This window comes from Pinus tabuliformis, chromosome 8 (genome assembly GCF_031772625.1).
Source record: "Pinus tabuliformis cultivar Carrire ecotype Pingquan chromosome 8, CPIR1, whole genome shotgun sequence".
NCBI lineage: Eukaryota > Viridiplantae > Streptophyta > Pinopsida > Pinales > Pinaceae > Pinus > Pinus tabuliformis.
Genome location: NC_142294.1, coordinates 1,522,312,359 through 1,522,600,716, shown reverse-complemented (window position 1 = coordinate 1,522,600,716; position 288,358 = coordinate 1,522,312,359).

The following is a 288,358-nucleotide window of genomic DNA, read 5'->3' as shown; positions in this document are numbered from 1 at the left end:
CCATGTGTGCTCCTTTGAGCTAGGGCACTCAAACCAAGAATTTAACCTTTGACCACATCTTCTTTGCCTTGCAATGGGTGTTAGGACCATTAAGACCATTCTCCTACTTGCTTGAAGTAGTATTACTAACTTTTACTTCGTTATTAGATTGTTTGATCTCTTCCCTTCTAATTCTTTCTTATCTGTGCCAGGCACTATATCTGGCACTATACTTGGTACCATTCAAAATAAATATTATATTAAAATTCATATAATTCATATAGAGTGATATATAGTACCATATAGTACCTGGTCCTTAGGACCATCCCTTCCCTTCCAATTACAAACCTTCTAATTCAAACCTTCTGCTATATGTGGTGCTTCCCTTCAGTCGAGGATTAGACATAAACCTTTCCTCTTTATCTATGAGTCTATGATTTTCCTTCTTTACCAGAATCTATGAATGTATTCTCATCTTATCTATTTGTACTACATTCTATAGTGAAACCACACACTATGGCTCTATGAAGGCTAGTGAACTGGTTCCAATCTCTATGGTTCTATTTCATCCTTATGGCTACTGAATGAGTTCAACCTTTCTAAGCTTCTAAGAAGGCTAGTGTGATTCATGAAATATATCTTAATTCATCCCATCCTTAGTGATTGAGTTCAACTTCCCACTTATTTATTTGAAATTTGAAGTGAGTAGTTTCACTTCCCTCTCTATGGTTCCATCTGAAGAGGATGAGTTCCCACTTAGCTACTCTAAGAAGTAGTGTATTAGTTCCCACTCTATGGCTCTAAGAAGTAGTGCAAGGCTCACAGGGTGCCAACTTTGGGCAAATCAGGGATCTTGCCACTATCACCTCAGTAAGATGCCCTCTAACTTTGGACTGGGAGATCAGTCTTTGGGGGTATCCTAAGGAATCACCTTGGATATAAGTGTTATTTTAATGATGTCCAAGTACAAGAGAGATTACACTCAATCTGAAGGTGAAATAAGTTAAGTCATGGGAGTCATAGTAATTATGTTGTAGAAGACTAGTATCACATAGAAAAGAGACTGCTTCTATTTAGAGTGAGGAATTGCGTTAAACAATAAGCATGTACACGTTTAGAGTATGTCACAATGTATTTAACCAACCAGATATGCAACAATATGTAAGGTTACTTTTTCACATGGTAACATGGCCTCTTAGCTGAGGGGAATTAAATCATTTTCAGCAAGAACTGGCTTTACTTGTTAAAGCCAAATTCAGTTTATTCTATAATGATTTTGAATCCAAATTCAGTTTTTACTGTAAAGATTTTACTCTTTGTTAGTTGTGGTAGTATTTGATGCATTTCTTAACGAAAATGTACGACTTTGTCAAATTTCAAATAACTTAGGCTTAAAACAAAAATTGAAATAGTGGAGTTTAAATTGGTATATTTAATACCAAACTTATCTTAATTTATTAAACAATGGGTCAAGTAGTTAAACCAAAGCACACATGCCCATCTGCTAAGACTTTTTGGGCATGGTTTCAAGCTGAGCTTAACAATTTATAACCTCCCAATTGCTTAGAAAGGTCATGCCCTTCATCACACATGGACAGTTAGGGACAAATGAAAATAGTTATGACATAGAGTCTAGCTTCCCAAGTCTTCGCTATTAGCTTTCTATGGAAATATCCAGTGTTACACAGGGACATACTCCCAAGGTTGGGGACAAGTTCCTTGCATCCTCAAGACCATAGTCTGCAGGGCCATCTAGAAAAACATTTCCTTGCATCCTCTCTTTTGAAAAAAATACATGAAATGCATATTCCAATGTTTTGCTGGTGTGCAAGGACACTTCCCAAAAAGTTGGGCTTGTGGGTGCACCCTCCCGAAAAGGGGGACATTTGGACACCCCACATGCGTTTTTTTTTAACATAAAAGGGTGAGAAAAAAGGCTAAAAAAGCCTAAATATGCATCAATCGAATAGAGATGCCAAACTTTTAAGCCTTGCATGAAATCAACAGTAAGGTATGAAGGTAACATGAGTTAAAGTTGGGAAGATTCAATCATTGATTTTATTTTATGATATGTTTTTTTAGAAAGTTGCTGACAACTATCCTTTGGCTGAGAAATGACACTATGAGGGGAAATTATGTGGCGTCAAAATAATCCAGTACTTACACCTGGTCTCATCTACACCCACTCAAAGGGTTTTGAATCCACGTATCATCATTAATACAAGTATGATCACCTTGCAACTTGTTGCTCGCTTTTCAAAATATTGTTTTGCAATTCCAAAATGTCATTCCAAAGAGCAGCCATGTACCTCCTTTTTTTGAGCTACATATTTTTCTTCGAAGCATGCATCTCTTCATCCCTCTTTGTATTCATCTGTTGGGCTAAACTCAACCCAATACATTTCAATGGTGACCCTAAACCTCTAGACTTAGTAGCAGTATTTTCCCTTGTCTTTTTCATAGATGAAGCCATATCATTGGATTTTGTTTGTTCATCCTTAACTTGATTTGCCTCTCTACCAATACCCCTTCTAGTGTTGTTCGTATGTGGATAATGGAGCATTTTATTACGTGACCAATAAAAAAAATTTTAGAAAGCTTCTAGAACAAGATGTGGGTATACAAGTGGAGTAGGGTGATAATACTACATATCATATGATTAAAATTGGAACCATCTCTTTTAGGATGCCATCAGGGGATAATCTTGATTGGAAATATGTTTTTTATGTACTAGAATTAATGAAGAACCTTCTTTCTATCTCATCTATCACAAATAAGAAGCATATAGTTGAGCTCAATGATCAGAAGTGCATTATTAGATATTGCAACCATGAATTTCCTTGGTTCTTAGCTAAAGGTGTGTTGGAAGGAGGCCTTTACAAGCTTCTTGTCAATACTACAAAGGATGATACTCTAGTGCATGATAGTGGAAATCTATGCAAGTTGTGGTACAAGCACTTTGGTCACTTGAACCATGGAGCTCTTCCACTCTTGACGGATATGGTGTATGGATTGCCAAACTTCAAGGTAGAGAAGATTGAAGAGTGTATAGGGTGTGCACTCAATGAGCATTCAAAGATTGATTTTCCATCTAGTGAGGAAAAATCAAGAAATATTCTCAAGTTAATGCAATCAGATGTTTGTGGGCCTATGCCTTCCTCTTCATTCATAGATAAGCTATATTATGTTTCTTTTATTGATGATTCCTCTCACAAAACCAAGATTTATTTTATGAAGACTAAATATGAAGTATCTGGTAAGTTTAAAGAGTTCAAAGCATTGGTTGAAAATCAAATGGGGGAAAAGATCAAAATGCTTTAATTTTAGGGGAGAGAACACCTCCAAGGATTTTGATACCTTTTGCAAGGAAACAAGAATCAAGAGGGTGCTAAGAATGGGGTTGTAGAGTAACAAATACATCATTGAGATAGATAAAACCATGATCCATGACGTGGATTTACCCATCTGTCTTTAAGACAAAGCTTACAACATAGTTGTCTATATCTTGAACCAATGTCCTCATAGGATCTTGAAGGACAAAACACCAAAGAAATATTTTACTAGTGAGAAGCCACAAGTATTACATTTCCATATCTTTTTGTTTGTCCAATTTATATTCATATTCATGATAAGAAAAGGACTAAACTTTGAACCCTTGAATATAAAGGGGATATTTGTTGGACAGAGTAATACATCTAAATTCAAGTTCAAATGAACATATTGGTGAGCAAGGATATGAATTTTGATGAGGATGAATGGTCCTCAAAATCATAGAAACATCTTATAGTGATTAATGAACAAAAAAAGCTTGTTGTTCCAGATTCTGTTCTAAAATTGAAAAAGAAATCAAAGTCAGATCAGCAAGATTCTAGTAAAAAAACAGAGACCTCATTACATTCTAGTGTATCCAGGAAGTCAAGATGGCTTATTCAAGCATTATAGGGTGTGCAGGAACAAGTGGGGGCATCTATGTCCACGTCTTAGGTGAGTCATCAAACTACAAAATTTCCTACTTATGTTGCACTATTGTCCTCTATTCTTCAGACATAGACCTCCCTTTTTTAGGGGTAGCTGCTAAGAAGGTACGAAAGGATGTCGTAACTGAGTAGTATAACTCCTTTCTTGAGAATGATCTCTTGGATATGTTCCAAGACCTACTAGGGAATCAATGATTGATTTTAGACAGTTTGACAAGATCAAGCATGTAGTTGATGGGAGCTTTGAAAAGTGTAATGTTCCTTTCTAGAAAAGCCTTAAATTTTCAATAGGTTTCTGAGTGTGTGTGAGGTTTAGTGATGTGTTCTAGCAACAATTTAGCCACATGTAGCTGTAGGTTCAGCTTTACAAATTTCACCCAATTAAATGTGCATAAAAAACTAATGTGCATACCAAAATAAAGTACTCCAAGTGCTCAAATAGATTTATGAAAGTTCAGAAATTTACATATGTATATAGCTGGTACATCACAGATAAATAAAATAGAGGAGATTCTTTCACATTAACCAACTAAATACACAAAGACATAAGAAAATCAAGGAACCTGTGACCTCTGTCTCACGGTGTGCTTCCAGAGTGGTAGTTGAAGAAGGAATGTGACCAACAATACATCATAAAATTCAGCAAGGAAATATTCTATGTGTTCTTCCCTCAGGGTACTATGATTTCAGTGGTCCACAATTAATAGATTTGTAATCCAGCAGATGGGAAGCTCGTGGCCCTTCCTTTGAGGCTGATATGATATATAAATTCCCCCCACAAACTGTCCAGGTGCACCCAGAATTCTTAACACTACTTCAGTACTCTCTCTCCAGCTCCAAATGACCCAAAATTGATAAATTTGTGGACTTTGCTGCTCTTTAGTTCAAATACTAGTGTTGACCATAGATATTCCAGATCCTGCAGCTACCTTTGTGCTCTCATTTAGCAAGTCTCCAACAAATAAATGACCATTGCACTTAGGGTTGAAGGTTGTAGTGGCCAATGTTTGTGGGCACAGAAAAGTAGTAGCAATACTATTCACCAACTCTTTGTTATTGACCACTTGTAAAAGACAAGACGTTATATACAATGATGTAAGAGTGCTCATCTTGGGAAGAGATAAATTAAGGGATGGTAGAAAATCTTGCAAAACCAATAAATGAAGAAAATTATGTGTCATCAGTCTGCTCAAATCAGAAATACTGGCACAAATTATGTCACTATAGTAATAAAGGTCATCTCTAATTTCTTCAACTATAGAAAATAATGTTGTTGTAATCTCATAAACATCATCAACCTATACTGCACGAACAACAAGAACATCTAATTTTAAGCTTTTCTCCTTGAGGAATTTCACCAAATCTGAGTATGATAACATTGTGTGGCTTGTGATAAACTTGTTGACACTTTCATCGCCTCTATATATAGCAAGTGTCAAAGCATGTACAACTATGTGGACCATGGTGTCTCTATAATAAGCGAATTCAACAACCTCACTATACAATGGGAAGGAAAATACAACATTCTGAGATTCCATATTGAAAGAGAAATGCCTTTTAATTATAAGTTCCAATCGATTGAGTATTGTATTAGCCTTACTTATATTTTTCACCCTTGAAGCTTCCCACAACAAGTGCAATTTCGGAGGTCCTTCAATCTCATCTTGTAGCCTTTTGATAACTTTGTAAATTTGATGAAATTTCCTGTTCCCCATCAAGGGTACCAAATGATTATTTGATGAGCCCCAAAATCCCTTAACATCAATTTCTGGACAAGCCAACAGTTCTTCTATAACATTAATTTCTCCATTACTTCTCAAAGGGTGGTGAGCCCAATTCCTTGAAAGGTGTTCTACAAATAGAGCCTTGAAAATTTTGTAGGGAGAAATAACTCTATAGCAAGAAAGATCATCATCTGGCATCATTCTATGAAAATGTGCAACTACATCTCTAAGGGTATAGATTGTAAGTTCTTATTGAATGACTCCATTGAGTGGGGAAAACCCTCAAGAGATTGAATGCAACCTATCCACAAAAGCTGATACATATATATTATGTAACAAGAATTTAGCTCCGCTGGAATTTGATTCTTTGACCTTTCCAATAGTGCCAATAATCTTCTTCAGTTTAAATGTCATATTAGCAATTAGTGCACATTTAGGAAGGAAATCTAAAATAAATTCACCTGGCTATATTACTGAAGTCATCACATCTAATTCCTTCATGGTTTTTCGAGGTGTTCATTTCAAAATCTGCAAAGCCTCAAATGGAGACAGACTATTGGTTGACTGATAATCATATTCATTTAAGAGGGGCCAAAAGGTACTAGGGACACCTTCCTTTAACAATGTTTCTAGATTTAAAGTCTTAATACCCTCTGGCCTGCAAATTTCCTTAACAAAGAGTGGAGGATATGGTTCTGCAGCTTCTTCATTGAAAGTATGCCAATGGCCCATTTTCTCAATTAGGCCATTCCTGAAGGAACTGCACCATTTCTGGTGTATTCTCCCCTTACCTTGATAAAAAAATATAATTATGTTGTTGGGTAACTGAGTGTAGGTATTTTTGTTGCTATCTTGATGATGATACATATCCCCCAATTCAATACCTTCCATTTTACAAGAGTGGAAAAGAGTCTCCTTCATAATTTGGTCGTTGTTTGAACTTTGGGAAAATTTCATGTTTGTTCCTTATAAAGTAATCACACATGGCAATAAACCCAAGGTCTTGCTACTCTACATTGGATCAGTAATATTTTCTTTACGAGTACTAGGGATAGCTAGATTATCCCTCTCAAATATCTTCCTTTCAGGTCCAATGTGTTCTAACAAGACTCCAAGTCGTTTGATGGACAACTCAGCTTGTTGTTCCTTGATAGTGGTAGAATAATTCTTATTGATACTGCCACCAACATTATTTATAGAATGACCAGTGTCACCATAATCTTCTTGGCTAGGTTTGGACTTCTCTGGTCCTCTGTTACCTGTCAAATAATCATTTTCATCGATGCCCTGAGGATGCTTTCTAGAAAAGTGATCTTCATATCCTTCTCCATATCCTTTGATTCATCACTTTTGTTCTGGCTCCCTTCAGATGTAATTTCCAAAGCTCCTTGATCTTTGGTAGTCTTCAAGTCTTCCTCTATGCCTACCTTGGTATACACCACTAAGTCTTTAGTTTTGCTTATATCATCATCTTCAAACTTGTATTTACTTTCCTTTTTTCCTTGCCATCTTGATGATACCCACGCCTCCATGAGCTCTGTCACCCTCAAGAAATTTGTAGATAATTTCTCAAACAATTCATGCATTGTCCTATGTTGCCTTGGTATTGCTTTAGCAACAACTACTAGCCCCCTTTTTCCTACACGAACTGCAGATGGAATTAATACAATATGATTTCTGCAATCGATAGAAGATCATTCTTGATCTTAGAGATCCTTAAGAAGTAGGATTGAATATCCTCATCTTTACCCTTCTTAATATCCTTCAACTTATTTTTGAGAAATAAAATTTGATTTGCATCACTAACCTTGAACATGCTTACCAATCTATCGTAGATATCCTTGGAGGTGTTTAGATCAGAGATGTAGGCCACCAAATGCTTGTCAATGGAATCTCTGATAATCTTCTTCGCTTTGACTTCACCCTTGGTGTACTTGTTCTTTGTAGCAGCTGGTGCATTTGATGAAGGCTCAGGGATTTTACCCTTCACGTAATCCAACACTTCTTGATCTTCCAATGTCAGATCAAGAGACATCTTCCATCCGTGATAGTCAGACTTTTCACGGAGCTTGTCTTCAACCAAGAAGTGGGATGAGGAACCCATTGAGCCTTTTTCCCTTTCCAACTGTCTTCGGTGATTGCTCTTCCACTCTTGCTTGGGCTTTGTCTTCACCTCAACTCTGATACCATGTTAAATTTAGGTATGTTCTATGCTTAGAGCAATTTACTTCAATTTTTCATATTAGCCCAATGTCAATATTCAAATTAGCAATCACATTAGCATGATAGTAAAGTGCAGATAGAACATAAACATAAACAATAGAAGACACACCAAGACAAGAGGACACAAGATGTGGCACCAACTAGGGACAAACCCCAATGTGGGGAAACCCTTGATCAATTCTTCTTATATTCTTCAATAGTTTAGTAGAGAGAAAGAGATAGAGTACAATGATTTGAAGTCAATACTTGACATGCCAAATAGGAGATAAAAAATCTTCTTCGTGACAATGATGCAATGAGGTTGAAATTCTGATACCAAGGATTGAAGATATGCAACATATGATAGTCCTAGAACAACTCAACCAATTACCTAGAATACTGAGGCTTTCCTTCAATAAGACTCTCCTTCCTTTGTTGCTTCATTAATCATGATAAGGCTGCTAATATGGCACTTTTCATATGCTGCAAGGACTGGTGCATTTCATGGCAGACTTGGTCACTATTTAGGGCACAAGCTCTGAGTTCCACAACACCTTAAACACACCCCATAGTCCACCTATTGACTGCGGCTAGCCTTCATACAATCCCTCCAACCATGCATTGCCTTATAGGGCTGCTTACTTTCTAAACGCAACTCCTAAAAAGGTCTCCAAATGTTGGCTATGGCCTATGGCCTAGCCCAGTAGTGGACTGTAACTTTGATCCCTTCAAACAGTGACCCAATCAGCCCTTAAACAATAGTTTCTTGCTCCTCCTTTTAGCGGCTTCTACTGCCCTGCAAATCGAGCTCAATACCAACCTTATCATGCCTAAACAACCTTGAATGAGACCACACTATCACCTACAACAATGTGGTATTAACACAGAACCTTCACACTGTTGTAGTACTCCTTTTGTTGTAGCTAGGTCCACACTTCTAGCTGCGTCTAAGGGTCCCTTTCAAGTTATGATAAGGGCTCCTCTAATTGCGGCTTTAGGCCTTCATATGTTGTTGATTAGGGCCTCACAAACTGTGGCTAGGAGAGCTGTGTATAAGGCCTTTTCATGACAGTAAATAGGAGCCTCCCAAGACTACGTATGGGTCTCTCTTGACAGCAGATTAGGGCTGCTGATTAGGTCTCCTGCTCTTGCGTAATAAGGCCTACTGTTAGGGCATTAGGGCACCTCTAAGACAATGACCATACATCCTTAGGGCATGGCTAGATCTCCCTTTTGAATAGTGGCTAGGATTCCTCCATCAACTACGTATAGAACCCTTCCTCCACTACGTCTAGGACTTCTCCCTCTTGATCTCTCTAGCCACCAAACCCAAACGAGTGGAGAGAGATCTTAGGAGAAGTGTGTGTGCAAAATGACTTGAAGACCTCTTCTATTTATAATGAAACGTTGACGATAAGTTGGGGTAATTTGGTTGTTGGCCGACCTTGAAAAATTGTCAAGTAACACAAATAAATTCATATCTCCATGAATACATGTCGAAATTGGATGATCTTTAGATCAAAACTACACCTCTCGATGAGAGGAATCCATGAAAAATATGAAAAATTGTCAAGTAACACAAATAAATTCATATCTCCATGAATACATGTCGAAATTGGATGATCTTTAGATCAAAACTACACCTCTCGACGAGAGGAATCCAAGAAAAATATCAGATGCCATAAATAAGGAGACCCACATGGAGTTTGGCCCTAGTTTCCAATTTTAATAGTTAAACCATCCACCAATGTTTATGGCCAACCCCACCTGTATCATGATTTTCAAAGGAGTTAATATTGGTGCAAGTGTAATGTTCCTCTCTGAATGATCACACTAAGGGAACAAAAAGATATAAAAAAGACACCAGTGGAATTTTGATGATAAGAGAGAGATGAAGCTCACTCTTTGCTATGGGGTAAAATGCATGGTGTATGGAGAATGAAAACTACCCTCAAAGGCCTCCCCAGGACCTTCGACAGACTATAAGATTATCTACAGAAGCTACCAAGTTATACACATGTTCATCTATCAAATATAAGTTAACAAAGTATGGAGAGAGGATTACCTCAAGTCTCCTTCTAGATTTGTTTGGAGATCGCTATGCAGCCAAGAAGAACTCCTTCAAAGCTGGCTCCAAATCAATTCCTGCATGAAGGAAAGGAAAACACAACCACAACATACAATCTTGAAAACTAATATAAGAATGCACAATGAACATCTATTTGCATACAACTAAACCACTCATCTAAACAAGTATCGAAATGAACAACTCAATGAACAATGTTACCGACACTATGGAGTAGGGAACACAACTGTAGTTCTGTATTTATAATGGAAGAGTGATTACAACCATCTGTTGTATCAGTCTTCCCTTGCCCCTTCTTCTTCTCTCTCTCTCTCTCTCTCTCTCTCTCTCTCTCTCTCTCTCTCTCTCTCTCTCTCTTCAGCTCACTTCTTCAAGTGTATGACAATTCACAACATCTTAATGGGCTATCCTTTCAAATGCTCTAACCCCTTTCACATTAACCCTCACTTTGCTTATATAGCAATCGAGTTAGGGTTTCCAAGCTCCTCTTAGAGTTCACTAGGGAAAAAGCAATGAACTTGCTCCGCTTTTCAGCTCTTTCCCATTTGCCTTCTTTTCTTAGATTAGAAATCCTCCAAATATCTTGATTTTGGATGTTTCCTTGCTTTTCTTGAGCAAATTTAGGGATAAATATCTAGATATTTGTGAGTCAATTCGTTGGCTTGACCCATTGAACTTCCCTTAGTTTCACTAATGCTGCCCCTTCACTAGTAACATGAGTTAGTAGGGTCACTAATGCTCCCTTAGGCTTGGTTACAAGCTTTATAAAGCAGTTTTTAAGTGTGCAACCAACATTAGTGTGGAATCAAGGCCTACAATTGTGGTCTTTTCTTCAGTCATCATGTCTTTCACCTATGAGTTGATGAGGAGGTCATTTTGTTATATAACAGATGCTCCCTAAAGTATGCGATCAGAGGCAAAGACAATGGTCAAAATAATTTACTAAAACTGTAATTTTTCCTGTCAAAATTTGTAGATAGAGAGAAGCTTCAGGTGGTAAGGAAAACCGGATACAACATATATATATAAAACTACTAAAATCATGTCCTAAGTCAGGTATTCCCATGCTCAGTAGCTATGTTAGAGTAATTTTCTCCAAAGAGATATAACAAGGTTGGCCACCGATAAGCACAATACGGATCCAGTGTCATAATAGAATCATCCTGAAACATCTATCTCCAAAAAACAATATTCGCAGCTTGGGAGATGAAACAAGGCTGAATGATGCAAGCCTCTACCCAAGGTCTTGATTTCCACTTCACCGAACAACATAAATTGATACATGTGACAAATATGTGTTGATGTTGAACATGCAAGAAATCATTTGATTACCAGTTAATAATGGATACTGTTAACAGATGCGAGGAAGGCCACCGATAATGGTGATGGTCTCCAAGATACACAATGCAAACTAGCGAGTGTGAAAGATTTCTTTGTCATTAAACACCCATAGAATTGCTTAACCAGGAGCCAATAATGAGAACCCCTAATCAAACACAAGGTAACCTACCACTAATGTCTGCAAGTACCAAGGCACTGAATGTGTTTCTGGGTTATCTTCCTAGATAGAGTGTTGAAGTCGATAGGAAGAAACCTATCAAAAGGTAGGCAATGATGTGTCCTACATCAATCGACATGAAATGGGACAAGAATGATTTTGTTTTTTGAGGAATCTTTTGAGAGTTTGGGTCTAAACAATGGAGGGCATGATGAAAGGATATGTTTGATCAGTTGATGGAGGAAAAAAATGGGTAACCTTTGAACAATAGAAGGCACGACAACAGTTTTAACCAAACATCACTAGACTCATGAACACTACAGAGTGTTAGGATACATATTCATAATTACATCAGGGTATATTGGCTAAAACTCATAGAATGGTAGGGTTCATATTGAGAGGCCATCAAAAGGAAGGTTTATCTGAGGGAGTGCCATGTTCAAGGGAATGACTGCTGCCAAACCACACTTTCTAATACAAAATATGGTTGTATTGTCCACTTTCCCTGTCTGATTAATTTAATGAGTCCAGATGGGTAAACTCATCGATCTTTTCATGTTTAAAGAGTCTGAAAAGGATCACAAAAAGAACGACTCTTTGCCCTATCTAATTAGTTTGATGAGTCCAGATAGGCAAACTCGTCAATTTTTTCATGTTTTAAGAGTCTGAAAAGTATCGTAAAAAGAACGACTCTATATCATGTCTATGTAATTTAAAGAGTCTAGACTAGACAACTCAGTAGTGTTTTCATATTTAGAGAGTCTAAAAAGATCATAAAGAGAGACTCCATGGTGGTCCCTTTGTCATAGTTGTTAAGCGGGTGTGACAAAAGGTTAATAGTATACCTGGATCGGTTACTTTTCTGTAAGTTAATCTATTGAACCCATATAAAGAGAAACCTATTTTCAATAGATGTCAACCTCATTTTGTTACGAGTACGAGGTGACGGACTAAACTCGTTTTTCATTGTGAACTTTTAATGAGTCATCCGATGACAAACTCAATACCTTCATCAAAATTTTTAATGAGTCAAATGAAGAAAAATCAGGGTATCTTTTTTAGTCTAGTGAGCGAGAAAAAGAGGGAAAAGAACAGCTGATCTCTTCTTCATAGTTTTATGAGCTCGAAGGAGGGGAAAAGCTCAAGGATTTTTTGATTTAAGAGCAAGAAATGGTCCCAAAAAAAAAAAGTGCTCTTGCTGCTGCCGTATATTTTTAATGAGCCCGGAAACAAAAACTCAGGGTTTTTCAGTTTAACAAGCGAGAAAAGTACCTAAAAGAATGCTCGGGTCATCTTCATCAAGTTTAATGAGCAGAAAGACTAAGCTCGAGATTTTTTCAATTTAAAGAGCAAGAAAAAGGCGCCTAAAAAGAGTGCTCCTTTGGTCTTTTTCAGTTTATGAGCTGGAAAAAGATCAAAAAAGAGTTGCTCAGAGTATCGTTGTATGGATTTAACGAGCACAATGATGAAAACTCGGAGATGTTTATATTTTTTAAAGAGCAATAAAAATATCACAAAAAGTGCTCTATTGAGAATTTCATAAAATTACAGAGCATATGCCTAGTGCAATACTAGGCATAATACTTCTTTAGGTAGAGCCCATTTCGGGGCTCCTTGAGCGGGACTCCTTCCCAGTCCTATAATTCATATGCCCCTTTTGAGAAGACTTTCTTGACGATATAGGGAAATATCCATAATGGTTGGAGTGTGCCTGCCCCCAAGAGATTGTATTTTTGATCATAGAGTAACACAAGGTCACCCTCTTAGTAAGAACGAAGCTTAACTTTTTGTCGTATTGGGATTTTACCCAGCGCTTGTGAGCTTCAAGTGCTAGTTCGGCATCTCGACGGGTTTCATCCAGCTGGGCAAGGTATAGTAAGCATTCTTCTTCGGCAGTGGTGCCGGGTAGGAGTTCAACAGCTAGTTTTAGGGAAGGGATCTGACACTCAATGGGTAGAACTGCTTCTAGGCCGTACACCAATTGAAAAGGTGTAAAGCCTGTGGCAGTCTTTTCTGAAGTTTGGTATGCCGAATATAACATTTGGTGCCAATTGGTTTTGTGGCTTCCTACCAACCTTCAGATCATGGTTTTCAAGACGAAATTTATGACCTCTACTTGACCATTAGCTTGGGGGTAGTAGGAGGATGATTGATCCTGACGGAAACCAAGCAACGACGTTAAGTTAGACATCATATGGTTCTAGAAGTGAGATCCATGGTCTGTAACGATTGAGTTGGGTACACCAAAATGACAAATAGCCTGATTGAATAGGAATAGTGCCACAGTCTCTCCATCGGCGCTGTAGGTAGGAAGGGCTTCGGCCCATTTTGTGAAATAGTCCACAACTATGATGATATAGTTGTGTCCAGCAGAGGAAATAGGATTACAAGTGATGAAGTCTATCCCCCATTTGGAAAAAGGGCCAACAGAGACTACCGAGTGTAGTAGGGCCGAAGGGGTGTGCATTTTCTTTGTGAATATTTGACAAGGATGGCATTGCCGAATGGCCTTGACACAATCTTTGAACAACGTCGACCAGTAATAGCCTGCGTGCAAGATTTTATGTGCAGTGGATATGCCAGAAAGATGACCGCCACATGCCCCAGCATGGCAGTCATTTAAAATGTGCTCTGCCTCTTCATGAGTGAGGCAATGTTGAAGAACTGTATCCGCACCGCATCGATATAATGTATCTTTAATCACTAGATAGTGTCATGCTTGGTGACAAATGCGATGATGGTTGCCGAGCGTGAGTTCGGGGCAGAACCATTGCGCTTGGAGGTAGACAAGAATGTCTCCATACTAAGGATCAGTGGTGTCGATAAGATAGATAGCTTCATCCAGGAGAGGATCGTGGGCTATCGCGTTCAGATCGACAATGGGAAGGTCCGACAAGAGTTCAGCGAAGACTAAGGAGTTCTTTGCCTTGGCAGCTATGAAAACCAGATCGAATTGTTGGAGGATGACAATCCATTTTGAATATTTACCTCCAATTACTTGACGAGACAAAATATGTCTCATGGGATTCTCCAAGGCAATGACAGTAGTCTATCACAGCATGATGTAATGTTGGAATTGGTTGACAGCAAAGACAACTACTAATGACAGGTTCTTCACATGTGAATATCTAATCTTGGGCCCAGCCAGGCCTTCGGAAAAATGATAGATCACATGTTCACTTCGGTCATCATGTGCTTGAACTAAGACCATTCCAAGGGAGGATGGCGAGGCTTCCAAGTAAAGAAGAAAGTCGTGGCTATAGTCGGGAGCACTGAGGAGTGGGCTTCATATAAGTGCCTTTTTCAAGGCATCAAATGATCGTTGAGCTTGCTCATTCCCATGGAAAATTTTAGGGGCTAATGTTCGCCCAGTGGGCTAATTTTCCATGATTTTTCCACAAAAAAGATTCGCCAATTTCCAATTTTATAAAAGACGATTCGCCCAAATTTTAGAATATAAAATTATTTTACCTTAAAAATCGCCAACACTATATAGAGACTATATTTAAAATAATTATAAATTTGAATAATTTTACAAATATATCAATAAACATTTATAATTTGCATATTAGGGATTAGTGAGATTCGCCAATGTTTTAAACTTCAAGAAAATTTTCCATCCTTAAAATTTTCCTTGCGAGTCATTCCATAGATACGACACTCCTTTCTTAAGCAGTCGCATGAATCCTTTCGTCAATTCGGCATAATTTATGATGAATCGTCGTAAAACATTTGCTTTCCCTTGCAAACGTTAGAGCTAAAGAATGGATTGTGGTTTTGGAAATTGAACAATTTCTTTTACCTTATCGGGATCAACCCTAATCCCGTACTTGGAGACAATGAATCTTAGTAAGCGTCCAGATTTGATGAAGAAAACGCATTTATGCGGATTCAGGCGGATGTTGTAAAACCGACACCTTAGAAAGATTGCTCTTAAATGGTTGAGGTGTTGCATTCGTAACTTGGAATGGGATGGAAGGTCATCCAAGTAAGCTTGAACAATATGTCTGATATCATGAAATGCGTAATCCATGGCTCTTTGAAAAGTCGATCCATCATTCTTTAATCCGAATGGGAGTTTTATATAGGCAAAGACACCCCAAGGGCATACGAAGGCAGTTTTATGCTGGTCATTGGGTTTTACAGCGATCTGGCTATAACCTGAGAATCCACCCATAAATGAAAATGATTCACAACTAGCGCAGTCGTCGATGATTTAGTCGATGAACGGTGTCAGATAATTATCCTTAGGACATGTGGCATTCAAGTCTTGATAATCAACACATACGCAGATGGTTCCTTGTTTTTTATCTACAAGAACCAGATTGGAAACCCATTCTGTTAAAGGAACAATATAAATGAAACTAGCATGTAACAATTTTCCCACATCAGTTTTTATGGATGCCGTTTTGCAGTTATGGACTGGTCGAAGTCTTTGACGGACAAGGTTTACATTGTCATAAAGCTTAATGTCATGCTCGACAATAGAAGGATCTATGCCAGGCATTTCCTCATAAGACCAGGCAAATACATCACGTAATTCCTTAAATAGGTAGGTGAAGCTTGCAATTTCCTCAGGGTTGCAATCCGCTCCAACCTGGATGTTTTCCATGATGTCTGTCTTGACAGAAATATCGATGAGCAATGTCTTTGAAATATTTCCCACGTTTCCTTCTGCATCCAAAATTTGGATGGTCGTATAGGGTGAGGAGATGATTTCTGGTATGTCAGGAGACAGGATTTGAAGAGGCATTGTGTCCGAATGATATATTGAAACACGATGATGCCAATCCTCCCAAGGTCGCTCTTCTAAATTCATGATTTCTCGAATAGCCTCATCCGTAGGGAGGACTTGGTCGAGGAGATCGAAAGAAGGCATGGTTATGGAAGGGGTGGTGGTACCGTCAGTAGAAACCAACATGACTGGAGGTTTGGATGCGAATTGAATGGCCTGGTAGGCCAATTCGGCTGGCGACAGTGGCATCTGGTCTCTGAATGTGTTAAGGTCCGAAGGAGCTGGCAGGATCCATGGATCGGTCAGTTCATGAGGAATAGATGAAATCATATTGATCGATTGTGGAACCTTGGGCAGCGAAAGAGGAAAACAACCCATGAGGGAAGAAGCCTTCAGTAGACCAGTACCTAAACTGACATAAGAGTCAGTTCCACCTCCTACTAGGTGTATGGAGCCACTTGGTAATGGTGAATAATCGACAGTGCAGAAATACAACTGATCTACTGTAACTACCTTTCCATCCAATGGGAATTGGATGATACAAAAGACAGTAGAGATGATGGCCGTCATGGCATATGTCCAACAGCGACCCAGCAAGGGATTATAGTCAAGTTTTCTATCTACGACTTCTATGTCCATTGTTACGGTTTTCCCAGACAAAGTTATGGGGAAACTGGCTAGGTACCCTTTTGGGATAAAGGTGTGGTTGTCGAAAGCTTTCAGGGAGTTCGACGGTAGGGTTAGGGTTGGAGAACCCAGGGCGAGCCAACATGAAGCCGACATGATGCAGGTAGAAGCACCTTCTTCGATGATAGTTCTATGTATACATTTACCTTTCGAAACTGGAATGCAAGCTGGTGGGAAAGGGGAGGTTTACACTTGTCCATGTCGAAAATAGCAAGCATGGAATCCATTGGGTCAATACCTCCAATAGCTAAAAGCAAAGCTTTCCGTTGTGTTGGGCATGTTTGTAATACTTCGAGTGCCGACATAGCCGACTGTGCTTGTGCCAAATCCTCTATGATGTTGTAGTGTTAGCAAGCATGTCCAGATGTATTGTGCATTGTGTGTTGAAGTACCCCTTTTGGGGGTCTAATTACAAAGTGCTTAACCGGCCTTTCGATATGCAAATCATTGGGCAGCGATGGGTTTTGAGCTGAGGATGGTTCTACTGCCAGAGCGATAGGAGCTCCATAAGATTTAGCTCTTGTGGCGAGTTCTACCGTTTCAAATGTGTAAACGGTAGAAGATCCTTCACCAGCCGAAGGATGTTGCGAACCATCGTTGCCCCCTTGTTGGGGTTGCGGTTGGTTGGCAATAAGATTTTGCTACTGTTGAGTAGGAAAAGGATTTCGAAAGACAGCAGGTGCCTTACCAAAATCCCTTTTAGCAAGGTAGTCTATGAATCCTTGAAGCCGCAGACAATGCCAAGTCGTGTGGTCTTCAACACAGAGTTTACATGGATATCTAGTGGGTTTATCCTTTTCTTCCTTAGTAGGCGCAGCAGCTTTCTATTTTGGGTTGGGCTGCTTAAGTGACTGCTCTTCAGAAGGAGAGGTATTTTTCTTATTCTTCTTGTTCTTGCCAGTGGATTTTTGCATAGACTGCACAAATTTTATCACAGTGGCAGGAAGAGAAGTCGTATTGGTAGAGGGATCCACTGCCAACTTGGCAATGGAACCACTAAGTTGTTTTACAGCAGCCCCATATGTTCCGCCGACAATCCCATCGGCGTGCACTCCGGGGTGCTGAGTGGCGGAAACATTGGGGTTCCCAAGAGCATTGGGGATTATGTTGTAAAGAGTGCTAGACTGTGAATATATCAAATCTAAGTGCTGGGCACGATGTACGGATTGGTCTTTTGTGACTGCACCACTTAGAGCGACATCTCTAGCGATTTGTGGGAGTAAGGACTTGCAGAACCAGTTCGTTAAGAGAAAGTTTGGGATGGGAGCTTTTACTAACCTTCGCCTACATCTCCATTCATGAATATGATCGAAGATGTGGGTGGCAGTATCCTGACGAAATGAAGTGAGGAGCTCTATCCCAGTCTCATAGTGGATTGGTAACTGGAAGTGCTTTAGGAATTCCATCATTAAAGTGTCAAAGGTGTTTACTGACGTGCGTGGTAACTCAATATACCATTTTGCTGCATTGCCAATGATGGTGCGGGGAAAAAGATGTAATCAGACACTATCATCCACCATAGAGTTTGAAACACACCAGAGATGGTAGGTGGTGATGTGGGTGCTCGGATCCTCCCCTTGTTTTCCATCGAACTTTAGAATGTGTGTTGGTATTTTATGCGAGATCGGCGGCCATTGTAAGTTGTGGTAGATGGGGTCGTCTATTAGCTTGTATAAGTCAAGTATATCCAAAGTTGCCAAGAAAGGCAGAGAGTTAGGTGCCCCCGACTCGAACCATGGTGATGACAGATGACTTGAGGAGCTTTGCGCTCCCATTTTTTGGTTCCCCATAGTGTACATGGGTTGCGTGGTGTAGCAGTTGCTTTGTGGTATGGTGTTGTAGAATGGATTTCCATGAGGATTTTGATACTGGGGTATGAAATTTCCCCCATTATAAGTGGTGCCCCCTTGACTCATTTGAGTATGTGAGTAGGGTGCCCCCATGGACTAGTTGGGAACCCCTTGTGGATTCCCGCTCGACACAGAACTGACCATTTAGCCTTGATTAACAAAGGGGACACTCATGTCAATTAGTGACTGACCATGCATGCCTGGGAATGAAGGGGGAACTGTTACGTTCCCTACCGGCATGTGCATATTGGGAAGCCCCCTAGGTGTCTGAGTCTGGGGGTTTGAACTGTACATTGGTGGCTGGCCATATTGTTGGTAAACGGGAACTGCTCCCATAGTGCCACATTGAGTGTTATAGGGAGCACTATATGTGGCACTTGTCGAAGGTATGCACTGTGGCACCATAGGGGTGGAACTTAGCATCTGTTGGGTTCCACTCATAGAGGGTGTCATGTGAGTGGTTGTACCTGGGACAAACGGGATAGTGGGATTTTCCATTACCAGTGTTGTGGAGACTGTCGACTGGGGAAGTGGTGGAGGACCAAAAGTGTCCACAAAGTTCCACGACCCATCAGTCGTCGACTAGATAGATGGAAATGTTCCAACTACCAAAGTAGGAAGTACAAATACCACGGGAGCCAAGACAGGTTCCAATGGATTCGTGAGCAGAGTGTTAAAAGAAGGAAGGAATCCTTCGGTAAAGAAATCCTTTGGCAAACTTGTAGTCCAAACAGATCTCGTGTGAGATCTAGGAGACTGATCCCCCGAAGATGGGGAGTCTAGTTCAGTGGAACTCAGTAGATCCTCCACAATGAGTGGAGGAAGTCCTAACAATCGTCTAGAGTGATGGTGAGGGCCGGATGTAGCCATGGTGACCGTTAATTTTTATCAATAAATTTTATTTTGATATTCTTTCAAAGTCTCAAAATGATAGCACTTAGGTACCTAAAAAAATATAAAAAATACACTAAATGGATCGATCAGCAAACAGAGGGAAATTACCTTATCTGATAAGCACCGATCAACGAAGATGAAACCCGATATCTCAATGAATAACAGAGAAGGATGGCCAAATGTACAGTTATGATTACTTTAGAGCTTCGCCTGAACCTTAGATTGAGGGGCCAAGTACTCTCATGAAGATGAGCACCCTCCCAAAAACTAAAGACAAAGTAGATCCGTCTGTGTTAAGTACCAGGACAGCCCGTCCCAGTCACCTTGTGCAAGTCCCTATAAGTTTGGCCACTAGAGATACCTCAGATCATAGATATGACCCGGGGGGACATAGTCGTAGATAGCACGCTGTGTGGGCAGGATACCTGAGTCCCTGACTCAGTTCCGAAATCCTCGAAGGGACCCCCAGTACACAGAATTCCCAAAGGATTTGTAAGAGAAGGTGGGCTACCTTCAATTACAGTCCGATGTTGTCTTGTATTTTGCTCCGTTGTTAGTGGAGTGGTCCCGGTAATATGAGTGCAGAAGGAATTTTTCACTTGTTAACAACACTAGTTTTGGTTTTCAACCTTGGGCAGTTCACTCACATGCTTATCCCAAGATCCTAGCCTAGCTAATGTTGGTTTTCTCAAAAGAGTAACTGATTGATTTTAATGTAAATTTTATGTGTACTTAATTATTTGTCTTCAGTAGGGGTGTTGACGTATGAAATATGGTGAGATTCTTGACTCAATAAATCATGCAGAAAAAATGCTTTGAATTTTTTTTCCAATTTGATGCAAACAAGCTTTATTCTACATATTCATATTTTTCACATATTCATAGTTTCATCTGTGCATCTATAGTCTTTCAACACATGCATAACCAAAATATTCTTTTACAATATTTCCTAACAACTACTAAAAACCAAAATGAAGCAACTCACAACTATTTAAACATAAGGATGAATACAAAATATCAGTCTTTCTTTCAGAAAAAATGTTTTTTAAGAGAGAAAAACCAAAACTTTTTCCTAAAAATAAATTTCTAGGACACCAATTTTGCTGACATAATATAGTTACAAATCTTATTTCAGCCCCTGAGAAGATTTTCCATCCCTTTTGGTCCACAGATACTATTGGAAATGAAGACAAAGGGAGACTAACGCTCTGTAACAGTGGTTATAGAGAGTTAGTAGGGTCACTAACGCTCCCTGTACATAGGAACAATGCTTTATAAAGCTCTGTGTAGCCTGGTAACCTATGTTAGTGTCAGAAATATTGCACAACAAGGGTTTCCAAGATCAGTTTCTGAGATAAATGTATACTAGTAGGATGCAGCAAGATATTTGGTGGATCAGAAAAAGGATTGCTGAAGAATAGGGAGCTCTTAGAAGGAAGAGAGAATAGAGAAGAGTCTGGGTAAATTGGGAAATATATGTATATTCCCCACTGGAGTCACCAATTCTGCTATGGGGTAAAATGCACGGTGTATGGAGAATGAAAACTACCCTCAAAGGCATCCCTGATACCTTTGACAGACTGTAATATTATCTGCAGAAGCTACCAAGTTATACACATGTTCATCTATCAAATATAAGTTAACAAAGTATGGAAAGAGGATTACCTCAAGTCTCCTTCTAGATTTGTTTGGAGATCGCTATGCAACCAAGAATAAATCCTTCAAATAGGGCTCCAAATCAATTCTTGCATGAAGGAAAGGCAAACACAATCACATCATACAATCTTGAAAACTAATATAAGAATGCACAATGAACATCTATTTGCATACAACTAAACCACTCATCTAAACAAGTATCGAAATGAACAACTTAATGAACAATGTGACTGACACTATGGAGTAGGGAACACAACTGCAATTATGTATTTATAATAGAAGAGTGATTACAACCATCTGTTGTATTAGTCTTCCCTTGCCCCTTCTTCTTCTCTCTCTCTCTCTCTCTCTCTCTCTCTCTCTCTCTCTCTCTCTCTCTCTCTCTTTCAGCGCACTTCTTCAAGTGTATGACAGTTCACAACAGCTTAGTGGGCTATCCTTTCAAATGCTCTGACGCCTTTCACAATAACCCTCACTTTGCTTATATAGAAATCGAGTTAGGGCTGCCAAGCTCCTCCTAGACTTCACTAGGGAAAAAGCAATGAACTTGCTCCGCTTTTCAGCTCTTTCCCATTTGCATTCTTTTCTTAGATTAGAAATCCTCCAAATATCTTGATTTTGGATGTTTCCTTTCTTTTCTTGAGAAAATTTAGGATAAATATCTAGATATTTGTGAGTCAATTCGTTGGCTTGACCCATTGAACTTCCTTTAGTTTCACTAACACTACCGCTTCACTAGTAACATGAGTTAATGGGGTCACTAACGCTCCCTTAGGCTTGGTAACAAGCTTTATAAAGCAGGTTTTCAGTGTGCAACCAACTTTAGTGTGGAATCAAGGCCTGCAATTGTGGTCTTTGCTTCAATCATCATGTCTTTCACCTATGAGTTGATGAGGAGGTCATTTTGTTGTACAACGCTCTTTGGGCATGCACAATCATTTGCTCATAACAATTTGGATAGCTCTTGTGGCTTTTGAGTGCTAAGGGTGAAACCCTTGAATGAATTAGTTTCGGTGGTGAAACAAATCCACCCTAGTTGATTAGAAGAAAAAAGACCACTCAGATATTTCACTAGTATTTATTGCTAAAGATTCATCTCATTGCCAGGTCATGGGTACCACCAGAGACCATGGGATTTTTGGAGGTCATATTTTCCATCTGTAGTTCGTGTAGGAAAAAGGGGGTTGATTCACTCATTGCCAGACTTTGGGATCACTTGAGGAGGTCGTACCAGTTATTATCAGTAAGTTGAAGGTATTTTTTGTGGGTAGTTTCACCTAGATTTTCACTGACCTATCCAGCTCTATTTTTTTCTTAGAAGTTCAAGCCACCATTTGCCAGGTCATGGCATCAAAAGGGAGGGTCAAACTAGCCATAAAATATGCTCTAGTATAGTAATTCATAACATGTTCTTTGCTTAGGTTAGATACTTCATTCAACCATATGCCCATTAATCCATTTACCAATCACATTAGACATTATATAATAGTAACTGATGAAAGAACATAAATGATAGATGTAGAAGACAAGCCAAGACAGAAAGACATGAGAATATGGCTCAAGCCAGAGAAAAACCCCAAGATGGGGAAAACCCTTGATCAAATCATCTTATTATTATCATCAAATGTTCAACAGAGAAAGAGAGGGACTATAATGATATAAAAAAACTTGCCAATATGAAGATCAGGCATCATTTCTCTTAGATCCATTCAATATTGTAATCTGGGCAGTCTGGTCATAGAGGACAAATCATATTGTTGTAGAAGATTGGTCTGGTTAGGGCAACAACGATCCATCGCTTTCTAAGTTGACTGATCAAAAAATACTCCTTTCTATTGTAGCCTTCGTTATTTCACTTGATGCTCTCTTTCACTAGCTTAAGGAGCTGGTTTATGACCACATTACAGTCATCGTTGATATTATCTTTGTGGTTCTGGATTAGGGCTTCCGAAGCATGCTGCTCCAGCCCTTGAATATCTACAAACAGTGTGGCCTTTTTCTTCTTACTAGGGCTCTATTACTTGTAGTAGTCCTATCATGTTTTTAAGTTTCCATGTCATCCTCAACAAGCACTCGAATACTATCATATAAGGTCAACGACTTTCAGTTGTATTTCAACTTTTTGGGCAAGTGATTCAAGGCTTGTGGTCAAGCTGTGAGAATATCTTCTAGCTGCTTCCAAACTATAGGAAGAAGTCCCATACGAAACAAGTCATAACCCATATATAATAATGTCCTTAACCATAGTGAAGCACTGCTTCCAAACTCGAACCTGTTATGACAAAGCCCTAACCAAAACAATGCCAACCATAACCAGAATTTATCCTCCTTAATCTTCGCTACCAGTGAGATATATTTTTATTTTGATTGATGTGCCCCAAATGAGAGAGAATGCTCCTCTATATATATAATTCAGTGGATTTGAGTTGGCGTGAAATTTGAACTTCTTAAGCCGACATTTAGTTGAGGCCAACCTAAATAATTTACATGAGAAACATAAATTCAAAATTCCACTTCTACTAATCCAAATTTGATGGTATTTAAATCGATTTTGGCCCTCTCGAAAAGAGGAATTCAATGCCACAATTATCTTCCCCAAAGGACTTGTTCAAAGTGGAATTTGGCTCTAGTTTTCATTTTTAACAAAAATAACCATCAATATTTTTTTCTAGCATTTTAAATTAGGATATATAAATGTGAGATATATAATTTATGTCTTTGGGTTATCTCCTTTTCAAATTTGAGTTTTTTAGGCTACATGTTAATTGTTTGAGCCTTTAACTTTGAAGAAATTCTTGAATGGACTTCGTAAGGCAATGGTACCATAAATTGTGTTATTTCAAAGATTTGACTTCCATATTTTCACAAAATACAATGTCCTCAATAAATACTTTTATGTATAAATACTTATGTTTAGGATTATATATGTGTTGGAGCGGTTCATATATGTTTTACTATAATCCTGATGTTGACAATCTTTCACTGACTTTTTTCATCAAATTGCTCATAGAATATGCCAAAAGAAGTGATTGTCAAAATGTGGCAAAAATTACATTTCTCTTGATTTTTTTTTTATTTCTCATGGCAAGATAATCATGTTCTAGGAATGAGTCATCCTACAGTTTGTTTCAATTTGTGGATATTTTTTTCTTCCCAATTTTTAACAAGGATGTAGATTTCATTTTCATATTGATGGTTTTTGCATGTTATCTAGCCCCAAATTTTGGTAATGGAGTGGATCTTGAGAAGTAGTCGTGGACACAGACTTTATCAGAGGTTAATGTTACAATACCACTTCCACTTGCCATAAAAAAAAAATTAATGGTTTGTGACATAAAGAAGAGTTATTTAACAACAGGGTTGAAAGGGAAACCTCATGTCTTAGTTGTAAGTAATTTATTTGTGTTTCTTAGCTGTAAGTTATCTGTTTGATTTTGAGCTTTATCAGATCAATTATTTCAATAATCCAATATGCATGGCTTGTATTTCTCACCCAATGTTAGTTACTTGACATGGTTGATATAACATTCAATTCTAGGCCACTTTTATTTTAAGTCAAAGATTTTATTGATTAAATGGATGCTCATATTTTGATTGGTTCACTTGGAGCTTGATTGGATTTTTTTTTGTAAATTCCAGGTGGATGTTATTTTTTCAAGGTGATTTCATTGCACCAGTAGGGTCAGACGAGTCCTAGAACATAGGTATACAACAAGCGCATCTTTGGCATTTGTTGTGTATCTGTTATTCTTTATATAATTGATGGATGGTTATTGATTGATGTAAAATGGAGGATGGGAAGGTCCTACCAATTCTATTTACAAAACAAAATCAAATGGAGTGGTAGAATTGTGTTTTAAAGGGTGAGCCAAAAATCAGTATTTGAAAGGTAGAACTTGAGAATAACAAGCTATTTAATATGGATCTAGAGATGCAACAGACCGTGGAAAAAAATGACGGTATTGACAAGTCTTCCCTACAAATAAGCTCTAACTGTTAGACCACTGCCCAAATTCCAGTTATCTGCAATGGAAATAATGACTCTAGATTTATTTGTATGAATAACGACTTTGGCTATTGTCCCATTCATTTCTAGTTTGTTGTTAAATTAATTAAAGCTTTGATGACAAACATATAGTTTTCAAATCTCTTTTCTAAATCTATTTTCTTTAGCAAACTTGTCTTTTTACTTTAGGTACTACAAATTGCTACTATGTGACATATGCTATGATATAATTGCTTGGATAAATAGACAAAAGTGATTTCCAAATACAAAGTTTATTAATTAAGAACACATTTTAGACTTCTTAGCTAAGTTATGATTATATTTCGGTAGGGGATTTTGTGTACGCTAATATTGTGTTGTCTCTTTGGTTTTTGTCAGGTAACAATGGTTAATAACATATTGCATCTGTCTTCATCAATGCTCTTCTTCCATATGCTATCCACTTATGACATTTCGTTTGCAATATTTGGTGCATTTGCTATTTATAGGTCATTTATAGGTTATAAATGTCTTCAGAGTTTCACTTTTAATTGAGTATTCAACTAAACATATTTATTCACTTATACATAACTATTTTCCCCTTCACCCACTTTTCATAACTTCGATAACCATTAGGTAGGGACCTGCAGCTTCGATGTTGCTTTGCTTGTTTAATAAAATATTGCTGAGACTTTAATTTATTGAAAGTTGTAGAATTTACAATTTATGAAGTTTCAAAGTCTAATTCTTTAAAGGGTGCTAGCTCAATGGAAGAGCACCTGCTTTACAAGCAGGAGGTTGGTGGTTCGATTCCATCATGCCCTGACATCCATATGGAATGATGATGATCAATTTTTGGTGACGGAGGCTATTTTGACCATCACCAATGAGTATTGGTGAAATTTTTCAACCCTCACCAAAATATGAAATGGTGACGGTCAACGAACGTCACCATATATATGCATCAATAGTGACGACCCTCAAAGGTCCGTAACCATAAATCATTGTTGTTGATATGAAATGGTGATGGTCACTATTCGTCATTATAGTCATTATTCGTGACGGACCTTGAATGTCACCACAACACCTATACTTCTGGCAATGTGACTTTTGATAATGGTGAATGAACATCACCATATATATGCACCAATAGTGACGGCCATGAAAGATCCATCACAATAAATCATTGTTGTTCATATGAAATGGTGACGGTCATTATCCGTCACTATAATCAATATTAGTGATGGACCTTGAATGTCACTATAACACTTATACTTTTGCTGACACCACCTTTGGTGACGTTTAGTTTTTGGTGACCGAGGCTATGGTCCATCACCATTGCTCATATGAAATGGTGACAGTCGTTGTCCATCATTATAAATCATTATTGGTGATGGACTTTGAATGTTACTACAACACTTATACTTTTGGCGACACCACCTTTGGTGACGTTCAATTTTTGGTGACGGAGGCTATAGTCTGTCACCATTGCTCATATTAAATGGTGACGATCTCTATCCATCATTATAAATCATTATTGGTGATGGACTTTGAATTTCACCACAACACCTATAATTTTGGCGATGCCACCTTTGGTGACATTTAGTTTTTGGTGATAAAGGCTCTTTTGACTATCACCAATGAGCTTATGGTGACATTTTTTGCCCTCACTAATGTCCTTTTTTCTTGTAGTGACTAGCTCCAATAGGGGAGTGTTGGAGCCACTCCTTGCCCCTCAAAAGAACTAGTTTGTCTCTCTAATGTCTTGTGGGAGGAGCCAAGGTGAAAGAGTCCTTTGCTCATAAAATGAGGGTGTATATATAACCAAGAGGTAATGCTTCACCTTCCTTATGAATCTTTGACTACCCTCATGACTATTTGATTTCCTATAAATTTTCAACCTTACATGACTCTTCATTTTCTGAATGTGTCCTTTGGACTTCCACTTTACAATACATTTCGAGTAGGTAATTAAATAATCCACAAAAGTGATGCGCCATGTGATGACTTGTGACAGGACATGACATGACACTGATGACATGTACTACATGATGATGTGACAGTGCTAAGTTGTCCTTCTTGTTACTTGTTTCTTTGTGTCTTCTTGAAAAGATGGTACATGTTCTTCTTCTTCCTCCTCCTTATGACTTGAAGATGAGGAGTCTTTCGTGTTATATTGATTTTCATCTTCTATTAGAGTTCGGTGTTCCTTCATTTTCTAACTCGATTATCATCTTATTTATTTAGATCCATATGTTTCTTATAGCATGTCCTCCTTATCCATTCCTTCTTCATCATATTTCCATAGCATGATAGAGTACCTATGCCTATTATCCACTCATGACAAGATGATATAAGTCTGCTAAACCTGTAAACTAAGATGGTGCATATTAATCCACTGACTGAGCTAGAACTAGATGACAGGATGGGAAAGAGGCTTACTAATTGTGTAATTACACAACTCAGGTAGTTGGGGATGAGCTTGAGCCTTGAGACTATGCAATGCGTATTTCAGGCTAGGCTGAGGAAGAAAAATGAGTAGTCTTGGAGCTCAGGGTGATAGGTTGAGGGGATGGGCACTAAATTAGCCTATTACGAAATACTGGAGGAGAGATAAGCCCAATTAATTACAGAATTATGCATCTCAGGGAGTCAGTTGTGAGCTTCAATTCTGAGACTACGCAGTGTGCAGTTCAGGCAAGATTGGGGAGACAAACTATGCATTTTTTGGATTGAGTGAGCTTAGATGCGAGGTTTTGCACTACTTGGGAGAACTACATAGTTTTAGGAGGTAGAGGAGACTGGGCCATTGCACAGTTGCACATTTCAGGAGATCAAGGGTGAGACTGAGGCTAGAAAATATGCAATGCATAGTTAAGGCTAGGCTAGGAGGAGGAATTGTGAAATTCTAGGAGTCAAGGTTAGGGTTTGAGCATTGAGGTTGCGAAATGCGCAATTCTAGGAGGCAAAGACTGCAGATTGGGAAGTGAAAAGAGATAAGGTCACTACCTGATGGTTGTGACTGCATAATGTGCAGTTCAGGAAGGTTGGATGAGGCTAGGTTGCTAGGAATTTTTTGAAATTTTTCTAAGTGTGGGACTGAAGAGACTGTTGTGAATAGTGATATGACCTTACTGTGATCACACACTTGAAAAAATTTGACGACACAACAACACAGATCATCCGGAACATGTTAACAACATATTTCCCTTAATGTGACATATTTGAGATGAATTTATGATAAGTGTGACACTAAAGGTACACTTTGCAATGACGTGACAACACTTGTGCAACAATGCTTAAAACTTTGGTAATGAGTGTGACTGATGTTTACATGGTTATACCAACTCATTCACACAAAGATAACCCTTTGAGACTTCCAGAACAAGCACAGATACATTGTGCGACAACTAACATGCAAAAATATGACAATTGCTAAAGTGCAAATGACTCTTGCGATATGTGAAGATAGTGAAAGTAACACATGTCAAAGCAAAGAATCATGAAAATGACACTAGTTAGAGTGAAAAAGAAACAACCAAAAACATGAAAATGACACTGATGAAAATAAAGGTGTGCGGCAGCAATAGTTTTCAAAACTTACTGAGATGGAAGTACAAACACAACTAGAATGTGAGAAACTGTCATTGTTAGTGTGCACTAACTCTCGACATGGATTGAGCATCACACATGAACCATCTTGATGGAATGTGACATGCTTGTCCATGTTTGCGTAAAAAATGTGCTAATGCACTTGTTACAGACTAAGCATGTGTGAGAAAGTGACTTCGACACTTTCAATCCAAGAAGGGAGCTCAAAAGGATCAGTTGACCAACAAGTGACTATTGAATGACAGATCACAAGATCCACAATAGGCTCCAAAATTCGAGTGTTCGAAAATTTTTGGGGGATGTTTGTCGCAATGACAACAGGTCCTAACTAGAGACTAGACTTGAAAGGAGATAGTTGGGTACCAAACTCAGGTGGAGGAGGAGTATGAGACTCTAGTGTGCCAGATGGGAAGGGTCCAGTGCAAAAGAAGCAAGGAGATCAGTCAGATCAGTTCCAGTTTTTGCAACAGGATCAACACCTTTGCTACAGAATCCCACAACATCATAGTAGTAGATTCAATGTCAGTAGACATAATCTATCATTAGACAATTGAAAATGTAGTTGTAGTCTGTACTTAGGAGATATTTATAGAGCTAGATGTAGTGACATAGGTAGTACGAATTGCCCAGTTGCGGTATGTAGGTACCGTTCTAGCCAGAAGATTCCCAGTGTGAAGCTATGTAGTCTAGTTTCCAGTGAAGGAGGACAATGCAAGTTGTCAGGAGGGATCAAAGAGATTTCACATAGAGATGTCGACATTCAAAGGGGGTCTCATTTCAAAGGGTGCATCCCTATAGAAGCTAGTACTTCAGGATCTAGGGAGATGAGACTCATTATTGTAGTAGTTGCAACAGCAGTGCAGAATCATCAGCATAATAGTAGCAACAACAATATGAGTAGATCTGAGTTTTCCATGTTCGCAAATATACCTCCAGAAGTGAGGTGGGGAGATTTGGTATTGTAGTCCTAGAGAACTATAGAGATTGGGTAGGATCCTTTAGGAGTCCACCTCATGGATCAATACCTTTTTACTAGGGCCCACATTATTTAGTAGTAGGATGGATCAGTGGTAGTTGATGTAGTTAGTACCATAGTGACAATTGCAAACTAGTAGCAGTCAGATGCCGAGGAGCGCAATAAAGTGTTGACAACAGATTAGGTGGCTCAGTGTAGAGTTAGCAGCAACGCAAATTATTTAGTGACAGTGCAGATGCTAGTAGTAGTCAAAGATTCAGAAGACAGATGCATCATACTAAACACAATTGACTTAATATTTTGGATTCTTTTCAATTACAAATGTTGCAGTTGAAACAAAAGCCTATGAAAGGGAGTTGTAGTGCAGATGAAAAGATGACACCAGTATGGGAGTGTTAGTAGAAACACAGATGCAACATCAAAGTTGCACAATGGTTGATGGATGGTGACTGAGGGAATAACATAGTGGCTAAGGGAACAATGCAGTGACTAAGGAAACAACACTGTGACTGAGGGAGAAAAACAGTCATTTCCAATAGAGTTTCTTTTCATAAATCAGTAACGTAACAAAGGTGATTCAGAGAAAAGGTGTTGTGGTTGGGTGTGTAGCACTAGAACACATTCCTCACTAAGATGGAGTGTTATTTTTTGTAGCATCAGATGTGTTCTAGCCTCGAAATTTGATGGAGAGGCTAGAATACATGATATCTCCAAAACTAAGAAATTGTTTTTGGAAATTCTGCCTAGAAGTGTCTCAATTTGATTATTAACCGATTTTTAAATATTTCCTAAGTATAAAGTTAGGGAATATGGTTATTTAATTAATATTACTTGAGATAAAATAAGAATCATCTAGAAACTCAAATGAATCAATCCAAAGATGATCCTTTCCATTAATTAAGTTTTAATCTTGGTCATTGGTGCTCCAACAGTGGATTATAACAAGATATGGATGTGGTGATGGAGAAGACACTGGAGTAGTTCAATTTCCTTGCTAGATCAATTTCCTGAGTAGTAGCAGTCAATTGTTATAGAGAGAGATAGAAAAATTGAAGCAGAGAGTGAGGGGCATGGACAGTGATCTAGAGGAAGTTTTTCCAAATCTGGAGAGGCAATGGTAAGAGGGCCAAGTTTTCTCACTGAGGCAACACAAAGGACTACCCAGTTTCTTTAGAGAGCGAAGTTTGAATTGTTGAGGGGAAAATTTGTTCTTAGTTCCAGTGGTCGGCTAGAGGTTCCATAGGGCCAAAGAGATGATTTCCTCAGTAGCAGAAGGTAGAATGACTTCATCATAGAACATTTAGAGGCTTGACATTATAGAAACTACACAGTCTAGCACAGAGACTGACGCAGAGGCTTCAGGAGGATGAGTTCTTTGTAGGCAATTTGTGCCAAGATTACTTGTGGAGGAGGGGTAATTACCTTCAATAATATTGCCCAGACTTTCTTGCTGTGGATTTCTAGTTTAAGGAATCTAAATTGTACTATGATTTTCACTATTGCATAATAATAAAAACCCTCACTACCGCATTGATTTTCCCAAGTTGGAGTTTTTTGGGGACATTTCTCAAAAAATAATTGTCTCATATTTTATGTGTGTGTGCTAGCATTTATCAATTTCCAGTGCATTTTTTTCCACAATATTTTATTTTTGAAGGTTGAAGTGTGTTTATTTTGATATTTGTCATAGTAGATAAATTGTTAAATTCATTAACAATTAGGAGAAATAATACCAGTTGTTGCAGTAGGATTCCATATTGGAATTTTCACAGATAGGATGCTTATACTCTTGAAGTTCACTACATATAATCACATAATTAGGCCACAATAAGAGCCTCCTTTAGGCCACAAACATGCCACATTTAGGGTTTTGGGAATAGGTGACTACGTTACGTGAGTTGCTTAGAAGAGAGTTGTATAAGTAGCCGTAGAAGAGAGGCCAATAGGCCACAATATAGACCAACAATAGGCCACAAAACATAGGGTAAGTAAGTTGCACAATATAGGTGAAGCAGGTCGCAGGAGGTGCCTCAACTAGGCCACATATAACTGTAGATAAGAGCCACAAATAGACCACAGACATATTCCTCCATTAGACGACAAAATGTGTGTTAACTAGGCTGCAAAATGTGTGCCATAAAATTCTAACTTGTGTATCAAATGATGGAGGATAGATGCATATTTATAGTTGTTTCCATGTACGAAGGGTCACAAATTTTGGGCTGGTCGACTTGAGTCTCACTTGTAAATTTGGATGGAAAAAAAATAATTTAAATTCAATAATAATATATATAAATATATTTTCCACATGCTTCATGATTACTTGCCTAACTAAGTTTTTCATATCAATTAGTAATAAGAGGATATTCAAATAATGATTTCCTTTACTCAAATTAAATTCTCTTTGGGGAAAGATGAGATTCTTTTAGGATAGTTTGTCCCATAGCTACCCCAATTTTCAACACTCCACCTCAGCTAGGGAGGAATTTCCCTTTGCATCATTAGTATGATCTCAGATGTATCATCATCACTACATCATGTCTCATCTCATCTCATCTCATCCCATCTCGTCTCATAGAATAATAACAATCCGTAAGCGACAATATGGGAGATCGATTTACCACAAGGGTAAATATCTTCCAAATTCTATTGGTCTCCAGGTCAAGTTCCATGGCCTTCATCTCAGCTAAATAATGATGTCTTGATCTAAAGAACAAGAATCATCATAGGGGAGATCAATTTAACACTAGGGTAAATAAATTCCAACCCTATATCAAAGACAATAGGAGAGACCAAAACTTATCAAAATGATAAGGATCTTACAACCCTATGTACAAGTGGTTGATAAAAAATCCATCCAGATAATAGGGAAGATTCAATTTACCACTAGGTAAAGATATGCCAACCCTATATATTCTACAATAATGGAGATACAATTTTCCCCAAGTGGCAGAAATATTCTAACCCTATATCAACCAACTCAGTCCTTAGTGATTAAGTGGTTTGAACACCATGCATCCTAGACTTAAGGAGATGAATTTACCATATGCATCCTCCATAGGTAAATATCTTCCAACCTAAGTCTCCTCACTCATTGGATAAATGAGTGAAGATCCTAACAAGCCCATCTTGTGGATAGGATGCATGTTGGGGTATATACCTCGTTAAGTACCGAACCTGACTAGGGGAGACCAAACTTATCAAAAGGTAAGGATATTCCAACCCTATAGTTCCAAGGAGTATGTTGGGGTATGTACTCCATCATGTCCTATACTTGACTAGGGGAGACCAAACTTATCAAAATGATAAGGATATTCCAACCCTATAATTCCAAGGAGTACCCCACGTTCCCAAGATCTCTTAGAGCTCAGTGTTTGAGATTATCTAGGATCCCTTCCAAGAATGGAACTTTCTCCACAACTCCAGGCTACTCTTTGAAGACCAAAAAATTCCTCAAATGCTTGATGGAAATTTTAGCAAACTACTCATCTGTTGAAGCTTCACTTCTTCAATTCCACAACAAATCAATGTCGAAGTCTCATTGCTCCCTCTGCACCATATCCCAGATATAGTGATATCTAACCTCAATGTTCTCTGACCTATCATCGGACAAAAGGTTTTTCTAAAAGTTGGATCCCAGTGTGATTGTCGCAATATATCATAGTTGTGTCTAACACATGGTCAACTCGCTCTCCAAGTAGATTTCTCAACCACACTACCTCAAAGCTAGCCATGTTAGTAGAAATTTACTCTACCTCTACTTTACTCAAAGAAATATACTTCTACTTCTTTCTCATATAAGAAATCATCGTAGACCCTAAGCTAAAGAAACATCGAGATATGATTTTCTTGTCAACAACATTTTTAGCCTTGGTCAACATTAGTGTATCCGTGAAGTCTCAAGTCCTTGGTAGTGTATCTCAATCCATGACTAATTGTATCATGTAGGTACCTCAATATCAGATTTGTAACATCTCAATATACATGTCCAGGTTCTATCTGGCTCATAGTACGCAATGCAAAACAAGGATCCACCTGACTGCCTGATCATTGTGGGATCCACAAATTTTATTTCTAAAGAGGAGTCTCTCTCAACTTCTTTAGCGTAATCCATCATACCAAGCATCTAAAAACATGCTTCCCTTGACAAGGAATGCCTCATCATCTCACTGCTACACTTTTGATCTTGAGAAGTGGATCATCAGAGTTTAGAGGAAAACTCCCTCTGGCACTGAATATGGAGATGATCCATCATTCTTAGCATGCCAACTCTAGGGGACTTACTAGAGTCCATATGGGACTTTCTTCAATCTGAAATAATTAGTCTCTTTCTTATCTATCTTAAAGACCTAAGGTAGGTACACTTCTTCCTTCAAATACATCATGGAAGAAGCCAACTTCTCAAACATATGATAACAATGCATCTGGCAATAGGAGCTACAATCCTCTCCCTTTGAGAACATATTTCTTATCACTAATGAATTTAACATTGTGAAGGGGTCTGACATTGTTGCATCTTGTCATATAAAATGGTCCTTACACGAAGGACATATTTCTCTCATCATATCATCATACTATTGCATTCAACCTAATAGTCTACTCCCTCTTAATAAGAAGCATCTTTAATCATAATCATTAGCTTGGAAGGCTACAATACTTCCTTCAAGATCTGAGCTCTTTTCCATTTATCATGTGCCACTCTAATCTTGGGATGTTTCTGCATCCTCCTCAATGTCAGTATACCATGTCAATTTCAGTATACCTGAGTTAATTTTTTGGGCTAAATTGTTCTTTGTTGTAGATAATTACAACTTTAAACTTTTTCAACATTTTCATATTACACTCACCCCATAAATTCATATCATCATTAGCAATTATGTATAGATAAAAATAATGTCAACAATGCAGTGGAATAAAAGGAACAATAGAAGAAAAGCATACATAATAGAGACATTGATATTTAGTTCAGAGACCAAGGAAAAACCCCATCAGGGTGGAAACCAAAAAAAATTCTTCTCTTAGATATTAATCAAATTTTTGGCTGAGATACAAAGTACAAACATCACGAGACATAAGTGTTTCATCATTCAACACATTAATCCTACTAGGACAATCAAGAAACACGTGGGCCTCCAAATCACATTATCAAAGGAACACACTATGCATCATTGTCAGTGTCATAAAGCATCACACACTTCACTATTGGTACCATCGCAGCCATCTCATCATCATAGAGACAAGGTATACAATAAAGGTCACTTCCATGTCAAGTTTACTACCATACATTAAAGGCACTGCCATGTAGATCTGTCTCACATATCAAGAACAATGTCATATACATTGAGGTCAATACCATATACATATGCATCAAGTTCATCGTCATATATACAATTACTGCCAAATCAAAGATTAATACTATACAAGGTTACTATCATATAAAGTTAATTCCATATCAACATTCACTGCCATGCCATATCAAAATTCACTCTACCATATATTATCATAGCCATATCAAAGGTCACTATCATGCCTCCATGTTACTATCATATAGATCAATATCACTGTCATAGTCATACACCAAGCTCAATATTATGCAACAAAGGTCACTCTGTTATGTCAATATTATTGTTATACTATGTTATTCCCATATCAAAGGTTACTACCATCAAATGTTGATGCCATATCAAATTTTATTGCCATCAAATGTCACTACCATGAAATATAATCAAGGGTGTGTCTGTGTAAAGTTTACCACAAAAATTAATAGGATAGACATAATGAGTAATGTGAGCCATAGAAAATACAATGTGTGCCACAGTTACGATGTAAGCCACATAAATTACAATGTGTGACATAGGTACAATGTAAGCCACAGTTACAATGTGAGCCATAGATAATATGAGCTAAAAATAAAGAGTGTGGGCTACAGATAATATGAGCCACAAATAAAGAGTGTGGGACACAAATAAAGTGTGGGCCACAGATAATAGGAGCCACAAATAAAGAGTACAGAACATAGATATTACAAGCCAGAAATAAAGAGTGTGGGCCATAGATAAGACAAGCCCCATATAAAGAGTGCAAGTCACAGATAATACGAGCCACAAATAAAGAGTGTGGGCCACATATAAGATGAGCCACAAATAAAGAGTGCATGCCACAGATTAGATGAGCCACGAATAAAGATTGCAAGCCAAAAATAATAGCAAGTGCAAACCATAGAATGTGAGCTAAAAAATACTTATATGTGAGACATTGTAACAAGCCACTGATGTGAGCCTACTATCATTAGGGGAATTTTGAGGTCTAAAAATGGGCCTCCAAAGAAAAATGAACAACCAAAATGAACTTTATAAGAACCAATAGGATTCAAGATGATGATGTCAACCATGGGGGATGATTCACCATTTTTGGAGTAAAAAAGTAAAAGGATTAAAAATAATAAAAGAATAAAATTACTTTTTCAACTTGTATTTTCAACTTATCTCCCTAATTTTTGACTCAAATTTTGAGTGGCAGTACTCTTTGGATGCAAAATTTAATTTCTCATCCAAGGAATACCCATGTTGAATGCTTTCGATAGACCCTGTTGCACAAAAAATGAGAAATACATGAAAAAACATTATTGCAATCATGATTTTCATGTATTTCTCATTTTTCGTGTAGCAAGGTCCATCAAAAGTATGCAACATGGGTACTTCTTGATGAGGAATCAAATTATGCATCCAGCAAGTGTTGTCACTTGAAATTTGAATAAACCCATAGGAAGATAAGTTGAAAATATGAGTTGAAAAAATAGTTATTTCTTTTTTCCCTCTAAAATTTGATGATGTAATCTAATCTTATTTTATTATTTCCACTATTATTTTATAATTTCTTTAGGAGGCCCATTTTAGACCACAAAATTTCCCTAATGAATGAACCACTGTATCGAGCCATTGTGAATTTTGAGCCTCAAAGATAACAAGTGTGAGCCACAAATAATTAACTATATTGTGATTTAATAATGAACCACAAGAGCAAGGAAAGATTTGTTAGTTATCTAGCAAAATAGTTCATATAGACATAATGATCATTAAATAAAATACAACACACATTCAACAAGATAAGCACCAAAGACAATGAAGTAGTTCAATTTCTTTAGTACATATGAACATAACATATACTACAAACATCTAAAGAATAATCTTACAATATTCATGATACATGCATGAAAATGTGTTGGTTTGATGTGTTTTTGATTATCAGGTGAAAGATACAAGTACACAGTTACAATGGTGATAAACTAGCTCTAGTAGTGGAGCATTAAGTCACTTCTTTCTTCTCCAAGGAATGATCTTCTCTCCTATGCCAAGCTAAAGAAGCCAAGGCTAGCTCTCCAAAGCCTAAGCCTCCAAAAGCCCTTTGCCTGAGTTATGAGGTTCATTTTATAACAATAGGAATTACCTTTAATCTCCCTTTATGATTATTGAGTTACTATCATGACTCTTGGACTCCTAAATGACCTTTGAAATTCTATTGACTCTTGGGTCCACATGTGGACTTTAATATTCCACATGTGGCTCTTGGACTTCCACACCTTTAATTTTTTTCATTTTCATTTTGATAATACATAAAACAATGTAAACTTTGAAACAAGAACTGTACCGATTACCCGTTTTTTTGAGGTAGCAAAAAAATCAACCGATTTTGAAAAGTGTTGATTCAGAATACATATTTTTTTTAGCATATTTTTTTACACTTTCGATTTTTCTTATCTACATTATTTTTAAAATGTTAGTGATTTTCATGCTGATTTAGAAAAGTGTTGATGCAACATCAAGCCCTTTTTTTGGAAGACTTATTTTTTGACATTAAATTTTCTAATGTATTAAATGTGAATAATTATTTTCTAAATTTAACAATTTTTGTAGTCTTCTTCATCATATTTTTTATATATCATGAATTAATATTTCAATTCACATCAAATAATTGTCTCTAAAAAATAATAATTTGTAACATTTGACATAAAAATACACATTTTGAATATGGATATAACCTAAAAAATACACATTCTGAGACTTTTTTGCTAAAAATGACATGTCAAAAACAATTTTTAGAGGAAAAAATTAACAAAAAACTGATAAAAAATAACATTTTTTATGAAATTCATGTCAAAAAATAATCATAATCACATTTTTTTACATAATACAAATATTAAACATATAAAAACAATAACTAAAAACTTATTCTTCTCATAAAATCTCAACGTTAAAACGTTATAAGTATAACTAATTAATAGTTACAAAAAATGAGTTTGATTTCCAAACATAACTTAAATTTAATCAATAATATCACGTAATCCATACTCTCCATCTTCTATAGTTTCATGATTTTCTTCTTCCATAATAGTTTTTGCTTCAATTTGGTCATTTTCCTCTTCTATGGATCTTTGATGTTTGCGAATATCCCGATATATGCCTTTCAAATCATTCCATTTAATGGTGGTTGATGTTCCTTTTCCTTTTTTTCCACTCATGATTCATTAAAATCCCCTTTCCTCAAACTAACTTCTTGAATTTCATCTGGAAGAAATTGAAGAGCATTAATTTTTTGTTGAATAAATTTTCACTATACTAAGTCTTTTTCAATGGAAATGCAATTTCTTCCTTTTTGTAGGCAACATACTAGTGTTGTACCCAATCATCAAGTACAAAAGAAATAATAAAGTAAATTAGTATAAACACATAAAAATAAAAATAAAAAGATATTGAAATTCAATTTTATATAATAAAACTAAGCTGAGCATGAGAATAAATCCAAAACCCAATCTCCTTCATTTGAACATAAATCTATAAGATAGTTAATCAATAACTGTGCTTTTTGATAAATGTTAACTATCTCTCTTGCTTCTTTGTCTTCATATGTCATTTTTTTTACAACAATATCATTAACCAACACTTGGCTATGGCTCTTTCCATCTACCCGAATCAAAACCAGAGGCTTATAGCTATCATCTTTTGTTCAACTTTCAACATGGATGAACTCACAATCACTTATAATTGGTTGATCTTCTCAGTTAATAATATTTGATTTTTGTTTGTAACATGAAATAGTAAAAGTTCAATTAACTTGTACATAATTTCTTTTATTAAATTAATCAAACATTCAATTTCAACGTCTTACCATGTAAGGTGCATCCTTGAATTTTCTTTTCTCTTGAAGCTTGTCAATAACATTGTGAATTGTGTGTCTGAATGAAATGTCACAAATCTCCATAATGGTGATGTGGTTACTTCTATAAATCCTGCAACCACTTTACTAAGAGCTTGATAAGTATAAGGGTTACTGTCATATTCAATGTTTGGGATAAGGAAACCATGAGGAAAATATGCAATAACTAGGGAATAATCCATTTTAAGTATTAGTTCTGCAATATCATCATAATCACCTTCTATTATTTGATATTGGATGGTATCAAGTCCATTCCAAATGAAATGAGTAAGACTAGGATCAAGTTCAACATTACTAACACGCTCCTTTCTTAGTATTTCCATCTTAATTTTGTCAATAAAGCTTCTAAAATTATTTGGTGTTGCATTTGCATCCTTCTTCATCTTTAATGAAATAAAAAAATATATATATAAGTTAAAAAATAAAAATAGTATACACATGAATAAAAATGAATGTATAAATCAACATACCTTTTTAAATGCAAGATAAAAAACCTTTAGTGTTGAGGTAGAACTTGAATCCTGGAGTTGCGTACAACATCATCCCAACTATTTTCATTCAAAAATTTAACCATTTGTTCTTGTATTCTCATGTAAACCTTGTGACTGAATAAATAAAGTGAAAAATGTTAATATAATGATATGTATAACAAATAATACCAACAACAATATGTTATATTTAAAAGAAACTTATAATCTAGAAATAAGTAAAAATAATTTAGCAAACTTAATTTTGAAATTCCACACACATGTTGTCCAATGATAATTCCCCTTACTTCACACGAGATAATATTGTTTTGACAAGATTTTTATCCTTCACTCTTTGAAATTCTCTCCAAGGTGTGATAGTCATATCTTCTAGAAGGAGCTTCATTTGAGGACTTTATTTACTGCTACTACATATCACTGGTTTAGACCCTTTGACCTTCTATTTTTTCATGCCAATGTTCTCCCACATGTCAAAAGTCTCATTAATCAATTCCATGTATCTTCAGTTCTAAATACTAACTGGAAATGTTATCAATACCTCTAAATATTTCAAAATTTACTTTTCCACCTTTTGAATTGATTTTTTTGTCAATTTGATAATCTATTTCCATACAACATTCCTTACGAAAGGCTAGACTAACCTTTGTCTTATCCCCACCACATTTTTCTTCAAATTCATTATGAATAAATCTAACCCTTGGATGAAATTCATATAAATCATATGCTCATTATCTGTATTATGATCCCATTCCAATAACTTTGCTTATGTATTTGTTAAACCAACATAAACGATACATTTCATTGTTTCAAAACGTGGGTTATTGGGAAATTCCTCCATCAATTGCCTTTGAGCTTCTACAGAGTGGTCCCCTCAAGTACATAATATGTGTATTCAAAACATGTTGACTTATCAAATGCTTCTTTTTTGGAAACTTGAATTGGATCAACAAGAAGCACATAATCAACCACATGAGCATATGGATTGTACCTCATCAATGTTTTCAAGTTGTGAACATGCAGATGGTGAGGATTTCTAATTTTAGATTTAAATTTTCCTCAATTTGGCTTATAGATTTGTCTTACATTAAGTTGAAATGTACAACCACCCTCAATTAAGTTTGTCTTCGTCAATTGATGTCGAATGGAATTTTGTTTTATTTTAATAATGTTATCCTCTAAATTAGCTCCCAGTGTAATGATTTCCTTGCTTCCTTTTGAGTTTTCACTAGGATCTTCACTGCTAGCCATGATTTTTTCAAAATGTTCAACTTTTAATTTTTTCATCCTATCGGTTATCATATTTTCTTCTACATAAGCAATCTCCTCATCATCAACTATAAGGGAGACATTCTTGTGAATTTTTTCAATTAGTTTTTTATGGCTCTTCTCCTTTCTAGCATTAGTTCTAATATCATCCTTAGTAATGGAAACATATTCTTCAGCTTCCTCATATTTAAAAGTAACATGCCTATCTTTGCTAGATTTATCCGCTATAGGTATTCTTTGTTGATCCCTTGTATTTAGTCTTGTAGCATCATGAAGTACTTTTTTTTCTTGTTTTCATATCTTCTTCTGACCCCGATTAGAAACTATTGACAACATTCATAATATCTCACTCTATAAAATAAATTGCCCCCAACATAATTGAAAGACCCTCAGTAAATTTTTGTTAAACAAAATATAATATGTCAATAATAACTAAGTTATAAAAATTAAAATGATACAGTTACAATAACACAAAACACATAAATAAAAATAAAAAATACTTACAATATTTTTTGCAATGTCGTTTATGCTTTTTTTACATATCCTTGTAGAATCATCTGTTGTGCCATACATCGATAATGAAAACTGATATCTAATCTTGTCAAGGGACTTTGGTGGTTTTGTAAGTACATAAACAACTTCAGTGTCCGACATTAAACATATGTCTAGAACTTTTCCCAACACCTCATAACTTCCACCATTGTAAATCATACCAGCATATAGATATATCTGCATATCTTATTCACCTTCTCTATCTTTCACAAACCATGCAAATTGTGTACGTTTCACTTCTTGTGGTTTATTCGAGTAAGAAACCATCTTATTTTCCTTTTAGGTGCCACTTTCTAGGTTTTTAGTCACTAGCTTAGGTTCAGTCCATTCAACAGTAATTTTTTGAGTGTTGACCTCCAGCGCTAGATGATGTACATGTTGTCTTTGGTCGATAAAGATTCACAGAAACCTTCCTTGATGCCATTTTCCTACAATATATATATATATATATATATATATATATATATACAAAAAAACCAATATACTAAGTAAACAAACAAAACAAAACATAATTTAAAAATGAAAAAACACCAGAAACATGCACATTGACCCCCATGACAAGTGGATTGTTAAGTTCATCTAGGGTACAAAAAAACCAATTCCTTCAAAAAATTAAATTATTTTTTACATTTGTCCCACGACCCCTTGGCAGGTAGGGAATTGTCCCCTGGTCTGTAAGGGTCCAGTTCTCAGAATCAGCCCCCTGCCTGCAAAGGGGGCGCTATGCCTTGGACAGGCATGCCCGACTGTGGGTATGCCCACCTGTGGCATAGCGAGAGTGCGTGCCCAAGGGACATTGACCTCAGCAGGTGCGCTTGACTGTGGGTGTGCTCGCCCGTGGCACACTGGGTGTGTCTTCCTACACACTACTTATGTTGTGGGCAAGAACACCCACAGCTAGGCGAGCCTGCCCAAGGCACAATGATCTCATCCATGCCAAGGGCCATTGTGCCCTAGGCTACCCACTAACAGCATAATGGCCCCTTCACAGGTTGGGGGCCAATTTTGAGAATCGACCCCTGGTAGGCCAGGGGGCCGATTCACTACCTAGAAGGGGGTCGATTCTCAGAATTGGTCCCTACCTAAAAGGAGGCTGTTGTGCCACCAGTGGGCATGCTCGGACAGAGAAAAACGGCCCCTTGGTAGGAAGGGGGCTAATTTTTAGCTTCCTGCTAGGGGGGTCATTGTGCCTTATGCGCGTGCACCCAACAGTGGGCATGCTCACCTATGGCACAATGAGCATGAAGGCAACCAATCCGATTGTGCCGCGGGCGGACACACCCACCCATGGCATAGGTACTATGCACCCACCCTAGGCACAAATAGTGTCTGTGCCTTGGGTAGGCACGCCTGGCCATGGGAGTGCCCTCCTGCGGTACAACGGGCACACCTACCCATGGCACACACGTTGTGCTGCGGGCGGGCACGCCCACTGCCAAGTGGGCACGTACACCATGGGCATGCATGAATTCACACGACACAGTGCACGCCCGTGCTATCTGCATGCCTGCATGCCCACTTGGGTCACAGTGGCCCCCTAGTAGACAGGGGGCTGATTTGAGAATCGCCCCCCTGTCTGCTAAGGGGCCAATTTCGAGAATCGACCCCTAGCAAGCCAGGGGGTTGATTCTGAGAATCATCCCCCTGGCAAGCAGTAAGGGTCGTTTTTGAGAGTCAGCCACTGCCTGTTATGTAACCAGCTCATAAAAAAGAAGAAGACATAGATCAATGACTTCAAAATTAGCCTCTTCAAGGGGGAAAGTTACTTTACATTATGCAAATGAAAAATTCTTGAATGATACAAATGACAAGACCTCCTTTCTATATATAGGAGTTTAGGGGGTCACAATATAATCAGAGCCTACATAACAATAATATTGTAAGGTCACAACAATAATAATAGTGGGCTTCTATGGGGCAAAATAATAACATTATGGGGACTACATGAGCATGAAAATACAATAAGGGGGTTGCACTAATAACAATAAGGGGATACACTAGTATACTATAGTATAGGGACCTAACATGCCCCTCTCCTTTAAAAAAGTGTGTCCTCAACGCTTGAGTAGCTCTAGATGCTTTTGTATAAAATTCTCATCCTCCCATGTACAATATTCAGTGGCTAATTTCTTCCACTTGATGAGATACTCTGATGCTGATTGACTTCGTAGCTATCGGGTTCTTATTTCTATGATTACTTGAGGTTCTAATATGTTTTTTCCTTCCTCATCAGGTTTTGGTAATATTATTTGAACTGGGAGCTTGTCACCTATAACCTTCTTTAAGCATGAAACATGGAGAACTGGGTGCACTCAGGAAGATGCAGGAAGCTACAATTTGTATGCCATAATGCCAGTCTTTTGCAACACCTTGCTAGGACCATAGTACTTTGGTGATAACTTATTATCCTTCTTAGCTTTCTTGAGGGACATTTTTTTATATGGTTGTAGTCGTAAAAATACCCAGTCGCCTACATCAAAACTTCTTTCGCTGCAATGTTGATCTGCATGTTGTTTCATTTGATTGTGTGCCAAAGTGAGGTTATCCTTTAAGAGTTGGAGAACTTGTTCTTGATGCTTGATGTGATCTTCCACTACTTAAACCTTAGAATGATTGTCCAAGACCTTTTGGAGATCTAGAGAATTAGATGATTTCGTTGTTTGAACCTCTAGTGAACATAATTGTGGAATTACACCCCATTTTTCTTTCTTTAGAAGCTTTGTCGGGTCATTAGAGTTTATTATATTTCCTAGTTTCCCTACGATACCCCCCGATTCAACTTCCTTTCCTTCCCCAAAAAATTCAAGAAAAGTTCTTGAAAATTAAAAGCTATCATACCCAAAGATTGTAACCATTGGACTCCTAGTACATCATCAACACCACCCATTGGAATGGAACATATTGGACTATTCAATACATATTCTCCCATGGATAGCTTGATATTATGGCACTTTTTAGAGAAATTTATGGTTCCTCCATTTGAAACCATCACTTGACACTCTGTTGCTGTATATAGGAAGCAATTCAATTCCTTGGCTATCTTACAATGAATAAAATTATGGGTACTACCCGAATCAATCAACACTATTACCTTTTTCTTCTTGATATGTACTTCTATCTTGAGAGTTTGAGTGGTAATTCTTGACAATGCATTACAAGATATTGTTGGATTCATTTATTCTTTCTCTAGGGCTGGTTCTTGGTGTATATCCTCTTCTTTTGATATTTCTTGTTCTTTTTCTTCCTCATCTTCCCAATCTATGTAAATTAATTTCTGCTCAGCACACTTATGACCTTTAGTGTATTTTCTATCACAACTGTAACAAAGCCCTTTTGCTCTTTTTTCTTCCAATTGTTGTGGTGTCAAGCTTGTAGGTTGTGGAAGGCTAGGAGCAACAACATTTCCATCTTTATAGTTGTGAGTGATAGGATTCAATGTTGCCATAATTTTGCTTTCAATTTTTCTTTCCAACCTGAATGCCTTCTCCAATGAATCAGGTTCCCAAAACAAACCTCATGTTGGATGTTATCCTCTAAAGTCCCTCAGAATACATCAATATTATGCTCCTTTGGAATATAATTTACCCTTATATTCAATTTTTGGAAGTCCTCAATTTTCTCCACCATTGACCCCTTTTGTTTGAGATTTATCAATTGGCTAAAGAAAGTGTCGCTCTTTGTATCCCCATAATGTGCTATCATTTCCTCTGTAAAAATTGACCAATTGATAAGTATTTTATGAAAACAAAGCCATCTATATCATACAAACTAATTGCTTTTTAATACAAATATGCAATATGTACCTTTTGTGAGGGTTTCACATCATGTAGATAAAAATATTTCTCCATCTATAGTATCAAAGTTACTAGATCTTTCCCATCAAACTTCCTTATATATATATTTGGAATGTGGTGGTTCTTAAGCCCCACATTGGAGTCTCTAAAATCATAATTGATATTCCTTTTATCTTCATCATGATTTTAATGCATTTCCCTATCACCACTTGGATGCCTTTCTTCTAGCAACTTTGTCAAACCTTCCTTCAACCCTTCTATATTGACATTCATCACTGCTTCCATGTCTGCTTTTAAGCCATCACTCAGAACTTCCATGCCCCTTTTTATACCATATATCTTAAAATTCATCATTGATTCCAATTCAATTTTTGTTACCTTTTACGAAATTTAAATTTGATGCTCCGAGAGAAAGTTATGCTGATTTCCCAAGGTCACTTGTTTGAAATGGAATTCTAGAGCCTACAAAAACCCTAACTTCCTCAGCTCATATCTCCGAAAATATGGCGAGAAAAGATCTGAAATTCAGACATGAAGTTCATCAAGATTTTGGCTTCAATGTGTTTTAATTTCAACTTTTGAAGCTTCATGGAAAAAAAATTATAGTGAAAATTCCACGATGACCTATTTGAAGTAGCGAAACCCTAGAATCCAAAGCTATGATACCGAGTGTTATGTAACCAGATCACAAATAGAAGAAGAGATAGTTCAATGATTTCAAAATTAGCCTCTTCGAGGGGGAAACCTCCTTTACGTTACACAAATGAACAATTCTTGGATGACACAAATGACAAGACCTCCTTTCTATATATAGGAGTCTAAGGGGTCACAATATAATCAGAGCCTACATAACAATAATATTGTAAGGGCACAAAAATAATAATAGTGGGCTTCTATGGGGCACAATAATAACAATATGGGGACTACATGGGCACAACAATACGATAAGGGGGTTTCACTAATAATAATAAGGGGCTACACTAGTAGTATAGGGACCTACCATTGCTTGCCACCCTAATTTCCATGGAGCCGTTGTGCTATTGGTGGGCACACCTGCCATGGGCACAGTGACCCCCTGCCAAGAAGGTGGATGCAATGCTCAGTGCAAATGGGCAAAGTGCCCCCCTGCCAGGTAGGGGGATGCTGTGCCCAAGGCGGGCGCACCCACCAACGACACAACGGCCCCATTACAATCAAGGTGGCAGGCAAAGCACGATTCTCAGAATTGGCCCTAGGTGCTCCAGGGGGCCATTGTGCCCTGAGAGGGCATGCCTGGGCATCATTGTGCGAGGGCGAGCATGCCTGAACGTGGGTGTGTCCTTGTCCCCCTACCTTCAAGGGGGGTGATGTGCCCTAGATTGGCGCATCCATGACAACACAACGACCCCTTGTAGGTAGGGGGTTGATTTCGAGAATCAACCCCTGGTAGGGAATCGACTCCTGGTAGGGAATCAACGTCAGCCTTCCAGGGTCTTGATTCCCTGCCAAGGGCTGATTCTCAGAATCGGTACCTTCCCTTCCAGGGGGCTATTGTGCCAACGGTGGGTGTGCACGCTTGGCCAGGGCACAACGACCCCCTACCTGCCACAGGGCCATTATGTCAAAGGCGCACATGCTCAACCATGGGCATGCATGTACGCTCTGCCTTGGGCAGATGTGACTACTCGAGGCACAATGGCCTCTAGGTAGGCAAGTGATCGATTCTAAGAATTAGCCGCCAAGTATGCAGGGATCGATTCTCAGAATCAACCCTGCCTACTAGGGGGGACGATCCTCGGAGTCGGTCCCCTTGCCCCCTTAGCCTATTGAGGGCCAATTCTTAGAATCGACCCCCTAGTAGGTAGGGGCTAGTTCTCAGAATTGGCTTCTAAGAATCGGTCCCTACTTACCAAGGGGTCAATTCTAAGAATCGTCCCCTTGGCTTGCCAAGTGCTGATTCCTAAAATTGGCCGTTGTCGGCTAGGGTCTAATTTGTAGAATCAGCCCCTGCCTACCAGGGGGATGATTCCAAGAAATTCCCCGTGGACTTCGAGGTGCCAATTCTGAGAATTGATCATTGTCAGCCAGGTGTCGATTCAAAGAATCAACCCTTGTCGGCTAGGGGGGCGATTTTCAAAATCAGTCCCTGATTGCGAGGGGGCCCATTCCAAGAATTAACACTTTCCAGTCCAGGGGGATGGTTCTCATAATCGAGCCGCTAGTCTACTAGGGGCCAATTCTTGGAAACAAACCGCTAGCCTGCGACGGGCCAATTCTCGGAATCAACCCTTGCCTATGCGCATCCGCCCTGAGCACAGTGCCCCCTTGATAGGAGAGGGGACCGATTTCGAGAATCGGCCCCAAGCTATCCAGGGAGATGATTATGAGAATCGTTCCCCTTGCCTGTGAGGGGTTGATTCTCACAATCGGCCCTTAGCTACCAGGGGGGCGATTCCGAGAATCAGTGAGGGGGTTGATTCCAAGAATCATCCCCCTGACCTCTCAGGGGTCGATTCTCATAATCTGTTGCTTGATAGACATGAGTCGATTCTTAGAATATGCCCTTGGTAGTCCAGGGGGATGATTTCGAGAGTCAACCCCTGGTAGGTCGGGGTCAACCTCCAGAATTGGTCTCATGGAAATGGCCCCTATGCCATGGGCGAACGTGCTTGGTTGTGGGGTGTTACCCACACCTATGGATAGGGCATAGGCATGCCCACTCTATCGCTGGCGTGGATGCCCACTCGGGGGACAACGGCCCCCTCATAGGTAGGGGGGCCCTTGGAAGGCCAGGGGAATGATTCTCAGAATCAACCACCTAGCCTTCCACAGTTTGATTGACCTACCAGGGGCCAAATCTCGAAATCATCCCCATGGCCTGCCAAGTAGACTCTCGAAATTGGCCCCTTGGCTTCCCAGGGGCCGATTCTCGGAATTGGCACCCTCCCTGCTAAAGGGACGATTCTCAAAATCAACTCCCTCGCCTGTTAGGGGTCAATTCTTCGAATCGCTCCCTCGCTTGCGAGGGGACCATTATGCTACCTATGGGTGCACTTGCCTCGGGCACAGTGGACCCCTGGCAAGTCAGGGGGGAATATTCCAATAATCAACCCTTGGTAGGCCAGGGGGCCAATTCTAAGAATCGATCTCCTGATAGGAAATAACTTATTCTCAAAATTGGTCCCTGCTACCAGGGAGTCAATTCTGAGAAGTGTCCCCCTGGCCTGCTAGGGGGATCATTCTGATCCTCGATTCCCTGGCTGATTTCTTGGAATCAACCCCCTAAAGATGTTAGTGTCATTTATTCCTAGTGATCAAATGTACTCTTTCCATATGATTGATAGGGTCTTTTGGTTGTCAACAAGTTCCTAAGTCATTGTCTAGGTGTAATGCTACTCTCATGGCATGATCGTCAAGGTCAATAAATCAAATTTGTGAGTCTTCGAGTCACCAAGGTCACTTTTTCCTTTATTATAGGGTCATCATTAAATAAACTAAAACGAAAGAGTCATGGTGTCACAAGGTTGATCATGGAGACAAGACAGAAACATACATCATCAAAGAGTAGCAAGCACAAATATAAGAACTACAAGATGACCTCTCTAAGCCAAACTTTATGGTGGCTTTCTTAAAATAGTAAAATAGGCAGTTGAGTTTAATGCAACAAGGTACAAAACATGAAGAGCCTCCATCATCCATCAAGGCAGCTAAGGACAAAGGTAAGACAGTCATTGATGTAGAGCAAATGGAAGACATAAACCTTTAGAGATAGCCAACGAGACTTACAACAAGAGCAATTGCAAGGAAAGAACAACATGAATGGGATTACCTTTAAAGATAGCCAAGGAGACTTACAACAAGAGAAATTGCAAGGAAAGAACAACATGAATGGGATTCATCTCCTCCTCAAGCACACAAAGACCCCAATGATCCCATAACTGCTGATTTGGAAGAGAACAGGGAGTATTGACTTGAAGTCCCCCAAAGTCATCAAAATATTTCGCCAAAGTTTGTTGTGTTTCTGTTGTCACTTCGCTGCGCTTTTGGAAAATTTGACTTCAAGTTAGTTTTTTAGGGGTTTGGAGCAAGTTTTTTCAATGATTTATGACTCCGCTGTGTAGTAGAAATATTCACATTTCAAACCATACTTTTTCAGCAACTAACTCATTCAGGAAGGCCTCCAAATCACCCTCCAAACTTCTGCGCTTCTGCTGCATTTCTACAAGATTGGTTGCATTTTTAGTGACCAACTTCAAACTTGGATTCTGAATAAATGGGAAAGTATTTTTGAACAATGGAGGAATTTTATGTTCATAACATACCTAGAAACAAAAACCTCTCTCATTTTTTTAATATAATTTATGGTTTGGGATATATTCAATCATCTTAGAGGCCTATGTTTTTTCAGAAAATAAAACACTCTGTTTTTCCTATTTTAGTCATGGTTTTGTGGCACAAATTCCAAGAAAATGAAAATGAATTTCCAAAAAGTGAGAGAGTTGTTTCTCAAAAACAATCTTATAGACGCAAACCTCTTCCAATTTTGTAACATGTGTTATGGTTAAAGATATATCAGTTCATCTTTGACCCCTATTTTTTGATGCGCTTTCGCAATCATTTGTTGCACTTCTGTGGAGGAGGCTTGTTTCTGCGTTTGATGGTCAAGAGATGACCTTGGTAGATGTAATTTTTCTCTCATTGATTTTACATGATGTAATTAAGAATTCTAGTGGTGGTTAGAGTTGATTTCCTTGTAATTAAATATTTCAAAGTCAAATCAAATCAGTTAGTGTAAAAAGGGAATTGGTTTCTAACCTCCCTACTTTTTGGCAATGGCTAGAGAAAATGATGTAATTAGTTCCTAGGATGAAGTATTTGACCCAAAAGAGCGAAAATATTGTTTTGCATCTATATATAGTGAGATTCAACTCATAGAAAGGGTTGGATACTTGGAATTCATAGCTTGGACTAGTGTACTTGGCTATTTTGCAGAAATATAACAAACAGTTGCAGCTATTTTCATGGGATTCTTGTGTTGTGGTTAGTGGCTCTATTTTTCCTGTATTTTATTTTATATTTTATGATTAGATCTATCTAGCTTCCATATACTTTCTTATTATGATTTATATTTTAAGGTTTAAAACAGAAATCATCATATGTATGCTCTGTTTTTGTTCAAGATAAGAATTTAAGTGTTTTTGAAGTGAACAAAGTTCCATCTTCAGATTAATTACTCCAAAAGGCTTGGAATATAAAAATATCCATGAGGATACAAATATTATATATTAAATGTATGAATGAATGATTTGCAATGAGAAAGAGAGACTTGCTTATATATCAAGCAAGTGTCTCTTCATGGAGAGTCATGTGCTATTTGGACATGCCTCTTCAACCTAACTACTGATTATTATTAACTAATCATTATTACAATTATCCTTGTTACTTATATTTATATTATTTATATATATTTTATTCGTAACAATTTTTCTTCTACAAGTGAATTCATGCTCTTTCTCACTTAATCCCTGCTACATCTTCCTCACCATACTACAATGAAAAACCATTTTGAGCCACTAATTGCACCTACCTTGCCCCATCTAATCTCTGCAACTAAAACTTAAGAATACTTAACCTATTTCCTCGCCTAGTGCTCTTTGTCCATCAAAACCTACTAAGTTGATAGCTAGCCTAAAACCCTACATTCTCCAGTCATTTTCATTGGCTGTGAGTTTTATTAAGAGAGAGCCCTCTCTGATTTGGTAGGGATAGATACCAACTCAGAAGTTGGTATGAGGTTACCTCTTTGGTTTCCTTTCTTAGCCTTGGGAAACTAAGGAGTGCTAACAACAGGCAGGGGTCAATTTTAAGAATTCACTCCTCACGAGATAGGGGGAAATGGGGCCCCTATCCTACTAGTGGGCAGTTATGCCACTAGTGGGCATACCTGGCCAGGGCACAATGACCCCTTGGCATGCAGAGGTATCTATCTTCGATGGGTGTGCCCGCTCGAGGAACAATGACCCCTTGGCAAGTAGGGGGTTGTTATAGCACCAGTGGGCGCTCCCGCTTGGGGCACAACAAACACCTAGAAAATAGGGGCCTAATTCTAAGAATCAACTCCCTACCTGCCATGGGGTCTCTGTGCCCCGGGTAGGTGTTCCTGGCTGTGTGCTTGCCTGACTAGGGCACAACGGACGTGGAGGAATGCATGCCCATTTTTCCATGAGCCAGCATGCCCATGGCCATGCATGACCACTCAGGGCACAGGGGCCCCTTAGCAGGTAGGGGGGCACTTTGCCCCTAGTGGGCATGCCTGCCTACTATACAGTAGGCGTGTGCCCACTTGCATCACATCGGGTGTGGACGCCCATTATGCGGCGGATGAGTATGCCCACGACTAGGCGCGTCTTCTTGAGGCACAAATCCCCCCTGCATGATAGGGGCTCACTGTGCCCCAGGAAGGCATGCCCTCCTAGGGTACATTGGTTTCTTGGCAAGCATGGGGTCAATTCTAAGAATCACCCCCCTGCTTGCTAGGGGGCCCTTATGCCACTGGTGGGTGCACCTCCCTGAGGCACAATAGAATTGCCCCCCTGCATGAATGGGGTCGATGTGCCCCGGGCGGGCACACTAGCCTGGGGCACAACGGCCCCCTGGGAGGCAGGGGCTGATTCAGAGAATTAACCACTGGTGGCAAAACGAACCCCTAACGAGGAGGGGTTTGATTCTTAGACTTTTCCTCTCACAAGCTAGGGGGTCAATTTTGAGAATCAACCCCTGGAGAGACAGGAAGATGATTATGTGGGATGATTATAAGAATCAGCCCCAACCTACCAAGGGGTCGATTCTCACCCACATGGGGCAGAGTATACCCTTGGTCGGTGTGCCACCAGTGGGCATGCCCACCCATGGCAAAAATTGACAATTAACCCCCTCCATGTCAGGGGTTCACTTTGCCTCGTGCGGGTGCACCTGCTCGGGGCATAACGCCCCCCTAGTAGGTAGAGGTCGATTCTAAGAATCAACCCCCTAGCCTATTAGGGGCCGATTCTCGCAATTGGCTCCCTGGCAGGTAGGGGGTTGATTATGAGAATTGGCCCCCTGCCTACGAGGGGGTTGTTGTGCATGGTTCTGGAGTTTTTTGGTTTTTAAATTTTGTTTTGTTTTGTTTTCTTACTTAAGATATTGGTTTTTTTGTTATATATATATATATATATATATATGCAGGAAAATGGCATCAAGGAAGGTTTATGTGAATCTTTATGGACCAAAGACAATAGTTACATCATCTAGAGTTAGAGGTGGACCCTAAAAAAATATTGTTAAACAAACCTGAACTAATCTAATGATTAAAAATCTAGGAAGTGGCTCCTCAAAGGAAAAGAAGATGGTTTCTTACTGGAATAAATAACTAGAAGTGAAGCATACACAATTTGCTTGGTTTGTGAAAGATAGAGAAGGCAAAGAAGATCTGCAGATATATCTATATGGTGGAGTCTTGTGCCTTGGACGGGCATGCCTACCCGTGTGATCTGGATTTATACAGGAATGCAAAAAATTATAGATATAACCATAAACACAAAGATGCAGCAGAAGTAATGCTTCATTTCATTAATGTAAAATACTGAAATATGCTTACAAATAGAAATGGAAATAAACCAGCTAGGGCGATGGTAGCTTATCTCTAAGAAGAGATGTGGCGGCTACATGCCTCTGAACTATGTTACAATGAGGCTCAAAGGCCTATTTATTGTTGAGAAATAATGGAAAACCCTAAACATCCAAAAGCCTAACCCTACGAGATGAAACGCCAAATAGTGGGCCCCGTTTGGGTAACTTGGTACATCAACTTCCCGAGGTCGTAACTTTGGCATTTGATCTCCGTTTGACACGCACAATAGCTCGTTAGAAAGATCTATATGAGGACTACAACTTTGGGAAGAGAAACATCGGTCCATGGATCCATGTTGCTCCTAAGTTTCCCAAAAAACGTCGTTTAGGGCCTCAAAACGACTCTGGAAGTTCAAGACTCGAAAAACTACTAAAAATAGTAAATTGTGCTATAATTAAGGAAACTGAAAAACTGAAAGAGAGAGTTGTGGGGGTTGAAGTGGGATAGATGGGTGGCCACCAACATCTACCTTGATCATTCCTTCCCCCTTAGGAAGCAATGTTACCCATTGTGTTGAGTTCCTCCATGAGATGAGGAAACTTTTGCTGAACTTGGTCCCTTGTGAGCTGTTCTGCAATCTCTGAGGTGTCCAGTAATGGTGGGAAGCATGGTCGAGGGCTGTCCACATTGAACACTCAGTGCAAGTGTAATATCCCTATCATAATAACTCGGTGTAAAAGTAATTTTAAATTACGAATTAGTTATAAAACTGATTCTTGATATTTGTAAAACTGATTGAGGGAAATCAAGAAAGGGATCTTGGTTAAAAAAAGGGAAACACTTCTTTGATGGGGTGTCAAGTAAATTCTGGGCAACTCGATGCTATCACCACCTGAGTAAAGGGTCAATCCACTGTATTCTAGGTGATTTTTCCACCCAAGTTGCAGCGTTCATGTTGTTTTTCATGGTTTGCACAGTTCATTCTTTTGCCGCTTGGTTCTGCCAACGGTTTTGATCTTGTTGCCTCTTTAAATCTTTGAAAAGTTTGGAATGCTTAATGGTACGGGTATCAAGCTTCACTGCTAGGAAAAAGTAGTGACTCTGGACTGAGGTCTTGAGGACGGAGTCTCAGGTTTAGAAAGTACGAAACCATGTAGTTCCACATCTATTGATCTTGTTGCAACTACTATAATGGTTAGTGGATTAAATGTATAAATTACTGAAGGTTCTTACCCTTGGCGTGGTTGCCACTTGAAGGATTACTTCCACCAAGGTTTCGAATGGAAACTTTCAGGTTTTGATATCCAACCTTCCAGGCTCTTATTTAACCTCCCTTGCCATTTTGCAAACTCCAAATAAAGTCAAGTCGCACAACTATATTAGTATATAGCTTCCCCACAGTTACATAAAGCAAATCTTGATATAGCTTGTATCATATCTGCTCTATTATTCATATTGGCAGAGTAGCTCTTCGTTGCAGCCGAGCTATCACCACCGTTATGTTCCGTGTTTGAATCGCTGAGCCATCATTCAATCATGTCGGCCACACTCAGAAAGTGCTACCGAGAGCCGGAGGCTCTGCTAGACTCCTCTGACGTCTAGGAGTCCAAATGCTCTTTCAATGGCATTGTGAAGAAACAGATCTGTTTCAGCATTTGCCACTGTTAGACAAAACTATAACAGAAAATCAAGAACTTACTGTTTAAGGCTACATTGCCTAAACTGTTGGATGCTCAATCCCACGAAGAGATAAGTATCTATGCAAAATCTTAGAAAATATAGGAGTTTGTGTTAGTATTTGAAATGAATATATGTTTATTTTGACATAGAAATAGCTATTTTGGGTAAGGATAACCCATATTCAAACAATAGTTATTGCATTTATGGAAAAAAAGAATGCATATAAAAGAAATAGTAGTTAAGTTGGATTTATTGAAAAGGGGTACATGCTTTATTGCATTGGGATGCTAGCTAATTTCTAAGCTTCTTGTGAAATATTTATGCATTACATGCCTGATAGAAATAGCTAATGATGTGCTTCTAGGCACATAGATATTCATTTCTATAGTTTCTTTTTAGAAGAAGTGTGCAAACTTCATGTAAGAAAATGATGGCTTTTACGAGAAATCTCTTGAAAACAAAAATAGAGATTCTTTCCTTAAAAGACACATATGAATAGTGTTCATAAAAGAACCAAAATACATACTTGTTTCATGAAAAGATTAGGTGCAATGAAGTAAAAGTAATTGTGTTAGGAAAAACACATGTTGCATAAGGGTAGCTAATGTGATATTGGAAATATGATTTTGGGTGTACATAGAGAAAGTATTGTGTTGACTTTCTTGGAAATAATAATCGATGTAACTTTCTTGAAAGTATTAATCTCTTGAAGAGATTGTCTTGCTAGATGAGTTGGGTTGATTTCTTGATTCTCGTGCATAAAAGGGTAAGTTAACCTTGTTATTGTTTCTTGATTCTTTAAGCATAAAGATGGGTATCAATAACAATTTCTTGAAAGGGAAGCATGAGGAACTTACATATAGGAAGATAGAGAAATGAAGTTATAATGACTTCCTTTGAGAAATATGTGATTTGTTACATGAAATGATGGTAGTATGATGGTAGTATTCTAGTGAGGGGAATATGTGTTGCATACATTAAAGAAGGGCTATTATGATAAACTATTGTATGCACAAAGAATAGTCATTGTGATATAGAGTTATGTTCTTTGTATGTTAGAGAAACTATGTTGAGTTCTTGAAAAATAACCATGTGAAAAGAACGCATGTGCATAAGCATAGAAACAACAATTTATTACATGTATAAAGATATAACGATTGTGTTATACATTTTAGTAGAACTAATGGGTTAGATCTCTTAAAGAGAATTATGCATTAGTGTGAATAACATTGTGGAAGTAAAACAAGTATTTACTTGAACATATGTACTAGTTAATTAGTATGTCATGCTCACTCATGCACATGAGTAGATGTTAAAAGATCACTTTTAGAGGTTGATTATTGATTGATTAATAGTGTATCTAATCTTGTTGCCAAGGCCTGCTGATGACAACATTGACAGGAAACGATGGCGGATGGTGCCAAAGAAAAGTGATGTTTACCATTGTGGCAGGTAAAGAATTAATGGTCCATGCAGATGAGTATGAGTTGCGGGATCGTACATTGAAAGAACAATCATGCCACAAGGAATGTTGCATGTGGCGGAATGTAAGTAAAGGATTTCATGGAAAATGTATTAGCTTTTAGCTAGTTATGTGACAACACAAAGATAATTCATTGTAATAATTTTATAACAATGGTTAAGGGATGGAATCCCTTATAAGCCATTGAGTGAGGGGTGAAAACCCTCACAAGCGTTTAATAATAAGATTAAACATTTGCTGGTTTTCACCCTACGGGGTTTCCAGGGTATATCGGTGTTCAATGGTGTGACTGTATTTTGTGTCACATTGATGATGATGATTCGTTATTTGATGTGATAATCATAATGTCCAAGTATGTGTTTAAGTAATATGGCTAAGGAAATTAGGAAATGGTTGGAAAGTCCATAAGATAGTTTATGTTGTTACACTACAACAGTGGTTGTTAATGGTTAAGAAACTTACTGTCCTTTATTGCAATTCACTTTATGTTCTAATGAACATTATATCTAATGGTTAATAAGGAATGTGGAGTTGTGATTTGGATAATTACTTGAAGTAATTTGTATAAAAAAAATTCTAACTCCCTGCTTTTACATGTGAGGTTATCGGGGTACATTACAGCAAGCGAAGGAATGGACAAATTTTGTGCTCCAAAGCATTGTTTCCCATAGCCTTGGTACTAGTGTAAGGACCATGTCAGAGTGGTCTGAGCTTCTAATGCGCACTTGTAAGGCATTCTTTCTATAGATGCAACCAGAATTTGTTGCCCACTGGAAACTTGTGTGGTACCTGATGCTGATCATGTTGCTGTTGTTGTGTGGAGGAACCCTTCGTGGGGGTCATGGATGTGGCGACGATCTTCCCCTTACTCTGGGAGCGAACTAGACATAAAATGAATTTCCTAATGTGGGAGATGATCTTGTTGCATTTCTTAGCAGTGATCAAAGAGGTGGAAGTAGGTGTGGCTACCTTTGGTATCCTGTATAATGAATTTCCCAAAGAAATAATAATAGAGCGAGGCCTTGAATCATATACAACATGTATCCTCCACAAGTATGGTTGGCCTAATAATACATCACAAACATCCAGAGGTGCAACATCACATAATACCTGTACGAATGCGGGTGTGGTGTAGTCGGTAGGCCCAACCACTTCATGACCTCTACTGAAATGAGGTTCTTTTGGCTCCCACTGTAAACAATGAATTGCAGCGGTGAACCCTTCACTCACATCTATGAGTGGAAAAGATGCATCATAGAGGACTATAAGAAATTTGACCTTTGCGTCTTAATATATCTAGGCGTTTAATTAATAAATATAAATATAAAATTGCTCAGAAGAAATGGGTTACTAGATATTCATGAAATTATGAAAATCAAACCTAATCCTTTAACTTAAGGCTCTTAAGAACTTTGTATAAAAAATGAAAAATTATAGCTTTTAAATTAATTATATTAATTAAATATAACAATATAAAACTAATCTCACATTTTTAATTTTAATTAATAGTTGAAATAAAAATAAATAAATAAATAAAAATAAAAAAAATAAAATAAAATAAAAATAAATAAACAATATATATATATATAAATTAATTATACTAATTAAATATATAAATATATATAAAACTAATCTACATTAAAATAAAATAAAAATTAATACAATTATAAAAATTAAATAAATAAAAATAAAATATATATATATTATATATATATATATATATATATATATATATATATATATATATTAATTAATAAATATAAATATAAATAATACAATTATAAAAATTAAATAAAATAAATATATATATATATATATATATATATATATATATAGATATATATAGCTTTTAAATTAATTATATTAATTAAATATTTATTAATTAAAAATAAAATAAAATTAATACAATGATAAAAATTAAACCTTATTGACATTACACAAGATCAACAAACATTAAAAATAAAAAAATAAGTTATAAACAAAATAAAATAAAAGTAGAAAAGAAAATCAGTAACAATAACAATTATTTACTAAGTATATAATAAATAAATAAATAAATAAATAATAAAAATAATAATGATAATAAAAAATAAATAAATTAAAATAAAATAGCGCATAGATAGCAATACATTCAATAAATATAACATGATAATATTATAAGAATTAAATAAAAATAGGATTAAATATTATTAAAAGGTCGGCTTATCAACTCAACAGCCCTCCTACACCATATTTATCACACGCTTTTCTCTTCTCTGTATATCAGTCCTGATGATGAGTCTTGGTCTAGGCTCGAAACGTCGACAAATAAAAATGATTAACACTGTGGAATATCCGAATTCAGTCTCTCAACAGCACTTCCTTACAAGATACAAAATTCCAGCCTCTGGATCTCTGGGATGAGGGATCCATATATAGATGATTGTAGGGAGGTGAGTCAGCTTCTGGGATTTTGATTAGTGTCTTCTCTCTGATATTTCTTGATTCCACTTGGAGATTGATGATCTCTTACTCATCCCTGGGCGAATTCAGAGAGGCAAGTGTCACAGGAGAAGCTTCTGGAAGATTCTATGATCATCCACCTCACAAACTGTCTCTACCATTTGTCCACTCTCGCCCATCGCACCCTACAGAAGGGCTTTTTAGTATGCATCGCACCTTTTACACTGGGCAGGTGAGATGCGTCGCACCCTTAGCACTGAGCAACCTATATGGTCCAGTTTTGATTAGTTCTGAGCAGTTTCCTGTGGAGAACTTCTGGGAGATGATGTAATCAGCTGACCTTGTTCCTTTAGGGCATGAAACAGCACTTTTAGGGACTTAGAAGCCCTTGGTTTATGGACATATATGATTGGGGTTGCAGTGCCCAAAAATGTCTATAACAGTTGCCTCCTAAAGCATGAGGTCATTAATCTTTTGATGTCGGGTGAAATGCTTTATCATGAGGATCCGAGGTTTTTCGAACTGGAAGGCGACCTGTAATAAGATACAATACAATAAACTATCTTCATAAGATTTTCATGATCTAGCTGAGGTGGGCATTCCCATGCTCAGCTTTATAAATTCATTTTCATGTACATAGGACAGAGAACAGTCTGTGTAACAGACTGATGATTCTGGTAGAGCCATCATCCTTTGATTCAAATGATCATCTGTGCAGCAATGATGTACATTTGATGTCTTTATTTTCCTAAATATATCGCATCCGGATGGATGAAACTAGATCCAGGGTCTTCAAACTCATCCAATCTTCACCTGAAGTACAAGTCGATCTATGTGAAAAATGTTCTAGAGTCGAACATGGAAAGACATTGCCTAATTACCAGCCAATGATGTAAGTTGTTAACAGGCACGAGAGGAATCACCAATAATGATGATGACCCTCAAGGTACGACAGTACAATTCGCGTGGTGTGAGAATGGGACTTGGCGTCGAACACCACACAAAATATCTCGGTCGAAGGCCATTGATGTAAACCTGTCACCGAAAGTGAGAAACTTGCCATTGAGGCATGCAAGCTTCAAAGCACTGAAAGGGTTGTTCTTAGGTCAACTTCTTGGATAATGAGCTGATGTCGACAAGTGACCCATCGTAGGAGGGCCTTAAATGAATCCCACATCTATGGCACGGAACGGAGCAAATGACTTTTGGAGGTGAAAATGATCTGATGATACAGGGTTTAGGGTGGTGGTCATGAAAGAATGAAGTGTAAAGGTATTGCAGTGGGTGAGATATAAGATGGGTTGGTGAATTCTATGATCAACTTCTCTTGAACATATTGGCGACACTTGGAATGGATTGGTAGCATTAACCCCAAAGATGGATGGTATGATGGACCAATGGTAATATGACCGATGGACGGAATAACCCAACCCGACACAGACATGGAGTGAAAGTGTCATGTTCAAGAGTGACTTTGATACCAATAAAGTTTCTTCATGTTTTCCTCCCAATTTTTCCCCAGTCATTGCTGACCAGTACCTCTTTATTTTTATCAAGCTTGAGGAGGATAACATATGCTTGTTCTATAATTTGCCCTTTGGGCAAACCCGTCACTATGTTTTAACGAGCCTAGCAACAGTGAGGCTCGTTCTTGTCTATATGGACAAGTTTGTCACTATTGGTTTTAACAAGTTTAACGACAAAGATAACTCGCTCCTTTTCAATTTTAGAGAGTCTGAAAGCAATGTAAAGGAAACTCCAATAATCCTTTTTCATCATATAATCCCTTAGGTCCGAAGAAGTATAAAATAATACGAAAGGGATGAAATTTTGATCATTTTAACGAGCCGAACAAAAAAAGCACTTGATCCTTTTGTGTAATAATCCCTCAAGTCCAAAAAGATTAAAATCTAGAGGGATAGCACTCCCCGTAGCTTTAACGAGTTGGAGAGGCCAACTGCTCAGCGATCTTTTCATATTTTACGAGATAGACAAAAAGAGCTTAAAGGAGACTCGTTTTTTGAGGAACGAGTGATAATTTCGGGTAGCAGTTGATTCCAGGTAAGGTTTGGAATTTTCCAATCACGGCAGCGTCACAAGGATGGCTAACAGGATCACTCTTTGCAGTTGTTCCTCAAAAAGTGGTAAACAATCAAATGGAGGTGAATGATCGGCTAAAACAGAGTGGAGGTGATGATGAACACGACCAGGGCTCAAAAGCTGATGATAATGCATTCACAATGGTTATTTACCAGAAATTGGTTCATTTTTTAATGAGCTTAAACTCTAGGGGAAACATTTGCTCATTGCTTAGGTTTAATTTTTAATGAGCTTGAACTTCACATAAAAACTACTCGTGCCAGTTGTATAATAAGGATGTCTCATCGATAGATTCACATTTTCATGGAGCTTGCACCTTTCGAAGCTATGCTCCATTGCCTCTCGTATGCAGGCTAGGAATGACCAACTACGCTTCTCTACTTAACTACCAAGATCACTACTAAGGTTAGGTAGGAAAATTTTTCCTTTACTTTGTTGGTGCCATCTGGCCCCTGCAAAGATGAACGGTCGACTCGACCACTCACCTGACTTAGGTAGTTGAATTCAGCGGAACCATAGAGTTAGCGCTATGTTGGTCGCTTTTCACTTGCTCACAAGAGGTTTGCATGCCCCCAGGTATAGTGAAGTAAAGTTTCTAGGTTACCATTTAGAAGTTCCCGTGTTTGCAAGATAGTTTCCATTTGCACAGCAGACAAAAAAACTTCCTCGACTTAGTCTATTTGGACAAAGGCTCCAATCACCAAACCTTGATGAAGGAATATTATCTCTATCTAACTCCCTCTTCCTATATGGACGGGTGTCAGACTAGTCATATATCCTTCGCGGAAACTTACCCTATACCCAGAGTTTCCCTGCCGAAGCAGACTGGGGTGCATGCCCCCCGAGTTTTAGTCATGTCCCTCCGAATTACTCGCGTTCTTCAGGTGGACAGACCGAAGATTGATGAGACATCCCTTGCGTGAAAAGACCATTTAGGGATGGAATTTGACTATCAGCTATGTGTGAGCGAGGGAACGAAAGTTGGTCTACGAGCTGGACCACTCAACCTTCATGCGGAAAACACATTACTCTAAAGAGTGAGGAGACAATGGCTCCCATGCTGTAAATACAGTCGTGCCCAAGGAGTAGATTATAATATAGAGGTCCTTGGACTACCATTACATTCATATAAACGGTTTTCATTCTCAACATTATAGGTACATTGGGAAGGATCCCTAACGATCGACTGGTTCCTTTGTCGAAGCCTGTCAGATTTCTCATCTCAGGCAGAAGCGATGGCGAACCAAGCGCTCTCCAAGCAGTTGAGGAAAGGATACTCATAGAAGCCCCTTCATCTATGATGGTACCGACCATGACCATTTTGTAAGCTTGTACAATGATTCAGAATGGTACACTAGCCGGTAAACGGGGTCTGCCAAGTAGATTCCAACCGAAGGAAATGACTAGGTTGCTTGGAGGTGGGACCGAATAGACGGCCGGATATGACTTTGACAAACTTCCTTCCTGCGGTAAAGGAACGGGTAGATTGCCCCCATGTTCATTAGAGTCTGTGTGTATGAAAAGAATTTGAATGGTGTCGTTCTCATTCTCTTCGGTGATTGTATCATCTAAAGATGGACCCTCCAAAGACAAAACGAGGTCGACTGCCGCCTCAACCTTTTGACTTTCGTCTGGTATGGATTCAGCGGGTTTATCTTCAGTGATAGATACTTTGACTGACCATAATGGCGTGTCAGTCGGATTTTCAACTAGTGATGGACTCGGCAAGAGTTTCTTGTATCCAGGAGGAATCCGTAGCGGTGAAGTAGGATGGTTATCCAAGACTCTTTTAGCTTCATCTAGGAAGGGACAATGGTGGACGACGTGATCGCCTTCACACAGTTTACAAGGAAATTTACATTTCCTTTTCTGTCCAAATGCTTCGTTTTCACTAGTTGATGGTGTACTTTCAACATGACCTTCAGAGGTTGATGACACCGGATTATGAAAACAAGGAGACCAGTCCCTTAAGATCCAAGGGATGCATGGACAATCTCGATGATAGTGGTCTCCTTTGCAAATGACACATGGAGATTTAGGCTTGGACGGTGCAGTTTGTGGATTTTCATTAGACGATGCCCGATTACCCCTTTTTGCCTTTGGCTCCTTCTTCTTCTTCTCTTTCTTCTCCTTCCCCTTCTTCTCCTTCTTAGTTACTTGATTTTTGGCTTTACCAGCTTCATCAAGCGAAGAGGAAGGAGGAGGGGGAGAATCGGACAAAGTAGAAGGTTGGGTGGTAACTTTAGTATCATCTAGTTGTTGACTCGATTGTTCAGGAATCACGATGTTCTGAACGACGGAGGCCGAGAAGAGCCATATTGGCAAACCAATCGTCAATCCTGGAAATGATAATGTGGCCATATGAGGTGCACCAACATCTCCCCAAGAGGAGAAAGGACTAGGATTTCCTCGAAGGGGAAATCCTTGGTTGGTGGACTCCATTTTCCTCAACCTAAGACCAACATGGGAATAGTGATATTGTTCTGATTAAAATAAATTTTAGATGCTTTGACACAACTTGTTTTTTTAATTTTTAAGAGTCGAGAAAAACAAAAGATGACTCTAGTCGCCTTCGATTTTTAATGAGCTTGAAGTGACAAGTGCTCAGATGGACCTTTTCCTTTAAGGAGCCTGAAAAGGAATGAAAGAGACTACTCTGGAAATCTAGACAGAAGGATTATCAAACCAATCGCAAAACTACAGAATAGTTTTTACAGTATGGCAGTCAATCTTCTCGAATGCTGTGTTCAGTGCATTGCAATCGATAGGGCGGCAGACACGACTTCCTATGGATAAAGGATATAGCTTATTGTGGTCTCCCAATATATACTCGACGATACGTGGGAGCACAAGTCCGTACTGGCACTTGTCATCTCAAAGAGGAGGAATCACCCAACCAACAATGAAAGTAATAGTTACCAGGCTTTACGATGCTGGAATACATATCTAGCCTAGACTTCTAGATGTTGTGCATTAGGTTCCAAAGAATTTTTATGTTCATTGAATTTATTTTACAATTGATCTTTCTTAAGAAATTTTCCTTTCAGGTTCACCGCGTGATGTAGATATACAATTCCTAAAATGCAATCTAAGATGATAAACAATTGTTTAATCTTCTTTTTGCAATGAAAATCCTAGCTACTAAAGAAAGAGAGATGATATTCTTTCAACATAGAGCAGAGAGCACACACTAGATGCACTGTCCTAAATCAAACCAACAAGCAGTCTAAATGCAAATGCATATCCATGTATTTGTTTTTAGCTTTTTTGATGTGTGAATGACAAGAAGAATGCTAAGAACAAATCTGAATTAGATTTTCAAAGAGACAGTACTAACAAATTTCTCTTCAAAAACGAAAGGAAGATAATGATGACACTTTGCTATTTTGAATTGAAAACTGCTTTTGACACTTGAAAAACTACTAATTCAAATCAAATACAAGAGTAACTGTATAATCAACCATCCAGAACAATAGAATTCTTTTCTTTGACTGAAAACGACACTTGCGACACTTCCAAATCAAAAGACGACAATTTGATTATGTTACTTTTTGTAAAAGAGAACTGTAAATGGCACATAATACATAAAAACATTCACAATTCTTTGTACTATGGAGGTGGAATCATGTAAAGGAAGGAAGTTTTCACAGTAGTATACTAATCACAGACAACAAAACTCCTGAATAAAGCTGAAGAGAATGAACACAAAACCAAAATCTTAGAGCAGAAGAGGTCTTATTTGATCAGCGCACCTGCAACACAGGGAAAGTGTGATGCAGCGCACCTATTGCACATGAGAGGTGCGATGCATCCAGATTCCCAAGAGGAGAAAGTACAATGGTCTAGGGATGAGACTTCAACTTGGTTCTCGGTCAGAGTTTGCAGATTATTTCAGGGATTTAGGCTAAGCTAATGATGGTCAGTAAATAGAAATCACAGAGGCTAATCTAATGAGGTTACTAGAGCCACCACCAGGGAAATTAGGATGTTTGCAAATCGATTGTTTAGTTTATAAACAAAACCCGGAGATAGACTAAAGCAGCATTGATCTACTTTGCACTTGCATAGCAAATGCAGTTTGAAGGCTAGCTGGCTTAACTTCAGGCTCCGTCTGTAAGTTTATAAAACAAACAAATATAGACAAGAAAACAATCTATTCGCTCCCCAATATGGTTGCCATTTTGTTATCGAGAAATCTAGTGTCTATGAAAAGCTACTAGTCCCACTGAGACAGGTAGCTATCTTAGAAACAAACAGATTAAAGTTACTCTCGTTTTCCTTTATGAGAAGTAGATAGGAGAAGATCAAAGAATACCAACCTCAATCCTTCGCTCGGTTCTTTGCTTGTTCCTTCTCCTCACTGACCGGTTTTTGTTGCTTCTCCCTTGACCGCTCAGCTTCAGAGAGTACATATAAAGTCAAAGAAGCATAATACCTTCAAAGTGAAGAGATTTATAGTCATAAACAATATAGGACCAGATATATATTGACCACACAAATGCATATACTATCAGACATACAAGAATGTGGAGTAAAACTTGAATAGCTTTATTGATATGAAGATTAGAAGAGAGGATTACAACCCATTGTTCTGACCCAGTTTCATCCTCCCAGCATGAAATCCCTTCTTCACCTCATGAAAAGCTAAGATCACCCAACACTATGATATTCCACCAGGAAACCAACGACACTTCCTTACAAGATACAAAATTCCAGCCTTTGGATCTCTGGGATGAGGGATCCATATATAGATGATTGTAGGGAGGTGAGTCAGCTTCTAGGATTTTGATTAGTGTCTTCTCTCTGATAGTTCTTGATTCCACTTGGAGATTGATGATCTCTTACTCATCCCTAGGCGAATTCAGAGAGGCAAGTGTCACAGGAGAAGCTTCTGGAAGATTCTATGATCATCCACCTCGCAAAATGTCTCTACCATTTGTCCACTCTCGCCCATAGCACCCTACAGAAGGGCTTTTCAGTATGCATCACACCTTTTACACTGGGCAGGTAAGATGCATCGCACTCTTAGCACTGAGCAACCTGTATGGTCCAGTTTTGACCAGTTCTGAGCAGTTTCCTGTGGAGAACTTCTGGGAGATGATGTAATCAACTGAACTTGTTCCTTTAGGGCATGAAACAACACTTTTAGGGACTTAGAAGCCCTTGGTTTATGGACATATATGATTGGGGTTACAGTGCCCAAAAATGTATATAACAACATGGACCCAAGTTTCTCCCAGTTTTCCCAAAAAACGTCGTTTAGGGCTTCAAATCGGCTTTAGAAGTTCAGGACCCAAAAAATTTCTAAAAATAGTAAACTATGCTACAATTAAGGAAACTAAAAAACTGAAAGAGACAGTTGTCAAGGTCCAAGTGGGATAGATGGGTGGCCACCAACATCCACCTGGATCATCATGGGCATTCTTTCCCGTAGCATAGTGGTTGTGCATGCATGGCGGGGGCACTTTCCCAAGGAAAAAGACTACACCTTGGATGGGCGTGTACGCGTCACAGTGGACATGCATGCATGATGAATGCGCCTACCCAAGGTATAGGATTCTTGTGCTTGGGTGGGCATGGCCGACCATGGCAGGCCCGCCTGTCAAGGAAAATTTTAAGAACCACTCTAAATTTATATGTATAATAAATGGGCTAATCCCCATGATACATAGGAAAAATGGGAGGCGATTTTATCAATAATATAATATGTATATATAATTTTTTTGGCAAATCTCTCACCAGATTATAGTATCTTGTACAATGATGGAGAATCTTTCACTGAATTATAAAATCTTGTAAGATCTTGGCAAATCTTTTATTGAATAATAAAACATCGTGAAGTCTTGGTGAATGTTTCGTTAAAGTATGAAACCATATATGATAATAAGGAAACATATTCATTAAACTATAATATACTAACATACATGTTTGGAAAAAGAAACATAATTTTCTCCTCCTACAAACAATGTTCCAAGTTTTAGTGGCCGTGTTTGTCAAGGTTCTTACAATACACTCTTTCCTATCCTTCTATTAGTTTTGATAATATTCCACAACAAAGTTCTTGTAGGTGTTGATATTGACAACGATTTCTGTCAAGGTAGGAGAGATTAATCTTTTCTCTAAAACTTTTGTCAAGCTACCACTTTTTTCAAGTTATCAAATTTCTTTCTTATTCCATAGACTCCAACTACGAGATAAAAAAAAACACATCAAGTTTGTTTACCCCAACACACCAACAAGTAGCAAGCCCCAACTATATTATATAAGAAAGTATTAGGTATCCCAAAGGCTTGAAGGGGATCTAATTGAAAGAAGTGACCATTGTGAGAATCCTTCCAATCAATATATGAATATATAAATGTAGATTTATTATTATTTTAATTGGAAATCTTCAATTAAATAATAAAATTTAATTACATCTCTCCCAATCTAAATTGCTTATTAGCATAATTCACTACCCTCCTAGGTCTCGCATTTTTTAATAGTGTTGTAACATGTAGATTAATTTCCTTTTTGGTGAACAATCTCCACCTTTTAGGAAAATATGGTGCAATGGCTCCAACCCCTACAGATCATTAGGACAAACTAAGAATAGCATAGAAGATGAAAGGTTGTAGCTTATTTTTCAAACAACTAATCCAACATCAGTACCTAAACTTTTTCATGAAGATATCATATTGAGAATGTTTGAAAAATGGTGAGAAATCTTCTCCGAGGGTGATGCGGAAATAGTGATAAGGTTTCATTGTTTTGAATTTTTTTTGTTAAATCAGAAAAAAGTTAAAAACCAATATTAATGGAGATATTGGTATTTTTTACTACATTTTGTGAAGTGACTAAATGTAGCTTTAACCATTCACCTTAAGATGTTTTTACAATATAATTTCCTAAGTCTAATTAATATCTTCATTATCATAAAAACCAACCTATATCTATCTTAACTTCACATCTACCACTCTTAGGGGGATGAAATCTATTTATCCCTCTGAGCATTACAATATAATTTCCTAAGTCTATTTAATATCTTCATTATCATAAAAACCAACCTATATCTATCTTAACTCCACATCTACCACTCTTAGGGGGATGAAATCTATTTATCCCTCTGAGCACTTGGTAGACCCCAAATTAAGATGGATCTAAGATGATAGAATTTCCCCTTTAAATAGTCTATGCTCACATGAATACCATGGTATTACCATGGGTTATCATAAACATGGAGCTTAAAAATTACTATTAGTAATTTATAAAAATTGATAAAATTAATAATTGATTTTTATTTTATTTTTTATTTTAACCAAGTTAAAATGTTTAACATACATTAAATTACAACATCCATTTTTACTCTTGATCCACCAAGCCCCAAGAGGGATCAAATATTTTTTCACTCTATGCTAGTTTGCATATCACAATATTTGATCCCTCTCAGGGCTTAGTAGATCCAAAGTAAAGATGGATCTATGCTGGTTTAATTCCCCCATTTAAATAGGCTACATTCCACATGAATAGCATGGGTCAATACCATGTGCCATTTTTATTTTTATTAATACTAATATTAGGGTTAATAATGTTTTTTTGCATGGTATTAGTAATAATCTAGCCCATGGTATTTGGCCCATAGTATTTTGCCCATAGGTTTCACCTAAATATAATGCATTTTTTGAGTGTTCATAAATATAAGATGACTTATGGAGTAAATATAAAAAAATGTTTTATTTGTTTACCATACCTCTAGTTTATTTATATTTTTATTAATTTACCATACCTCTTTTACAAATATGGTATTTGGCCCATAGGATTCACTTAAATAAAACCTCTTTTTTGAGCCTTCATAAATAGAAAGAGGGTTATGGACTAAATATAAAAAGAGGTTTTATTTATTTACCATACCTCCACTTTATTTATATTTTTATTTGTTTACATCGTTGCATGCATATAAGGTGACTTATGGAGTAAATATAAAAAATGTTTTATTTATTTACCATACCTCTTTTATAAATATGGTATTTGGCCCATAGGATTCACTTAAATAAAACCTATTCTTGAAAATTAGGGCGAATGGAAGGTTGTAACTCCTAATTTCAAAGGATAAATTTACTTTTTTTACCCTCTCCCTTAAAATAAGGTGGGCTATTTGAATAAGGTGGGCTATTTGAGGCGATTTGTAAAAATGTACTATGATACAAAATATTCACCCACTAAAAATTTAAAACCCCTTAATTTCGCCAAAGGGTGAACATTCGCCCCTAAAATTTTCCATGCCACCTATGGCCCATAATCGTGCGTTCCAGCCTAGGGCAAAGCAGCCCCCTGGTAGGAAGGGGGCTGATTCTAGTCATTCATCTGAAGATGTGAATTCTGATGGTGTGCAAGAACATATGAGTGATTTTGAATAATTTTCTAAGACAATTTATATAACTGATGTATGTATGGTATCTTGAAATAAAAATTTTAACTTCCATATGATGTTGCAAGAATTTGGGACCTCAAGGAAGAGAGATACTAAAGGGTTATCTATGGTAAAATATTTTTGGGACCAAACCAATAGTATAGGAAAATGGATAACCTGGAGGAACTTTGATTTTTCAGATGACAGCCCCTTGAAAGCTAAAGCAGAGACACTAATGAAATTGTTAGAACAAATGAAGATTTTAGTGTCAGGGGGGCATGACCAACTGAGATGGGGTAACAATAATGAGGGTACCTTTAATCTTAAGGAGGCAAAACTCATACTCCTTGAACTGGATTCCTATGTTCTGGATAGGATTTGCCAAGACCTATGGAGGCATCAAGGCTAGATGAAAATTAAACTCTTCATGTGGCTGGTTCAGGATAGGAAAATTTTGACCTGGGATAACATTCGGAAGAGGGGTGTCCTGGGGCCTTCCAGATGCCAGCTCTGTGAAGCCTGAGAGGAAACAATGGAGCACCTTCTCAACAATTGCATTTTTATGTCCAGGTTGTGGGATTCTTTTGCCACCATTTTCTAACAGACTGATAGGGACAAAGGGAGTATCATCAACACCCTAAACAACTAGAGAAGAGACTTTTCAGATTATGAAGTTCTTGGTTCAGCATGGGCTCTTACGCCAAGCTTCATTATATGGAATGTCTGGAAAGAAAGGAACAATAGAATCTTCAAGAATGAAAAGAAGCCATCCCAACGCCTTTATGAGAAGATCTTAAATCGGCTTAAGGAGACGGTTGGCACTATAGTGCGAAATCTTCCTAAGAACCCACCTTCAGTAGTAGAATTGAGGATTCTTAGTCAACTGGGTTTGCAGGGTCTTATTCCTCAGGGCCTAGATAGGAAGGTAATAACAATGGATTCTGAGCAAGATTTCTGGCATCCTCCCCCTAAGGGTTTTTTGAAATACAACATTGATGGGGCTTCAAAAGGCAACTCGGGCATTGCTGGTTATGGAGGGGTGTTAAGGGATGAGAACAGAAGTATTATTTTCATCTTCTATTGCCATTTAGGAAGAGCCACCAATAATATGGCGGAATTAATGGCCATGGTGCAATGTTTAGATTTTCTGGAATAGGGTAACCGCAAAAATGTGATTGTTGAAGCTGATTTAGAGTTAATCATTAATGCGGTCAAGAGAATTAGCTGGGGTACGAAGCTGGAAAAAGCCTCAAGAAACTGGAGGCTGATCTAGGTCTTTCAATGGATTCAGCATCACCTCGAGTGCCTTCAAATAGTAAGTTTTAAACATGTGCGAAGAATGACCAATAAATTGGTGGATCTTCTGGCCAATCAAGGCGTGATTTGTATAGAAAATAGGGTTGCGATGAGTTGGCAAGAGTTGCCTCAGAATAGATTAAAGGAAAATTTTTATGACCAGGCAAATGAAGATAGGATGGTGTTTCGAAACAGAGCCATGGAGGTGGGCTCCAGATGACTCAGATGCTTTATGAGTAGCATTTTTTTCACAGTCATCTCTTTAGTGGATTGCAGGCCATTATTGGCCTTCGCAACTTGGGTAAGGATATTCATAGAAGCTCCAGGTAGTAGCAGCCCAGGAGACTCTATTTTTTGGATGATCGGCAGGATGGTAGGAGTTACTTCCTGCATTGGTTTAGGTAGAGTAGATGCAGCGAGAGGCCGAAATCCGGGAACTCTAGGTGACCTCAAAACCCTAGGTTTTCCTTCTTTGATCGCAATACCATGTCTGGGGTGGTTTTTCAGTGATCGCATGCCTTGCAAGTGGGAAGTGGTTTTCCCGAATTGGGAGCGATTCCATTCAATGAGCTACACATGGCATAGGGGTCAGATAGAATATTTCCCTCATCGCGCACTATTGTTCAGTGATGTTAAACTGTGCGATATGATCCTCAGCCATTGGATTAAGCAAGGTGGATCTACGATTGTGAGTGATCAAGCATGTTGGTGGGTCCATGCGGGTAAGCGTCATGCTTCTAAGCACTATGAAATCAATCACAGCCATTGGATCGGGCGAGGAGGTTCGACAGTTGAGATTAAAGTTGCAAGTCAAGAAGACGGTGGGAGGCGTTAATGCATTTTATTCTTGGCGGGAATCGTAGTTTTTGTACGTTCTACAGGTTCGCGGGTTTGTGAGTTATTCGGACATGTAATTCTTATAGATTGGTACATTTTTTCCTCTTCGAGTCCGATTCTTTATTCTCGTTACCTGGCTTCAGTATTGTTTTTCTTTTGAGAGTTTTGAGGTTTTATTTGTAGGGGTCGGGGCTTTTGCCTTTTCCCTGTCAACTGATTGAGCTTGGTTTTTTCCTTGGTCCACAGCTCCTCGTGGAATGTTGTATTTTATGTATTTTGTTTACTGATTAATGAAATAGAAGGTTTGACTCTTGCTTTAGCAAAAAAAAGATGTTACATGAAGTTATGAGTCATTTTTATGTTTGTTGGATTATATGTTTTAATTAAGATGAATTTATTTGTTTAGAATATCCACAATGTAACATTAACTTAGAGAAATAATTTATGTTTCATTCAATCTACAATTATAAGTATTTTGATTAATTTAGTCATATAATTTTTTCATAATGTCAAGGTTGAAATATGTTGAAAACTTTAAGTTTTTTAATTCGATGGTTGACAAATTGTCAATTTTTTTAATCTTTAATGTTATTGTTGGAAACAATTAGAATTTTAGCGATCTTTAGTGTCATGTTATTATATGTTTAACGACATGCATGAAAATTGTTGGCATGATACATTGACACATATGACATCGTAATGACACTTGTATAGGCCATGACTTGGCATTGCTGACATAGAACTTCATGATGATGTGGCAATGACAAGCTCTTTTCTTTGCTGCCATGTCTTTCATTCTTGATGGTAGATCTAATCAGTACTTCATCCTCACCTTCCAAAGGGTAATGGATCAATGTTGGAACCTCCTAATTCATCCGTAAATGTCCTCATTCTATGATGGTCCAGGATCTCTTCATGTCTACATGATGGTTCTTCTTTATGCTTCTTCATTGCAAGTGCTTCTTTGTTCCTTCTCCTTGACATCTTCCTTGAGCATCACCATGAAATTTTGTGGTGGTACACTTGCCAATGAATATATAAGGTCTCACATTACCAACCACCAATAATATAGAGAAGTAGAGGTCACATTGAACATTAATAGAAATTTTGTTTTAATAATATTACTAACTTAGATATCATGTAATTTTGTTCATCTATTTCAATATAATAATATAATATAGGAAGTATGGGATAAATTTCCATTTAAAAAAATTACAAAACACATTTCCCATTAAGTTTAAAAGAATATAGCATGTGCTCTTTTCATATTTCTACATGAGCTCTAAGTAAGACTGGAAATAAATTCCACCATAATTCCATGTGTGAGCATTAAGCTAGAGCGACCTATTTGATCTCCTAGGTTATGCTAAACAATGTCCACTTATTAAGCCTTGACATGATAACCACAACAGTATGCAGTAAGAACCTAAAATATTATGCTTATATCAGAAAATAACATATAAGTGTATGAGTATTAACCTACATGTAACAAGGTAACTGAAGGAGAAACATGCCTCTCTTCATTTGAAAATATAATAAATATGATATGTTTATGAAATGGAAAATGGAATCAAAAAATATATTAACCCAAAAAGATTTCTAAATTCATCAATTAAAAATTCCCAATCCCAATTATTAAGGCAAAACAATTATTTGCAAAATGGAATTACTTCAATCATGAGACTCGTATAATGAATGTTGCAACAAGAGCAACCACTATTACAAATTCAGAAGAATATTATTCTTCCAAAAGTGCCAAGTAAAACAATGAACCTGTCAAAATTGGCCAGAAATATTTGTTTGCTACAGTCACTAAAGCATAAGGTTGCACCCTTGAATACATGTAGTTTGGATGAAAAATAGTATTCTCATTTGCATAAGTAATTAAATCCTACATAATTTGTCTGTAAAATTGTTTCCAGCAACGCTGCCCTTCTTTTTCATGGTAGATTTATATGATAAAAGTAACATTGTCCTAATCATCTATTCACACTTCAACAACTTTATTAAATTCACTTTCACATTTATACAGAAACTTGCAGACATAAGAAGCTACATCCATTGAATAATCTATTCATAAATTTCTAGTACAAAAAAGATATAGTAGGTGAGACATTTATTCTAACAATTTATGTGCATAAAAGCTACAACCATTTATTGAAGAATCTAAGGTAAGATGTCATTAATGATTCTTCTAACTATGGTAACTGCTTGTGATGTATTTTTACTTATTAGGATTGTCTTATTATTAATATTATTATTATGTTCTTCAATCATCAAACACCTACCAAAACAAAAAGATCAACAATATACAAGTACAAAAGATGTAGGCTCCAAGCTAGGGAAAAACCTATCCTCTTGAGTGGAAAACCCTTCAATCTCTTCTTATAGATTCTTTATTGACGAATACCAAGACCTTTGAACAACATTGAAGCCCTTCCAAGACCAAGACAAGATTCTCAAGAATATGCTTACTTCATTACTTTCCAAACCCAGTAGAATCTCTTCCGACAACACTACTTCAACCTCCAACCACAGATTTTTTGGCCCTAACTTCAAATCTGCAACTTTGGTTGCCCAAAAGTAGCTACTTGTTTGCATGTGTGGACTAGAATTGTTTCTTCTTTGTCTCCAGCTGCCTCACTTGACCTACTTTGACTTCTGGATATCAAAGGGGACTTTGTTGCCCCTTCCTTTAGCTCTTTTTCACTAGAGCTAACCTCCACAGTGAAACCCTAGTGAAAAGCTACAGAATTTCAAACTTCTTCTTTTCATGCTTGGAAAAAGAGAGAGAGGAACGAAAACACTTCTTCTCCTTCTTTTGCCTTCTTCACTTTCCCTATTATGCTTCTTCCTTGGCATAAGAGAGTGATCTAGATTTAAATAGGAACACAAAAAATTACAAATATAACCATAAATACAAAGATGTAATAGAAATAATACTTCATTTCATTAATATCAAATACTGAAATATGCTTACAAAACAGAATGGAAATAAGACTAGCTCAGGTGATGGTAGCATATCTCTGAGAAGATATGTGGCGGATACATGCCTTTGAACTGCATTACAATGAGGATCAAGGGCCTTTTTATTATTGAACACTAAGAGAAAACCCTAGACAACCAAAACCCTAACCCGAGGAGATGTAACACCAAGAGTTTATGGGCCTCGTTGGGGTTAGTTGGACAACCAACTTTCGAGCGTCGCGACTTGGTCATATTATCTCCATTTGACGCACATGATACCCCTTTAGAAAGATCTCTTCGAGGACTATGAAGGAAAGTATGATTTTAGTTATAAAATCATTGGTACAAGATTGCCAAAAAAATTGTTGTTTAGGGACTAAAAATGGCTCTCTAAGTTTAGGATCCAAAAAACTACTAAAAATAGTAAACTATGCTATAATTAAGGAAACTGAAAAACTGAAAGAAACAATGGTGGGGGTCCAAGTGGAATTGGTAGGTGGCCACCAATATCCACCTGGATCATTCCTTCCCCCTTAGGAAGAAATGATCCCCACTTTGTTGAGTTCCTCCATGAGATGGGGAAACTTCTGCTGAACTTAGTCCCTGTTGAGCCATTTTCCCTGGTGAAGGAGTTAGCTTGCTTTAACAACTCGATACAGTTGGATCTTCTACTAGCGAGTGTGGTTGATCTACGTGTCCATGATCCTATCAGTTGTGGCTTATTCCATGCAATCTGGATTTAACTCTGTAGATGTGACTTTTTCTGCAATGTCTGATGTGTCTAGCAATGGTGGGAAGTATGGTCGAAGGCAGTCCACATTGAACACTAGGTGCAGGCCAAGGAATGGGGGAATGTTGAGCTCAAATGCATTATCTCCCACAACCTTGGTAATGGTGTAAGGACCATATCAGAGTGGTCTGAGTTTCCGATAGGCTCCAATATGGCGTTCCTTTGAAAATGCAACCAAACTTTTTCACCCACCTGAAACTTGTGTGGCACCTGATGTTGATCATGTCGCTGCTTGTACTTGGAATTTGATTTCTTGAGAATTTCGTGGAACTTCTTGCGGATATGTTGGATGTTATCAATGAATTTGTTTTCCTTTATTGGTTTCAGATTGGACATGAGTTGAGTTTTCCTAAGTAGCTACAAATGGCATGAACACATCAATGGGACATAGTGGCTGGAATCCCAAACCCACTTGAAAAGGGTTGTGGCCAGTCGAGTTGTGGAGAGCCTAGTTATAGATGTGCTAGACATAGGGGAGGATCTCATCCCATGTGCGTGCATTCTTTGAGTTGTACATGTGCAAAATGTGTACGATCATCCTATTGATGACCTCTGTCTGGCATCATTTTGGGGATGGAAACTTGTGGACTTAGTGAGTTTGGTGTCCAGCATCGACCAAAGACTAGACCAAAATGTACTGAGGAACTTGTTGTCCTGATCTGATAAGATAGACTATGGGATCCCAAAGTGTACCCACACTCGTTCAAAGAAGATTTTAGCAATGGCTTTCGCTATGATATTATTCTTGTAGGCAGCCATAATGGCCATCTTTGAGAATTTTTCGGTGACCACAAAAACACAGTCATTTCCATGCTTAGTAGAAGGAAGGCCCAACATGTAATCCATGGAGATGGATTCCAAAGGTCGACTAGGAGTAGGTAGCAGAGTATAGAGGCCTTGCTTATTGATGGTCGGTTTGGTAATGGCGCAAGCAGTGCAAGATCTGATGTACTTCCCGACATCATGTCGAAGATTCGGCCAATAGAAATACTTCTATAGTACTGCCACCATTTTCGCGACCCTGAAATGACTAGCGGCCTGACTGTAGTGTGCTTCCCTATCATCTTCGCATGCTCGCTTGAAGGAACAAGAAGGTGTCCCAGGTGGCATAATAGGGCATCCTGGAGGTGAAAATCTGGAACTTTTTGACCCTCCAAGAGCGTCTCGTATGTGTGGCCTAATTCTAGGTTTCTTTTGTAGAGAAGTGGCCAATCAGAAGTCTCATCCCCACAAGAATTGAGCACGGTGGTTAACGCCATGATCAGTGGTCGATTGAGGCAGTATTAAACATTATTAGTGCTACCCTTCTTATACTTTATATTGAAATGGAACTGTTGCAGGTATGTGGACCACTTCTGATGGCGATGATTCTGCAACTTCCCTTGTGTCTGTATGAACTGCAGGGGCCGATGGTCTGTGTGGATGACCATCTCCTTCCCCAAAATGTAATGCTTCCATTGTCGACAGGCCTACACAATGGAATACATCTCTTTGTCATAAGTGGGATACTTCTAGACTGAGTCTAAAAGTGTCTCACTGTGATATTCCACTGGATGCCCCCATTGAGTAAGGACTGCCCAATAGCATAGTCAGAGGCATCTGGCTCTATCTAAAATGGATGTTGCAAGTCTGGTAATGTGAGCACTGGTGCAGAGAAGAGGCGATGTTTAAACTATGTGAATGCCTTATGTTGACATTCAGACCAAAAGAATTTTTCTTTTTCTCCTCCCTTGGTGACTTGACTCAAGGGCCAAGTGATATGAGAGAATCCCAACATGAACCTATAGTAGAAATTGGCAAGACCCAGAAAGTTGCGGAGCTCTGTGAGAGTGGTTGGAGCTGGCCAATCCTGAATGACTTGGATATTGGATGGATCCACATGCACCCCTTGATCATCAACAATGTATCCCAGATACTGAACTTGCATCATGCCAAAAGTTCATTTATCCAAATTGACACATAGCTTGTGTTGCTGCAGTGTTTGGAGAACCTGTGGGATGTGGTGGAGGTGCTCTTCCCAACTATGGTTGAAGATCAGGATGTCATCCAAGTATACCACTACAAATGAGTTGGTGAATGGTTGCAAGATGTCATCCATCAGCCTCATGAAGGTTGCAGGAGCATTCATCAACCCAAAATGCATAACCAACCATTCGAAAAGGCCTGCCTTGGATTTGAAGGCAGTATTCCACACATTAGAGGGTTGGATTGGTACTTGGTGATATCCTGATTTCAAGTCAATCTTGTAGAAATATTTCCCCCCCTTCAATTCGTCCAGAAGGTCATCAATTCGTGGGATCAGGTACCTATTCTGAACAGTGATCTTGTTCAGTACCCGATAGTCAAGACAGAGTCTCCAAGTCCCATCCTTCTTCTGTACCAACATAATTGGGCTCCCACAAGGCGATGAACTCGGACGGATGTGACCTTTCCGCAACGGCTCCTGAATCTGCCTCTTGATTTCATCATTCTTAGAATGGAGCACTGATAGATTGGTCCATTGGGAAGTGGTGCACCTGGGGTCAAATCGATGGAGTGCTTGACCTAACAATGCAGAGGCACCCCTGTGGGGGAGGTGAAGATGTCCTCGTACTCCTCCAAGACCTTGTCCATATGTTGTTTTCATTTAGAGGGGCCCCGTCTGGAGGTCGTGGTCACTGTCTTCTTCTTTCCCTGAGGGCATATCATCAGGAAAACAAATTTCCCAGTTTTGGAAATGAGCTTACTGCATTTTTTTGCAGTAACCAAAGAGATGGCGATTGGTGGTGCTACCTCCGGTATCCTGTACAACTTATTTCCCAAATTAACAATAACAACACGATGCCTTGACTCATACACAACATGTCGCTTCTATAAGTATGGTTGGTCTAATAATACATCACAAACATCAAGGGGAACAACATCACATAATACCTCATCCGTGAAGGGCTTGATGTTGTATGGAAGGTGGCACTGGTGACTCAAGCGAAGATCCCGTCCTTGGTGAAGCCACTCGATGGTATATGATTGTGGGTGTTCTATGGTCGGTAAGCCCAACCGCTTCACAAACTCTGCTGAAATGAGCTTCTTTTGGCTCCCATTGTCGACAATGAACTGTAGTGGGGAACCCTTTACCCACATCTGAGAGTGGAAGAGGTGCTCCTCCTCCTCTAGATCTTCGGGTTCCTCCTTCTGGATATTCATGGTGGCAACAGTGGTGTTGGTCTCCACATTGATAATCGGCTTCCCTTTTTCATTCCCCTTGTCGGGTTTTGACTCAGAGTCGAAACATGCATATGATTCTGAGGCCTTTAGCTCAGCCACCACTGACTACTTGACCCGACACTCACTTGTGTTCTGAGTGGATCTCTTATGGAACTCACACCACTTTCTTGTGTTCTTCTTCGGCTTCATGGTGTTCTTCTTTGCTTGTGGCTTGGGGGCACCTTTCCCTTGCTTTGAATTCGTAGATCTAAAGTCTTGCTTCTTCTGTTTAAACTTTTTCTCGATCTTGATGGAATATCGGTATGTCGTGCCGAGCAAGGAGATGTCCAAGAATTCCATCTTGTCCTGGATGTACCTATGCACACAGTCACAGTACTTGAGAACCAAATTCTTCTCAGAATCCTTGATACCCAACTTTGTGCGAAGGGCATGAGAAACATTGGTAAACTTTGGCACATCTTGGTCCCTTTCCTATCGCAATGTTGTCCACCTTATGTATTTATCCTCATAGCCCCCAACATGGTAGTACTGCTCCTTGATGGAATCCTGGAACAAGTTCCAAGTGGGTGCGACTGAAAAAAGTGAGTTCGTGTTTTCATACTTCTGCACACAGTAGGTTTCCCACCAGTGCTTGATGTGGGGGGCTTCTTTGAGAAGTGCAAAAGTGATCTTTTCTCGTCTGGAAAAATCATGAATCGAAAAATATCCTTCTAGCAGATTTAACCATCTATCTATAGTGTCTGCATCTATCTGACCCTAAAATATGGGAATGTCAAAGTTAACTTGTACCTTAAAGGGTGTGGCACTTCCAAAGTCGCTGTCGGAAGTAGATGCATCGCCCTTGGGTAGCCGCTGAAGGATCTGGGCAAAGTTGTCCATCATCACATTCCTTTGTCGCTTGAGGGTTTCTTCGAGCAAGATTTTGATAGGATCTCCTACCCCCACTTCTTTCTTTTCATCTTCCATGGGAGGCCATCGGGATTTGCAAGGCTGGTCTTGCAAAGGTTCGACCAATTCAAGCCTTAACTCCTTATATCCTGACCTCGTTGGGGACATGCAAAGAAAAATAGAGAAAGAGAAGACCCCTCTGATATCACTGATCTGGATTTAGACAGGAACGCAACAAATTACAGATATAACCATAAATACGAAGATGCAGTAGAAATAACACTTCATTTCATTAATATCAAATACTAAACTATGCTTACAAAACAGAATGGAAATAAGACTAGCTCGGGCGATGGTAGCTTATCCTTGAGAATAGATGTGGCAGCTACATGCCTTTGAACTATGTTACAATGAGGCTTAAGGGCCTTTTTATTATTGAACAATAAGAGCAAACCCTAAACAACCAAAACTATAACCGAGGAGATGTAACACCAAGAGTTTATGGGCCCCGTTGGGGTTAGTTGGATAACCAACTTCCCAGGGTCGTGACTTGGTCATATTATCTCCGTTTGACATGCATGATACCCTATTGGAAATATCTCTCTGAGGACTACAAAGAAAAAGACAATTTTAGTTAGAAAATCATTGGTACAAGATTGCCAAAAAAACATCGTTTAGGTCCTCAAAACGATTTCGGAAGTTTAGGACCCGAAAAACTGCTAAAAATAGTAAAATGTGCTACAATTAAGGAAACTGAAAAACTAAAAGAAACAATGGTGAGGGTCCAAGTGGAATTGGTGGGTGGCCACCAATATCCACCTAGATCAGAGAGAGAGGAATGAATGTGCCCAAGTGAGGTCAAATTATCTCCTATATATAGGTCTTCTAAGCCGACTTGATAGGCTGGCAGGATGACTTGGTCTTGGAAGGCTCAGTAAAATACAAAAATATTTGTTTTTACAATTTACAAGAGTCTTGATGGGGTCCTAATAATATGACAATTTCCCTATTTGACTTCTTGACCTAGGACAACCCTAGAAACCCTTTCAATTAGTTCTTGACCTATAAAACAAATTTCTTGGGGACGAAACACAAGCTTAATTTAATAATAATAATAATTTTTCTTTCTTTTACAAAATACAAGAATCAAAAGTACATTTCATATTTATGAAGATCGAACCTAGTTACATTTTCTTCAACACTCCCTCTTAACTAGGGAGGTATTCATAAATGGTACATGGTTATTCTCAATACTGAAGAGATATCATAAGAAGAGTCGGACTAGTAATCCATCTGTATAGAATTATTATAACCACCATTGTCACATATCAAGGCCTTGACTAACAACTCTATCTCTCAATAGATCAGAGCACAATGTTGGTGAGGCCAATGATTATAGACACCTTAATCATTGTCTCTCAAGGTACATACTCACCCAGGTGTTCACCAAGTATGACCTTCTAGGACTATTCATATCTTGGGTCCCCAACCCTCAAAGAATATCAGTTCTCTTGCCTACTCTTATCTTGGATGCCCTACTACATCCTCAAAGGGTGTCGGATGCTAGATGATTACTCAATCTTCAATTATTTCTTCCAAAATGAAGACAAGAATGATGTGTCTATTTCTCCCTCTCAATTAGGGAAGATATGTCAACCAATCCAAGCTTGTTTCTCAAATACACAAGCTTCTTATTGGGAAGAGATTTTGTCAAAATATCAACAGTTTGATCAATGGTGGGGATATACTCCAGCTTCAGTACACCATCTTGTACCAACTTTCGAATATAGTGGTACTTTTTGTTTATGTGGTTCATCTTTCCATGAAATATCGGGCCCTCAGACAGTTTTATACAACTGGTATTATCACAATTTATTATGGTAGGGTCCAACGATCCTACAAAAAAATTAGATATCAACTTCTGTTAGGCCCCTATACTACTAGTGTAACCCCTTATTGTTATTAGTACAACCCACTTATTATATTGATGTACCCATGTAGTGCACATATTGTTACTATTGTGCCCCATAGAAGCCCACTATTGTTATTATTGTGCCCTTACATTATTATCATTATGTAGGCTCTAATTATGTTATGACCCCTTAGACTCCTATATATAGAAAGGAGGTCTTTTCATTTGTATCATCGAAGAATTGTTCATTTATGTAATGTAAAGCAAAATGCCCCCTTGAAGAGGCTGAATTCTAAGGTGTTGATCTATCTTTTCTATCTTTTCTTTAGCTGGTTTCATAACATTTGGTATCAGAGCTTTGGATTCTAGGGTTTCGTTGCTCCAAATAGGTCATCTTGGGATTTTCGCTATAACTTTTTTTTCTGTGATGTTTTAGAAGCTAAAACAAAAACCCATTTGAAAAGACATCGCGCTGAATCTCGCATCCAAATTTCATATCTTTTCACATTATATTTGTGGAGATATGATCTGAGGAAGTTGGTCTTTTTGCAGACTCCTGAATTACATTCCAAACAGGTGACTTGGGGAAAATCATCATAACTTTCTCTCTAAGCATCAGATTGAAATTTCGTAAGAAGGTATAGAAATAGGACAGAATGTAGTTTCTTTTATATCTTTTTCAGAGCCAAACGTCGAAACAGGGACACGTGGCATGTCGTACAAGTTCGCTCTACTGAACTAGTCTATAATCAAGTCACTGTGGGAAATTTGACATAACTCTTTCTTGGAGAATCCAATTTGGATTAGACTGGTGGCATTGGAAAGAGGACACAGAGGGCTACTATGGGTCACAATTTTAGAAATTAAAGATTCGAAATTACAAAGTTACAGTCATTTCAATATCGAGCTCCTAAAATCAAGAAAAAGCAAGATGAGGAAGTTTGATGGCAAGGATCTGGTAAATTGGATACTTCAGATGGAGAAATATTTTGATCTACATGGTGTACCACTATTACGAAAGGTATGTATTTCATCTTCATATTTAGAACCGGATTAAGTTTTATGGTATGAAGGGCTTTGTCCTCGTAAACAAATTGTTACGTGGTCAATTTTCACGGAGGAAATGATAGCACATTATGAGGATACAAAGAGCAACACCTTCATTAGAGCAACACCACAACAATTGGAAAGAGTAAAAGGGCTTTGGGACATAGTGGAAAGCAAAATTATGGAAACCAGGAAGCATACCCCTCACAACTATAAAGATGGAAGTGTTGTTTCTCCTAGCCTTCCACAACCTACAAGGGTTACACCACAACAATTGGAAGAAAAAAGAGAAAAAGGGCTTTGTTACAATTGTGATAGCAAATGCACTAAAGGTCATAAGTGTGCTAAGAAGAAATTATTTTACATAGAATATGAAGAGGAGGAAGAAAAGGATCAAAAAACATCAAAAGAAGAAGATATATGCCAGGACCCTACCCCAGAGAAAGAAGAAATGAATCAGACCATATCTTGTAAAACATTGGCAAGAATTACCACTCCTCAAACTCTCAAGATAGAAGGACATATCAAGAAGAAAAAGGTGCAAGAAGTGAAAGATCACATCGATAAAGAAGAAATGAATCCAACCATATCTTGTAATTCATTGGTCGAAATTACCACTCCTCAAACTATCAAGATAGAATGACATATCAAGAAGAAAAATGTTCAAGAAGTGAAAGATCACATCGAGCATCAAGAAATGAATCCAACCATATCTTGTAAAGGATTGGAAGAAATAACCACTCCTCAAACTTTAGAGATAGAAGGACATATCAAGAAGAAAAAGGTTCAAGTAGTGAAAGATCACATCGAGCATCAACAACAAGTTCTCCAAATTTTAAAGGACAACGCCACTTCGGTGCAAAATCAAACGAAACAACAGGTAGATCAACATCGTAGTGAAAAATGTTTTGATGTAGGTGATTGAGTATTTTTACTGCTACATCTCAAGCAAGCTATTTATGAGAAGGAAATGTTGGCAATACTACATGCACTTAAAAAATGGTGACCTTACCGAATGGGAAGACTCTTCAAGGATGAGGATGTGGAAGCATTGTTTTGTGCTATTTCTATTATCCAACTAGATTGGATAAACGAAGCAAGGGATGAATGGAAGAAGGACGAAGAAGTATGGCCACTTATTCAAAAGTTGCAAAAGATCCCAATTCAAACAATATTGCCAGAAATTGTAGAGGAAGGAAAAATCATATTGGAACCTAGAGCAGTCACAGAAACAAGAACCCAACAGCTACGAAATCGATCAATTTCAGAGTATCTCATCAAGTAGAAGAACTTACCCACTGAAGATTCCACATGGGAGGACAAGAATTTTATACAGAAGCATCAAGAACTACTCAAGCGTTGAGGACAACGCTTTTTGAAGGAGAGGGGCATGTTAGGCCCCTATACGACTAGTGTAACCCCTTATTGTTATTAGTACAACCCACTTATTATATTGATGTACCCATGTAGTGCACATATTGTTACTATTGTGCCCCATAGAAGCCCACTATTGTTATTATTGTGCCCTTACATTATTATTGTTATGTAGGCTCTAATTATGTTATGACCCCTTAGACTCCTATATATAGAAAGGAGGTCTTTTCATTTGTATCATCAAAGAGTTGTTCATTTATGTAATTTAAAGGTGGTTGCCCCCTCGAAGAGGCTGAATTCTAAGGCGTTGATCTATCTTTTCTATCTTTTCTTTAGTTGGTTTCATAACAACTTCCTTAACCTAACCACTTCCCTGCTTACTTCACAGGCTGCAATGTACTCAACCTCAACACTACTCAAAGCCACTGTCTCTTGCTTTCTACTCATCCTAGAGACCATGTAGGATCCAAAACTAAAACATCCTCCTGTAGTGCTTCTTCCATCCTTCTCACTACCTCCCCAATCATATTCGGTAAATCCATCTAGATGAACATGTTTTCCTTTTTCATACTTCAGGAAGCAGTGGATGGTTCCTTGTATATATATCAGTATATGCTTGGAAGCAATTTTATGACCATATCTAGGCTCCATTTGAAATTGACTGAGAACATTTACTGTAAAACATATATCTCGCTGAGTATTCAGTAGATACATCATAGAGCCAATCCGTTTTCTATACTTAGTAGGATCCACTGGACTAGATTCATAATTCCCTAACATTTTCAAGTTTGTGATCATTAGAGTTGTCATGGGTTTGCATTCCATCATATCAAACCTTTTCAATAGCTTGATTATATACTTTCCTTGTCAAAGGAAGAATTCATTTTGTTCTTGCCAAACTTCGAGTCCCAAATAATAATGCATAAGTCCTAGATCCTTCATATCTAATTCAACTGCCAACATTTTCTTACACTCTGGAATTATTTATTCATTACTAGTTAATAGAAGATCATCTATATATAGAAGAATGATGACAAGTTCATCATTCTCTACTTTGATGTAGAGATTTGGATTTGCCATGTTTTTCTTGAAACTTGACATTTGCAAGTATGCATCCATTCTAGCATACCATGCCCTAGGAGCTTGCTTGAATCCATAAAGTGCCCTCTTCAATCTAAAAACATGAGTTTCTCTATCCTTTTCTTCAAATCCCAATGGTTGTTCTATGTAGACTTCTTCATTTATCGTACCATTAAAGAATTTTTAATTGACATCCATTTGATGTACCTTCCATCCCATTGATGCTGCCAGAGATATCACATATCACATCATGGTATACCTTGTTGTGGGAGAAAATTTATATTCATAGTCAATGCCTTCTTCCTGAGAGAAGCCTCGAGCCACGAATCTAGCCTTGAATTTATCTATGGTTCCATCTGCAACATGATTGATCTTATACAACCACTTAGAGGTTACCACTGATTTGTTTGCCGATCTTGGGACAATTTCCCAAAATCCATTCTTCATAATATATTGGTATTCCTCATTCATTGCATTCTTCCATTCTTGATGTTTGGTTGCTTATTCGAAAGAGGCAGGTTCATATTCAATGAGATTCGAAACTTATGCTACTTATCTTGAGTACCTTTTTCGTTTCTTACTCTCCCTGAATCTTCCTCTTGTTGTGTGACATTTTTCTTCTTGAAGTGTAGAAGTTAACTAGTTAGGTCTCTTTATTATTTCAAGGAGAGAGATTGGTTCATTGGGATCTTCTTCCTCATGATGAGAGACTTCTTCTTCCTTATTAACTTCTTCCTCAAACATAGGAAGATCCTCCTCATTAGAATTGGATGGGAGATCTTTGTATTTCTTGAAGGAAATGTTGTCACCAAAAATTACATCTCTGCTTACTTATTTTTGAAGTCCTTCCTTTATGTGGATCCCATAAGCCTTGGAAGAGTTGCTATATCCAAAAAATATTCCTTTCCTGCTTGCAGGCTCTAGCTTCTTTCTTGTCTTTTGGAATGTGAATATATATAGGACACCCAAATATCTGGAGATGATCAATATTTGGTTTCTTCCTAATGAAGACTTCTTATAGAGTTATATTTCCAAGTGACCTATGAGGACTTCTATTTTGAATGTATATTGCATTCTTTGTTTCTTCTCCCCATAGAAATTTCGCTAGGTCTTGATCATAGAGCATAGCCTTGACACTTTCTTCTATAGCTCTATTCTTTCATTCATCTATTCCATTATGTTTGGGATTGTATGGAACTATAAGCTCCCTCTTAATCCCAGTCTCCTTATAGAAAGAAATGAGTTCTTTGGAAGTATACTCACCTCCATTATTTGACCTTAGAATATTTATCTTTCTTTCTGTAAGATTTTATAGCTCTACCTTGAATTTTTTAAATCTTATGAATACTTCATCCTTGGATTTAAGTAAATAAACCCATGTTTTCCTTGAATGATCATCAATGGAAGTAACATAATATAGATGACCTCCAAGAGATTTAGACAGGGGACCACATACATCAGAGTATATGAGATCTCGAATGTCTTGAGCTCTATATGTACTATTTGCAAATGGTTTCTTTGCATTCTTTCCTAGAAAACAACCTTTATAGACTCCTTCATGGTCTTATTTGAGATTTGGTATCCCATTTACAATGGAGTTTAGAGTTGGCAAGATCTTGTAATAAATATAGCCCAATATTCTATGCTAAAGTTCACACAGACTGATCTCAATGTGGACAAGTTCTTGATTTAGAGGAGATGAGAGTCTATAGCATCTTCCTTCTCGAACTCCAATGGTTCTAGCTTTTTCAATGCTAGAATATTTAGCCCAAACTAGTAATTTACCATCTATAAAAGAAACTCCATCTCCTTTTTATTCTAATGATGAAACATAAATAAGATTTTTGCACAAACCTAGAACATATAGAATTTTGTTGAGATGAATGTTACCTCCTCTTTCCATTTCAATTGATGTAGATCCAATGCCTTTTACTGGATAGCTCTTATTGTCACCAATCTCCACAGAGTATGAGGAATTTCCCTTGGATAGGGTTTTGAGTTGCTTGTGATATCCAGTCATGTGTCTTGAAGCTCAACTATCTATCACCCATATATTTTCATCTTGAAATGTCCCTGTGAGGGCTAAGAACAATCCTTCTTTCTTTGAAGATTTGAAAGCTTTGGAAGAGAAGAGACTATTCCATACTACCTTGAAACTTTGCTTGATGAGACTTGCTAATGATGAACACTCCTCTTCAAGCTTCTTCATAATAGAGTTGACCTTCTTCATGCCTTGTGCAAACCATAACTTTGATACCATGTTGAAGAATCTAAGGCAAGATTTCATTAATGATTCTTCTAACCATGATAACTGCTTGTGATGTTTTTTTACTTATTAGGATTATATTATTCTTCTTATTATTATAGTGTGTTCTTCAATCATCAAAAGGCTACCAAAATAAGAAGATCAACAAGATACAAGTGCAAACGATGTAGGCTCCAAGCCAGGGAAAATCCTCCCCTCTTGAGAGGAAAACCATTCAATCTTTTCTTATTTATTCTTTATTGACGAATACCAAGACCTTTGACCAACATTGAAACCCTTCCAAGACGAAGATCTGATTCTCAAGAATATGCTTGCTTCACTTCTTTCCAAACCCAACATAATCTCTTCTAGCAACAATACTTTGACCTCCAACCACATCTTTTTCGGCCCTAACTATAGATCTGCAACTTTGGCCCCCTGACAACAGCTGCTACTTCACACCTGGGGACTATAACTATGTCTTCTTTGCCTTCAGCTGCCTCGCTTGACCTACTTTGACTTCTAGATCTAGAATGTGACTTTGTTGGCCCTTCCTTTAGTTATTTTTTACTAGATCAAACCTCCACAACGAAACCCTAGCAAAAAGCTACATAATTTCAACCTTCTTCTTTGCACATGTGGAGAGAGAGAGAGGAACCAAAAACACTTATTCTCCTTCTTTTGCCTTCTTCACTTGGCCTTTTTCACTTCTTCCTTCACATAAGAGAGAGATGAATGAATGTGTCCAAGTGAGGTCGAACTATCTCCTATATATAGGTATTCCTGGGGTACACATTCCAGCTTCTAGGACGACTTGACAAGCTGGTATGCCGACTAGGTCTTGAAAGGCTTAGTAAAATACAAAAATAATTATTTTTACAATATACAAGATGCCCAATGGGGTCTTCATATTATGACAATGTCCCTATTTGACTTCTTGAACTAGGACAACCCTAGAAGCACTTTCAATTAGTGCTTGACCTCTAAAAAAAATTTCTTGGGTAAGAAACCCAAGCTCAATAATAATAATAATAATATTTTTTTATTTCTTTTACAAAATACAAGAATCAAAAGTACATTTCATATTTATGAAGACCGAACTTAGCTACACTTTCTTCAACACCATTGAGGCATTTTGTCAAACACTTAGCAACCATCATCTCTTAAGAAAATTTTGACAACCATTAGAAACATTAATCTAGGATGCTTACTCAACCTATTTAACACATAAATTTCATAAATTATAACTTTAAATATTTTCATATTAAAATAGGGACTAGATCATCTTAATCTTTCACCAAAAATTCGAAAATAGACACTCCGAGTTAGTGTTAGCAATTTGCAAAATCACCCAAATTTACGATCTAGTTTTCGAAAAGTGTTCTTTTGGAATAAAATGAGAGGTTATAGGTTAAAATGGGATGGATAACCCCTTATGTTCAGATGAATCACATCCAAAAATCCCATGGATTCAATTCTTTAAAATAACAAAAATTGGATTCCTAATGTCTCATTTACCACTAGGTTCTGAAAAGTGTTTTTTTGGAATCAAATGTGGGCTTATAGGTTCAAATCAAATGGATAAGCCCTACCGTTGGCATGAATCACATCCAAAACTCCCATGGATGCAATTCTTTAAAAGAACAAAAAAATGGATCCCTAATGTCGTATTTACCTCTTTTATCAAACACATAGAATGCAAAGTTTCATCTGCAACTCTACATGAGGAAATCCAACCCAAAATTATGCTACTAAGAGTTGCTCATTTTCTAAATCCACCATATGAGTTCTTGAAACATTTTACAACTTGTTGAAGCCTCGAAAATCATTGCAACAACATGGGGGGTGACCACCCAGTCCGAACCTTAAAGCAACTCCTTTTCTGTTTGGAACGGTAGTTCCGACTGGTTCAACTAGGTCCAATTACCTTCTCTAAATGTCCAATGGCTTTAAAATATGACTTTCATTCACCAATGAAGAAGAGACATCAGATCGACCCTCTTGCTAATCAGGGAAGAAAGTGATCCTTAAGCTGATTTGGGGCTCAGCCAATCCACTACTAAAGTTTGCCTCTTTGGGAAGAGGACTTAAAAAAAAGTAGAATTTAATCTAAATGCAAACTTATTCTAAGATACAAACAAAAGGAACTATCTTAATCCTATCTTAATTGGGCAAATATAGATTTAACCCAACCAAGAGCAATATATTTAAAATATTGAGATTTAAATATGTCTTGTTTATAATGAATATAAAGTTAATGAAGTAGTTCAATTAACTAATACTATGGATACCAAACACATCTTATTGAGACCTCTTAACTGAAATAATCAATCAACAACACTCAGGAAAAATTTCTCAGAATGATTTTGATCATTTAATCAGTAACTTGAATTATTAAACAATAATATGCAGAAGAAGTTCTCAACATATCATTATTCAACAAATCAATTTATTAAGACAGATTTCTGAGTAAATAGTACTCAAAAATCATAATTCAGCCCATAAGAGCAGAGATAAATAATAACATAAAATAGAGACAAATTACCCATACCGACAAAATTGCACAAATATGAAAGTAAATTGACACATTCTTGTCATCATAAAATGAAACCAGCATTTAAAATAAGAGTATTCGAAATAACAATTTATTGAATCCATTTCTCTAGCTCCTGTCTTTAATAGTCTTTTACAATGCCTCAGCTTTTGCTTTCAAAACCAGAGCTACAATAGTGCAAACTTTGTTCATTATACATAACTCAGAATATAGAAGAAAAACCTCGATAGTCCCCAGATCTGAGATTCCACTCCTCCCACCTACAACTCTAAATCCCTATTACAAAAGTGCCTTTAAAATTTAAGAATTGCATAGGAGAGTAGCCCTTATGACATTCTGCAATCTACTATCTATAATATTTGCAAAAGAATTCTTGAGAGCAAAGTTTGTTGAAGAAAAATCTGCCCTATCCAATTTTATTTGCTCAAAATTTCAATCTTTTATTGTTGGAGCATTCTTGTTGATTGAGATCTTTTTCTCCATATCTCTTCCACTGTTTTTCCTGCAAAAAGAAATCAAAATGAATTAAGATGAAACAATAAAATCAAAATATCATTTCTGGCATTAAAACAAATCCAATCAAATTCAATTAAATAAATGATTGAAAATAAAATTTAAGTATTGTATTGATGTCTGGAATGTTTTAATTGGCCAAGGATATTATTGACGAATGAATCTACATCCAACAGAGGCTTGGACAAATGAAAATGCAGAAAATAAAACTCAGAAAATTGATTTTGTTTAAAAATTCATAGCTTATCTTCTGCTTGATTTTTGACCTAATAAATGACCAAATCTGTTAGTGAAACCTCTTCAGAAATTTTCTCCTTGATTTTATCTTTCTAATGAGCCATTCTGGGCCTCATTTGTCCAAATAAAACTTAATCTATGAGCCTCCAAAGTTGATGAGTCAAATTTGGCATAATTCTGGAAATTTTGTTGTTGGGCTAAAAAATCAGAATTTTAATTAAAAATTCAATCTTAAATTAGGATTCTAATTAACTAATAATTAATTCTAATTTAATTGTTAATCATAAATTAAACTAATTATTTAATAAACTATTATTAATTAATGTTAATCTAACTAATTAACATAATTAACTATTTATAACTCATTAATATTAATCTAAATAATATTTAAATTTTAATTTAATTTAATTAATTAAATTTTATATTTAAATTAATTAATATAAAATTAATTATTAAAATTAATAAATATTAAAACTAATAAAAAATAAACTAACCTACCTTCACTCATACATATGAGATAGTTGAAACTCAAAACAAAAATCAAGGCTTATAAATAGACCTTGGTTAATGCCTTAAGCCCTTTGCTTTTAGCCATCGCATATCGCAAGAACCTTGGATTGGGGTTTTTAAGATGGGTATGTTATGAAAATTATGATGGTTGCGATATGCGATGTAATTTTTTATTTTTTATTTATATATATAATTTTTTAATTTTAATTAAATTAATTATATTTTATTATAATAATTAATTTAATTAATTTTAAAATTTAATGTTAAATATTAGGTTTTTTTTTTTGGTTTTATTTTAATGATGTTTAATTAAGTTATGAAATTATCTAAACTATAGCTACTAAAAAAATAAAAATAAACTACAGCCACTTTGACATTTTGGGTTTTTTGAGATTAGTAATTAATTTGGAAATTGGAGTAAATTTCTAAAATCCCGATGCTTCATGATTTGGCTGTATAAGTAAAAATGAAAAATGTTAATAATAACTAATTAGGGGTTAATATTTAAAATAAATGCATTATTGAACTAATTTATTTACAAACATGGAATATTGTACATTTTATGTATTTTAACGGAGGCAACATAAATGATTAGACTTCAAAGAAGTGTCATTTACGAACCAGTTGACCAAATGAGACAAAACAAGCGTCAATGGGAAGCTTATAAAAAATCGATTTTAACAAATCAATCAAAACAAGAATCTAAAGAAAATGAAAAATTAACAAAAGCGTAGGATAATCAACTAAATAAAAATCCTAAAAGGTGTTTAGCCAAAATTTTTATATAAAGGGTCTCCATTATTTGAAGTGAACAAATGAATAATGGGGGGTTGTGGTTTTACCACAACAATGGCGACACACGGGAGAAAAACCAGTTATCTCTATTTGATATTAATGAAATTTTCTTAAAATCAAAGTAAAAATAATTAAAGAAGAAAATATTATTTTTTGGAACGTTTGAATAGGCTCATTAGTCTAAATAAAAGTAAGAACCATGTAACCATAATTTTTTTTTAAATTCCTAATAAATTAAAATATTTCAAAACTCCCCCGATCGGGGTGAGAGACTGGGAAAAGACGTGTGAAAGGATCATGAAGGGGAAAGGTTGGAAAGTTCGGCCACCAAACATTTCCATAATACAACAGGATGCGAGGCCAGAATGCAGGAAGGATAGAATCCCGAGGAACAGAGGTGACAGGGGAGTGGGGGAAGAGATAGTAGGAATCGGCGGCAGAAGAATGATGGGATGCTGGATAGGTGGGAGGTGGATAATAAAGGTGGCAAAGGACGTAAGTGAGATCATTATGTAGCAAAGGAAGGAGACGACAGGAGCGCAACACGAACTGGTTTCTTTTGAAGTTGAGCAAAGGTCCGGGTATGTTTTTGCAAAGCCAAATCTTGTACTTTTTTTAATCTTAGATAGTATGATGGTAGAGGGGGGCGAGCTAGGAGTAGCAGAGAGAGGGAGAAGTATGCAAGATTTGGAAATCTCCTTTGTAGCTCGTAGTAAGGAGGCAGAGGGTGACAAGATGAAAAATGCAGAGGAAGGCTCTAGCATGGGAAGGAACCGTGAAGACCAGGGTAAAGGCCTGCGGGGATTCTATAAGTGTTGTGCATAGGGGTAGCCTGAGGAGGATAAACAAGCAATCTGAGAGGTAGAGAATACTACAGAGAGCACTCACTTGTCAGGGCCAAAGGGAGGAAAGCCTGGGAGTAGCCAGACCATCGGGAGAACTTGGAGTGGGGAGGGAAAAACTTGGGAGAAGGGAACTCAAGAGACAAGAACAAAAGCAATTGCAGAGAATCTAACTTTTGTTGTTGGCCATGGTAAAATGCGCCTGTAAGGAGAAAATGGCATGCCCTGGACGAGGTAGGGGGTGTGGTGGAAGAGGCCGGCATAACCAGCCTAGTTGTAATAACCCAGTGACTTCTATGCTTGCTCCTCAGAGATGTAGTCGGAAAACTATGAGTAAGACTGTACAAGAGGCTGAAAGGGCATACAAAGAAGGCATTGATGAGGATATTCACAAGCTCATTTAGGAACTGGAAGAAGATTCGAATCCTGAAATGGAGGAATGGGGGGACCTCATTCTGGACCCGGGCAACACTAGGGGATGAATGACTTTATACAAACAGGCCTTGCATGTTTACTGGGTGCTGAAACGCTTACTCGCTAAAGCGCTGGAGCAAGTAGTAGGAGAAATGGTGGAGCTGGCCCAGAGTATGCCTAATATGAAGAAAGAAATAAAGAACCTTCAAATCATAATGATTATGCAGGATAGTAAGCTGGAAAAAATCCAGCAACAGCTGAAGAAGCTTACTCTAGCAAAGAGGGACATGGCAACAATACCTGAGATTATGGAAGATTGAAAATTTAGTTCATGCAACGGTTTATCATGCTTGTTTTCTGAGGATAGGATTATATTTTCTTGTCAGTTTTCATGATTGTCTAGAATATGCTTATCATTTTTTGTTGCGAAGCTTATTTAGGGTGGATTGATAGAATTATTCATTTTTGATACTGGATGGTTTATAATAATTTGAGGTGGCCAACACACCCGGTCTCCCATCTGGGTGGGTTGAGGCCATCAAAATGATGTATATGGCTTAACCTAGTTTTATGTGAATAGAAAATGAAAGGTACTACCGTAGCTTACAAAAAAAAAATATTTAAAAACTCTATATTAGTCCTTAATTAGTTGTAGAGATAAAGCAGGGGTCACTTTACAATTTAGCTTTTAAAATATACTCATTTGTCACAGGTAGAGCCACTGCTGCCAGCAAACATCTATAGTCTCGACAGGGTTACCTTTTCATCATCAATGATTCAGAATCCCATCTCTTTAAGAATTATTGACCTAGAGATAAATCCGTTTATATATGTTTATTTTTTATTATTTTATTTTTTAGTTCTTAAAAGTCATTGTCCTGGTTTGGTAGCTAGAAAGTTGATAATGCCATTCACTGGTTATAATTGGACTAAATAAGTTGGCTTGTGATGAGACCCCTTGTCTCATAATTGTTGACAATCATCAGCCATTACCCTGATTTGTTTAGCAGTGTTGGTAATGTCAGCCTATTTTTCCCCTATGATCATGGTAAGTAGGCTCATGATGAAACCTCTTATCTTTTAAGTTTAAATATATTTCTGAATTACACTCTAGAAAAATAAGACTCTACGGGACAGGGAGAATCATTGACTCCTTAAGAGTAAAGAATGACAATTTCAGAGTTAAAGGTGCTTTGTTGTAAAGTGTCTTTACTTGGTTAAAAATAACTTTTCTTGACTAACAATATAACTTTGAAAGATCTTAATAAAATATCAAAATCTCAAAATAATTACAATTTTGGTGAAGAAAGAAATTTCTCAGATTTTATGATACTTTGTCAACTTCTCTTGTTTTGTAATCTCTTCCTTAAGCATATCTACCTTTATAATAAGAAAAAAAATTTGTTAAGAGATTTAAGAAAAAGCTAATAGGTGACTATTTACAATTTTTTCTATGTATGCCAACCATTGTTAGGTAACAAGAAGGCCTTCCATATAAATCATGGCAAAGTCACCAAAATCAAAACTGAAAACCAAAGGAAAAAAATTCTTAAGCCAAAGTGAGAAAAGAAATCAGGTAACAAAAATAAAAATGAAGAAACTTGAAAAGTGAAAGGAAAATCCAATTTTTGAAATACAAACTCTAACAAAAATGGTTATACCAATGTCTCAACAACATGAAGTAAAAGAAAATAATCATGTAATCATTCGTTTTTATGTTGAGATTCAACAAGATTATACCTTCCAGGGTTGTAAATGTTTCAGGCTTTAGATAGCAGTGATGATAAAATGCAGCGACAATGAAATTTTTTTTGTTCGATGTCAATCTTCTTATTTTAAAGCATCATCTTAATTACTTTCTAATAAAAGGAATGCTTTAAAGAAATAGATTAAACGTTTAGAAACTTTCTAGTGTAGCTATTTCAATGAATATTATCGCTACTTCTTGAAATAAAACCAGGAGAAGAGTATAGGACTTCCAAAATATGATCTGACAGAAGATTGAAAGCTTTTATGATGAGCTGCAAAACAGACTTATATATCAGAAAAACAAAACTGAAACTAAAAACACATATTTCATTAAATTTGGAATTAAATAGTGGATCTAGAATTTCAAAATAACCAAAAAGCTCAATTTTGTTGGTTTCCTTGTAATAAAATATTTCCAATTTTAATAAAATATGTGTTTAAAGTAACGAAATGGAAATTAATGAATGCAGGTACATAAATCTTACCATTGGATAATTGCATTTGATCTTACTTGAGAGGTATCATTTTCACCAATACTAGCTGACTTCTTATTTTAATTAACATTAAAAACATGAAGAAATCAAACTTAGCCAAAATCCTATAACCCGAAATCATTATTTATTTATTTAAACTAAAGAAAGCAGTAAAATGTAAAAAATGGAATGCTTTGTGTTCAAGGGGTTTGAAATTAATACAAATGCATCAGAAGTGAAAACAAGAATTTGCAGTAATGAATATTCTCAAAATAATATAAGTTTCATATAAACTCCATGATTTTATAAATTTTCCAGAATTAAGACCAAATCCAAGATAATGAACTTTAAATGTGAGGATAGAGAGGTCTTGAGTTTCATATTTAATTATGGAATTATATATTTAAAACTAAAATATATGAGAAACTGAAATGATTTAAATATGCTGCAAATTTATTATCAATTGCTTTTACTACCATAGTGGCTACCCAAGATTGCTTTAAAATATTCCGTACTATGCAATGCCTTATCGAATGATTCGCATTGCATGTTTTTCACCATGCTTAAAGTTCAATCTGCAAAAATTTCACCTTTGTTGATATGCCATATATCGATTAAATGTTAATGGCATAGAGGCATGCATTGGAGTCTATCACATCGGAAAATTGCATGCAAATTTGCAATATGAGAACGTGCGATGAGAATATACGCGATGAGATGGAGCGATCACAATATTGAAGAAATGTCATATTGAGGATCGAGAATGGTCATCTCGTACTTTGTACTTCGCACATCGCACATCGCATATTGTACATTGTACATCGTGCATTCGGAATTGTGTTGTGAGCGTAAATAAAATGCGATGAAGTGATTGCGATATCGACATATCAGAATATCGAAAAATAATCATGTTGGAAATGCCAGTATGATTCTTGCGATACCGAGACTGCGATGGATGACGTGGCTCTCGGCGATTGGCAAACTTTAAGTACAGGATGTAATACAATATGATTCTTGCGACGCTAATATGCGATAAATAACGGGGATCTTAGGTGGGACCAGCTTTGGACCTCAAAAGAAATCGGCGATTGGTAATTAAGTAGATGATGTAATATTCTTGATATGCCGATATGCGATGAAGAATGGACCCGATAGATTTATTATGATATTTTAATAGCATATTGGATCTAAGACATCTGTGCTTTTAAAATTATCGCCCTATCATTATTGCCGATTGAACGGACGTGATATTTCTTATGAACTTGATTTAAATTTGATATCGGGTCCCGAATTATGTGGACATCACAATATTGGTAAAGTCATTTTATCAAAGATCGGTGATTCAAGGTAATGGAAGTATATTTAACTAAAAACCTCTGATATGTGAAATGCGATATAGCATTTTATGAAAGAATGAATGAGGTAACACATCGGAAGTCTTGTATCAGCAATATGAAAATCAAGTTGAAATATTTCTGACATGAATCTTGTGATACTATTTTAAATTTCAATTGAGTTTTGTAATGACTGAAAGTAAAGTTAAAGAATACTCAAATTCTAATGAATCACAAATAAAATTTCCCTGAACGTGTTGCAAATTTGAAATGGGTTTGCTACCTACTTCAAGTTTTGAAAACAAATGAAAACCTGCAAATAAAACAGAAAAAGAATCAAAAATTAAACTAAGGAAAAGAGAAAATAATAATAGATGAAAATGAACTTGTAAATGTGTACCTGGAAGGAAATTGTTTGTAGATTTTACCTCATGAATTTTCCAATTCTTCCTTCGATTTATCAAAATTCTGGCTTTGTTCAAAATCATCTCATTATTTATTCTAAATCAGAGTGTATAATTAGCTCAAATAAAATCTGTTTATTTATGTTCAGGAAATCTGAAATTCATAAAATTCACCAGAAATGAATATGAAAATATGCTCCCTTTTGAATTGCAACAACAATTTATTACCTTTGCTCATTCTGAATTAACTTGAGAAAAATCTGTATTGTTATAGTGACTGTTCAATAATGCCTTCATTAAATAAATATGATGCGTATTGCAGCATCAGATAATAAACTGAAGATCAGAATGGGATAAAGCGACTAATTGTGGAAAAATATCAACAGAGATTTGAATGTCTGCACATAGCAAAATGGACACCCTTAAGGTCATTTTAACAAATTTCGAGGAAGATAATATGAACTTCATGTGATTACAGCGAAATGTTAGACTGACTAATAATGATTGAATTTATAATAGACAGACATATTTTCCACGGGATAATGATGTCAAGAAGCTTTGTATCATCGAAATGAAGAAAAGTGGCTTTGAGGTGATCGGTGCCAAGTGCAAACTCAATTAATGTCAAGACATTATTCAAATAGATTTTGGTTTTAAAAAAATGGGAAACAAGAATTAAAACTTTTTGATGAGAAGAAAATGTTTCACTGAAAATATATGAGAATGGCTGATTGCTTGCTTTATTTTTTATATGCGGAACTATTAAGAATAAATTAACTATGTGAAACCAACTAACTAAATTAATTCTACTTCTATTCTAACTATATACATGAAGATGACTAGGTATAGTCATATTTCCAATGTAACCATTCTCTCATTTTAATTCCTGCATGTATGTACAATTCAAATGTTAGTAATAAAAATAGAAATCTTATTGAATTAAGAAAATTAAATTTGTAAGTAGAATGCACAATTATTGTTAGCAACTTAATTAAAATCTCTTTCTCTTGAAATTTCATTTCCAATTGAATACCCATTGGATCATAGAAATCTGGATGGATTTCTATTAATGATTGGGAAAGGTTCAAAAGAGGAGGTGATAGACCAGATTGTGGATATGAGCTTTTAGATTCAAAGCCCTGGAAAAAATTGTTAGTGTTATGTACAAATGTTAAGCTATTAACAATCTTCCTTGAAGGAAAAATTTCCAAACATTTTTCAAATGAGTTAATGCAAAATAGATGGAAATCTGTTAGATATAATAAAAGATTATTAATTGAATTGGATTGCTGGCCAGATTGTAAAGATACATTCTCTTGTTAATATTGCCTTTGAGAAGATAGAAGCTTTTGATAAAACATTAGCATTAATTGAAATTGAAATTGAAATAGCTTTTGATGCTTATGATTATAATATAAAACTTCAATTTTCCAATAGGACAATGCATCAATTGAGTGTTTGATAGTAAAGTGCTCAATATGCCAATGTAATGTATCAAAAATCTAAAAAATAAAATTAGAAATAAAATCTGATTTTAAACAAAAAAAGTGAGGAAACAAAAATAAAATGAGCTCATTATTGTTACAACTAATGTTACAGCACAATTGGGATCGTTTTGAAATAAATTTTTTTTCACGAGGATTCGCCAGAATTGTGAAATTTGAGTAATTTCGAATTCCAACTTGCGAATTAGAAGGAGAATTATGATTATGAATAGGAATGAAAGCTTGATCATGATATGAATCATAAACTCAAATGTTTTCTTAAGTGGTGAAATCATGAAGATAATTTTCTGCTTTAGAATGAGGATTAGTTAGAATAATTTCTAAATTGAAATATTCCTCATTCTCAGATGTTATTTGGATTTTCTCATGAGGATAAAAATGAATATCCTCAATGTCAGAGTAATTATCATAAATGACTTCACAATATTCTCTAGAATTCCTTTTGATCTCATCCAATATATCAAAACAAAGAGGAATAAAAATTTCATGTTCATAAATGGCAAAAGAATGATCAATAATTGTTTCTCTATCTTGATAAAAACTTATTGGTAATTCATTTAAATCATCCTCTTTATTTTCTGAAATATCATTTATATCAAGAGGGGAAAATTACCATCACTAAAAATATTAGAATAAAGGGAAAAATGTGAATCTGAAATAATGCAATTAAAAATGTCTTTGTTTGAGAACCCTTGTACATTATGCTCATTGTAAATTTTAGATTCTAGATCATTCCTTTATCTACTCCCGTTTTTTTTAAGAAGGTTGCTTTACTCCTCTGATTTCGGCATTTATTCATCATGGAAAAATTCATAAATTTGTATAGCAGTTTGCATTTTATTATTTACTTTGATTGCTGCTTGCATGTGTTGATTTGCGATTTGATTTTCTGAATTTAATGCAGAGTAACTTTTAGATTTCAAAGCGACTATTTCTCCAACATTGCTACTATTGCCTTCTTGTATTTTGATAGAAATATTTTTCAAGCTTTATGAGACCACTTCATCATAATTTATTTGCACATCCATATTGGAATTGTCATTTATGTTGGAAAGAGATGAAACAAAACTTGAACTAATTTCATATGGATTGGGAATGGGAGGAAGATAACAAATATATTCAAACCAATCCAGTGATTCTTCTTCTGTAGGTTTATCTTCAATTTTGAACCGTAAACAATTCAAATGAAATAGAATATTAAAATCTCTAAGAGACCCATTTTCAAATCTTCGCAAATATTCAATTTCATTACATACTTGTTCATAATCATAGATGTCAAATTTACAAATGAAAATTGTAACAAATTGATCCCAGCTGTGGATTGAGGCAATCAAAAGAGTTCTACACTAGTTTCTAGCTTTTGCCTCGAATGTGAGAGTAAAAATTTTGCATAAAATGCCTTCATCAATTCCTTGAAAATCATAATTTGAAACTTTTTGAATAAATTGAAAGACATGATTGAAAGCAGAAGAATTTCTCTTACCATTGAACTTTACCTGAGACAAGAGTCTTACCACTTCGGGTGGAGTATTGGAAGATGCATGTCCATGGATACAACTCCAAATTGGAAGTTTAAGAGGAGCCATCGTGATTAAATAAAATGTTAAAATTGAAAATACTCCAACAGATAACAAGTTTCAGGCCTTCCTTCTAGTGCCATTATGTTAAAGCCTCGAAAATCATTGCAACAACATGGGGGGTGACCACCTGGTCCGGACATTAAAGAAGCTCCTTTTCTGTTTGGAATAGTGGTTCCCACTAGTTCAACTAGGTCCAGTTACCTTCTCTCAATCTCCAATGGCTTTAAAATATGATTTTCATAAACCAATGAAGAATAGACATCAGATCGACCCTCTTGCTGATCAGGGAAGAAAGTGATCCTTAAGCTGATTTGGGGCTCAGCCAATCCACTACTAAAGTTTGCCTCTTTGGGAAAATGACTTAAAAGAAAGTAGAAATTAATCTAAATACAAACTTATTATAAACTGTAAGCAAAAGGAACTATCTTAATCCTATCTTAATTAGGCAGATATAGATCTAACCCAACCAAGAGCAAGATATTTAAAATATTGAGATTTAAATATGTCTTGTTTATAATGAATATAAAGTTAATGAAGTAGTTCAATTAACTGATACTATGGATACCAAACATATTCTATTGAGACCTCTTAACTGAAATAATCAATCAACAACACTCAGGAAAAAGTTCTCAGAATGATTTTGATCATTTAATCAGTAACTTGAATTATCAAATAATAATATGCAGAAGAAGTTCTCAACATATCATTATTCAACAAATCAGTTTTATAAGACAGATTTCTGACTAAATAGTTACTCAGAAATCAAAATTCAGCCCATAAGAGCAGAGATAAATAATAACATAAAATAGAGACAAATTACCCATACCGAAAAAAATGCACAAATATGAAAGTAAATTGACACATTCCTGTCATCATAAAATGAAAGCAGAATTTAAAATAACAGTATTCGAAATGCCAATTTATTGAATCCATTTCTCCAGCTCCTGTCTCTAATAGTCTTTTACAATGCTTAAGCTTCTGCTTTCAAAACCAGAGCTACAATAGTGCAAACTTTGTTCATTATACATAACTCAGAATGTAGAAGAAAAACCTCAGTAATCCCTAGATCTGAGATTCCACTCATCCCACCTACAACTCTAAATCCCTATTACAAAAGTGTTTTTAGAATTTAAGAATTGCAGAGGAGAGCAACCCTTATTACATTCTGCAATTTAATATTCATAATATTTGCACAGGAATTCTTGAGAGAGTTTGTTGAAGAAAAATATGCCCTATCCAATTTTATTTGCTCAAAATTTCAATCTTTAATTGCTAAAGCATTCTTATTGATTGAGATCTTTTTTTCCATATCTCTTCCATTGTTTTTCCTGCAAAAAGAAATCAAAATGAATTAAGATGCAACAATAAAATCAAAATATTATTTCTAACATTAAAACAAATCCAATCAAATTCAATTAAATAAATAATTGAAAATAAAATTTAAGTTCTGTATTGATGCCTGGGATGTTTTAATTGGCCAAGGATATTATTGATGAACGAATCTGCATCCAGTAGAGGCTTGGACAAATAAAAATGCAAAAAATAAAACTCAGAAAATTGATTTTGTTTAAAAATTCGTAGCTTGATCTTCTGCCTGATTTTTGACTCAATAAATGACTAAATCTGTTAGTGAAACCTCTTCAAAAATTTTCTCTTTGATTTTATCTTTCCAATGAGCCATCTTGGGCCTCATTTGGCCAAGTAAAACTCAATCTATGAGCCTCCAAAGTTAATGAGTCAAATTTGGCATAATTCTGGAAATTCTGTTATTGAGCTAAAAAATCAGAATTTTAATTAAAAATTTAATCCTAAATTAGAATTTTAATTAACTAATAATTAATTCTAATTTAATTGTTAATAATAAATTAAACTAATTATTTAATAAACTATTATTAATTAATGTTAATCTAACTAATTAACTTTTTATAACTCATTAATATTAATCTAAATAATATTTAAATTTAAATTTAAAATAATTAATTTAATTTTATATTTAAATTAATTAATATAAAATTAATTATTTAAATTAATAAATATTAAAACTAATAAAAAATAAACTAACCTACCTTCACTCATACGTATGAGATAGTTGACGCTCAAAACAAAAATCAAGGCTTAGAAATAGACCTTGGTTAATGCCTTAGGCCCTTTGCTTTTAACCATCACATATCGCAAGAATCTTGGATCGGGGTTTTTAAGATGGGTATGTTATGAAGATTGCAATGGTTGCGATATGCGCTGTAATTTTTTATTTTATATATATTAAGTTTTAATTTTAATTAAATTAATTATATTTTATTATAATAATTAATTTAATTAATTTTAAAATTTAATGTTAAATATCAGTTTTTTTTTTTTTGGTTTTATTTTAATGATGTTTAATTAAGTTATGAATTTATCTAAACTACAACTACTAAAAAAATAAAAATAAATTACAGCCACTTTGACATTTTGGGTTTTTTGAGATTAGTAATTAATTTGGAAATTGGAGTAAATTTCTAAAATCCCGATGCTTCATGATTTGGATGTATAAGTAAAAATGAAAAATGTTAGTAAGAACTAACTAGGGGTTAATATTTAAAATAAATGCATTATTGAACTAATTTGTTTGCAAATATAGAATATTGTACATTTTATGCATTTAATCCAGGCAACATAAATGATTAGACTTCAAAGGAGTGTCGTTTACAAACCAGTTGACCAAATGAGGTGAAACAAGCGTCAATGGGAAGCTTATTAAAAATCAAATTTAACAAAACAATCAAAACAAGAATCTAAAAAAATGAAAATTTAATAAAAGCATAGGATAATCAATTAAATAAAAATCCCAAAAAGTTTTTAGCCAAAGTTTTTATAGAAAGGGTCCCCATTATTTGAAGTGAACAAATAAAAAATGGGGAGTTGGGGTTTTACCACAACACAACCCCTTTTCTACTTCCTTTGACATAGTTTGACAATCTTATTACTGCCACTACTACAATTTGACAAACACATGGCTACCCTGAATACTACAACCATTAAGGCTTTCTGTCAAAATGCTAACAATACTATACCAAAAACTTGAATCACAAAACATTGAATTATTAATACGAATATGAAACACATGACATAACTAAAACTTACCTCAAACTTACCTCATGCCTTTGATCTTCCAAACCATATTTTAGCTGCCATTGTTTTTGTGTTTTCATTTAAGGGTTGATCTTGTAATTCCTCCATGTATATTTTTGGTAAATGTCAATTTTCTTAATTCTCTTATATGTTTCAAGTTAGAACTTATTCATGCATAAATATATAAATTGATAACATTTCCCATTTAGGGATTTTTCCAAACACTTTGCAAAAATACCCTGAAACCCTTTCTAAATACATATAATTACCCATTTCAGTTAAAACAACACAAAACCATAAGTCATGAAACTCTTACCCAACTTCTTTCGCAATTCATAATTGTAATTACTGTTAGCAATCTTTGGCTTTTTCTTCCTCAGTTTGCTACAATACCAAGGTTAGTACAAAAAAATACACCAATAATATTTCCATATTGAAGTATAAGCATCCATACATAAATAATATTGTTAGTTTTCATTCTCAAATTAGTCAATAAGCTGAAACCAAAGTTACATGCTTACATAAATTAAAATTTCTACAATTATTTATGCTAATATTATACTAAAATTTCAAGGAAATTAAATTTATACTTGATGTGATATCCAATTCTAGTTGTTTAAACCATGCTCCATCTCTGATTCCTTAACCAATGTATTTGAACCATTTAGTTTTCCTCCCAACCATATCTAGGAATAAATTCTCCCCCATGCAACCCCCGAGTTGTATAAGCTCATAGGCAGTACCGAAATATAGCAGTAGAGATATATACAAGGCAAGTCGAGGAAGATAAGTTTCACTTCCCCTCAATACCACTTATGTTCAACTCCATTAGGTAGAGCTACTTATTAATTTATATTAGCATAATTTGGCTACTCTCTAGATCTCTCCCTCTCACAATCTTCTTCAAATATGTCCAACTCTTGGTATCACAATGCACCTCTCCCCTCCCCAAGTGAGAGGACACACATATAGGAGGAAAGAAAAATTCTTGTCATAAAGGAGGAGGAATATGCATGCCTTGAGGAAAAGTAACATATTCCATTTAGAGGAGTGTAACTCATGCCATTAAGGAGAGGTATGCATGCCTTAGTTAAGGAGAGTGTAACATATGTGTTAAAGAGAGTGTAAGAGGAATATTTTATGACATGATTTTAGTGAGTGTAAGAGGAATATGTCATGTCTTTAATGAGGGCGTAAGGGGGAGTGCAATGTATCATTAAGAAAGAGAGTTATGTAGAGCCATGAGAGTCATCAAGGGGAGAGGTGTGAAGTGGTCGAGGTGATGAAGCTAGCTTGTAATTCCTTTTAATGATAGTATCATAGTCTCATAGAGGATGATAATAATAATAATAATAATAATAAAGTCAAGAGTGAAATATCAAGATTTATTACTGATAATTTAAGTGATTTTCCTTCAACTATACTTGATTACCAATTGATGCAAGGTGATTTACTCCTTTTGGAGAGTCATACTTGAGATGCTAGTCATGAGTTTCTAGTTTTAGAAAGTCACTCCAGAATTGCCAGAAATGAGATTTTTTTAAAGAAATTCATCCCCGAGTTGCCCATGAGTGGTATTTTTCTTCTGGAGAATAGGGATTTCACACCCCTATTGCATGCATCTTTGTGCCTTGGTAGATTGAGGACTTCGCGTCTTGATGTAATCCAAATATCTAAGATTTCACACCTTGATATTTTAAATATTCAGGACTCTGTGCCCTAAAATTTTTATTACAAATCCAAGACTCCACACCCCATGCCCTAATTTCCATGGATTCTAATATACTTTGATTTGAAACTCCATGATTCACCTTGAGGTACTAATTATGAGCTCATACCTATTTGATGGTTTATTGGTAAGATATTGTTCCACGACCAAGAATTGTGCATGACTTTCACAATAATTTTGGTTTTGAAGAAATGACTTCCACTATCATTTATAATTTAGCATGCATTTTAGAAAATAACCATGTCCCCTGCTACAACCTGATCAATAAAATATTAAAGATATATAATCATAAAAATCATGTATCATCCATAAATCACAATTAACCATATGTCCCACATAACCATGATCATCCATTGATCTATGTGTTTCAATCTCGAATCACCATCCATGTCATACACATATGTCCAAACTAGGATACCAAAAGAGAAATATTGATAATGTTATAACTTTATTTTCCACTCCATTATAGTGAGATAAACCCAATATCAACTTACCTCAGTTGATTGACTAAAATGCATCCCCTTTTCACCTCTTATTTTACTTATGTGAGATTTATCCCATGATAAAAGGGTGGAATTACATGATTGATTTATTTATCATAATTAATTTGCCAAAATATTATAATAAATAGATAATAATTATTTCATAATTGAGATAATTGAAAAAAAACTCATAATTGTGAAAAAGGTTTCTAGAGTTTGACATTCCCAAAGAGATCAACATGACTCACTTGTGTATGAATTGGCCAGGGGTACATTATTGTAGAAGTTTCATAACTTCTCAAGTCCCTAGGTGTCTATATACATTCTCCTAGAGGATAGAATGAGCCTATATAATCTCACCAAGAGGAAACGGGGTTAGGGGAAGTATCCAAACTATAGCGTGAGAGCTCTATTTTATTGGGAGAAGAGACCATACTACAAGCTTGATGAGACGATCTCCTTTGCTGAAAGGTATACATTTGTTGCACTTTTATTTTGGATTAATAGATACATGTTCCTTCCCTGTATTTACATGTTTGAAGCAGTTACATATATTAATTCTATGATGTTTTTAGTTGACAATCTTTCAAGGAAGATCACTTGTTGTCCTTGAGTGTTTGTGGTTGTGTGTAGGTGTTGAGATCAAGTGAAAATGAAGCAAATCAATTGATTAAGGTGTGAGGATTCTGCTATGGATTCAAAACCTTTGATCGACCTATGAGGAGGCTAGGTGCACGCTTTTCCCTTTATAACATCTACAACCATTAGCCTATTGCATGTATGAGAATTTGGTTGGGATTTGATTATCTATTAGCCATTTTTTCTCTTGTTGTCTGGTGATCTTATTCGGGCACAAGATCATGGAGAAACAGCTCCTTGTATGTAAATTTCATTGCAAAAGAGCAGGTTCTTTCAATGAGAGAATTCTTATTCTTTTCTTCTTCGTCTTGGGTTTTTGATGATTCATATCCTATTCCAATTTTATGAGTTTCCCTAATTTTTTTCGAATCTTTGCCACTATTTTCAGGGGTTAATTACCTGAGTATTCAATATTTTTCTTTGTTTGAGTTTTAGTTTTTTCTCTAGTCGATGGCATAAGACTGCATCCAAATCACTGTAACTTGTCGGTCGTTGGCTAGCTATCTCATATATGCGAACATTCGCTCTCTACATGGCTGATTCGTATGACTGGCCTTATAGCCCTAAAAAATTTAGATTTACCCTCTGAAAGTTTTTTCTTTGCTTTGGATCTGAGTTGGCTTTCTGTTTGCCTACTTGTTTTGGCCTAGATCTGTCTTCTAGTGTCTGATTTATTTGACTTGACTTTGGTTTTTTTGAGGCAAGTTTCTAGTCTTTTTTAAGTCTTATTTCTTAGATCCATTTCTGGTCTATTAGATATCTGAAGGGTCTATGATTTTATGTTGTTGATTAGCTGCTAGTTTCTATTTGATCTTATCCATTTCTGATTAGTTTGTTTGAGTTCTTCCAATATAGTGTCTTTCAAGGGGTTCTTTAAGATCTTTTGGGTGCTTTGGTTGAGACTTGTCTTTTGTCTCTAGATCTCATCTTCAAATTTGTTTGGTTTCTTTTAGTGACCATTTAGACCTATTTCATATTCCACTTTTAGATCCTTTTAGCCTTTTTGTAGTTTTGTCACTTGTTTTCAAGTGATATTTTTCTTCTCTTATTTATTTTTGTCACAATTGGAGGTGTTGTGATTGGCTGTGTAGTTGTCTTCTAGAAAAGTTTATTTGAGTGTGTCTTTATTGCTACTTATCACCCTCAATTAATGTTGTTTACTCCTTCCTGCCTCTAGGGTCTTCTTCTGACATTTGTAGAACATTGGCCTTTGTTAAGCCATTGTACTACAACCCTAGCTGTTGAAATTTCCTTCATTTTGCACTTTTGGCTTCTCTTTTTATTGCTTTGAGTATGTTTGCTTCTTTGGTTTTGTTTTCCTAGCTTTGCCACTTTTGAAGTGCTTTGCGTTCTATATTTGGGACTTTTCTTTGACCTCTTTTCAGTTAATTTCTCTTTTTGGTTTGGTTTTTGGGTCAAACTATTTATAAATTTGGAATTTATTGCATTTTAGAATTTAGTGAGAGGTTTATTATCATAGGCATTGTTGTTTTGTGAAAGAACTCTTACCCTCCTGTAGTTAGAATTCATCGAAGTTAAAAAGAGAATGTGAATATAGTTGCATCAGGGTTATTAACAAGAGTCATTCACACCATCTAATTTTCATGTCACATCCCGACTATGTAAACAAAAACCACTTAAAAATAACACAATAATAAGACTAACTAGACTCGTCTTTTTCTTTTACTGGTAGTACACCAGCACTAGCTTAGGAAAGGGTCTTGGAGATAGGTGCATCAGTTAACTGCTCCAGGACTACAAAAAAAACTTAGCATCTTACGGTAGGGAGATAAATCCACTTGCAGTAGTTCCTTTTGTGAATAACTTCTAACAAAAGGGTTAAGCACAAGGTCATACTTGGGCTGGGCAAGTTGACATGACCCATTTCACTTAGTTTCGTGTGGCGCGATATAGCAAAATTTGCACACATACAAGCGACATTATTAGAATTTTACTATAGCACTTAGGGGCCACTTGGGAGGAAACTATCAAGTGGGTTTCAGTAGTAGATCTCTAGGGCTAAGTGTCCTTCCCTTGCATTTGGATTTTGCCTATGACTATCCCCATAGGACGTGTTATTGTCGGTGGTAATGATAGTGGCCTATATTTTAGGGCTCATAAAAAGATGTAGGGCTGGGATCATCTTCTCTATACCTAGGACATATATTATTCATACTCTCTCAGTCCTCTCGTAGGGTGCCACACGGCTAATAAGGGTACTTGCACCGAGTTCATAGCTAAAATGGCTGGGAATCAAGTCGCTAGTATAATTGTTCCACTACCAACTTATTTGTATTTTAGCTTGTGTGTGACTATCTTTTAGGAAGTTTCTAGTGTGTGTTGTTTGTTCTGAGTTAGTATTTTTGTCCTTAGTGTGTTTGCACCAACATAATTGTCTTAATGTATAATTTTTCACCCTGACTAAATTTATTTGTCGTCAGTCATGTCGTCTTCATGGTTTTCATCTTGAAGGAGGTGGACTTGTCACTCCTACATGGAGAGTTCCTATCAATGCTCAAGACTTAGATCAAAACATAGATTTTGAATCAATACCTGGTCCTTCTGGTAGTGATTTGATTTCTATTGAAACTTTGGCAGACGATTCTGCTACTCCTGCCAATCCACCCTTAACTGAATCACTAGAACTTGACTTATTGCAGATGAACCTTGATGGTTCCACACTTCTTATACCTGTTTACCATTGTCATTTTTCTATCTTATGACATATTATGAGACCTCTTTACCTTCTCCATTGGTAGTGTCAATTGTCATGTCATCATTACTTCCTCTTAGCGGGGGCATACCTACTCCTCTGTTTACAACTCTCGCATCTTCTTGGGGCATCCCACCAGTTTCATCTACATCTCCCACAAATATCTTGAATGTTTCCATGCCTATTCCATCTTCTACACTAACCATGGTTATTCCTCATAGTAAGCGAGTAGGGTTAGGAGTCTTTTCACCTAGCTTTTCTCAACCCATGATTCTTGTTCCTCCGTTAGATGTAGTTACTTCTGCAAATATGTGGGGAGGATAATAAGTTGTTCCTATTCAACCTATGGGAAACAATTATTCTAGCATGTCACAAACCTAGTATATTTTGTTGTTTAGAGGGACACCACCTAACATTAATTTTCTTGGAGGGGCTAGTTTACCTAGAGGCAGCTTTGTTGCTAGTGCCGTCACCTATATAGGTTATTCTCCTTATGTTAGTCATGCTGCACAGGCTAGTCCATCTTATCCTCCTAGCTACAACTCTATGAGAATTCATTCTCATAGGGGTGCTTTTCTCTCTGGGGGCACATACCCTCGGGGTAAAAATCCTTTCACCAGTTACTCTGGCCCACAGTAGTCATATGTCAGGACAAACCCATACCTTCACCAACAATCCACACATCATACTCACCACATGGAGGAGCACAAGGTTGATTAGGGGCTTCTCTTTCCTATAATCAGTTTAGCCAACATCACAATCCATTTTTATCTTCCCTTTATCCACCAGATTTGGCTAAGTTGACTAACGACCCCATCAGACATAATCCCTGGTGGTCACCTATGCCCACAAAACTGCGTTCTAATATACCCAAATTTTAAGGAGAATCCATCAACTCATATCACTATGTATCATCTGTGGTGTTTATCCAACTCTCTCATGGATGATTCGATTAAGCTTCTCTTGTTCCAACGTATGTTAACCAGGGATGCTGAAAAATCATACATTGAATTGCATATTACATCCTACAGTGATTTTGCATCTTTAGCTCAGATACTCTTGACACGCTTCCAACTGCCCACAAGGTATAATATCGATTCTAACAACTTGTATAAATTCAAACAATATGAGTCCACATTGATTTCTGACCATATTCATGAGTGGCATCGTTGCAAGAGCTTGGTAAGAACCAACCTTCCTGATGAGATTTTACGCAAATGGTTCATTCGATTTTTATGACCTAAAATTTCCAAAGACGTGTCTATGTTTAGAGTGGTCACTGAGTAGCAAGCCATCTTATCATCCCAATAGCTTAATTTTATTTACCCATAGTTAGGTACACTTTATGAAGTACATACTAATTCTCCTAGGCCTTCCATTGATCCACCAAAACCTGCTCCTAGCCCACATGTTGATGGTGTGATTGGTTCTGTTTCCGATTCCATAGCCAACTTGCTGCTCAACTTGGGAACTTGATTATTACATCACAAGCCTTGAAAAGTATGTATGCCTCTAATAAAGCACCCTCTTCTAATAAGTCCATCGAATTTTTGACGGTGAAGTCTACAACACCTTGGAATAACCAACAACCTGTTGGTAAAAAGAATAATAAGAAGAATGAAAAAAAGAATAAATCTGCTTACGAATCTCAACCAGATCCCACTATGGGACATTAGGCCCACTTGTGGGATATAACCTTGGTCAGTATTAGAGTGTTGGCATGGGCTTGTTGAAAAACTCATCTCTTATTGGGATATTTCCTCAATTACCACTGCCCAACGTTCCTTCCTCCTCTTCTAAAGATCCTACGCATATGATCTCTTGTGAGACCTGTGGACCCCATATAACTCTTGATCCTTGGTTGCTATTTCCTGATCCTATGGAAGTTGATTAAGCTAGTGAGCACCCTCTACCATCTGTTGTGGAAGAGATTGCCTCGCTGGTAGTCCCATCAGTACCTCCTGACGTTGGTCAAAAACTCCATCCCAATATGGAATATGACTAGGCTCCTTTGCCCATAGGGTCATCATTTCGACTATTCCACATGACCCCCTTGATGATGAGTGTTCTTCTCAACAAGTCATCCGGGATATCATGGAATAACCCATTGATAATGCTAGGGAGGTTATGCCTCTTCCTTCCTCTAGTCTCCCTAATTTGGAACAAGTAGACCTCAACAAATTTGAATCTTGAATCAACCAAGCGGGCACCTCCTCAGCCTTCCTTGGAAATTCCACCCATGGACCAAGTCAAATATTGGAATTCTACTACCAAAATTTCCAACGAATTTCTCTCACCACCTGTCAACGAGCATCCTATATGTCCTTTTTGTCTTGATCATGCCTTATGTCCTCAGGTTACTTTTGAGAGCACACCTATGCTAGAATGTCCCTGAAATGGTCAAAATTTTTGGATTAGGAATTTTGACCTCCTTTGGTATGGCCTCACACTGGTGAGACATATGATTCCCTGACCCTCCATGAGTTCACGTATAGAATCCCTTGGTATGTGCCCAGCTGTGGGGACCCTTTAGCATGACTTAATGAATTGTGTTACACTTGTACATATTGTACATAGGAGTGTGATGTTTTATCTCTTATTCGTTTGATGTGAGTTTTGGTCATTCCATTTTTATGTCAAAATCCGAAAAGAACTATAAAATTCAAATATATATATATATATATATATATATATATATATATATATATATATATATATATATATATATATCTATATATATATATATATATATATATCGTCTTTTTTTTACCAAATCCATGTTTATTTATTTCATTATGTGATTTAACCATGGGTGTAGTATTTCTATATGGTTTTTATAGGATAGGATGGCACATTTTATGCTGACATCCATTAGGCCTGAGGTATGTATCCTCTTACTGGAATATAGGGGTAGGTCATATATCACCATCACTAATGCATTATTGAGTGTCAGTGCCATCATTGTGCCTTAGGTCCAACCCTATCAAGTTGAGGCATTGGTTACTCTTTTCTATGCATGTCATAGCTTGGTAGTAGAGGTTATCTAATCATGGATACTCTATCTAGCACCTCCTTTTCATTTTGTTTTCCATGCAATTATTTTAACTCCTTTTCGAAATCCCTCCTTCTGACCCACCATGACCTAGAATTTTAGCTTCATGTCCTCTTCTTCATCATATTTCTAGCTATACCTTAGGAGGATTCCACCACTTTTATCCCTTGTGATTGCCACTATTTTTCAGCCTATTTTAGCAGATTGAGCCTTGGTTTCTCTCTTCCATTGTCATCACCTGCTTGGCCTATCATTTGCTTTCACTTGTTGTTTTACCCTTTCTCAGAGGAAACACTGAAATGAGTGGTCCTATTAGCATGCCTCTTGTCCTCTTTATGTCATGAGTAGTTCCATCATTACCAGAACTAGTTGCTATCCCTTATACCACTTGTTCCTCTAAGAGGAGTTTCTTTTAAGATCTTTTTAGACTCCTTAATTTAGAAAAGATTTCTAAGTGAAATTGTCTCCTTCATGCTTATTAAAGAACTTGAAGGGTTGTTTACCAAGTATAAGTTTAACCCTTTTCTAGACAGAGTAGACTTGCTACAAAAAAATAATACTCTAGTCTATTATGGATAGGACGTTCTCCCTTGTATACTTTTATCTCTTTTTTGGGCTTGGGGGACAACTTTACAAAAAAGGAACTTATAAAAATAGAAGGGAGGGAACATTTATTTCCATTAGCCATCAAACAGAAACAACCTTTGTGTCACCCTTGGACATGAAACCTGCCTGTTTCATTATCTCACAGTTAGGTTTTAGCTTTTTTAGGAATCGTACCATAGTTATGAGTTTGTCTACTCCTTCGACTAGTTACTCTTCCAGTGATATGGAGCATGCCTTGATGCCTCCTCTGTAATTGCATGATATCACATGGTACTCATTAGTCATGCTACTAAGTCACTCTTATGTCATTCCGCTGTGTGTTCAAGGGAAGTCTTAGCCTGTGTCGACCATCTACTATAGTTTGTTGACCTTTTTGAGTCGGTCATCCATATTTTATTTATACTTCATCACTTCATGACTTCATTCATACATCATATAATCCTTATCTTTTTTGTGTCTATTGATGGGGATACATCAAGGATGTCCTTTAACGAATCTTCTCCTATTGAGTCTAGCTCATTATCCAAGAGCTTGATCTAGGAACTAGTAGTACCTTGGAGCTTGCATACCTCAGTGGCAAGTTTCCTCACTATCAATAGTGGGTTTACATCATTGGCTCCTAATTGGTCGAGTTCACCGGTTTTCGATGTTAGATCTTCTATTCACACTTAATAGACTATACTATGTACCTTGGGGTCCATTTTCCTCATTGGTGGATTCCCTCATGTCTATTACTAGTTTTCCTCATTAGCTAGTAATCAGGCATTTTCTACCATGTTCGACCTTAGCACATCTATTCTCATGATGTAGATTCATACCATCGGGGTTATTTCAAATACCTTGGGTTAGGGACATCTCACTATTATATGGCATCCTTCGCAGGCTACATTGGAGTTATGTATCATTCATATACTTTAAGAACTACCTTGAGACACTTCTCTATCTGTCACATGTCCATACTCATACTGATGTATACTATGACATAGATCCACATTTTATTTTCTAGTGGCTATGATATATCTATTGAGTCACATGGATCCATTTTGTATGTCCTCATGGCCATGTTCTAGCATTTGATGTCAAGGATCCATAGTGAATGTTTAGAAGCCATGTTCAGTATCTCTTTATGACCGAGCATGGGTATGCCCTCCTCGAGGATGTTATCAGTAGAGTTGAGACTTTAGCACTTGAGTTCCTCTGATCTAGCTTCGTAGCCTTGCCTCCTTCCTCCCATTTTTAACTTTTAGTAGTATTGTAATGCATTTCGGCCATCAGTTTCTCTTCTGACCTCATGCATTAGAGGGAATCTATTATAATCCTATTTTCCACTCCATTATAATGAGACAACCCAATATCAACTTACCTCAGTTTTTTGGCTAAAATGCATCCCCTTTTTACCTTTTATGTTACTTATGTGAGATTTATCCCATGATAAAAGGGTGGAACTACATGATTGAGTTATTTCTCATAATTAATTTTCCAAAATATTATAGTTGTGAGACAATAATTATTTCATAATTGAGAAAATTCTCATAATCATGAAAAAGGTTTCTAGAGTTTGTCATTCCCAAGGATATCTTCTTGACCCACTTGTGTATGAGTTGGCTAGGGGTCCATTATTGTAGAAGTTTCCTAAGTTCTCAAGCAACTAGGTGTCTAGATACATTCTCTTGGAGGATAGAATGAGCCTATATAATCTCACCAAGAGGAAGGGGGTTAGGGGAAGTATCCAAACTATAGAGAAAGAGCTTTGTTGTATTGGGAGATCAGACCATAGTACAAGCTTGAGGAGAGGATCTCTTTTGCTAGAAGGTATACAATTGTTGTACTTTCATTTTGGTTTAATAGATAGATGTTCCTTCCCTATATTTACATGTTTGTAGTGGTTACATCTATTGATTCTATGATTTTTTGTGTTGACAATCTTCCGAGGAAGATCATTTGTCATCCTTGAGTGTTTGTGGTTATGTGTAGGTGTTGAAATCAAGTGTAGAACAAGAAGATTGCTTTATTGGAGCACGAGGATTATGATATGAATTCAAAACCCTTCAACAACCTGCGACGAGTCCAGGTACTTGCTCTTCCCTTTATAACATCTAGAACCATTTTCCTACTGCATGTATGAGCATTGGGTTGGGATCTAATTGTTTATCTATTAGCCATTTTTTCTATTGCGATCTGGTGATCTTATTTGGGAACAAGGTCACGGAGCAATATATATCCTTGCACGTAAATTTCATTGCAACATATAATATGCTCTTAACCAAAATCAGTCTTACCAAAACTAATCTTATACACAACCATAGATATTATCATAAGCACACAACAACCATGTGTCCTAAACAAGATCTATAGCATACAATCATATACGTAAGTCTGACATGGATAATCTTTATATCACTACATCAAAGTCACCCTCTCCAAGTGTCACCAAAGCTAACTCACCAAGAAGGGACACTACATACTCCCACTCTTGGGATAAATTTGGCCTGAAGTTTTCATACAGTCATAAGATATTTTTTCAATTCTCCCATCAATAAGGCATTTTAAGCCTTATGTATATGTATTTGATATCTTTTTATTCATGTCAATTCATAGTTTAATGTTTTATAAATTGGAAGAAACTCCATGAAAACCAAAATACACCATTCTTAATCATGTAGAAAATATATCCACGCTATATTAGACATGTTTTGATTTAAAATGTCAAATATTTCTATATCAAAACTAGCCATAAAATTTATAGTACCATATCAAAATACTATTTTATGTAATTGATATGAGATTTACTTAAGTTATCTATTTTAACAACCTCTTCCCACATTTACCAAAGCTCACTGATCTATCGGGGTAAGCATGTGACAAAGAGCTACTATGATATGACTCAACCTGCTAGATACAATAAAGAAAGTGGGGCTAACAAATAGCAACTTACTGACTTTCCTCAGGAGCTACAAGATCCCCAAGAGCTAAACAACCACTCTAGGTGCCCAAACCCTGAGCTAGACTTCTTTTTCACTGACCTAGACTGCCAATCGCAAGCATAACACTGCATCCATGTGACTGCAGGCCTCCAGATGCATGAACACAACTACATCCATGCGACTGTAGTCCCAATTTCTTAGTTCAAAACATGCAACTGTGGAATTTGTGCCACCTTTTCAAGGCTAGCCTCTAGATCATTGCCAAAAACTTGATGAGACTTTATAAAATAATATATGACACAAAGATAAAGCCTCTAAAACAAAACTTGATGAAGGAATTGACGTAACTAGTCCTAACCATGATAAACATTTCATCAAACATATGGTAAACATGTAATCTAAAGATCGTGAATGCATATCTGAACATGGGCGTTTGATACTTATATGAGAATCATTAAGAAGGTCTAATTCTCACTCATAATAGCTGCAACAACATGTGTTAGTCCACACATTCATCAACCATTCATATATTCATCAAACATGTCAAGAGCCATAAACAATATACATCATATAATAAACATATAATTAACATATAAACCAGCAAATAACCAACATATAAACCATGGAAACTCAACCATAATATCACCAACATAATCAAGACATATTCCCATAAATCACAATAGAAAATACCTCTAATTAAAATATGAAAATTCCAACTAAGTGAGGGAATTCCACATACCACTTGACTATAGATTGGGTTGAACCAAAAATTTCTTTAAGCCAATCACCTCCTGTGCAATACTCTAAGCATGAATGTGGGATATCATGGAATAAACCAAACAAAACTAAACTCGGGTTTCCACAGGTCAAACCACCTTAACCCTCAACAAGTGATTCAACCTCACTGTCGAACAATTACCATCACCATATCGATCTCTACCCAAGTTGTCTAGGACTCTAGATTGTTTGTTCCAACCTGGTTCTAGGACTAGTGACTCAACCCACATTTTCCATAGGGCTCTAGAGCATTTGTCCAACCAAAGCTCTAGGACTAGTAACTCAACCCACCAGAGGCTCTAGAGAGTTTGTCCAATAATGGTTTCTAGGACTAGTAACTAATCCCAACTTGTTCTAGGGCTTCTATAGTCTTTATCTAACCAAGGCTCCAGGAACTAGTAACTACACCCACAACCATAAGGAACATGAGCACCAATTAGAAAACAAATGGGAAAATCCACAACACCATGGCTATCTAGAAAATAGAAAGGCTACTAGGAAAAACCATTGTCAATCCAATCAATCCTCCATGCCAGTGATAACTCATAACCAAGAAACCACATGCATGTGTCATGCATGCCAAAACTAACAAGGAAACCATACATGAAACTCGATACCTGAAAAGAAATCCAATTGTAGTCGCTAATTTGTTCCCTTGTTCTTTCCTGATTTCCTTTTCCTTCTTTTCTAATCCAAGTGAATGTTAGAGTGCTCCAAGCATGCTCTAAGTGTGCAATACTATGAGATACCAAAGCTAAACTAACAAAAAATAACAATGACAAAAACCATGAACTGATTCTCAGAAGCCTTTTTATCATTGAGGCCTCTAATTTATTCATTTTCTTTTAATTTCCTCATGCAAATATGTCAATATTAACCTTCCTTTTCTCCTATTTTCCGTTATTTTCGTAAACAAAATGCCTATTAATTCCTCTTTGTCCTTGTCAATTTTCTTAGCCATAATAAACCGAAAGTGACACCCACTAGGATGCTTTTCCCAACATTCAACTTGGAATATGTGTCCCATGACCTTGGTCTTATATATATATATATATATATATATATATATATGACATGGAAATTCGACCAAGGGATGTTGCAGAACCCTCCCCCTTGGGAGAACACCATCCTCGGTGTTCTATGACACCTATGACCAAAAAACCATTTAAAACAAAACGTATTGCCTATGGAGATTTATAACACAAATCATTGCAAATTTATAATAACCACTATTGGAAACATGACAAACATAACATTTACTAGAGCTTTATAACACAACTCATTACGATATTTACAATAACAACCACATACCCTCATGCACATTTTCACAAACCAACAAATAAAAGGATACGTTGCACGTATCAGCAACAAGGGAATCCAGAGGCTCACATCTCCACCCTCAAAATAATACTGAGATTCACTTCCTTCCCAACAAGTCCAGAATCCACTACTAAAGTCAAACTTGCATCTAATGTTCAGTGCTATGATCTAATGCTACTTTTCCTCTTAGTGTACAGTTATCGGCTCATTGTTCCAAGGCCCACTCATAATGTGCTTCTAATTCCATCTAGGAATGGTAATGACCGAAATCAATATATTCGTTGGCCTTCCCTTGTCTGCTACATAGTCCCTCGAGTAAACTAGTCACCCCCTTCCATGCAGTTAGACACCTTCCAAGTTTCGGGGGAATCTTCTTCTCTACTACACAATCCCTCAGGCGACGCCTCCCTTGGAAAGGTTTCCTCACATCTAAAGGTACAAAAACCAAGGCATATCCCTATCTCAAAACCATCATACAAGTCATATAATTTTCATGGAAATCAATGGACACTATTGTGTACAAGTGTCCCACAATGGCCCTGCTCCTCAAGTTCTTCACCAACAGACTACTACTTGTTCCAATTCCTTTCATTGTTGTTGCTAACATTATGGAAGCCAGTTCCAACCACCCAACTGGGAATTTTCATGCTTTCCTATACCAAGCACATAATTTCCATTAGATTCAAAATAAATTGAAATAAATTCACATCATACCTCATCGGTAGCCCATCAATAAGGTACATTTGCAACTTTATTTACTTCATATCACAATAATTCAAACTAACTCTTTGATCAAATCATCATGTATAAACATATCACATCAGGTTAGCTCAAAAATAAACCATCATAAATCAGAATCATAGATCACATGTAATCATCACAAATAAGATTCATAGATCACATGTATAATAAAATACTGATACTTATCCTTTAATCAATTCTTTTCTTCTTTCTTTATCCTTTCTATACAACTATTGGATTAGTCGCCACACCTGACAAACACCTAGTTCCTTTTCTTTCCTTCAATCACATACACATAGGCACAATGTACATTATAACACATACATCCACACATGGTGTACCATACAGTACATACACCTACATCTGGTGTACAACACAACACATGCACCTACACCTGGTGTACACCACAATACATATACGTACACAGATTAGAACACAATGAATACACATGTCACGATACAATGACTACACAATACACATAACATAGTACCACATGTATACAACACAACGTGTACGATATGTACACAACACTTCTTGCTCGATGTGTACACAACACCACCTGCATAAGGCGTACACATCACCACATCATGTACACAATGTCACCTACATAACATGTAAAGAACACCACATGTACACAACACCACCTGCACAATGTGTACAAAGCACCACATGCAAGCAACACCACATGTACCACATGTAGATAGCACCACATGCACACAACACCACATGTACAACATGCCCACCGCAACATATATACACAACACCACATATACAACATGAAAGCAACACCATATGTACACAACACCGCATATACAACATGAAAACAACACCATATGTACACAACACCACACATACAACTCTCTATTTACATAGCACTGCATATCCAACATGCACACAACACTATATGTACATAGTACTGGATATGCAATATGCACACAACACCATATGTAGATAACACCACACATACAACACACACATAACACTATATGTACATAGAAACAGATATCCAACATGCACACAACATTATATGTACACACTACCGCATATGCAACATGCACACAACACTATATGTACATAGTACTGCACATACAACATGCACACAATACCATATGTACACAGTGCCACATATGCAACATGCAAAAAACACTATAGGTACAACATATACAAGAGATACACAACAAAAGTACTACACATCCAGAGACCACACACTAACTCTACCAAGCATTCTTTATTCTAGTGTCTTTCCACTATTCATGCTTGTTCAAATATGACACAGATTGCACTATTTCATTCCGAAAATGTATCCCTCAACAATACCTTTCCATAACATAAACATAGACATAATATAATAACATAATATCAATTCATATCCACATGATACTAACCTCATAGATCTGTTAGGGATACTATTCCCACTTGCTTCCTCATAATACCAAGAATCTCTTCATGCCATTCACCTATATAAGCAATCATTCCTCGACAAGAATGATCCCTAATGACCTTGTAAGACAGCAACATACATATATACATGTATACATATATATACATCAGCATAATCATGATCACAACATAATCACCAAATATCATAAGGTCAAGGTTAAGAGAACTCCCTTTATTCATGCACAACATACACAATATTGAGAACAATAGTTCCCAACATAGCCAAGGCATCTAATGCCTCAAATCCAGTTACCTTACCTTTCCTATTACCTTTCTCATGACTATCCTTCCACCATCTATTTACCCCAATTGATCCAACCAATCCATATGTCTGCCATATGTTTTTCCTTCAGCTACACTTATATATGCACTGAGATTTATCCGAGTCTTGCATTTCTTGTCAAGCTTCATTAAGCTCTCCTCAAGCTCCATTAGCTTTCCTCTTTCACATGACTCAATCCCCATGGGCTCCTAGTGCGTCCAAGGGAAAACTCAACCTGAGCCTTCTTCAATATTTCATGGTAGTCCCTTTGTCATTCAATCCCCTGCATCATACTATCATAAACACACAACTATTAGTGCATAAATAAACATAGCAATATACCAACTATCTTGCCTTGTTTTTCCAAGCACATTTCCTTGTAACTGAACATATCTGTGCCATCTCTCAAGGGACTCAAATACTCTTGATGAATCCAACTATAACTAGAAAATAACTAATATACTTGTCAAATACATGTTCATGAATATAGCACATATCAACATAATGTTAGACTAATCAAGGTTAAGAAGATTTCATGTATTCATGTAAGGCATTCATTCGTCTGGAATTTTTGTTTCCAAACATAGCCAAAGGAATCCTCACCCAATTCCTTTCTTTCTTTTAACTTTTGCCTTGCTACAATTGAGTCTTATCATGCACTATCACATCACCCAGTTGTTAGTTATATAAACAAATTAACTATTACCTTGTCATGCTAATGCCAAGCATGTTTCCTTGCACATGTTCACACATGTTAGTCACCTATTCCAAATATCAAGACACCCTGTCTATTAATTTAAAATTAATCTTTACCAAGACTAACAACCATGTCATAATCAACAATCGATTCGCAATCATAAGTCATAATACTACAACTAGCACCCACATACACTCAAGTACATATAAACTGTCTCATCACATATTGAGTTAGTACAACCATCTTAAAACAAGATAATTCCTTCATGCAATCTTATATACACATACTCATATCATGCCACTAATCAAACCTTCAAACAACCTGTAAACATGATATGTTATATAAACCCAAATTATAGACGACATAATCAAATTCATAACTCAATGTATCTCAGGAAAGAGTATCACATTTGCACAAGTCAATCCATATTGGTATGACACAATATCACAAGTATATCAACTCATACCTGGATGTCCAAATTAGCATGATACATAATAACATCTAGATCTCAACTGTAATGACTATAATCATCATGTGTATGACTACAATCCATATAACAACAAATTACTATCATTCATAACTATCCGATGCATGTCCATATGACCACACTGATTAACTATCATCTATCATGCATGTAACCACAACAACAATAGAATGAGAAGCATATTTATAACCACGACAGATATAACAATCATTAACCAACATACTTGCATGACCAACATACAAACCTATATGACGATCTGCACTTACCCCGAGATCTAATGTTGCAACCTCGCTCTAATAATATACTTCTCCTACTCTATTTTATCCAACACATTAGTATCATAACATTACAGTCACATAAAAACTAACTTTCATGCATGACAAACACATTACGCCCATCCAGTCCAAGTGTTTGAACCTCCCGCTCTAATACCACTTTATAACCACCTCCTCCCACATTTACCCAAGCTCATCGATCTACCAGGTTAAACGTATGACGAAGAGTTACTATGGTATGACCTGACCTCCTAGATACAAATAATAAAATGAGGTCGACACCTAGAAATTTAGTGACCTTCCTCGGGATCAACAAGACCCTCCAGAGCTAAACAACCACTCCAGGTGCCCAAACCTTGAGATATACTACTTTTTCACTGACCTATACTGCCAGTTGTAGGCATAACAGTGCATCCATGCAACTGTAGGCCTCCAGTCGAATGCATAACACTGCATCCATGTGGCTGTTGTCCCAAATACTCAGTTATGAGCCTACAACTATGGAATCTGTGCCACCCTTTCATGGCTAGCATCTAGATCATTGCCTAGAGCTTGATAATACTTTCCAAAATAATAAATGACACAAACAAAAAGCGTCTAATACAAAACTTGATCACGGACATAACCTAACCAGGCCTAACCATGACATACATTTCGTCAAATATATGGTAAACATGTAATGTCCATGTCATGAATGCATATCTGAACATGGGAGTCTGATACTTATCTAAGAATCAATAAGAAGGTCTAATTCCATCTCATAATAGATGCAATAACATTTTTTAGTCCATTCATTCATCAACCATTCATATATTCATCAAACATGTCAAGAGCCATAGATAATACGCATCATATAATCAACATATAACCAACATATAAACCAACAAATACCAACATATAAACCATGGAAACTCAGCCATAATATCACCATGATAATCAATACATATGCCCATAGATGAAAATAAAAAATACCTCTTACTAAAATATGAAAATGTCAACCAAGTCAGGGACTTCCACGTACCACCTGACCATAGATTGGTTGAACCAAAACTTTCTTTCAGCCAATCACCCTCATGTTGTATTCCAAGTGTGAATGCAGAATCCCATGGAATAAACCAATTAAAAACCAAAATAGGTATTACAGAGGCCAAACATCCTCAACCCTCAACCATTTATTCCACCTCATAGTTGTACATAACTAACTATCATCATATATATCTCTACCCAAGTTGTCTAGGGCTCCAAAGTGTTTGTTCCAACCCGGCTCCAAGACTAGTAACTCAACCCACAATTATCACAGGGCTCCGCAACATTTGTCCAACCGAGACTCCAGGACTAGTAACTCAACCCACGAAGGGCTCCAAAGCATTTTTCCAACCAAGGCTCCAGGAGCTAGTAACTCAACCCATAACCATAAGGAACATGAACACCAATTAACAAACAAATGGGAAAACCCACGACACCATGGCTATCTAGGAAATGGAAAGGCTAGGAAAAGCCACTGTCAATCCAACAAATCCTCCATGCCAATGATAGCTCATAACCGTGAAACCACATGCATGTTCCATGCATGCCAAAACTAGCAAGGAAACCATACATGCAACTCAATACTTGCAAAGAAATCTAGTTGTAGTTGTTGATCCAACTGTTCCCTTGTGCTTTCCTACTTTTCTTTGCCTTCTTTTCCAATCCAAGTTAATGCTAGAGTGCTCCAAGCATTCTCTAAGAATTCTATAAGTGTGAAATAGTATGAGAGAGAAAAGCTAAACTAAAAAAATCTAACACTGGAAAAATCCATGAACTAATCCTCAGAAGGCTTTTTATCATTGAGGCCTCTAATATCTCCATTTTCCATTATTGTCATAAATAAAATTCCAATTAATGCTTCTTTTCCTTTCCCAATTTCCTTAGCCATAGTAAACCGAAAGTGACACCCACTAGGATGTTTTTCCGACCATTCGTCTTGGAATACATGTCCCATGACCTTGGTATTATATATATATATATATATATATATATATATATATATATATATACATGGAAATTTAACCAGGGGCCGTTACATCTATAATAATTTGGTATTCTACATGTTTTTCTTTCTCAGTTTGCATGAATATTACATGTGTCATATTCTTGGTTCTATAGTATGTTGAGCTTGCCAAGCTATAAATATCTTACACATTAGTTGTATAAACAAGTGATCCAAAATGGATCCTATAAAACTCTCTAAGTCTTCTAAAGATCAAAACTATCACAAAAGAAGAACTCTTAGAAATGGCAGATAACACTATCAGGAGTGAAAAACACGAAGAAATGACCAAAAACAGAGCTATCAGAGGCGTGGACAGTGATGCATAGGAGCCGTTGGCTCTAGCTGATCAACGGTCTAGACATGATTGGCATATCATAATCGGTGAAGGCAGACGGAGGCTATCAGAGGCTACCACATAGATATTGCGACAACGATCAGCACGGTCAACAAGGACCATCGATCAAGCGCACAAATTGACAACCCAAGTTGAATCGCAATATCACATCAGCAAACCACAAGGGAGTGCTTACCAACGGCCCAACGCTTATGCAATATGCGATTGCAACAAGTCGCATCACAATATCGATCAAAGCAACACAAAGGAGCGAGGCCGATAACAAATGCTACTGCGATAGCCAAACCCGGTAAGATTATGGATAATATTTGATATATTTTGAGATCCGAAAATGGGGCTTTTTCTATGTAAAATCTCATTTTTGTTAAATAAATGAAATGAAAACAAAATGCACCTGATGCAATGAAGTGGACCTAATGGAACTTATAGATGAAAATATATAGTATTTCAAGTCTTCCATAAAGCCATTTTGCGATATTTTCAGTGTTTTAATGTATTTTTAAAATACTAAGGGAAACCACGGAACAAGCGGGATTTCGGGCGGGCTGTAGGTGGTAAGTGGTTTTGGCTGGGCTCTGCCCGAGCCCATACACTAGTTGCCACGTGGCCAGGCATCAGAGAGAGAAAACCACCCTTTTTGGGTGGTTAATCCCCGTACGCATAAGCCACCCAAAATGAATCTCAACCGTTGGATTAAGATCATTCATATCAATGGTGGATATGTGATAGCGATATAAAGATGGATCTGAAGGGAATATAGAGTGGATTTAATGATATTTCAAATCTGATAAACGAAATATTGGAAGATTCTCACAGTTTTACGTGTATCTCTCTGTGCAAACAGAGAATGACTATCCCGAGGATTTCAAAGGCACCGATGGTCCTTCCATTACAGAACAGGTGGCCACCATCCCTGAAGGCATTTAGCAATGATTTCTAACACTCAGAGGGGGAATCTGAACGAATAGACGCTGGGAAGCTAGAGAGCCCAGAAGAGGAAACGAACAGATAGTGTCAATTGGCTTAAAAAGCCATAGAATGACAGAGATAGGGCACGCAGTGCTGAGATAGAGCAAAGACAGAGACAAAGAGTGAGAGGGAGAGTCTATGTACTCAGAGAGGCTTGAGGGATTCAAGAAAACTCCTGTTGTTTCGTATCTATTGTGTTGAGACTCAATTTGGGCTCACATTTTGTAAAACTCTACTCTTGAAGACATAATATAGAGGTAACCACTAAAGGCTAGACCAGGAGACGTAGCCAAAGAGTTTTGGGTGAACCCCATATTAATTGGTTGTGTTATGTGTGTTTCCCTATTATGTTTCTTTAACTGCTTCATTTTCTATGTTACTCACAATCTTATCGATCCATTGCACTAAGTAATATAGTCAAATCCATGCACATGAGTTTGTAATACCTTAATAATTGTCTAAGATCTCACTTACAGATCAAGTGGTATCAGAGCTTTAGGTTTGGTAAGTTAGACAAGCTTGTGTTGGATTTTTGAATGCTAACTAGATGAAAGCTCAAATTAGGAGAAGGAGAACTTGTTGAGGCTAATCCAGAAATTGGAAGAGTCTATCCTAGGAGGAGAATGGCAAAACAAACCCCTTTGGAATCAGAATCTCAATTCATGGACAGTTTCATGACCATGAGAGCCATGGTAGAAGAGATGTATCGAGAATTCAAGAAGGGTCGAGGTGAAAGTACTTCAACCTCCAAACAAGACAACGGAGCAGAAGAATCTTCTCTAGATTCCCTAGAGGGAAAAGTGTTGGGTAGCGGAGGTCCCGCATAACAGTTTTGGGTTTGATAGCCTAGAAAGTAAGATAAAAATATTGTAAACCTTTGAAATATGCGGAGCGCAAAATGTAAATGGTCGAGTCAAAGGGTTGTCTTCCCAAGAAATAATATAAAATAAAAGGAAGTAAGTCAATTCATGGACCATAGGAAGGTATAAATAGAGCACAGCTCTATGAGGGAAAGGAAGTTCTTTTGGGTTATGATCTTGGGTCTAAATTGTAATGGGCTTTTGAGGAGAATAGTCTGAAAGCGTCTGTAAGTCCGAGTCGAGGCCACCTGTTCTGTAATGGAAGGACAATCAAAATAATTCAAAAGCTACAAAAGCTACATGGAAACAATTCAAAAGCTACATGCAAACCCAAAGATTATTGTAAGTGACAGAGATCCCATTTTCACTAGAAATTTTTGGACAGAATTATTTTCTTGTCTTGGTACTCAGTTAGCTCATAGCTCATCTTATCATCCTCAATCTGATGGGAAAACTGAGATAGTAAACAAATGTTTGGAAGGATATCTTTGTTTCTTTGTATATGATAAATAGACACAATGGGTCAAATGGTTGCCTCTGGCTGAATGGTGGTATAACACTTCCTTCCATACAGCAACAAAAATGACCCCATTTATGGCACTTTATGGATATCAGCCACCATGCATCACATCAACGCCTTAGAATTCAGCCTCTTCGAGGGGGCAACCTCCTTTACATTACATAAATGAACAATTCTTAGATGATTCAAATGACAAAACCTCCTTTCTATATATAGGAGTCTAAGGAGTCACAATATAACCCAGCCGGCCTAACAATAATAATATAAAGCCACAAAAATAACAATAGAGGGATTCTATGGGGCACAATAATAACAATATGGTGACAATAGGGGCACAACAATATTAATAAGGGATACAACTACAATAGTAATGGGGTAATCACTAGTATTATAGGGACCCATCAAAGGCTCTACAGCTGTGTGCGCAGAGGCCTAGAAGAGTTCGCAAGTGTGTGCATGGACCCCTGCAACTAAGAGCGCAGGGTGGATCTGGATGTATTGGTGATAAAGTGAAAATAAAGATAAGTTTCTTCTGCAATTTCTGTGTTACAATCTGAGTTATCACGGATCTGACTATGTGTATGGTTAATATAACTGTTGAATCTATGCACATTTGCTTATGGTATAGATATATGTGAATCTAAGTTTATTCTAAGTGCGTGAACTGGTTGAAACTATTAAATGTTGGCTTGAAGACCCTTCTAAGTATATCTAATGTATAATACTTCATCAAATAGATTAGATCTGTAAACAGCGCAATAATAGAAAGTTAAAATCATTCTGGGACCGAATTTGCGCGAATATAGAGCAGCGTGAGTTTGCAAAATGGCATGCGATACCTCCAGACCACATCCAAACATCCCAAGGGTGTGGAAACCTAGTTCCAGCACCCTCCCCTGCTACCTCGGGTGAGACCTCAGTCCGCGCTCCATGGACTAATGTTGAATGGGCCAATAGCTGCGGGATTTGCTTAGCTAAAAAATTCCTCCAAACCTGGGTGAGGCCCATGTAAGCCAACAAACGGTTCCGTTGCCAGGACCGGGATCTACCTAAGGGGTGTTTGGTGTGAAACATGGGGACTCAATAGAGAAGAAACCAGGAACAGTAGCAGTTCAAGGGTAACAATGATGAGAACGATCCAGTTACTGATATTCAAAGGAGCAGGAGGTGAAGACCCAGAACAATTCTGGTTCGTGTTAACATCAGTATGGAACACGCAGTGAATTGCGGATGATAATATTAGAAAGGCTACTGTTATAGCTCCAAATCTCACTCTTATGGTTTGTGATGCTACACTCATGGCCTAGGGCAACCCCTCCTTCCAGACCTGGTCCAAAAATTTAAAAAACAGGTATACCAAACCCGCGTATATGTATTAAAACACTTAAAAAAATATAAAACTCCTTAATTTCGGGTGGAGATCGCGGGTTTTACCTGCTGATCACCTGTTAGTGCCCGTGGCCCAACTGTTCCCAACTAAAAAACTACTTTGGGAGAATTATAAAAAGGCTTCAATGGGAAGGCCTAATGGAGGAGAGGAGAGAGAGAAAGGTTATTATGCTGAGATTTCCCTGACCAGGTCTGAAGATCCTTGTGCCTCTTGCACTTCCCCCATTTTTACAGGAAACCCTTGTTTCCTTGTGTGATGATGTCCATTTGCTACTTGTGATATCATGGAGTAAGTCATGGAAGGAGTTTGTTAAAGGCTTGAGATTGGATGAATCCGGAGGACGGTTCCTCTTGGAGCCTGCGAAAGGACGACTCAAGTGAAATTGTTCTTTTCTGTACTTTATTTATCTATAATAAAAGAAACACATATCTTTGTTCCTGATATAAATCTTCTTCATGTTTATGATATTCATGTTAGAATTCATATGTGAATGGTTGTTTTATTGCATAACTAGCTACCTTTCTTTATAATATGAAGATGATTTCTTTATAATGTTTAGTCCATATATTGTTGTACTTTATTGAATTGATTGTTTTGCATGTCAAAGGAGCAAAGGAACTCCAAGAAGGGTTTGGACCCTCGAAGGACCTTCTCAAACGTAAGACCTCAGGTACGTCCCTTATCGTAGAATTTGCTTATATTAGCATAATGGCTATGTGGAATGTGTGTTTCTCTGTATAGACAACTTTCAGTCTGCTAGGGTATCAGCCCAAGACCCTAGGGGAACTTTTCCCTTAACAGAATTGGTAACTCCACTGGGGACAATATCATTGTTGTTCCTAGTTTGGGTGTTTTCAAGCCAATTAGGGCTCAGCTGTCTGTTTGCTTGTTGTTGCTGTGTAGTATGTTCTTGAATTGTAAGTTTGGTCAGTTTCTTCAGACTGTTTTTTTATTTTTTCTTGAAATCTTTTATATACACTGTTTTTCTTGTTTACAGAGGCGTATATACGCATGTTTCCTTAAGTTAACCCGCGTATACATAGGTTTCCATAGGCACAGTCACGTATACACGCAATCTGTACATAAGTACAGTCGCGTATATCTTGCAATTTTCAAGATTTTTTAAATCTTTTGTCTCTAAAGGTCTGTCTGCTTCTTTGATTCAGTCCTGCACAGTTACTTTCCAATGTCAGTTGTTAGTTTTATAGCAAGTATCTGATTTCAAATTCTCTCTGAATGTGTGAAGTGTTGGTCTTGTTTTTGTTTTTGCAAGCGTCATCGTTTTGTCAAGAACAAAAGATTTCTTGTTAGGAGTCTTGTCTGCTTTGTTTTGTCAGAGCAGAAAGGCTGATCTCAGCCTTTGTGTCAAATCTTTTTTTGGCGACCTTTTGTGTTTGCTTGTTAAAACTAATTTTTGTGACCATCTACTTTTCTTGTTTCATGAAAGTTGTTGATTGACACTTTCTTGAAATTTGTCTTTTTGATCTTTTGGTCTTTGTAGCCAAAGCTTTCATTACTGCTTTTGATTGTTGAGAGCATCTTTAAACACATTTCGTTTTGTTGAGTTTTCATCCATTGTGTGTTGTCAACTTGCAAAAGTGTTTGTTGCCTATTCTTCAATCATAAAGTTTTAGTCTTGTTGAGAGCATTTTTGAAAAGACATTTTTGTTTTTGCTTTTGAAGAAAACTTTTTGAAAAACTTGGTTTTGCTTTCTTGAACTTTGTTTTGATTTGGTTTCCTTTTAGTGAATGAAAGTGCTTTTTGTTTGTCTTGAAACTTGTTTTTAGTGATTAGACGAAATGAAGGGTAGAATCTCATATTCCATCTAAACATTTTAAGTGGAAAAATAAAATTGATAAGCAAGCAACTTTCATTTCTTGATTTAAGAGTAGTTTTGAGTCTTGCATTAGCATGTACTTGTTGCGTTAGGATAGATTTGCACATCTTTTTAGGCATCCATAGCTTTGTTAACTTTTGTGAGTGTGAAGCTTGAATTAACGAAAAGAAAAGAAAAATTTGTTTTATTTGAAGTTCCTCGGAACCCTATAGAAATTTATTTTCATCGAAAAACAAAAATAAGTGCATTTGCATGTAGTTTGGTTTTTATTAATTTCTTTTGCATCAAAACACCACTAGTTTCACTTCCGCTTATCCCGTGACTTAAAGAACAACCTATTTTAAAATCAAGCACTAATTAAAATTCACTAAAACTTTTTTATTATCAAGTTAGATACACCAAATTGTTTTAGGATTTTAGGGCCTTGGATTAGGCAAGTGGAGAGATAACTCTCCAAGGCCATTTAAACTATCAAACGTAGGAGTCTGAATAGTGAGTGAAAATCCAATAGCGTTAGGAAGACCAGGTAATCTCCGGATCTAGGAGTTAAGCACGAGGGTTCGTGAATACAGGGAAGAGAGATACCCCCTCTCCTACTTGTCAGAACTTACCTCATGACTGTTCCGCCTGGCTTCTGCGACGAGTTGGTATCCATAGTTGCTACTCCTAGGGATCTACACAGGTGGCTGCAGAGGGGAATCCCATGGCACCTGAGGTCGACGTTGCATCACTCTCAACGGTACTACTAGAGGGCACCCTTGCGAAGCTTGAGGGCTTGCATCGGCGTAGGCTGTTGTTAGGAGGTCAGCGTAACTTCCTCTGTTACCTCCGCTTATAAGAATGGGCCATCTTATCCCAGACTATCTTCGGAAGGCCCCTTAATTCACTTTCTTGTATTTCGGTGTCTGGTCCTAATCACCCGGAGCAGAAATACTTGGAAGTTGTTTGACTGGCTGATATCTTTAGGGACTTTATAGTATGTGCTTTGTGCTCTTAGTTGGCCTAGCTTTCAATTTTTTGAGTCTTTAGTTATATCTTAACAAAAAGTTCAAAGTGGCTGACCAATCACCTAGAAGGTCTCGAAGACTTCGTGGTCTTTCACCACCAAGTTTAGAGCCTTCTCCTAGAAGGCGCAGAGGTAATACTGATGGTGGGTTTCGTTCCACGGCAGCTGACGCAGTGGGGATTGATCCTCCTCTCGGGGGCATTAGTGTTCAAGTAAGGCCTGGCACTTTCGCAGAACAAGAGAGGAACACTCTAGTTCTTTCTCGAGTTCTCTTTCAAACAGAGAATAACATAGAGGTAGAAGAACTCTCAGAGTCATTAGCAGCTCCAAATTCTCCCCTACCATCTAGCCATCCAGAAGTATTACAATACGTTGGGACTCCGACGCATAGACCGTCAAGTCCAGGTCACATTACATGCTTATCGTCGATGACCACTACTGGAAACATGGCTTCTACTACAAGTGCTACAACTATGCAGACTCCAACATCAGTACAAGGGGGAGGAACAATTTCCATCTCCTCTGCTTCTTTGTTTGGGTCTTTTGCTAGCACATCTTTAGTTGTGTCTACCTCCATTCTGTCCACGAGTGGAAATTCCCAAACCAATGCTTTTAGTTCTGGATTCTTCCCATTTGGCACCCATTCACAAGGTACTCTGTCAGTTCCATTTAGTGTCGCCATGTCCATGATGGGTGGATCAGCTTCATTCCACGGTTTTCCTTTCGGAAGTGGTCATATACCACCCAACCCGACAGTAGGATCTATGCCTTTTTCTTCACAAGACAAAGCAGCAATTCTTTCCAAGGTTGGACTAACCCTATGGTTAGTGGCATGGGAACTGGGAATCCATTTTTCGGCCAACAAGGGAATAGGCCATACTCTACAGTTAGCTCATTTCAAAGTATTTCTCCCTTAGCTTCTGCTTGGAATCTGTATCAGGGGTTATCAACTCCTTATAATCCTTTAGGAGGAAGCTTTGCTAGTTATGGAGGTTTTGCGGCCGGAGTTGGTCAAACTCCGAATTTTGCTGGATCACAAGGCTTGCCTTTTGGTTTAGCCAGTTTTTCTGGTTACTTTGGGCAGCCTGGTGCCTTCCAAAATCTGGGCCAATCTTTTGAGAACTTTGGGAGCTCTGCCCAGTCTGGGTGGAATCGCCAACTAAACTTCTGGACACTTTTCATCAAGATAAGGCAACTCACATTTCTGACCATATTTAGGAATGGAGACAGAGAAAGAGGCTCATTAAAGCTGAAATCCCTTCGGAGTACCGTCTCGAATGGTTTTTGAAATCTTTACAACCTAAGATCTCTAAGGATGTCTCCATGTCCGGAGTCTATTCTGAGGAGCAAGCAATTTTTAGGGCCCAGCAATTAGAATTGATCTACTCTCAGTCTAGGATCCTACAAAAATACTTTCCAGATGCTCCTAGATCTAAGGTTGACATAGCCAAGTCGAAGCCAGGTCCCCATGCAGATGGTATCATTGGATCGGTAAACACAAATGTGGTGAAATTGTTGAGCCAATTGCAACAGTTGTCTTTGCAAACTGCTCCTAACAACCAAGTCACATCATCTAACTCTCCAGCTTCCCAACCCTCTTCAATTAATGTCGTCCAATCTGATAACCCTAAAGGAAATAAAAATTCCAATGGGAAAAAGAAAGGACGAGGTAAGAAAAAGAACCATGATGGGAAAGTTGACGCAAATAAATCTGGCAATAATGCTAGTGGTGGTAGAAATGAGCCTAGAAAGAAAGTCATGTTTCCATGCAAGTTGTGCAGTGGAGACCATTTAACTCACCTCTGCCCCAAGGTTGAAGACACTCAGCGCTTGTTAGGGCAGCAAGGGACTTCTAATTCTTAGGCTGTATTAACGAACCCTTTTCCCCAAGGGCAACAACTTCTTGCTGGCACGAGTTCAAACCCTGGAACCTCCGTAGGGGGCAACCAGGAAGGGGAAAAATCATCAAATATTTTCATGATGGGTTCTAACATCCATGTGGCTACTCAGTCACGTGATTACAGTGAAGCTGAAACTTCCAAGGACAAAACTGCTCCCGGAAATACCGACCTTCATATTGAGCGACCCCCTGTCAAGACTATACCATGGATACCGAAAGGTTCCGCTAAACGCACGACTATTAATCCTAATGCTAGGGCCGCCCAGAACTACTCCATTGTTGAGGATCTGGCTCAGAGTCCATGCACCATGTCTGCTTTAGAGGTTCTCCAGTCATGTCCGGCTCAACGAAGTGCTTTACTTTCCACGATTGGGGCAGTTGATCCAACTAACTCTTTAGTGCTCACTTTCGACATGTTAAATGTCAAAAAGCGACTCCCTCATCATATGGATTTCCAAATAAAGTATACATACTGGAAAATTAACATTTTTCGTACTATTATTGATGAAGGAGCTTCCATGTGCGTCATGTCGATGTCACGCTGGAAGGCTATTGGATCGCCTTTAGCTGTTCCTTCACCTACCGTCCTGACTGCATTTGATGGTCATTTTCATAAGTCGCATGGGATTATCCCGACCTTTCCTATATGTGTTGGGGGGAAGGTCGTCAATATTGAAGTAGAAGTCATAGATGCTAATCTAGACTACAATCTCCTCTTAGGAAGGAACTGGGTATATGAAATGGACGCCATTTTTTCGACTCTGTTTCGTGTCATTTGCTTTCCTCATGAAGGGAAAATCATTAAGGTTGATCAATTGGATTATTGTCCAGTCAATCCTCAAGCAATCCCTGACTCTACTATTCCTTTAGTGGATAACCCTCTTCCACCGACTGAGAATCTAGGAGTTGGGATGTATTCCTCGTTGATGGGTACTTTTGATCTTCCCTCTCCTATCATGAGAATCAATGTTGTTTCATCATCTAAGGAGTCTCCTCGAGAAGAGTTCTTCCGAACTCTTTATTTTTCAGACCCTTGGACCTTGCCTTCACCTACGACCACATTAGCCGAAGGACAAGTAAATGGAATGGAATTCCCTATGTCTGCAACTGAGCTTAGATATCAGTCTATCATTAACCCTGCAGACGACCACTCTACTCCTTTTTCCGAAGAGGAGTTAGATGGTGATGTGGCCCCATCCTGGAGCCTTGATTCTACCTCTAACTTGGACTACTTAGATTCGGTTTTACCTTCTGAAGAAGCAATCCTCAAAGTGATGATGGGTATAGATCGAACTTGGGAAGACTTATACCATCGTTCATACTTTCTTCCTCCATTGCAAGAAGTAGAATCTAGGTTCTCCGAGCTCTTTACTAGTGATGTTTGTACGGTATAAAATCCTTTGGCTCCACAACACTTTCGTGCCAAAGGTAATATGTTGGTGATTTCAAAAATGATACCTATAAACATCTCTAGGGACCCTAACGTGATCGAGAATCTCTTCATCGGAATCGAATGTTCCTCTAAAGAAATTCAAATTTACACCGACCTTTTCAAGGAATTTCGAGATGTATTTGCTTGATCTTATGAAGAAATGCCTAGCATTGATCCTTCTATAGTTCAACATGAGATCAAGACATATGAAAATGCCAAACCAGTCCGTCAAAGGCTTCGACCAGTTAACCCTAGGAAAGCAGCAACAATTAAAGCTGAAGTTGAGAAGCTGCTCAAGGCGGGTTTTATATACCCTATTCCTCTTACTGATTGGGTTTCTAATCCAGTCCCTGTGGATAAAAAGCAAGGAACAATCCGAGTATGCATCGATTTTAGGGACCTGAACAAGGCTTGTCCGAAAGATAATTACCCCACGCCATTCATCGATCAGATTATTGACAAGTGTGTGGGCAATGAGATTTTTTCCTTCATGGATGGTTTTTCCGGTTATAATCAAATTTCTATCCGTCCTGAAGATCAACATAAGACAACCTTTATATGTCCCTGGGGTACCTTTTCATATAGAAAGATGCCTTTTGGTCTTAAAAATGCTGGAACCACTTTTCAGTGGGCAATGTCATATGCTTTCCACGACATTAAACATATCATCGAAGCATACTTGGACGATCTCGCTGCTCGTTCTCAAAAGAGAACTGATCACCCTAGTCATCTTCGAATGGTTTTTGAGCGATGTCATTTTTATAAAATCCGGTTGAATCCCAACAAGTGCATTTTTGCAGTTACGTCCAGTCGGTTGTTAGGGTTCGTCGTGTCAAATGAAGGGATTAGGGTTGATCCCTTCAAGGTTGAGACAATAGTTCAGTTGCCTCCCCCGTCCACAATTTGACAACTTCAAAGTCTTCAAGGGAAGGCTAATTTCTTAAGATGGTTTATAGTGAACTATGCCAAGATCACTAAAGGGTTCATGCGTTTGCTACGGAAAGGAGTTCCATTTGTGTGGGATGACTTTTTGCAGCGGTCATTTGATGCTTTGAAAAAGGCATTAGTCTCTGCCCTGCTTTTGAGTCCACCGGATTATGGTAGGGACTTCCTTTTATATCTCACTGCAACAGAATCAACCATTGGGATGGTTCTCGTTCAGGAAGATGATGCTCTCACAGAGCATGTGATTTATTATTTGAGCCGAGGCTTAATAGGTCCTAAACTTTGCTATTCTCCGGTTGAGAAGTTGGCTTTGGCAGCTATCCATGCTGTCCAACAACTCCGTCATTATACCCTGCTACGCAAAACTTTTGTCTTAGCGGTGATCAATCCATTTCAATTTTTCCTTAGTACGCGAGTGATTGGGGGCAAATATAATCGATGGATAGTCATTTTGCAAGAATTTGATCTCGAGTTCTTGTCCGCCAAGTGTAAGAAATCCATGGTTTTCGTTGAGCTAATTTCAGAGCTGCCTTGTGGAGAGGATACTATTTATGAGGAAAGTTTTCCTGACGAACATTTATCCCTCATCTCTTCACTCGACCCTTGGTATGGAGATATCATTGTTTATCTCTAGACTTCGAAGTTTCCCTCTACTTTCCCCAAGGATGAACATCGAAAATTATGACACCTGGCTAAAAATTATGTTATCATTGGTGACACATTGTATCGTCGAGGGGTTGATTCAATCCTTCGGCACTGTTTAACCTTAGAGGAAGCAGAGTCAGTGCTAAATGACTGCCACGGTGGAGCTTGTGGTGGTCATCTATCAGGGCTTGCTATAGCCTAGCGCATCTTGCATGCCGGCTATTTTTGGCCTTCACTCTTTAAAGACTGTGTTGAAGCGGTCAAACGATGTCACCCCTGTCAAATCTATACTCAGAATATGCGCGCACATCCAGCTCCTCCTTTTCCCATTGTCACTATCAGTCCCTTTACTAAGTGGGGTATCGATTTTACAACTTGTAATCTGCCTTCAGCGGCGAATCACAGGTACATTATCGTGGCTGTAGACTACTTTAAGAAGTGGGCCAAGGCCAGGCCCACTTATAAAAATGATAGTGACACGGTAACATTGTTCCTTTTTAATCAGATTATCTCAAGATTCGGTATCCCGAGAGAGATTGTCACTGATCATGGCAGTCATTTCCAGAATCAACTGATGTCTGAATTTGCTCTCAAATTGGGTTTCCGGCAGGAGCATTCGTCTCCTTATTATCCTCAGGCCAATGGACAGGTCAAGGCAGTTAAAAAAACTCTTAAGACAATCCTGCAACGGAAAATCGACAAAAATCGGTCCAATTGTCATCTTATGTTGTATCCGGCTCTTTGGACATACCGGACCTCCATGAAGACTGCTACTGGTTTTACACCTTTTCAGTTGGTTTATGGGATGGAATCTATCTTTTCGGTTGAATGTGAAATTCCATCTCTTAAGTTAGCTGTTGAGCTCCTTCCAGAGACTTCGAGTCTCGAAGAGCACCTCCTTCACTTGGAACATCTCGATGAGAAGCGTTGAGATGCCGCCACGATGAATGAGGCTCATAAGAAAGGGTTAAAACGCAATATGATAAACCTGCCCGTCCTCGAGTCTTTTCTAAAGGTGACATTGTCCTGGTCTATGACCAAGATAAGGACACCTTGGGGGCAGGAAAGTTTAAGCCTATGTGGTACGGTCCCTTCATTATTAAACAAGTTTTAGAAAAAGGGTCGTATGAGTTAATCGATTTTGAGGGAAACAAGCTGGCGGAGCCCTGAAACGGGCTCTACCTAAAGAAGTAGTTTGCTTAAGTAGGAGTTAGGCAATGGCTTCTTTGTACATTATGTATATTTGTACATATCTCATCGAGAGTTTTTTGATATCAACACTTATTGGTCTGCTGTGGCAGATGTTGATGGATGACTTGGTCTATTTTGGGTTCGCCGATGGTGCTAGTCGGCACACTCGGAATCTCGCTTCCGCAGCTTGGGTACTCTACTATCCAACTAGTCAATTGATGGTATCAAGGGGTGTATGCATTGGTCCCGCTTCAAACAACATGGCTGGGTATACTGCCATCATTAATTTAATATCCGAGGCAATTTCTTATGGAATCGACTCGTTGGTAGTTTATCTTGATTCACAATTGATAGTGTCACAGTTGAACAACATTTATCGAGTAAGGGATCCATGTTTATTTCGCCAGTATTTAAGGGTGAGGTTGTTGCAAAGATCATTTACTTATATTAATTATTTTCACATTCCAAGATCTCATAATTGGTTAGCCAATTCTATCGCTAATCAAGCATTAGACTGGCATATCAATCATTCATCACAATAAAATCAAGCATCAAAAAGTTGAACTGTATATATATATATATATATATATATATATATATATATATATATATATATATATATATATATATATATATATATATATATATATATATATATCATAAAGCATCTCGAGTGTACATAAGTTTGTCAAAAAATATAGAAAATTGGGACTCAAATGCCCATAATCATGTCCGCATATCTAATGCCCTAGCTCAGGATGAGCAGCTAAGCAGGTAGCTATCACATTGGCCACACGTTGAAAAGTGTGAACCCAGTCACGTGGCATGCCAACCACAAGACGCTGCATATCCTCAGGAAGGTCCTCTATGGCACCCATCGGTACTCGGTGACTTAGTCTCACCAAGTGTCGCTAAACGGTATGTAGAAGTCGTTCTGTATCAGCAGCTGCCTCTTTGGCTCCTCAGCCGCGTCGTCCATACCGTGGGAACCCATCTGGTCGTACCAGCCCAATATCTGGAACATGATCATCATATTAGTCATTTGAATCCCATCAAAAATATTATTCAAAATTCATTATTATATTTGAAAAATCCAAAAAAAATCATAAAATCAAAAAATACTTACCAATGTTACCCCATGCTGCAGTCGGTGGTAATGCTAGATTGGGATCTCCTCAGAAATCCAACCCAGCATAAGGGTATTCATCTATGGCGATGATCTGCTGATCCCACCAAGTAAAGAAGTCATCGTCAAATGTAGTCTGTGGGATGTCCCCACCCCCTAGATGTTTCATTAAGTCAGCCCACCTGCCCATGCGTGGATCTCTTGGGGTGTTGATGGAAACTACTACCCTAGGGCGGAGTCCTGGGACCCTCTCAAAAAATAAAGAACACAGAATAGTCCCATATCCAAAGTTTTTGGTCTGTCCCCTATTGATAGAAGTGAGTTGGCTCTTCATGCTAGCCAGAAGAGGAGTACAACAGTCAAATACAGTGGTGAGACAGTCAACTGCCATGCTCATGGTTAGCCGTGATGCCTAGTGCAGAGAAGCTGATCTGTTCACTCAAGCTATGGTGAACAGGATTATCCTTAGTGGTAAACTCGCCACATGTGTGATGGAAATCTGACTTCCAACCTTCTTGGGATGTCTCCGGCAATATATATGTACGTAGTCCTTGATCGAGAGACTGCTCCGTGTCCTGCCCCGGGAATGTACTACCTCTCCCCTTCGGGAAAGGCCCGTGATGAAATAGATATCTTCCACTTCTATCTTGAGTGGCATCTGGTCAATCATAAAGGCATCCTCCTCGATATTCCAGTAATCAATGAGCATCTCAAGCAGACGTGTGTTTGCTTTCATATTCGGTAGTTTGAAGAATTTAAGCAAACCACATCCCCGTAGGGCATCCAAAGCATCAGGATCATTCATGACTTCATCATCCACTGCGGTATGCTCTCTTTCTTGCCAAGTGACCGGCATCCTGAAGAAAAAATGATTTTCAACCGTTAGTTTTTTGTTTAAAAATGTTCGCGGCGTATACGTGGGTCCCTGTGCACACAGTCATGTATAGGGCCCGCGTGTACGCGGGTTTCATATTACCAACCCGCGTATATGCCGCGGTGAAATTTTTGGCAAAAAATTCAACAGTAAAACATTAATTAAAAATTCTAAAACTAGTCACAATCAATTGCAAGACAAGTATAAGAGTTACCTGGAGGTTTTTGAAGAATCTGAACGATTGAATTTGGCATATGGGAAGTTTGCTTCTTTTGCTCCAATCTTTTGCTCTCAAACTCAAATGGTGAAAATGGTGAGTCCAAAAGCTCTTTTATAGGTTTTGAAAATGCAAAATTTTTTCAAAATTTTATTTTGTTTGGCCTCATGTGACTTTATACTTGGGAGCTTGGAATGTCAAGAATATTTTGATTTTTAGGATATTTTGGATATTTTTTTGACAGTTTCGAGACGGTTCCATGATTGCTAACCCATCATGGCAGGTATCATTTTCTCACTGGCATATAGGTTAGGGACACCATTTTTCCATTGCATTATGCATACTAGCCTCCATTTGTCGATACAGTCTGCCATAGGGTTGATCCCATCGTGTTATGGTTCGTAATCCATCTTCACTCGCCGATTCTTTAAATCATGACACAATGGTAGAAGCCATCCTTTACATGGGCATCGTAGTTAGCACCTCACTAACATTTGTTGCCCATGCTGCTCCAATTTGAGTAGGCTCTAGAGTCCTCTGTAGTCCTGCCATGACTTATGCGATGAAGACTCATTCCTCTTTGCTTCTTCACTTCGTGCTGGCCTTATACCCTAGAGGCTCCTTTGCGTTGAGTTGTACTACTGCATTGCATGTTGACTATTTACACCTTTTGGTCTAGAGCCAGCTTCACTTGGACTCATGTTTAAGCCAACTTTTGACCATGACGACTGCAAAATCAACCTTGCATACCATTGACTTCTGTAGCTTGACACAACTTGACCCGTGGAAGGAACACACCTTTGAGTGTCACTAACCAGTTTTCACCTCCTTGCATTGAGCATAGGAATGTTCTATTCCCAGGAACTAGATCATCTGTTTCATCGACACTCGTTCTTTCCACTGTACCATAGCATTCTTTTATTCTTTTTCTAGCTTAACAAAAAAAGACAAAAAAATTATATATTCCAAAAAAGAGCGGGAACGGGACAGTATTTCCATTTATTTTTGGCAACTAGAGTCAGTCGTGTCGCCCTTGAACAAAGCACTCAAAACAAAGTCTCCTTTGTTTGGCGGGATTTAGTTTGACTTAGGTACGCCTTAACCTTGTTATTGGTCAGTTCTCCCCCGATTGGTTATCTCTTCCAATCATATGGAGGGTTCGTTCGTGCCTTCTGCATGACAAACTTATACAGAGTCATCATATGCTGCCACATAGTCACATTGAGTCATGCTTTTGTTCAAGGGAAGTTAGCCTGAGTCGCCCTCTCTACGGTGTCTCTTGACTCATTTTCAGTCGGCCATCTCTGATTGTCAATGTCATGTCTATCATCACATCAGTTATATTAGTCCTTCACTCGTGCCGGTTTGAGAAGGTCTCCATTGACTTCTTGCTGGCGGGTCTTGTCTTTATCGACGATGACATCTTGCTCTGAGGACAGGCCTAGAGCTACACCCTGGCCCTATTTTCATTATTGATAGGTCACCTTGTGCTCAACATCGATCAGTATCATGGGTCTTTTACTGAGTGGTTTCCCTTGTGTTTGACATCAGCTTACATTATCACACATTGGGATTCGTGCAGTACCTTGGTTTCCATTTGACCCTATTGGTGGATACCTCGCCTCTGTGTCAGCTTCCATTATTGGTTGGTTCAGAGGGTTTCTGACATGCGCTAGCCACATCTTGTGTATGTCGGAAACGTACTTCGGTTGGGTTACTACATCTCTTTCGTTCGATTCGTTCCACATTATTGGCTTACGGGTTACACTCGAGCTAGATTGATGAAGGATGCCTCAATGCCTTCCTTCTAGCGGATCTTTCCCTATCTACTCCAACTTATTGCTCTGGGGCAAAGATCTAGAGTCCATTTGGCAGTACCTTGGGGTTTGCAGTCATTAGTGGCAGATCCTTCACTATCGACAATGGGAAACCATCATTGTCTCCTGATCAATAGATTCTTACAGGTGTTCGACTCTAGCTCATCTATTCACACTTGTCAGATTGTACTGGGTACCTTGACACTCATTATCATTATTGGTGAGTAGTCTCGCGTTTGTTAACGGTATACATCAATGACCGGTATTCAAACGATTTCTCACATGGTCGACTTCAGATCATTTATTCCCATGGTGTAGAAATGTACCACGGCGGTCGATGAAGACCTCAGGTTGTATCAGCATTCATTGGTTCACTTGACAGTTGCTGCTGTTGCTGCTAGTTGATACCATTCCACCTTATATGTTGCAGTAAGTCATGGCGAGATTCTATATGCTGGCACCTGAGTTTGCAGTGTAGTACCATCCTATTCCATCATGTTTAGTTGGTACCTTTTGTGATCAGTTCTCGATATCAGTGATCTGGTTCATCCTTCAGCATCATTGACATTCTTATATGTGATATTCAGACATGTACTTGTTCGATTATGATCATATGATCCATTATGTATTTTCCAGTCATTTATACTTGTATACTTAGTGGATTCGCTTGTACTTGATATGCGGACATGCTTTACTTTTTCTGAGCATGGGTATGCCTGCCTCAGATAGTGTTTCTTTCTAATCTCCTTTTGTGGCTTGGCAGGCTGAACTCTGGTGAAGTCCTTTTCGGTTTTTGACAGATTTCCTTTCCATGTACTTGCTTAATACATTTCGGCCATCATGCACCCCTTCTGACCTTATATATTAGGGGGCATATATTATAGCTCCAAATCTCACTCTTATGGTTTGTGATGCTGCACTCATGGCCTAGGGCAACCCCTCCTTCCAGACCTGGTCTAAAAATTTAAAAAAAAAGTGTTTTATCCCTTATACACGACATCACCCTGAGTTAAACGCGTGTATACATGGCTAGGTGTATACCCAACCCACGTATATGTATTAAAACACTTTAAAAAATATAAAACTCCTTAATTTTGGGTGGAGATCGCGGGTTTTACCTGCTGATCACCTGTTAGTGCCCGTGGCCCAACTATTCCCAACCAATTCCCAACTAAAAAACTACTTTGGGAGAAGTATAAAAAGGCTTCAATGGGAAGGCCTAAGGGAGGAGAGGAGAGAGAGAAAAGTTATTATGCTGAGATTTCCCTGACCAGGTCTGAAGATCCTTGTGCCTCCTGCACTTCCCCCATTTTTACAGGAAACCCTTGTTTCCTTGTGTGATGATGTCCATTTTCTACTTGTGATATCATGGAGTGAGTCATGGAAGGAGTTTGTTAAAGGCTTGAGACTGGACGAATCCGGAGGACGGTTCTGCTGGGAGCCTGCAAAAGGACGACTCAGGTGAAATTGTTCTTTTCTGTACTTTATTTGTCTATAATAAAAGAAACACATGTCTTTGTTCCTGATATAAATCTTCTTCATGTTTATGATATTCATGTTAGAATTCATATGTGAATGGTTGTTTTATTGCATAACTAACTACCTTTCTTTATAATATGAAGATGATTTCTTTATAATGTTTAGTCCATATACTGCTCTACTTTCTTGAATTGATTGTTTTGTAGGTCAAAGGAGCTAAGGAACTCTAAGAAGGGTTTGGACCCTGGAAGGACCTTCTAAAACGTAGGACCTCAGGTACATCCTTTATCATAGAATTTGCTTAAATTAGCATAATGGCTGTGTGGAATGTGTGTTTCTCTGTATAGACAACTTTCAGTCTGCTAGGGTATCAGCCCAAGACCCTAGGGGAACATTTCCCTTAACAGCTACCTTAGTTAGCGTGCTAAAGGACCGAGCACTGACATGGTACATAAAGTACTCAAGTGATCACCCAATGGCGGGGACAGCAGAAATCCAGACCGAATTGAAGAAGGAGTTTAGCCGGTGGAAGTCAGAAACACAGTCAATTATAGGGTTCAAAGAGATCGCGATGATGCTTGGTGAAACCTCGTGGGATTTGGACCAAAGACTAAAAAGTACTATTCACAAGGCTAACATGACATTGATGGATGCACAACACTGCGCTTGGTTTATGGCATCCTTAACACCACATCTGAGGATGGCTTTATCACAACAGAAGATCTCAACCCAGGCCGAAGTGCTAGAGACAGTGATGAGGTTACACAAAACTCGTTACAAGACCTGGGGTTGGGAGTTCAGCAAATCCAAGCGCAGATCCAAAATTTGTGTTTGGAAATGAAGAAGTTAAAACAAGAATAGGTATAGCGACTGAAAGTCTAGGAGGAAGTATGGTGTATAAAGTGGTGAAACTAGGGACACGATAAAGATCACTGCCCAGTCTCAGGGAATTTTGTGGCAATAAGGGGACCAACACTATTGCGACCAGAAGCACAGACAGGACCAAGCACCACAACCCCACTCTGGTGTGAAATCTGTCAAGTGGGAGGAAAGCACAACAATGATAACTGTCATCTATTACCAAAATACAACCAGACCCCCCAACAGCTATTTTGCAACTTTTGCAGGTCAGTGGGCCATGAGGAAAGAGACTGTCGTAGCTACCAATTGTTAATGGACTAGTCACTTGCTTACAGAATGCAGACTGAGGTGCAAGGTTAGGATCCAGCCACAGCGATCACGCGCAGTGGGTTCCAGGGCTGTGGACAAGGATGGGGCAGAATGGGGCCAGGAAGGGGTCATGGGCAGCTAATTTGCTACAACTGCGGGGGACCAGGACATTATGCACAGGATTGTACCAACCCAACTAGAATTTCATGCAGTTATTGTGAGCAATTCGATCATGATCTCATAGATTGTCCTACACTGATAGCACAAATTCGCGAAAAAAAAGCAGCACAACCAACAACGACCCAAAATGTGTAGATGATGAGGTCTGAACCCCACGAGGAAGATCCCAAAGTGAAAATGGTACTGAGGAGTGGCATGGCCATAGGAGCGGATGGAAGGAACTTAGGGACTGGTAAGGAGATATATCTGGAAGCTTGGGGGAGCTTCGCGGAGGTCTCTACCCCAGGTAGTAGGGATCAGCCAGAGTCGGACAAGGATCCCTCAATGATAGCTACCTTTTTAGAGACATGTATAAAATTTCTTCGTGACAACAGGGTAGTTAAAGGCTTACAGGAGTTGATAAATAGATGCGTAGGATGGAGTGAACCTCGTGTCGTTCGAAAGTTGGGAAGACATGCATCACGAATCGTGAGGGAAATGTGGTTAGCAGTGCAAATTGGCGACTATGAGATGGATCAGGTCATTTTGGATTTGGGCTCGGATGCCAACATATTGCTGAAACAGACTTGGGAGTGCATGGGTAAGCATACACTACAATGGTCCCCTATCTAGTTGCAGATGGAAAACCAGCAGAAGTTGCTGCCCATGGGAAGGCTGCAAGGAGTTACAGTAGACCTTGACGGCGCAAGTACCCGAATGGACTTTGAAGTTATTGAACTCATGGATGAAAGTACGCCCTATCCTGCGTTGTTAGGAATAGATTGGGCCACTGACATGAACGAGGTTATTAATATAAATAAGCGGACCATGATATTTAAAACAAAGTCGCTCCGTGTAGTTATTCCACTAGATCCAACTGAAGGAAAGCGCTACCTTGAACCTGTGCATGACAGAGAATGCAACAACGACGTAGATTGTAGCTACAGAATGTCTACCCAAGGGCAAGGATGGGTCAAGACAACAGAGGATAGAAGAATATCATGAGGTGATGGATAATCCTGCACTTCTGATTCAGATGAGGAAGATGAGTGGTGGCGCAATAGGTTAACCACACTACACTCCAACATGGTGACTAAATCTATGTACTGCATAAGGGTCTAGGATCGCGAATTGCCAAAGTATGATGGGCTGACAATAATAGATGAATTCCTGACCAAATTTGAAACCACAGTACCAGAGCACCAACGGTTTGATGCAATGAGGTGGGTGCTACACGTGATGCCTGCGTGATGGTGGGGTGCACATGAAGGGATGTTCAAAGATTGGCATGCCTGCAGGCGCATGATGAAGATCATATTTCGGAAACTGGAACTCCGCATAACAGAGAAATACGATGGACGTGATGACCCATGCATGCACCTTACCAGATGGATCAAAGCCTACGGAGAGGAACCTCAGCCAGAATGGGTGCACTTATTTTATCACACCCTGGACGTCATTCCCAGAAATTGGTATACTGAAGTGGAGCTCCAGCATGACACAGGCAAGTGGGATATCTTGTGTGTAGGGTTTTTGTTGACATTCCTCTTTGAATATCAATGGATGGATCCCGTGGACAAAGCATTACAGTTGGTAAAGGCCGCCATTTTCAAGGCACCACTGGAACTAGAGGAAACTATGCAGCCCGACTGGTTGTGACAGCTGAGCCAGGCCCTCGAATGCTATAATATCTAAGTAGACGATGACGAGGATGATCCACGAAATGTCAATATTCTGGAATCAGAGGGGAGCTGTGAGGTGCGCGGCCCTGAAATTGAAGATCCAAATATCACGATGCCATTAAAAACAAAACAAGTTAATATCAGAACCGAAGAAGAGCTGAAGTATGCAACGCTGGGGGACTAGTGGGACGACGCCACAATGGAGAAGGTTGTCAAATTGCTTCGAGAATATCGAGATTTGTTCCCAACAAAGATCACGAAGCTAAAAGGGATCCTAGGATACTTGGGAATGATGAAGATAATGTTGAAGCCAGACATGAAACTGGTGAAGCAGTGACCCTACCGATTGAATCGAAAATATAAAGCAAAGGTTCACGAAGAATTGGACAAGATGCTGGCAGCAGGAATCATTGAACTAGTCGAGGAGTCCGATTGGGTAAGTCCGATGGTTGTGCAAGAGAAGAAACAGAAGGGTGAGATTCACATCTGCGTGGATCTGAGGAAACTCAATGATGCCTGCGTTAACGATCTGTTTCCAACACTGTTTACAGATGAGGTACTGGAAAATGTGGGTGGGTAGGAAGCCTACTCCTTCACGGATGGGTTCTCAGGATACCACCAGATCAAGATCGTGCCAGAGGATAGGAGTAAAACAACGTTCGCCAGTGAATGGGGTTTCTTTCAGTACACGGTGATGCCCTTTGGACTGAAGAATACACCGGTGATATTTTCACGAATAGTAGTAGCGGCCTTCAAAGAATTTATCCACAAGTTCTTAGAGGTCTATCTTTATGACTAGACCATGTTTGGACTAGTTAAGAAGCACGTAGCGAGCTTATGGTTGATGTTGGATACTTGCTACCGACACCAGATTGTGCTAAACTTAAAGAAGTGTACTTTCCTTGTCCCATTCGGGAAGCTACTAGGCCATGTGGTCTATAAGCAAGGCCTGATGGTGGATCTGGAAAAGATCACTGTCATACTCAATCTACAGGGACCATGAAGTGTCAAACAATTACACGCCACACTAGCACACATGGGCTACTATCGAAAGTTCATCAAAAGCTACGCTCAGATCACAACTCTGATGGAATAGTTGCTGAAGAAGGATGCTACTTATTGCTAGAATGAGGAATGAAAAAAAATTCTGGAGACGCTTAAGGAAAGGATGGAATCAGCCCCTATATTGGTCTTTCCGAAATGGGGCGTCGAATTTCATGTGCATGTCAACATGTCATGTATCGCATTGGGGGTAGTACTTACTCAACCAAAAGCGGAAGGAATCGATCACCCTATCGCGTTCGCAAGTCACCATTTGTCAAAAGCCGAGAAGAATTACTCCACTACTGAGTGGGAGGGATTAGCGATGGTATACGAGCTTCAAAAATTCTGCCACTATCTGCTTGGAGGCCACTTTAAGACATATCGATCACTCAGCATTAAAATACCTAGTGAACAAGCCTGTGTTTGGGGGGCGCATTTGTAGATGGTTGTTGTTATTCCAGTAGTATGACTTTGAGGTTGTTGTAAAGTCGGGACATCTAAACGCAGGCCCCGATCACCTGTCCTGAATTGAGACTGGCGAAGAACCCACAAATCTAGAGGATGGACTCGTGGATGCACAACTATATGCGGTGCGTGTAGTGGATGGTCAGTTTGAGGATATAATCCATTTCTTAACTATAAGAACCGCGCCGCAAGGATATTCTGTTCAGTAGAAGAAGGAATTGGTGATACATGCAGTAGACTTCACTGTGATTGCAGGACACCTCTATAAAATGGGCAACGACAAAATATTGCATAGATATGTCCCGAAGTTCGAGCGAAGATAGATCCTGGCTGAAGCACATGGGGGGGTTGCTGGCGGACATTATGCGGGTCACACCATAGCCCAGAAGATTCTTCGCACAGGATTATGGTGGCCCACTTTGCATCAAGATTCAAAAACGTACTACCGAACCTATGATGTATGTCAATGGACAGGGAAACCATCGCGAAGAGATGAAATACCGCTCCAGCCACAGATGATGCTACAACCATTCGAGAAGCCGGAAATTGATTTCGTAGGACCTATCGAGCCATGAGTGAAGACAGCCACGTGCTATATCATCACCGCGATAGATTATTTGACCCAATGGGCAGAGGCATAGCCGATTAAGGATTGCACAGTTGCAATAGCTGCGAAGTTTTTGTTCAAGAACGTACTGAAAAGGTTTGGATGTCCCAAAATTATCATGAGCAATCAGGGAATGCATTTCCTGAATGAAACAATCAACACATTCACTGAGGAATTCCAAATATATCACCAATAGAGTACACCATACCACCCGCAAGCGAATGGGACCATTGAGGCATTCAACAAAATCTTGGAGACAATGTTGACCAAGGTCTGTAATGCGCGACGAAATGACTGGGACTTGTGCATCCCTATCGTGCTATGGGCATGCCAAACCATGTGCAAGAAGTTGACGGGCCAGACACCTTTTCTGTTAGTCTATGGCTAGGAGGTTGTTATGCCTATGGAATATATTGTGCCTAGTCTGCGGATCACGACAATCACAGGTGTGGCAGACCGCGGGGCTTTGGAGGAAAGGCTCACGTAGCTAGAGGAACTGGAGGAGGAATGGTTTTTGGCTAGATTCCATCAGCAAGTACAGAAACAGCGCGAGAAAGCGTGGCATGATCACCATATCAAGGTACACACCTTCAAGGAGAATGATCTAGTATTGCTATACGACAGTGAGTTCGAGAAATTCCCTGGAAAACTCTGAATGTATTGCTTGGGACCCTATGTCATCAAAGAAGTTACTGATGGGGGCACAGTTCAGCTTGCCAAACTCAATGGAGACCCCTTCCTTGGCCTGAGTGAATGGTAGTTGCCTGAAGCCCTATACGGGTGGGCCAGCAGCCTGACTAAGCGTTCGTACGACAGTCTCACCACTCTATCCAGTTGAAAGAGAGTGTGGGATGCTAAAGGAGAATGGGGGAAAGAGGCGTGAGTGCCAGGATACACGTCAATTTGGCCCATCACCAAGATCGTGGTTGCACGGTCCAAAGTACGCTGTTGTGTTGCTATGATCAAAGGTCACCAATCACGTCACTATTCATGACAAGATGTCTGCATTATGGCAAAAGGGAGCAGGTGGCAGGCAATTAAGAGAAGGATTATGAGCCAGATATGGAACGAGCTACCACAGATTTTACACAAGGATGCTAAACCAGGCAGGAACCAGTGAATTTGAAATTCGAATCGCTTATAAATCACCGGGAGGCATCCACCAGGCGATCTACACTTTGGGAGAACACCTACTGGTTATCGATATGGAGCTTTTCATTATCTTTGCACCAGGAGTAAGCCCGAGGGTGATGATATAGCCGATGAAGAAATAGTACTCGGTAAAGAAGAGGGTGGTGACAGCTGCAAGCGTCTTGTAGTGCACAACATCAGCAGTAGGGGATGTATTTGAACAAGGGAGACATGAAGCAGAATTGGTCCGGATGTTGTCGCCTCGCCCAGAGGCAGGTCGGCGAACCACAATAGATAGGCGAAAGGATGGACAAACGAAGACCATAGGTAGAAACGAAGTTAATAAGTCATCTCTGAAGGACCTTCAAGATTGGGATCTCACAAACAACAGCACAGGTCTTGCAAAATTGCAACACAAACTGCCACAAATAGTGAGAAGAGTAGATACGAAGACCAGGAATGGCTGCAGTCATACAAGGAGGTCTCGTATGTGGCTCCCCCGCTAGAGCTAAAATCCTAGGAGTGGGTGTTCTGTGTTAACCGAGCAGAGCAGAATGATCATTATCGGTTACAAGAAGTGGGAGAAATAGCAAAGTAGGAACTGGACGAAGCGTTGTAGGAGACAACGAAGAAGCCATACGACGATGACCGTCACTCAGAGGTAGGTGAATTGTGAAGCCATGGCAACGTGTCTCACAACACCAACGAGTGACTCGGGACGAGTCATGATGATTGTGTTGGGGGACTGTTGGGTAGCGGAGGTCTCGCGTAATAGTTTTGGGTCTGATAGCCTAGAAGGTAGGATAAAAATATTGTAAACCTTCGAAATATGCGGAGCGTGAAATGTAAAAGGTCGAGTCAAAGGGTTGTCCGCCCAAGAAATAATATAAAATAATAGGAAGTAAGTTGGTCCATGGACCATAGGAAGGTATAAATAGAGTGCAACTCTATGAGGGAAAGGCAATTCTTTTGGGGTTTGATCTTGGATCTAAATTATAATCGGTTTTTGACGAGAATAGTCTGAAAGCATCTGTAAGTCTGAGTCGAGGGCTTGGGTAGTAGATAGAGGCTTTGTAACTGTGTGCGCAAAAGCTTGGAAGAGTCTGTAGCTGCGTGCGTGGACCCCTGCAGTTGAGAGCATAGGGCAAATCTGGATGTATTGGTGATAAAGTGAAAATAAAGATAAGTTTCTTTGCAATTTCTATGTTACAATCTAAGTTATCGCAGATCTGACTATGTGTATGGTTAATATAACTGTTGAATCTATGCGCATTTGCTTATGGTATAGATATATGTGAATCTAAGTTTATTCTAAGTGCGCGAACTGGTTAAAACTGTTAAATGTTGGCTTGAAGACCCTTCTAAGTAGATCTGATGTACAATACTTCATCAAATAGATTAGATCTATAAACAACGTGATAATAGAAAGTTAAAATCATTCTGGGACCAGATCTATGCGAATATAGAGTAGCACGAGGCTACATAATGGCGCGCAATACCTCCAGACCACATCCAGACATCCCAAGGGTGCAGAAACCTAGTTCTAGCACCCTCCCCTGCTACCTCAGGTGAGACCTCATTCCACGCTCCGCAGACTGTTGTTGAATGGGCTGGTAGCTGCGGGATTTTCTTGGCTAAATAATTCCTTCGAACCTGGGTCAGGCCCATATAAGCCAACACAAAGGGAAAGGAGAAAATCTTCCTCCATCATCTCCTCCACCATCTCCTCCATCATCCTCATCTCCTAGCCTTGAAAAGAAAAAGAAGAAAACATTTGTGATTAAATTAGATGTGAAATTTGATTTCCCAATATATGATGGAGAATTAAATGCAAAAATCTAGATAACTAGATTAGATAGATTGATGTATATTTCAAGGTGCAGAACATTGATTTAGAGAGGAGAAAGATTCAGCTGGCTAGCCTTCGCCTTGGAGAAACTACCCTAGTGTGGTGGGAGGGCAGGACACAAGTTGATTTGAAGAAGCATGGTAAAATTCTTTCTACCTGGAATGAATTTTTTTCTACCATTAAAAAAAAATTCTATCCATTGGCTTATATGCAGAAAGCAATGATGAGTTGGAAAACTCTTTGCCAATTAAAGGGCCAAAGTGTACAAAGCTATACCCAAAAATTTAGAAAAAGAGCTTTAACTCTAGGCATTTCTCTAGACTCACCTAAAACTTTGTTGAAGTATATAGGTGGTCTACATAGCTATTTGAGGCACACCATTCTCATGTTTAATTCCACTAGCCTAAATGATGTATCAGTTCAGGATACACATATAGAGGCTAGAGGCAAGAATGTGAACCAAGAGATTGCGAGATCATCAACACCATCTGCAAGCAAGAACAGGGAAAAGAAGAAGAAAAAATGGAAGGAGAGGAAGGCAAATGCTGCACAGAAAGACAAACCTTCATGCACTCACTACAAGAAGGATGGGCATGATGATGAACACTGTTGGTCTTTGCATCCGGAGCTGAAACCCAAGAAGTTCGGTGGTAAAAAGAAGAAGACTGTTCTTGCTATTCAGAAAGATTTGGGGTCAGACTCAGGTGATGAAACAACAGTCACAGCAATATGTATAAAAGGTAAAAATTCCGAAGCATCTACAAGTAATTCTGCACAATCTATTGATAATGAAGATAATGAGAGGAAAATACATGAGATTTTTCATATTAGAGTTAATTCCAAGCATCAAAAGATTGATACTTTATTTGATAGTGGTTCACAAGTAAACTTGATTTCTGAAACAATTGTAAAGAAGTTGGGCTTACTAACAACACCTCACAAGAAGCCATACCCATTAGGTTGGGTATGTGATAAAGCAAAGCTACAAGTGACTAGACAATGTAAACTTAGGTTTGCTATTGGGTCAACTTTTGTAGATGAGGTTGAGTTGGATATAGTTCCCTTGGATATACGTGGTATTGTTTTAGGAAGTCCTTACTTGTATGATAGAAAATCCATTTTCTATAGAACTGAAAATAAGTATCAACTCACAAAACATGGAATAGAATATATTGTGAGAGCTCATCAACTCAAAAATAACTACACTCTCATAAACTCAGGGAAGATGAAAAGAATTGTAAATTCATGCAAGCAATTTTTACTAATGGTTGCAAAGGAAAAGACCCCTAATAAAACCAATGCATTTGAAGGCTGTGATGCTAAACAAAAGGCTGATTTAGATAAAGTTGTCTCAAAATATGATATCTTATTTCAAGAACCTAAAGGTCTACCACCCAAAATGGCAATAGTAAATGATATTCATTTGCAGCAAGATGCTCCATTGCCTAACATCGGAATGTATAGGTTATCCGCTTTAGAATGCAGAGATCAAGAAGCAGGTACAGGAGCTTCTCGATAAAGGGTTCATAAGGCCAAGCACATCACCATGTGGATCTCCAATTGTGTTGGTGAGAAAGAAAGATGGTTCGTGGAGGATGTGCATTGATTACAGAGCACTGAATAAAATAACGATCAAGAATCGTTATCCTCTTCCTCGCATTGATGATCTATTAGATTAGTTGAAAGAAGCAATTTACTTTTCCAAGTTGGACTTCTGTAGTGGCTATCATTAGGTCAGAGCAGCAGAATAGAATGCATGGAAGACTTCTTTCAAAACAAAGCAAGGGTTGTATGAATGACTGGTTATGCCTTTTGGCTTAACTAATGCTCCTGCCATTTTCATGAGAGTTATGAATGATGTACTCAAGCCTTTTATTGATGATTTTGTAATTGTATATTTAGATGACATTCTTGTTTTCAGTAAAACATGGGAAGAACATTTGAGGCATGTAAAGCAGACTCTAGATGTTTTGGAAAGAGAAAATCTCTATGTTAAGTTATCAAAATGTGAATTTGGCAAAACATCTTTAAATTATTTGGGTCATATTGTAGGGGGTGGTGAATTGAAGATAGATCCCTCTAAGGTTGAAGTCATTGTGAACTGTCCTAAACCCAAATCTGCTATAGAAGTTAGGAGCTTCCTAGGAGCAGCACAATATTAGAGAAAGTTTATTGCTAACTTTTCCTTGATTGCAGCTCCCTTACATGCTTTAACGGGATTGAACAAGGTCTTTCAGTGGGGAGGAAAATAGCAGAAAGCCTTCGACACCTTGAAAGAAAAAATTATTACAGCACCAGTACTAGCACTGCCAGATCTTCAATGACCATTTGAGATTGGAACAAATGCCAGTGACTATGCCATGGGAGCAGTGTTGATGCAACATGGTAAACCCATATGTTATCATTCTGAGACATTTAATTCTACAGTAGTTAATTATCCCACATATGATAAAGAATTGTATGCATTATTTCAAAGTGTGAAAAAGTGGAAACATTACCTACTGGGCAAAGAAACAACTGCACATACAGATCACCAACCACTTCAATATTTGCACTCACAAACTAAATTGCAACAATCAAGACATATAGGTGGATGGGGTTTCTACAACAGTTTCATCTTGTCATCAGATATAAGAAAGGCATACACAATAAGGTTTCAGATATTTTATCAAGACCAATCATAAATGCATCTACTATACTTAAGCATAACTCAGTATTGCATGAAAGCTACATTGAACAATTTGCTCAAGATGTAGATTTTAAAGATGTATATGCAACTTTAAGTCATGGAAAACAAGTAGAAGAATTGGATTATCATGTTAAGGACCAACTCTTATATCATTTGGGAAAGTTATGCATTCCTCAAACTGAAAGAGTTAACATAATCCAAGAAGCACATACTTCTCTAATATCAAGTCATTTTGGTGTAAGTAAAACAGTTGCACAACTGCAAAGGTTCTGTAATTGGCCAAGAATGCATGAAATAGTTTCTATATATATTAAAGGATGTACCATGTGTGCTAAAAGAAAGCCCAACAATAGAAAACTAGGCTTGTACACTCCACTTCCAGTTCCTTCTCATCCTTGGGAAAGTGTTTCCATGGAATTTGTTGGGGGATTGCCAAAATCTAGAAAAGGTCATGATTATTTATATGTTATTGTGGACAGGTTCAGCAAAATGTGTATTTTAATACCTTGTAACAAGAAAATTATAGCTGAATAAACAACAAAGTTGTTCTTTCAGCATGTATGGGTTCATTTTGGGTTACCCACTTCTATTGTATCTGATCAAGATTCTCGATTTGTTGGGAAGTTTTGGTCAAGTCTATGGGAGTTCATGGACACCATATTGAAGAAGAGCACAACATTTCATCCACAAACAGATGGCCAAATAGAGGTGGTCAGCAGACAGTGATCAAGTTTCTCAGGGGCTATTGCAGCAAGCATCCCAAGCTTTGGGATGAACATTTATGTTATGTGCAACATGCTTACAACCATGCCAAGCACTCTTCTACACAGAGATCTCCTTTTCAGACTTATTTTGGTTTTACACCAAGGTCTCCCTTGGATTTTGTCTTTAGTAAAGACATAGCAGTTGATGGACACAGTGATGTGGACAAAGCAACCATGTTCATTGAATAGATACAAGAACTTCACCAGGTAGTGTAGGAATAGCTGGAGAGAAGCCAAGCCAAGTACAAGGCAAGGCATGATAAGCATCGAATTGAGCATAGCTTCCAAGTTGGTGATCAAGTCTGGCTATACATCAGCAAAGACAGAATGCAAGGTGCAGGTAAGAAACTGACACCAATAAGGTATGGGCCTTTCAAGATACTTGAGAAGATTGGTGAGAATGCTTTTCACCTTGATTTTCCAGCTTACATGCAACTTTATTCAGTAGTTAATGCATAGAACTTGAGACTATTTGAACCTTCATTGATTGAAGATCCTGAAGAGCGAAGTCAGTTGCCTTCTATTGATGATCTATTGCCTAAATATCTCAATGAGTTGCAGGAAGATACAGTTCTAGATAGGGAGGTGAGAACTACGTGCAAAGGGGATGTTAGGTACCTCAGAATTAGACTCAAAGGTTCAAAACCAAGCAGTGCAAGATGGATAGAGATTGGACAAGTGAGGAAGCTATATCCTCTCTTGATTGATGCTTAAAAACCAACTTTTGGTGGTCCAAAAGCTTTTTCAGTGGGAAGGCATGATCCAAAATGGATCCTAGAAAACCCTCTAAGTCTTCTAAAGATCAAAAATATCGCAAAAGAAGAACTCTTAGAAATGGTGGATAACACTATTGGGAGTGAAAAACACGAAGAAATGACCAAAAACAGAGTTGTCGGAGGCGTGGACAATGATCCACAGGAGCCATCGGATCTGGCCGATCAATGGTCCAGATTCGATTGGCATATCACAATCGGCAAAGGCAGATGAAGGCTATCAAAGGCTACCACATAGATATTGCAATAGCAATCAGCGCAGTCAAAAAGGACCGTCAATCAAGCGTGTAGATCGATGACCCAAGTTGAATCGCAATATCGCATCGGCAAACCACAAGGGAGTGCTTACCAATGGCTCGGGGCTTATGCGATATGCGATTGCGACAAGTCGCATCGCAATATCGCATTGGAGAACCACAAAGGAGAGGGGTTGATAACAAATGTGACTGCAATAGCCGGACCAGATAAGATTATTGATAATATTTGATATATTTTGAGATCCGGAAACGAGGCTTTTTCTATGTAAAATCACATTTTTGTTAAATAAAGAAATGCAAAGGAAATGTGCCCGATGCGATGAAGCAGACCCGATGGAACTTATAGATGAAAATATATAGCATTTCAAGTCCGCGATAAAGCCATTTTGCGATATTTTCAATGTTTTAATGTATTTTTCAAATACAAAGGGAAACCACGAAACGAGTGGGATTTTGGGCGAACCGTAAGCAGTAAGTAGTTTTGACCGGGCTCTGCCCGAGCCCATACACTAGCTGCCACGTGGCCAGGTGCTGGAGAGAGAAAAACCACCCTTTTTGGGTGGTTAATCCCCATACACATAAGCCGCCCGAAATGAATCTCAACTGTTGGATCAAGATCATTCAGATCAATGGTGGATATGCGATAGCAATATAAAGACGTATCTGAAGGGAATATAGAGTGGATTTAATGATATTTCAAATCTGATAAACGACAGATTGGTGGATTATCACAGTTTTACGTGTATTTCTCTATGTAAACATAGAATGACTATCCTGAGGATTTCAAAGGCACCGATGGTCCTTCCATTACAAAATAGGTGGCCACCATCCCTGAAGGTGTTTAGCAATGATTTCTAACACTCAGAGGGGGAATCTGAGAGGACAGAGGTTGGGAAGCTAGAGAGCCCAGAAGAGGAAACGAACATACAGTGTCGATTGGCTTAAAAAGCCATAAAATGATAGATACAAGGAAAGCAGTGCTGAGACAGAGCAAAGACAGAGACAGAGAGTGAGAAGGAGATTCTGTGTACTTAGAGAGGCTTGAGGGATTCAAGCAAACTCTTGTTGTTTCGTATCTGTTGTGTTGAGACTCAATTTGAGCTCACATTTTGTAAAAATATGCTCTTGAAGACATAATAGAGAGGTCACCACTGAAGGCTGGACTAGGAGACGTAGCCAAGAGTTTTGGGTGAACTCCATATTAAAATGGCTATGTTATGTGTGTTTGCCTATTATGTTTCTTTAACTGCTTCATTGTCTATGTTATTCACAATCTTATCGATCCATTGCACTAAGTAATATAGGCAGATCCATGCACATGAGTCTGTAATACCTTAATAATTGTCTAAGATCTCATTTTGAGATCAACAAAAATGATGGTCCATCCCATCTCACAGTCAAATTGCATGCAAGAAGTGCCAAATCGTCCACATGAAATTTCCATTAAAACTACACAAGAAAACATGATGTCATAAATATAACCCACTCTTACACCCCACTTGATTTTTGTCTTCTCAATCCAAGTTTTACCCTTTTCATTCCATAAGACATCCCCACAATAAAAAACTTTAGGATCTACCTACAATTTTCACTAAATGTTTACATTTTAGGAAAAATCACAATTTGAAGTTCAAGACGCACTTTTTTTTTCCTTTTTAAACTAATAATCTAAGGTTCTATACAGTCTTCATTGAATCACTTTATATTATAGACCATTCCTTCAATTCCCATAATCTTCATTATTGTTCACTTCTCTTACTTGAGAATCAATTATGAATGACACTATTAGAAGATCTTCATTCCAAAAACAAATTAAATATATATTTTTGCAAGCTTGTAATTAGGAACAACTCTCATAATTATGCAAATCCGATATCTATATTATTGAATCTATATTGATAACTGCAAGTCAACCTATTTTCCAACTATAAATACACTCATTATTTTTATTCAATAATTGATCAATTCATTTGGTTTTAGGTCTTATTCCTTACCATTAATACATACACAAAAACAAGCTATGAAAACCATACATTTCTCAAGCTATGAAGAATAAGATTTAAACTAGGCAATCTTTTTTTTTCTCAAGGAGAATTACCACCCTCTCAAAAGATTACAACCTTTCGTAGGACTAATATATTCTTATACAATTATACATCTAAGCAAAAAATTCCTAAATCCAACAATATCTTCCGTTCCAAATATAATACAATCATCTTAGGTTTCTAAATCATGCAACAATTCCAATGCATCAAAATGTGATGTCACTCTCCTTCAATTTCTCCCTCAAAAAATATCACAAGCACATATTCTTGAAAAAAAAGAACACAAATAAGCTTTTCATTATTCAATCACATTTTCCTTTAAGTTCAAATAAAACAAAGTTCTCACCACAGAAAATGTTTATCTTTGAACATGTTATTCTCCTAACAATTTATAAGTTAATCAAATTTCAAGAAAGCAGTTCATCAAGTTCATAAACAATATGGATTTTGACTCGATTTCCTAACTAACAATAGTTTAGAGTAGTTTATGAGTTAAATCATCATAATTTATCTAATTAATCATCTATGGCTTTTGTCTTCAATTGTTTAGCTATTAATCGATTGATGAATGTATGGACTAATAAGTGTTGTTGTAGCTATGTGGAGAAGGCATAGGGTCTTATAAGTGATTCTTAGATGTATCTTAGACTTTTATGATTGGATATCCATTCATGGCTTGTAGCTTCTATGTTTTCCATGTGTTTGACGAAATATCTAGTGTGTTCTATGAATTCTATGTCAAGTTATTGATTTGAGTTTGGATGTTTCTCTTTCTTGTCATGTCAATAATGATCCTGAGAAGTCTCAGGAAGTTATGGGCAGTGGTCTAGAGGTTGACTGGGAAATGTGGCTCAAATCTTGGGACCACACTCTCTCAACTAAATATTTTGGTTCACAACTTAACTCAGGCAATTTTGTGTGTGCAATTGGAGGAATTCAACCACACCCAAGCCTTCTCATGCATGTTGTTGGGGGTTAATTTATGAGAAAAGTAGATCCATCTCAGATTTTGGTCACTTGGGGTGGTTCTTTGGCCCTTGAGTGTCTTATAACCTTGAGGGACATTTTGAGTTGTCATTTTGTGGTTAGTTTGTAGGGCCCACTTCCTTAAGTAAATCTTGGAGGTCGGGTTACGTCATAGTAACTCTTCGTCTCATGTTTATCCTGGTAGGCCAGTGAAATTGGGTAAATGTGGGAGGGGTGGTTACAAATAAATACCCTCCTATCCTTTAGAAGAGTTTAATTTGATTAAGGAAAGTTATATTTTTAATATGAAAACCCACATGTGCACAAAAGTTTAGGTCGGTCTCAAAGTCAAATTGGGTCTCCATGGAAGCCTATAAATACAAGTAAAGTAAGCCTCAATTGGACATCATCATCAAGCATCTCTTTCTTCTCTCTTCTTTGGTTTGGCTCCCATAGGTTTGGAGTTGGTTCACATAAATTGGTTTTTACAAGTCCGAAATTGTAGGGTTCGAGCTCCCACATGTGAAAAGGAAATTTGATCTGGAGCCACTAGGTTTGAACATGAAAATATTAGCTATACCCGCATTCATATCGGGTTATCCCTATGACTGGAGAGTTATAGATGCACACATGATCACTAGCTTCAGGTGGGTGTGACCTAATCTATTTTGAATATTGACTGAAGACTCTGACCATTGACCACAAACTTGGGAAATATGATTCTGATTAGTATTATCGTTGGTCTCATCTCTTGGATATCCGTTGGTTGATTTTGTTGGATAGTCCTATGATTGAAGAATTAGATCATTGTACTTTTCCTTTATTGAACATTTTATGAAATCTAATAAGAAGAATAATTTGAAAGATTTTTTGCCCTTGTCATGTTTTTCCATGGTTTTTAACTAAATCCTTGTGTCTCTTATCACTACTATTGATTGTCTACTATTTATTGCATTTATTTTTCTATCTACAATTGCTATTGATAATTGGAAACATAAATTGTGTCGGAAGATTGCTAATTGAAGATAAGAATTGGGCTAAACTAACTATAACAACATAAAATAATAGAAAATTAATAGGTCATACACGTTTTGGCCTCCTTTCCTTTGCTTCCACCTTGAATACATGGACATTTAAAATCCATATGCCTAGCTTCTTCACATTTGTAACATGTACCAGTGAAACCTCTACCTCTTCCTCTCCAAAAATTTCCTCATTGTCTCAGAAGAACTCACCTCTCCCATGAGAATTTCCTCTACCGCCAACTTCATGTGCCTCTCCTCTTCTACCATGTCCATGATGTGCCATTATACAAATTTATCTAAAGTTGCAGTTCTTCTATCTTTTTCCTCTTACCCACCACAAAATTTCGTCAGAACTCTGTATCCTCTGACACCCTCAATTCTTAAACCTACTCTGATACCACTTGAAGCAGTCGAGCCCGTGGATAAGCCTAAGCATGTAGCAGAGTTTACACAAATACCAACAAAATATCATAGTAGAAAAACTAAGGTGTTTTATTAAGCAAGATTCAGTGAGCGCCTTTTTAGTTACAATATCTTATAGAATTATAATATATGACCTTTGTTTTAGTTACAATGTCTTATAGAATTATAATATATGACCTTATTTCATAGCACTTCCTCTTACAGTTTTGATTCCCCTCAAATGGCCACTGCTTCAACTTTCCTGACCCACTTGATTCCCCTCCAATGGAAACTACTTCAACTCCCCTCATAATTCTCCTCCAATGGAAACCACTTCAACATTCTCCTCTCGATTTTCCTCCAATGGACACCACTTTAGATTTATACTTTCCTCGATTCCACTTTTCACCACCTCTTAAATATTATTTCTCCAGACCAACTATTTTTTTTGCATTCTTGTAGTGGAAGTTAAACATTTTTTCCAATCATGATGTGTGTTCAGCTAAAATCCAACCCTCTCATGTAAATGACATGGACACAGATGCTAATGATACCTCTAGAAAACCACAGAACGAAAATAGAAAGAGAGCCCAACTCTCAATTAGTGGAGCTCTATGTCGATTACAATCCTCTAAAAGAGGGAATGCCTCAAGGGACTTAATATATTGCATTAGATTAAGTCTGAAGCCCATAGTTAACCCCAAATTCATCTCACTAACATGCTCATGTTAATTTAAAATCCTAGGGAAAAATTACAACCAAGTTATGAACCAAACCAAAACTAAACTAAACCAAAATTGCAACCAAATTGAAAAGAAAATATGTTCGGGTGATAGGATTGCACATTTACCCAAGATTCTCTTCCATCACATCAAGAGAGATGAAAGGTAATAATATAGATTCATTATAAGCTTTTACTGAAAGTTCTCTTTATAGCACAAAAAATGGCTAAAGTAGCACTAATTCAAGTAGCAATATACTTGATAGTAGTTCTTGTTATGTGAGCACTCGATTAAGTAGTCTTTCCTTCACTTCAAATTCAATCTAGTTGTCTTTAAGCACCATCATTTCACATCACATTTGGGTGGAAGATAAATGTTGTTCCTCTAGGAAATTTTTGATCAAATATTTATTTTTGAATCATTTCCCTTAGAGGTTTCAATAGCTCGGAGACAATGATGAATGGAAGTAATTAACAAGACAACTAAGTTGGATAATATATTATTACTCCCACATATATATTTCTAAAATGAGAAAATGGGATGAGACCATCAAACATTTATGAGCTAACATAATGAAAAACATTTTGATTATCCATATACCACAACATCATGACAAACTTAAGATATCTAAGATCAAAATACTTGTTCACAATATCTTTCAATGTATATATTTCGTGAAATGTATACATCAAGAGTAATGAAGCTCACAATAAAACATAAAATTTATTTCCCAATTAAAATTGAGAAAATGATTTTGTTTTAATTAATTATAGATATAAAATTATATTTCCTACATTAAGCATATTGGAAAAAATATATATATTGTAAGATGCAAATTATAATCCAATAAATTATCAATTGATCTCTATTTTCCTGCGTAGCCTTAAATGGGGACTAATGAGGGAAAGGAAAGATGAATCATCACCCGAAAGGGTAATAAGAATGGGATTTGATGGATAAATATTAAAAAAAATCATCTTTACTTAATTCTAAAACATAAGTATGCTTTTTGTGATTTTTTTAGCTAATTCAATTGTACAATAAATTTTTAGACGAGTTGATTTTTACACAGAAAGTGTTCCCTTTTTAAAAATGGTCAAGCCAATGGTCAGTTCAACTTGCTAGTGCTCTATGGAAGAAAAATGCTGCCAACGGTCTTGCTTTGAGCAACAACTATTTAAAAGGCGTGATGAATAATAGTGTATTTATATGTATACAAAAAAATCTAAAGAATGGAATGGAGTGGATGTATTAAAAAAAACATAAAAAGATAAAGTATGGACCAGAAGAGGTGGAGCCCACAGTGGTGACAAAATAACATGTTTGGAATTTGGCCAATGTCAACAATGCCAACGCAACGAGTATGTTGCCACACTCTGCACATGTCACAGGAAATCATCTGCTCGTCGTCATCGTCCTTGGTGCCACACAGACATTTGATTGACCAGTCATCCACATCGGTAGTGGTACCTCCATTTTGACAAGATGATCTTCCCAAATGTTCTATTCCTTCGGTGTCTCTTTGCACCTTTAGGAGAAATTGCTAGTATATAATTTGATATATATCTTAACAAGTGATAAGTGCATTTTGGTCAATAGATCTTGACTTGAGTTAGACAGGGAAAACCTTGCTCAACTTTTGTTTTGTCTTTGCATGTCAAGCTAAAGGAATCATGTTTAGCTTCTTTTTTTACATGTCGAGGTAAAGGAAACATGGTTAGCTAATTCATACCCCTTTCAATATTCTATTTGTGAAATATTTGATTTTAGCGAAATTATACCTGATTTAAAGGAACCATGGTTAGCTTATGTTTTTCCATGTCAAGGTAAAAGAAACATGGTTAGCTAATTCATACCCCTTTCAATATTCTATTTGCGAAATATTTGATTTTAGCAAAATTATACGTGATTGATGGTTACATAGCGTATTCCAATCATTAATGGTTCACTAAGAAAGGAGAAACTCTAATAGGGTTACTCAATTATTTCATTTTATTGCACCTATTTTAACCCCTAATGGGAAGTGGAATTTGAAATGGTTTGTGTTTGGCTATCCAAATTGGAACCTGTTCGTCAAAATAATAAATATGGACTTCGAAAAATATAAATAGTTGGGATAAGTTTTTCAAAAAATGTTGGCATAATGTTACATGCGTTGTCCTTGGTGGCAAATTACTTGTAGCAGAACAACTATATGGAAATTAGATGAATCTATAGGATATATCAGAGGTGATAGAATGATAGAACATAGATGAATCTATAGGTGAGAGATGATAGAATGATGGAACAAAATAATGGTCAAAGGTTTGAGACAGGGAGATTGTTAGTGTGTGTTTTCCTTGATAACGGTTTTTCTTTGATGAATGAACTAATTGATAAAAGTATAAAGATGATGTGACATAATGCATGATAGTTGTGTTTACATATGTGAAAAAATGCAGGGCATTTCAAAATAATCAGCTCCAAAGCAATATACAATGGAAAATCACATTATAACAGGTCTATTCAGAGGTAACAGAGTAATGTTATAGAAGAACAGGATGATGGAACAAAAGAGTACAAATCAGAATAAAGCAATTGAGGAAAAATAATGTTTTAAAGTATGTTAAGTTGTATATGCAAGTTCACTGTACAAATATAGCATATACAAGTGGGTTCACTATACAACAAGAGCATATACATATGCACACACTTTCACAAGAGGAAAAGCATGTATGGGATGGAAAATTAAGGAAATTGAGGTGAAAGAATACCAAGGGTCCATACCATGGTATTAGCCCACAATATTGAGCGGAATAACATTACTTGATTCCGTCCACGAATACCATAGGTTCTAAGTGTTCTTTTGGTCTGAGGTATTGAGAAAGGCTAAAACTATATAAGGAGGAGAAGATCAAAGGGCTAAGGGAAAAAGTAATGAATATCTTATGAAGTGTTAGATCAAAAGAAAATATGCATGTTATGGGTTTTTGATGCTTTTCTTGATCTGAACTAAGTATGCACCTGAGTGTTTGATGATGGATGAGATCTAATGATGGATGAGGATTATAATGACTTATCATTATGTCATCTAATAATGGATAGGCTAGATCTAAATGCTAACAAATGTTTTGTCCTTTAAATGCTATGACATGGGTATATCTGAAGTCTGGAATATCTGCGAAGTTATAAGTTTTTATTTGCAGATCTATACGCCAGTTCGCCTTGGTGAAGGCACTATACACGCTGGTTCGACACTTCGAAGTAGCATATGCAGAAGAAAAGCTTTATGTTCAGGGATGATTGATCTATCTTATCAATGCTGTTGTTTTATTGTTGTTTGTCAATGATGTCTTCTTTGGGTCTGAAAGTAAAACTGATTGTATAAGGAGATTGAATCTGGTTGATTGATTGATTGAGTAAGAAGGGTGATCTTTGCTGCTATCTGTTTAGAACACCATAATTTGATAGTATATCTTCATAATGTCATTGATTGGTACAGTTTATGAGTTAGAGGTTTTTATGATTTAGTATTTTTGGGGGTATACGTAGGTTAGGTTAAAGGAAGTAGCGTATACACGTAGGTTGGCTTCATTGAAGTAGCATATACATTCTGACATATGATTTTTGAGGTTGCAGTTGGTTCTGGTTGTAGATGCAGTGTTCTAGGTTCAGATCTGTGTACTGGTTACATTGATATGTGTGTTCTAGTTAATTGGTTGAATTTTGATTAAGTGTCGGTTGATTAATTTTTTAGTGATTGATTGATTTAGTTGTGGTTGATTCAGAAATTGATGATTAGGTGATTCAATTATGTCAAAGGTTTCAGTGATTAATTGATTTAGTTGTGTTTGATTCAGAGATTGACGATTGAGTTTCAGTTATATCAGAGATTGACAATTGAGTTTCAGTGATTGGTTGATGCAGATGCTTTTGATGGTTGTATTACAGTGATGATTGATTTTGAGCTTCAATGTTACTGATGCGTCCAGTATGAAAATTTGATGAAACATGGCCTTCATATTGTATTGATGTGTACTAGGAGTATCCAGTCTAAAAATTTATGAAACGTGGTCCCTGGAGGATACAGAGGGTTTGAGCCTTTAGTGAGGAAGTCGAAGCTTCTTGCCAGTAGTGGTTGGTGATTAGATTAGGGGATTGGAGCTCCCTTCCAGTAGCAGCTGGAGAATGAGTGAAAGTTGGAGCCTTCTATAGGTCGGTATCTATGTACTCGTAAACATATCGGCTAGTACAAGAGCTAGGGGGTTCTAGCTCCCTTCCAGTAGAAGTTGGAGAATGAGAGAAGGTTGTAGATTTCTATACGTGGGTACTTGCATACTAGTATGATTCTGTGCTAATACAAGGTTGTAAAAAGGTTTGTCTTATATTAAAAGAAAACAGAGACGACAACAACAGGTGGTTTTTCTCCCCCATTGGGTTTCCACTTTAAATCTTGGTGTTTATGTGTGTTGCTTATGTGTGATGGTTTATTCTATTATTACTGCACATGGTTACTGTTTAATGTTTAATAAAGTACTGATTCAATTATTAAAGATCAACATATGATGAATTAACTAAATCATAAGTTCACTAGATATACGCTGGTTACCTTGAGAATAGTTGTGTTCACACGCGAGTTCCCCTCACTGAGGTAGCATATATAAATCTGATGATAAAATGAAAAAGTTATTGATTTGTAAATATTGATTCACCCCCCTCTCAGTATTTTTCCCAACAATTGGTACCAAATTAGGTCCTTTGGAAGAAGCTTGATCGTTTGAAGGAGATCCCTAATAACAATGGGAAAGAAGCAAAAGAAGAAAGCACCTCAAAAGAAGAAGACATATCAAAATAACTATGACAGTGCAAGAGACGATTGGCCATTATGTGGAAGCAACTCTTCAGATTTAGAATCACCTCAGAATGAATATGAACAAGAAAAATAATTATCAGGTACGAATTTGTTGTCCTCTGGTGATACATTTCTCTATTCATTTGAAGATAATGAATGTGACAGTGAAACAACTGAATTTTCTCTTATGGGTGAAAGAGAAAGAAATCAAATAGAGGTATAATTTAAAAATATCATAGACACACTTAGAGATCAAACAGATATAATTGATAAAAGGGAATGTGCCTACAAAGAAGAAGTTACCAAATTAATAGCTCAGTTGGAGGAAGGAAACAAAGTAAGGAAGCATTACAAGGAAAAGGAAGATCAATGTCAAAGGATGCAAGATGAAGTGACATCATTAAGAAATGAAGTAAATGAAAATGATACAACAACCAAGAAGCCTAAAGATAGATCCAGTTACTATGAAAGTCTTGAAGCTAAGGTTGTCTCACTAAAAGAAGATCTTGAAAATTAAAATAAGCAGAATGAAGAACTACCTCAAGCAGATGAAGAACAACAAAATGAGATTCTCAAATTAAGACAACAAGTGGAAGAAGTAAGAAAAGTTGAAGAAATCATGAAGAAGAAATATTTGGAAAAGGTAAAGAAATATCAGGTTGGGGTAAATATCTTAAAACATAAATTAGAAGAAAAGGATAAACTGTTATGATTTCAAGATAGTACTAAGATTTTGGATAATATTATTAGTAGTCAAAGGTATCGTATCATCAAATCTGGCTTGGTTTTCATGAAACTGTTGAAGGTGAATCTAGCTCACAAGATGAGGTAAGGAACTCTAATGAAAAATTTGAAATACTCAACAAGGAGATAATAGGTCAACCCCATCAACAACCAAGAAAAGAAAGTCTTCGAAGAAAATCATTTAATCCTAACTATGTGTTGGCTTGATGGGCCCTGACCCAAGTTCAACGTTAGTCAGCCAAGTAAATCCCTACACTACTGGCCCTTTCGGCATTAGTCTGCAAAGTGCGGACCGAAGTCTCACACGAAGCACTATGGGGTGGTGCAGGAACCAAGTTTCCGCACCCTGAGATGGTCGTGATGTTGACTTTATACCTTGAGCCCTTCCTTCACGCAAATCGATAAGACTTTAAGTATTATCAATGTACTTTCTCTTTCATCTCTTAGAACCTCCACAGAGGTATACGATTGTTATTTGTGCAACGCTAAACGATGATTCAGGGACTTACGTGCTTTTGTAAATATGTTACTGTATAAGTTCTGGAATTATCTTAATTGTTCACCAATTTTACCATGTAATTAATATTGTCTTCGTGTAAACATGTATCCTTATTTGCGTTCATATAATAGATAGAAACATATACATTCGCGCATCAAATTATCATTATAACATAAACCCAGAACTTAACATAACATAATCACATGCAATCCACAGAGGAAAAATAGACAGTAATTTTAGAATGCTTCTCTTTATTGACGATTCAAATTTCCAATATAGACTCTATCACTCCTGCGCACACACCTGTAGGGGTCCACACACTCAATTGTAGACTTCTACCCTAGGCCTTTGCACACTCAGCTGCAAAGCCTCTTCCGATGCTAAGACTCTTGCTCTTAGCTCTTTACAGACTCATCAAGCATTTCTACTTCACTGACTCTCCCCCTTAGACTCCTCTAAGACCTCCTTTTTAAACAATCCCATGGTCCACGGACCAAGGGTGGATCTTTAAAGCTCACACAACCTATCTAGACTAAGGGAAGAAAACCCTTTTTGAATCTTGATATCTTCATGCTTCGTGACCACAAAATGCGAAGACTTTAAATTTCATTATAAAGACTTCAGGCGTTTTTCCCTGAAACTTGGCTTTTTAACACCAAAATTGACCCCCAGGGGCCTCGTTTCCAACAGCCCCCAACACAAACATGGTGACTCACCCTTGAGTCACTCAGCTAGCATGGAGATCTTGCCACGAAGACCTCCTAGCTCGACTTGTACTACTACAACTTCGATGGTGCACTGTGCTGCCACCTGTTTCATCTCCTTGACCAGTTTCTCTATTGCTAACCCTGCGTCGTCTGACTGAGTCTTCTGCAGACTAGTTAGCTTACCTTCAATTATAGTCATGATCAAATAGGCCTCATACAACCAAGGCTGTAAGCGAGCCTTCAACACTACTTCCTTGTGCTGAGCTACATCTACCTGCTCTTTCAATGCCTTGTCCTCCTGTGGCTTAGCTAACCTCTCCGTGATGGCAACACTGCGCAATGTTGCTTTAACTTTGTGGTAGTGCTGTTGCAACTCCTTCTATTTCCAACCTCTGCACAGTGGGGTCTTCCTACAAGCTAGTGACCACCTCTAGCGACTGCTCAAAGAGTGCCATGCAGTCCTTCACTGCACTCTATACTACTGCTACCGTGTCTTTCACAATGGTCTTGCGCTGCTCTCTGATCTCTAGTGGAGTCAAAGGATGGGCCTTCAACTATAACTCTGCAATTTTGAGGTTCAACTCCATCTGAACCTTTGCCAATCTAGTTCGTGCATCGTGCACTCTAGCAATGAGCTTCCTAACCCTCATATCTATCAGCTCAGCCTCGGAAATACCCAGCTTCGGGAAAGTCCTACACGCCTCAGCCATGATTGTGGCAATGCACTGGTTCTTGTCTATAATGTATTTTACAAGGTCAAGGGCAGAGTCTCTCTGCATGTTTATCTGGGTGTTGTTGACCTTCTATTCAATGATCACCTACAATGTGCTTTGTTCATGGGCTTGAAGTTCCGCGATCATGCCATCCTGCAAAAGGTGAAGCGCCTCATTAGAAAGCTCGACCAGGTTGAGTCTAACTCTCTTGACAGCGCTGACAACAGGTTTATCAGCTTTGGTCTCTGTTTTTAGTGCTCCATCTGGAAACACTATTTCTCGGGGATCCCTTGCGCACAACATCCCTGTGACTTCTAAGGTGCCAGGCACCAAATTGGTTGACGTTGTGCTGGTCTGTATCTATGATGCATGGATTTGCAGCTCGTACAGACCCGTCTGTATGGCACCCAATGCCTGCTATTGTTGCTGCTCGAACTGCTGCAGCAGTTCCGCAGTGGCATCCCACATTGTATCACCAAAGTCATTTAAGTCCCCCTCTATTAGGGTGATTGGGTCCAGAGACTTCTTGCTAGCCTTGGAATTCTTCCACGACCCTACTTTCTCTGGTTCTCTCGTGCACTTGATGTGGAATAGAGTCGTCTCCAGGTCTGCACCTTCCTGCTCTGTCTGATCATCTTCTTCCTTGGTCTTCAGGGAAGGCGACTTCTGACACTGGTTAGAGCCACTCCCCACTTCACCTGCCTGTCCACCCAACTGTTGCGCAGTAGTGCTCTCTACCTTAGCCTTCTCATCGACCTCCATTCTCCTCTTCACTACCAACTGTTCCATCTTCAGCTTGGCTTCTTCCTTCTTCCGCTGCATGGCGGTTTTGCTAGATCCCGTTGTCGAGTCCGTGGCATTGTGCCAATCTACCGGCCAACAGTCGATGAGTGTTGCAATTACATCCTCTGTGGCCAAGTATGGCATGTCATTCCACTTCTACTTAGGGTCCTTCCACACTGGTATTGAGACATGGTGGAAGTCAGCCTTGCATTCCACGTACTCCAACAGCTTCTCAAAGTTTATAGGTGTTAGCCGCGACTTGTGATTGATGGCCATATGGATGCTCATCTCCATCGAGATCCAGAAGATCTTTTTTTCCTTTATCCATTGAGGATCCTTCGTCACCCACATCGAAGCGAAATTCGTTGCCTCTGGTAGGTCCAGCACGACCAGAGGAAACTAGCTATCTTCAAGTAGCTCCCACGCAACCAGCACTATGGACAACAATATTCATGCATAGTGGAAAGTCTTACTATGATCTTGTGCCTCACGACAGTTCACGAGGAACTCACTACAGATGTAGCATGCCTAGTTAAACTGAACTCCATCCACACACTGGGCCACCAAAGCTATCACTGGTGCCGGCACGTCATCTGCATGACACTTCCGCATGACCTTCCCTACCAAGATTTGCATCACCACTTTGACCGCAAGGTCAGAGATACTCGAAATGGCATAGCCACACGGCTTCTTTATGAGCTTGAATTTCTCCTTCATCGCCACGGAAAGAACATGCTCGCCGACCTTTCCACCAAATGCCATGGTTGTATCTTCTCCTGTGTATGGTAGCCGCGTGATCCTATGGATCAACATGTCAGTGATGGGTATCGGCTCCTCCAGCCATAGACACCCATCATGCACCAAGCACATTAGCTGTGTCATCACTACCATTGTGATAGGTGGGTGGTTGTAATGCGACACCCATAGCAGGTTTAGAAGGCCTGCTTTGTCCACGCCTTTTAGCCACTTCCTCATCTACAAAGCAGTCACTCCAATATTTTTGTGGAAGAAACAATGCATAAGTTGTTCTGTCGCTAAATGAGGGAAGTGCTCCGTGTCTACTCAGTCCCAGTCCTCCAACTTCAAAAGGGGGACACACCCCAAGTGCAGTCCCTCAAAGACAATTTGGTCCAGTAGGAGGGGTGTGTGCAAGGTGACCTTACTCTCATCAATATCTTTGGGCACCTTCTTCTTTCCCCTGTGCAGAGGAATAAATTCAGGCAGCTTAGAGATGGGGTCCGACCCCTTAATTTAAACGTCCTCTATTTCCACTGCAATATCCTCATCATCCATAGGGATTTCTTCGGCCTCTTGTTCCAACTCTAGGCCAAAATGACTCTAGGTCAATCATTTTGGCCTTTTCTTGCATGGTGGGTCTTCCTGGCTATGGGTGATTCTTAAGTGATGCACGCATCGGAGGTTGCATTTTCTTCTTGTCCTTCTTTGGTTTTGGACCCTCCTAGGTCGACATAGGCCTTGGCCTAGGTGTCCTAGGGGATTTAGGCACTTCTTCCAGTACTTTCGTAGGTGCAACTTCTGGGGCAGCTCCCTCTGCTTCCATAGCTACCTCTGGAACAACTCCCTCGGGTGTCACTGCTTCATCACTCATAGCTTTTGAAAGCATCAACATGATGCTATGCAACAACCCCTGTGTCTCCTTTGGCAATGTCTCAAATGTTGAAATTGCCATCAAAAATTCAAAGTTTCCACCGTTCATGTGCGCCTGAGAGCTCAACACCTCAATTCTCAAAATGCCAAGTGTTTTCTGATGGGCAAACCCTTTGTAATTTATAGGAATTTTCAAATTCAAATCCGACCATTCCCCAGAAAATAGGTTCATTAATGCGATATTGGTGGCATATTTTCAAAGATTTGGTCCATATATTCTGACTTAAATTCTGCCACCCCGCTCCATTTGGTCGTTTTCTCATCGTCAAATCATGAACAATGACCTTAACGGTCACTTTCCGGCTATCCTGTGCGGTTTTTCCGTTGGTAGCGCAGCTACCTACGTGCTTCTGCGGTCTCATGACATTTCTTTGTTCCACGTAGTTCCCCAATCACGCAGCTCTCTGACCCGGGTAGTGTTGTTTATAGTCCCGTGCTTCCTTTCAGTTGCCTGGATCACTAAGACTGTGCTTCCATCATATAGTTATCTAGCTGGATCACCAACTGAACAGCTCCACCATTGGTAATCTCCTTGATGACATACGACCCTAGCCAGTGTATCCTAAATTTCCCGGAAATTTATCAAATTTGCTATCATATAACAAGACCAGATCATTTACCTTGAAGGTGCGCAGTTTGATGTGTTGATCATGACATGCCTTTTTGTTCTCCTTTTGAACTTGTTGATGAAATCCAACTAGAAATCAATCCTCCTCAAGCTCTGCTAGTTGCGCGAGCCTCTCTTCCAGGGCTCCGTGATCCACCATTCATGTGAGTGTGCTATGTGTAGACTAGGTATAATGTATTCTATTGGCATCACAACTTCTATGCCATACATGAGTTTGAAAGGTGTTTGTCCAGTCAACTTATTACAAGTCATTATGTAGGCTCATAGCACCAAGGGTACATGCACATCCCAATCATTTCGCTGAGCATTGTAGATCTTCATCAGTGTGCTCTCCAATATCTTATTGAACACTTCAACCATCCCATTAGCCTACAGATGATAAGGGGTAATTTTTTTATGATACACCTAAAATTCCTCTGTCAATGCACTGATTTTTTCGTTAAGAAAGTGTGTACCGCAATCGCTCATCAAGATCTTTGGACACCCGAATCTTGTTTCGGCATACTCAAAAATAAATTTTTCTTTTTTCACACTTGTGAAGTCCTTCACAGGCTGTGCCTCCACTCATCTGATCAAATACTTAGTCGCGGTGATGATGTACTGGGCACCCGTCTTCTTTCCTGGTGGCTGAATTGGTCCAACGAAGTCAATTGCCCATTTTTTGAATGGTTGTAACATCACTTGTGATATCAGAGGTAGTTCATCCCTCCGCAATGGCTTGCCAGTCCTTTAACATGTGTCACATCCCCTACAGTATACTTTCGCATCCTTATGCATGGTTGGCCACCACAACCTAGCGCGTAGAATCTTCTACACTCTTGGTTTCCCTGCATAATGTCCTCCCGTAGCTCCTCCGTGAGCCTCAACGAGGATGTTGCTTTGCTGAAAATCAGGCACATAACATCGCAATATTTCATCTGACCCCATTTTGTATAAGTTCCCTTCAATGATAGAAAAGTCTACCGTGCACACTATAATTTCCTTCCTCTGTTGGCTTGTATAACCTTCCGGAGCCGATCCTATCATCAGGAAGTGGATAATATCTTCAAAGTGACTGCCCGCAATGTGCACTGCAAAGATTTCGACGTCAGGTAGTCCTTCCTCTAAATTAGTAGGTTCCTCTCCGGTTTCAATGCATGATAGATGATCAGGTCCCGCATTCAGTCGTCCTGGTTTCACAATAACCTCAAAGTCCTACTCCTAGAACAACAATAGCCACCTACATATTTTCCCCCACAACACAGGGTTGTTGACTAGGTACTTCAACACAAAATGATCCATATACATCTTAAAGTGTCCACCCAACAAACAGTGCCAGAACTTCTGAAGCACTTACAACATAGCTAATCCTTCATGCTGTGTCATGGAATAATTTTTTTCTTCTTTAGTCAGCTTCCTACTTGCGAACGCTATAGGATGATCTAATTCTCCCTCACTAGCCTGTGTCAGCATGACCCCCAGTGCAATACATGATGCGTCCACGTGCACATGAAATTTCTTCTTCCAATCTAGGAAGACTAGGATCGACACGGTGACCATTTTCTCTTTCAGCACATCGAAGCTCTTCTAACATTCATCATTCCAACAGAACATAACATCCTTTTTCAACAATTTCTCCATAGACGTGGTGATCTTGATGAACTTCCTATAGTATCCGGTATGCCAAAGAGCTGCGTGCAGCTGTTTCACACTCCTCAGCGCCTCCAAGTTGATTATCGCCGCGATCTTCGTGGGGTCTACCATTAATCCTTGTTTGCATACCACATGACCTAGCAAGATCCCAAAAGGGACACAAAACAAAAACTTCTTCAAATTGAGTGTGATCTGGTATCTCCTACATGTATCTAGTATCAAGCACAGACTTGCCACATGGCGCTTGACCAATCCAAACACTATCCAATCGTCAAAGTATACCTCCAGAAATTTATGAATGAAGTCTTTGAATGCCGCAATGACTACACACGAAAATATCGTTGGCCCATTCTTCGACCCAAAAGGCATTACAGTGTATTGAAAACATCCCCATTCAGTCATGAAGATAGTCTTGCTTCTATCCTCAGGCGTGATTTTGACTTGATGGTACCAAGAGAACCCATCAGTGAAAGACTATGCTTCTTGGATGCCTATGTTATCGAAGACCTCGTTGGTGAACGGGGTCGGGAAGGGATCATGCACGCAGACATCATTTAACTTCCTGAAATCTTCGCATATCCTTATTTCTTCCTTCTGCTTCTTTTCCTGAACCACTATTGGGCTCACCCAATTAGATTCTTCCACTGGTTCAATAATACCTGCCGCAAGAATCTTATATAACTCAATGCAGACCCTTTCCTTATACTTCAGATTAAGGTGGTAAGGTCTTTGTTTCATAGGTTTCACATCCAGTTTCAGGGTGATATTCATGACACCCAGGTCTCCTATTATTCCCTTCAGATCAGAAAACTTCGTGGGGAACAAATCTTGATATTCACGTAGGAGCTCGACGACCTTATCTACTGTTGTGTCATCCCAATAGTCCCCAATCTTCGCAAATTTCAGCTTTGCCTCTATGCCAATGTTAACCTGTCTATTTTTTAGTGGCACTGTTATGTCTGGATTCTCTATCTGCAGTCCTTCAACCTTATGGTGACCCTTGGTTTCCATATTATTAATCTTTCTCGGATCCTCATCTTCTTCTTCAACGGTCATGTTGTAGCATTCAAGTGTGTGGCTCAGCTGGGTAGTCCAATTAGGTTGAATCATGTCCAAAAGATCCTGTGGTATCCTAAAGATCACTGCTTTAACCTCTTGTAACACTACATCAATACAGTCAAACCCATCCTCAAATCTGAATGTCATTATAAACCCCTAGCGCAAGATATCCCATTCTCTAGTACCATGGCAGAGCTCTGTTTCCAAGTACGAATTCATTGGTATGATATCCAGGGTATGAAAAAATAGATGCACCCATTCAGGTTGGGGCCCTGCTTCATAATCCTTAGTCCATTTGGCCAGGTGATCGTGTGGATCATCCCTTCCATCATACTTGTCTGTCATCTGTACTTTTGCTGTCCAAAATGTATTCTCATCATCCTCATATATTTGTGCCAATCACTGAAATTATCCTTGTGCGTACCCCACCATCTTGCGGATGTAGCACCCAATCCAAGGCCTGGAAGTGATGCTTCTCCGGCACTTCTCTTTCAAATGCATCCAAAAATATATCCACATTAGTTAACCCATCATAAGAAGGCAGATTCCTTACTTCTGATGACACGTAGCACAATGACTTGGTCATCATATTACAGTGCAGTGTAGATACTTCATGAAGCCAGTTCTGCCAGTGCTCTAGTTCTTCATTTGAATCTAATGTGCAAGAGGTCTCACGGTCCCATGCAATATGTCCATCTACTATCCAATTTACCCAATCCTGGTCTGGCGCAGTTATCTTCTAAAGTTGTTCCAAATCATCATCACTTTCATAATCACAAACCAATTTTGTATAGCGTGGTCCTTCTGTAGGATCTAGTGGCACCAATACATGGAGTGATTTCTTTTCAAATATCATCTTTCACTTCTTCAGGTTGATTACCCCATTCATGTCAGTGGCCTAATCAATCCCAAGGAGCACAGGGTAGGGATTTCTATCATCCACAATCTCTATTACTTCAAAATCCGCCAGTGCACTCGCACCTTCGATGTCAATTTTTGCCCCCTGCAGCCTCCCCATAGGGATAATTTTCTATTGATTCACCATCCTTAACTAGATCCAAGACCACTGGAGTGCAAGTATCCCCATTCTTTCCCATTTTTTTTTGGCAAAACATTCACGTCAGACCCCAAATCCAAGATAACTTGATCCATTTCATATTCCCCTATCTGTGTGGTGAGTCTCATCTCATGTCTAGTCCTTGCCTTATGCTGATCCGACATGGATACTAAATCAAGAAGAAAAGGTATTACAAACTCATGTGCAGGAATTCCTATATTATCTAGTGCAACAGATCGAAAATATTGCGAATAATATAGACAGTGAGTAGTTATAAAGCATAATACACACAAATCAACACAGTCAAAATAAGAAAGGAGTTCACCAGACCCCCTGGCTACGTCTGCTGGTCCATATTTCAGTGTTGACCTCTATATTATGTCCTCAAGAACAGAGTCTACAGGTGTGAGCTCAATCAAAGCCATAACACAACATCAGTGATATTACACAGGGATTTCACTCGAAAACCTCGAGTCTAAAGAGTGCACAGACTCTCCCTCTTAGTGCCTCTGATCAAGTATTCGTAGCTGTGAGTTTTCTTTGAGTCTCTATCTCTCCTCTGTCTCTGAACTCTGACTTGCCTCTGTCTGTTATGGGATGGCTTTTTAAGCTTAATAGTGCTTGGCTATTCATTTCCCTATTCGAGCTCTCTGGTTCCCGATGTTGTCCCTTCATCTCCCTGCTAAGAATTTAAACAATCATTGTAAAATGCTTAAGGCATTGGGGCACAAGTTAGCTAGCAGACGGAAATACTGGTGGGCATGGGTGGAACCAACCATTTGGCCTTCCCCTAGCACAAATCCTCAAAACAACGTAATTTTAGTTCCCAAAGGAAATACATAGAAAACATAGAAAATGCGACAAAAATGCCAAAGCCAGATTTCAAATTTTATAGTGCCGCATCTATAATCCTCTCGGGTCCGTAGTTTATCATTGTCATAAGCTCACTGTTGATCTGCCTTCAATCCGACGGTTTGCATCCAACCCTGTCATCCAACCAGCTCATGCCTTCTTCACTAGCTAATCTGTGATTACTAAACCAGTGGCTGACGGCAATTTCGAGTGGCCCACTTGCACGGAGATTACTTGCCCGAAAATGTGGTTTTCTCTCTCCTGCAGAGTGCTACGTGTCGGCCAGTATATGGAATCAAGCAGAGCCTCTCCAATATTGCTTACCTCCTAAAGCCCGCATGAAATACCACTTACCACGGAACTTAAATCCTTCACTATTTTATTTCATAACTCCTTCGGGTCCGTGGTTTGGTCCCTTCTCCTTTGGAAACTGTGATGCGTAAAGTGGCCATCACATATCGCTTAAGCCTATCATCATATGTTAAGTCCTCCCTTTGGTTCCATGCGATGCGATATTGGTATTTGATCTGGATCGTTGATCTGCGCGCTCGATCAACAGTTCACGTTGTTTCGCTTGTATCGCTATCGCATTTTTCTTAAGGCTAAGGCCTGTTACCACTGCTTGGCTTTCTCTAATGCAATATCAATGCTTTATTGCTGCGATTTAACCCTGATGTTATTTTATGTGGTTTTAACATATTTGAATACCTTTAAAAGGGTTGTTTAAGATCCATTTTGGATCATGCCTGCCCACTGAAAAGCTTTTGGACCACCAAAAGTTGGTTTTAGTCATCGATCAAGTGAGGATATAGTTCCATCACTTGTCCAATTTCCATCCATCATGCCTTGCTTGGATTTGAACCTTTGAGTCCTACTCTCACGTACTCAATATCCCCGTGATACATAGTTCTTACCTTCCTGTCCAGAAATGTGTCCTCCTGTAACTCATTGCAATATTCAGGCAACAAATCCTCAATAGAAAGCAACTGACTTTGCTCTTCAGGATCCTCAATCAATGAAGGTTCATACAATCTCAAGTTTTCTACATTAATGACTGAATAGATCTACATATAAGCTGGAAAATCAACACGAAAAGCATTTTCACCAATTTTATCAAGTATCTTGAAAGGTCCATACCTTATTAGTTTTAGCTTCTTACCTTCACCCTGCATTTTGTCTTTGGTGATGTACAGCCATACTTGATCACCAACTTGAAAACTCTACTCAACTCGATGCTTGTCATGTCTTGCCTTGTACTTGGCATGACTTATTTCTAGCTGTTCCTGTACTGCCTGGTGAATTTCCTGGATTTTTTCAATGAACTTGGTTGCTTTGTCCACATCACTATGTCCATCAACTACTATGTCTTTACCAAAGACAAAATCCAAGGGAGACTTTGGAATAAAACCAAAACAAGTCTCAAAAGGAGATCTCTGAGTAGAAGAGTGCTTGGCACGATTGTAAGCATGATGCACATAACACAAATGCTCATCCCAAAGCTTGGGATGCTTGCTGCAATAACCTCTGAGCAACTGGATCACTATCCTGTTGACCACTTTTGTCTGACCATCTGTTTGTGGATGAAATGTTGTGCTCTTCTTCAACCTAGTGTCCATAAACTCCCATATATTTGACCAAAACTTCCCAACAAATCAAGAATCTCGATTAAATACAATAGAAGTGGGTAACCCAAAATGAACCCATACATTCTGAAAGAACAACTTCGCTATTTGTTTAGTTGTAACCTGCTTGTTACATGGTATCAAAATACACATTTTCTGAACCTATCCACAACAACATACAAATAATCATGACCTTTCCTTGACTTTGGCAATCCCCCAACAAAATCCATGGAAACACTTTCCCAAGGACGAGAAGGCATTGGAAGTGGAGTGTGCAAGCCTAATTTCCTATTATTGGGCTTACTTGTAGCACACATAGTACACCCTTTGATATATCTAGAAATTGTCTCATGCATTCTTGGCCAATAACAGAACCTTTGCAATTGTGCAACTGTTTTACTTACACCAAAATGACCTGGTATGAGAGAAGTATGTGCTTCTCAAATTATATTAACTCATTCAGTTTGTCGAATGCATAGCTTTCCCAAATGATATAAGAGTTGGTCCTTTATGTAATAATCCAATTATTCTACTTGCTTGCCATGACTTAAAGTTGCATATACATCTTTAAAATCTACATCTTGAGCATATTGTTCAATGTAACTTTCATGCATTACTGAATTATGCTTAAGTATAGTAGATTCATTTATGATTGGTCTTGATTACATGTCTACAACCTTATTGTGTATTCCCTTCTTATATATGACGACAAGATGAAGTTGTTGTAGAAAGCCCATCCATCTATAGTTCCTTGATTGCTGTAATTTAGTTTGTGAGTGCAAATATTGAAGTGGTTGATGATCTGTATGTATGATTGTTTCTTTACCCATTAGGTAGTGTTTCCACTTTTTCACACTTTGTACTAATGCATACAATTCTTTATCATATGTGGGATAATTAACTACTGTAGAAGAAAATGTCTCTGAATGATAGCATATGGGTTTTCTGTGTTGCATCAACACTGCTCCCATGGCATAGTCGCTGGCATCTGTCTCAATCTCAAATGGATGTTGAATATCTGGCAGTGCTAGTACTGGTGTTGTACTAATTTTCTCTTTTAAGGTTTCAAAGTCTTTCTTCTGTTTTCCTCCCCACTTAAACACATGTTTCAATCCTGTTAAAGCATGTAATGGAGCTGCAATCAATGAGAAGTTAGCAATAAACTTTCTCCAGTATTGTGATACCCATAGGAAACTCCTAACCTCTGTAGGAGGTTTGGGTTTAGGCTAGTTCACAATGACTTCAACCTTAGAGGGATCTATCTTCAATTCACCAACCCCCTACAATATGACCCAAATAATTTAAAGATGTTCTGTCAAATTCACATTTTGACAGTTTTACATAGAGATTTTATCTTTTAAAACATCTAAAGTTTGCTTTACATGCTTTACATGTTCTTCCCATGTCTTACTAAAAACAAGAAGGTCATCTAAATAAACAATTACAAAATCGTCAATAAATGGTCTGAGTACATCATTCATGACTCTCATAAATGTAGCAGGAGCATTAGTTAAGCCAAAAGGCATAACCAACCATTCATACCGTCCTTGCCTTTTCTTGAAAGCAGTCTTCCATGCATCCTGTTCTATAACTTTGACCTGATGATAACCACTTCGCAATTCTAACTTAGAAAAGTAAACTGCTTCTTTTAATTGATCTAATAAATCAACAATACGAGGAAGAGGATAACGATTCTTGATCATTATTTTATTTAGTGCTCTATAATCAATGCACATTCTCCATGAACCATCTTTATTTCTCACTAGCATGATTGAAGATCCACATGGTGATGTGCTTGGTCGTATAAACCCTTTATTGAGCAACCCCTGTACCTGCTTCTTTATCTTTGCATTCTCTAAATCTGACAACCTGTACATTCCAATGTTAGGTAATGAAACATCTTGCTGCAAATAAATATCATGTACTATTTCTCGCTTGGGTGCCAGACCTTTAGGTTCTTGAAATAAAACATCATACTCTGAAACAAATTTAACTAAATTAGCTTTCTTTCTAGAATCATAGCCTCCAAATGCATTGGATTTTTCAGGATCCTTTGCCTTTACAACCATTAGTAAAAACTACTTACTTGAATTCACAATTCTTTTCATCTATCCTGAATTTATGAGAGAATAATTACCTTTGAGTTTATGAGCTCCTACAATATATTCTATTCCATCTTTAGTGAGTTGATACTTATTCTTAGCTCTATAGAAAATAGCTTTTCTATCATACAAGTATGGACTTCCCAAAACAATAACACATATATCCAATGGAACTATATCTAACTCAACCTCATCTACAAATGTTGATCCAATAGAAAACCTAAGTTTACATTGTCTCGTTACTTGTATCTTTGTTTTATCACACGCCCAACCTAATGGATATGGCTTCTCATGAGCTTTTGTTTTTAATCCCAACTTCTTTACAATTGTTTCAGAAATAAAATTTACTTGTGATCCACTATCAAATAAAGTATCAATCTTATTATGCTTAGAAATCACTCTAATACAACAAAGCTCATTTCTTTCCCTCTCATTATTTTCATTATCAACAGATTGTGTGGAATTACTTGTGAATGCTTTAGAATCTTTACCTTTAATACCTATGGCTATAACCATTGTTTCATCGCTTGAATTTGATCCCAAGTCCCGCTAAATAGCAGCAGCATTCTTCTTCTCCTTTCCACCGAACTTCTTAGGTTTCAGTTATGGATGCAAAAACTAGCAGTGTGCCTCATCGTGTCCTTCTTTCTTGCAATGAGTGCATGAAGGTTTATCCTTCTTTACAGTGTTTGCTTTCCTCTCCTTCCATTTCAGTTTCTTCTTTTCCTTGCTCTTTCTTACAGAATATTTAGATGATCCCCCAACCTCTGGGTTTACATTCTTACCTCTAGCTTCTAGATGTGTGGCTTTCACTGATACATCATCTAAGCTAGTGGGATTAAACATGAGAATAGTATGCTTTAAATATCTATGAATACCACCTATATACTTCAATAAAGTCTCAGGTGAGTCCAATGATATATCTAGAGAGCTCTCCTTTTGAATTCCTGAGTATAACTTTGTACACTTTGACCCTTCAATTGACGAAGAGTTTGCCAACTCATCATTGCCTGTTGCATGTAAGCTAAAGGATAGAATTGCTTTTTGATACCAGAAACAAATTCATTCCAGGTAGAAATGATTTTACCATGTTTTTTCAGATCATCTTGTGTCTTGCCTTCCCACCATAGTAGTACAATTCCTCCAAGTCGAAGGCTAGCCAGCTGAATCTTCTTGCTTTCTGAATCAATGTTCTGTACCCTACAATATACATCAATTTGTCTTATCCAGTTATCTGGCTTTTTTGCATTGAGTTCTCCATCATAAATTGGCAAAGAAAACTTCACATCTAATTTGATTAAGGAATTTTTCTTCTTCTTCTTAGAAGAGCTAGAAGATGATGATGACGAGGATGATGATGGAGGAGATGGTGGAGGAGTCATTCCTCCTTTTCCTTTTCCTTTTGGAGGGGCAACTAGAAAAGGTTCCTCTGCTCCTTTGTCTAGTTTAGGTCTTGAAGTGCTTCCACCTCAACCCTTCTTAAATTCCAGATACATTTCTTCCACCATGGCTTGGAGTGTCCTAAAACTTTCTATAAATTGAGATTCTAATCCCAATGGAGCTTCTTCTACCATTCTCCTCTAAGAATAGACTCTTCTAACCTCTAGATTAGCCTCAACAAGTTCTACTTCTACTAGTTTGAGCTTTAATCTAGTTAGCATTCAAAATCCAACACAAGCTTGTCTAACCTTAACAAAACCAAAGCCAAATGCTCTAATACCACTTGATTCGACATGGATACTAAATCAAGAAGAAAAGGTATTACAGACTCATGTGCTAGAATGCCTATATTATTTAGTGCAACGGATCGAAAATATTGTGAATAATATAGACAATGAATAGTTATAAAACATAATACACACACATCAACACAGTCAAAATAATAAAGGAGTTCACCAGACCCCTTGGCTATGTCTCCTGGTATAGCTTTCAGTGTTGACCTCTATATTATGTCTTCAAGAACAGAGTTTACAGGTGTGAGCTCAATCAGAGCCATAACACAACAACAGTGATATTACACAGGGATTTCACTCGAAAACCTCGAGTCTAAAGAGTGCACAAACTCTCCCTCTTAGTGCCTCTGATCAACTGTTCGTAGCTATGAGTTTTATTTGACTCTCTATCTCTCCTCTATCTCTGAACTATGACTTGCCTCTGTCTATTATGGGATGGATTTTTAAGCTTAACAGCACTTGGTTGTTCATTTCCCTATTCGGGCTCTCTGGTTCTCGACGCTGTCCCTTCATCTCCCTGCTGAGCATTTAAACAATCATTGTAAAATGCTTAAGCCATTGGGGCATAATTCAGCTAGAAGGCGGAAATACTAGTGGGCGCAGGTGGAACCAACCATTTGGCCTTCCCCCGGCACAAATCCTCAAAACAACGTAATTTTAGTTCCCAAAGGAAATACAAAGAAAACATAGAAAATCCGACAAAAATGCCAAATCCGGATTTCAAATTTAATAGTGTCACATTTATAATCCTCTCGGGTCCGTGGTTTATCGCTGTCGTAAACCCACCGTTGATCTGCCTTCAATCTGACAATTCACATACAACCCGATCATCCAACCAGCTCATGCCTTCTTCACCATCCGATCCATGATTGCTAATCCAACGGCTGACAGCCATTTCGGGTGGCCCACTTGCACGGAGATTACCCACTCGGAAAAGTGGTTTCCTCTCTCCTGCGGTGTGCTACGTGTTGGCCAATATATGGAATCGGGCGGAGCCTCTCCAATACTACTTACCGCTTAAAGCCTGCCCAAAATACCGCTTACCACGGAACTTAAATCCTTCAATGTTTTATTTCATAACTCCTTCAGGTCTGCGGTTTGGTCCCTTCTCCTTTGGAATCTGCAATGCGATAAAGTGGCCATCGCATATTGCTTAAGCCTGCCATCATGTGTTAATTCCTCCCTTTGGTTCCATGTGATGCGATATTGGTAGTTGATCTGGACCGTTGATTTGCGCGTTTGATCAACGGTTCACGTTGTTTCGCTTGTATCGCTATCGCATTTTTCTTAAGGCTAAGGCTCGTTAACACTGCTTGGCTTTCTCCAATGCAATATCAATGCTTTATTGTTGTGATTTAACCCTGATGCTCTTTTTTGTGGTTTTAACATATTTGAAGACTTTTAAAAGGGTTGTTTAAGATCCATTTTGGATCATATGATTACCAAGATTTCTGACTACGCTCGTTTCGCCAGTAGCGTTGTCCTTTCCAGTGCACCGATTGATCAGTTCTTGTAGTCCCTTCACAACCTTACTATCGCAGAGCAGTTTCATGCAAGTCTCTAAGAACGTGGTAATCATGGATGGGTCCATTTTTTCAACTGGTTTCTCCTGACTTCCTAAGGAAGAGGCCTCAGTGAAGCTTTTCTTTGCTTCCATAAAAGTTTCTTTTGCGCGCTCCACATCAAACTCAGTCTCCTTTTCTAGTGCTTTGTGGACCCATTCACCTTCTGCAAGATTCTTCCTGTTATCCTTGCCAGTCATCATTCCACTCCGTAGCATACTATTTATGTTAGGGTCTTCCTCGCAAGGCTTAGCCCTCATCATTTGGAGGTTTTGAGTTGGCTGCGGAGGCTGCGCCCCCTTTTCGTGAATCTTCACCAAAAATATAGGGCAATCCTCAGTTGCATGGTCAAACTAAGTACAATAGCGACATGACAGTCGTGTCGAATTCGGATAGTCTCTCGCATAGTGTCTTGGTCCTCCAAAATTGTAGAAAATTAGCTATCCTCGGCCTCTACCAGGCCCCCCTCCACGTCGGCCTCAGCTCCATCCCTGATACTCACCTCGCACTCCCCCAGTGCCTTGGTCCAGAGGCTATGTTTTTGCCTTCACCCTGTATGCAGGTGTCTTATCCATCATTAATTCGTAACTATGGCAATTGCACTCATCATGACCTACTGATTGACAGAAATTGCAGAAGAGTTGTTGAGGTGTCTGTACAAATTTCTGTAGCAAATGGTAATTGTTGGTCACATGTTTCCTAGCTACCTGCCATATAGTGTACCACAACATGGGCCCTGCACTTGGCCCTGCTACAACCTCCGTGATCCGAATGGAAAATGGCATCAACCCATGATACTCATCCACCCATATTATTCATCGACCCATGGAATTTACCCATGGTATTCTAAATGGCATCCGCCTGTGGTATTGTAAAATCCATCCATGGTACTCATCCACCCATATTATTCATCGACCCATGGAATTTACCCATGGTATTGTAAATGGCATTCACCCGTGGTATTGTAAAATCCACCCATGGTATTCATTCACCCATGGAATTGACCCGTGGTATTGTAACTGAAAAATACTATAAGTAACAAGTCACATTTTGTAAAAAGACAGATTGTCCACCACAATGTAGCCTTTACAGTTATTATCGGTTTTAATAAAAAGTTTCTTTGTGGTTTTTGTTTATTGGGCATTCTCCTATTTTTCTTCTGGCAATTCAAGTTTTCAGATCTTGGGGGTCTCTACCCCAAGATCCATTTCAATTTTTTTCGGATCTTGTGGGCCTCCCCCCAAGATCCGGATCAGTGGTATCAGAGCAGGTTATGATTCCATGGGAATGAGGGTTTGATGCATATTTTAGTTTCAAATTTCGCAGCAATATTCAACAAACTTCATGCATGTGCTACAACCTCCACAGAGCACTTTCTTGGGTCAAGCAGGAAGAATTTTTCTTTTTTCATTTTTTTGCAGGAATTTTTTTGGGCGACGATTTTACAGATCCGATATGAAACATTTGGTACAAAATTTACGAAAACAAATACTAGATCTGGATTCCTCTAGAAAAATCACCCAATTTCAAAAAAAAAATGGGTCGAATCGGAGTTCGTATGTGGGAGATATCGTTGATTTAAAATCAGCTATTTTATCAGAATTTTTGTGACGGCGGAACTATTGCAGCGCGAAATCTGAGATCTCAGAGTGTCCAGATAGGAATTTCCAACTCATGGGAAGATGCAAAATGATCCTTCTACTTCTAAAAATAGGTTATAATAAATATTTTGAGTTATATTGGCCGAGTTATGTCCATTTTAAATTTGGAGCAGCATTCAGAGTGGGTTTCCATTGGAGACGTGCCCTCCCACCCCACTTTAGTAGGCACCTGCTTCACATTCATCAGTTTCAACATAGCAGCATTCAACTTGGGTTATTTGGAGATGTGCCCTCCCATCCCAGGCTATGTAGGCACCTGCTACTTCATCAGCAACCAACATCATGGTTATGGTTCAATCGCATAAAATCCTTGTCATCGAAGTCCATTTGCTAGGCCGCACACTGTCAGAATCACAGTTGGTCACAAGCATTACAGGGTATCTCTATCCTCGGATCTTTGTTTATCAGGGTTTTGGGTTAACCACATAAAACCCTTATCTTCAGTGGCTCTTCATATTCCACAAAGCCTTCGCAGGAGGGAACTTTACGCAATGGGGACCATTGTTTCTTAAGGAGGGAGGAATGATCCGAATGGAAAATGGCATCAACCCATGGTACTCATCCACCCATATTATTCATAGACCCATGGAATTTACCCATGGTATTGTAAATGGCATCCACCCGTGGTATTGTAAAATCCACCCATGGTACTCATCCACCCATATTATTCATCGACCCATGGAATTTACCCATGGTATTGTAAATGGCATTCGCCCGTGGTATTGTAAAATCCACCCATGGTATTCATTCACCCATGGAATTGACCCGTGGTATTATAACTAAAAAATACTATAAGTAACAAGTCACATTTTGTAAAAAGACAGATTGTCCACCACAATGTAGCCTTTACAGTTATTATCGGTTTTAATAAAAAGTTTCTTTGTAGTTTTTGTTTATTGGGCATTCTCCTATTTTTCTTCTGGCAATTCAAGTTTTCAAATCTTGGGGGTGTCTCCCCCAAGATCCATTTCAATCTTTTAGATCTTGGGGGCCTCCTCCCAAGATCCGGATCACTCCGGCCTAAGAGGCATTGGTCCCCCTATTGCAACATAGTTCGCAAAGACTGGGAAGTGACCCTTGTCATGCCCCTTACCTTTGCATTTCAGGCACCAAACTTCTTTGCGCACCTCCGGCCGAGCCGTTCTGTCTTTCTTCAGACTTTTCATCTCGAGGCAAAGGTTCTACAACTACATGTGAATCTGCTGAAACCCCAGATTAGCATCCTACATTGGTGTTTGATGCAATATTATCATGATTTCTAGAGTTTCTACCTGGGTCCTAATCTTCTGTTGTGATAGGCAACCCTTAGGTGGGGCAGGAGCAAGGTCACGAACCATTCATGGTACTTCCCATCAGTTAGGTTCATGTTATCTTCACGGATCGTACACTTCAATATTTGATCCAAATCCCAGGGAGTCTCCCTAGGCTTCATCATGATCTCCTTGAATCCCACAATTGATTTCACTTGAGACTTATGTCTAATGAATTCCCTATTCAGCGCAGTCTGGATATCTGCCAACACGGATTTTGGTTTATCAGTACTGTACTTAATGTACCATGTTAGTGTGCGGTCCTGCAAAGCACTAACTAGCATTTCTTTCTTCATTTGATCATCTCTGATACCTTGAGCTTCCCATACAGCCTTCACAACAAACCAAAAATAGTCCGGATCCTCATTTCCTACGCCCTTAAATACAAGTAGCTTTATGGAGTTTGCCATATTGAATAGTGGTGGAGGTGGTGGTGGTGTGGGCAATGGCGTGAGTGGTGGAGGTGAGGATGGAGGCGGTGTGGATGGATGAGATGAGGATGGAGGCGGTGTAGGTATTCGTGGGAACCCTTGTCTTATCAACTGAATAATGCTCAGTGGAGAAGCCTGTGCTGCTCCTTTGTCGTCACTCAAAGGAGGCTCAGTCAGTGAGTTATACTCAAGACCTTTTCCTCCTTTGTCCCTCAAATGCCTTCCACTTAGCATAGCTCTAAACATCAAGGTAACTGCATGACCCATTTTTCACACAAGAGCATTTTAATCCAAGTATTTAGTGATTTCAAATACTTACCTCACGATCCTTTGAAAAAGTAGTGCTCTGCTTCGTTGTAGCTGACCAAACTATCAACCGTGAATTCTGTCACAAACCCTCCTATGATACGGTTGAGCCAGTGATCGACAACACGCGTGATATTATCGTCAGAGGCTTCCAATCTCCGCACTAACTACGGGGTCCAGACAATTGTATTGTCAAGCCTCCACCTTCCCTGGCCATCTCCCAACTTCACGATCCACTTGTATAATTCAACAGGGAAAGAACAGAAGAAAATTTTGTGAATTTTTTTGTACAAATATCTATCCAACCAATGTTCCTTTGTCAATCATGGATTCCTATTTCCTTGCACTGTGAATTCGTAGATCTTGCTATCTAACCAGTCTTCAATCTCCTTCTTAGTTGGGTTCCAATGATGCGACATCACACATCTCATTATTCAGAACTCAATCCCGACAATGGAACCATTTGTTGGCTTGATGGGCCTTGACCTAGGTTCAACATTAGTTAGCCAAGAAAATCCCTACACTACTAGCCCTTTTGGCATCAGTCCACGGAGCGTGAAATGATGTCTTTCCTGAAGCAGTATGGGGGGATGTGGGAACCAAGTTTCCGCACCCTGAGATGGTCATGATGTCGAATTTATACCTTAAACCCTTCCTTCACGTAGATCGATAAGCTTTTAGGGCTTATCGATGTACTTTCTCTTTCGTCTCTTAGAACCTACGCAAAGGTATACAATCGTTCTTCATGCAACCCTAAACGATGATTCAGGGACTTACGCGCTTTTGTAAATATGTTACTATATAAGTTCCTAAATTATCTTAAGTGTTCACCAATTTTACCATGTAATTAAGATTGTCTTTGTGTAAACATGTATCCTTATTTGTGTTCATATAAGAGATAGAAAAATATACACTTGCGCATCAAATTAGCATTATAACATAAACCCAGAACTTAACATAACATAATATCATGCAATCCACAGAGGAAAAATACACAGTAATTTCAAAATGCTTCTCTTTATTGACAATTCAGATTTCCAATACAGACTCTATCTTCCCTACGCACACACCTACAAGGGTCCACACACTCAGGTGCAGACTTCTACCCTAGGCCTCTACACACTCAACTACAAAGCTTCTTCCTACGCTAAGACTCTCGCTCTTAGCTCTTTACATACTCATAAAGCACTTCTACTTCACTGACTCTCCCCCTTAGACTCCTCTAAGACCTCATTTTTATACAATCCCATGGTCCGCGGACCAAGGGTAGATCTCTAAAGCCGACACAATCTATCTAGACTAAGGGTGGAAAACCCTTTTTGACTCTTGATATCTTCGTGATCCGCGACCACAAAATGCAGAGACTTTACATTTATGTATACAAACTTCAGGTCTTTTGCCCCAAAACTTGGGTTTTTAACCCAAAAATTGACCCCCAGGGGATCCGTTCCCAACAATATGGAATTATTAAATTGATTCTTTCCCTTGATGAATAATTTTGAATGTTTTAGATGTCATAATTTTGGACATGTTGTAGCCAGATGCAGAAGTAGAATGTTTCAAGCTAATAACCATCTCACAGAAAGATCATCAGCTTCCAAGTACTTTAAGGGACATTGTTTTTCTTGTAAAATGTTTGGTCACAAAGCCATTGATTTCCATATAAGGAATATGAAACATATCAGATGTTATGCTTGTAACAAGTTTGGGCATATAGCGAAAGAATGCAAGAGAAAATTTTGGCCAACATACCGAAAGGAGCAAACATCATCACACTCAAAGGTATGGAAGAAGAAGGAATTACAATCAGAAAGATGTGGCATAGCTCAGTATACAGACATAACAGACTTGGGAGGAACTGAAAGTATGAAGCTTTAGTGTTCGAATTTTCATACGCAGTTATCATGAAGACAAGTCGCATATATACGCGAGTTCAAAGCTTCACAATCACGTATATGTTGGATTCAAGAAGAAGCTGTGGGACAAACTTAGAAAAGGGGTCTGATATGGTTCAATCAATTATCAATTGTATTTTCTCTCTTGATGAATGATGATTATATTTTATTGATGTTATATGGAAGTTCTTTTGATCCTGATAAATTGTTGATGCCTTGATGGTTCTTACTGATTTATGCAATGATTAGATCTGACAGTGAACAGTTGGCACAGGTTCAGGGGGAGAATATGCTTCTAATAAAACAATGTTGGCATTATGTTTAGAAGTCTTTAGTAGATAATGGTCTTATCAATGGTGAGGATGGTTATGTTGTTGAAATGTTTTACTGTAGTCATGGTTTGCCTATGATGAAATCTAAGATGATACTTTTCTTAAGCCACATAGTTGTTAATCATATCAAATTTATGGATGATTGTGGATGACTCTTTTTGATGATGCATATAGTACATATGTTGCTTACATGGTGATCTTCATAAGGTCAAGGAGAAGAAGAGTGCTTGAGTACACAACTTCATTATTTGATAAATGTCACTCATTTCTTTTATGTTGTTGTCATCATGCCTTCAAAGATACACAAATTTTGATATGGTGTAGTTATGGATAAATATTCCTATGGTTCTTGAATCTCACATGGTATATTGGTTGAGGATTGTTGCACTTGATGGTATTAAGAAAGTTTGAAAAATGGCTGTGAGCTCATGGTTTTATTTTCACATTGATGAGAAGCTAGATACATATTGCTATCTTTATGATGGATACATATTATGCTGGATACATGGATGATTACTTAAGTTGTATATTGGTAAATAATTTTGGTTGGCCAAGAGACATGGCTTATTTAGTCACATAATGATGATGACTTCTTACTTTATGATGATACATTTGATTCTCACATATGTTGATTAACATGGTTGATATATTGAGAGTTGTTATGGAAAAATCATGGACTTCTTGTGTAGTATACCTAGGGGGAATAATATGGGTTACAAAGGGAGGTACCCAAGGGAATAATGTAATAATGGGATGGGCCATAGTAATAAATAAGGTGGTTAACCCGTATCATGTAAGCGACCACAAGTAGTTAGCAATAATGTAATAAGCCCATGGTATTAGATAGATGGTATTGAGGGAACCATGGTAATGACCCATGGTATTGTATGTATGAGGTTTATATAGAAGCTAGAGACTCCCATTGAAAGATGTCAAGGAATATTGTATGGACAAGCATATGATTTGTGGAGTGTTCTCCTTCCTCAAGGAGTGAATGTATGGTGTTTCCCTACCTTAAGGGTTTGATTAATAAAGTGAAGCATTTCTATATTTAGATCTTGTTATTTCTTAGGTATATTTATAGTTTCATATATTTTTAGATCAGATCTATAACAAGTGGTATCAAAGCACTTTCTTGGGCAAAGCATAGATTTTTTTTAATTTTTGCAGGAACTTTTTGGGGTGGTGAGTTTGCAGATCAGATATGTACATTCTAGTGAACAATTTTTAGAATATAATTGCATATCTGGGTTCCTTGCAAACAAATACCCAAATTGAAAAAACAAATCGGCCGAATCGGAGTCCGGATGAGGGAGATATTGTTGATTTAAAAATCAGCTGTGTTGCAGACATTTTTCAAGGCGGCGAGTTTGCGGATCAGATTTGTATGTTCTAATGCAAAATCTACTAAATATAATTATAAATCTGGGTTTTTGGTGCAAAGATACCCAATTTGAATAAAAGAATCGGCTGAATCAAAGTCCGAATGAGGGAGATATCACCGATTTAAAAATCAGTTGTGTTGCAGACATTTTTCGAGGTGGCGAGTTTGCAAATCAAATCTATACATTCTGGGGGAAAATTTGCAGAATATCATTGTAGATATGGGTTCTTGGAAAAAAAATACCCAATTTGAAAAAAAAATGGCCAATTTAGAGTCCGATGAGGGAGATATCGCTAATTTAAAATCAGCTCTTTTTTTCAGAAATTTTGTCACGGCGGGACAGTTGCAGCGCGAATATGAAATTCCAGTGCCTAGATTAGGATTTCTATCACATGGGAAGATGCAGAATGGTCATTCCATTTCTGAAAATTGGTCATAGTAAAGATTCTGAGCAATATTGACTAAACTGTGGCCACTTTAAATTTTCGCGAAGTAAGTGATTTTTTTTTCGTGTCGTCTAGCAAGATGTTTTTTATAGGAAAAGATGATAGCCCTACTATTGAAAGATTCATACAGAGATAAAAGTTCACATATGGGAAACAATGGAAAATTTTATTATCGCTTGGTTTCTAAGATGTGGCTTATAGATGGTGGAAGTCAATTTACAACAAGCAGTTGTTCAAACTTTCGGATAAAAAATTTGAAAAACTCCTTTTGGACAAATGGTCTCATGCTAGAAAACATGGGAATGAGACATGTAAGGAGTTATTTTCTACTGGTATCTCCTTATTGCAGGTTCATGGATGTATTCAGAAGGAGAAAATCATTGTGTCTATAAATCCTAGCTGCAAACAAAATCTTATAAATGTCAATTTGGCAAAAAAATCGCAAGTTCCAGCAAAACAAATGGAGCACACATAGGTTAATAATGAGGAGGTACAAGTTTATAAAGATTTGAAGCTTTCTATGGATAAGTATATCTTGCATTGTGATTTTTATATTTCAGATATGGATAACATGGATGTTGTTTTGGAATATCCTTGGATGGAATCTGTGGGTACTGTCAATATTAATGTGCAGAAGAAATTCATGAAACTATGGTATAAAAAGAAGAAAATACCATTGCAGGATATTTCTAGTAAGACCCAAGCAAAGATTATGGAGGTAGAATCACAAAGCTCTAATAACACTGACACATCATATGATGAGCCTTTAATGGTCGACAACCAAACACAAACATCAAACCAGGTACCAAAAAACCAGGGAGAATCCAAGGAGGTTGAAGCAGAAAATATTATAGGTACTGATACATCAAATGAGGAATCAGTGGTTGAAGTAATATTGGAAGATAAGAAACAAAATCAGACACCACAACATGTACCAGCTACCAATCAAGCTCCATTAGGTGGTGAATTAAAGAAAAAGACATCGTTGGTTAAAACTTTAGCATATCACCATGCACATCACCCCGCAAGAAAACAACCAACAAGATGGCAACGAATTAGCCACAAGGACAACAACCCTTGCATGACAGATAGAGAGGGGAAACGATCCACGTACTACACATAAACACAAAAGAGCCGCCAGGGTCAACTTCAATCTCAAGCAAGCAGGGAACCAGCTAGCTCGAGGGTTCACCTTTCTCTGGGATGGTTAGATGCACGTGCATGGTACTAGTGGACTGCTCTTTTGAGTAGATCTTATTATTTATGTTCTTCTTATGTTTCGGGGATGAAACATGCTTAAGGGGGGTGTAATATAGTATACCTAGGGAAGAGAATAAGGGGTACAGAGGGAGGTACCCAAGGGAATAATGTAATAATGAGATGGGCGATAGTAATAAATAAGGTGGTTAACCCGTATCATGTAAGGGACCACAAGTAGTTAGCAATAATGTAATAAGCCCATGGTATTAGAAATATGGTATTGAGGGAACCATGGTAATGACCCATGGTATTGTATGTATGAGGTCTATATATAGGCTAGAGACTCCCCATTGAGAGATGTCAAGGAATATTGTGTGGAGTGTTCTCCTTCCTTAAGGAGTGAATGTATGGTGTTGCCCTATCTTAAGGGTTTGATTAATAAAGAAGCATTTCATATTATTTCTGGGTTTATTTCTATTATCATATCTATAACATCTTGTTACGACAATGATGATATTATGGTCATAGATAAAGATTATGGTAGTTTCACACACACAGATATATATATATATATATATATATATATATATATATATATATATATATATATATATATATATATATATATATATATATATATATGATGTGAATGGTTTTGTATTATTACTTGGAGATATGACATTGGCCTAGTTTATTCAGGGAAGGATATGGAGCAAGGTGATCTTGATAAGATCAAGAAGATGGGTTGACATCTATATGCGGCATAAGTTGTCATAGGTTGATGATATCAAAGGTACATTGGCTTATCTTGCAAACTGATGATGGACAATTTGTTGTTCTGGATGGTTATGAAAAATGCTCATGGTGCAGATCATATATGGTGTATGATAGTTGCAGATAATTATCATGGTCTTGTTTAGATATTTTTTATTTGTTATAAATATCATGTATATCATTTTATGTAAAGGTCATGTAAAGACCTATGATGTAATAATTGTTATATTCAATCATGTAAAGACTTTTGAGATCATGTCAAATATCTAAACCCACTTGGTTGGGTGGATGAATCAAATTTTGTATACCCCTCTTGGTTGGGTGATTGATGTATGTATGAGTCATTGGTGATAAGAAGGTCACTATAAATTCATGTTATTACTTTGAAAAATATTTCTGCAGACTCTACATGTGCTCAGCGGGAGCATGAACATTATAGTGCATCTTAGCATGTACAAAGAGGGAGTATGATTCGAAAAGTCAAGATGTGCTTAGGGGGAGCATGATCATTGTTCATATTCAGAAGCTCAGACACAGAAGTCTTCAATTAACATTGGTCAATAATCCATTTTCCCTTGATGTCAAAGGGGGAGAGTAGCTTGGTGTTTGGAGGGTAGCTTGATGTCTTGATGTTATTTATAGGTTGTGGTGAGCAAACACCAAAGTGGATTCCATCAAGTCCAAAGGGGCAGATTGTTGGCATCATGTTGGATGTGTTGTCCTTGGTGGAAACTCACTTGTATCAGAACAAATATATGGAAACTAGAAGAATCTACATGACAGATAGAATGATGGAACATAGATGAAACTACAGGTCAGAGACAACAGAATGATGAAACAAAATAATGGTCAAAGGTTTGATACATGGAGATTGCTAGTGTGTGTTGTCCTTGATAACAGTTATTCTTTGATTAATGAAGTAATTTATAAAAGTATAAATAGGATGTGACAGAATGCATAGCATTTGTGTTTACAGATGTGACAAAATGCAGGGCAGTTCAAAAGTAATATACAATGGAAAATCACATTATAACAGGTTTATTCAAAAGTAACAGAGCAATGGTACATAAGAACATGATGATGGAACAAAGGACTATAGATCAAAATCAAGAAATTGAGGAAAAAGAATGTTTTCAGGTATGTTATGTTGTATACGCGAGTTCTTTGTATAAAAAGAGCGTATACGTATGCACGTACTTTCACAAGAGGAAAAGCACATATGGGATGGAAAATTAAGGAAATTAAGGTGAAAGAATACCAAGGGTCCATACCATGGTATTAGTCCACAATATTGAGAGGAATAATGATTACTTGATCTCGTCCACGAATACCACAGGTTCTAAGTGTTGTTTTGGTCTGAGGTATTGAGAAAGGCTAAAACTATATAAGGAGGAGAAGATCAAAGGGCTAAGGGAACAAGTAATGAATATCTTATGAAGTGTTAGATCAAAAGAAAATATGCATGTTATGGGTTTCTGATGCTTTTCTTGATTTGGACTAAGTATGCACCTTACTGTTTGATGATGGATGAGATCTAATGATGGATCAGGATTATAATGACTTATCATTATGTGATCTGATAATGGATAAGCTATATCTTAGTGCTAACAGATTTTTTGTCCTTTAAATGCTATGACATGGGTATATATGAAGTTTGGAATAGCTGCGAAGTTATAATTTTTTATTTTTAGATATATACGCTAGTTTGCCTTGGTGAAGGCATGTATACACGCTAATTTGGAACTTACAAGTAGCATATGCAGAAGAAAATATTGTTGTTCAGGGATGACTGGTCTATCTAGTCAGTGTTATTGTTTCATTGTTGTTTTTCAATGATATCTTATTTGCATCTAAAAGTAAAATTGATTGTATAAGGAGATTGAATCTGGTTGATTGATTGATTAAGTAAGAAGGGTGATCTTTGCTGCTATCTATTTAGAACTTCGTAATTTGATAGTAGATCTTCAGAATGTCACTGATTGGTACAATTTATGAGTCAGAGGTTTTTATGATTCAATATTTTTTGAGGTATATGGAGGTTGGGTTAAAGGAAGTAGTGTATACACATAGGTTGGCTTCATTGAAGTAGCATATACATTCTGACATATGATTTTTGAGGTTGCAGTTGGTTCTGGTTGTAGATGCAGTGTTTTGGGTTTAGATCTGTGTACTAGTTACAGTGATCTATTTGTTCCAGATGATTGGTTGAATTTTGATTACGTTTCAGTTGATTGAGTTTTCACTGATTGATTGATTCAATTGTGGTTGATTCAAAAATTGATGATAAGGTGATTCAGTTATGTCAAAGGTTTTAGTGATTGATTGATTCAATTGTGGTCGATTCAGAGATTAATGATTGGGTTTCAGTTATATTAGAGATTGATGATTAACTTTCAGTGATTAGTTGATGCATATGTTTTTGATGATTGTATTGCAGTGATGATTGATTTGAGCTTCAATGTTACTGATGGGTCTAGTATGAAAATTCAATGAAACGTGGCCTTCATATTGTATTAAAGTGTACCAAGAGTATCTGATCTGAAAATTTATGAAACGTGGTTCCTGGAGGATACTGAGGGTTGGATCCTTCAGTGAGGAATTCGAAGCTTCCTGCCAGTAGTGGTTAGTGATTAGATCAGGGGGTTGGAGCTCCCTTCCAGTAGCAGCTGGAGATCGAGTGAAGGTTGGAGCCTTCTGTAGGTCGGCGCCTACGTACTAGTAAAGATATCAGCTAGTACAAGAGCCAGGGGGTTGTAGCTCCTTTCCAGTAGAAGATGGAGAACAAGATAAGGTTGTAGCCTTCTACAGTTGGGTGGCTGCATACGTGTATGAGTCTGCGCCATTACAAGATTGTAAACAAGTTTTTCTTATATTAAATGAAGATAGAGATGACAACAACAGGTGGTTTTTCTCGCGCATTGGGTTTCCATCTTAAATGTTGGTGTTCATGTGTGTTGCTTATGTGTGATGGTTTATTCTATTATTACTGCAATTTTTTATTGTTTAATGTTTAATAAAGTACTGATGCACTGATTAAAGATCAACATATGATGAACTATCTAAATCACCTTAGAATGAAGATGAACAAGCAAAATAATTATCAGGTATGAATTTGTTGTCCCCTGTGATACATTTCTCTGTTCATTTGAAGATAATGAATGTGACAGCGAAACAACTGAATTTTCTCTTATGGGTGAAAGAAAAATAAATCAAATGGAGGCATAATTTAAAAAGCTCATCGACACAATTAGAGATCAAAAATATCTAATTGATAAAAGGGAATGTTCCTACAAAGAAGAAGTTACCAGATTAAAATCTCAGTTGGAGGAAGGAAACAAAGTAAGGAAGCAGTACAAGGAAAAGGAAGATCAATTTCAAAGGTTGCAGGATGAAGTGGCATCATTAAGAAATGAAATAAATGAAAAGGATACAACAATCAAGAAATTTAAAGATAGATCCAGTTATTATGAAAGTCTTGGAGTTGTGGTGTCTCTCTAAAAGAATGTCTTGAAAATTAAAATAAACAGAATGAAGAACTACCTCAAGCAGATGAAGAACAAGAAAATGAGATTCTTGAATTAAGACAACAAGTGGAAGAAGGAATAAAATTTTACGAAATCATGAAGAAGCAATATTTGGAAAAGGTAGAGCAATATCAGGTTGAGGTAAATATCTTAAAAGGTAAATTAGAAGAAAAGGATAAACTGTTACGATTTCAAGATAGTACTAAGATTTTGGATAATATTCTTAGTAGTCAAAGTTCTCCTGTCATCAAATCTAGTCTTGGTTTTCATGAAATTGCTGAAGCTGAATCTATCTCTCAGGATGAGGCAAGGGACTCTAATGCAAAATCAGAAATGATCAACAAGGAGATAAGAGGTCAAACCCATCAAGAATCAAGGAAAGAAAGTCTTCAAATAAAATCTTTTCCCCTAACTATGGAAGTATTAATCGATTATTTCCTCTGATCAATGATGTTGAATGTTTTAGATGTCATAATTTTGGACATGTTGCAGCTAGACGCAAAAGTAAAATGTTTCAAGCTAATAACCATCTCACAAAAAGATCATCAACTTCCAGGTGCTTTAAGGGACATTGTTTTTCTTGTAATATGTTTGGTCACAAAGCCATTGATTTCCATAGAAGGAATATGAAACAAATAAGATGTTATGCTTGTAACAAGTTTGGGAATATGGCAAAAGAATGCAGAATAAAATTTTAGCCAACATACCAAAATGAGAAAACATCATCACACTCGAAGGTATGGAAGAATAAGGAATTACAATCAGAAAGATGTGGCATAGCTTAGTATACAGATGGAACAGACTCAGGAGGAACTGAAAGTATGAAATTTCAATGTTCTAATTCTCATATGCAATTATCATGAAGACAAGTCATGTATATACACGAGTTTGAAGCTTCATAGTCATGTATATGTTGGATTCAAGAAGAAGTCATGGGACAGACGTAGAAAAGGGGTCTGATATGGTTTAGTCAATTATCAATTGTATTTTCTGTCTTGAAGATTGATGATTACAGTCTATGGATGTTATTTGGAATTTCTTTTAATCCTGACAAATTTTTGATGCCTTGATGATTCTTACTGATATATGTAATGATCAGATATGACAGTGAACAATTGGCACAGGTTCACGGGGATAATATGCTTCTAATAATGCATTGTTGGCATTATGTTTAGAAGTCTTTGGTACATAATGGTCTTATCAATGGTGAGGATGCTTATGTTGCTGAAATGTTTTGCTGCAGTCATGGGTTGCCTATGATGAAATCTCAGATGATACTTTGCTTGAGCCACATAGTTGTTAATCATATCATATTTATGGATGATTGTGGATGACTCTTTTTGATGATGCATATAGTACATATGTTTCTTACATGGTGATCTTCATAAGGTCAAGGAGAAGAACAAAGCTTGAGTACACAACTTCATTATTTGATAAATGTCACCCATTTCTTTTATGCTGCTGTCATCATGCCTTCAAAGATACATAAATTTCATATGGTGCAGTTATGGATAAATATTCCTATAGTTCTTGGATCTCACATGGTATATTGGTTGAGGATTGTCGCACTTGATGGTATCAAGAAAGTTTGACAAATGACTATGAGCTCATGGTTTGCTTTTCACATTGATGAGAAGCTATATACATATTGCTATCTCTATGATGGATACATATTATGTTGGATACATGGATGATTACTTAAGTTGCATATTGGTAAATATTTTTGGTTGGCCAAGAGAATGGTGATGTTGCAGGTTTCATGAAGACATATCTATTTGAAGACATGGTTATTTGGAGACATGGCTCACTTAGTCACATAACGATGATGAATTCTTACTTTATGATGATAGGTTTTATTCTCACATATGTTGATTATCATGTTTGATACTTATCAGATGAGGATGCTGGAAAAATCCCTAGTAAAGATACATGGTTGATATCTTGAGGGTTATTATGCAAAAATCATGGAGTTATTGTTATGACAATGATGATATTATGGTCATAGATGATGACTATGGTAGTTTCACACACACACACACACACACACACATATAGATATATATGATATGATGTGAATGCTTTTATATTACTACTTGGAGATATGAAATATGCCTAGAAGAGACTCCTCTACTACGCAATCTAGCATCACGAATCTGTTTTTGAATATATTTGAATACAAATGCCAGCAAGAGTATTAGTTCATAATAAATACCAGGTTTGCTTAATCGCTCCAATATCAGACAATTCTTCTGAACAATATCCTCGTGCCGAAACACGAACTCTTGCCCAATAGTCTATTTCAGTGTCTTTGCAACTTCTTCAACCTTAACAAGGCTCATACAAGTTCGAGAATAGAATCCAAAACAATCTACAAAGGAGACATAGATTTATAGAAATTGAGGAATCTTTATTCATAACTTCAAAACTCAAGTATTACAAAGTTGCTTCTCAAGCAATACAAGTTACTTCTCCAGTAGAAAGGCTCTCTGAATTTCTCAAAACCTGAATGTGTTTCTTCCCTAGTCTTCATCTATTTATAGATCCTCTTAGTTCTGGGTTTGGTGATACCTCCATATCGGATATGAGAGAATCTTGCTTTACATCAAAATGAAATCCTTACATCAGATATGAAAGAATCCTGCTTTCGGGTAACCCAGAGGACATCCGCACAGTATCTTACTTTACATCAAAATCAAATCCTTACATTAGATATGAGAGAATCCTGCTTTCAGGTAACCCGGAGGACATCCACACAGTAATTCAATCATAAAATATTTTATACTTATTCTGATTTGATATGAGAGAATCCTGCTTTCGGGTAACCCGGAGAACATCCGCACAATAATTCAATCATAAAATATTTTATACTTATTCTTATCCCTTTATTTAATTATATATGTCGGATTGATTACACTATAAGAGATTCTTTTTCAAGGAACCTTACGAAAAACCTGTCTATCACCAAAGTTGGATAGAAAGACATTACAAAATGAAAAAATGTTCTAGTTGTTCACGAGAATAATGATGTTCTCTGAACCTAGTCAAGGAGTCATTATTAAAATATTGTGAGTAAATTTCTTCCTCACATTCCCAAATTGGTACTTCAGCATATTCTGGTACTTTGTCCTGAAAAAGTAGTAGGCCAAAAGGATTTAAATCTGGATCTGCCATGGCATGAAATGACTCATAGTCATGTGAAGAGCCATTCATATTTCCCCCGAATCTTATGATGAAAAGATTTCGCGTAATAAACGAATGAAAGGATCCATTGGCGCGGAGTGCTACAAGCATGTGATAATTGGTGATATTGCTAATATCCAAAATCATTTTGTATAAAATTCCTGATTGATGTGCCCGTGGTTCTGTAAATCCAGGAAGTTGTAATAACCAGAGAGAGAATGGGTAAAAACATAGAGGAGTGATACCATAAATGTTCCACCATTCTTTAAACCCTTCAGGTGTGGGGTCTTGTTCTTCGATTTGTGTAACTTGCATCCCATGATATCTAAAAGAAAACTGCACATTATAAAAAAATGAGTTAGTTTTATTTTCAAAACACATACCTATATACCAGGCTTTCTCTTGGCATTCATGATCTTCAGAGTTCTGAAGGTTGTTTGGCAATAGAAAGTGATCAATGTAGATTTCATAGCAGATTAGGTTTTCATCTACATCTCTGTGTAATGTGAAATCAAGATTTCCCAAATCTTGAAGAAAGATTAAAGCTTCAAAAGCTTCATCATTTCTTTTCATTTGATGACCCCATCAGAAATAATGTTGTCCAGTTCCATGCCAATATTTGATTTCTTTCATTGGAAACCAATCTACTTGATAATCGAGTAGAGGTTTCTGCAGACTCAAAGTGTGAGAACCATCAACACATTGAATGTGAATCTCATTTTCTAATCTTCTTATGACATTACATCTGAGATTATTTACATCATTTCTCTGTAAAAATTCTCGGCTGAGAAGATCTGCGAAGGAATTCTTAACTCCAGAAATGAACTCTACATCAAAACGATACTGGGCCAATGTCATTATCCATCTAACCATTGCTGCATCTTCAAAGTCACATTTATGGATAGCAAACTTAAGAGCTTGGCAATCTGTTTTGACTGTAAAATTTTTATAGATCACAAAATCTTTGAATTTGGCAATGCCAAGGCAAACAGCTCTAAGTTCTTTCTTTAGGATGGACCAACTTTTTTGTGTAGTTGACCAGATTCCAGAGGCATACTGGCAAATTTCATATTCCATTTTCTTTTATTAGGATCATGTTGGCAGAAAATTGCACCCCATCCGATATCATTGGCATCTGTAATGATGGTTTTAGGCCATTTTTCATTGATTGTGCTTAAAGGAGAAATATTCCTAATTTTCCCTTTAATTCTTTTGACTGCCTCTGTTAAATCCTCTGTCCATGGAATTGGATCTTTTTGCAATATTTTATTCAATAAGACTCTGTCTTGGGCACAATGTCTGACAAATTTGGAGATGTAATTCAAACTACCCAAGAATCTTTGTAGTTGAGTTTTATCAGTGATTCTGTCTGGAAATTTATCTATGAAATCAAGACTATGTTGCATAATGTAATATGATCCATATTGAATCACATATCCCAAGAAATCTACCATAGTCTGAAATAACTTCATTTTTGAATCTGATAAAACTATACCTTTTTCTTTGACTCTCTTGTAGAATATATTAAGATGCTTTATATGAGAGGGAATATCTGCAGAATGAATTAGAACATCATCAATATATTTCTTCAAGAAATCATCCATACCTTCAAAAGTTTCATCCATAATCCTCTGGAAGGCAGATGGAGCATTTACTAGTCCAAAGGGCATAATATTCCATTCAAAATGTCCTTCTGGTACTGAAAAAGCTATTTTCCACTTATCTTCTTCTTTTATCCCTACTTGCCAGAAACCAGACTTTAAATCAAACTTGGAAAAGATTTTTGACTGTGATATCTGAGACAAAAGCACTGAGGGCTTTGGCAAGGGATAAGCATCATAATCAAGAATATTATTCAGAGGCTTGTAGTTTACTACCAATCTTGGTTTTCCTCTGATAATCTCTGAATGTTTGTTGACATAAAATCCAAAACAAGCAATAGGGCTATGAGATTTTCTGATCAAACCTTTTTGCAGTAAGGATTTTATTTCTTCTTTATAATACCTGAGTTGTTCAAAATTCATCGGTATTGCTTTTGATCTTCTGAGTTTTCCATGAAATTCCTTTTTCAAAGGCAATTCTACTTCATGTTTATGAATATGCCAAAAGGAATTTGGATCTTCAGAACAACAAGATTTTAGATTCTGAGAGATCTCACTTATTTCTTTTTCAAATTTTCCTTTCAGAAGATTTTCATCAATATTGAGCATTTCTTTCTTCTTCTCCATCTTTGCTAAGGTATTCTGTAACCTGTCAATTCTGCTCAATCTATTAGGAGAATTGGAATGAATAAATGGATAGAAATAATCTTTACCTTTTAAGAGAAGAAAATATCCCCATTTTTGTTATTTTTCATCATAAGTGCTTCCATGTCTTCTAAAATTGCTCAGGAAAGGAGTTCCTAAGTACATAGCACACTCAATCCCTGTGACTAATGGAGCATGAACTTAAATTCCTTTGGATTGAGAAATGAAGACATCTATTATAGCTTCTTCCATTGTCTTGATGTCTCCACTTGCAGTAACAACTCCTGGACACTTTGTCTCTTGTCTTTGAGGATAGGGAATTACAGTGCCACTTACTATGTTCAATCTTGAACCTGTATCAATTAGAACCTTCCACCATTCTATGGAAGAACCAGTTCTGATTTTCATTTTTACACAGTACATTACATCTGCATTCATTGCACTCATTCCTAATCCAGATCTAGGATCTTAAAATTCTTCATCTGGAATTTCAAAGTCTTCAGATTTGAAAATCCCTTTCATTGGATCATGATATGGATCAGGCTGTAATTCTAGTTCTTTCTATTCTGTCTGTGAAGATTCTCCTTTTGTGGGTTGTGCATGTAAAGAATGCATATTGTGCCCCTAATGTGCTTCAATGCATAGCCTTCTATTCTCTCTAACTTCTTTTCTGAGATCTTTGATAGCTTGACTAATTACAAGAAGTGTTTGAGGAAGATTATCTTCAATTGTTTGTTGTCTGAATTGTCTTGTTAGACCATCAACTGAAAATAAGGTTGCAGAAGGAATATAGCTATGTTGATGATTTACCTGTGACTTTTGTTGTTCTTGACATTGTTGTGACTTGGACTGTTGAAGATGGGTCATCAGCAATGCTTTATACATTTCTTTGAGTTTTGGATCATCGGCATTAACCATTTCTGTAAAATGATTTCTAGAAAGCTCATCATGATCTAAGCTTTCATTTGATAGTGGTCTGAACATCCTGACTGCATTACATTTGCAAATGTCAGGATCACTGCATTCACAGAGTTCTTGAAAACATTCATTACAGTGTGGATCTTTGCAATATTCAACTTTAGAATCTTCTTCTTCATAAACAGCATGTATCTGGTCATTTAGATCATAATAATTTTCTGAATTTGTTAATTCTTCACAGCTGGAAGGGAGATCAATAATATTTACCTTGCCAGATTTATTATTATAGCTAAATTGTTTCTTCTTCCCAAATTTTGTTTGTCTTTTTTCAGTTTTGGACAATTTGGAGCAATATGTCATTTTTCATTGCAATGGAAGCAAAATATTTGCTTCTGCTTTGGCCTTGGATGAAACTGGCGTGTTTTTTTGTATTCTCTGGGAGGACTTCTATGAATGATCTTTTTGTTTTGTGCGGATCTAAAAGTTTGCTTGGAGTAAGCTTTCTTTTTAGAGCGATGACAATCATATCCCCCTAAACTTTTAGAGCCATGTAAATGCCACTGTTTACATAGTTGTTGATAGCCATGTGGTTTAGTGGAGCTGGTGGCAGCTCGAGCAACTTTCATCTGAGAGCAAAGTTCAAAAATGATAGCCTTAATAGCTTGTTTATAACACCAAATTTATAGGCACCAATCTTTACAGGAAGCTTATTCAAAATGGAAATAGTTACCCAATTTGGTAAAGAAGCAATGAAGATTTCTTTCCATTTGGGATCTAGAATCATGTCAGAAGAAAGAGTATGTAGACGATGGAGATATTCCATAAAATATTCATCAAAATGCTACATATTAGTAAGCTTCATGGATGTAAGTGTGACTGAAGCAAGTTCATTATTGATCTGAGGATAACCACAAAAATTGACAAGAATGCCATGCATTAGGCAACCAATCATGTTATTCACAGGTAATGAAGTCTGTGGATCCATAAATGTAGTATTATCTGGGTTCATTACAACAGATGTTTCCCAAGAAGAAATGAGGACAGGATCATAATGAATTTCTGCTTTAATCCAAGAATCAAGGAGTCCTTCGAATCCACTGATGATTTTCCTAGTTGCATTTATTGGAGAAATGTCATTTGCTAAATATGTGTGGGAGAAAAGTAGCATGGAACTTAATGTAGACAATATTTCTGCTTTAGAACAATTGTCAATATTCCATGAATATGTGGAAGAAGCAGACCAATCTTTATGATATTCTGATTTCATGACATTTCTTTTATCAGGAGCAGGTGACCAAGAAGAATTCCAAGAAATTCTATCGGTAACTTTATGTACAGTTGTATCTTTGGGTTCTTCTTCATCAGAAAATGAAATCAGATCAGGAATGTCTTTTGCTATCTGAAAAGTTTCTTTATCAGGAGGAGAAAAATTATTCACAAGAAGCTCTAAAACTTCTAGAGTAGGAGGAGCAGATGGCGTTGTTTCAAATTTGTTGAGTATTGTATCAGAACTGGAAGGATTATCAGCATCATCTCCTGATTTCAACCACTCAAAAACTGTAATTTTATGTCGAAGGCTTGAAGAGTTTAGACTGGAAAACATGTCAGGATTAGCCATAGGAGCATAGACAAAGGTAGTTTTTGGTTTAGGAAAAATGATATCACCAGGATTCTTCATTTTTTATTGAAGAGTAGTAGGAACAACATGGAAAGGCAATTGATCTTGAGGATCTGAGAAATAAGTAGTAGCTTTAAATGTAGGATCAGGAGTGTTTTTCTTTTTCAGACTTTCAACAGAAGTAGAGACAACCCAAACTTGTTTCTTTACTACTTCAAGTGACGTTTTTAAGCTTGTCATCATATCCTAATTCTTATCTGCTACTAAATGTACTTTGCCAATCCATTTGGAATTATCATTAATCCATTTTTCTAAAATATCAATAGTTTTAGCAATATGCAAATCATTTGATCCAAGAGTTTTTATTCCATCTATTAATTGATCTCTGGTAAAATCTACCTTTTGAAGAATTTCATCAAGTATTTCTTGGAGCATTTTATTTTCTCTGGCTGCATATTAATGATTTCTTTCTAGATGTTTAATCAAACTATCTAGAGCAAGATTTGTCCAGTTTGTTGTTGCAACTGATTCCTTGTCTGAAAGATGAGACTGGTCAAATTGAAGTGGAAGTAACTTAAAAATGTTATCATCTTATCTGATAACAATATTTTTCCAAGGAGGAATTTCTGTCTCAATGCTAAGAATAGTGCCATCTATTAATTCCCATTTTTGTTGTGGCACTTCTGTCTCTAAGGCTGACCCTTGCATCATATTCACTCTAAGGGTTTGACAGATGTGTTCTAACAAAAGCTGCCCTTTCATCTTATCAGACTGTAAATGTTTCGAAAGATTTGATTTTTGCAACATATTTTTATATTTATCATCTATGTGAGGGATGATAAGAGCTCCAGGAATTTCAGTTGGATTTTCCTTAATCTTTGTTTTTATATCTTCACAAGATAGATTCTTGAACTTCTTGACCAAAGCCATTTCTACTTCATTTGTACTTGGATAATAAAATTCATAAAAAGAAATCCATTGGTTATTCTGTTCCATCCAAGCTTTCCATTTTTTATTGTTGACTTTGTTGATTGTTGAACTATCTTTCTTTGAATAGGTTTTCATTTCTTCACAGTATCTATACTTTTGCTGATGAGTATACAGATCCCAGTTAAACATTTTCTTATACCATTCATTTGAGGGATCATAAGGACTTATTCCTTTGTATATCTTAAGAAATTGAATGATTTCTTCATCAGAAGGAAGCTGTATTTTACTTGGAATCTTATTCCTAGGATCCAATGTGTAGCTGGGGATTTCTTCTGGATATCCTAAGCCTTTTGTAGCATATTTTCCTACTGATTGAAGCAAAATTTCTTCATGAGCTGAAAAAGGAGTACACTTTGTATATTCCTGTGTTTGATTTCCAGAACTTGGAACAAAATGAATCATGTTTATTCTTCTTCTGTCTTTATCTTGTTCTTCTTTTTCATGGGGTTTTGGAAGACTAGGAGTTTGTTGACAAAAGCTAGGAGAATAGTGAGGATGATTACATACAGATGGTTGTGGAAATTGTGGAATTTGGAATGCTGATTGCATATTAATTGTTCTAGGAGGAACAATATTTGAATGCGGAGACTGAAGAGTTTGTGCAATCATATTTGATAACATATGCATGAAGTTTGGATCAAAAGTAAGATCATGTGAATGACTTGGTGATCCTTCAGGAATATATGCAATAGAGGACATTTCTGGTTTTACTGCGACTTCAGTTTTTACAGGGTTTTGTATAATAAGAGGAGGAGGAGGTCCACCATGCTTAGACTATGCATACTCTGATTGGGGAAAGAAACGAGTTCGAACAAGGCCATTATCTTCTTGAATAGAAATTTGAGCAATGATAGGATATGGATAGGGAGAAGTACGAATAGAAGCCCAATTTGTGACCCATTCTGTTTGCGGTTTAAGATCTCGACGAGATATCACTTGAGGAGAAACAAGATTTAAGCCATAGTCATGAGTGATTAGAGTAGTGAACTCAGAGGTTTCAAAAACTTGTTGGAGAATAGGAGTGGTCTTCTTATAAAATTTGACGACACATCGCCAATGAATAGCAACATTATTGCTATTATCTTCAAAATAATCATATCCATGTGTTTGGATGACGAGCATTAGAGCATTGATGGCATTAGGATCATCTAAAGAAATAGAAAAATCAGGAACACAGGACCAAGAAATTGGACCATAGGCTAATGTTCCTTGACATCCTCCAATTAAAGCTTTATGAAAAGTTTTCCATCGGTGATCAAAAACACAAGAGAAGACAACGACATCTTGACCTTTTCTATGTAGTGGCTGAATTCCAATTTGGATATGACCAAAATGAGAAAAATTGAGACCATCTTTTAGTGCAACTGTAAACTCAGATTGCTTCAAAATGTTCATTGTTTGAAGCAAACGATTATTACTGGAGGTTTGTAGAATCTCTTCTTTAACCTTATATCTCCAGTATTGTATAGTGTCTAATAATCCTAGATTTGTATAGACATGTTTGGGGTCTATTTTTGGTAAAGACCAAGAACCAGACTTACTTTGTTCATTTAATAATGTAATAGATTTATCATGGACGACAATGTGAAAACCAGATTGTATTTTTTCATTACATTGTCTTTCTTGTTCTTCTCTAAGAATTTCATCAAAACTTTTATAACTAAACTCATGAAGAGAACTTTGTGCTGGAGAAAAATTATCCATAATCAATACTTTCTAACAATAGGAAGAAAGCGGAAATACTTTCAACCTCGCTCTGATACCAACTACTCTAGAAGATTTAGAGTTTCTTGTGAATAATTTTTTTCCTGGAGATATAAGGTTAAAGAAGAGATTCTACAAACCTCCAGTAATAATCGTCTACTTCAAACAATGAACATTTTGAAGCAATCTGAGTTTATAGCTGCACTAAAAGCTGGTCTCAATTTTGCTCATTTTGTTCATATCCAAATTGGAATTTAGCCACTACATAGAAAAGGTCAAGACGTCACTATATTCTCTTGTGTTTTTGATCGCCGATGGAAAACTTTTCATAAAGCTTTAATTGGAGGATGTCAAGGAACATTAGCCTACGATCCAATTTCTTGGTCCTGTGTTCCTAATTTTTCTATTTCCTTAGATGATCCTAATGCCATCAATGCTCTAATGCTCGGCATCCAAACACATGGATATGGTGATTTTGAAGATAATAGCAATAATGTTGTTATTCATTGGCGATGTGTCATCAAATTTTATAAGAAGACCACTCCTTCTGCTGTCCAACAAGTTTCTGAAACCTCTGAGTTTACTACTCTAATCACTCATGACTATGGCTTAAATCTTGTTGCTCCTCAAATGATATCTCGTCGAGATCTTAAACTGCCAACAGAATGGGTCACAAATTGGGCTTCTATTCGTACTTCTCCCTGTCCACAGCCTATCACTGCTCAAAATTCTATTCGGGAAGATAATGGCCTTGTTCAAACTCGTTTCATTCCCCAATCAGAGTATGCACAGTTTGAGCATGGTGGACCTCCTCCTCCTCTTGTCATACAAAACCCTGTAAAAACTGAAGTCACAGTAAAACCACAAATGTCCTCTATTGCATCTATTGCACAAACTCTTCATTCTCCGCATTCAAATATTGTTCCTCCTAGAACAATTAATATGCAATCAACATTCCAAATTCCACAATTTCCACAACCATCTGTATGTAATCATCCTCACTATTCTCCTAGCTTTTGTCAGTAAACTCCTATTCTTCCAAAACCCCATGAAAAAGAAGAACAGGATAAAGACAGAAGAAGAATAAAAATGATTCGTTTTGTTCCAAGTTCTGGAAATCAAACACAGGAATATACAAACTGTAATCCTTTTTCAGCTCATGAAGAAATTTTGTTCAATCAGTAGGAAAATCTGCTACAAAAGGCTTAGGATATCCAAAAGAAATCCCCAGCTACAGATTGGATCCTAGGAATAAGATTCCTAGTAAAATACAGCTTCCTTCTGATGAAGAAATCATTCAATTTCTTAAGATATACAAAGGAATAAGTCCTTATGATCCCTCAAATGAATGGTATAAGAAAATGTTTAACTGGGATCTGTATATTGATCTGAAAGAGTATAGATATTGTGAATAAATGAAAACCTATTCAAAGAAAGATAGGTCAACAATCAACAAAGTCAACAATAAAAATTGGAAAGCTTGGATGGAACAGAATAACCAATGGATTTCTTTTTATGAATTTTATTATCCAAGTACAAATGAAGTAGAAATGGCTTTGGTCAAAAAGTTCAAGAATCTATCTTGTGAAGATATAAAAACAAAGATTAAGGAAAATCCAGTTGAAATTCCTGGACCTCTTATCATCCCTCACATAGATGATAAATATAAAAATATGTTGCAAAAATCAAATGTTCCGAAACATTTACACTCGGTTAAGATGAAAGGGTAGCTTTTGTTAGAACACATCTGTCAAACCCTTAGAGTGAATATGATGCAAGGGTCAGCCTTAGAGACAGAAGTGCCACAACACAAATGGGAATTAATAGATGGCACTATTCTTAGCACTGAGACAACAATTCCTCCTTGGAAAAATATTGTTATCAGACAAGATGATAACATTTTTAAGTTACTTCCACTTCAGTCTGACCAGTCTCATCTTTTAGACAAGGAATCAGTTGCAACAACAAACTGGACAAATCTTGCTCTAGATAGTTTGATTAAACATCTAGAAAGAAATCATCAATATGTAGCCAGAGAAAATAAAATGCTCCAAGAAATAATTGATAAAATTCTTCAAAAGGTAGATTTTACCAGAGATCAATTACTAGATGGAATAAAAACTCTTGGATCAAATGATTTGCATATTGCTAAAACTATTGATGTTTTAGAAAAAGGGATTAATGATAATTCCAAATGGATTGGCAAAGTACATTCAGTAGTAGATAAGAATCAGGATATGATGACAAGCTTAAAAACGTCACTTGAAGTAGTAAAGAAACAAGTTTGGGTTGTCTCTACTTCTGTTGAAAGTTTGAAAAAGAAAAACACTCCTGATCCTACTTTTAAAGCTACTACTTATTTCTCAGATCCTCAAGATCAATTGCCTTTCCATGTTGTTCCTACTACTCTTCAATCAAAAATGAAGAATCCTGGTGATATCATTTTTCCTAAACCAGAAACTACCTTTGTCTATGCTCCTATGGCTAATCCTAGCATGTTTTCCAGTCTAAACTCTTCAAGCCCTGGACATAAAATGACAGTTTCTGAGTGGTTGAAATCAAGAGATGATCCTGATAAGCCTTCCAGTTCTGATACAGTACTCAACAAATTTGAAGCAGTGCCCTCTGCTCCTCCTACTCTAGAAGATTTAGAGTTTCTTGTGAATAATTTTTCTCCTCCTGATAAAGAAACTTTTCAGATAGCAAAAGACATTCCTGATCTGATTTCATTTTCTGATGAAGAAGAACCCAAAGATACAACTGTACATAAAGTTACTGATAGAAGTTCTTGGAATTCTTCTTGGTCACTTGCTCCTGATAAAAGAGATGTCATGAAATCAGAATATCATAAAGATTGGTCTGCTTCTTCCACATATTCATGGAATATTGACAATTGTTCTGAAGCAGAAATATTGTCTACATTGAGTTCCATGCTGGTTTGCTACCACACATATTTAGCAGATGACATTTCTCCAATAAATGCAACCAGGAAAATCATCAGTGGATTCGAAGGACTCCTTGATTCTTGGCTTAAAGCAGAAATTCATTATGATCCTGTCCTCATTCCTTCTTGGGAAACATCTGTGGTAATGAACCTAGATAATACTACATATATGGATCCACAGACTTCATTACCTGTGAATAACATGATTGGTTGCCTAATGCATGGCATTCTTGTCAATTTTTGTGGTTATCCTCAGATCAATAATGAACTTGCTGTAGTCACACTTACATCCATGAAGCTTACTAATATGCAGCATTTTGATGAATATTTTATGGAATATCTCCATCGTCTGCATACTCTTTCTTCTGACATGATTCTAGATCCCAAATGGAAAGAAATCTTCATTGCTTCTTTACCAAATTGGGTAACTACTGCCATTTTGAATAAGCTTCCTGGAAAGATTGGTGCCTATAAATTTGGTGTTATAAGACAAGCTATTAAGGCTGTCATTGTTGAACTCTGCTCTCAGATGAAAGTTGCTCGAGCTGCCACCAGCTCCACTAAACCACATGGCTATCAACAACTATGTAAACAATGGAATTTACATGGCTCTAAAAGTTTAGGAGGATATGATTGTCGTCGCTCTAAAAAGAAAGATTACTCCAAGCAAACTTTTAGATCCGCAGAAAACAAAAAGATCATTCATAGAAGGCCTCCCAGAGAATACAAAAAAACATGCCAGTTTCATCAAAGGCAAAAACAGAAGCAAATATTTTGCTTCCATTCCAATGAAAAAGGACATATTGCTCCAAATTGTCCAAAACTGAAAAAAGACAAACAACAATCTGGGAAGAAGAAAGAATTTAGCTATAAGAATAAATCTGGCAAGGTAAATATTATTGATCTTCCTTCCAGTTGTGAAGAATTAACAGATTCAAAAAATTGTTATGATCTAAATGACCAGATACATGCTGTTTATGAAGAAGAAGATTCTGAAGTAGAATATTGCAAAGATCCCCACTGTAATGAATGTTTTCAAGAACTCTGTGAATGCAGTGATCCTGACTTTTGCAAATGTAATGCAGTCATGATGTTCATACCACTATAAAATGAAAGCTTAGATCATGATGAGCTTTCTAGAAATTATTTTACACAAATGGTTAATGTTGATGATCCAAAACTCAAAGAAATGTATAAAGGATTGCTGATGACCCATCTTCAACAGTCCAAGTCATAACAATATCAAGAACAACAAAAGTCACAAGTAAATCATCAACATATTCCTTCTACAACCTTATTTTCAGTTGATGGTCTAACAAGACAATTCAGAAAATAAACAATTGAAGATGATCTTCCTCAAACACTTCCTGCAATTAGTCAAGCTATCAAAGATCTCAGAAAAGAAGTCAAAGTGAATAGAAGGCTATGCATTGAAGCACATCAGGGGCACAATATACATTCTTTACATGCACAACCCACAAAAGGAGAATCTTCACGGACATAATAGAAAGAACCAGAAAGACAGCCTGATCCATATCATGATCCAATGAAAGGGATTTTCAAATCTGAAGACTTTGAAATTCCAGATGAAAAATTTGAAGATCCTAGATCTGGATTAGGAATGAATGCAATGAATGTAGATGTAATGTACTGTGTAAAAATGAAAATTAGAATTGGTTCTTCCATAGAATGGTGGAAGGTTCTAATTGATACAGGTTCAAGATTGAACATAGTAAGTGGCACTGCAATTCCCTATCCTCAAAGACAAAAGACAAAGTGTCCAGGAGTTATTATTGTAAGTGGAGAAATCAAGACAACGGAAGAAGCTATAATAGATGTCTTCGTTTCTCAATCCAATGGAATTCAAGTTCATGCTCCATTAGTCACAGGGCTTGATTGTGCTATGTACTTAGGAACTCCTTTCCTGAGCAATTTCAGAAGACATGGAAGCACTTATGATAAAAAAATCACAAAAATGGGGATATTTTCTTCTCTTCAAAGGTATAGATTATTTCTATCCATTTATTCATTCCAATTCTCCTAATAGGTTGAGCAGAATTGACAGGTTACAGAATACCTTGGCAAAGATGGAGAAGAGGAAAGAAATGCTCAAGATTGATGAAAATATTCTGAAAGGAAAATTTGAAAAAGAAATAAGTGAGATCTCTCAGAAACTAAAATCATGTTGTTCTAAAGATCCAAATGCCTTTTGGCATATTCATAAACATGAAGTAGAATTGCCTTTGAAAAATGAATTTCATGGAAAACTCAGAAGATCAAACGCAATACCGATGAATTCTAAATAACTCAGGTATTTTAAAGACGAAATAAAATCCTTACTGCAAAAAGGTTTGATCAAAAAATCTCATATCCCTATTGCTTGTTTTGGATTTTATGTCAACAAACATTCAGAGATTATCATAGGAAAACCAAGATTGGTAGTAAACTACAAGCCCCTGAATAATATTCTTGATTATGATTCTTATCCCTTGCCAAAGCCCTCAGTGCTTTTGTCTCAGATATCACAGTCAAAAATCTTTTCCAAGTTTGATTTAAAGTCTGGTTTCTGGCAAGTAGGGATAAAAGAAGAAGATAAGTGGAAAACAGTTTTTTCAGTACCAGAAGAACATTTTGAATGGAATATTATGCCTTTGGACTAGAAAATGCTCCATCTGCCTTCCAGAGGATTATGGATGAAACTTTTGAAGGTATGGATGATTTCTTGAAGAAATATATTGATGATGTTCTAATTCATTCTACAAATATTCCCTCTCATATAAAGCATCTTAATATATTCTACAAGAGAGTCAAAGAAAAAGATATAGTTTTATCAAATTCAAAAATGAAGTTATTTCAGACTATGGTAGATTTCTTGGGATATGTGATTCAATATGGATCATATTACATTATGCAACATAGTCTTGATTTCATAGATAAATTTCCAGATAGAATCACTTATAAAACTCAACTACAAAGATTCTTGGGTAGTTTGAATTACATCTCCAAATTTGTCAGACATTATGCCCAAGACAGAGTCTTATTGAATAAAAGATTGCAAAAAGATCCAATTCCATGGACAGAGGATTTAACAGAGGCAGTCAAAAGAATAAAAGGGAAAATTAGGAATATTTCTCCTTTAAGCACAATCAATGAAGAATGGCCAAAAACCATCATTACAAATGCCAGTGATATTGGATGGGGTGCTATTTTCTGCCAACATGATCCTAATAAAAAGAAAATGGAATATGAAATTTGCCAGTATGCCTCTGGAATCTGGTCAACTACACAAAAAAATTGGTCCAGCCTAAAGAAAGAACTTAGAGCTATCTGCCTTGGCATTGCCAAATTCAAAGATTTTGTGATCTATAAAAATTTTACAGTCAAAACAGATTGCCAAGCTCTTAAGTTTGCTATCCATAAATGTGACTTTGAAGATGCAGCAATGGTTAGATGGATAATGACATTGGCCCAGTATCATTTTGATGTAGAGTTCATTTCTGGAGTTAAGAATTCCTTCGCAGATCTTCTCAGCCGGGAATTTTTACAGAGAAATGATGTAAATAATCTCAGATGTAACGTCATAAGAAGATTAGAAAATGAGATTCACATTGAATGTGCTGATGGTTCTCACACTTTGAATCTGCAGAAACCTCTACTCGATTATCAAGTAGATTGGTTTCCAATGAAAGAAATCAAATATCGGCATGGAACTGGACAACATTATTTCTCATGGGATGATCAAATGAAAAGAAATGATGAAGCTTTTGAAGCTTTAAGCTTTCTTCAAGATTTGGGAAATCTTGATTTTACATTACACAGAGATGTAGATGAAAACGTAATCTGCTGTAAAATCTACATTGATCACTTTCTATGTCCACCCAACCTTCAAAACTCTGAAGATCATGAACACCAAGAGAAAGCCTGGTATATAGGTATGTGTTTTGAAAATAAAACTAACTTGTTTTTTTATAATGTGCAGTTTTCTTTTAGATATCATGGGATGCAAGTTACACAAATCGAAGAACAAGACCCCACACCTGAATGGTTTAAATAATGGTGGAACATTTATGGTATCAATCCTCTATGTTTTTACCCATTCTCTCTCTGGTTATTACAACTTCCTGGATTTACAGAACCACGGGCACATCAATCAGGAATTTTATACAAAAGGATTTTGGATATTAGCAATATCACCAATTATCACATGCTTGCAACACTCCGCGCCAATGGATCCTTTCATTGGTTTATTACACGAAATATTTTCATCAGAAGATTTGGGGGAAATATGAATGGCTCTTCACATGAATATGAGTCATTTCATGCCATGACAGATCCAGATTTAAATCCTTTTGGCCTACTACTTTTTCAGGACGAAGTACCAGAATATGCTGAAGTACCAATTTGAGAATGTGAGGAAGAAATTTACTCACAGTATTTTAATAATGACTCCTTGACTAGGTTCAAAGAACATCATTATTCTCGTGAACAACTAGAACATTTTGTCATTTTGTAATGTCTCTCTGTCCGACTTTGGTGACAAACAGGTTTTTCGTAAGCTTCCCTAAAAAAGAATCTCTTACAGTGTAATCAATCCGGCATATATAATTAAATAAAGGGATAAGAATAAGTATAAAATATTTTATGATTGAATTACTATGTGGATGTCCTCCGGGTTAACCGAAAGTACGATTCTCTCATATCTAATGTAAGGATTTGATTTTGATGTAAAGTAAGATACTGTGCGGATGTCTTATGGGTTACCCGAAAGCAGGATTCTCTCATATCTAATGTAAGGATTTGATTTTGATGTAAAGTAAGATTCTCTCATATCCAATATGGAGGTATCACCAAACCCAGAACTAGGAGGATCTATAAATGGATGAAGACTAGGGAAGAAAGGCATTCGGGTTTTGAGAAATTCAGAGAGCCTTTCTGCTGGAGAAGTAACTTGGTATTGCTTGAGAAGCAACTTTGTAATACTTGAGTTTTGAAGTTCATGAATAAAGATTCCTCAATTTCTGTAAATCTATGTCTCCTTTGTAGATTGTTTTGGATTCTATTCTCGAACTTGTATGAGCCTTGTTAAGGTTGAAGAAGTCGCAAAGACACAGAAGTAGACCGTTGGGCCAGAGTTCGTGTTTCAGCACGAGGATATTTTTCAAAATAATTGTCAGATATTGGAGCGATTAAGCAGACCTGGTATTTATTATGAACTAATACTCTTGTTGGAATTCGTATTCAAATATATTCAAAAACATATTCGTGATGCTAGATTGCGCAATAGAGGAGTCTCTTCCCTCTCTGTGATTAAAGTATCAGTCACGGATCTTGTTTATTTCCGCATTTCCGCATTCTCGCTTTCGCTGTGTGCGCTTTGTAGCTGGTATCAGAGCGAGGTTGAAAGTATTTCCGCTTTCTTCCTATTGTTAGAAAGTATTGGTTATGGATAATTTTTCTGAAGCACAAAGTTGATTCATGAAAGGATATGGAGCAAGGTGATTTTGATAAGATCAAGAAGATGATTTGACATCTATATGCGGCATATGTTGTCACAAGTTGATGATATCAAATGTACATTGGCTTATCATGCAATCTGATGATGAATAGGTTGTTGTTCTGGATGGTGATGACATATGCTCATGGTGCAGATTATATATGGTGTATGATAGTTGTTGATAACTATCATGGTCTTGTTTATATCTTTTGTATTTGTTATAAATGTCATGTATATCATTTGATGTAAAGGTCATGTAAAGACCTATGTTGTAATAATTGTTATATTCAATCATGTAAAGAATTTTGAGATCATGTCAAATATGTAAACCCACTTGGTTGGGTGGATGAATCAAATTTGGTATATCTCCACTTGGCTGGGTGATTTATGTATGTACGAGTCATTGGTGATAGGAAGGTCATTATAGAATCATGTTATTACTTTGAAAAATATTTTTGCAGACGCTGCATGTGGTCAGGGGGAGCATGAACAGTATAGTGCATCTCAGCATGTACAAAGGGGGAGTTTGATCTGAAAATCCAACATGTGCCTAGGGGGAGCATGATCATTGTTCATATTCAGCAGTCCAGGTACAAAAGTCTTCATTTAACATTGGTCAGTCAACCCTTTGCCCTTGATGTCAAAGGGGGAGAGTAGCTTGGTGTTTGGAGAGTAGCTTGATGTCTTGATGTTATTTATAGGTTGTGGTGACCAAACATCAAAGTGGTTACCATCAAGTCCAAAGGGGGAGATTGTTGGCATTATGTTGCATGTGTTGTCCTTGATGACAACTCACTGTAGAAGAACAAGTATATGGAAACTAGATGAATCTACAGGACAGATCAAAGGTGACAAAATGATGGAACATAGATGAATCTACAGGTCATAGATGACATAATGATGGTACAAAATAATGGTCAAAGGTTTGATACAGGGAGATTGTTAGTGTGCGTTGTCCTTGATAACATGTGTTCTTTGATGAATGAACTAATTGATAAAAATATAGACATGATGTGATAGAATGCATGACAGTTGTGTTCACAAATGTGACAAAATGCAGGGAAGTTCAAAAGAATCAGTTCAGAAGTAATATACAATGGAAAATCACATTATAATAGGTCTATTAGGAGGTAATAAATTAATGGTACAGAAGAACGGGATGATGGAACAAAAGATTATAGATCAGAATCAAGCAATTGAGGAAAAAGAATGTTTTCAAATTCACTGTACAAAAAGAGCATATACAAGCGAGTTCACTATACAAAAAGAGCGTATACGTATGCACACACTTTCACAAGAGGAAAAGTGCATATGAGATGAAAAATTAAGGAAATTAAGGTGAAATAATACCAAGGGTCCATACCATGGTATTAGTCCACAATATTGAGTGGAATAACGGTTACTTGATCCTGTCCACAAATACCACAGGTTCTAAGTGTTTTTTTGGTTCGAGGTATTGAGAAAGGCTAAGAATATATAAGGAGGAGAAGATCAAAGGGCTAAGGGCACAAGTAATGAATATCTTATGAAGTGTTATATCAAAAGAAAATATGCATGTTATGGGTTTCTGATGCTTTACTTGATCTAGACTAAGTATGCACCTGAGTGTTTGATGATGCATGATATCTAATGATGGATCAGGATCACAATGACTTATCATTATGTGATCTGATAATGGATAGGCCAGATCTGAGTGCTAACAAATGTTTTGTCCTTTAAATTCTATGACATGGGTATATCTAAAGTCTAGAATAGATGCGAAGTAATAATTTTTTATTTGCAGATCTATACGCTGGTTCGCCTTGGTGAAGGCGCGTATACACGTTGGTTCAGTACTTCCAAGTAGCGTATGCAAAAGAAAATCTTGCGGTTTAGGGATGATTGATCTATCTGATCAGTGATGTTGCTTTATTGTTGTTTATCAATGATGTCTTCTTTGGATTTGAACTTAAAACTCATTGTATAAGGAGATTGAATCTGGTTGATTGATTGATTGAGTAATAAGGGTGATCTTTTCTGCTATCTATTTAGAACTCCATAATTTGATAGTAGATCTTCAGAATGTCACTGATTGGTATAGTTTATGAGTCAGAGGTTTTTATGACTCAGTATTTTTGGAGGTATATGCAGCTTGGGTTAAAGGAAGTAGCGTATACGGGCAGGTTGGATTCATTGATGTAGCATATACATTCTAACATATGATTTTTGAGGTTGCAGTTGGTTCTAGTTGTAGATGCGGTGTTCTGGGTTCAGATCTGTGTATTGGTTACAGTGATCTATCTGTTCCAGTTGATTGGTTGAATTTTGATTAAGTGTCGATTGATTGAGTTTTCAGTGATTGATTGATTCAGTTGTGGATGATTCAAAAATTAATGATTAGGTGATTCAATTATGTCAAAGGTTTCAGTGATTGATTGATTTAGTTGTGGTTGATTCAGAGATTGATGATTGGGTTTCAGCTATATAAGAGATTGATGATTGAGTTTCAGTGATTGGTTGATGCAGATGTTTTTGATGGTTGTATTGTAGTGGTGATTGATTTTGAGATTCAATGTTACTCATGGGTCCAATATGAAAATTTGATGAAACGTGGCCTTCATATTGTATTGATGTTTACCAGGAGTATCTAGTTTGAAAATTTATGAAACGTGTTCCATGGAGGATACTAAGGGTTGGAGCCTTTAGTGAGGAAGTCGAAGCTTCCTACCAGTAGTGGTTGGTGATTAGATGAAAGGGTTGGAGCTAGCGTCCAGTAGCAGCTGGAGAATGAGTGAAGGTTGGAGCCTTTTGTAGGTCCGCGCCTATTTACTAGTAAACATATCGACTTAGGGGGTTGTAGATCCCTTCCAGTAGAGGATGGAGAACAAGAGAAGTTTGTATCCTTATGCAGGTGGGTGCCTACGTAATGGTATGATTCTGCACCAGCACAAGATTATAAACATGTTTTTATTATATTAAAAGAAGACAGAGATGACAACAGCAGGTGGTTTTTCTCCTGCATTTGGTTTCCACCTTAAATCTTGGTGTTCATGTGTGTTGCCTATGTGTGATGGTTTATTCTGTTATTACTGCACATGGTTAATGTTTAATGTTTAATAAAGTACTGATGCAGTGATTAAAGATCAACATATGATGAATTCACTGAATCATAAGTTCACTAGATATACGTTGGTTGCCTTAAGAACAATTGCATTCACACGCTAGTTCCCATTACTCAAGTAGCATATATAAATATGATGATAAAATGAAAAATTTATTGATTTGTAAATATTGATTTAACCCCCCAAAAAATTCAATGTTCACATTTTAAAAGGTTTGTGATATTATTCATATGAAATTTGAAACACACTTTTCAAAAGTTTTGAGAGGTAGAGTACTTTCATGAATATAAAGGATGGATACATCAAGGTTCCTATTTGGTTTATTTCTTCTGTAAAAAGTTTATGTGGAATCATGTTAATGCGTAAATATATGCTAGGTTTTTAGATTATCAGAGTCTCAGTTATAAGATATGTTTACATAGTGATGTTTAATAGAATGTACATGTCTTATTTGATTGCATTGAATGCTAGTTATAGTTGTGCCACTTTCCTTATTCAGTTTTCTTTCTTTTAATCAATAACACATTAGGGATGACTTTTGTTTCTAGAGCCATGAAAAATACAAGAATTTCTTTAAATGAAATATTGAATTAATATTGTTTTTTTTTTGTTTATGACGAGGAATCCATTTTAAAAACTTTCTATAATTCTACAAAAATATTTTTTAATTCATTTAGTTATATATACTAAAACTTGTTCTTGTCGATTACTATTTTTATTTATTTTATATACTAGATTTCTTTTAGTAAAGTTGTTATTAGTTTGTAAGACCTTGACCTATATATGTATGTATATGTTGAGTACGAGATCAAATAATTGAGTCTTTTGGGTTCCATTTTGGAAAGTCTAACCAATGTTGTGCTAATTATAGAGTGCATCAAGAATGTTGAGGACGTTTGCAAATATAGATCAGGTTCATTATTCGATCATTGATATTAGATTATCTATGTTGTTTAATGGACAATAAATGCTCTAGGGAAACACAACTTGCAAGTTTTGCTTCAAAAGAAAATAAACAATTAGACAAGGAATGATCGAGACTACAAAGCCTTTAAACATATAAGGCCATCTATTATAAAGAAATCATGTAAGGAATCATAGTTAGGATGAGTGGTTGAAACCTAACCCATGTTGATCCCATGGACATCGATGGTCCATGATAAAGAAAATGTATCAAATGTCTTACATGGATATTAATTGGCATGCTCATAGGGCTTGTACCAACAAGCATGGCCCAATGATCATAAATGAAAAACAATAAGAGACCAACCTCTTGTTTCATGGAAATATCTTAACTTCAAAATTCTTTTGGAAACCATTTAAATTAATCAACTAGAGAAAATTAAGTCATTCATCAAAGTTACTCAAATTTAAATTAATTTGCAATCAACTTCAAGAAATTGACAATACAACAACTTACTGCCTTGGTCAACACATCAAAGTACAAATACCTATGCAAGTCAACTTTGAAAAAATTTTGAATTTTCTATTTCACTCTTCACTTCAAAGGCCTAAAAGAGTTGGTAAAATAGGAAAGGAGAGAACTTGACACTAGATAAGCTAACTAGACAATCAAATTGGCATACAATTTTTCCGACATAACGGGAGAAGAATCAAAAGGCCCGCCATTAGTCTTTGTGAGAGTGAGAATAGAAAAGGGGACAACATAAGCTAGATATGAGTTGGTATATAATGAAAAAATGATGCATATGAATGGCATTAAATTTGGCTAAGTATAACTTATGGCTCTATGCATATCAAGCTCGAATAGGGTAATTAATGTGGCAATGCTCCATTTGAACCCTCATATCATATAATGACAAACCTCAAACTAAAATTTTAAAAAATACCATTCTTCTCATCTTCCCTCATAAGCTTATTACTATGTTTAATATATTTTTATTTAATATTTCTCCCTCTTTATCTTGAGCAAAGTCTTGTGTGCTTACTTCCATATCTTTAACCTTAATTTCTATGTCTTTTCCTTCTCATGTGTTCAACACTAACTTTCATTAAATTTTTATTATAAATTATTTTTGATTAATAAATAACCACTATTCTATATAAAATATTACAATCAACAAAAACATCTCACATGTCATGAAAGCTACACTTTAACTAAACAACCATTGCAAATGATATCTATTACACCAAGATCACTTTATGACATACAATTGGCCCGATCAAATTACACAACCTACTTGCTTAAGAGTAGTTAGCCTATGGGAAAGTAAAATAAAAGAAACAATACCCAAATTTACTTAACAAAAAAAAAAACCAGGCATAACTCCTCAACCAATTTTACTAACAAATTTTGTGAAAAAAATTAAATGAAATCCATAATCATCTGGATCGTTTATTATGCATTTCAAAAGGATAGAACAAACAAGGCCCCTTAACAACTAGGAAAAAAGAAGGCCCTCGTTGCATGGGACCACAAAGAAAGGGTACCCCATTTAACAAAAAAGAAAATACAAGGCCCTCCCCTTCATTCAACCACATGGTTATTAATTTAGTTTTGGAGACCTTGTGTACAATCCAATTCTATGGATTTGAATTTGAATCTCCCACAATGGATTTGAATCAAGTTGAACAAGCATTTGGTTTCTGCAAAGTACCCTAACCTTCATTCAACCACAAGGTTATTAATTCAATTTTGGAGACTTTTTGTACAATCAAATACGATGACCTTGAATTTGAATCTCCCTCTATGGATTTGAATCAAGTTGAGCATGCATATGGTTTCTGCAAAGTAAGAAAGGAAGGGATAAAACCCAAAGGAAACCCACAAAACAAATATTTTTCTTAACAAGAATTTGTTTGTTTTGGTCAAAACACACAACCTTTGCTCCTCCTTTCGTGATCCTTGATTCATCTCGAGGAAGAAGAAATATCAGACAAGGATGACTTCCTTTGTGCTAATGATGTGATTCAAATTGAAGCACTCTCTTCCTTAGAAATCAACGAGCTTGTCAAAGGTTCGAATCTAGCCTACACTAACCTGACTCTTATAATTATATCAATTTCAATTTTGATGTATGTTTATATTAGATGAGTAAGGTCATAGTCGGATGCCAATTATTTAGAAATTGATATGGATTTGAATAGAAGAGGGCTATGATATATGTACAGGCTATTGATATTTTACTATTTAAACATTAGATTGTTCATAGATCAATTATTTCAGCTACATTAACTGATAGTTAAACAAGGTACAAATATAGAGCAACCATTACTCCTTTTTCTAGTAATTCTATGCAAGATTCAATACCTTATACGCCTCTGACTCTCTGAAAAAATGTCACATTACTTGCAACATCCCTCACATAGATGATAAATATAAAAATATGTTGCAAAAATCAAATGTTCCGAAACATTTACACTCGGTTAAGATGAAAGGGTAGCTTTTGTTAGAACACATCTGTCAAACCCTTAGAGTGAATATAATGCAAGGGTCAGCCTTAGAGACAGAAGTGCCACAACAAAAATGGGAATTAATAGATGGCACTATTCTTAGCACTGAGACAACAATTCCTCCTAGGAAAAATATTGTTATCAGATAAGATGATAACATTTTTAAGTTACTTCCACTTCAGTCTGAACAGTCTCATCTTTTAGACAAGGAATCAGTTGCAACAACAAACTGGACAAATCTTGCTCTAGATAGTTTGTTTAAACATCTAGAAAGAAATCATCAATATGTAGCCAGAGAAAATAAAATGCTCCAAGAAATAATTGATAAAATTCTTCAAAAGGTAGATTTTACCAGAGATCAATTACTAGATGGAATAAAAACTCTTGGATCAAATGATTTGCATATTGCTAAAACTATTAATATTTTAGAAAAAGGGATTAATGATAATTCCAAATGGATTGGCAAAGTACATTCAGTAGTAGATAAGAATCAGGATATGATGACAAGCTTAAAAACGTCACTTGAAGTAGTAAAGAAACAAGTTTGGGTTGTCTCTACTTCTGTTGAAAGTTTGAAAAAGAAAAACACTCCTGATCCTACTTTTAAAGCTACTACTTATTTCTCAGATCCTCAAGATCAATTGCCTTTCCATGTTGTTCCTACTACTCTTCAATCAAAAATGAAGAATCCTGGTGATATCATTTTTCCTAAACCAGAAACTACCTTTGTCTATGCTCCTATGGCTAATCCTAGCATGTTTTCCAGTCTAAACTCTTCAAGCCCTGGACATAAAATGACAGTTTCTGAGTGGTTGAAATCAAGAGATGATCCTGATAAGCCTTCCAGTTCTGATACAGTAGTCAACAAATTTGAAGCAGTGCCCTCTGTTCCTCCTACTCTAGAAGATTTAGAGTTTCTTGTGAATAATTTTTCTCCTCCTGATAAAGAAACTTTTCAGATAGCAAAAGACATTCCTGATCTGATTTCATTTGCTGATGAAGAAGAACGCAAAGATACAATTGTACATAAAGTTACTGATAGAAGTTCTTGGAATTCTTCTTGGTCACTTGCTCCTGATAAAAGATATGTCATGAAATCAGAATATCATAGAGATTGGTCTGCTTCTTCCACATATTCATGGAATATTGACAATTTTTCTGAAGCAGAAATATTGTCTACATTGAGTTCCATGCTGGTTTGCTACCACACATATTTAGCAGATGACATTTTTCCAATAAATGCAACCAGGAAAATCATCAGTGGATTCGAAGGACTCCTTGATTCTTGGCTTAAAGCAGAAATTCATTATGATCCTGTCCTCATTCCTTCTTGGGAAACATCTGTGATAATGAACCTAGATAATACTACATATATGGATCCACAGACTTCATTACATGTGAATAACATGATTGGTTGCCTAATGCATGGCATTCTTGTCAATTTTTGTGGTTATCCTTAGATCAATAATGAACTTGCTGTAGTCACACTTACATCCATGAAGCTTACTAATATGCAGCATTTTGATGAATATTTTATGGAATATCTCCATCGTCTGCATACTCTTTCTTCTGACATGATTCTAGATCCCAAATGGAAAGAAATCTTCATTGCTTCTTTACCAAATTGGGTAACTACTGCCATTTTGAATAAGCTTCCTGGAAAGATTGGTGCCTATAAATTTGGTGTTATAAGACAAGCTATTAAGGCTGTCATTTTTGAACTCTGCTCTCAGATGAAAGTTGCTCGAGCTGCCACCAGCTCCACTAAACCACATCGCTATCAACAACTATGTAAACAATGGAATTTACATGGCTCTAAAAGTTTAGGAGGATATGATTGTCGTCGCTCTAAAAAGAAAGATTACTCCAAGCAAACTTTTAGATCCGCAGAAAACAAAAAGATCATTCATAGAAGGCCTCCCAGAGAATACAAAAAAACATGCCAGTTTCATCAAAGGCAAAAACAGAAGCAAATATTTTGCTTCCATTCCAATGAAAAAGGACATATTGCTCCAAATTGTCCAAAACTGAAAAAAGACAAACAACAATCTGGGAAGAAGAAAGAATTTAGCTATAAGAATAAATCTGGCAAGGTAAATATTATTGATCTTCCTTCCAGTTGTGAAGAATTAACAGATTCAAAAAATTGTTATGATCTAAATGACCAGATACATGCTGTTTATGAAGAAGAAGATTCTGAAGTTGAATATTGCAAAGATCCACACTGTAATGAATGTTTTCAAGAACTCTGTGAATGCAGTGATCCTGACATTTGCAAATGTAATGCAGTCAGGATGTTCAGACCACTATCAAATGAAAGCTTAGATCATGATGAGCTTTCTAGAAATTATTTTACACAAATGGTTAATGTTGATGATCCAAAACTCAAAGAAATGTATAAAGGATTGCTGATGACCCATCTTCAACAGTCCAAGTCACAACAATATCAAGAACAACAAAAGTCACAGGTAAATCATCAACATATTCCTTCTACAACCTTATTTTCAGTTGATGGTCTAACAAGACAATTCAGAAAACAAACAATTGAAGATGATCTTCCTCAAACACTTCCTGCAATTAGTCAAGCTATCAAAGATCTCAGAAAAGAAGTCAAAGAGAATAGAAGGCTATGCATTGAAGCACATCAGGGGCACAATATACATTCTTTACATGCACAACCCACAAAAGGAGAATCTTCACAGACATAATAGAAAGAACCAGAAAGACAGCCTGATCCATATCATGATCCAATGAAAGGGATTTTCAAATCTGAAGACTTTGAAATTCCAGATGAAGAATTTGAAGATCCTAGATCTGGATTAGGAATGAATGCAATGAATGTAGATGTAATGTACTGTGTAAAAATGAAAATCAGAATTGGTTCTTCCATAGAATGGTGGAAGGTTCTAATTGATACAGGTTCAAGATTGAACATAGTAAGTGGCACTGCAATTCCCTATCCTCAAAGCCAAAAGACAAAGTGTCCAGGAGTTATTATTGTAAGTGGAGAAATCAAGACAACGGAAGAAGCTATAATAGATGTCTTCGTTTCTCAATCCAATGGAATTCAAGTTCATGCTCCATTAGTCACAGGGCTTGATTGTGCTATGTACTTAGGAACTCCTTTCCTGAGCAATTTCAGAAGACATGGAAGCACTTATGATAAAAAAATCACAAAAATGGGGATATTTTCTTCTCTTCAAAGGTATAGATTATTTCTATCCATTTATTCATTCCAATTCTCCTAATAGGTTGAGCAGAATTGACAGGTTACAGAATACCTTGGCAAAGATGGAGAAGAGGAAAGAAATGCTCAAGATTGATGAAAATATTCTGAAAGGAAAATTTGAAAAAGAAATAAGTGAGATCTCTCAGAAACTAAAATCATGTTGTTCTAAAGATCCAAATGCCTTTTGGCATATTCATAAACATGAAGTAGAATTGCCTTTGAAAAATGAATTTCATGGAAAACTCAGAAGATCAAACGCAATACCGATGAATTCTAAATAACTCAGGTATTTTAAAGACGAAATAAAATCCTTACTGCAAAAAGGTTTGATCAAAAAATCTCATAGCCCTATTGCTTGTTTTGGATTTTATGTCAACAAACATTCAGAGATTATCATAGGAAAACCAAGATTGGTAGTAAACTACAAGCCCCTGAATAATATTCTTGATCATGATTCTTATCCCTTGCCAAAGCCCTCAGTGCTTTTGTCTCAGATATCACAGTCAAAAATCTTTTCCAAGTTTGATTTAAAGTTTGGTTTCTGGCAAGTAGTGATAAAAGAAGAAGATAAGTGGAAAACAGTTTTTTCAGTACCAGAAGAACATTTTGAATGGAATATTATGCCTTTGGACTAGAAAATGCTCCATCTTCCTTCCAGAGGATTATGGATGAAACTTTTGAAGGTATGGATGATTTCTTGAAGAAATATATTGATGATGTTCTAATTCATTCTACAAATATTCCCTCTCATATAAAGCATCTTAATATATTCTACAAGAGAGTCAAAGAAAAAGGTATAGTTTTATCAAATTCAAAAATGAAGTTATTTCAGACTATGGTAGATTTCTTGGGATATGTGATTCAATATGGATCATATTACATTATGCAACATAGTCTTGATTTCATAGATAAATTTCCAGATAGAATCACTGATAAAACTCAACTACAAAGATTCTTGGGTAGTTTGAATTACATCTCCAAATTTGTCAGACATTGTGCCCAAGACAGAGTCTTATTGAATAAAAGATTGCAAAAAGATCCAATTCCATGGACAGAGGATTTAACAGAGGCAGTCAAAAGAATTAAAGGGAAAATTAGGAATATTTCTCCTTTAAGCACAATCAATGAAGAATGGCCTAAAACCATCATTACAAATGCCAGTGATATTGGATGGGGTGCTATTTTCTACCAACATGATCCTAATAAAAAGAAAATGGAATACGAAATTTGCCAGTATGCCTCTGGAATCTAGTCAACTACACAAAAAAATTGGTCCAGCCTAAAGAAAGAACTTAGAGCTATCTGCCTTGGCATTGCCAAATTCAAAGATTTTGTGATCTATAAAAATTTTACAGTCAAAACAGATTGCCAAGCTCTTAAGTTTGCTATCCATAAATGTGACTTTGAAGATGCAGCAATGGTTAGATGGATAATGACATTGGCCCAGTATCATTTTGATGTAGAGTTCATTTCTGGAGTTAAGAATTCCTTCGCAGATCTTCTCAGCCGGGAATTTTTACAGAGAAATGATGTAAATAATCTCAGATGTAACGTCATAAGAAGATTAGAAAATGAGATTCACATTGAATGTGCTGATGGTTCTCACACTTTGAATCTGCAGAAACCTCTACTCGATTATCAAGTAGATTGGTTTCCAATGAAAGAAATCAAATATCGGCATGGAACTGGACAACATTATTTCTCATGGGATGATCAAATGAAAAGAAATGATGAAGCTTTTGAAGCTTTAAGCTTTCTTCAAGATTTGGGAAATCTTGATTTTACATTACACAGAGATGTAGATGAAAACGTAATCTGCTGTAAAATCTACATTGATCACTTTCTATTGCCACCCAACCTTCAAAACTCTGAAGATCATGAACACCAAGAGAAAGCCTGGTATATAGGTATGTGTTTTGAAAATAAAACTAACTTGTTTTTTTATAATGTGCAGTTTTCTTTTAGATATCATGGGATGCAAGTTACACAAATCGAAGAACAAGACCCCACACCTGAATGGTTTAAATAATGGTGGAACATTTATGGTATCAATCCTCTATGTTTTTACCCATTCTCTCTCTGGTTATTACAACTTCCTGGATTTACAGAACCACGGGCACATCAATCAGGAATTTTATACAAAAGGATTTTGGATATTAGCAATATCACCAATTATCACATGCTTGCAACACTCCGCGCCAATGGATCCTTTCATTGGTTTATTACACGAAATATTTTCATCAGAAGATTTGGGGGAAATATGAATGGCTCTTCACATGACTATGAGTCATTTCATGCCATGACAGATCCAGATTTAAATCCTTTTGGCCTACTACTTTTTCAGGACGAAGTACCAGAATATGCTGAAGTACCAATTTGGGAATGTGAGGAAGAAATTTACTCACAGTATTTTAATAATGACTCCTTGACTAGGTTCAGAGAACATCATTATTCTCGTGAACAACTAGAACATTTTGTCATTTTGTAATGTCTTTCTGTCCGACTTTGGTGACAAACAGGTTTTTCGTAAGGTTCCCTAAAAAAGAATCTCTTACAGTGTAATCAATCCGGCATATATAATTAAATAAAGGGATAAGAATAAGTATAAAATATTTTATGATTGAATTACTATGTGGATGTCCTCCGGGTTAACCGAAAGTACGATTCTCTCATATCTAATGTAAGGATTTGATTTTGATGTAAAGTAAGATACTGTGCGGATGTCTTATGGGTTACCCGAAAGCAGGATTCTCTCATATCTAATGTAAGGATTTGATTTTGATGTAAAGTAAGATTCTCTCATATCCAATATGGAGGTATCACCAAACCCAGAACTAGGAGGATCTATAAATGGATGAAGACTAGGGAAGAAAGGCATTCGGGTTTTGAGAAATTCAGAGAGCCTTTCTGCTGGAGAAGTAACTTGGTATTGCTGAGAAGCAACTTTGTAATACTTGAGTTTTGAAGTTCATGAATAAAGATTCCTCAATTTCTGTAAATCTATGTCTCCTTTGTAGATTGTTTTGGATTCTATTCTCGAACTTGTATGAGCCTTGTTAAGGTTGAAGAAGTCGCAAAGACACAGAAGTAGACCGTTGGGCCAGAGTTCGCGTTCCAGCACGAGGATATTTTTCAAAATAATTGTCAGATATTGGAGCGATTAAGCAGACCTGGTATTTATTATGAACTAATACTCTTGTTGGAATTCGTATTCAAATATATTCAAAAACATATTCGTGATGCTAGATTGCGCAATAGAGGAGTCTCTTCCCTCTCTGTGATTAAAGTATCAGTCACAGATCTTGTTTATTTCCGCATTTCCGCATTCTCGCTTTCGCTGTGTGCGCTTTGTAGCTGGTATCAGAGTGAGGTTGAAAGTATTTCCGCTTTCTTCCTATTGTTAGAAAGTATTGGTTATGGATAATTTTTCTGAAGCACAAAGTTGATTCATGAAAGGATATGGAGCAAGGTGATTTTGATAAGATCAAGAAGATGATTTGACATCTATATGCGGCATATGTTGTCACAAGTTGATGATATCAAATGTACATTGGCTTATCATGCAATCTGATGATGAATAGGTTGTTGTTCTGGATGGTGATGACATATGCTCATGGTGCAGATTATATATGGTGTATGATAGTTGCCAATAACTATGATGGTCTTGTTTATATCTTTTGTATTTGTTATAAATGTCATGTATATCATTTTATGTAAAGGTCATGTAAAGACCTATGATGTAATAATTGTTATAGTCTATCATGTAAAGACTTTTGAGATCATGTCAAATATGTAAACCCACTTGGTTGGGTGGATGAATGAAATTTGGTATATCCCCACTTGGCTGGGTGATCAATGTATGTATGAGTCATTGGTGATAAGAAGGTCACTATAAATTCATGTTATTACTTTTAAAAATATTTATGCAGACTCTCCATGTGCTCAGGGGGAGCATGAACAGTATAGTGCATCTCAGCATGTACAAAGTGGGAGTTTGATCTGAAAATTCAGCATGTGCCTAGGGGGAGCATGATCATTGTTAATATTTAGTAGTTCAGATACAGAAGTCTTCATTTAACATTGGCTAGTCAACCCTTTGCCCTTGATGTCAAAGGGGGATAGTAGCTTGGTGTTTGGAGAGTAGCTTGATGTCTTGATGTTATTTATAGGTTGTGGTGACCAAACATCAAAGTGGTTACCATCAAGTCAAAAGGGGGAGATTGTTGGCATTATGTTGCATGTGTTGTCCTTGATGACAACTCACTGTAGAAGAACAAGTATATGGAAACTAGATGAATCTACAGGACAGATCAAAGGTGACAAAATGATGGAACATAGATGAATCTACAGGTCATAGATGACATAATGATGGTACAAAATAATGGTCAAAGGTTTGATACAGGGAGATTGTTAGTGTGCGTTGTCCTTGATAACATGTGTTCTTTGATGAATGAACTAATTGATAAAAATATAGACATGATGTGATAGAATGCATGACAGTTGTGTTCACAAATGTGACAAAATGCAGGGAAGTTCAAAAGAATCAGTTCAGAAGTAATATACAATGGAAAATCACATTATAATAGGTCTATTAGGAGGTAATAAAGTAATGGTACAGAAGAACGGGATGATGGAACAAAAGATTATAGATCAGAATCAAGCAATTGAGGAAAAAGAATGTTTTCAAATTCACTGTACAAAAAGAGCATATACAAGCGAGTTCACTATACAAAAAGAGCGTATACGTATGCACACACTTTCACAAGAGGAAAAGTGCATATGAGATGAAAAATTAAGGAAATTAAGGTGAAATAATACCAAGGGTCCATACCATGGTATTAGTCCACAATATTGAGTGGAATAACGGTTACTTGATCCTGTCCACAAATACCACAGGTTCTAAGTGTTTTTTTGGTTCGAGGTATTGAGAAAGGCTAAGAATATATAAGGAGGAGAAGATCAAAGGGCTAAGGGCACAAGTAATGAATATCTTATGAAGTGTTATATCAAAAGAAAATATGCATGTTATGGGTTTCTGATGCTTTACTTGATCTAGACTAAGTATGCACCTGAGTGTTTGATGATGCATGATATCTAATGATGGATCAGGATCACAATGACTTATCATTATGTGATCTGATAATGGATAGGCCAGATCTGAGTGCTAACAAATGTTTTTTCCTTTAAATTCTATGGCATGGGTATATCTAAAGTCTAGAATAGATGCGAAGTAATAATTTTTTATTTGCAGATCTATACGCTGGTTCGCCTTGGTGAAGGCGCGTATACACGTTGGTTCAGTACTTCCAAGTAGCGTATGCAAAAGAAAATATTGCGGTTTAGGGATGATTGATCTATCTGATCAGTGATGTTGCTTTATTGTTGTTTATCAATGATGTCTTCTTTGGATTTGAACTTAAAACTCATTGTATAAGGAGATTGAATCTGGTTGATTGATTGATTGAGTAATAAGGGTGATCTTTTCTGCTATCTATTTAGAACTCCATAATTTGATAGTAGATCTTCATAATGTCACTGATTGGTATAGTTTATGAGTCAGAGGTTTTTATGACTCAGTATTTTTGGAGGTATATGCAGCTTGGGTTAAAGGAAGTAGCGTATACGGGCAGGTTGGATTCATTGATGTAGCATATACATTCTAACATATGATTTTTGAGGTTGCAGTTGGTTCTAGTTGTAGATGCGGTGTTCTGGGTTCAGATCTGTGTATTGGTTACACTGATCTATCTGTTCCAGTTGATTGGTTGAATTTTGATTAAGTGTCGATTGATTGAGTTTTCAGTGATTGATTGATTCAGTTGTGGATGATTCAAAAATTGATGATTAGGTGATTCAATTATGTCAAAGGTTTCAGTGATTGATTGATTTAGTTGTGGTTGATTCAGAGATTGATGATTGGGTTTCAGCTATATAAGAGATTGATGATTGAGTTTCAGTGATTGGTTGATGCAGATGTTTTTGATGGTTGTATTGTAGTGGTGATTGATTTTGAGATTCAATGTTACTCATGGGTCCAATATGAAAATTTGATGAAACGTGGCCTTCATATTGTATTGATGTTTACCAGGAGTATCTAGTTTGAAAATTTATGAAACGTGTTCCGTGGAGGATACTAAGGGTTGGAGCCTTTAGTGAGGAAGTCGAAGCTTCCTACCAGTAGTGGTTGGTGATTAGATGAAAGGGTTGGAGCTAGCTTCCAGTAGCAGCTGGAGAATGAGTGAAGGTTGGAGCCTTTTGTAGGTCCGCGCCTATTTACTAGTAAACATATCGACTTAGGGGGTTGTAGATCCCTTCCAGTAGAGGATGGAGAACAAGAGAAGTTTGTATCCTTATGCAGGTGGGTGCCTACGTAATGGTATGATTCTGCACCAGCACAAGATTATAAACATGTTTTTATTATATTAAAAGAAGACAGAGATGACAACAGCAGGTGGTTTTTCTCCTGCATTTGGTTTCCACCTTAAATCTTGGTGTTCATGTGTGTTGCCTATGTGTGATGGTTTATTCTGTTATTACTGCACATGGTTAATGTTTAATGTTTAATAAAGTACTGATGCAGTGATTAAAGATCAACATATGATGAATTCACTGAATCATAAGTTCACTAGATATACGTTGGTTGCCTTAAGAACAATTGCATTCACACGCTAGTTCCCATTACTCAAGTAGCATATATAAATATGATGATAAAATGAAAAATTTATTGATTTGTAAATATTGATTTAACCCCCCAAAAAATTCAATGTTCACATTTTAAAAGGTTTGTGATATTATTCATATGAAATTTGAAACACACTTTTCAAAAGTTTTGAGAGGTAGAGTACTTTCATGAATATAAAGGATGGATACATCAAGGTTCCTATTTGGTTTATTTCTTCTGTAAAAAGTTTATGTGGAATCATGTTAATGCGTAAATATATGCTAGGTTTTTAGATTATCAGAGTCTCAGTTATAAGATATGTTTACATAGTGATGTTTAATAGAATGTACATGTCTTATTTGATTGCATTGAATGCTAGTTATAGTTGTGCCACTTTCCTTATTCAGTTTTCTTTCTTTTAATCAATAACACATTAGGGATGACTTTTGTTTCTAGAGCCATGAAAAATACAAGAATTTCTTTAAATTAAATATTGAATTAATATTGTTTTTTTTTTGTTTATGACGAGGAATCCATTTTAAAAACTTTCTATAATTCTACAAAAATATTTTTTAATTCATTTAGTTATATATACTAAAACTTGTTCTTGTCGATTACTATTTTTATTTATTTTATATACTAGATTTCTTTTAGTAAAGTTGTTATTAGTTTGTAAGACCTTGACCTATATATGTATGTATATGTTGAGTACGAGATCAAATAATTGAGTCTTTTGGGTTCCATTTTGGAAAGTCTAACCAATGTTGTGCTAATTATAGAGTGCATCAAGAATGTTGAGGACGTTTGCAAATATAGATTAGGTTCATTATTCGATCATTGATATTAGATTATCTATGTTGTTTAATGGACAATAAATGCTCTAGGGAAACACAACTTGCAAGTTTTGCTTCAAAAGAAAATAAACAATTAGACAAGGAATGATCGAGACTACAAAGCCTTTAAACATATAAGGCCATCTATTATAAAGAAATCATGTAAGGAATCATAGTTAGGATGAGTGGTTGAAACCTAACCCATGTTGATCCCATGGACATCGATGGTCCATGATAAAGAAAATGTATCAAATGTCTTACATGGATATTAATTGGCATGCTCATAGGGCTTGTACCAACAAGCATGGCCCAATGATCATAAATGAAAAACAATAAGAGACCAACCTCTTGTTTCATGGAAATATCTTAACTTCAAAATTCTTTTGGAAACCATTTAAATTAATCAACTAGAGAAAATTAAGTCATTCATCAAAGTTACTCAAATTTAAATTAATTTGCAATCAACTTCAAGAAATTGACAATACAACAACTTACTGCCTTGGTCAACACATCAAAGTACAAATACCTATGCAAGTCAACTTTGAAAAAATTTCGAATTTTCTATTTCACTCTTCACTTCAAAGGCCTAAAAGAGTTGGTAAAATAGGAAAGGAGAGAACTTGACACTAGATAAGCTAACTAGACAATCAAATTGGCATACAATTTTTCCGACATAACGGGAGAAGAATCATAAGGCCCGCCATTAGTCTTTGTGAGAGTGAGAATAGAAAAGGGGACAACATAAGCTAGATATGAGTTGGTATATAATGAAAAAATGATGCATATGAATGGCATTAAATTTGGCTAAGTATAACTTATGGCTCTATGCATATCAAGCTCGAATAGGGTAATTAATGTGGCAATGATCCATTTGAACCCTCATATCATATAATGACAAACCTCAAACTAAAATTTTAAAAAATACCATTCTTCTCATCTTCCCTCATAAGCTTATTACTATGTTTAATATATTTTTATTTAATATTTCTCCCTCTTTATCTTGAGCAAAGTCTTGTGTGCTTACTTCCATATCTTTAACCTTAATTCTATGTCTTTTCCTTCTCATGTGTTCAACACTAACTTTCATTAAATTTTTATTATAAATTATTTTTGATTAATAAATAACCACTATTCTATATAAAATATTACAATCAACAAAAACATCTCACATGTCATGAAAGCTACACTTTAACTAAACAACCATTGCAAATGATATCTATTACACCAAGATCACTTTATGACATACAATTGGCCCGATCAAATTACACAACCTACTTGCTTAAGAGTAGTTAGCCTATGGGAAAGTAAAATAAAAGAAACAATACCCAAATTTACTTAACAAAAAAAAAACCAGGCATAACTCCTCAACCAATTTTACTAACAAATTTTGTGAAAAAAATTAAATGAAATCCATAATCATCTGGATCGTTTATTATGCATTTCAAAAGGATAGAACAAACAAGGCCCCTTAACAACTAGGAAAAAAGAAGGCCCTCGTTGCATGGGACCACAAAGAAAGGGTACCCCATTTAACAAAAAAGAAAATACAAGGCCCTCCCCTTCATTCAACCACATGGTTATTAATTTAGTTTTGGAGACCTTGTGTACAATCCAATTCTATGGATTTGAATTTGAATCTCCCACAATGGATTTGAATCAAGTTGAACAAGCATTTGGTTTCTGCAAAGTACCCTAACCTTCATTCAACCACAAGGTTATTAATTCAATTTTGGAGACTTTTTGTACAATCAAATACGATGACCTTGAATTTGAATCTCCCTCTATGGATTTGAATCAAGTTGAGCATGCATATGGTTTCTGCAAAGTAAGAAAGGAAGGGAGAAAAACCAAAGGAAACCCACAAAACAAATATTTTTCTTAACAAGAATTTGTTTGTTTTGGTCAAAACACACAACCTTTGCTCCTCCTTTCGTGATCCTTGATTCATCTCGAGGAAGAAGAAATATCAGACAAGGATGACTTCCTTTGTGCTAATGATGTGATTCAAATTGAAGCACTCTCTTCCTTAGAAATCAACGAGCTTGTCAAAGGTTCGAATCTAGCCTACACTAACCTGACTCTTATAATTATATCAATTTCAATTTTGATGTATGTTTATATTAGATGAGTAAGGTCATAGTCGGATGCCAATTATTTAGAAATTGATATGGATTTGAATAGAAGAGGGCTATGATATATGTACAGGCTATTGATATTTTACTATTTAAACATTAGATTGTTCATAGATCAATTATTTCAGCTACATTAACTGATAGTTAAACAAGGTACAAATATAGAGCAACCATTACTCCTTTTTCTAGTAATTCTATGCAAGATTCAATACCTTATACGCCTCTGACTCTCTGAAAAAATGTCACATTACTTGCAAGATTAATTGTAGGTTATTCGAGTTTAACTAAATACAAACACAAAGTATCTTCACTACTAAAAATCTAAATCCGCGAACTACAATGTACTGGCCATGAATTTTGGTCATTGGTTGCGAATACCACGGAGAAAAAGGAAACATAAGTATTGTTAGACATTAGTTGAGGCATATCCATTTCTCTAATAAAGTGATCTTATTCACACTAAGAGACCACAATGACAAATTTGATTCCAAGCAACATTTCTTGGTTTGAATCACATAGTCCACTAGACATATAAAGTTGAAGTGCTAATGTTAATCCATGAATGAGGATGTGGTGATTAAATTATATGGAGATTATGAACATGTGTAAAGTTGGGCGAAGGAATACCTTATACAAAACAAATGCTATATAGTAGCTAGTACCTACCACTTAGTTTAAATATAACTAATTTGAAGTAAAAAACAACAATAAAGAACTAAAATGGCATATATCTCATCTTGCAACAGAAAGATAATTGAATATTAGCAAAAAATGCATTTATTATTTATTATCTTTGTTCCTTTATGTATATTTGATGCTAGTAAATGTAACTTGAAAATCCACATAATCTTATTCCATTATAATTTAGTGATTTTTACAGGGTATCGAATTATGAGACGAATTTAAAGATAAAATATACTCTATATGTATGAAAAAGAATCCACACAGTATGTCGTATAGAATATGTGAACAATGAAATAAACGTCTAATGATTGCAAAGGCTACTACGAGGATAGTAGTTTGAACACACACATACAATTAGAAGCATTTTAAACCTTACGAAATTAAAATTATATACATTAAAAAATTATTGTTATCTTAATAATAATGAGTATGATAGTTCGTTAGGAACAATAAATGGTGACAGTAGAAGTTTGATCCATGAGACCACATGACCATAAATGTTGTGTTATAGATAAATTTCAGCAAAAGATGTAAATGTGTGCTCAAATGTTTCATGTATGGGAAAAGTGAAAACTTGCCACAAAATGAATGCTAACCATAATAAAGTTTACCGTCTTGATAAATTATTCTATTCCATGGAAATGCTAAATTGATCGTCTTGCACAATATTGTATAAATATTAATAGGTGTTAGATGCCTTTGTTTTTTTTGAAATTTAAAATAAAATTATAACTTTTTTTATTATAATTTTTTTTTGAAATTTAAAATAGAATTATAAATTTCAATGATTTAAATCGTTTCAATACATATATGGAATCCAAACACCCTAAAATAAAAAATTGTTTAAAACACTTAAATTCAAGTTAAAACTTGATAAAATAACTTGGTTACCACTTTGCCACTAGCACTTCATTACAAACCTTGCACTCATGCCATCTAAAGCGAGAGAAACCACCATCCAAGAAATAGATGTTCTTGCAAATAATTAAATGTACAATCTCTAGTGCCAAATGACACGGCGAGTTGTTCAACGACTAAAAAAGAATGAATCTCTGGTCAATACATGCTAAGCACAGAAGTGACAACACTGCAATTTGTTAACTTTATCAGTGGGATTCACGGGGTGGAAACAATTGAACTAGTACGAACAACGATGAATCTTTCCATCATTACATAATAACATGTTAAAGTTCTGAACCAAATTTAATTACTATTTAAAAAATAATGAATTTCCATTCATAATGTTTAACATTACAAAAACTTGAAAAAATTGAGTCAAGAGAAACTAATACTCGGTCAATGGAAATTTGAATGTGTAAAGTATAATAATAAGATATATAGGTATTGATGAGAGATAGTCTTGTTTTGTCACTAATGATGGATTTTCGTTCAGAAAAGTTTCACTTGGTTTATTAAAAATGTATATATAGTGAAATATATTATATTTTTAAGAGATTTGTGAGTTCATTTATAGATCGTTAAATAATATTGCATTTTATTCACCAAGTTTTAATTGGTTTGGTGATTTTTTTTAAAGTTTTGGTAGTATTTTTTTATTACAGTTTCAAAATAAGGTAGGTGCTATAAGATCAATATCTATATTTAAATGGTCTCAACCTACCCAGAGGGAAACCAGGTTTGTTGACCATCTAGTTGCATTATAAGCCATCCAAAATCTTAATTTCCTGAGATTGTCTAACTAGGCTGTATAAACTTGACTGCCTTTATGACTCCTATTGGCCATAAGCCTATACCAAAAAACAAAAATTCCATATTGGTTATCTAAAAAATACTAAACTGTAAAATAAACATATTATGCTAATATATCGAGCTAATCATCAGAGGACTCGACTACCGTGGTATCTTTAGCACTGCAGCACGACAGCTCAATCTGAGGCAACCAGATAATGTGCCTCACAATGCGGGCAAGGTGAGCATTCTGTTGTTCAATCTAGCACTAAATTAACTGGAATTCTTTGTGAATTTCCTAAATCTCTTCAAAAGGACCTGAGTTTCTTATGAGTCATCATTAGAGATTTAGCTAGGAGAGTATTCCTCATCCGAAATAAGTAGAAGGCATGTTTAAACTGAGTACAACACCCTTGCATATAGGCAGGGTCTGGGATATTATTTCCAAGCTCTTCCTAAATTTCTTGGTCATTGATATCCACTTGGATTTCAATCTCATCGTCCCACTCACCAATGGTTTGGTAGGCCTGGGGTTGGGTATCGTTCCTACATGCTCTGATTGCCACAGAAACTGAATGTTGATTGTTACTTTAACCCTGGCCTCTGGTGGATCGTGTGTGCCCACTACCACGGCCTTTGCCATGCCTCGACCTACATTTGAATAACGACCACACTGCGAAATGGGTTGAGCCATTCCTTTCAATAATCTATTGCTAGGGAATAGTATGAGGGTTCTAGTAAGATAGGCTCCCTGGCTTTTCTTCTCACAGTAAAAATTTCTTGATTAATATTTGGGGAATGACCTAGAGGAAGGTTCCCATAAACTGAGTGAAGTTGAGTGCTTGCAAGGTCTAAAGAGCCCAAATAGATTTAGACTTCTCCCTATTAGATTCATGGGTCTGTTTTAGACAACCATCCCAAATACACTGTAAATCTCTTTCTGCCCAGTGGAAGGGTTTTGAATACAAACATGGACTATAACCTACATACCCTTCTAGAATTGTATAACCCAGTGGCTTCATGCATGATGAGAAGGGATTGAACGTTATAGACTTGCAATCATCCAAAATCCAGGTAGCCCATGAATTCATGAATCATGGGAGAGGATGGATCCTAATGAAAAAGAATATACTTCTGAAACCTAACCTACAAACCCTAAATACGAGGGTAAAACATAAAACCCCATCCCCCCGGACCTCCACAAAACTAGACATAACCCTATTCCAAAAGTGACATGTCAAAATCAACCATCGACATCCATATGCAGCACATACATTGCACATAAATCATGATGAATAAAAATTGACATGAACATACCCAAAGAGGCATAGACGAAGGATCGAAGCCTCGCCCACGAAGACCTATACAGAAATGTTGTCCTCCCTCCACAAGAGTGCTCTGGAAAAATTCCTTCGCCATTAGAAACCTACAGAGGAAAACTTATTTTTTGTTTCTCAACACTTCACCACTTGCAGAAGCTATGGTGGCTGCCTTCTTGTTAACCTCCACTTACCTCTATCCTTGGTGATAATACTTCCCTCACATCCCACGTATGAGCAACCTCGTGTGCGGGTGGCCATGCATGGGGGCTTCATTCACGGGGGCTTCACTCAATAAATCTTTGACATATAACAGGCGTTCGTGGCATATTAAATAATACCCTTAGTTTGAATACATATTGGAAAATACATTTAAAAGTCACATTATTTAACCCCCTACCATTATGAACCCAATACACCTTCCCAATTTAAAAAACCCCTACTTCCACTAAATATTGTAGGTATCAATTTCTTCATTAACATTTTTTATACCCCTTTATATTTTTTCATTGACTTTGAGCTCTATTTTTTGTACCCGCCAATATAAAAACCCTTTACCGCCTATATATCCCCCAATATATTATGTCATATTTTCCTCCATATATACCCCCCAATATGAATGCACGTGGTATGGTATTAATCCCACCGTGAAGCCCTTGTGGTTTCATTGAGGGAGCAATATCATACCACGTGGGTTTATATTGTGGGATATATATTGAAGACAAAATGACATAATATATTAAGAATATAATAGGGGTTAAATGGTTTTCATATGTTGTGTATAAAAAATGGAGTTTAAAGTTAATGTAAAAATATAAACTAGGATAAAAAATGTTAATGAAAAAATGGATACCTACAATATCTCGTGAAAGTAGAGGTCTTTTAAATTGGGAAGGTGTATTGGGTTCAATTTGGTACGGGTTTAAATAAAGTGATTTTTAGAGGTATTTTCCAATATGTAGTCAAATTAAGGGTATTGTTTAGTATGCCACGAATGCTCGTTCTATGTTAGGGGTTCATTGAGTGAAGCTTGATGCCAGCTTAAGCCAACAATACCCACATTATGCAAATTCAATTTCATGTAATATACATGTGTGTCCTAGGAATTCCAAAATTCCTTCACAAGGGAAACCTTCCATAACCCAGGTTTAACTCTCTTAAGTAAATGCTTAAGTGGAAACATTTTATTTAACTAACTAACTAATGGTTAAACTTTAATAAACCCTTTGAGCGGGACCTTATAACCCTTCATAAACTTTCATTAATTCTTAATCTTTAATACTCAACCCTTCAGTTGATTTTATTACCCGCACTTATCAACCAAACCATGGTCCTCCGACTTTGGTTAAACTCGACTTAACCCAAATTCATTAATCCCTCTTTATTTCTATTATAACCCTCATATAATAGAAATACACATAAACCACATTTAACCTTACCTTTCTGCCTTTTCATGACCCTTGCACATATACTGATGTTCTCTTTATCGCATTCAACCTCCACTGTTGATTTCTTCCTTCAGATCAACGACTATCACACGATCTCCAATCTTTAACCCATCCTCCGCTAGAACTCAAAGAAGTTAAACTTCTTTTAATAATTCAACGGGTCCACCAGGAATTTTAACTTGCACACACTTTTCCGCGCGATTACCGTCCGATCAATCACCAAATGAACGGTCATGATTATCGGAACTCAACGAGGTTTTAACCTTGTTGTATAAACCCTCATCACGTCCGAATTCCAAATTAACCTCTGAGCGTGTTAGCACGCGATATCTATCTGATCAATCAACCAACAAATGACTGTGATCTATCCGGACTTCAACTGGATTTAGTCACAGTTCATAACTTTCTTGGGTCCATTTTTTAATTACCGCTTACAGCTTTGAGGCCACACGAGAAACAGCTTCCCGCTTACAAAAAACCCCATGTGCTTAATTCGAAACTTAAATAACTCGACTTAATCTTTGTCGTTCATCTTCTTTACTTTATCCTACGTGACTTAATTCTGGTCATCTATCTCCATCACTCTCGTTCGTTGATTTGACTAATCCAATGATTGTGCTTCGGTGCTACGTTCTTTTGTATATACTGTGTAATAGTTCATTTTTTCGCACCTTTATGCTTCCACTACATAACTCCTTAGGTTTAAAGAACTTTATAGTATACCTTCACTGTAATGTTAAAGGTTTCCTCCAATGCAGTCTATGTGTAAACCCGATACAATCTTTCCTGCACTTCGTCTCTTCATTCTACTTAATTCCACCTGCTACACATACTATGCAGAATTACTCTAATTAACACACAACTATAATTCCATTAATTATACACATCACACAACTCAGGAATTGAATTCTCTGTCTTTATAAGCAATCATTTACATATTGACTTTCTCTCTCTGGCCTGATTTCCAATATTAGTGGCCTCTTCCTTTCCTATCTACCCGTAGGCTTACAATCAAACCTATCTAACTCTCGAACTAATTCCTAGTTAGCTTACCCTTTTCTATGCCTTTTAGGCTTACATTTATACAAAAGGATTCTATAATCAATTCCTCGTTTAGATCCATAACCTTCTCAACAAAATCCAAAAATCTCTTCTTTATCTCTAAGGATCCTCTCCAATCCACAAAATCATCAACTAATTCCTAATCTAAGCTTTTATGGTTAATTTCTAGACCTATCAATCTCTCAACTATCCTAATTCTCTCATGTTCTCCTACATTCAAGAACATTTACAAATATGCCTCACAATACTTAATTAATCCCTATTCTAGCTTCTCTCATTAAATTCACTCAAAACCTTAAGAATTACATTAATTTGATACATAGGAAACCAACTTCCTTAAAACACAAGACCCCCTATGTCTACTAAAATACAATGATATTTCTGAGCCGAATGCTTCTGCATCAGACTCCCAAGGTTGAAAACATTCATGATCTCCTGATCATGTGTTCTCATATGTTGATAGAAAACCTCCAGGGTCCCAAACTTTATTCTGTAGTCTGTCTTTGGTTGCTGCTATTGTTTGTTGTTGTTCTCCAAGTCTCCACACTTTATGTTGCAGTTCCCACTAGCTATGCTCTCACAGTTTGCTGCTATCTTTTTGTTGCTGTTGTTTTTCTTTCTTGTTGTTGTCTTCTCCCTTTGAAACATGTTTCTCATCGATTCCATCATAAATTCAATTTCTATGTACAACTCAGTTCTTTGCTGGACTTTTTTCTCTTCCTCTCTTACATATCCTTTGCAATCTTCATCAAGTTCTTTCATCCCTAATGGTGCTTTCATCCATTTCTCCAGTAGCTTCAATTCTTTCTCCCATTCAATAATCCTTTGATGAGAGTTTAGTCCTTCTTCTTTATTGACTGCCTCAATAGCTTCCCTGGTTATCTCCACTGTGCCTATCATCATGATGGAATGATGATCCTTTACTATGTTTACAGCTAACATAGTCTCTTCTTCAAGTTTGTTTTTAATCTTCTGCTAGTTACCTTCACCTTGTAGTTGTTGGATCCTTACTACTACCCTTACATCCTTACCCTCTTGTTGCTTCTGAACTTTCATTTCATCTCCGAATAACCTCTGTTCAATTTCTTCGACCACAACATCACACTCATTCATTCTATCCACTGTTCCTGCAAACAAGCTATTGGTTTGTGAATTAAAACACTCTTCTATCTCCATGTCTTTTAGAGTCTCTCTGCTATTGTCAAGTACTGCTATAACCATTTCTTTTCTACTACCATTTCCTCCTAGCAACTTCTCCAGCAATTCAATTTCCTCTTTACCTATCACAATGTTCTTTATTTCCAGCTTCATCCTTTACATAGTCACTATTGCTCAATGATTCAATTGGATTGTCTTCCATAGACAATTCTATCTCATTCATCTTCACAAAAATAAGTCCCTGTTCTCTCCTTACATTTTCAAAAATCAATACTTCATCAACTCCATGCCATGTAACATTATTTTAGAACTGTCCTCCTCCAACACTTATAATACATGTATTCATACAACAATTGTCAGTTTGAAAAATGTAAGGTTCAATAGCCTCAACTAACGTTTCACATGTCATCTTTTCAAGTTGAACTTCATCTCCTTCTTCCACAAGGAATTTTCCTTGTTTTGTAACAGCTCCAAATATCAATTCATAAATAATCTTCTTCTACTACAACAATTCAGTATTTTCCTCATTCGAGAGGCATTCTCCATCATACTCTGCTCTAGAATACTTATCTTCTGAGAAGTACTCTTCATCCTCTGTCAGCACATTAGTTTGATGATCCAAGTTCTCCTCTGAACTCTGGTGGCTTTTATCAAGTTTTATGACAACTTCATAAGACTACCAATCCTCTGTAAAACCTGCAAACATACCAAAACTATTAGATTAAAAAATACAAGGTTTTATAGCCTCTTCTGCTACCTTTGTTCACATATCCTCATGTTGCCTTGAACTATCCCAATAGTTCACTCATCTCCATTCTTCATATTCACCTAGAAATTCACCTTGTTCTACTTTACAAATGGAAACTTCCATTTCCAACTCAGCTTCTCTGAGTTTTTCCACCAGCCACTTCACTTTCCTCTGTTGTAGCCTTCTCTGTAATTTATGCCACTTCACTGCCTTTTTCCTCAAGACCCAACCTTGTCTTTGGCTTTCCTCTAGTATCATCCTTAATACATTGAGTTGTTCTTTTAACTCCGTAATCTCCTTGTCAAGCTCCTCTTGACTCATCCTCTTTCCATTTACCTTGGCATCCTCCTTCTTCACTTTTCTTCTGTTGTGGTCTTCCTCAGAACCCTTATTACCTTTGTTATGACTATTAGTAGTCATCTCCTTCTCTATCTTCATGAGTTCCTCACTCACTTACTATGAGCTGCACTAAAGCCTTTGCAACAACAAGTACTCCCTACTGCCACTTACCTCACCAAGCTTTCCTCTGTACTTGGTCTTTTGGCAAGCACTTGGTTCTCTATCTCTGGAACCTCTTTGAGCACTTCTCTCTACTCCTAGGCTTCAACTCATTTGCACATTTTAAGAACACAACTTTCCTCTTTATTCAACCTCTGTTGGAATTCTTCAAGGTTCTGCCATATTCTGCTTTCATTAGAAACTCTTGTCAGCTTCCTTCATCCCTTAGCAATTCTACCCACATCCTCTGTGGAACTGCCTTTCTGATATTCCTGTGAGCTAAAACAATACCTTTGTAGTAACAAGTGTGCTTCTTGCTACATGATACCTCACTAAGCTTCTCTCATCTAAGCTTAGTCTTTTGGGCATCTCTCTGGTTCTTTCCTCTGGAACCAATTGAGCACTCCTTGGTCTAGGTTGCTGCAATCTTCTCACCTTCTACCTTCAAGACCTCTGCACGATATTGTTCTACCATTCACCTACACTTTGAATGGATTGTTCTATGTTTCTTTTGCATCTACAATTCTCCCAATATTCTGCTACACTTTATCTCTATGTGTCTACTATTTGTCAGATTTAAAATCTGATCTCCTCTTGCCTGCTTTCATTACCATTCACCTGTATACACACCTTCAAAACATAACTATGTTCTAAGTTTCTCAAAGAACTTTTACACATAGAATCTCCTTGTTCAACTCTGATAACAAATGATGCCAACCTAAGACGACAATACCCACATTATGCAAATTCAATTTCATGTCATATACATGTCCTATGAATTCCAAAATTCCTTCACAATGGAAACCTTTCATAACCCAGGTTTAACTCTCTTATGTAAATGCTTAAGCAGAAACATTTTATTTAACTATCCAAAGGTTAAACTTTAATAAACCCTTTGAGTAGAACCTTATAACCCTTCATAAACTTTGGTTAATTCTTAATATTTAATATTCAACCCTTTGGTTGATTTTTTTACCCATGCTTATCAACCAAACCATGGTCCTCCGAATTTGGTTAAACTTGACTTAACCCAAATTCATTAATCCCGATTTATTTCTATTATAACCCTCATATAGTAGAATTACACATAAACCACACTTAACCTTACCTTTCCGCCTTTTCATGACCCTTGCACATATACCAATGTTCTCTTTATCGTGTTCAACCTCCACTATTGATTTCTTTCTTTAGATCAATGGTTATCGCGTGATCTCCAATATTTAACCCATCCTCCACTGGAACTCAAAGAAGTTAAACTTATTTTAATAATTCATCGGGTCCGCTAGGAATGTTAACCTGCACGCACTTTTCCACATGATTACCATCTGATCAATCACCGAATGAATGGTCACGATTATCGGAACTCAATGAGGTTTTAACCTTGTTGTATAAACCCTCATCGCGTCCGAAATCCAAATTAACATTTGCGTGTGTTAGCACGCAATATCAATCCGATCAATCAACCAATGGATGACTATGATCTATCCGTACTTCAACTAGATTTAGTCACAGTTCATAACTTTCTTAGGCCCATTTTTTAATTATCGCTTACGACTTTGAGGCTGCGCGAGAAACAGCTTCTTGCTTATGAAAACACCCCACGTTCTTAATTCCAAACTTAAAGAACTCAGCCTTTTGTTCATCTTCTTTACTTTATCCTACGTGACATAATTCTGGCCGTCTATCTACATCTCTCTCATTCATTGATCTGACTGTGCTCTGCTGCTATGTTCTTTTGTCTATATTGTGTGATAGTTCATTTTTTCGCACCTTTACGCTTCCACTGCGTAACTTCTTAGGTTTAAAGAACCTTACAGTATACCTTCACTGTAATGTTAAAGGTTTCCTCCAACACAGTCTACGTGTAAACCTGATACACTCATTCCTGCACTTCGTCTCTGCATTTTTCTTAATTCCACCTGCTACACATACTATGCAGAATTACTCTAATTCACACACAACTATAATTCCATTAATTATACACATCACACAACTTAGGAATTGAATTCTCTGTCTTTATAAACAATCATTTACATAATGAGTTTCTCTCTCTGGCCTGATTTCCAATATCAGTGGCCTCTTCCTTTCCTATCTGCCCGTAGGCTTACAATCAAACCTATCTAACTCTCGAACTAATTCCTAGTTAGCTAACCCTTTTCTATGCCTTTTAGGCTTACATTTATACAAAAGGATTCTATAACCAATTCCTAGTTTAGATCCATAACCTTCTCAACAAAATCCTAAAATCTCTTCTTTATCTCTAAGGATCCTCTCTAATCCACAAAATCATCAACTAATTCCTAATCTAAGCTTTTACAATTAATTTCTAGACATACCAATCTCTCAACTATCCTAATTCTCTCATGTTCTCCTACATTTGAAAACATCTACAAATATGCCTCACAATACTTAATTAATCCCTATTCTAGCTTCTATCATTAAAATCACTCAAAACCTTAACAATTACATTAATTTGATACATAGGAAACCACCTTCCTTAAAACAAAAGACCCCCTATGTCTACTAAAATACAATGATATTTTTGAACCAAATGCGCATGCATCAAGCCCCCATGTGGCCACGCCATCCCCCTCTCTTAATACTCATTAACTGCATAGCGGCGACTCGAATCACATCTCTTCCCTTAGCCCTTCTCTCACCTCAATCAGGGGTCTTGAATCTCACTCTTTGTTGGAAAGGTGACTTTCATTAACATTGTTTTCCAAGATTTGATCCAGTTTATCCATGTTCTCTCTAGGATCCATGATCAACCATTGAGACTCCAACATCTTTCGTATGTTTTGACATCCCTAGTTGGCCATAAAATTTGTCACTCTATTGCCCTCTCTTTTGATGTGGGGTGGGATCAAATAATCAAAGTGATATAGAATATCACTGATGCTTTGGGTAAAACGAGCTATTCTCTAGCTATATTTGATCTTCTCACTGTTGGTTCCTTGATTCAACCTTTTGATGATTTTAATCAACAGGCGAGATTCACCTCCAATCACCAGTTTCTCGTAACCTTCCCTCTTGGCTAAGAGTAAGCATTTTTCCAGGGAAATGAATTCATATTCATTATTACTTGCAAATCCACAATCTGAAACATAGATAATTTTGGTCCTATTCTTCCAATCCCTAATTATACCACCATACCCTGCTTCTCCAGGGTTTCCTTTGGAGGCATCATCAAAATTAAGCTTCATAAATCCATCAGGTGGGGATGAGTATTTATTTGGAGATAGTGAGGGTGAGATCAAGAGTTTTCAAGAGGATGGAGATACCATCTGTGGTGCCAAATTCAATTTTTGAAGGATCTGGGATTGATGAGGAGCTACCTCTCAATCATTTGGATGCCAACGTTCTACCAAAATTATTTCTCGGATATTATGTACAAATTATTTCTAGACGATCTCTTGGGTATTGATTTTATACCTGAATATTCTTTGATTATGTTGTTTCCATATTTCCCATAGGAAGAAGCCTATAGAGAGACCCTAATCTCTGTTGAGGAACAGACTCGAGAATATCCCTTTATGCCAAGTATTAATTGTCTCAATAATGATTTGATGATCCCTGTCTATATGCTCAAAGAGCTAAGCCAAGTTGCTCCACATTTTTTCTACAAAGATACATGTGTTTAGAAGGTGTTCCAAGTCCTCCCTGTTAGGCATTATAAATGTTCCAAATTTTACCTAAAAACCTTTGCCTTAACCTCTGTTTTACAAGTCAAATAACCCTCCATGCATATATTTTTGACCTTTTTCATGTTTCTTTGGGTTAATGGATAAAATGTTGCTTATTTATATTAAAAGGGTTAATTAGATTGATATTTTAATTAAAATATTACCTTCGTATTACCTAAAGAACTTCTTGCAGTAGTTGTCACTAATCTTAAATTGAAGGATTGTGGTACAGGAAGATATCCTGAGATTCCTGCACTAATCTTGGTTCTTGCACTAAAGGAGGGAGACCGTTGGATTCGAGAAGTTGACTAAGGATTTGATGTGATCTGTCAAGGAAGAACCATGTTATTCTACCCTTGGTCTTCAACACGATTTTGTTTATTGGCCTCCTACAAGTGGTTCAAGAAAAACAAAAGAATGCAAGGGTTTCTATTGATAGAAGTCAGTTGGTAACCAAATATATTGTTGTAACTAGTTTGACATGGTCGAGAGCCTGTACAAGATGTATATATACCTAGTTGCAGGAATAGATAGGTTAGTGATATTGTGGACAAGTATTAGTGTTGATATTTTTGAAGGCTTGTATCGCCACAACCTCCTCTGGAGTTAGATCTATCATTTTACTAAATGTATTGAGAAAATACTTTTTATCAATAAAAGGAGCTTAATTCCAGGTTCATGAAATTGTTCTGTTCTTCTATAGATGTTTAATATGTTTCATATAAGTTAATTTATTTTTTCAAATGGAAACGAGTTGGTTGGCTAGGGCCCAACCAACCCAACTCATTCTCCCTCAAATTGTTTCACTGTGTGGTGTGTTATGTGTTGAAGCTGGAGTGAGCTATTTTTCTTTCAATTTCTTGTGTTGGGTGCACCGTGTGCAAAACAAGGGACCTTGTGTATTTCCTTTTTTTGAGAAATGAAAATAGCTCAGATATGAAGTTTGTTTCCTTTTTGAAGAATTATTTCTTGAATGAGATGTTTAGAAATTATGTATGTTGCTTATGATGATTTAAATTTGAAAGTGAACTTTATTTCTGAAGTTGTTTCTTGAACCAAGGTGTGAACCCTAGCTTTTAGATTCACAACAATTATGTTTATTTGATAACAAGTTGGGACTTGGAGATTGGGTTGTTATGAAGAAGACTATTTTTGCATTAAAGAACTCATTTCACAACTGAGTATACAAGTTTAAGTTTGATCAACTTATATCAGGTATTGTTTCTGGTGCATGATTGATGGTTGTGGGATCATGTTAAAAACCCTAATGACTTTTGTGTAAAATCATATATTGACAAAGGGTTATTATTTCCATGAAAATATTATGATTTAAATGATACACAATGATATTGGTTTCATGAAACCCAAAATAAACAACTCATATGCCTTGAGGTCTTTAGTACAAGAATAAAGTTTCCTCTATTGTTAAGCTATTAGTCTAAGCTTGGGGTGATTTATAGTATAATTTTATATAAATTCTGATTGATTTTGAAAGAGGGCTTCGATTAAGAAAAGAGCAGTGAGTGATTGAATTTGGTCAATATTTCCTTATTTTGCAAGCACAGGTGTGAGACATTTTTTTCTCTTTGTTTCATTGTTTAATGCAATTTCCTTATTCTGAGTCAAGATTTGATTGTTGAGTTATCATATAGTGTGTGTTGAATCTGAGAATTCTGTAGGTTTTAACCCCATATAGAAATTACCTGCATATGAATTCTAAAACACAGAAAATAAACAATTCGAGAGCATAACACATATACACAGAGATTTTCCCCTGGATCCCAAAACAGGGACTACCAACTTGATTTTTCATTATGTTCCTTTCAATGTTATAATACATATTTATACATGCTGAAGCATCCAATTACCATGGACTGAAAATCATCACGTCTAATACCATGGACCAAAAACCATCATGTCCAAAAACACATGCGAAAATCATGCACAAAACCATAGGTGGGTCCACCCATCCTAACATAGGGTCCAAAACCAAAATTTTATGGGGCGCTTCCCCGGACCCCATAAAGTGGGGTCATGGGTATGCCTCAAACCCCCTGTGAAAACACCCCCCCCCCCCCACCCTCGCCCCCTCCCCCTCTAACCCCCAGTTAGCTATGTGGGCTAGTTGTGGAAATAATATATCACAACCCAACATTCTCCCACTTGTTGTTTTCTTTCCACAAGGGGCCACAAGAGAGCTTAGTCATTTATCCAGCCCTGAAATTCCCATTGTTTTTCCACACCAAGAGAACTTCTCAGAGCTCATAGATTTTGTCAATGCATCTACAGTATTCTTCAAAGCGTCCACCATTACCAGCAACACCTTTTTTTCTTCTATCATATCCCTCACAAAGTGATACTAAACATCAATGTGCTTTATCTTTGAATGATATGCGGGGTTCTTGGCCAAGAAAATTGCACTTTGGCTATCACAGTCTATCCTTATAGCTCCCTATACTAAACCCAAACTTGAACACAATCTCTGCAACCAAACTGCTTCCTTGCTTGCAGAAGTGGTTGCCATGTATTCTACCTCTGTAGTTGATAGTGCCACTACAGATTGTTTCTTACTCATCCAACTGACTGCACCTCCAAATAGGTTAAACACATACCCACTTGTAGATCTTCTCTGATCCAGATCTCTAGCCCAACCTACATCAAAAATTCCATGAATATCCAACATTCTATCCAATCCTAATTATCCTTGGTAGCACAAACTATAATCACTAGTGCCACACAAATACGTGAAAACCCATTTCACTACTGTCCAGTGCTCCTTCCGTGGTTTTGACATAAACCTGCTCAATACTCCCACTGCATGTGCAATTTCTGGTCTAGTACAGACCATTGCATACATCAGGTTACCGACTGCACTTGCATATGGAACATGAGACATATCCTCTTCTTCTTATTGTGTCTTGGGACACTATTCAACAGATAACGTCACACCTACATGAATAGGAACCTTCACTGGTTTACTATCCTGCATATTAAATCTCTACAGTATTGTCTCGACATACTTCCTCTGGTTTAACCATAGCTTCCTCTTTGCCTAATCTCTTTTAATTTCCATGCCCAAAATATAGTTTGCAACACCAAGATCTTTCATGTCGAATTTGGAGGACAATTGGGTCTTCAAATCCTGGATAATTTCTTTGTCATTTCCAACCAGTGACATATCATCCACATACAAGACCAGATACATGACACGGTCACCAATTAATTTAAAATTCACATAGTGATATACTTTGCTTCTAGTGAAGCCAAGTCCCCGTATAAATGTATCAAATTTTTGATACCACATCCTTGGTGATTGTTTTAACCCATACAGAGACTTCTTTAACTTGCATACCAGTTCTTTCTTACCCTTCACCACAAAACCTTCATGTTGTTTCATGTAGATTTCCTCTTCTAGATCCCCGTGAAGAAATGTTGTCTTCACATCCATCTGTTCTACCTCAAAATCAAAAGCAACAGCAACAGATAAAAGTAATCTAATAGAAGTTACCTTGGCAACAGGAGAAAAAATATCACCAAAATCAATTCCTGACACCTGGGAATAACCTTTTGCTACCAACTGAGCTTTGTATTTCTCCACCTTTCCTTTTGCATTTGTCTTCTTCTTGAACACCCATTTGCTGCCAATGGGTTTCCTTCTAGCTAGCAACTCCAACAGATCCCAAGCCTCATTTTTGTGCAAAGATGCCATTTCATCAACCATGGCCTCTTTCCAAAGTTTTCCATCCTCTGAATCCATTGCTTCCTTCACAGTTCTGGGATAATCATCAGTAACAGACAAAGAAAAATTTGAACAAAAAGCAAATGGACTATACCTTTCTAGCTGCCTTCTTTCTCGAACTGATCTTCTCACAGCCGGAGTTTGTGGCTCTTCATCTTCTGATTCCTCCTCTGCTGTAGAGTTTGATTCTTCCTACTTTAGCTCAAACTCTATCTTCTCAGGTTCCTTTGGTTGGACTTCATGTTTAATAACATATTTCACCTCTCTGAACACCACATCTTGGTTGTACATAACCTTCCTTTTTACTGGGTTCCAAAGCGTATAAGCCTTTAAACCATCCTTATACCCAATACAGATACACTTTTCAAATTTACTATCCAACTTGGTTCATTTCTCCTTTGGAACATGTACATATGCATCACATCCAAATACCCTTAGATGTGAAAGAGAGGGATTCTTACTAGTCCATACCTCTTGTGGATTCTTATCCTCCAACGCTGATGAAGGTGAACTATTAACTAGGTAACATGCAATATCCACCGCCTCTGCCCAGAATTCTTGTCCTAACCTGGCACCACTAAACATGATTCTTGCCCTTTCCATCAACATCTTATTCATTCTTTCTGCAACTCCATTTTGCTGAGGTGTATATGGAGTATTCTTCTGTCGTGCTATACCACACTTATTACAAAATTCTTCAAATTCCTTGCTACAAAACTCTTCGCCATTATCTGTCCTCAGCACCTTTATCTTCTTCTCTATCTGATTTTCCAGAGAGCCTTAAATTCTTTAAACCTGTCAAAGGCTTCAGATTTCTTCTTAAGGAAATATATCCATGTATTCCTTGAGAAGTCATATATAAATGATACATAGTACACAGACTTACCTAGTGATGGAACCTTCACAGGTCCAAACACATCACTGTGCACAAGTTCTAATATATGTTTCGCCCTCTTACTACTAGAGGGGAAACTCACCCAATTCTGCTTCCCATATACACAATTTTCACAGAAATCAAAATCCAGAGAGCTATTACTCATACCTTCTGCCATACCTTTACCATGAAGTATTCGAAGGCCCTTCTCTCCAATATGTCCAAGGCTTTGATGCCACAACATGGTCTTCTCTCCAGAGACCACTAGATTTTCTTCTCCACTTTCAAGAACCACAGAACTATTGCACCCATCAATAACAGTGGTACCTTACAGCTTGTACAGAGTTCCAATTCGAACTCCCCACATCAATACCAGTGCTCCCCGAACCATTTTGTAGGTATCCTTCTCAAACATTATTTTTACACCTGCATCATCCATCTTGCTTACAGAAATCAAATTTCTGGCCAATGCAGGAATATGCAAAACACCCGAAAGTGTTCTAACCCTTCCACCTTGCAATCTCAACTTTACTTTTTCATGACCAATGATTCTAGCCTTCCTATCATCCCCTAAGAAGACATCACCGCCATCGTATTTCTCATACTCGTAGAACCACTCTCTATGGGGAGTGAAGTGAAAGGATGCACCTGAGTCAATCAACCATGCCTCATGATCTACATGTGTACTTGAAGAAGTGAAGTACACATCCCCACCTTCATCTGAGGTGGTTTTCACCTCCGCAGAAGGAGCATCATCAGATCCCTTTCCTTTATCAGGAGCTTTAGATTTACAGTCCCTTTTGTAGTGCCCTTCCTTTCCACATTTCCAGCACACCACATTTACAGGTTTTCCTGGAGATTTAGATCTCCCACTCAATGACTTATTTTTGTTTCTGTTCTGGGACCATCCTCATACAAACAAGGCATCACCATTTTGGCTCTCCATGTTTTTCTGTCTCATCTCCTCCATCACCAAGGATGAGACTAGCACCCTGAAAGACCCCTAGAACACTTGGAATATGGAGTGTTAAAACACCTACCCCGCAATACATCTCACATTGCTCAAATAAATAAATAAATATAATATAAAACATAAAAAATACTCATAAAAATTAACTTTTTAAATTATTATTAGTTAAAAATTTAATATGATTAAACATATTTTACTTCCAGTGATTTATTCTCACTTTACCATGGAAATTTTTAATTTGTAAATATTTTTTATTATAATACCATAAGCTTATTTCATAGCTTATCAATACCACATACAAATATGACAATCAACATTTTCTTTAATTAATTATTTTTTAATAAATTAGTTAAAAGAATACAACTAAGTTGGAGAACAATTACAATTAACTTAGAGAATAGTTTCACTCTAAATGGGATTACATGCAAGTTAATAGATCCATCTAATAATCCTTAATTATTTAATTTAATTTCTAAAAAATATATTCTCCAATAAACATGCTTATAAAAATCATTATTAACACCATTATTTGGGTAGAATAATCTTACCCAGAGCCTTAGCATATCCGCTTAAAGAAGTGACATAAGTCGCAGACCACGGGGAGTTGATGGTGAGGGAGAAGTTGTAGAATCAATGATGGATTGTAAGAAGGTTTCCTGATCGAGTGTGATGAATGGTTTAAAGCAAACTATTGGTCCTCTAACGAATCTGAACAACCGACATAACAAGTCAAATGTAAGCATAGTTTTCCCATGTTCCATGCCTTGAAAATCGAATAGGGACAACCCTGTTAAATGAATGAATGACATAAGGAAATTTTAGTGTAATATAAGGAAATAAACTAGCTTGGGCGATGGTAGCCTGTCTCTGAGAAGAGATTAGCAGCTAGATGTCTTTGAACTACGTTACAATGAGGCTCGAGGGCCTTTTTATTATTGAACAACACAGGAAAACCCTAAACAACCAAAACCCTAACCACAGGAGATGGATCACCAATAGTTTGTGGGCCCCGTTGGGGTTAGTCGGGCCGGCAACTTCGTGGGGTCATAACTTGGTCATATGATATTCATTTGATGCGTATGATACCTCGTTGGAATGATCTCTCAGAGTAATATGAGATTTTCTAGGCGTGAATTTATTGCAGACGTTAAAAAAATGCAGTTTAGGGGGGTCAAAATAGCTCCTCAAGTTCAGGACCTAGAAAAATACTAAAAATAGTAAATTCTACTATAACTAAGGAAATAGAGGAAACCGAATGGAGGTCTAGGTGGAATAGGTGGGTGGACACCAATATCAACGATCAGCCTCTTCTCAACTCAAGCACATTACAATGGAGAATCTCCAAGCCTTTTAGAGTCTTCATCACATGTAAGCCTACACTGGTGGGTTTGGATGCCACAAGGATTCTCAATGCCAAACCTCTTGCCAAAACCTTCATGAACGGGCGCAAATCCATTTTTACCAAAAAATAATAATCTCACAGTGTCATTAAATGGAATCTTACTGAAAACACGTGGTCTCGAGGCTTCACAAAATTGACTCTCATAGATATCTATGATTATTATTATCCACATATATACACACTAGAATAGTTTTTCAGGCCAACCTATCTAAGTGACTAGATATTTGGTTGTCACACAGGCTGGAGGAAAAGGACCATCTCAATAGTAACTTTGTATGCCAAAACTGCCAAATGTAAATACGGACATGGATATACGGTCATCCTCCCTCCTCCCATTAAATATCAATTATCATGCTCAAAGCTCACCAAAAGTCGGAGAAGTGCTCTGAGTCTCGTGACTGAAGAATCTTTGTACTTGGTTACACTGTGGAATATTTGAACAAATCCCATGGAAAACATTGTACTATAAATAACTTTTACATAGTGGATGCTTTTAAACATAAAAGCCCACGAGAACCATTAGTCCCCCAAGGGTGTGGCCCCTAGAAATCTTATCTAAGAATATCTACAAGAATCCCAAGCCTTTGTATAAATTCTTCATTCAATCATAGGCTTTGTTAAGACGATTTGGTGTTTAATCTTAGTCATGACTAACCATTCATAGTGTCTTTTCATAAAGTAACCAAGAATTTGACTGTCTTGATAATTATTGACATCTCCAACAGTTTTACATGGAGAATGAAAACATTCAGTTAAAAATCCACAAGTGTCACATTCATATTGAAAGTCACGCTGGAAGAAAAGAGGATCCATAGCAATCTTGTTGAGGCCAAAATCGTTCCACCATTGTTGAAGCCATTCACATTGTCATTGTCTTTCTGTGGTCCCTCTGGCCCCAAATTTTACTATTGTGTAGTGAGTTTCATTTTTTCCATCTACATTCATGATGTCCCACCACAACTCTTTGTAGACTAAAAAGTTGTAAATGGTATCTAGGAAGATAATGCTTGGATTACCCCATGGCCATATTTCTGGCATGTCGTACCTTCCTGACCATCTGGTCTGATTTATGGCAAGATATTTGTTGAAGGTTCTCCTCTGGTTGCTTCCTTTTGTCGAGATCATAGTGATATCTCTAAAATTTTGGCTTAGGGATTCTTCAGCCAAATGTGCAGCCATCATACTCCTCTAATACACCATGTCGTGTATCCATTTGATACCATTGGGGTAGATTTTCCTTTCAAGTACTAAGTGTTGAATATCTTAATGAGGTTACAAATTTGCATCGAGCACTTTTGTGTTTCTTAGCTTCCATGTTGGTTTCCATTTGGAACAATATTCTTCCTAGTTCTGCATTTCAGAAATACTTCTCAGAGTCTCTGTATGTTGATAAGGGTCCTATTCTGTTACTATCACCATGGCAGTGTCTTTCTGATTTAAATATTCTCTACTTAAGAAGTCAGGCAGACAATTATTTTCGCCTATGATGTGTTCGACTTCAAAGTTGAAATTTGCAAATAGAGCCTGCCACGTTGTGAACTTAGCTTCTCTCACTTTCTTTATAGCTTTACTAAGGACTTTATTTAGTGCAAAGGCATTTGTTCTTAAGAGAAACTTTTTGTGTATCAGGTGGATATCAAATTTATCAATGCATTTCCATGCTGCTTTGACCTCTTTTTCTATAGTAGAATAGTTTTTCTCAAGTGGGCTCCAAGTCCTTGAGACAAATTGAACTATTTGTTCTTCTCCTTCTTTCTTTTGCTTCAAAATTCCTCCCCACCCTTCATTGCTAGAATATATTTCAACAATTTTGAAAGAATCTTCATCAGCGATATGAAGAATAGGAAGAGTTTTTACCTTCATTTTAATTCTTTTGACAACTTCAATGTGGGCTTGAGACCAAGGTTCTAGATTTTTTGCAGCGTTCTGTTGAGTAATGATCTATCTTTGGCACAATCTTCGTAAAAGATGCTTACATAGTTTAAACATCCCATGAATCTCTATAATTGAGTTTTTCAGTGATAATATCTGCAAATTTATCGGCAAATTCCAAAGCATGTTTTTGTAGAGTGATTTGCCCATCTTTAATTGCATGGCCAAGAAAATTGATATTTGTCTAAAATAATTTAGTCCTTTTTTTTGCTAAGAACCAATCCATTGGTTTTGAAAAGTTTTACAAATTTCTGGATATGATCGAAGTGATCATGGAAGTTTTTAGAAAATATAAGTATAACATCAATGTATACTAGTAACCAATTAAAATATGGCTTGAAAATATTATCCATAACCTTCTAGAATTTGGAGGTGGCATGCTTTAGTCCGAAAGGCATGACTATCCATTCATATTGTCCTACTGGGACACTAAAAGCTGTCTTAAATTTATCATCTTCATTGATTTCCACTTGCCAAAATCCTGATTTCATATCAAATTTAGAATATACTTTATCCCTTGCTATTCTTACTAGAAGATTTCCTTTGTGAGGAATGGGGTAAGTATCATCTAAGAGCATAGTATTCAGAGGTTTATAGTTTATGACCAGCCTTGGGATGCCTCTTAACTGTTTTGAATGTTTATTAACATAAAAAACATCGTAGTTCCAAGGACTGCTAGATTCTCTAATCAATCTTCTTTCCAGGAGGCTTTCTATCTCTTTTTGACAGAGATATCTATATTCTTTGTTCATAGGGATTGCTCTGCTCTTGCAGGGTTTCCCTTCATACTCATCTTTGTAGGGAAATTCTACACAGTGATGTTTTCTATGCCAAAACGCATTTGGTTCTTCAGCACAACATTCTTTTTCTATCTGTGATCTCAGACTTGAGATCCTTTGTTTAATTATAGGAGTCTAAAGATAGTCTCCTATCTTTATGGTGGTCTTTAGCTCCTTGAGCTCTTCAATTTTATTTTTCACTTTTTCGATCTGCCGCATTACTTGTACCATAGTAGACACTCTCGGAGTAAAGACAAAGGGTAAATTTATTGTTTGTAATTTTCCATCTGAGCTTGGTATAGATATAAAATAACCAGCCTTGCCATTTTTCAATTTGGCTGATCCATGTGGCTCTATAGCTGCGAAAAGTACATTCCCCAAAATACAGTCAATAGGAATGTCTTCAACAACAAATTTTAATTTGATGCAATGCTCTTTAAATCAAATAGAGGCCTAAGGGACTTCATAAAGTAGATATTTGTTTCCTAATTGAATCACTTGTCTAAAGGATTTTAACCAGTACTTTGCAGGTACTATTTTTGAGTTCATAATATTGACATCTGCCCCAGAGTCAAAAAGTGTTCTTAAGGAAAACATCTCACCATTTATACAAATATCTAGCATAACATGATGTTACTGATACTGGATAGCCATTACTCTCATCTCAGTGAAACCTATAGTATCATCCTCTTTTCCTTCAAATATTTCAATATTTGGGTTAGTGTAGTATTCATCATATGTATCCTCAGTTTTCTTCCCTTTTTCTAACTCAGAGACCTGTGCTTTTAGAGAGACAATCTCTTTTTTCAGATGATGAATCTCTTGGCTGACTTATCCTAATGTGAGGGCTCTAGCCTTAGATTGTTGTTAGATTTTTTGGAAAGACTTTGTATTTCTTTCAAATAAGGCATCGATGAATAATGCCTTTGGTTCAATTTTAAAGGCAGTCTTGCTACTGCTCCCTTGATTTTTGTGCATTGTGCTTAGAAACGTTTCTAGTAACTTTTCCTTGATATCTCCTTCTCCTTGGCATCGTCAATGGTTTGTGCCATGAGAAATTTCTCCTTTAGTTGAGAAACATGGTCTTCATCAGATGAGATTTCTGATTTAGTGCTTGATTCACAGTGGCAATTGCCTGAATCAGTGTAGTCACATTCATTCATGTGCATGTTTAATTATTCATCAGAGCATTCTGAAGAAGAACTTTCAAAGGATTCAGATGTTAAACAAAGTTTTTGTTGTTGTATTTGTTCCTTAAATGAGATACTTGGACAATTTTCAGATTTGTGATTCTTAGAACCACATTCATAACATAGGATTGGCACCATGCCTTCTGTTTTTACTGTCCTTTTCTTCTTTGCAGCTTAAAAGGATTTCTTTCCTATATTTCTCTTAGAGTCTTATGATAAAGGAAAACAATTGGAGATATGTCTAGGTTAGCCACAGAACCAACGAATCAATTTATTTCACTGATCTTTCTTCTGTGTCTACAGATGAATATCCTTGGGTTCATAGTAATGTGTTTTTGGCACATATTTTGTTAGGGTCCAACCCTAACCCCCTTATTTATGTAATAGAGTCGAGTCATAGTTATAGTTAGTTAAAGAGTCAATAAAGCCCATATTAATAAGTGTAAGTGGTTGACCCGCATTTAAAGAAAGGGACCACAGTTAGTTGCAAATGGGCCATGGTATTAGATAGATGGTATTAAAAGAACCATGGCACTGACCCATGGTATTGCATGTATGAATCCTATATAAAGGATAGAGACTCCCCATTGAGAAGAGTCATGTCTTATTTTGTAATCAAGCTCTACTCTATTGGAGGTGGCCCCCTCGAAGAGGCAAGTGAACATTGCTTTCATCTCTGAATAATAAAATACATGTTGTTATTTCTCATTTTGTTCTGTGTTCTGGGTTGTGTTTCTTCGTATATTTGGTATTCTAACATCTTCTTGCAGGTCAAGAGCATAACAAGTGGTATCAGAGCGCTTTCCAGGGCCGGTGGTATCTCCATTTTTAGCATAATTGTTTTTTGGCTAGAGACGTGTTCCAATATCTTTAAACCACGGGATCTATCGTTGAGTGCATAAACCTGCGGATTTAGGGAGGCATTCACGTAGGAAATATAAGAGGTGGTCACGCTTGTTGGACTCCCTTGTAACCCCTATGGGTACCCCTTCGAGTAGTAGCGCATTAGACAGAACCACGCACGAACTGTCTTCCACGTACCCTTTGGGTATATCGAAAGCTCCCTAGGCTCACCTAAAACCTCGCCGTAGATAAACTGTCGGTTGTCTTGCTGCTACAGTACACTGAGAACAGCACTTGGGGAGATTACTCGCATGTGCGATAGGGTAGTCGGATAGTACAGCTAAGGATACGGTTGATCCTCCTTAGTTAGTGCCCTAAAATATTGGGCCAAGTACTACTATTGGACCCTTATGTATATTGCGATCTATAGCACCTCACACTCCTTGAGAGCATAGTTCCCTCGTCTCTTTGAAGATCACCCATTATCTACTTTACCAGATCAGATATAGTAGTTGGGGTTCTATCGCCGCCACAGTCCAACTCACATTCAACAGAAGAGGCTTTCTCAAACAAATCTGACCATTTGTACAGGGAGGCTTGTGGCTCCTATACCTTGGGGCGATTCTCGCAGGACATTAGGCAGGATTAACTTTTCTGGAAATTGGCCATTGCAGTATTGATAGGTGGGGAGTAAAACTCCTTTTGGATTAAAAAAATAAAAAAATTATGAGGCCTTCCGAGGACGCTTATAAGAGACTTAGCCCATAAGAATCAGGACAACAAGCTAAGCGAGGTGGTACCATTCACTTATCAACTTCAATTTTGGGTGGTCCTAAATTTTTTCAAAGTGATGACAAGTGACCCGAATCTGTGTATGGTAGAAACCAGAGCTCAAGCCGTGGCCAATGAGAAGATCAAGACCATTGAAAAATAGTTGGCTTCTTTACAAGAACATATATAGAAATTAACAACCACAGTCACAAGGGGCAAGTCAGCATTACAATCGGTGGCATATGATTTTAATGAAGACCTTGAAGGAGAATCTAGCCATCATCTTCACTTCCATGGAAATCACCAACATTCCCACCCTCGACCACCCAAGATGGACATGTAAAAATTTGATGGCTCTAATTTGGCAATATGGGTAGCACAAATGGACCAATATTTCACTCTAAATAACATCGTGGATGATGAAACTAAACTACATGTGGGAGGCCTTTACCTAGATCAAGAAACATGGTAATGGTGGTAGTGGCATCAGAAATTCTATCCAAGGAAAATTACTTGGCAGGCATTTGCAAAATCCATTTGTGACCACTTTGACCGCAAATCTAATTTTTTGGGTCATCTTACTAAGATTAGACAGATTGGCATAGTAAACAAATATATTACAGCCTTTGAGACATTGGTCTTCCACACAACAGGTCTCGGAGATGAATTCTACTTGGAATGTTTTATAAGTTGTCTCAAAGAAGCCATCCAAGCCCACATCCATATGCACCACCCATCCACATGGATGGAGGCTTGCATAAAGGCTATCGAATTGGAACGTGCATTAGCTGCCCAATCACCTTGTTCAAATTTCATAGCCAAGGGATGCCCCACCTAGGCTCAGGGCACTACCCAAACACTTAAGGTTGAAAAGGTTTCCCCAACAAAAATGGCTAAAAGAAGAAAGCAAGGATTATGTTACTATTATGATGACAAATACTCCTCAGGGCATAAATGAAAGGAACCAAAATTCTTTCAAGTTGATGCTACTGATCACAGTTACTCTGAGGAAGCCCCACCCTTTCAGGGACTAGAGGAGGAAGATGAGGACAACTAACAGGACAATGAGCTCCCAGCTACGCCAAAAGAACCAGTTATCTCGCTCCATGATTTGGCAGGCATTTATTCTCCCCAAACTCTCAAAATCAAAGGTTTTATTAAACATTTCCCTATAGTAGTATTGATTGATAGTGGCAGCACATATAACTTTATCCATCAGAGAGTCGCCGAAGCTGTTCATTGTTTTGTCAAAGCAATCTCTAATTTCCAGGTCCAGATTGTTGATGGGGGGACAATGAAATGTGAAGGCCGCTGTGAAAATATCAAACTTCAGATGGGAGATTACCACCTAAAGACCCACATGTTTGCCATCAACATGGGTGGTTGTGACATTGTCTTGGGTGCTGAATGGCTCCGCACACTAGGCCCAATCACAATGGATTTCCAGGAGTTATATATGAGCTTTAAGTAGAATGACCACATGCATACCCTCCACGGACTCCACGAAGGTACTCCTTCTATCATGAGTTCGCATTAAATGTAAAAGTTGTTGAAAAAGGGCCATCATGGAGTTATCACCCAATTTAATGCCATCCAGGCCATTGAACCCACTACTCTTCATATTCATCCTGAGATGCATCAGGTCTTAAATAGCCACCCATAAGTCTTTGAAAAACCTAACGAGCTTGCACCCTCTAGAGGGGAACATGATCATAGCATCACTTTGGTCCTAGGGGCACAACCACCAAATGTGTGCCCATATAGATACCCTTTCACCCAAAACAGTGAAATTGAAAAAATCATCAAGGAACTCTTGGAAGCCAGTGTCATTCATCCTAGCATTAGTCCTTATTCATCACCTATGGTCATGGTGCTCAAGAAATATGGGGAATGGCACATGTGTCCAGACTTCAAGGCCCTCAACAAGCTCACAGTCAAAGATAAATTCCCTATCTCGGTTGTTGATGATTTGTTGGATGAACCAAATGATGCTCAATTCTTTACTAAGCTAGATCTTCACTCGGGATATCACCAAATATGCATGAAAGAAGTAGACATTCCCAAGACTTCTTTCCAAACTCATGAAGGCCATTATGCATTCCTAGTCATGCCATTTGGTCTTTGTAATGCCCCATCCACTTTTCAGAGCCTCATGAATCATCTGCTCAAACCATATCTTAGAAAATTTGTCCTCGTTTTCTTTGATGACATTCTCATCTACAGCCTCACCTGGGAAAAACATCTTCAGCAAGTAGACCTGCTCCTGCAACTGCTCCGGAAGCATAAATTGTTTGTCAAATTGTCCAAGTGCTCTTTTGGCATGGAAGAATCCGAGTATTTGGGCCACATTGTGGGGTGTGAAGGTGTCACGGTGGGTCCAAAAAAGATCCAGGCAATGCAGGATTGGCCCCAACCAAAGACCTTAAATAGTTTGAGAGAATTCTTGGGTCTCAACGACTACTATCGCAAATTTGTCCACAATTATGGTCCCATTACTAGACCCCGCACTCACCTTCTCAAGAAAAATTCATTCCTCTGGACTGACGAAGCACAATAGGCACTTATGGCTCTCAAACAGGCCATGTGTTCCAATTTCGTCTTGGCACTACCTGACTTTAGGTACGGGTATTGGGGTTGTCTTAATGTAGGAAGGTCGACCCTTGGCTTTCAACAACCAAAAACTAAGTGGGAAACATCTAGGACAATCTACCTATGAGAAGGAGATGATGGCCATCTTACATGCAGTAGATACCTAGCGACCTGTTGTGGTCACCAACAACCCCCCTCTTTGTTTGGTATTAGCAATAACATCAAGCAAAGGGGGACCCTTAACAATAAATCCCAAAAATATTTTTATCAAATTTTTTGTATTTAACTCCCTAAAAGCTATATCGCGTCGCAAAGAGAGAGTGAAGCGTTTTCCTACGCGCATAAATACGCTGCAAAGAAGCGACGCAAAATTCATCGCATCGCATATTTTGAGAGCGCTCTTAAATGAAAAACCTAAGGAATCGCCGACGGCCGATATACGACGTCGCATATCGCAACGTCGCATAAGCGGCACATAGTGATCAAATGAAAAATGCGATCCTGCGATTTGCGATCTGCGATGAATGAGACTATTAATTGTTGCGATGACACTTCTCGACATCGCAATCCTCGATGCTGCGATGCAAATCGCAGAAACCACTCATCGCAAAGTTTCCTCGGCATGATCTGTAAACCCAAAATTGAGCGCGCACCTTAAGGGAAATTAATGATTGTACACCTGAGTATCCAAGGATGATCGTGTTGCGTTTTTCAAAGAGTCAAGTCATTATGAGTGTCATGATTATGCATTCATTAGAACTTAAAGCTTTCATGTCAATCTTTTCGTCATTTCTCTTTTCCTTTGCGTAAACTGTAAGGCAGCGACTAATATAAATCTATATGCAGGAAACATCTAAGGAAAAGGGGAAAGCGCCAATACTACAAGAACAGAGAGGAGATGACTTCGCAAATGGATACCGCATGCAGCAGGACCGCGGATTCCAGGGTATCACTCAACAGATACTGATGGAAATAGACTATCCAAGACTCAGAGTCAAAGGCGCACAAAAGCAGCATGTTTACAAAAGACCCTGAAGCTCAGACTAGATAAAGCAAAAAGAAAGACGCTAAAGAGGGAGGACGCTCCAGAAAAGCCTGGAACAAAGAACGGAAGCAAGTTTCAATACAGAAGATTGTTCAGGCAACGAAATTCCTAACTCATTGAGTCATTCGCACGGCCGGAAACCGAAATAGCAACAACACAATCAGTTTGAAAGAAATCTGGGTTATACTAAGTATATACGCAGCGAAGACACCCAGCCAGAGGAAGATTTTTTCTAGTTTGTCAGAAAGAGGTGCCAGCTCTTGTTATTTCTACTTTTATCGCTCGAACAAAAGGAAAAGACACCCAGCCGACTCTTTCCAGGAGAACATTGCATTGCTTTCAGCACTAAGGAGCAGATACAGAAACGGTTAGAAATTAGATTCAATTTTTAGAAATAAATTTGTTTTAGTAAAAGGGCGGTCATTTGAAGCCGTTTCCTAAATTTGTGTAATTAAGATTAATTAGTTAGTAGTATTTAACCCTTCTCATGGCATTTGGAGAAGGGTCCGGAAATTTGTCAAAAAACTTGTCCTCAGAACCTGCACTTTTGTACCCTCGGAGGGGGTTTTTGATGAATGGATGGATCGAGATTTATTTATGTTTGCATTTTAATGTCTGCTACTAATGTTGCACTTCTGTACTCTTAGTAGACATTAGAAGTAAGTAGAAATAAATCGTTATCGCTTGAAGTTTGTGAGTGAAATCAGTCATAAATGGTACTTTTATCTCTTGACGAATTTCTGCTTATATTCTTAGAGTGATATACAGCTGAGTTGTTTCTATGTTAATGTATGAATGTGTGGGTTATCATTTGGCACTTTTGTACGCTGGAGTCATTTATTTGTGCTTAACATATGAATAACTTATTATGCGATATGCTGTTCACAATTGTTTTGCCTAACTTCTTATGCAGAATGTTTTATCGTAACTGATTTATATTCTTATGATAGCTGAATGATCTTTATTACCAGTTATTGTATGAAATCTTTTTAGGTCTCATAATGGAAAAATTCTACCCCGGGTTAGCGTAGATTAGATGTGTTGTTTTTGTTAGATTACAATAGCATAGAGTCAGTTTAGAGGTTAAAATTAAATTATCTTAAAAATTACTTCTAGATTAGCATCATCAAAATCTACACACACACACACACCCTTTAGATTGGGAAACTGGTCCCATTATCCCCAGTCGGACCCGCTATACCAAACGGGCAAGGAGCCGCCAACCAGGTTCCGGACCGGGTGGGTATCCCCATTGTTGTTGACCCGATTTCAGGGCCCTCAACATATTTGGTGCTAGAAGGAGGGCATGAACTATGAATGGCACCTAAATCAAAATCTAAATACCATTCTGAGAGTAAATCACCCTCATCAACTCCCTCGACTTCTCCAGTATGGTTAAACCTGGAGTTTGAAGTCGCTCGAGTATCCACCGCTGCTACATACCCTAATATATCAGACCAACTTATCATTGAACCCCCTGAAATTCAAACTTTGATTCGTAAACTCTAGGGATTCTCCATTTTTACTCAGAGGTTTGATAAATCTCAAAGCAGCGTGACTTCGCAGTACAACCCTGCTCATCCCCTTACCAGATTGAAGAGTGAAAAATTTGGCATACAACCAAGTGAACTCCCTCTCCCCACCAGGAAAAGAGCAAGGAAAACACCACCAGAGTCTGACAGTGAGACTCTTTCATCTACTTCGTCCATCTCAACTCCCTCACCGCGAAGTCAGCCACCCACATCTTCATCGCAAATCACTCATCCATCTTCCACAACCCTTCCTCTTCAATCATCAAAGATCATAATATCTTCATCTTCTCAGCATCAGGGATCATCTTCTGCACTTTCATTAACTAGCAGCTCAACGATCGCCCAGTCTCCATGGAATAATCCTGGGGCGGTTTTAATGCCTCCACCCCTGAGCCCGATACCGGCCCATCCTGAGAAATGGCTACCTAAATTCAATCCAGAAACAGGCATGCTGGCTGAAGAGCATATCAATAATTTCATGCTTTCTGTTAATCTCAATGGAGTTACCAACGAGGATGCTGTTGTCCGGCTTTTTCCCTATACAATGCAAGGAACAGCCGGGTCATGGTACTTTTCGTTACCTTCCGGGTCCATCACAAGTTGGGACATTTTTCAAAGTCAATTCCTTACCAAGTTCGGTGATGACAGATCTACGGCGACGTTGATCAATGACCTATCCAATCTTAAAGCTGAGGCTAGAGAACCCATTAAAGATTTCAATTTACGGTTCAATAAGATCCTCAACCAAATCCCCGCTGCTTCCCAACCCAGCGAGGAAGTAAGATGTGAATGGTATATCACGGCCTTACCATCAAACTTGGCTATCTTCGTAGATAGGGCGAACAAAACGACCTTAGTTGAAAACTTGACAGAGGCGTTAGCAGTAGAAAAACGTGTAGTAGCCCTAGAAAAGAGATCTGCTATAGAAGAACGCAAATCTAAGAAAATCTCTTTCAAAGAAGACACCAAGAAGAAACAAACGAAAGATCCTTTCGATTTGGAAGGATTACAAAAAGTGTTAAAGGCCATGTCCAACGAGATGATTGACATAAAAAAACAAGTAGCAGAGACTTCTTCAAAAAAGCCCTACAGACCTTTTAAAAGAAATCCTCCCATGGAGATGAAACCACCCAATGCTGTCTCAAACGTCGAATCTAAAGAAGAAGAAGAAGAAGAGAATACCACTGAAGGGTAGACCGACGATGAAGAAGTTTGGGAACTACAAGGAATGTGGGATTTCATCCTCCCACAAGAAGAGGATCAAGAAGCATTTCCGATTAGCACAAGAGGCAAAAATCAGCTTGATCCTCCCCAAACTACCCCTAAACACAAGGGCGCAAGCCCTGCAACAAAAGATAAGGTCGCAACAAAGAAAACAACTGCTAAAGCGACCCAATTTAGCCCAGTCCAATCAGATCAAGCACCTCCATCAAAAACACTGATAGTGTCGGATGAAATGGAGTATAACATTATCGATGACATGAAAAAGACTAGAGCTAATATTACTCTTTACGAGTTGAGCAAATTGAAACATCAACAGAAAATAATGATGAAAGAATTACATGTCGTGCCTACTATATCTTTACCTACAGCTGTAGCTTCCCACAACATGGGAAGACCTCCAACCAACACGATCAATAAGATTGATCCAAATGACATCGCCTTGATTGGAGGAAGATCAAGATCTCATACTCCTCCTTTTCTTCTCACTTATGAAATCTTCAATAAAAACGTGCACAATTGCTTGGTTGATTCTGGTGCTTCAACGAATATTTTACCCAGATCAATATGTGCCAAATTGAATGTTCAACCACAAAAATCCGCAGTGCGCATAGTTCAACTTGATCGATCCCAAGTCGAAGTGATTGGTGAACTTAACCAAGTGACCATAAGATTGTCGTCTAACCCGAAGGTGTGTCAGGTTATCGACATTCTAGTAGCTGATATCCCTGAATTCTATGGTTTGATTCTTAGCAGGGATTGGTCCGAAAAACTCCACGGATATTTCTCAACCGACTGGTCGCACATGTGGTTACCCTACAACGGTAAACCGAATCAAATAAAGGTTGAACGAGAGTTGCACCAAAAGTACATAGTGACGGAATTGGAAGGAGAAAATGAAGCAATAACATAAAATAGTAGCATCATAGGCAATTACTCGGTAGATTCTTTCCTCGGCAATTTCAATGCTCACACCTCACCTTACTTAGAAAATTCAGTTTTGTCCCAAGTTGAAAATTTTTCCCAAACTGATGATTCAAAGTGTTTTAATTTTTTTAGATAACTCTGTAAATACATATTTGTTTTGGAAATTATATTTTGATGGCTCTAAATCTAACGAGGGAGCAGGAGCAGGATGCATTCTGATTAGCCCAGACGAAACAAGATCATGCTTACATGCAGACTTGAGTTCGATTGCACAAACAATACAGCGGAGTACGAAGCCTTGGTGCAAGGCCTATACAAAGCAATCGGGTTGAATGTTAAGTATCTTCAAGTCCTTGGAGATTCTGAGATTGTTGTCAAATAGGTACGTAACACCATACATTGCCTGTCAAGTCATTTAAAGCACTATCAATCTCTAGTACAAGATCTGACTGCACATTTCATAGCTTTCAATATTTCGTCAATCCCAAGACTCCAAAATGCGAGCGCAGACCTGTTAGCTAACGTAGCTTCTAGACTTATTCCCTCCGAAGATTTTAGTCCAGATAGGTTCTCAATAGAATTAATCTTTAGACCATCCATCCCTGACAACACCAACTGGAGAGTATTCAACGACGATCCTGACATTGTAAATTTCCTCACTTCTGAAGGATCCTACTCAAATCAAATAATTGACGAAGACCATCATGATCACCAAATACAACAAAATAGCACTGATAATGCTATACCTAAATCTGTGTTTAAGTTAAAAGACTTATATGATTTGAAAAGTCGGTTAAAAAGGTCCACCAATGCAAAACTCTACAGTTCTACTCTGAACTATGAATTAGTGAACCTAGGAACCGATCAGAAGCCACGAAATGTTAACCTAGGCCACGGCCTAGCCCCTGAAGAAAAATCAACATATATCCGTCTTCTGAGACAATACAAAAACATTTTTGCCTGGAATTACGATGAGCTGAAGACATACGACACTTCTATCATTCAACACGCTATCCCTATGATTGACAAAGAAAAACTTGTCCAGCAGAAGCTCAGAAAAATCCACCCCAACTTAGAAAATCAGATAAAGACTGAGCTAAATAAGTTGTTGAGAGCCAGAATAATTTTCCCCGTCAGACATTCCAAATGGGTATCCAATATGGTGCCCGTTAGAAAGAAAAATGGACATATTAGAATCTGTATTGATTTCTGGAATCTCAACAAAGCCTGTCAGAAACACAATTTTCCCCTCCCACCTATGGAGCAAATATTACAGGCAGTAGCAGGCTCAGAATTAATGTCTTTCCTGGATGGATTTTCAGGATACAATCAAGTGCTGGTGCATCCCGATGATCAGTTGAAAACCACATTCCGAACCAAATGGGGCACATATGCATATCAGAAGATGCCATTTGGTCTGATCAATGCCAGCGCTACCTTTCAGAGAGCCATGGACATCGCATTTAAAGGTTTAGTCAATAAATCGTTAGTGATTTACCTGGATGATATAACAGTGTACTCCAAGAAGCGAAGCGACCATCTCAAATACTTGAAACAAATCTTTCAAAGATGTTTAAGGTATGGAATTTCACTTAACCCAAAGAAATCTTTTTTCGCATTAAGTGAAGGGAAATTGCTAGGATTCATAGTGTCGAAATCTGGTATTGACATTGAACCTGACAGAATCAAAGAAATTTCTGAAATATCCATGCCCCATAACAAAAAAGCCATGCAATCTTTCCTTGGACAAATCAATTTTGTGAAAAGGTTTGTCCCAGATTTTTCACGTATTATTTATCCTTTACAAAATATGATAAAAAAGAATTCAAATTTTAAATGGGGTCAAGATGAGCACGAAGCATTCAACTTGATCAAACATGCTATCATTAACGCTCCATCTTTAGCTACCCCAAATTTTTCAGAATCTTTTATATTATACACTTTTGCCTCAGAGAAATCTTATGCCACGATTTTAACTCAAGCAAATCAAGAGAAGGCGGAAGCTCCAATCGCGTTCTTTAGCTCGAACTTACAAGGTGCTGAACTCAATTATTCAGACGTGGAGAAACAGGCATATGCTGTTTTCAAAGCGATCAAATATTTCAGACCTTTCTTACTTAAAGCCCATACCAAAGTCATAGTACCGTTTCCAGCAGTAAGAAACCTTCTGGTACAGAAGGATGTGGGCGAAAAGAGAGCAAATTGGATTACCGCTTTACAAGAATACGATCTTGAGATCAAACCAGCAAACATCGTAAGAGGTCAAGGCTTCTGCAAAATGTTGGCTGGAGCATCGCAAATCCCTAAGAACTCATCTGAAGAGGTACATATGTATGAGGTAAACCTAAACGACGCAGAATCATTATATGTTGACACCATTTATTATCTTAAGAATGGGTATGCTCCATTACGCCTGGACCACACCGAGAAAAGAGCTCTGAGATTGAAAGCTAAACAATACCAGCTCGTAAATGATGTTCTGTTTAAAAGGAATTACGATTCTGTGCTTCTTAGGTGTCTTGAGAAAACTGAAGCCGAAAAGGTTTTGCAGGAACTCCACGATGGACCAGCAGGTGGACACTATGCTGGAGACGCTACTGCACATAAAATCTTACGTGCAGGATATTATTGGCCCACGCTATTCAAAGACTCATACAATTACGTAAGGAAATGCCAAGTCTGCCAGGCTGCTGCAGGGAAACAAAAGAAATCGTCCATGCCACTACAGCCGGTTAACATCGAGCAACCATTCAGCCAATGGGGCTTGGACATAATAGGTGAGATCGTTCCTCACTCTTCTAAGCAGCATAGGTATATCCTCACGGCAACATATTATTTTACTAAATGGGTAGAAGCAGTTCCTCTCAAGGCAGTTAATTCTGAAAACATTATTGAATTCATAGATCAATTTATCATCACTAGGTTTGGATTGTCAACGGCCTTAATGTTTGATAATGCCTCATACTTTTTTGGAAATACCATGACTGAGTTTGCACTTAAAAGAGGGTTCAAACTGAAGTATTCTGCCAACTACTATCCGCAAGGTAATGGATTGGCCGAATCAACAAACAAGAAACGAATCAGGATTATTAAAAGAACAGTTGACCAAAACCAAAAGAATTGGCACAAAGCGCTAGTAAATGCTTTATGGGAAGATAGAATCACGAAGAAAGCTTCAATCGGCACTTCTCCCTTTAATTTAGTTTATGGGAAAGAAGTGGTTCTTCCAACTCACTTAGTCATTCCCTCTTTGTCTTTAGTGCAATACATCGATGAAGTATCCACTTCCTCCTTACAATTGAGACAAATGGAAATAATCAAACTAGAAGAATGACGAGAACAAGCTAAGAAAACCCATGCTCACCACCAAGCGCTAATAAAATCCTCTTTTGACTCAAGCATCATAACCAGAAAAAACTTTCAGATGGGAGATTTAGTTTTGAAATGGGATAAGGCTCATGAAGAGAAGGGCAAACATACGAAATTTCAGAAGCTGTGGCTTGGTCCTTTTCAGATTGTGGAAGTCATAGGCCCATCGACGTTTGTGTTGCAAGATTTGGCAGGTAGAAGAGATTCTTTGCCTGTGAATGGACAGATTCTTAAAATGTATTTTCCATAGAAGAGCATTCTTCTATTTTTGTAGGATAGTTTTAGTTTTTATTTTGTTTTTCTCTTTCTTATAAATAAAACCGGTTGTAAATGATCATTTAAAAGGATTCATGAAAGAGCACACCAATTCTCTATCGGATTTTGATTTCGCTTGTACAAGTAGCAAAATTTTTGAAAAATCTGATTTTTATTATTGACAAATAGAGTTAACTTTAGCCTGAATATGATGTTAGTTTCAATCTCAAAAAAATTTGATGAAAGCAACCTTTGGTAAAAAATTGTTTTATATCAGCATAATGAAAGGTATCATCAATAATAAAATAAATATTCTCTGTGAAGCTGCTATTTTCAAAACTCTATTATTGTCGTCCAGAGCTTTCTTAAGGAAAAACAATGACTTCCTCCCTGCTAAAATGAAATCGCAGCGTTCAGAGAAACAATCTGAGAAAACACTATATCTCAAAGAATAAGAGGTCTCATCACGAGCCGGCTTATCATGATCACAGATATTATAACTTGCTGACTTTGCCAATACTGTCTATCAAAACAGGGCAACGACTTAAGATTGTTGCAATCAAAAGACAAGGGGTCTCATCACGAGCCAACTTGTTCAGCAAAAGTGTAAATCAAGTGAATGACTGTGTCATAATTTGGCCACCAAACCAAGACATTGTTCTTTAGAGAATAAAAAAGGAAAAAGTGTCAAAAAGGATTTTTCTCTGAAATGTTGTAAATAACCTCAAGCAAGAAAAAGGATCATTGCTGGATAACATGGTAACCCTGTCGAGGCTATGGATGCTTGCGGGCAGTAGAGGCTCTACCTACGACAAATGAGCATATTTTAAAGCCAGTACATAGAGAAGACCTTATTTTATCTTTAAAAAAAAGACCAAGTAATGTTTGGTGTGAATGCAAGAACTAAGCCTAAGGAAGCAGACAATTGGAATATAAAAAGGTTGAGACAAAGTATCGTTGACAGGATAAGGGGTAATCTACTCTATCTGTCCATAACAAAATTTAGACATATGAAAATTTTTCTTTTTCGGAAGTGGAAATGTCAATAGAAAAGCAGAGATAACTGGTTCTTCACAGTGAATCGCCATTGTTGTGGTCACCAACAACCCCCCTCTTTGTTTGGTATTAGCAATAACATCAAGCAAAGGGGGACCCTTAACAATAAATCCCAAAAATATTTTTATCAAAATTTTTGTATTTAACTCCCTAAAAGCTATATCGCATCGCAAAGAGAGAGTGAAGCGTTTTCCTACGCGCATAAATACGCTGCAAAGAAGCGACACGAAATTCATTGCATCGCATATTTTGAGAGCGCTCTTAAATGAAAAACCTAAGGAATCGCCGACGGCCGATATGCGACGTCGCATATCGCAACGTCGCATAAGCGGCACACAGTGATCAAATGAAAAATGCGATCCTGCGATTTGCGATCTGCGATGAATGAGACTATTAATTGTTGCGATGACACTTCTCGACATCGCAATCCTCGATGCTGCGATGCGAATCGCAGAAACAAATCATCACAAAGTTTCCTCGGCATGATCTGTAAACCCAAAATTGAGCGCGCACCTTAAGGGAAATTAATGATTGTACGCCTGAGTATCCAAGGATGATCGTGTTGCGTTTTTCAAAGAGTCAAGTCATGATGAGTGTCATGATTATGAATTCATTAGAACTTAAAGCTTTCATGTCAATCTTTTCGTCATTTCTCTTTTCCTTTGCGTAAATTGTAAGGCAGCGACTAATATAAATCTATATGCAGGGAACATCTAAGGAAAAGGGGAAAGCGCCAATACTAGAAGAACAGAGAGGAGATGACTTCGCAAATGGATACCGCATGCAGCAGGACCGCGGATTCCAGGGTATCACTCAACAGATACTGATGGAAATAGACTATCCAAGACTCAGAGTCAAAGGCGCACAAAAGCAGCATGTTCACAAAAGACCCTGAAGCTCAGACTAGATAAAGAAAAAAGAAAGATGCTAAAGAGGGAGGACGCTCCAGAAAAGCCTGGAACAAAGAACGGAAGCAAGTTTCAATACAGAAGATTGTTCAGGCAACGAAATCCCTAACTCATTGAGTCATTCGCACGGCCGGAAACCGAAATAGCAACAACACAATCAGTTTGAAAGAAATCTGGGTTATACTAAGTATATACGCAGCGAAGACACCCAGCCAGAGGAAGATTTTTTCTAGTTTGTCAGAAAGAGGTGCCAGCTCTTGTTATTTCTACTTTTATCGCTCGAACAAAAGGAAAAGACACCCAGCCGACTCTTTCCAGGAGAACATTGCATTGCTTTCAGCACTAAGGAGCAGATACAGAAACGGTTAGAAATTAGATTCAATTTTTAGAAATAAATTTGTTTTAGTAAAAGGGCAGTCATTTGAAGCCGTTTCCTAAATTTGTGTAATTAAGATTAATTAGTTAGTAGTATTTAACCCTTCTCATGGCATTTGGAGAAGGGTCCGGAAATTTGTCAAAAAACTTGTCCTCAGAACATGCACTTTTGTACCCTCGAAAGGGGGTTTTTGATGAATGGATGGATCGAGATTTATTTATGTTTGCATTTTAATGTCTGCTACTAATGTTGCACTTCCGTACTCTTAGTAGACGTTAGAAGTAAGTAGAAATAAATCGTTATCGCTTGAAGTTTGTGAGTGAAATCAGTCATAAATGGTACTTTTATCTCTTGACGAATTTCTGCTTATATTCTTAGAGTGATATACAGCTGAGTTGTTTCTATGTTAATGTATGAATGTGTGGGTTACCATTTGGCACTTTTGTACGGTGGAGTCATTTATTTGTGCTTAACATATGAATAACTTATTATGCGATATGTTGTTCACAACTGTTTTGCCTAACTTCTTATGCAGAATGGTTTATCTTAATTGATTTATATTCTTATGATAGCTGAATGATCTTTATTACCAGTTATTGTATGAAATCTTTTTAGGTCGCATAATGGAAAAATTCTACCCCGGGTTAGCGTAGATTAGATGTGTTGTTTTTGTTAGATTACAATAGCATAGAGTCAGTTTAGAGGTTAAAATTAAATTATCTTAAAAATTACTTCTAGATTAGCATCATCAAAATCTACACACACACACACACCCTTTAGATTGGGAAACTGGTCCCATTATCCCCAGTCGGACCCGCTATACCAAACGGGCAAGGAGCCGCCAACCAGGTTCCGGACCGGGTGGGTATCCCCCTTGTTGTTGACCCGATTTCAGGGCCCTCAACATATTTGGTGCTAGAAGGAGAGCATGAACTATGAATGGCACCTAAATCAAAATCTAAATACCATTCTGAGAGTAAATCACCCTCATCAACTCCCTCGACTTCTCCAGTACGGTTAAACCCGGAGTTTCAAGTCGCTCGAGTATCCACCGCTGCTACATACCCTAATATATCAGACCAACTTATCATTGAACCCCCTGAAATTCAAACTTTGATTCGTAAACTCCAGGGATTCTCCATTTTTACTCAGAGGTCTGATAAATCTCAAAGCAGCGTGACTTCGCAGTACAACCCTGCTCATCCCCTTACCAGATTGAAGAGTGAGAAATTTGGCATACAACCAAGTGAACTCCCTCTCCCCACCAGGAAAAGAGCAAGGAAAACACCACCAGAGTCTGACAGTGAGACTCTTTCATCTACTTCGTCCATCTCAACTCCCTCATCGCGAAGTTAGCCACCCACATCTTCATCCCAAATCACTCATCCATCTTCCACAACCCTTCCTCTTCAATCATCAAAGATCATAATATCTTCATCTTCTCAGCATCAGGGATCATCTTCTGCACTTTCATTAACTAGCAGCTCAACGATGGCCCAGTCTCCATGGAACAATCCTGGGGCGGTTTTAATGCCTCCACCCCTGAGCCCGATACTGGCCCATCCTGAGAAATGGCTACCTAAATTCAATCCAGAAACAGGCATGCTGGCTGAAGATCATATCAATAATTTCATGCTTTCTGTTAATCTCAATGGAGTTACCAACGAGGATGCTGTTGTCCGGCTTTTTCCCTATACAATGCAAGGAACAACCGGGTCATGGTACTTTTCGTTACCTTCTGGGTCCATCACAAGTTGGGACATTTTTCAAAGTCAATTCCTTACCAAGTTCGGTGATGACAGATCTACGGCGACGTTGATCAATGACCTATCCAATCTTAAAGCTGAGGCTAGAGAACCCATTAAAGATTTCAATTTACGGTTCAATAAGATCCTCAACAAAATCCCCGCTGCTTCCCAACCAAGCGAGCAAGTAAGATGTGAATGGTATATCACGGCCTTAACATCAAACTTGGCTATCTTGGTAGATAGGGCGAACAAAACGACCTTAGTTGAAAACTTGACAGAGGCGTTAGCAGTAGAAAAACGTGTAGTAGCACTAGAAAAGAGATCTGCTATAGCAGAACGCAAATCTAAGAAAATCTCTTTCAAAGAAGACACCAAGAAGAGACAAACGAAAGATCCTTTCGATTTGGAAGGATTACAAAAAGTGTTAAAGGTCATGTCCAATGAGATGATTGACATAAAAAAACAAGTAGCAGAGACTTCTTCAAAAAAGCCCTACAGAGCTTTTAAAAGAAATCCTCCCATGGAGATGAAACCACCCAATGCTGTCTCAAACGTCGAATCTAAAGAAGAAGAAGAAGAAGAGAATACCACTGAAGGGCAGACCGACAAAGAAGAAGTTGTGGAACTACAAGGAATGTGGGATTTCATCCTCCCACAAGAAGAGGATCAAGAAGCATTTCCGGTTAGCACAAGAGGCAAAAATAAGCTTGATCCTCCCCAAACTACCCCTAAACACAAGGGCGCAAGCCCTGCAACAAAAGATAAGGTCGCAACAAAGAAAACAACTGCTAAAGCGACCCAATTTAGCCTAGTCCAATCAGATCAAGCACCTCCATCAAAAACACTGATAGTGTCGGATGAAATGGAGTATAACATTATCGATGACATGAAAAAGACTAGAGCTAATATTACTCTTTACGAGTTGAGCAAATTGAAACATCAACAGAAAATAATGATGAAATAATTACATGCCGTGCCTACTATATCTTTACCTACAGCTGTAGCTTCCCACAACATGGGAAGACCTCCAACCAACACGATCAATAAGATTGATCCAAATGACATCGCCTTGATTGGAGGAAGATCAAGATCTCATACTCCTCCTTTTCTTCTCACTTATGAAATCTTCAATAAAAACGTGCACAATTGCTTGGTTGATTCTGGTGCTTCAACGAATATTTTACCTAGATCAATATGTGCCAAATTGAATGTTCAACCACAAAAATCCGCAGTGCGCATAGTTCAACTTGATCGATCCCAAGTCGAAGTGATTGGTGAACTTAACCAAGTGACCATAAGATTGTCGTCTAACCCGAAGGTGTGTCAGGTTATCGACATTCTAGTAGCTGATATCCCTGAATTCTATGGTTTGATTCTTAGCAGGGATTTGTCCGAAAAACTCCACGGATATTTCTCAACCGACTGGTCGCACATGTGGTTACCCTACAACGGTAAACCGAATCAAATAAAGGTTGAACGAGAGTTGCACCAAAAGTACATAGTGACGGAATTGGAAGGAGAAAATGAAGCAATAACATACAATAGCAGCATCATAGGCAATTACTCGGTAGATTCTTTCCTCGGCAATTTCAATGCTCACACCTCACCTTACTTAGAAAATTCAGTTTTGTCCCAAGTTGAAAATTTTTCCCAAACTGATGATTCAAAGTGTTTTAATTTTTTTAGATAACTCTGTAAATACATCTTTGTTTTGGAAATTATATTTTGATGGCTCTAAATCTAACGAGGGAGCAGGAGCAAGATGCGTTCTGATTAGCCCAGACGGAAACAAGATCATGCTTACATGTAGACTTGAGTTCGATTGCACAAACAATACAGCGGAGTACGAAGCCTTGGTGCAAGGCCTATACAAAGCAATCGGGTTGAATGTTAAGTATCTTCAAGTCTTTGGAGATTCTGAGATTGTCTTCAAACAGGTACGTAACACCATACATTGCCTGTCAAGTCATTTAAAGCACTATCAATCTCTAGTACAAGATCTGACTGCACATTTCATAGCATTCAATATTTCGTCAATCCCAAGACTCCAAAATGCGAGCGCAGACCTATTAGCTAACGTAGCTTCTAGACTTATTCCCTCCGAAGATTTTAGTCTAGATAGGTTCTCAATAGAATTAATCTTTAGACCATCCATCCCTGACAACATCACCAACTGTAGCGTATTCAACGACGATCCTCACATTGTAAATTTCCTCACTTCTGAAGGATCCTACTCAAATCAAATAATTGACGAAGACCATCATGATCACCAAATACAACAAAATAGCACTGATAATGCTATACCTAAATCTGTGGTTAAGTTAGAAGACTTATATGATTTGAAAAGTTGGTTTAAAAGGTCTGCCAATGCTAAACTCTACAGTTCTACTCTGAACTATGAATTAGTGAACCTAGGAACCGATCAGAAGCCACAAAACATTAACCTAGGCCACGGCCTAGCCCCTGAAGAAAAATCAGCATATATCCATCTTCTGAGACAATACAAAAACGTTTTTTCCTGGAATTACGATGAGCTGAAGACATATGACACTTCTATCATTCAACACGTTATCCCTATGATTGACAGAGAAAAACCTGTCGAGCAGAAGCTCAGAAAAATCCACCCCAACTTAGAAAATCAGATAAAAACTGAGCTAAATAAGTTGTTGAGAGCCAGAATAATTTTCCCCGTCAGACATTCCAAATGAGTATCCAATATGGTGCCCGTTAGAAAGAAAAACGGAGATATTAGAATCTGTATTGATTTTCGGAATCTCAACAAAGCCTGTCAGAAACACAATTTTCCCCTCCCACCTATGGAGCAAATATTACAGGCAGTAGCAAGCTCAGAATTAATGTCTTTCCTGGATGGATTTTCAGGATACAATCAAGTGCTGGTGCATCCCGATGATCAGTTGAAAACCACATTCCGAACCAAATGGGGCACATATGCATATCGGAAGATGCCATTTGGTCTGATCAATGTCGGCACTACCTTTCAGAGAGCCATGGACATCGCATTTAAAGGTTTAGTCAATAAATCGTTACTGATTTACCTGGATGATATAACAGTGTACTCCAAGAAGCGAAGCGACCATCTCAAAGACTTGAAACAAATCTTTCAAAGATGTTTAAGGTATGGAATTTCACTTAACCCAAAGAAATCTTTTTTCGCATTAAGTGAAGGGAAATTGCTAGGATTCATAGTGTCGAAATCTGGTATTCACATTGAACCTGACAGAATCAAAGAAATTTCTGAAATATCCATGCCCCATAACAAAAAAGCCATGCAATCTTTCCTTGGACAAATCAATTTTGTGAAAAGGTTTGTCCCGGATTTTTCACGTATTATTTATCCTTTACAAAATATGATAAAAAAGAATTCAAATTTTAAATGGGGTCAAGATGAGCACGAAGAATTCAACTTGATCAAACAAGCTATCATTAACGCTCCATCTTTAGCTACCCCAAATTTTTCAGAATCTTTTATCTTATACACTTTTGCCTCAGAGAAATCTTATGCCACGATTTTAACTCAATCAAATCAAGAGAAGGCAGAAGCTCCAATCGCGTTCTTTAGCTCGAACTTACAAGGTGCTGAACTCAATTATTCAGACGTGGAGAAACAGGCATATGATGTTTTCAAAGTGATCAAATATTTCAGACCTTTCTTACTTAAAGCCCATACCAAAGTCATAGTACCGTTTCCTGCGGTAAGAAACCTTCTGGTACAGAAGGATGTGGGCGAAAAGAGAGCAAATTGGATTACTGCTTTACAAGAATACGATCTTGAGATCAAACCAGCAAACATTGTAAGAGGTCAAGGCTTCTGCAAAATGTTGGCTGGAGCATCGCAAATCCCTGAGAACTCATCTGAAGAGGTACATATGTATGAGGTAAGCCTAAACGACGCAGAATCATTATATGCTGACACCATTTATTATCTTAAGAACGGGTATGCTCCATTACGTCTGGACCACACCAAGAAAAGAGCTCTGAGATTGAAAGCTAAACAATACCAGCTCGTAAATGATGTTCTGTTTAAAAGGAATTACGATTCTGTGCTTCTTAGGTGTCTTGAGAAAACTGAAGCCGAAAAGGTTTTGCAAGAACTCCACGATGGACCAGCAGGTGGACACTATGCTGGAGACGCTACTGCACATAAAATCTTACTTGCAGGATATTATTGGCCCATGCTGTTCAAAGACTCATACAATTACGTAAGGAAATGCCAAGTCTGCCAGGCTGCTGCAGGGAAACGAAATAAATCGTCCATGCCACTACAGCCGGTTAACATCGAGCAACCATTCAGCCAATGGGGCTTGGACATAATAGGTGAGATCGTTCCTCACTCTTCTAAGCAGCATAGGTATATCCTCACGGCAACAGATTATTTTACTAAATGGGTAGAAGCAGTTCCTCTCAAGACAGTTAATTCTGAAAACATTATTGAATTCATAGATCAATTTATCATCACTAGGTTTGGATTGCCAACGGCCTTAATGTTTGATAATGCCTCATACTTTTCTGGAAATACCATGACTGAGTTTGCACTTAAAAGAGGGTTCAAACTGAAGTATTCTGCCAACTACTATCCGCAAGGTAATGGATTGGCCGAATCAACAAACAAGAACCTAATCAGGATTATTAAAAGAACAGTTGACCAAAACCAAAAGAATTGGCACAAAGCGCTGGTAAATGCTTTATGGGCAGATAGAATCACGAAGAAAGCTTCAATCGACACTTCTCCCTTTAATTTAGTTTATGGGAAAGAAGTGGTTCTTCCAACTCACTTAGTCATTCCCTCTTTGTCTTTAGTGCAATACATCGATGAAGTGTCCACTTCCTCCTTACAATTGAGACAAATGGAAATAATCAAACTAGAAGAACGACGAGAACAAGCTAAGAAAACCCATGCTCACCACCAAGCGCTAATAAAATCCTCTTTTGACTCAAACATCATAACCAGAAAAAACTTTCAGATGGGAGATTTAGTTTTGAAATGGGATAAGGCTCATGAAGAGAAGGGCAAACATACGAAATTTCAGAAGCTGTGGCTTGGTCCTTTTCAGATTGTGGAAGTCATAGGCCCATCGACGTTTGTGTTGCAGGATTTGGCAGGTAGAAGAGATTCTTTGCCTGTGAATGGACAGATTCTTAAAATGTATTTTCCATAGAAGAGAATTCTTCTATTTTTGTAGGATAGTTTTAGTTTTTATTTTGTTTTTCTCTTTCTTATAAATAAAACCGGTTGTAAATGATCATTTAAAAGGATTCATGAAAGAGCACACCAATTCTCTATCAGATTTTGATTTCGCTTGTACAAGTAGCAAAATTTTTGAAAAATATGATTTTTATTATTGACAAATAGAGTTAACTTTAGCCTGAATATGATGTTAGTTTCAATCTCAAAAAAAATTGATGAAAGCAACCTTTGGTAAAAAATTGTTTTATATCAGCATAATGAAAGGTATCATCAATAATAAAATAAATATTCTCTATGAAGCTGCTATTTTCAAAACTCTATTATTGTCATCCAGAGCTTTCTTAAGGAAAAACAATGACTTCCTCCCTACTAAAAGGAAATCGCACCGTTCAGAGAAACAATCCGAGAAAACACTATATCTCAAAGAATAAGAGGTCTCATCATGAGCCGGCTTATCATGATCATAGATATTATAACTTCCTGACTTTGCCAATACTGTGTATAAAAACAGGGCAACGACTTAAGATTGTTGCAATCAAAAGACAAGGGGTCTCATCACGAGCCAGCTTGTTCAGCAAAAGTGTAAATCAAGTGAATGACTGTGTCATAATTTAGCCACCAAACCAAGACATTGTTCTTTAGAGAATAAAAAAGGAAAAAGTGTCAAAAAGGATTTTTCTCTGAAATGTTGTAAATAACCTCAAGCAAGAAAAAGGATCATTGTTGGATAACATGGTAACCCTGTCGAGGCTATGGACGCTTGCCGGCAGCAGAGGCTATACCTACGACAAATGAGCATATTTTAAAGCCAGTACGCAGAGAAGACCTTATTTTAACTTTAAAAAAAAGACCGAGTAATGTCTGGTGTGAATGCAAGAACTAAGCCTAAGGAAGCAGACAATTGGAATATAAAAAGGTTGAGACAAAGTATCGTTGACAGGATAAGGGGTAATCTACTCTATCTGTCCATAACAAAATTTAGACATATGAAAATTTTTCTGTTTCGGAAGTGGAAATGTCAATAGAAAAGGAGAGATAACTGGTTCTTCACAGTGAATCGCCATTGTTGTGGTCACCAACAACCCCCCTCTTTGTTTGGTATTAGCAATAACATCAAGCAAAGGGGGACCCTTAACAATAAATCCCAAAAATATTTTTATCAAAATTTTTGTATTTAACTCCCTAAAAGCTATATCGCGTCGCAAAGAGAGAGTGAAGCGTTTTCCTACGCGCATAAATACGCTGCAAAGAAGCGACGCGAAATTCATCGCATCGCATATTTTTAGAGCGCACTTAAATGAAAAACCTAAGGAATCGCCGACGGCCGATATGCGACGTCGCATAAGCGGCACACAGTGATCAAATGAAAAATGCGATCCTGCGATTTGCGATCTGCGATGAATGAGACTATTAATTGTTGCAATGACACTTCTCGACATCGCAATCCTCGATGCTGCGATGCGAATCGCAGAAACCACTCATCAGAAAGTTTCCTCGGCATGATCTGTAAACCCAAAATTGAGCGCGCGCCTTAAGGGAAATTAATGATTGTACGCCTGAGTATCCAAGGATGATCGTGTTGCGTTTTCCAAAGAGTCAAGTCATTATGAGTGTCATGATTATGCATTCATTAGAACTTAAAGCTTTCATGTCAATCTTTTCATCATTTCTCTTTTCCTTTGTGTAAACTGTAAGGCAACGACTAATATAAATCTATATGCAGGAAACATCTAAGGAAAAGGGGAAAGCGCCAGTACTAGAAGAACAGAGAGGAGATGACTTCGAAAATGGATACCGCATGTAGCAGGACCGCGAATTCCAGGGTATCACTCAACAGATACTGATGGAAATAGACTATCCAAGACTCAGAGTCAAAGGCGCACAAAAGCAGCATGTTTACAAAAGACCCTGAAGCTCAGACTAGATAAAGCAAAAAGAAAGACGCTAAAGAGGGAGGACGCTCCAGAAAAGCCTGAAACAAAGAACGGAAGAAAGTTTCAATACAGAAGATTGTTCAGGCAACGAAATCCCTAACTCATTGAGTCATTCGCACGGCCGGAAACCGAAATAGCAACAACACAATCAGTTTGAAAGAAATCTGGGTTATACTAAGTATATACGCAGCGAAGACACCCAGCCAGAGGAAGATTTTTTCTAGTTTGTCAGAAAGAGGTGCCAGCTCTTGTTATTTCTACTTTTATCACTCGAACAAAAGGAAAAGACACCCAGCCGACTCTTTCCAGGAGAACATTGCATTGCTTTCAGCACTAAGGAGCAGATACAGAAACGGTTAGAAATTAGATTCAATTTTTAGAAATAAATTTTTTTTAGTAAAAGGGCGGTCATTTGAAGCCGTTTCCTAAATTTTTGTAATTAAGATTAATTAGTTAGTAGTATTTAACCGTTCTCATGGCATTTGGAGAAGGGTCCGGAAATTTGTCAAAAAACTTGTCCTCGGAACATGCACTTTTGTACCCTCGGAGGAGGTTTTTGATGAATGGATGGATCGAGATTTATTTATGTTTGCATTTTAATGTCTGCTACTAATGTTGCACTTCTGTACTCTTAGTAGACGTTAGAAGTAAGTAGAAATAAATCGTTATCGCTTCAAGTTTATGAGTGAAATCAGTCATAAATGGTACTTTTATCTCTTGACGAATTTCTGCTTATATTCTTAGAGTGATATACAACTGACTTGTTTATATGTTAATGTATGAATGTGTGGGTTACCATTTGGCACTTTTGTACGGTGGAGTCATTTATTTGTGCTTAACATATGAATAACTTATTATGCAATATGTTGTTCACAACTTTTTTGCCTAACTTCTTATGCAGAATGGTTTATCTTAATTGATTTATATTCTTATGATAGCTGAATGATCTTTATTACCAGTTATTGTATGAAATCTTTTTAGATCGCATAATGGAAAAATTCTACCCCGAGTTAGCGTAGATTAGATGTGTTGTTTTTGTTAGATTACAATAGCATAGATTCAGCTTAAAGGTTAAAATTAAATTAGCTTAAAAATTACTTCTAAATTAGCATCATCAAAATCTACACACACACACACACCCTTTAGATTGGGAAACTGGTCCCATTATCCCCAGTCGGACCCACTATACCAAACGGGCAAGGAGCCGCCAACCAGGTTCCGGACCGGGTGGGTATCCCCCTTGTTGTTGACCCGATTTCAGGGCCCTCAACATATTTGGCGCTAGAAGGAGGGCATGAACTATGAATGGCACCTAAATCAAAATCTAAATACCATTCTGAGAGTAAATCACCCTCATCAACTCCCTCGACTTCTCCAGTACGGTTAAACCCGGAGTTTCAAGTCGCTCGAGTATCCACCGCTGCTACATACCCTAATATATCAGACCAACTTATCATTGAACCCCCTAAAATTCAAACTTTGATTCATAAACTCCAGGGATTCTCCATTTTTACTCAGAGGTCTGATAAATCTCAAAGCAGCGTGACTTCGCAGTACAACCCTGCTCATCCCCTTACCAGATTGAAGAGTGAAAAATTTGGCATACAACCAAGTGAACTCCCTCTCCCCACCAGGAAAAGATCAAGGAAAACACCACCAGAGTCTGACAGTGAGACTCTTTCATCTACTTCGTCCATCTCAACTCCCTCACCGCGAAGTTAGCCACCCACATCTTCATCCCAAATCACTCATCCATCTTCCACAACCCTTCCTCTTCAATCATCAAAGATCATAATATCTTCATCTTCTCAGCATCAGGGATCATCTTCTGCACTTTCATTAACTAGCAGCTCAACGATGGCCCAGTCTCCATGGAACAATCCTGGGGCGGTTTTAATGCCTCCGCTACTGAGCCTGATACCGGCCCATCCTGAGAAATGGCTACCTAAACTCAATCCAGAAACAGGCATGCTGGCTGAAGAGCATATCAATAATTTCATGCTTTCTGTTAATCTCAATGGAGTAACCAACGAGGATGCTGTTGTCCGGCTTTTTCCCTATACAATGCAAGGAACAGCCGGGTCATGGTACTTTTCGTTACCTTCCGGGTCCATCACAAGTTGGGACATTTTTCAAAGTCAATTCCTTACCAAGTTCGGTGATGACAGATCTACGGCGACGTTGATCAATGACCTATCCAATCTTAAAGCTAAGGCAAGAGAACCCATTAAAGATTTCAATTTACGGTTCAATAAGATCCTCAACAAAATCCCCGCTGCTTCCCAACCCAGCGAGGAAGTAAGATGTGAATGGTATATCACGGCCTTACCATCAAACTTGGCTATCTTCGTAGATAGGGCAAACAAAACGACCTTAGTTGAAAACTTGACAGAGGCGTTAGCAGTAGAAAAACGCGTAGTAGCCCTAGAAAAGAGATCTGCTATAGAAGAACGCAAATCTAAGAAAATCTCTTTCAAAGAAGACACCAAGAAGAAACAAACGAAAGATCCTTTCGATTTGGAAGGATTACAAAAAGTGTTAAAGGCCATGTCCAATGAGATGATTGACATAAAAAAACAAGTAGCAGAGACTTCTTCAAAAAAGCCCTACAGAGCTTTTAGAAATCCTCCCATGGAGATGAAACCACCCAATGTTGTCTCAAACGTCGAATCTGAAGAAGAAGAAGAAGAAGAAGAGAATACCACTGAAGGGCAGACCGACGATGAAGAAGTTGTGGAACTACAAGGAATGTGGGATTTCATCCTCCCACAAGAAGAGGATCAAGAAGCATTTCCGGTTAGCACAAGAGGCAAAAATCAGCTTGATCCTCCCCAAACTACCCCTAAACACAAGGGCGCAAGCCCTGCAACAAAAGATAAGGTCGCAACAAAGAAAACAACTGCTAAAGCGACCCAATTTAACCCAGTCCAATCAGATCAAGCACCTCCATCAAAAACACTGATAGTGTCGGATGAAATGGAGTATAACATTATCGATGACATGAAAAAGACTAGAGCTAATATTACTCTTTACGAGTTGAGCAAATTGAAACATCAACAGAAAATAATGATGAAAGAATTACATGCCGTGCCTACTATATCTTTACCTACAACTGTAGCTTCCCACAACATGGGAATACCTCCAACCAACACGATCAATAAGATTGATCCAAATGACATCGCCTTGATTGGAGGAAGATCAAGATCTCATACTCCTCCTTTTCTTCTCACTTATGAAATATTCAATAAAAACGTGCACAATTGCTTAGTTGATTCTGGTGCTTCAACGAATATTTTACCCAGATCAATATGTGCCAAATTGAATGTTCAAAGACAAAAATCCACAGTGCGCATAGTGCAACTTGATCGATCCCAAGTCGAAGTGATTGGTGAACTTAACCAAGTGACCATAAGATTGTTGTCTAACCCGAAGGTGTGTCAGGTTATCGACAGTCTAGTAGCTGATATCCCTGAATTCTATGGTTTGATTCTTAGCAGGGATTGGTCCGAAAAACTCCACGGATATTTCTCAACCGACTGGTCACACATGTGGTTACCCTACAACGGTAAACCGAATCAAATAAAGGTTGAACGACAGTTGCACCAAAAGTACATAGTGACAGAATTGGAAGGAGAAAATGAAGCAATAACATACAATAGCAGCATCATAGGCAATTACTCGGTAGATTCTTTCCTCGGCAATTTCAATGCTCACACCTCACCTTACTTAGAAAATTCAGTTTTGTCCCAAGTTGAAAATTTTTCCCAAACTGGTGATTCAAAGTGTTTTAATTTTTTTAGATAACTCTGTAAATACATCTTTGTTTTGGAAATTATATTTTGATGGCTCTAAATCTAACGAGGGAGCAGGAGCAGGATGCGTTCTGATTAGCCCAGATGGAAACAAGATCATGCTTACCTGCAGACTTGAGTTCGATTGCACAAACAATACAGCGGAGTACGAAGCCTTGGTGCAAGGCCTATACAAAGCAATCGGGTTGAATGTTAAGTATCTTCAAGTCTTTGGAGATTCTGAGATTGTCGTCAAACAGGTACGTAACACCATACAATACCTGTCAAGTCATTTAAAGCACTATCAATCTCTAATACAAGATCTGACTGCACATTTCATAGCATTCAATATTTCATCAATCCCAAGACTCCAAAATGCGAGTGCAGACCTGTTAGCTAACGTAGCTTCTAGACTTATTCCCTGCGAAGATTTTAGTCCAGATAGGTTCTCAATAGAATTAATCTTTAGACCATCCATCCCTGACAGCATCACCAACTGGAGAGTATTCAACGACGGTCCTGACATTGTAAATTTCCTCACTTCTGAAGGATCCTACTCAAATCAAATAATTGACGAAGACCATCATGATCACCATATACAACAAAATAGCACTGATAATGCTATACCTAAATCTGTGGTTAAGTTAGAAGACTTATATGATTTGAAAAGTTGGTTTAAAAGGTCCCCCAATGCTAAACTCTACAGTTCTACTCTGAACTATGAATTAGTGAACCTAGGAACCGATCAGAAGCCACAAAACGTTAACCTAGGCCACGGCCTACCCCCTGAAGAAAAATCAGCATATATCCGTCTTCTGAGACAATACAAAAACGTTTTTGCCTGGAATTACGATGAGCTGAAGACATACGACACTTCTATCATTCAACACGTTATCCCTATGATTGACAAAGAAAAACCTGTCCAGCAGAAGCTCAGAAAAATCCACCCCAACTTAGAAAATCAGATAAAGACTGAGCTAAATAAGTTGTTGAGAGCCAGAATAATTTTCCCCGTTAGACATTCCGAATGGGTATCCAATATGGTGCCCGTTAGAAAGAAAAACAGAGATATTAGAATCTGTATTGATTTCCGGAATCTCAACAAAGTGTTGGCATTATGATTCAATTGTTGTCCTTGATGGCAACTCACTCAGAGGTTGGTACAGATACTCAGAAGTTGGTTCAGGTGATGGCAACTTACTCAGAAGACAGATCCTAGTACAGCTTGCCAAGGAAGTTCATACACGCAGGTTTGTTAAGCCCAAGTCGCGTGTACACGCAGGTTGGCTTCAGAAAAAGCGCGTGTATGTGGAAAAGCACCTTTGGTCCATGGCGGTTAGTCCTTGGAAGTTGTGCCTATGGTTTCGGACCATTGTATCTCGACGGGCGTGTCGATCCCTAGTTTTGAAGTTGATGGTATTGTGTTTCTATGGTTTTGGCTCTTGGTATTAAACAAGGCCTAAGGCTATATAAGGAGAAGATCACTAGGCAAAAAGTAAGTGAGTGTGGGTGTCTGACGCAGTGAGAGGATCTGGTATTGCTGGTTATCTGTTCGGGACGCTTGGCAAGGGTCGGATCTGACAGCAAAGGCAGAAGTAATCATTTCTAGATCTGCACGCGGGTTGCCTTTGGAGAAAGCGCGTATACACGCGGTTTTGGTACAGTGAAGTAGCGTATGCATGATAAGGGTTGATATTTCAGGTTGTTGCTGATTCTGGTGGTTGTTGCAGAGTTCTAGATTCTGGTTTGGGTTCTGTGTTCTTGATGACAGGGTTTCAGTGATTCGGTATTGGGTTGTTTAATGAATTATGATGCAAGTATAAGTTGATGATTGTATTGCAGTAATGTTTGCTTTGTACTTTTGGATCCAGTCTGAAAATTGATGAAACGTGGTCCCTGAAGGTTGTAGGGTCAGCACCTACGTACTAGTAAATGGATCAGCTAGTACAAGAGCTGAGGGGGTTGTAGCTCCCTTCCAAAAGTAGTTGGAAAACGAGAGAGAGGGTTGTAGCCCTCTGCAGGTTGTAGCCTGCATACTGGTAAAGGACTGCACCAGTATATTGTAAAAGAAGTTTCTCATTAAAGAAGAAAGAGACGAATTGCAGCAGGTGGTTTTCACCCACATTGGGTTTCCACCTTATATCATGGTGTTCATGTGTGTGGCTCTTGTGTGATGTTCTGTTCTGTTATACTGCACCTGTTTACTGCTAAATTGCTTAATAATGTTCTGATGCATTTACTGAAGATAAGATTAACTGAATCATAAGATATTTGCATATACGCTAGTTGCTTTAGACACAGTCGCGTGTACACGCGGGTTCACTTAACTGAAGTCGCGTATATGTTTCTGAGTATGAAATTGAAAAGGTTTTATTGATCTGATAATACTGATTCACCCCCCCTCTCAGTATTATTTCCAACAATTGGTATCAGAGCAGGTCCTTCAGAGGAAGCTTGATCGCTTGAAGGAAAAGATCCATCAAAATGGCTAATCCAGAAAGAGAGGCACACATCAGGCCACCAGTCTTTGACGGGAACAATTTTACTCACTGGAAGATAAGAACCACTGCATATCTACAGTCTCTTGGAGCAGAAGTTTGGGACTCATAGAAGGAGGATACAAATTCCCATCAGCAACTCCTACAGATCCAGCAGAGAAAAAGCAATATGAGCTCAATGCCAAAGTAGTTAATGTCCTATTGAGTACTTTGACTCAATCAGAATTTATGAAGATCATGCATCTCAAATCAGCTAAGGAAATATGGGACAAAATCGTTACAAGCTACGAAGGAGATGATCAGGTAAAAATAGCGAAGCTTCAAACTCTCAGAATCCGGTATGAAACTCTTAAGATGCGAAGTAATGAAAGCGTAGCTAATTATTTCCTGCGTATGGATGAGATTGTGAATTGTATGAGGGATCTGGGTGAAGAATTTGAGGAAGTTGTCTTAGTTCAAAAGGTTTTGAGATCTCTGTCTACTAAATTTGATTCTAAAGTATCTGCCATAGAAGAAAAGGATAAGCTTTTACGATTTCAAGATAGTTCTAAAGTCTTGGATGATATTCTTAATAGTCAAAGATCTCCTGCTATCAAGACTGGTCTTGGTTTTCATGAATATGTTGAAGGTGAATCTAGTTCACAAGGTGAGACAAGAAACTCTAATGAAAAATCTGAAATGCTCAAGGAACAACCAAGAAAAGAAATTCCTCAAGGAATATCCTTTACTCCTAACTATGGACGTGATAGACGATTATTTCCTCCGCTGAATAAAGTTGAATGTTATGTATGTCATAATCTTGGACATGTTGCAGCCAGATGCAGAAGTAGAATGGTTCAAGAAAGATCATCTCATCCCAGGTATTTCAGAGGGTATTGCTTTGCCTGTAATGCATATGGACACAAAGCAATTGATTGTGATAGAAGGAACATGAAAAATATAAGGTGTTATACATGCAACAACTATGGGCATAAAGCAAGGGAATGCAGAAGCAGATTTCAAAATTCAAGACAAGGGGACCATACATCATCACAGTTGCAGGAATTGAAGAAGACAGAGATAGAAAGGTGTGGGACAACTCAGTCAGCTGACATAACAGACACAGGGGAATCTGAAAGTGATGAGATTCAGTATTCCATCCTGCATACGCTGAGATAATGAAGACAAGTCGCGTATATACGCGAGTTACATGCTGCAAAGTCGCGTATATGGAGAAAGGGCAGCAGAACAGATGGTTATATGGCTCAGGGGGAGCAGAACAGACTCAGGAAATGGTTCAGACATGGTTGGCTCACACTCAGGGGAGAATATTCTTCAAATAATGCATTGCTGGCATTATGGTTAGAAATTGTTGATAAAGTCTATGAAGATGAATGATGAATGTATGTTGAGTCTTTTGGTGATAGGAAGGTCTTCTATAATGTATAAGTCCTTGTTCTTCTTGAAGAACATCTTTTGCAGATCTTGCCTACAGTCAAGGGGAGCATGAACAGCACAATTCAGCAAGAGCAGGATGGATAGATTGGTACTCTTTGGCATTCACAAAGGGGGAGCACACTTGGAGATTTCAGCATGTACTCAGGGGGAGTATGGACAGCAGTATGGACAGCAGAAGGTATACCAAAGAAGAGAATATCTTGGTCCGCCCTTTGCCCTTGATGTCAAAGGGGGAGAGTGACTTGGTGTAGTGGTTGCCATCAAGTCCAAAGGGGGAGATTGTTGGCATTATGATTCAAGTGTTGTCCTTGATGGCAACTCACTCAGAGGTTGGTACAGATACTCAGAAGTTGGTTCAGGTGATGGCAACTTACTCAGAAGACAGATCCTAGTACAGCTTGCCAAGGAAGTTCATACACGCAGGTTTGTTAAGCCCAAGTCGCGTGTACACGCAGGTTGGCTTCAGAAAAAGCGCGTGTATGTGGAAAAGCACCTTTGGTCCATGGCGGTTAGTCCTTGGAAGTTGTGCCTATGGTTTCGGACCATTGTATCTCGACGGGCGTGTCGATCCCTAGTTTTGAAGTTGATGGTATTGTGTTTCTATGGTTTTGGCTCTTGGTATTAAACAAGGCCTAAGGCTATATAAGGAGAAGATCACTAGGCAAAAAGTAAGTGAGTGTGGGTGTCTGACGCAGTGAGAGGATCTGGTATTGCTGGTTATCTGTTCGGGACGCTTGGCAAGGGTCGG